Source organism: Miniopterus natalensis, chromosome 2 (assembly GCF_054644295.1).
Source record: "Miniopterus natalensis isolate mMinNat1 chromosome 2, mMinNat1.hap1, whole genome shotgun sequence".
NCBI classification, from domain to species: Eukaryota; Metazoa; Chordata; class Mammalia; order Chiroptera; family Miniopteridae; genus Miniopterus; species Miniopterus natalensis.
This window is the reverse complement of record NC_142082.1, coordinates 83,391,990-83,680,347: the sequence shown is the minus strand read 5'-3', so window position 1 is coordinate 83,680,347 and position 288,358 is coordinate 83,391,990. Positions and strand designations below refer to the sequence as shown.

Here is a 288,358-nt window from a genome sequence, read left to right as displayed (position 1 = left end):
AACTACAATGATGCCCGGCTGGGCATGGTTCAGCAGTTGAGCATCAGCCTAGGATCCAGGAGATCGAGGATGGATGCCTGGTCAGGGCACATGCCCGGGTTGCAGGCTCAGTCCCCAGCAGGGGTCGTGCAGGAAGCAGCCATTCAATGACCCTCTCATCACTGTTTTTCTCTCTCTTTTACCCTATCCCTTCCTCTCTCTGAAATCAATAAAGATATATTTAAAAAAAAAAACTACAATGAGGTATCACCTCACATATATCAGAATGGCTAATATTAAGAAATCAACAAACAACAAGTGCTGACAAGGATGTGGTAAAAAGGAAATCCTAGTGTACTGTTGGTAGGAATACAACTTGGTTCAGCCACTGTGGAAAACAGTATGGAATTTTCTCAAAAAATTAAAAATGGGACTGTTATTTGATCCAGCAATCCCACATCTGGGAATATATCCTAAGAACCCCAAAACACCAACCAGAAAAAATATATGCACCCTATGTTCATAGCAGCTTTATTTACAATAGCCAAAATCTGCAAACATCCCAAGGGCACATCAGTGGATGAGTGGATAAAAAAGCTGTGGTACATTAACACAATGAAGTATTATGTGTCTGTAAAAAAGAAGGAACTCATACCCTTTGCAATAGCCTGGATGGACCTGGAGATTATTATGCTAAGCGAAATAAGCCAGTCAGAGAAAGACAAATCTTGACCTCACTTATATGTGGAATCTAATAAATAAAACCAACTGACAAACAACAACAAAAGGTATTGGCTTGCACAGACTCAAAACAAGGTGGTTTCTATGGAAATGCAGCTTTAGCAGGAATCCCCTGTCCTCTCTTCCAAATATGCAGCCACTCTTAAACCCATCCAGTATAGAAATTCTGGAAGTTTCACTGGTCTTACTGGAAGGACTATACCCTTAACCATCATGTTATGCTGTTACAGACCTTGGACAACCATTTCTTTTTTAACACAATTCAATTTAATTTCCTTCATTTTAATTGTCTTCCACCAAATGCTTCTGGAGTACCTTATATGTAACTGGCATGTGTTAAGCTCTGTAGAATAGGAGGAGGTAAATTATAGAGAAGATTGTGCTCTTAAACCTCTCTACGTAATGAGAGAACAAGGTATAGTTAATAAGTAATATAAATAAGATTACAAAATACAATAAAAGTAAAAAGGAGGAATGGCTAATTTTTAACTAGGGGAAGAGAAACTCACATTCCTAACCACTGTTCAAGGCCCTGCACTAATCTTTCTCACAGCCATTCTCCTTTGTCCAAGCTACCTGGAAGGATGAACCAAAGACTGGCTAATAAAAGACAAGTGATGGTGCTGAATACAGTGAAAAGAAGATTAAACATTGAGGATGGCATTAAGAAGGGTCAAGGTCAGGAAGCTGTTCTACGGAGCTCTTCCCAGCCCAGGGACAGTCTGTGATCAATCTCTGAAGGATTCTGACTTCCATTTGAGAGAAATTGCTTCATGTTATGTCATTTTCCTCAAGAATAATACTTATTGCACATACTTAAAGTTTAAATTATTGCCCATGTATCAAAATATGCCAAAAACTCTATATTATCTATATTTGCAACATATAGATAAATACCATATACTTAAATTTTAAAAGAATAATGCTTCACTTTGAGCACCATAGATAGCAAACTTTACTGTATTAGAGAAGCAACTTCTAAATGTTCCTGTCTAATCCACTCTACTACAATTGTCAGCAGTGGTCAAAGGGATCTCTGGCTGGAGATAACCTCTGGCCAGAGACAGTACTCTGAACCCCCAGTTCTTATCTTGCTTACAGGAATGAATTCAAACAAGAGACAACAAATAACAGCAAAAGCAGGCAAGGATTTATTTGTAGGAAAGAAATATCCTCAGATAGAACGTGAGCAGGCAACTCAGCTGGGCGAGACCAAACCAAGAGCCCAATATTTGGGAGTTTAGAGGACTTATACATCTAGGCTTGAATGCCCCTTAGCTATAAGATTCTTTCATCTAGGTGTTATGCCAACGGTTGGACCACATCCTGGAAGGCTCTGAATCTTTCCTGCTCACATAAGAGCCTCCCACCTCCATTGTCTATTTTCAACTTGTCAAGTCTCACACATACATCCTCCAAGCCCCAGCCACCTCTCCCAGCTCATGTCTATCTAAGTGCCTACTGTAACACAATGACCAAAAAAAAAAAAATGAATTGCTGTTACTTATAGCTCACTATGAACAGGTCATCTGGTAAACCACTATTTTTTGTTGTCAGTATTTCTTAAGACCTTAGTTTTACCCTCCTTCATCTGTTCCTTTCCTTCTGTTGTGCTTTCCACCTAAGACTCCAGGCATAGAACACCATGTAGAAAATGGGTGGAGTATCCATAACCCCCTCCAGGAACATACTGATTTCTATGTGCCCTACTATCTCAAAATTGTTACCTTAAATAATTCTTTGTTACTTATATTGATTGAAGACTGATCACTATTAGTTGATATTTTTCAAGTGTTAAAAAGTAATGAAAAGAACTATGGACTTCTAATGTCCAGTTCTCAATGTAAGAATGGCCAAACCTGTGGAGAATTTTTACAAAAATTTATTTGAGTCAAGCAGAAGGTATATCTGGAAGCAAGATCTCAACAGGCAGAGAAAAATGCTTCCAAGAAATGACAGTTTGCAGCTATTTTTATGAATTTGAAATAAAGAGGGTAATTTAAGGAAGACTAAATGAAGATTGAAGAAAGCAAGATGGGGATTGGATTTCAGGATAGTTAACAAGATTATGTGCTCTCTTGAGGGTGGTAATGTCTCCAAGGATTCTTAAAAAGAGGGTTATTCTGGCATTTCAAAGCTGTGTTAACCTACAGATGCACAAGAACAACAGACAGGACTTTGTTAAGGAAAAGATTTTAAACCTTTTACTAAAGAAGTTACATGCCTGGGGTGTGACTACTCATCATAGTCCAGTTAGAAATTTATGATCAGATCACCCTGTGAGGTTACTTTCTGTAGAAACTCTTTTGGTCCACACAGTCCAGTGTGTAAAGAGCATGCAAGTCATCACTCCATCTTAACAAGTAAAAAGCTGAACCAACTAAAAATTAACAACTCTTACTAGATCTGTCAGAAAACTGAAGTCACAAGACAAACTATTGTATCCAAGTTGGAAAGAGAGAGTTAGATACAGAGAATCATAACTTACTGGAAGCAGAAACCCACTAGTATAAATCTCAGTGGGAATCAGTACTAGCGTAGGAAACCCTGAACTGTAATTGAAAAATTGCTGGAGGCTCAGAGTGGACAAGTTTGAGATATATAAATTCCAGGGGAGAGGGATCGGTTTTAGGGGATGTGTCCACATTTTAGTGAGTTTTACCTCTAGGAGGTCTACTGGGTTCACACAGTAAATATTAGAGAAAAATTCCCTCCATCCTCCCTGGGGAGAGGGAAAAAAAGTAACCATTTGGAAATACGTGAGAGCATTCTGTTTTTAACAAAATCTGCCCTCACAGGAAACTATTTTACCAGAACATAACCTACTGGGGTTTTATCAGAGAACTCTGACTTTGGGAAAAGGAAATACCTAACTCCAGCCCCTCTCAGTATCCTATCCCACCTAAAGGCATGTGTGTGGGTAGGAAGCAAGAGTGAAGGGACTAAAAAGCCCTTCCAAAGACTGAGATCTAATTATAGGACTATAGAATGCTTTCTATCTCCCACACTTCACCACTACATTACTAAAGGCTTATTTACAGAAGTTCTTTTTACCTAGTATGTCATGTCTAGCTTTAAACAAAAAATTACAAGGCATACTAAAAGCCAGACAACAGTTTGGGGAAAAAAAGTGTTGGAATTATCAGACTAGGGATTTAAAACAACTATGATTAATATGCTAAAGACTCTAATAGAAAAGGTAAACAACATGCAAAAACAGACGGGTAATGTAAGCACAGAGATGGAAATTCTAGAGATCAAAAACACTGTAACAGAACTGAATAAAAGCCTTTATGAGCTCATTAGTAGATTGGACATCACTGAGAAAAGCTTCTCTGAACTTGAAGATATGTCAATAAAAACTTCCAAACTGAAAAGCAAAAGGAACAAAGACTGAGAATAAAGGAACAAAATATCCAAGAACTGAGGGACAACTACAAAAGGTGTAACATAGCCATAATGATACTACCAACAGAAAAAGAAAAAGACAAAGAATATTTGAAGCAATGAATACTGAGAATTTCTCCAAATTAATGTCAAGCATGAAACCACAGATCCCCACACCTCAGAGAACAACATTAAGCAGAATAAATTTCCCCAAACTTCACTTAGACATACCATATTTATACTGTAAAAAACAAAAGATAATGTCTTTAAAGAAGCCAGGAGATAAAAACATCTTACATGCAAAGAGCAAAGGTGAGAATTGCATATGACATCTCAGAAACTGCAAGTAAAAAAGAGAATGGAGTGAATTTCTTTAAACAGTGAGAGGAAAACAAGCCATCAACATGGAACTCTGTATCCTGCAAAAGTCTCCTTCAAAAATGAAGAAATAAAGACTCTCTCAAGCAAACAAAATAATTGAGAGAATTTATTACCAGTAGACCGTAGCTTATAAGAGATACTCAAAAAAGTTTTTCAAAGAGAAGGAAAATTATACAGGTCAGAAACTTGCATATGCATAAAGAAAGAAGGAACAGTGGAGAAGAAATAAGTGAAAATAAAGAAAACCTTTCCTTTTTCTTATTCTTATTAATCAATCTAAAAGATAACAGTTTGTTTGAAATAATAATAGCAACAATGTATTTGATGGTAAGTTTTATATATATATATATATATGTATATGTATATGTGAAATGAATGGCAGCAGTGATACAAAATACTGGAAGGAGGAATTGGAAAGATTTTGTTATTATAAAGAACTTGCACTATCTGTGAAGTAGTAGAGTGTTATTTTAAAGTAGACTTGAATTAATAGTAAATGTCTATTGCACACTCTAGGGAAAACATTAAAAAGTACAAAAAGAAGTATAATTGATATGCTAAGAAAGGAGAAAAAATGGAATTATATAAAATACTCAATTAAATCCACAAAAGGCATAAAAGGAGTGAAAAATAAAAATAAAAAATAAGAAACAGGGCAACAAGTAGAAAACAGTATCAAATATTAATCCAACAATCAACATTGAAATACACCAATCAAAACACAGAGATTGTCAGAGTGGATCAAAAAACAAGACCTGACTATACATTGTCTACAAGAAATCCAATTTAAATATAAAAACACATATAAATTAAAAGTAAATAATGAGGAAAAAATGAAACAATGCTAACACTAACCACAATAAAGCTGGAGTAGCTATATTAATTTCAGACAAAGCAGAATTCACATCTGAAAAAGTTATCAGAGTTAAAGAAGGGCATTACATAATGATAAAGGAATAAATAATCCACTAAGACACAACAATCCTTAATGTGTGTGCAGCTAACAACAGTGTCAAACTACTTGAGGCAAAATCTGATATAACTGCAAGAGAGAAAAAAACACAGGTTAATTTACTATTACAGTTGAAGACTTCAACACCTCTCTCTCAGAAATACACAGATCTAGCAGGCAGAAAATCAATAGGAACATAGTTGAACTCAACAGCATCATCAATCAATTGGATATAATTGACATCTTTAGACTACTTCATCTAACAACAGCAGATTACACGTTATTCTCAAGTTCACACAGAACATTGACCAAGATAAACCACATTCCAGATCATAAAACACACCTTAACAAATTTAAAAGAATAAAAATCATACACTGTCTGCTCTCAGGCCACAAAAAAATTAAACTAGAAATTAAAAGCAGAAAGATGGCTGGAAAATTCCAAAATTCTTGAAGAAGACAAGCTACAGACTTTGGGAAAATATCTGTAAAAGATATATCTGATAAAAGACTATTACCTAAAATGTGTAAAGAACTCTTAAAATTTAACAATAAGAAAACAAACAGCCTGATTTAAAAATGGACAAAAGATCTGAACAGACACCTGACCAAGAAAATATACAGATGGCACATAAGAATATTAAAGGGCACTCAATATCATACACCACCAGGGAACTGCAAATTAAAACAATAATAAGATACTATTATGCACCTATCAGAATGGCAAAAATCCCAGACACTAACACCACCAAATGCTGGGGAGGATATAGAGCACCAGGAACTCTCACTCATTGCTGGTGGAAAAGCCAGATTACATTTTGCCAGTAGAAATGCAAACGCCACTTTGGAAGACAGTTTGCCAGTTTCTTATGAAACTAAACCATTATGATTCTTGGTAGTTACCCAAATTAGTTGAAAACATGTGTCCACATGGAATCACCATATGATCCAGCAATTCCCTTTCTTTGTATGTACCCAAAAGGATTAAAGAGATATATGTACACCCATGTTCATAGCAGCATTATTCACAATAGCTAAATATGGAAGCAACCCAAGTGTCCATCAATAGATGAATGAATAAACAAAGTGTGGCATATACATTTAATGGAATATTATTCAGCCTTAAAAAGAAAGGGAATTCTGCAATGTGCTACAACATAGATGACCCTTCAAAACATTCTTCTAAGGGATGTAAGCCGGACACAAAAGGACAAATACTGTATGATTCCACTTATAAGAGGTTTTCAAGAGTAGTCAAAATCATACTCTGGTGGTTTTCAAGAGCTGGGGGAAAGAGCATGGGAATTTATTGTCTAATGGGTACAGAGTTTCAGTTTTTCAAGATGAAAAGAGTTTTGAAGATGGATGGTGGTAATGTTTGCACAACAATATGAATGAACTTAATACCACTGAATTGTACATTTAAAAATGGTTGAAATGGTGAATTTCATGTTATGTGTATTTTGCCATAACAAAAATAAGCAAATAAATAAATCTGTTCACATACATTTAATACATCTTTATTCATAATTGCCTTGACTTGGAAGCAACTGAGATGTCCTTCAGTAATGAATGGATAAACTGTGGTACACCAGACAATAAAATATTATTCAGTGCTAAAAAGAAATAATCTATCAAGTCATGAAAAGGCATGAAGAGACCTTAAATGCATACTACTAAGTAAAAAAGCCAATCTGAAAAAGCTACATACTCTTTGATTACAACTATATGACACTCTGGAAAAGGCAAAACTCTGGAGACAGTAAAAAGATCAGTGGTTGCTAAGGGTAAATAAAGAGAGAGGAAAAGATGAGTAGGTGGAGAACAGAAGACTTTTTAGGGCAATATAACTATTCTGCATGATACTATAATGGTGAATACATGTTATTATACATTTGCCAAACCCATAACATGTACAACAGGAGTGGACCCTAATTAAACTATAAACTTTGGATAATAATTATGTGTCAATGTGGCTTCATTAATTGTATCACTCTGGTAGGGGATTTTGATAGTGGGGGATGCTGTGCCTGTGTCTGGGCAGGGAGTATATGGGAACTCCGAATTTTGTGTTCAATTTTGTTGTGAACCTAAAAGTTCTCTAAAAAACAAAATCTATTTTAAAAGACTGTGAAGAAATATAGCAAATCTATTTGTAACCAGAAAATGATGAAATATTTTGTCTTGATTCTCTTGAACCTCTGTGTAGCAAAATTCACAATACCTCCCACTCATTCCTTCTGGAAACTCTCTCCTACCTTGGCTTTTTGTAACATACCACCCTGATTCTCTACCTCACTTTCTTAGTGCACCCTCTTTGTTTTTATTCACAGATATTCCTTCTTTCTTCATAGACTTGCTGTAGGCATACCCCTCAAATATTCTCCTTAGTCATTTTTCGCTCCAAACCCTCTCCCTTAGGGAACTCTTTCACTATCACTTTTCAGTTACACTATAACCTGTATGCAGATGACTCCCAAGTCACCATTCAGCTCTGAACTATCACCAAACACCTGCCAGAAGTTCCTTTAGGAATATCTCCTGTCACATTAAACTCAACACATCTCAACCTCAATTTACTTTCACAACTAGCATCTATTACCTCTTCTCTTTGGATCCCCACTTCCAATTAGCCACTACATTCTGCCCATTCTTCCTTTTGATTCTTAATTCCCAACCCCATTGTCACCACTAGAAGACAAGCCCTCATTGCCTTCCATCTGGAATTTTGCAGTCATCTCCCAATTTATCTCTCTAACTCTAGTCTCTCCCCACTTTATGCATGCTTTAATCTATAACCAAATCTGTCTTCTTTAAAATATCTTTCTGTACAAAGTCCCTGTGTCTGGAAGCCTATGTACTTGGACCCATGCAATGAGCTATATTGACCACAAAGATCTCTTCCAGCCACTGAACCCCTAAGAAGCCATCACTTAGACCTTTTATCTGGCATCTACTACATCCTGCCTTATATTTCTAGTTATCTTCTTACCTGGATCTGCACTCCCTTAGCTATATTTTAATGGCAGAATAAGCATTTGTGTATTATCTAAAAATGCCCACAAATACAGTAAGTCACCAACCCACAACATCCCCATGAGCCCTGACAATAACTGTAAATAACTGTTTTTGCTTCACAGGGGGACAATAGAAACAATCAATGAAAATAAGAGCTAGTTCTTTGAAAAGATAAACAAAATTGACAAACCTAGATTGAAAGAGAAAAAAGAGAGAGGACTCAAAGAAATAAGCTCAGAAATGAAAGAGGAGATATTACAACTGATACCACAGAAATACAAAGGATCATAAGAGACCACTATAAATAAGTATACACCAATAAATTGGACAATCTAGAAGAAATGGATAAATTCCTAGTCTAACATACAAGCTACCAAGACTGAATAATAATGAAATAGAAGATCTCAACAGACCAATTACTAGTAATATTAAAACAGTAATCAAAAACCTCCAAACAAACCAAAGTTCAGGACCAGATGGCTTCACTGATGAATTCTACCAAACATTCAATGAAAAATTAATACCATTCCTTTTCAACCTCTTCCAAAAAATAAAAGAGAGGGTAATCATCTAAACATATTTTATGAGGCCAACATTACCCTGAACCCAAAACCATCCTTATGCCACAAAAAAATACAAAATTACAGGTCAATATCTCTCGTGAACATAGATTAAAAAATCTGCAACAAAATATTACCAAATCAAATTCAACAATATATTTAAAAGATCATGCACCATGACCAAGAAATATTTATTCTGGGAATGCAAGGAAGGTTCAACATCTGCAAATCAGTCATTGTGATATATCACATTAACAAAATAAAGGATAAATTTCTATGATCATCTCAATAGATGCAGAAAAAGCATTTGACAAAATGTGTCATCCATATATTATAAAAACTCTCAAAAAAGTGGATATAGAGGAAACATACCTCAAGACAATAAAGTTCATATATGGCAATCCTACAGTTAATATCAGACAATGGTGAAAAGCAGAAAGCTTTTCCTCTAAGATCAGGAACAAGGCAAAGATGCCCATTCTTGCCACTTTTATTCAACATAGTATAGGAAGTTCTAGCCAGAGCAGTTAATCAAGAAAAAGAACAAAAAGGCATCTAAATTGGAAAGAAAGAAGTAAAACTGTCACTATTTACAAATCACATGATATTACATGTAGAACTAATAAATGAATTCAGTGAAATTGCAGGATACAAAATCAAAATGCAAAAATCTGTTGTATCTCTTTGCACTGATAATGAAGGATCAGAAATAGAACTTAACAAAACAAGCTCATCTCCAATAGCCTTGAAAAAAATAAAATATCTAGGAATAAATTTAATCAAGGAGGTAAAAGACCTGTATATTAAAAAATACAAGACATTAATGAAAGAAACTGAAGAAGACACAAATAAATGGAAAGATATTCTATGCAAATGGTTGGAAGAATTAATATTGTTAAAATGTCCATAACACTCAAAGTAATATACAAATTCAATGCAATCTCTATTAATATTTCAATAGTATTTTTCACAGAAATAGCACAATCAACCTTAAAATTTGTATGGAACCACAAAAACTGAATAGCCAAAACAATTGAAAAATAATAATAAACCTGGAGACACCACACTCCCTGATTTCAAACTACTTTACAAAGTTATAGCAATTAAAACAGTATGATATTGGCATGAAAACAGAAACGTAGATTAGTAGAGGAGAATAGAGAGCCCAGAAATAAACCCATACATATATGGTCAATTAATTTATGACAAAGGAGCCAATAATATACAAGAGGGAAAGAACAGTCTGTTCAATAAATGGTGTTGAGAAAATCGAACAGCCAAGTGCTAAAAAATGGAACCATTCACAAAAATTAACTCAAAATGAATCAAGACTTGAATGTAAGACCTGAAACCATAAAACACCTAGAAGAAAACAAGGCAGTCAGCTCCTTGATATAGGTCTTAGCAATGACTTTTTAAAATATGACATAAAAAGCCAAAGCAACAAAAGCTACAATAACAACTGGGACTATATCAAACTAAAAAGCTTTGCACAACAAAGGAAACCATCAACAAAATAAAAAGGCAACTTACTGAATGGGAGTAAATAAATGTAAATCATATATCTGATAAGAGACTAATATCCAAAACATGCAAATAACTCATACAACTCAATAGCAAAAGATAAATAAAAATTGATTGAAGAATGGACAGAAGATCTGAATAGACATTTTTCCAAAGAAGACACTCAAATGAACGACAGGTACATGAAAAGATGTTCAACATCATTAATAATCAGGGAAATGCAAATTAAATCCACAGTAAGATATCAGCTCACACCTCTTAGAATGGCTATTGTCAAAAAGATAAGAGATCACCTGTGTTGGTGAGAATGAGAAGAAAAGGGAACACTTGTGCACTCTTGGTGGAAATATAAGTTGGTGCAACCACTATGGAAAACAATATGGAAATTCCTCAAAAAATTAAAAGTAGAACTACTGTATGACCCAGTTATTCTACTTCAGGGTATTTATCGAAAAGAAAAGAAAGAAGAAAAGAAAAGAAAAAAAGAAAAGAAAAGAAAAGAAAAGAAAAGAAAAGAAAAGAAAAGAAAAGAAAAGAAAAGAAAAGAAAAGAAAAGAAAAGAAAAGAAAAGAAAAGAAAAGAAAAGAAAAGAAAAGAAAAGAAGAAAAGAAAAGAAAAGAAAAGAAAAGAAAAGAAAAGAAAAGAAAAGAAAAGAAAAGAAAAGAAAAGAAAAGAAGAATATTTATTGCAGTATTATTATAATAGCAAAGATATGGAAACAACTTAAGTATCCCATTTAAGAATGAATGAATAAAGAAAATGTGGTATTGCTCTAGCTGATGTGGTTCAGCTGGTTGGAGCATTGTCCCATACACCGAAGAATCATGGGTTCGATTCCCGGTAAGGGCACATACCCAGGTTTCGGATTCAATCTCGGTTGGGGTGAGTACAGGAAGCAACCAATCAATGTTTCTCCCTCACATTGATCTTTCTCTCTTTCTCTCCCTCTCCCTTCCTCTCTCTCTAAAAACAATAAAAACATATCCTCAGGTGAGGATTAGAAAAAATTTTAAAAAAGAAAAAATGTGATATATACATATGTGTGTGTGTATATATATATATATATATATATATATATATATATATATATGAATATTATTCAGCCATTAAAATAAAGAATGAAATCTTGCCATTTGTAACAACATGGATAGAGCTCTAGGACATTATGCTAAGTGAGATAAGTCAGACAGAGAAAGACAAAATACCATATCATCACTCTTATATGTAAAATCTAAAAATAAACAATAAAATAAATAAAGAAACCAAGCCCATAAATACAGAGAATAGATTGGTGGTTGTCAGATGCAGAGAGGGGGTGGGATGAGATAAATGGGTGAACTGGTTTGTTTCAGTTTAGTTTAAATAAATTGAATTTAAATTTTTGAATATACACACGCACACACATGACAGAAAGGTGTCTACCCATCATCTTAAAGTAAAGGTCTTATTGGGAGGGGGGGGTGGGGTGGCAGGTAATTTGAGAATATAGGGTATTCCTAGATTTCAAGTCTAAATTTCAGTCAAAGACCTTGTCCTCCATGTAGTTATCCTTCTAATGGAAGTGCTGGTCTCCCAGGTGACTTTCACTTTATGAACCTGTATATTTGTATATATTTCCTTATCATCTCAGTGGTAAACACTTCCTCTTTGAGGACAGATCAAGGTGAGAAATCTCATCTCCATCTCACTGGGCATTCCAGTGTCCAGTATTGAGCTTCAGCCCTCTCCAGATTGTGAGGCCACACCTGCTGCAGACATCATGTTCCCTCAAAGCCCAGTCCACGAGACCTCTACCGGCCTTCTCCTCCTGGGTTCTGTGATGTGAGCCATCTCTGTCAGAGCCACCTATCTCTAGTGGGTGACAAAGTCCCTACTAGACTTTCAAAACACTTTGCTGGGCTTCAGTAAATTTGCCAGCAATACCCAATTTCTCACATTTCAATTTTAGGCCTTCTCTCACAGAGGGAGACAAAATCCTTTCTCATGTGGTGCTGACCAGCTCAGGTTGCAGCAGCAGCAATGAAGCAGGCAGCTAAGACTTGGAGCTGGAATGTGATCAGCAGACTCCTCTAAACTTTCTTGGCCTGGCTCTGACACTTCACCAGCCTCACAGCCCTGGGCACCCACAGTGCAGTTATTTGTTACAAGCATTTCTATCACTCCCCCCCCCCACACACACACACACCATAACTGTTTGGCGTCCACCCAAATCCTACTGGGCTCTATAGATGCACTCTTTTCTGAGTCCCTGTAAATTCACCCTTAAATGTGTATCTCTTATACACAGATACGCAGACAACATACCTAATCACTTTCAAAAGGCAATTGTTCCTAAGTGTGTAATTGTAGTTCACTGTCCCATGGACTTGCCATTTCATTTTTTTTAAGCTTATAAACAACAGAAATTTATTTCTCACAGTTCTAGAGGCTGGGAAGTCCAAGATCAGGACACCACCGTGGTCACGTTCTCATGAGGGCTTTCTTCCTGGATCATAGCCAGTCCTTCTCACTGTGCCTTTACATAATGGGAAGGGGAAGGGAGCTCTGTGGAGTCTCTTTTATAAGGGCACCAATTCCACTCATGAGGGAATCCACCCTCATGACCTAATCACCCTCCCAGGGCCCCACCTCCTCATACCATCACCTTCGGGGTTAGAATATCAACATATAAATTTGGGCGAGGGAGACACATATATTCAGACCATAGCACTTGACTATTCGAACTTCTAATTGCTTTCAGAAGACACTGACTAACATCTGTAATTGTCAATTTTATTCCTGAGGAAAAAAGTCTAACTTAGAATGAGTATCAATCCTGGCCCAATAGCCAGTGGTCACAGGGCAGGGTAGAGTGTCGTTTTTAAGTATCATATTTAACCCTGTCTTTTACATGCACTTCCTCTTCAGAGCTGCTTCAGGTTGCTCAGCTTCTAAAGTGCCACATCCCAAGTCATTGTCACCATCCTCTTACCTGCTTAATGCACTCACACACACACATACACACACACACAAATACAGATTTCAGAGTGTAATTCCGTGGGAGATGTATAAAATCATGGGGTTAGAAGAACCTCAAGAGATTATCTGTATCATTTTCTTGCCTTTTATCATTCATTCTTTCATTCATTCACTCATTCATTCATTCCTTTATTCATTTGTTCATTTAGTCATTGAACAAACTGTATTTGCTTTACATGGTACTATGCCTTAAGAGTTCAAAAACAACAAAACCAAGATCCTTAATGTGAAAGACACCCATTGTTTGGATTTGTGGCTTGTTTGATTGGTTTGGGGCACAGTGTTCATCCACCCTTTTGCTAACTATTGCTCCTATATTTCCTTTTGGTGAGCTACTTGTCCCCTGTTCACAGTCCACAAAATTTCAGTGCCCATGGGTAGGGACACGCACATGACCCAGTAGTTTTGACCCATCAGAGATACAGTCTAGGGCAGATTGGTCTAGGGCAGTGCTTCTCAAACATTTTGGCCTCAAGAACTCCTTAAGATTCTTAAAAATTATGTAAGACCCCACTAGATTTTGATTGTGCTATATTTACAAATTTTTATCATTTTTGAAATTTAAACTGAGAAGATTTTTAAATATTTGGGTATTGATTGTGCTGACCCAATATTCACATGAATGGAGTCACCATGGGGCAGGGATGGAGGCTGTGTGCGGGCCCAAGAACATGGTTTCCTCTCAACAAGCCATTGCAGAATGAAACCCTGCCAGCAAAATGAACCATCATGGGGCACATTCCCTCAAGAAGACCAACAAGCTGCTAGGTGGGAAAATAACTATATGGGATCATTTCCACCCTGAAAAGGGTGTGACTCCTCTTGACAGAATTGACAATGTCCTGATATGGGTTTGCCTTTCTTGCTCAGCCAGCACTACTATCTGAAGGCTCTAGAGTGTTTTATCCACATTCTCACAGCCCACATAACACTGCATTTCACATAACATGGAGAGTTCCACTTTACACCACAGGAGATATGGAAGCAGGCACATGATCATGGGACCCACTGGTCTCTCACAGACACATCACCCAGAAGCTGCTGGCCTAACGGAGGGCAGAATTACCTGCAGAAGGTACAGCTGAGGAGATGAAATACCCTGCATGGATGGGGAGCATGCTGCAAGACACAATATAGGTCCAGTGAACAGTGTACAGTGCTATGACCACAGTAGGAAAAATATATAAATCCAGGAACCAAGGGGTGGAAGCAGGATTGGCCCCACTTATCACCACATAGGAGGGTTTTGTTTCTCATACCTGCATTGCTGAACTGTGAGTTAACAAGTTCTGGATCTCAAATGGGAGATATTCTTACTGGTGGACACAGGAAGAGTCCCCTTGAACTTTCAGCTTTAACTGCCACCAGGGCACTTTGTATGCTCTATGCCAAGGGACCAGTAGGCAAGAAGAGGATCACTGTTGCCTCATCAGTGTGGTGGGGGTTGAGGATTAGAATTTGGAGGACTTTAGAATGTAGAGGATGCTTGAAGCAATGACCTTGGATGAAAAAGTCAAGAGAACTGCAAGAGAGGTGATAATCCATTTATTTTCAAAGTCCAATGGACAAGTTGATGGTAACACTTTCCTCTTGGCAGCTGTTGCCTTCTTTAGAGCCTAAATTCTTCATGGTGTAGAATAATTAATTTTTCCCTGGTTCTAATGTATATAAAACACTTTGTTTTCTTGATGACATTAATTCCCTCTTAATCTTTTAAGACAAAATAATCTTCAATGCCTTCATTTTTCCTTCAGCAAGATAAAAATTTTATTTCAAGAAACATGCCTAGAAAAGTTAAAAATTAATTCCAGGAGACTAATTGAGAATTCCAGGAATCAGTGAAGCTCAACAGTCCCCATGCACTGCCCAGGTGACCTTGTGTTTTTTCCAGTCAGTGTTCTAGTCAACAACCAGCACAGATGGTGAGATTTTTCCCATGGCCATGCTTTGCAGACTGCTGGCAGGAGCTTATGATTTCAAACTTGGACAAGATCAAGAATTATGTGTCCCATTACAAAACAAAACCAAGCATCTTAAGTAGAAAACGATCTACCCGTCTTTGCAAGGGCCATGTGCTGTGTATCTATCTGAACATATTTGAGGCAATGCAAGGGCAGCAGTCACTATGTCCCCATGGAGTAGACTAAATGCTGAACCAGAGGCCAGAATTCAGATAGCAGCATGTCCCCTAAGCCTGTGACCTGGGCTAGTCAGGCTTCTCTGTATAAGCTGCTTATTGCAAAAATGAAAGGATTAGTCTAAATGACAGCAATGGTCTCTGGAAGTGGAGAAATCCTACACTATGGTGTTTCCTCATGATTTCATGTTTTCATGTAGGCTTCCCCACCCTCAGGGCAGATACACGGAATATATTTTCCTCCTCTCTGTGTACATAGTACAGTGTACATTGGCTCCGACAGCAGTCTTTAAACTTTGCTGGGCTCAAGAATCAACTGCAGTGATTTCTGGTGGCTAAGAGTTGTTGATTCCTTGGCCTTTTGTCCACATATTTGGGCTTGATCTGGGATGACTAAACACCAACTTTGCATTTATAATCAAGTTTCCCAGGTGATTCCCATCAACCATAGCTGAGATCTGCTATTGTGCACAGTGGGTACAAATGCACATTGGTGAATGACTAATGAGTCTGATATCTGTCATTTCCTCTATTCTAGGGACAACTTATTTCCTGGATGTGCTTCTTCGATATTACTGCATTTTAAAACTTTACAAAGTGTTTCCTTATGATGAATATAATTATTATCACTTGAATTGAGAGACGATTCTGATTTGTTCTGATTTGCTGTTTCAGATTTTCTTATATTATCATACACTAGAAAAATAAAATAAAATTTCAATAACTAAATAATATCCTTTGCTTTCATTTTTCATTCTCTGAAACACTGACAAGTCAGAGAAGCATATTTTAAAAGACAGCTAGTTCATTTATTTTTATTTCAAGTGACATTTCATGAAAAAATGCAATAACACAAAATTATTTTATTTATCTGGTGTTTTCATAATTAAGTTACACACCAAAAAAAATCATTCCCTTCTGACTTTAAGTGACTAGGAGATGTTGTTTATTTCTTTGAGTGTTTGTTTTAAACTCAAACTTGGAAGTACTGCCCCAATGTAAAATTTTGTTGTGTTTCATTTGACTTTTTAAAAAAGTATAGCTTAAAAAGCAGTGTTTAGATTTTCATAGCATTAGAATGTTCTGCAAGAAAATGCAATAAATTTGTAATAGGAGACAGAACAGGGTTGAAGCCTTGCCTGGGACAGGTGTTACATATCACAGTGTGTGGCATAAGCCTAGCCTGGGCTATGACAGGAACTTCAACTGGGCCTCTGGCTGTCATTCTTCACCCAGTAGCCAGAGAAACCATTTAAAACATAAATCTGCTTACATGTCTGTTGGGGGCTGAATTGTGTCTTCCTACCCACAATTTCTATGTTGAAGTCTTAACCCACAAAACCTCAGGATGTGAACTGTATTTGGAGACAAGGCCTTTAAAGAGGTAATTCATTTAAAATGAAGTCATTAGGGTGGGCCCTAATCCAATATGACTAGTGTGCTTATAAAAAAAGGACATGAGAATATAAACACACCCAGAGGATAAACTATGTGAGGACATAAGGAGAAGAAAGCCATCTACAAGTCAAAGAGAGAGGCCTCAGAGGAAATCAATCCTGCAGACACCTTGATCTCAGACTTGTAGCTTGTAGTTTCCAGAACTGTGAGAAAATAAATTTCTGTTTGTAAGCCACCCAGTCTGTGGTATTTTGCTAAGGTGGCCCTAGTAAACTAATATAGCCCCTCTCTCCCTCCCTCCCTCCCTCTCCCTCCCCCCCCCCCTCTCTCTCTCGTGCTTGTGCACAAATACCACCCTCACTGTCTCCCTTCCTTAAAACCTCCAAGGTCCCCCATTTTCCTTAGCACAGAGGCACAAACCCTGAACTCAGCCTATGAGGCCCTGCATGTGGGGTCCCACCAGGACTCCATTCCTGCCCCTACCTACCCTTCATCTCTGTTTCCTAGCCACACTGATCTTCCCCTCACATATCCCTGACTCCTGAGCACTTTTGAACAGGTTCTTTCTCCATCCAGAACACTCTTTGCCACACTCTCTTCATCTAGTCAGTTTCCAATAGCCCTTCAATACCAGTTAAGACATCATTTGTGTAGGATCACCATCCCAGACACTTTTACTACAGAAGACTCTTCTATAAACTCTCATAGACCCTAGATATGCTCTTTATGGCATGTACAGACTTTTAAAAATGTATATGCATTTATTCGATTATTCCATTCATGTCCCCACTTCATCATGAGCTCTAAGAGGACAGGGACCATGTCTGTTTTTCCCCTTGTAGTATTCCCAGGTCCTCACAGAGAATCTGGCACATAGCAGGTGCTCAACCAACAATTGTTGAGTCAATGAATAACAACAATTTACACCTACTGCTGGTCTTGGGGAAAATGGATGGGTCAGAATATACAATGAAACGGGGAACTAGTTAACAACTCTAGGTATAGGAGGGAGCTCAGTCAATGGCATGAATGCTGACCATAGAAACAACTGTTTTTATTTGCAAGAGCGATCTTCAATGACTAGAATGGGTAGTTACTTATTCTTCTCTCTTTCCCAACACAGACACTACACACATACAGCTGGGCAATGGTCCTCAGCTTGGAGATAGGAGGTCCTACATACACCTTGCAAGGCACAGTCTCTGACCTTGACTTTGAAACAATTTCCTATAACCTCTTCCCCACTAAAAATCAAAGTTCCTCAGAATTCCCTAATCTTTGGCATCTTTGGCCACTTCTTTGCATTCTGACAATTTGAATGCTCAGTCCAACCCCTTTCTACAATCCCATTAAGAAGCACCTTTTCTACTGAACTTGTCATTATTCTTAAGCCTGTCACAACATCACAGTCGCATGGAATCATTTTAATAACAACATTTCTGAAGTTCACAAAGTTTCTGAAGTTCTCCAGGAAAGAAAGCATAGTCTGTTGCCATCTGTTTTGTGTGTTTTTTTAAATCATCTTTATAGTTGAAAGTATTACAGATGTCTCCCTTTTTTCCTCCATTGGCCCCCTCCTCATCATTCCTGCCCCCTCTCCAGGCCTTTGCAGAACTATTGTCTGTATCCATGGGTTATGCATATATGCATATAAGTTCTTTGGTTAATCTCTTTCCACCCACACACCCACCCCTGCCTTCCCTCTAAGATTCGTCAGTCTGTTCCATGATTCCATGACTGGATCTATTCTGTTCCTCGGTTTCTTTTGTTCCTTAGATTCCACATATGAGTGAGATCATGTGATATTTGTCTTTCTCTGACTGGCTTATTTCACTTAGCATAATACTTTCCAGGTCCCTCCAAGTTGTCTCAAAGGGTAAGACGTCCTTTTTAACAACTTCTTAGTATTCCATTGTATAAATGTTCCACAGCTTTTATATCCACTCATCTACTGATGGGCACTTGGCTGTTTCCAGATCTTAGCTATTGTAAATAATGCTGCTAAAAACATAGAAGTGCATATTTTCCTTTTGATTGGGGATTGGGGTTTCTTAGGATATATTCCTAGAAGTGGGATCACTGAGTCAAATGGCAGTTCCATTTTTAAACTTTTGAGCAAACTCCATACTGTTTTCCATTGTGGCTGCACCAGTCTGCATTCCTACCAACAGTGTACCAGGGTTCTTTTTACTCCACATCCTCGTCAGCATTTTTTGTTTGTTGATTTATTGATGGTAGCTATTCTGACAGGTGTGAGGTGGTATTTCATTGTCATTTTAATTTGCATCTCTGATGATTAGTGACATTGAGCATGTTTTTATATGTCACTTGACATAAGTATGTCCTCTTTGGGGAAGTGGCAATTTAGGTCCTTTGTCCTTTTTTAAATTGGATTGTTTGTCTTCCTTTTGTTGAGTTGTATGAGTACTTTATATATTTTGGAAATGAACCCTTTATCAGATGTATCATTGGCAAATAAGTGCTCCTATACAGTGGGTTCCCTTTCACATTGATGCTGGTTTCCTTTGCTGTGTAGAAGCTTTTTTGTTTGATGTAGTCCCATTTATTAATTTTCTCATTTGTTTCTCTTGCCCTAAGCATCATATCAGTGAAATTCTGCTACATGACATTTCTGATATTTTGCTGCCTATGTTGTCATCTAGGATTTTTATGGTTTCATGACTTATATTTAAGTATTTTATACATTTTGAGTTTATTCTTGTGAGTGGTGTAAGTTGATGGTCTAGTTTCAATTTTTTGCATGTACCTGCTCAGTTTTCCCAGCACCATTTATTGAAGAGACTGTCTTTACTCCTTTGTATGCTCTTGACACTTTTGTCAAATATTAATTGAGCATAATGTCTTGGGCCAATTTCTGGGTTCTCTGTTCTGTTCGATTAATGAATATGCCTGTTCTTGTGCCAGTACCAGGCTGTTTTGATTACAGTGGCTTTGTAGTATAACTTGATATCTAGAATTGTGATCCCTTCAATTTTGTTCTTCTTTCTCAAGATTGCTGTGGCACTTCAGGGTCTTTTTCGGTTTCAAATAATTTTTGGAGTATTTGTTCTAGATGTGTGCAATATGTCATTGGAATTTTAATAGAGGTTGCATTGAATCTATCGGTTGCTTTGGGTAGTATGGACATTTTAATGATTAACTTTACTAATTCATGAAAACATGGTATATTCTTCCACTTCCATGATATCCTCTTCTATCCCTTTATTCAACCTCCTGTAGTTTTCTGAGTACAGGTCTTTTACCTCCTTGGTTAAGTTTATTCCTAAGTATCATAATTTTTTTGTTATAATGGTAAATGGGATTGTGTTTTTAGTTTCTCTGAGAGTTCATTATTGGTGTATAAAAATGCCATCAATTTCTGGATGTTAATTTTGTGTCCCGCTACATTGCCGAATTATTTTTTAAATCTAGTAGTTTTTTTGTAGACTCTTTAGGGTTTTTCCTATACACAATGTTATGTCACCTGTGAATAAAGACAGTTTTATATCCTTCTTTCCAATTTGGATACATTTCATGTTTTATTCTTGTCTGATCCCTGTGGCTAGGACTTCCAGTACTATGTTGAATAAGAGTGGTGAAAGTGGATACCCTTGTCTTGTTTCTGTTCTTAGGAGAAATGGTTTTAATTTTTTGTCCATTGAGTATGATGTTGGCTGTAGGTCTGTCATATATAGCCTTTATTATGTTGAGGTATGATCGCTCTATTCCCACTTTGCTGAGAGTTTTTATCAAAAATGGGTACTGGATTTTGTTGAATGTTTTTCCAGCATTTAATGATAATGATCATGTAATTTTTGTCTTTCAATTTGTTTATGTGATATATCACATTTGTTGATTTTCAAATATAAAAGCCTTGCACCCTTGGAGTAAATCCCACTTGGTCATGGTGTATGTTCTTTTTAATATATTGGTGGGTCCAGTTTGCTAATATTTTGTTGAAGATATCAAGGATATTGGCCTATATCTCTTTGTTGTGTCTTTACCTGGTATAGGAATTAGGATAATGCTGAGAGTTTTTTAAATATCTGCTTCAATTTCATCAGTAATTACATGTCTATTCAGGTATTCTGACACTTCCTGAGTTTTGGGAGACTGCATTTCTCTAGGAATTTGTCTATTTCATCCAGATTGTCCAGCTGGTTGGCATATAGCTGTTCATAATCTCTTACAAATCCTTTGTATTTCTGTGGTGTCAGTTGTTACTTCACTTCTTTTGTTTCTGATTCTATTTATTTGGGGCCTCTCTCTTTGTTTCTTGATGAGTCTGGCTAAAGATTCATTAATCTTGTTTGTCTTTTCAAAGACCAGCTCTTAGTTTCATTCATCTTTTGTATTGCTTTTTTAGCCTCTATGTCATTTATTTCTGCTCTGATCTTTATTATTTCCTTCCTTCTACTTACTCTGGGTTTTTGTTGCTGTTCTATTTTTAATTATTTAGTTTGCAGGATTAGACATTTTATTAGAAGTTTTTCTTTTTTGATGTAGGCCTGTAGTGCTATGAACTTCCCTCTCAGGACTGCTTTCTCTGTGTCCTATAGATTTGGGGTTGTTGTGTGTTCATTTTTATTTGCTTCATTTGATTTCTTCCTTATTCTCATTGGTAACCCATTCATTGTTTAATAACATGCTATTTAGCCTCCATGTGTTTGAATGTTTTGTGGAGCTTTTATTGTAGTTGATTTCTAATTTCATGTCATTGTGATCTGAGAAGATGCTTGATATGATTTCAATCTTCTTGAATTTGTAGAGACTTAGTTTGTGTCCTAACATGTCTATCTTTGAGAATGTCCTCTGTATACTTTCTAAGAATGTATATTCTGTAACTTTGGGGCAAAATGTTCTATAAATGTCAATGAAATTCATCTGATCTAGCATGTTACTTAGGGTCGCTGGTTTTTTTGTTGATTTTTTTTTGTCTGGAAGACCTATCCAATGATGTCAGTGCTGTGTTAAGCTCCCCTACTATGATTGTAAAGTCCTCCAGAAGTTTCTTTATGTATCTGGTGCTTCTATATTGGGTGCATATATGTTCACCATGGTTACATCCTCTTATTGTACCAATTGATTTTTGCTGTCCTTTTGTATTTGTTTCTATGTATTAGAGCAAACTGCTATGCCTCCCAGTCTGCATGAGGTGGCCTTATGAAGTAAGTGTTTTGTGGGACCCAGTGGTGCAGTCTCTTATATCTCCTGAGCTGGGTGCTCTAGGAATGTCCCTTGTGTGAGTTATTTGGGCTCTCCTGTTGTAATTGGGTCTTGAATGTTGTTGCCCCATTCATGGATGCAATCTCCTCTCTTGCTGGCTGACTGTGAGGCTCACCCTTGACCATGTTGTGTGAGCTCTTGTGGAGGTGCTGATGGAACAGAACAAAACACAAAAAAATAAAAACAAAAGAAACAAAACAAAAACAAACACAAGGCCTCTACAATAACAAAAGCAACCACAAAAGTAGAGAGAATTAGCAAAGAGAAAAGAGAGCAAGAATAATAATTTAAAAAAAAAGAATGAAAAAATATAAGGAGAAACAAAACGGGGAAGAAAAAGGAATATGAAAGGGCAGAGATGAAATAAAGAAAATGAGAATAAAAATAGGGAAAGGAAAATGGTATAAAAGAAAAGAGGAAGAAAAAATTTGGAAAGGAAAATAGAGAAAGAAAAACAAATAGAGTAAGTAAAGGGAAGGAAAAATTAGATCTATGAAAGAAAAAATAGAGACTAATAACAAATCAATAGAGTTGAAAGATTAAAAAAAGATAAAGATAAAAAGTGAGAAAAAGTGAAGTGGTGTTTATCTCAGCAGAGTTTACTCTTGGGAGCTCTCTTTGGATCCTGCTTTTCTGATGACTGAGACTGTTTTGTCTGCCAATTCTGGGCTTCCTTGGAAGTACTTAGGTGCTAACCACTGTCAAAAACTGTCCTCCTTTGGCTCTCAGCAACCTGTTGGGAGCTTCAAGTAACCCACAGTTTGTGTCTTTCTCCATAGGACTTGGCTGCATGGCAGAGGGGCCAAGCTGCCCTCTAAGGCAGGTTTGTTAGCAGTATGGAGCCCAGGGGTGGGTCAGCAAACTTCCCCAGGTTCCCCGGGCTCTGCCTCTACCTGCCTTCACCTGCTAGCCAGCTGTCAATCTTAATCACTCAAAAGTGTGTTTTCGGAAGGGCTTTAGGCGGAGTATAGATCGCTGGGTCTCCCATGAGGATGAGGTGCCATTCAGATTTCAGGGAGTGATAGGTGTGTTTCCCTGTCTCAGAGCTACTCCTCCCACAGTGTCCCAGAATATTTCCCAGTCCTCGCCTGGGCAGAGATTCTCGCATGTGGTCCAGTGGGATCAGCTGCCTACAGGGAGTTTCTATCAGCTCTCACACGAGGGGGAAGCACCAGGTTCCTGGGATAGTGGGGTGTACAGCACCACCCCCAACCCAGTCACTGACACTTGCAGAGACTGTTCAAACCTATGGGCTCGGGCCTCTGCTGCTGTTTCCTCAGCAGAGGTTGAGATGCTAGGTGTGGCAGGCAGGGCTCCTGAGGGTGGGGAGGGCTGTCACCTAGGGTGGTTTTTTTTTTCCTTTTCCTGAACTGTGACTCAGGAAGAATGGCCCTTTCAGTTTGGGGAGTATGACTGAATGCTGGTCCATCTGCTGCTTTTCCATGTTTCCCTCCAATGCTTCCCACCCCAGCCTCTCCTTAGGCACCACGAATCTGCACCCCCCTCCCTCCACCAATGCCTGGGGTGAGTAACTACAAACGAAAATCCTGTGCTCTAGTTAAAAAAACGGAGGCTTTATCTCCCACTGGCTCCTGCTGACTGGCTTTCCAGGCAGCCAGAAACCCTGCTGCCTTTCACAGCTGGATGTTCCATGGGCCTCTGGTCTCGGCTCTGGTGCTCGGGCCCTGGGCCTCAATGTTCTCAGGGAAATAACCCTCCAGTAGCAAAGAGATCCCCCTTCTCTCTCGGCCTGCCGCTGTTGGGAACTGAGTCAGCCCCTCTCATGACCTCACCCTTCCTACCAGTCTCCAGGTGTTTTCCGTCCTTCTTTGATATGTTTCATCTTCAGCTGGACCTCAGTTGGCAATTCTGGGTGAATGTTCCACAATTTAGTTTTATTTCCAGGCTGGCCCTGGGACAAGTTACAAGAAAGGTCTGCCTATTCGACAACCATCTTTTCCCCAGGCTTGCCATCAGTTCTTAAATGATAAGCTATACTATCTGGGACTATCTTAGTGTTATAATAAATTTATCTGATGGATAAACCTATTTAAGTGTTTTCCAAACAGTGGCCTGGGGTAAGGCATCAAATTTGATAAATACTGTGTAAGGTTCTAGCTGCATGATAACTAGCATTTGTGCTATGCCTCCTAGTTGGCATATGCCTTCTCAGCCTTCTTATTTGATTCTTCCAGCCCTGTGAAGGAAGGGAAAAGGGCATGGCCATAAAGCCTCAATACGTCAAGGGGACCATGGTAAGTTCCTTGCCCAGGTTACACATTAGAAGTGGCAGCTGAGCCACAGCTCAAGCCTCTAAGGGCAGGAAGCAGAAGTGTGTCCCAGCCCTCCGCTCTGCTATTAAAAACCCCTGCCTAATGCTTTCTGAATTTAAATTGAAGCTGATGTGAAATCAACATAGCCTAATAGAAGCACATTTACTAATCATTTTTTGAATGTCCCCTGTGTTCTGGACACTATTCCAAAAGCAGGTGATGCAGCAGTGAACAAGGCAGATGATACTCCTATTCACACAGTGTGCTTTCTGATGGATGGAGCCATGGTGGCTGCCCCTTGCAGAGCAGGGTAACTGGATGCCCAGTCAGTCAGTGATGAATAGAGTACCATGAACATCTTTCTTCTGAAAAGCATTTCTTTAAATGTTATCCTTAGGCTAATATACAAAATACACATTTTCACTAAAACCAAATAACCAGGAACATTTTAGAACCACAAATTTACTACTGCCTTGGAACCATAGAGGAAAAGAAGTACAAGACAGAAAGACCCAAGGGGATTTAAAAAAAATGTTTTAGACCACTTGTCACCTGTGTGTCTGTGCAAGTGACTTCACCTCTTCCTACCTCCATTTCCTTACCTACAAAATGGGAATTACAACAGAACCTACCCCATTGTGTTACTGGAAAGAACAAATGAGCTAACCAAAGTACCCAGTACAATGTCTGGCACACAATAAACCATTCTCTGAAACCCTTAGCATTTCTTTTTAATTTTATTTTATTAAATTTATTGGGTTGACATTGGTTAATAAAATTATATAGGTTTCAGATGTACAATTTTATAATACATCATCTGTGTATTGTATTGTGTTCACTACCCCAAGTCAAGTCTTCTTCCATCACCATTTATCCTGCCTTTCCCCTCCTCTGCTTCCCTCACCCCCTTTCCCTCTGGTAGTCACCATATTGTCGTCTGTGTCTATGAGATTTTTTCTTTGCTTAATCCCTTCACCTTTTTCACCAAGCCCCAACCCTCTTCCCCTCTGACAGCTGCCAACCTGTTCTCTATGAGTCTGCTTCTATTTTGTTTGTTAGCTTATTTTGTTCATTAGATTCCACATATGAGTTAAATCATATGGTACTTGTCTTTCTCTGACTGGCTTATTTCACTTAGCATAATGCTCTCCAGGTCCATCCATGATGTTGCAAAAGGTAAGATTTCTTTCTTTTTTACAGCTGAGCAGTAATCCATTGTGCAAATATACCAGTTTTTTTATCCACTCAACTACTCTTGGACACTTAGGCTGCTTCCAAATCTTGGCTATTATAAATAATGATGCAATGAACATAGAGGTTGCATATATTCTTTCAAATTAGTATTTCTGATTTCTTTGGATATATTCCCAGAAGTGGAATTGCTAGGTCATAAGGCAGTTCCATTTTTAATTTTTTGAGGAAACTCCATACTTCTTTCCACAGTGGCTGCACCAACCTGTATTTCCAACAACAGTGCATGAGGGTGAAACCCTTATTATTTCCATGCGAGTGATCTCAAAGGAATTTCTCTTCACCCCTTAATGCTAAAATTTATCTCTTATTTCTCACCTACTCTTAGGTTGCCTTTCTATCCTCCCTGAGATTCACAATCACTTTCAATTTAATATCCACCATGAATTTAATTAAAGTTTTGTTAGCAGCTATCTCTTCTAGACCATTAATGAGGCTGTTAGATAAAATGTAATAAAGATCCCTAGAGCAGCCCAGCAGACATTGCTATTAATCATTGTTTATTTCTGCAGAGCCTGTGTTCATACTTCATGGCCATTTCCAAACCCATCTGAATAAACTCAGCTAACATGACTCTGTGTTTGAATGGTGGCAAGCTCCTTTTAAAAGCCATGGTAAACAGTGCTGCGAGCGGAGTCCTTGGCCTCTGCCCTCGGCCCAGGCTGGCACTCCTGCGGACGCATTTGAGCATCCATGGGTGGTGATACCCCCTCTGCGACACTCTCCCTCCATCACAAACCCCCCACTTCCATGTGCACAAAAGAGAACCTCTCAAATTCCACTGTTAGAAATTCTGTCCTTGAAGTTAAACAATCTCTCTTCAAATATCGTCCCTGCTACCCTGGAAAGGGCGATACAGTACATGCATATTATTATTCATATCTTTAAATTACTTCTGGAACAAGGAAATTAATAATAAAATAGATCTCATTTTTAATGAATTCTAGGCCAGTTCCTCTGGGTCAGGCCACGGTGGCAAGGCTGAGAGCAGCATTCATGGGTGTGGATGTGTAGGGAGTGGGAATGAAGGGAAAGCAAAAGAAGGCAGGGGGGTTGGAGACACAGGTGGAGATGGTCACACTAAATACAATCTCACCTTTTTCCTTATTCCCCAGAGTTGGCTGGTCTAACCCTGCCCCATATAACTGCCCTATCCCCAGCCCCCTAAAATCTGTCAAAACCCCCAGCAGATTGATCAGATCTGAATTTATGAATAGCTGCTACCTCTCACTTTCTCTAGGGTCTATGAGATGTTTATATGTTGTTGGAGATATTATCTAGGACTTATAGGCCAGATCTGGGTTCTAGCCCTGACTTCAGCACTTACTATCAACTCTCTCACCTCGAAAATAAGAGGAATAATAGCTACTTCAAAGAGCTGTGGAAATCATTTTATACCAGGTGTCAAGTATCACTTTAAATCTCACTGCTGCTGGGGGAAAAGTAGGTTATGTTGATAGGAAGTTTTTCAGAGAATAAAAAGAATAAAATTTATTGAGTCTGAAAATTTTTGTACCTTTAATGTCTTGAGTTTAAACCACACTCTGATCCCAAATAACATCTTAAATGTAGGGAAGATCTGTTGAGTTCTCTGGCCCAATTTCTTATTCCAATTAGGAAGCCCAGACAGCCTCGCTACTCAAATTATGGAAGGTTCTTGGACCAGAAGCATAAGGGTCACCTGGGAGGTTGTTAGAAATGCAGCACCTTGGGCCTCATCCTCAATCTACCCACCCCGCCCAAGAGTCTGAATTTTAACAGTACAATTTATATGCACCTTAAAGTTTAAGAATCATTTCCCTAAATAATACCCTTCATAGGTAGTCTGAGATTTCATAGCTTAACAAAGCCTTCGTGTCACATGGGTGTGTGTGTGTGTGTGTGTGTGTGTGTGTGTGTGTGTGTGTAGGGGTTGGTGCCCAGGTCAGAACATTAAAATGTCACAAAATTCCTTTCCAAAAGCAATGAACTTTTAAGAGGGCTATTCCAAAAATGAAGAGATAGTGTGTACATTTATAAATTCTCACTTTACTCCTTTTGACTTTGAACCAAGCCTCTTGAGTTTTGTTTTGTTTTTTCTTTCTGTTCTCTTGGTCATTTGGTATTCCCAGTTTGTTCTCTAGGTCCTACTTGGGGAATTATGTACCACGATGCTAGGAAAGATTAATATTTATCTCATTTTCAATCTAGTTTCTGGATAGATGGGTGTTTGCTCAGCAGCCAGGACCTATGTGCAGAGATGGGTATGGATGTAGATGCATGCACACCAAGACTTCTGAAGTTCAACAAAAACCAGTGCGCAGAGTACAATCTAGATTCATCTTTGCTTCCAGTTTTTGCACTGCCATCTGAAAATTAAAGACTTGCCTGCAGAACCAACCGATGCCACTGCTTTTCAGCAGTTTCACTGGAAAGAGATTCAGGAGTGCATGCAACCCCCTCCTCAATCCTTTCAGCCCTTTTCCAGGCTCATCCCCTGCAAAATGCGCAAACACAGACTTCCCTTTTATTAATCCCTCTACATTTTATATTGTCTTGGATTTTAAAACAACATTCTTTCAGAATCATCACAAGTTTCTCAACCACATTAGGGCTTTCTAAATGAACACGATGCCTTTGGGGAAGCACCAGATGCCACTTAGAGCCACTAAAAAACTATGTGTTTTGGAGACTTGGACTTGTGAGCTCTGTTTCTCAGCCATGAAATTAAAAAATAGGTTATCATAGGAATTAAAAACCAAATAAGGACTAACACATAGAAAGTACACAGTAAAGACTGTAGAAATCACATAAGTCCTGAATTATCACCCTGCTCTCTCCTCTTCCACTGGGGAAGATTTCATAATAAAATAGGGGTCCTGGTTTTCTTACAGCATTTATCACTGAATTTCTCTTTGTACATCTAACAATTTGTATGTCAGTAAGATGCCATAAAAATGACCACAGAGAGGTGGCTTAATGAAAAGTGGGAAATACCTAATGTAACCAAACGGACAAATTCTCTTTTTTTTTTCCTCTAAAATGCTCAAAATTTTCCTGCAATAGTTAGTTCCCCTCCTATATGAGAAGAGTATTTGAATGTCAGAGGGAAGGAGGGAAGAGGGAGGTGACAGGGGAGACTGAGCTAGAACACCTGATGCATGCAGATGGTGAAGTGAATGAGATCAAAGCTAATTAGGTGCTTCTAAAATACCTACATGTCTTAAAAAAAGCAGGCAAAAATGCTGATGCCCTGGGCAGACAGACTGCATTTTGTTGCTTAGCACTGGCCTGAAGTGAATGGGAGCTGCTAGGCAACCCATCCTCCTGGGCTTGGTGATCAGGCAAATACTAGGCAGATGCTGCTTTTCTGCTACCCTGTAGCCCCTCAGTGAGTTCTCATCTGTAAGACTTACACCTGATTAATGCTCCCTCTGGGCTTTTTTCCATTTAAATAAAGCATTACAATGTGGATTGCCCGCATTCAAGTGAGCCTGGCCACCAACCTAAAGAATGCCTCCCAGCAAAGAACAATTCCTCAAAAATTCAGCTGTGTGGAAACTGAAACCCAAATTTTGGAGTGCAAGGAGAGAATTGGAGACAATTCTTGTAGAAATGACCACACTGTCATCTGCACCAAAGGCACATTGGTCTGGTACTGGATGGAATGCCCTGAGCCAAACTGCAAAGTGGCTCAAGTTTATTTCTCACCACCCCAAATTATTTGGAGGAGGGAAGGGTGCATCCTCTAACTTCTCGCAGGGTTTATACTTTCTAGTAAATCTTCTCAAATCTTATAAAAGAGCCAAGTGCAAATATAAATGATTGATACCAGCTTACTCTATCCTAGCCTACTCTTACCGGGAGTGTTTACATTACTAGGATTCAAAGTAGAGTTTCAGGAAGGAAGCAGAGAAAGCAAATTTTTGCCATCCTTTCTTCTTTCCTTTCTGTTTGACAAAAATCATAACACAAAAGTGGTGACCTATTTAGTTGGGCTCCACACTAGTTCCTGCTCTCCAGTAACTTCTGATGATAAAAGATATTAACATACTCAAGCTAATATTGTTGATCATATACTATTTTTTTGCATTTTTTATTATTATTTTAAATTTATCTTTATTGTTGAAAGTATTAAAAATGTCCCATTTTTCCCCCCATTGACGTCCTCCACCTCACTCCCATCCTCTCCCCAGGCCTTCACCCCATTATTGTCTGTGTCCATGGGTTATGCATATATGCATATAACTTCTTTGGTTAATCTCTTCCCACCCTCAATCCCTCTTCCCTCTTCCCCCTTCCCCTTCCCCCTTCCCCCTCCCCCCTTCCCTCTTCCTTCTTCCGAGATACAACCATCTGTTGTATGCTTCAATGTCTCTGGGTCTATTTAGTTTGTCAGATACTTTTGTTCATTAGCTTCTTCTTAAAGAAGACCCTTTGACATTTCTTTTAATACTGGTTTGGTGGTGATGAGCCCCTTTAGCTTTTTCTTATATGTGAAGCTCTTTATCTGACCTTCAATTCTAAATGATAGCTTTGCTGGATAGAGCAATCTTGGTTGTAGGTTCTTGCTTTTCATCACTTTGAGTATTTCTTGCCACTCCCTTCTAGCCTACAAATTTTCTGTTGAGAAACCAGCTTACAGTCATATGGGTGCTCCCTTGTAGGTAACTAACTGCTTCTCTCTTTCTGATTTTAAGATTCTCTCTTTGTCTTTAACCTTTGCCATTTTAATTATGATGTGTCTTGGTGTGGGCCTCTTTGGGTTCATCTTGTTTGTGACTCTCTGTGCTTCCTGAACTTATAAATCTATTTCTTTCACCAGGTAGGGGAAGTTTTCTGTCATGGTCTTTTCAAATAGGTTTTCAATTTCTTGCTCTCTTTCTTCTCCTTCTGGCATCCCTATAATGTGAATTCTGGAATGCCTGAAGTTGTCCCAGAGACTCCTTACACTATCTTCATATTTCTGGATTCTTTTTTCTTTTTGCTCTTCTGGTTGGGTGTTTTTTGTTTCCTCATATTCCAAATTGCTGATTTGATTCTCAGCGTCCTCTACTCTACTGTTGATTCCCTGTAAATTATTCTTCATTTCAGTTTGTGTAGCCTTCATTTCTGATTGGTACTTTATTATGTCATTGATGATCTCACTAGTTTCCTTAACGGTCTTACTAAGATTCTTGAGCGTCCTTATAATCATAATTTAGAACTCTATATCCAGTAGCTTGCTTGGCTCCATTTCATTTAATTTCTTTTCTGGAGATTTCTTCTGTTCTTTCCTTTGTGATATGTTTCTTTGCCTCCACATTTTGGCTGCTTCCAGGTGTTTGTTTCTCTGTATTAGGAAGAGCTGCTATGTCTCCTGGAATTTGTAGACTGACTTAGTGTAGTAGGTGTCTTGTAGGGTCCAGTGGCTCAGCCTCCCCAGTCACCCGAACTGGTCTTCTAGGTGTTCCCCTGTGTGGGCTGTGTGCACTGTCCTGTTGTAGTTGGGCCTTCATTGCTATTGTCACCACTGGAAGAAATTGATCCCCAGGCCAATCGGCAGTGAGGACCAGCTGCAGCTACAGCCAAAGAGCTACTGTGCTGGAGACACCTCTATGGAACAGGATTTACTTCAGTGGAGCTTTGGTGTTCATTGAGTGTGCCACTCATGGATGTAGTAGGGTTGTAGTCCAGCGTAGTCGAAGCTGACCAGCAGGTGCACTCTCTCTGGGGCCTCCTAGGAGGCACAAAGTCAGCCTCTTCCTGTGCCTTGCCGAGGGCCACCCAGCATGAGCTACAGAGCAAACCATAGATGACTGCTACTTGTGCTGAGCTTGGAGGTGTCCAGGAGAGGCCAAGCTATGAACCACTGCCACTAGGGCCACTTATCAAGAGGTATAGGACAGGCTCAGGCCAGCTACTGCTTTTTTGAGAGATTTTAGGGAAGTCCTAAGCATGAGGCCACTTGCATAGAGAAGCCACTGGAAATGGCTTGGATGAGCCTGCAGGTAAAGAGTGGGGGAGCCTCCAGGAATCACCAGGAAGGGTCAAAGGTTTGAGTCAAGTTGCTAGGGATTCAGACATGACACCTGCCTGCTGGCTCTGTGTGGAGAGGGCTCATCAAAGGAGAAATGACCTCTGCCAATTCTTCTGTCTGTGAGAAAGCTGTTCTTCCAACTCTCTCCATTATTCCAGGCAAGTTAGTTCCTCCTTGAATGTCCCAGGTTCCTTTCAAGCGCTGCCCAGTGCTGGAGTTCAGAGGGAGTACATCTGAGTAAGTCAGTGTGCCAGCCCTTAAGAGGAGCTGCCTGGGACTCCCACAGCCTCCATTCACTCAGCCACAGTCCCAGCTGGTTCTTATAGCTCAAAGTTGTGGGGATTTCTCTTCCTGGCACTGGAACCCTGGGCTGGGGAACCTGATGTGGGGCTTGGACCCCTCACTCCTCCAGAAAAACTCCACCACCAAGATACACCTCCTGGTTTTAAAACATGGCACCTGGCTGTGGGACCTCAGTAGTGTCTCCACAATTCCACCTGGATGTTGCCCCCTGTCTTTGCCCCTCCTCCCAGTCTCAATGTGCTCCTTCAGTTCCTTAGTTGTAGGACTTCTGTTCAGCTGGATTTCAGGAGGTTGTAAATTTTAGTTATGATTTTGATGGGGTTGTGGGAGGTGGTGGGTACTGTGGTTACCTATGCCGCCATTTTACTGCCTATGCTTTCTTCTAGGATTTTTATGGTTTCACTTCTTACATTTAAGTCTTTTATTTATTTTGAGTTTATTTTTGTGTATGGTGTAAATTGGTGGTATAGTTTCTTTCTCTGTTTTTTTGTTTTTGTTTTTGTTTTTTTGCATATACCTGTCTAATTTTCCCAACACCATTTATTGAAGAGACTTAAAAATTTAAAAAAAAATAATGGTGAAGAGCTAAAATTAAAAGCAAAATAATAGTGAGGAGTTAAAACAACTATAAATCTCATTTGCTGTTGGTGGAGATGCAAAATGGTGCATTCACCTCAGAAGACAGTAGTTTTTTGTCAAAATAAACATACCTTATAACTTGGCAGTTTCAGTACTAAGTATTTACTCAAGAGAAATTAAAGCATATGTACACAAATTGTATATGAATGTTCATAGCAGCATTAACAATTATAGCCCCTAACTGGAAATATCCAGAATGTCTGTCAACTGGTAAATGGAATGATATTTAGCAATAAAAAGAAACAACTACTAATATACACACAAAATAGATAAATCTCAAAATTGATATGCAAGGAGAGATAAGCTAGACACAAAAGACTAGAGTGTATTCCATTTTTATGTAATTCTAGAAAAGGCAAAAATTATAATGACAGCACATCAGTGATTGTCTGAGGCTAGAGATGGGGGTCAGGGCTTGACCAAAGAAGCACAAATAAAGTTTGGGGGATATTGACAGAAATGTTCTATACCTTGATTGGGGTGGTGATTACATGGATATATATTTGCCAAAACTCCCCTAGCTTTACAGTTAAAGTGGATGGGTTTTACTGTATATATGTTAAACCTCAATAAACCTGCTAAAAATATATAAAGCCAGTTTACTAATAATAGTAATTATCTTTTATTCAATGTACATTCTGGGATAGGTACTTTACATGCATTACCTATAACCTTACAACTTTGCAAGGTTGTTATTAAACCTACTGTCTTAGTTTGCTCAGGCTGCTATATAAAAATACCATAAACAGATGGTTTAAACAATAAACATTTCTCACAGCTCTGGGGGCTAAAGATCAAGGTGCCAGCATATTCTTTGTTTGGTGAAAGTTCGCTTCCTGGTTCACAGATGACTATCTTCTCATTGTATCCTCACATGACAGAGAAACAGAGAGCTCTGGTCTCCTTCTTATAAGGACACTAATTTCATCATGAAGGCTTCACCCTCATGATCTAACCACCTCCCCAAAGCCCTTTCTTAGTCTATTCTGACTGCTATAACAGAATACCACAGACTGGGTGTTTTATAACAACAGAAATTTATTTCTCACAGTTCTGGAGGCTGGGAAGTCCAAGAACAAGGTACAAGCAGATTTAATATCTGGTGAGGTCAGTTTCCAGGTTCACAGACTTCTCATTGTGTCCTCCGGTGACAGAGGGGGGAGGGAGCTCTCTGCAGTCTCTTTTATAAAGGACCTAATCACCTCCTAAAGGCCCCACCACCAAATATTATCACATTGGGGATTAGGATTTTAATATATGAATTTGGGGGGATACAAACATTCAGTCTATAACAGGCCCCATCTCCAAACACCACTACATTGGGGATTAAGATTTCAATTTATGCCCAGCTGATGTGGCTCAGGGTTTGAGTGCTGACCCATGAACCAAGAGGTCACTGATTCGATTCCTGGTCAGGGCACATGCCCGGGTTTGGGCTCAATCCCCAGTAGGGGGCATGCAGGAGGCAGCCGATCGATGTTTCTCTCTCATCGATATTTCTCTCTCTCTATTCCTCTCTCTTCCTCTCTTTAAAATCAATAAAAACATATTTTTTTTAAAAAGATTTCAATTTATGAATTTTTTTTGGGGGGGGGTGCACAAACATTCCATAATAGCACATAGTTTCCAGATTAAAAAAATAACCTGAGCTGCAGAGCTATTCAGTGACTTCCATACAATCTCACAGCTAGTAAGTGGCTGAGCCAGTGTTCAAATGCAGATGGGCCTGTCTGACTCTAAAGCCCCTGCTCCACCTGCTAACCCACCATTTGCCCTGATGTGGGGAAGCCACAGGTGGCAGCAGGACAGGCATTGAGTAGCTACAGTCTTGTCATGCAGGGCCTACCCTGAGTGCAATCAGAACTTGAAAAGCCTTTTGTCTGCCAGGCCAGCTCATCAAGACCCACAATCATAGTGACTGAGACCCCAGAGTCTGTGTGCTTAATTGTCCATTAACTTACTGCCCCAAATTCTGCTGCCTGTGCATCTCAGCTGTCGTAGAGGGGTTGACAAGAAGAGAATTATAATGCCAACATTGTGAAATGTCCCTGAGCTCTTGCAGAGAAATAGACTACAGCTTTGACACAGGAGTGAGGACTAGAGCTTCAGCATTGAACACAGAAGGGACATCTCCCCTGAGAGCCAGAGAGACACTGCAGCTGTGCCTCTCTCCCTTGTATCATCCTTCCCCCATCCCAGGAGGGATTCACAGTCTAGAATTGAAGCTATGGAATGCAAAACTCCTGTAACCATGGTGACCACTTACAGAGCCCTTGTTGTGTGGTTCATACTTCACACTCATTATCTCATTTATTCCTCATAACAGATCTGAAATTTATAGATGAACTGAGGCTTAAAAAGGGTAAGTTTCACTAGGTATCCAGGCTCCTCCTTTTGGCCAAGTGTTTAAGCAGAAATGGGCCCCTGTCCCAGACTTAAGGAGTATCATCATGATGGTTTGAAACCAATCCTGGTAGCTCCTTCCCTCCTCCTTTGTGGCTTGGTTTGGGAAAGTTCTAGTCAATGAGACATGAGAGGAAGTTGGCTAAAGGGCTTCTGGGAAAAGGTTTTCTTGCTGATACAATCAGAACTTGGGAAGAAACACTTCTTCCACTGGACACTGTTGCATCTTTATCCCGTGTCTGGATCCCTGGCACAGGGGGAGACCAGCTGAAAAACTGAAGATGGCAAGGCAGTGCAGAAGGGTAAAAAGAAAGTAATGGAATCCTGAAGGTGCTGCTGAGCTTCTGAATAACCAGCTCTGTAACTTGCCATATTTTTAAAGAGCACTGAATCCGGATTTTCTGTTACTTGCAGCCAAAAGCATCCTATCTGGTTTTGTCCTTTATTGTTGCACTTAAAGCAGCACCTGATAAAATTATGCTTTGAACACTTGAGTTGCACAGGCATTTTGAACTAATGGTTTATAGTATAATTGGCACAGTTTGTACTTTTCCTTGTGTTTCTAACATTCTGGGGTTTTGCTGAGCTGCCTAGAGAAGGGAATCAAACCCTGTGGACCTGAGCCAGCCCTTTGCTGTGATTTCTATCCATTTCTTACTGCAAGCCCCAGGGTGTTCTCTCCACATCCCATCTGCACATCCCCCACACACCATCACCCACTGTCCTATTGCTTTCATGAGTGATTAACTGGTCCCTGTTTAGATATTAACATTGGTAATATGTTTAAGGTGTGAAGCTTCTCAAAGATTTTTTTATTTTGAATGTCATGTCCAAAATGGGAGAAATGGCCAAACCCAAAAGAATCAAGCTGTTCTAGTTTGGGTTCCCTCTAGTTCCCTAAGTGCTACCCCTGTGTGAGTAACTAAGGGAAGCTTCCACACAGACCAAACTCCCAGGGCCTGTTCTCAACTTCCATCTCAGAAGGCCTCTGAATAACCCCATTTAGTTTCTCCAACTTCAATTATTTTGGTTTCTTCACCAGCAGTTTTCTTGCTGCTGACAGCCCTGCCCCATGAGAGAAGCATCTGTTTCAATTTTGGATCACACTGTATCCTTGACTTCCATTTTCATTCAGCCTCACACCTTGCTTCACTTCCACCAGCATCCACCATCTCCCACCTTCCCCAGTCCTGATAAACAATAATACACCTTTGGAGGCAGCTCTGCAGCCTCTTGAGTCACTTTACAATAGCAGCAGCCAAGATCTAAGACCTTCTTACCTAGAAGCAACTTAGCTTGAATTTCACCATGCTATGGAGGACTGTGGCTGCAGGCTGCATCTAGACAACTTGGCTCTTTTAGGCTCAAGAGAAAATAATTCAGGTGAGGTACAATGTGCCTCACCTTGATTTTGTTTCTGTGCCATGGTCCCAAAGACACCAAAACCTGCAGTTTAGCTAAATGCAGTTGATGGATTCTTTTCAATGCCAGCTTTGCATACCATTGATGAGACCAAGCCAGTTGCAGACAGAATTCATTGATGTGGCCCTACCCCTGATAACTCTGCCATTACAATGTTTGGTTTCATTTACACTGTAGGTCACTGTGGCAGAGACTCCTCCCACCCTTTTTTAGCAAGAGAATTATGATCTTATTTGACAAATCAAGATTACCAGCTAAAAAACCACACTGTTTAGTTTCCCTAGCAACTAAACTTGGTTTAAACTTGGATATGGCCATGTCACCAAGTTCTGCCATCTTAAGCCTGGGTTCCCAGGAAAGCACAGCCTGAGACAAAAGTGTATGTACCACTAATTGATTCAGGAATGAAATCCCAGGGAAGTAAGAGTTGGGGGAAAGGGAAATAAGGCAGGGAAGGAGAGAGAGCCAATGTGAGCATGTGTTACCAAGCTGGACATCGCTGGGCCAGGGTATAACTAATTGACCAATTTCACAGAGCCTTATTCCCAGAGTTCAAATGAACTGTGCACCCCCGGACATCTGTCCTGGAGATGGGGGCAGAAAGGAAAAATAATCTGACAGCTCTCATTATCTTAGCCAGTGCCCCATCGCATGCACAGGATCAAGCATATGTGTGCGTCAGGTGGCCTCCAAGGCTCCTTGGGCATGGGTGGCCATGTGGGAGCCTTGAGACAGGAAATATAGCATGCAGGAGTGAGGCAGGCACTGTCATGCTACGTCAGAGTCTACACAGAGTTGATCCAGTAGCTGAGGGCCATGAAGAGAGGAGAGGCTGAGAGTCATCCGAATGCAGTCTGTCGATGGGTGTGACTTCTGGGAAGATTTCTTAAAAGATACCTAGACATTCTTTACCCTACTTCCTTTCTGGAATAGAAGTTTGATGGCCGATCAAGCTCCTTCTATGTTGTACCATGAGGCAAGTTTGAGGATAAAAGCCATGTAACAAAGATGGGAAGAGCATGAAGTCATTAGGAACCTGGGTCCTTAAGGAGGCACAAAGCCACTGCACATGTGCCAATGTCTATCCTCAGGACAGAGAAAATAACTTAATCTGCTTAAGTCACTACAATCAGGTTTCTATGATTGGCAGCCAAATGAAATTTCTAAATGATACAATCACTGTCTGAAAGTATCCTGTTATTAGTATGGACAAGTAGAATAATACAAGCCCTTCTCTAAGAAATGGAAATACAAAATCAGAAGCATAAGCCTCTGTTTAAGAAGATAGTCAGCCTTAATTAAAGGAAAACTATGAAGTAAATCACTTGGGCTTAAAGTGCTTTTGTTTATTTCAAATACTGTGCTATAAAATGCCTTGCTCTATGCTGCTGATAAGGAAGCTGAATTTATGGCTTAGTAAGCTAAACAATTTTTTTTAAAAACCTATTTTCTAACTAATCAGATTGAGGGAAAGGTCTCAAGAAATATAAATTTTACTATTCTCTGTTTTCCTTCACTAGTCACAGATTTCCTTCCTACTATAAAATGCAAAGAGAGAAGGACCCTCATAAAATTATGTTACTATAAATTATATCTTTACCCAATTAAAATGTATACTTTCCTTATTTATGAAGGTTAAGGTTTGTGAAATGTGTTTAAATAGAAAATCATGAAACACGGCTAATATAGGTTCAGGGATGATATATGAGTTTAGCTTAATGTTAATTGTTTTGTACATAACTAGCCTAAAATAAACATCAGATTTTCCTCATTTGCTGCCTAAAATTGAGTCGCTGGTTTTACACTCACTATACAAATTTTAGTTGAATTTTTGATGTTTTCATGTAGCTATTTCTATATACTGAATGCCTGTTACAGTTATTATAACAAGATCAAAACAAAAATACACCAGACAGATTTGAAACCTAGGTCAATGTGATATTTGATTTGTCCATTCCACTTTAGCTTCCCCGTTCAAGAAAAGCCCTTGTTTCTGTACAGCAAATTACCCTTAACTCCCAGCACTACCCATCCCCTTAGCAGATATCTCTAATCAATCACTATGTGTTTTTCCATTGGCACTTCAACTTTTTTACAATATTATGCTTAGGATGGTGTCCACCATCAATTGGCATTTTCATAGAGTGACATTTATTTTCTGTCCCTAACATACATATGCATATATGTTTGTGTGTGTGTCTTCAAGTCATTAAAATAACTTTAAAGGAGAGGGCTAAGAATACATCTCCATCTCATCACACTAAATGTCGTTAACTGACCCGTGAAAAGACAGCCCTACTAACCCATCAGTACCTAGGAACAGGTTCTATAGAAATATATTCAATATATATTCAATATATTCAATCACCAAGGGCTTCTACTTAGCTTTGCAGCCCAGCTCATAACCAATTCTTGTCCATAGACTCTAACAGAGTCCAAAACTACCACAAGTATAAACAATTCCTAATATGTTTGTTAAAAGGTTATTCAAAGTATGTGCTTATGCATATAATAGCCTTGTCCAACGATCTTACTTACCATGTAAAATATTACCCTGAGAAGCTTGAAGTTGATCAATAAGTAAGCCAGTATAATTTTGTATGGAATATCTAAGAGACTAAGAGGTCCATAACTTTGTCAGAGCAAAACACTGCTATTTAAAATATGGGGACAGATTACATTTGGGGGCCAGCCTTCTGGGATTTTGCTCACACAGTGTGTGGACTGAAGTTCACTGTTACCAATCCAATGCCAACAAGAGTCCCCAATTTGGGGTGGTGGTAAAGGTAGGCTTTACTCAATGAAACAGCTAGATTGAAACAAGTGAAGCAGCTTAAGTCAGGAAAATGGAGCCAAAAGGGCACTCCACAAAGATAAAGAGGGAAGCTGGCTTATATAGAGAGAAGTTCCCACCCGGTTCCTGACTGGTACCACTCATGCAAATGAGGACTACAAATTTAGGTAGTTTGATTGTCCCTATAGCACTGTCCTGATTGGTCAGCTTTGTGCATTCTGATTGGTCATTATGGAAGTGCTCTGATTGGTCGGTAAAGATGCAAATGAGGATATAGCTTTGCAGCTCTAATTGGATGGGGAAGGTCTCAGTCCCATTGGTTGAAATACAATACTAGGACATTTATTTATAAGGGTCAGCTCAGATCAGCTGAACTACAGTGCACGGGCCAACAGCTCAGTCTGCAACTTTTCTATGGTATGCAGTGTGCATTAGAGGCCCTTGTAAACAATGGCTATTATACTGGTTATGAATTTGGGCCCAGTTAGCAACAAGGAGGTCTTCTCAGCAAGTATATTGTTTCTCGGGGTTGACAAATGTAGAAGGTTAATAAATTGGCAATGTTGTGAGGTCCCTAAACATTCTGAAGGTATGACATTTTCCCTTAGTGCTTCATTGAGCTTCAGTTCATGATTGTTGTTTCTTTGAGGGTACAGTATTTGTTAGGGAGGGGTGGTCTGCTCAACATGTTCTAGAATGTAGCCATAAAGATAGAATCTGAAAATGTACATGCATTTAGCTCTGGGTTGTATACAGGGGGTTGGGGAGTCTCTTGGGGTTAACTAGGATCTGACAGCACCAGCTCTCAACCCGCTTCATATGTCAGTAGACACATCCCAAAACATACAATACCCAGCCCAAGGACCTAACTCAGATCTTCCCAAGTCAATACACTGAAAGTGTTTTTCCAAAATACTTTTCAAGTTTTAAAGTTGAATAAAATTCTCAAGCGGCCTATTCCAGCTTTAATTTCACAAGTGCTACTCTAACCTGGAGAGAATTGCTTTCCTCCCATTTGATAGTCTTTCAAAGCAGATTTTAAGGGGTAATTCCCATGTTGGCCAAGAAAAAGGTGGTTAGAGAAAGGGTTTATCAAGATATGTTATTTGTTATTATCTTGAGAATATGAGAACACATATACACATACATTACATATACATATATGTGTAATATATATGTAAAATACCAATACACATATTATAAATAGTTATACATTATGTATGCACACTTTATATGTGGCTATATATGAATATGTGAGCTTTTAGAAATGTTTGAATACAGCTTTATTGGTCTTTCTTTCCATGTTGGAAAGATGCATTTTGCCCAACCTGAGTGTAAGACTGGCCCTTTTCCTGAATAAGAATTACACAAGGCCCAGGCCCCAAACATGCAGCTGTAGACCATCCCTGTCTCCCTCCCTCCCTCCAAGCAATGCCTGCAGGATGAGCCACTGGTCCACCCTGCCAGCCCGAGGAATAAACTCCATTCCATCCCACAGGACCATCGAGACACTTGTAAGTGCAAAGAGGACCTCTGAACACCTAACAGGGTGATAAAGAGGAGTCAGCAATCCGAGTTCTTAAGGTTGACAGACACAAGAGTGTCCCACCCCCACCTTGCCATTCTCCTGCCCCCTCACAAATGGAAAGATAAAAGGCCCACAGTATTAGGTAGCATGCAGTACATTATTAGGAAAGCATAGCAGAAAAGCTAACACATTAAAGTCCTCACTTTTAGGCCTGAAACCAATCATGTTCTTAGAAAGGACTCTGCCTCTCCAGCCTACCTGTCATTTTTAGTCCTCATATTAACATTGGACCTGGCTGTGGGAAGCTCTGTGTTTATATGCCAAGCTAATTGGCATTTGGCATTGCCTCACTCCTCTGGCCATAGAACGAATTAGTTAACTATTTGTGATCTGTGAGGCACCTGCTGTGGAGTAGGCCAGGGTTCCCACAGCACCTACTCGCTTGACTGGAGGACAAAGTGAAGGACCTTCTACACCCTCAGGGTACTGCTAAGGTGCTGAAAAAATGATGCCTAAGTTGTCATTCCTTCTCCTAGCAAAAGAAATACAGGAGTAAACATCCACAATGGCCTTAGATTAGCTCAGTACCCCTCAGAAGATAATGTTGCTGCAACATTTATCAATTCTCTTCCCTTCACAGGAACTGCCTTTGGGTACTAATCATTCATGCACCACTCTCTTTGCAGACACTCACCTAAATACACCAAGAGTGGATATTAGAGCAGAAAGGATAGCTTCCCCACCCCCTTCCCATCACCAGGAATTCTGGCCTCTTTTCTTATTTGTTATTCTCCATAAGAAATTACTAATGAGGAAGAATGAATATCAAGACTCTCTCTTGGGGTGGTTTTAGTGCTTTTTTAATTTGACAAATACTATACTGAATAATCCAAGGGAGAGCTTTGCAATTTCCACTCACTCAATTGACTGATTCATAAGAACATTTAGCATTTACACAGCGATAAGGGCTATGAAGTAAAATAAAGCAGGTTATGGGGAAACAGAGCATTGGGGGTGCTCTTTTGGATAGAGTGATAAGGAAAGGTCCCTAAAAGGAAGTGGCATTTAGGTAGGGATCTGAACAAAGCAATGATGGAGCCCTGGAACTATCTAAAGAAGAACATTGCAGGCAAGAATAGCAAGTGTGAGGTCCTGAGGGCAGCATACCTGCAAGTTCAGAACAAGAAGGCTGTGTGGCAGGGGCTTAGTGAGGAGGTTGAGATGACCAGAGCTTCTGTCTGTCAGAGGGGACTCTAGATTATGGAAGCGAGTCACATTGATGACTTATTCTAGGGTAGTAGAAAGGGGTAGTGTGAATTCACAGGTCCTGCTGAGGGTTGGGATGTGGAGTGTGTGAGAAAGGGAGGAGTCGCTTGGGTTCTTTGCCAGCCTTCCCTCCTCTGCCAAACCTCAAGATATGGAAAAGGCCATGGCCCTCTCCTTTTCTTCACCTGTATATTTTCTAGAGGTGACTTCATCTTATCTCAGGCTTTACACACCACCTATACATTGATAATGCTAATCTGATATCCAAATGCCTTCTTGCTAGGTACTCTGGGATATGTAATAATATACCTCAGATACAACATGCTCAAATAGAACTATTGTTAAAACCAGCCTCCACCACCCTGAAAGCTCTGTACCCCACCTTCCTTACCATAGAGAGACTCTATATGAATGGTTAAGAGTAAAGGACTCTGGAGCCAGCCTGCGTGGGTTGCTGCTAGGTCACTTGCTGATTATGTGGTATTAGACAAGTTGTTTAACATCTCTGTGATTTAGCTGTAGGATGGAGGAATGATAGTCACCTACACGATGGGGATCTTGAGAGGATTCAGTGATATAATATTTACTAAGTCCTTGAAACAGTGTCTGATACACGGTAAAGCCCAGTGCTAGTGTTTTTCACCACGTTTGTGCCACTGCTTCTGGTGGTTCATGCTGTCCTTTAGGTAGGTGAATCAAGCAATGGCAAGAGCATGTTATTTGGAATTAGATAAGAATTCCAAATCTTACTCCTCCCATTTATAAGGTAAATACACTTGGAAAGTAATTTAACATTTCCAAGCCTCGATATTCTCTTATTTAAAATAGGAATAATATTCCATGTCCCTCAGGGTACATATAAACTTTAAATAGAATAATGCATATAAAGTGTCAGCTCAGTGCTAGGGCCCATTATTAAGATGAGGAATTTGATTTTCTGAGCCTCAGAGTGGTTATATGGCATCAAAGGAAAGAAGCAGTGGACAATAAATTCCTCTCTATCAGATCTATTGGTCATCTGGGAAAACAAAAATGCAAAAGGCTGTTGTGAAGTCCCATGCTACCCAGTGAGGGTGCAACTCTGGACTGTGGAGTGGATGAAAATGTTCTCTGATTACAGGTGCTATCTCTAACTTTTATAATCAGCCCAGATCCCAGGGGTAGAGCATGTCAAGAGCTCATTTCTAAGTGTCTCCAGTTCACAAGAGCAGAAGAAAACCATCCATGTTTAACATTTAAACAAAACCTTCCATTATTAATCACTTGAAGACCTAGTGAATGATTATTACATAATAAGATGACCTACATAATGGGTAGGGTCTGATTTTTAAAGCTTGGGTTTTAAGGACTGAGACAAAAATCAGAACTAAAAAAGCATTGAACTCCCTTGTTTAGTTCTAGAGATTGTTCTTTGTGAGGGCCAGAGCCCTGGGGAGATTTCCTAGCAGCTGAGATTCTGGTGGGATATCTCAGCAGCAAAGGTTCACCTGAAAGCATGGGACCTAAACCCCAAGCTGGGCTTCCCAGACCAAAGCACCAGAGCCAGGAAGAGGCTCTTATTATATCTGGGCGTTACAATCAGTGGGGATTCTGTCCACCAGGGAGAGACGGAAGTCCACTAGAGATAAAAGAACCCTCTTAAAGGGCCAATGCAAGAAATCTCATTCACAACCACTCACTCTGAGCTCTGGGGGAGGGAAGAAGAAACTCACTAGAGTTGTGTGAGGAGAGACTGGGATCTGTGGCTCTGGAAAGAGAGCTGATGGACAGCTGCTAGGATCCCTGAGCTGAGTTCCTCTCCCATATTGCAGACACCAGATTTTGTGGGTGGAGAACTCCCCTTCATAAGGCATTAGCTTGGGGGAATGCAATAGCCCCAAACTCTGAACTTCCTGTTGCCCCACCCTGCTCAGGAGTCAGCTGCCTGGGCCAGGGTGTAGATGTCTGAACAAACTCAAGGGGTGTCAGTGAGTGAGTTGTGTAGCTTTGGGGCAGATGCTATTCTTCATACTTCCCCATGAACCTGACTGGTGCCAACCCTTCATGGGAGATCCACTAGCCCCACTCTCTGGGTTCCCAGCAACCACACTCTCCCAATTCCTGTGGCACTGCCTTACCAAGGTCTGGGCAGAATCCAGGTCAGACTGAGTTGTATGGCTCTGGGATGGGAGCCACTTCCTTCACCTTCCCCCTCACCTCTGCTACATGAGATGTCTGAGATTTTGCTGCCTAAGATTTCTTCTAGAATTTTTATGGTTTCAAGATTTACATCTAAGTCTTTTACCCATTTTGAGTTTATTCTTGTGTATGGTGTAAGTTGGTGATCTAGTTTCATTATTTGCATACTCCTGTACAATTTTCTCAGCACCATTTATTGAAGAGACTCCATTATATGCTCTTGCCTTCTTTGTCAAATATTACTTGAGCGTAATGATATGGGTCAATTTCTGTGGTCTCTGCTCTGTTCCATTGATCTATATGCCTGTTCTTGTGCCAGTACCAAGCTGTTTTGGTTATTATGGCTTTTTAGTATAGTTTGATATCTAGAATTGTGATCCCTCCAACTTCTTTCTTCATTCTCAAGATTGTTGCCACTATTCAGGGTCTTTTTTGGTTCCATATAAATTTTTGAAGTATTTGTTCTAGATCTGTGAAATATGTTATTGGTATTTTAATGGGAATTACATTGAATCGATAGATTGCTTGGGTAGTATGGGCATTTTATTTATGTTAATTCCTCCAACGCATTAACACATCATATGCTTCTACTTGTTTATAACTTCCTCTATTTCTTTTTTTAATGTCCTGTAGTTTTTCTAGTACAGGTATTTTACCTTGTTGGTTAAATTTATTTCAAGGTATCTTATTTTTTTTTTGTTCTTGCAGAGAGAGTAAGGGAGAAGGGGATAGAGAGAGAAACATCAATGTGAGAGCATGACATAGATCAGCTACTTCCTGCATGCCCCCTACGGAGATCGAGTCTGCAACTTGGGCATGTTCCCCGACCAGGAATGGAATCAACAACCTTTTGGTCCACAAGACAAGGCCCAACCAACCGAACCACACAGGCCAGGGCAATAAATTCTATTTTCTTAAAATAGAATTTCAGGACAGAAGGGAGTGGCATGAAGTTCTCCAAGTAATGAAAAGCAAGAATATGCAACCAAGATTGCTTTATCCAGCAATCTTATCAAGATATTGATTGAAATCATATCAAGTATCTTCTCAGATCACAATGCCATGAAACTAGAAATCAACCACTATAAAAAACCACTATAAAAAACTCAAAAATATTCAAACACATGGAGGCTAAATAGCATGTTATTAAACAATGAATGTGTTACCAATGAGATCAAGGAAGAAATCAAACACTTCATGGAACGTAACAAAAATGAACAAACAACAACCCCAAACCTATGGGACATGGCGAAAGCGGTCCTGAGAGGAAAATTCATAGCATTACAGGCCTATCTCAAGAAACAAGAAAAAGATCTAATGAACCATCTAACACAACAACTAAAAGAACTAGAATGAGAATAGCAAGAAAAGCCCCGAGGAAGTATAAGGAAGGAAATAATAAAAACCAGAGCAGAAATTAATGACATAGAGACTAAGAAACAATACAAAACATCAACAAAACCAAGAGGTAGCTCTATGAAAAGATAAATAAGATTGATCCACCTTTAGCCAGACTCACTAAGAAACAAAAAGAGTAGACCTAAATAAATAAAATCAGAAATGAAAGAAGCGATATAACAACTGACTCAACAGAAATGCAAAGGATTGTAAGAAAATACTATGAGCAACCAAATGCCAACAAATTGGACAACATGGGGGAAATGGATAAATTCCTAGAAGAATACAACCTTTCAAAGCTGAATCAAGAAGAGGCAGAAAACCTGAATAGGCTGATAACAACTAATGAAATTGAAGCAGTAATCAAAAAACTCCCAGCAAACAAAAGTCCTGGTCCAGATGGATCTACAGGTGAGTTTTACCAAAATTCAAAGAAGCATTAACACCTATTCTATACAAACTATTCCAGAAAATTTAAGAGGAGGGAAAACTCCCAAACTCTTTTTTTGAGGCCAGCACCATCCTAATCCCAAAACCGGATAAAGATACTACAAAGAAAGAAAATTACAGGCCAATATCCCTGATGAACATAGGTGCTAAAATCCTCACTAAAATACTAGCAAACCATATCCAGCAATACATTAAAAAGATCATACATCATGACCAATGGGATTTATTCTGGGGATGCAAGGCTGGTACAATATCCACAAATCAATAAATGTGATACACCACATAAACAAAATGAAGGACAAAAATCATATGATCATATTGATAGATGCAGGAAAAGCATTTGACAAAATCCAGCACCTATTTCTGATAAAATCTCTCAGCAAATGGGAATAGAGGGATCATACCTCAACATAATATAGGCCATATACGACAGACCTACAGCCAACATCATACTCAATGGGAAAAAACTAAAACCATTTCCATTATAAACAGGAACAAGACAAGGATGTCCACTTTCACCACTTATTCAGCCTCGTACTGGAAGTCCTCGCCACAGCCATCAGACAGGAAGAAAACATAAAGATATCCAAATTGGAAAGGAGGAAGTAAAACTGTCATTATTTGCAGATGACATGATATTGTACATAGAAAACCCTAAAGACTCCATCAAAGTAATACTAGATTTGATAATCGAATTTGGCAAGGTAGCTGGATACAAAATCAACATCCGGAAATCAATGGCATTCTTACACACCAACAATGAACTTTCAGAGAGAGAAACTAAAAAAGCAATACCATTTACCATTGCAACTAAAAAAATAAGATACCTAGGAATAAACTTAACCAAGGATGTAAAAGACCTGTACTCAGAAAACTACGTGACACTGAAAAAAGAAATAGAGCAAGATTTAAACAAGTTAAGAATATACCATGCTCATGGATTGGAAGAATTAATATTATTAAAATGTCAATACTACCCAAAGCAATTTATAAATTCAATGTAATTACTATTAAAATACCAAGAGCATATTTCACAGACCTAGAGCAGACATTTCAAAAATTTATATGGAACCAAAAAAGACCCCAAATAGCCACAGCAATCTTGAGAAAAAAGAACAGAGTGGGAGGAATCACATTACCGGATTTCAAACTGTAGTACAAAGCCATTGTATTCAAAATGGCCTGGTATTGGTACAACAGCCATATAGATCAATGGAACAGAACAGAGACCCCAGAAATAGACCCACGCCATTATGGTCAGTTAATATTTGACAAAGGAGGCAAGAGCATACAATGGAGTAAAGACAGTCTCTTTAATAAGTGGTGCTGGGAAAATTGGACAGATACATGCAAAAAAATAAAACTAGACCACCGACTTTCACCATACACAAAAATAAACTCAAAATGGATAAAAGACTTAAATGTAAGTCACAAAACCATGAAAATCCTGGAAGAAAACAAGCAGTAAAGTCACAGACATCCCATGTAGTGGAATTTTCACTGATACATCTTCTAGGGCAAGAGAAACAAAAGAAAAAATAAACATATGGGACTACATCAAACGAAAAAGCTTCTGCACAGCAAAAGAAAACAGCCTCAAAATACAAAGGAACCCATGGTCTGGGAAAACATTTGCCAAGGATGTATCTGATAAGGGGATAATTTCCAAAGTTTACAAAGAACTCATATTACTCAGCAAGAGAAAGGCAAACAACCCAATTAAGAAATGGGCAAAGGACCTGAATAGACACTTCTCCAAATAGGACATACAGATGGCAAAGGGACACATGAGAAAATGCTCAATATGGCTAATCATCAGAGATATGCAAATTAAAGCCACAATGAGGTAGCACTTTACACCTGTAAGAATGGCTACCATCAACAAATCAACAAATGACTTGTGCTGGCAAGGATGTGGAGAAAGGGGAACCGTAATACACTGCTGGTGGGAATGCAGACTGGTGCAAACACAATGGAAAACAGTATGGAGGTTCCTCAAAAGGTTAAAAATGGAGTTGCCTTTTGACCCAGTGATTCCATTCCAAGAATGTATCCTAAGAATCCTGAAACACTAATCAGAAGGAATATATGTACCCCGATGTTCATAGCAGCACAGTTTACAATAGCTAAGATCTGGAAACAGCCCAAGTATCCATCAGTAGATGAGTGGATTAAAAAGCTGTGGGACATTTACACCATGGAATACTACACAGCTGTAAAGAAGAATCTCGTACCCTTTGGGACAGTATGGATGGATCTGGAGAAAATATGCTAAGTGAAATAAGCCAGGCAGAGAAAGACAAACATTACATGATCTCGCTTATTGGTGGAATCTAAAGAACTTAATAAACTGATGAACAGAATAGATTCATTGACATGGGAGCATAGATCAGACTGAGGAATGTCAGAGGGATGGAGGAGGGTGGGTTGGTAGAGGGGGAGAGAGTAACCACAGAATTTATATGCATATATGCACAACCCAAGGACAGGACAATGGTGGGGAGAGGTACTAGGGAGGGGGATGGGATGGGGTGGAATGAGTCATTGGTGAGAAAAAGGAAAATCTGTAATATTTTAAACAAAAATAAAATTAAAAAAAGAAAAAGGAATGATACATAACCACACTGACACTGTTACCTGAGTGTTCTGAGAAGCATTGTTCTAGCATATAGCTCTATCAGCAGTTCAAATATGTACCTGTTTCTCCATCCTCATCAATACCAGTGGTTGTCATCTATAATCTTCCTATCTAGAGTTGTGCTTTTTCTGCCCATCCACACGAAGTTCTGTCATATAGACAAATGTCCTCCTTCTCAGCTATACACATTTGGTTCTGCAAAAACTTAACCTGCTACATGAAATGTTTAAATTTTTAAGCTTCAGAGACTATAGCATTCTGCCTGTGAACTTGGAACATGAAGACCAGATGTTGCATCTGGTAATGATTTCGCTTTCATCCAACTTATGTCACTTGAGATTGCGCAGATTCTTTGTTTTGATCTTGTACTTTTGTCTTGAGGTTCAGCTAAAGCTACCTACCCCAGGGAAGTTGGAAATAGGAAGTATCCTCAACAACCACAAGGGAGTGCTGGAGACAAAGTCCTCACCAATGAAGACCCACCACAGAGAAGCTCAAGACAATATGCACTGATGCCTTTAGTTGACAAGTGAAAAAGGAGTTTGGGTAATTTTAAGGGACTATCAGAAGAACAGAATTAGGTAGGCTCATTTACAACCAGCACTGAAGTACTTCTTGAAAAGATGCCTCAGCTTGGGTCATCACTAAGAGTGACCATTTCTAAGTGAGTGGTTTTTATTCTCTTGTTTACCCTAGTTGTCCTGGCTCAATAAATAAAGATGACATTTATATAATAAAAATGGTTTAAGTCATTATTCCAAACCTATAAAGATTAGTTTTCAAACTGTTAAAATTCTTTAAATTCTACCTGGAAAGTCTCTATAGAAAGAAACCTGTAGTTATGGAAGTTTATAAGGAAGTGGTTATTGGTTACAGTGGAGAGAGAAAGCATAAGCTCCTGCTCCATTTAGGCCATACTAGTTCTTGTTAAAGAAGTTAATTAAGAGAAAAGAAAGATAAGGAATTTCTGAAAAAATAAACATTCAGGGATCAACTAGCAATTAATAAGACACAATTGCAATCTCTATGTCATCTTAGTTCTCTGCTTTATTTTATATTTTCCCCCTTCTGCATATAGAGAAAGAAAGCAGAGGCATGGTATGCTAGAAAGAACCACATTGATTCCTAAAACCTCTTCATTGTTCCTGTGGCTACAACAGAAAGATGGTAGAACTAAAAGAGGGACTGCTTGAAAACCTATTGATTTTAGATTCAGAAGAAATGAATGAAGAGAAAATTAAAGATTGATGACAAGGGTACAAATTTGTACTGTGAGAATTATTTCTAAAATTGAACATAAAAAATTGTTGAAAATGGCCTTTGGGGAGTAATTTTTTTAGTTAAGAATTACGTTTTCTATTTATACATAGGAAGTTCACACCATTCCCTAAGTCTCTAAAAGACTTGAATAAAAGGACCCACATGGTTCTTAGTTAAAGGATGCATCCATCACTTGGTAACAACCTACCTAAGTTGCAGGGCTACCAAAGGAAAAATCATCTTTAAGAGCTTCAGCTATAAAATTAAAGGGATCTTACAGCAGGAAGTATTTTATATGTGTGGTCAAGTATATACACATAATCTAGAAAGTATATATAATTGCCTATTAAAACCTTATGTTTCCCATCATTTTTTTGCCACTCTAATTTTTTTCTGATTTTCCATTTTTTAAATTTATTTATCCTTATTGTTGAAACTATTACAAGAGATTCCAAGATGGCAGTGGGTTAAGTGGAAGCAACACTGACACTCTCCCAGGACAAAACTGGGATTACAGCTAAAATATAGAACAGCAATCCTTAATAATCCACTGAAGATGAACTGGAGAGCACCCTCATAACCAAGGACATAAAGTGGAGACCACATAGAGACTGGTCGGAAGTGTGGAGGTGTGAGAGTGCTGGCTGGGCTCCCAGAGGCAGCAGCTGAAGGTCTGGGAAATATCTCAGCTGTGGGGGATTCCCACTGAGAATGCTGGGATATAAACCCCAAGCTGGGCTCCCCAGCCCAGATCATCAGAACTGAGAAAGGTGCCCACATAGCATCTCCCTATGAAAAGCAAACAAGTTTCTGTCTGCCAGGGAGAAATGGCCAGAAATGCAGGCACCCACTTAGAGGGCCAACACAGTTTCACAAACAGCCACACACCTTGGGCTCCAATGGAAGAGTGCTCTGGGAATAAAGCTCAGAGGACAGCCATCTGGATTTCTGTGTTGAGTCATTCCCCGATACATCAGAGGACTTATATCTCAGGCAGACTTTTACCATGCAGGCAGCTTTTGCTTGGAGTGGGCTGGAAACAATTGCCCCACCAGTTAAAAACTTCTTGCGCTATCCTGCGGAGTTTGTGCCTTGTTGTGGTCTACAGCCTGAGGCTCATTAAGAGACTCAGAATAATAATCAACCTTCGGGCAAAGGCAGATTACTGGATGCTTTGAGTCTTTTTGTGATTTGCTTCTGGACACAGGGCTTGAAAAAGCAGATATTGGTGGACATGTTGGTCCTTTCCAAATGCAACCAGCCACAGTAGAGGGAGGCAGAAGCTATAGATCACTGATAGCTCCAAACAAGATACTCAAGGCCAGTCACAAACAGCATCTGACATTGGCCTACACCAAAGACACTCTAAAAAGACTGGGCATTCTACAAGATATGCCTAATACATAGAAACAAACCTAAACAAGAAGACAAAAAAATCAAGCCCAAAATGAAAGAACAAGAGAATTCCAGAACAAGACCTAAATGAAATGGAGGTAAGCAATCTATCAGATATAAAGTTCAGAATACTGATTGTAAGGATGCTCCACAGCATGAGAAAAGATATGGAAACTATATCTTAATTTTCCTTAAAATGAAGGAAATTAAGGATGATGACATAGCAGGGCCCTAGCTGGTTTGGCTCAGTGGTTAGAGCATCAGCACTCAGACTGAAGAAACTCAGGTTCAAGTCCCACCCTGGTCAGGGGCATGTGGGAGGCAATCAATCAATGTGCCTCTCTCACATCAGTGTTTATCTTTATATATCTCTCTCCATTCCAATCTCTCTGAAAAGAAATGGAAAAAATAGCCTCCAGTGAGGATAAAATAAAACAAAACATAGCAGAAATAAAGAATACATTGGAAGGGATAAACAGCAGATTATGGGAAGCTGAGGATCAGGTCAGTGAATTAGAAAATAGGGTAGAAAAAAAATCACTCAATCAAAGAACCAAAAAGAAGAAACAATTAAAAAACAGGACAGTTTAAGGGAGCTATGGGACAGCAAGAAATGTAACAATGTTTACATCATAGGAGTTCCAGAAGGTGAAGAAAGTAAGCAAGGAATTGAGAACCTGTTTAAAGAAGTAATGGCAGAAAACTTCCCTAACCTGGTGAAGGAAAAAGGAACACAGTTCAGTAGGCACAGAGTCCCAAACAAGAAGAACCCAAAGAGGCCCACACCCAGACACATCATAATTAAAATGCCAAAAAGTCAAGACAAAGAGGGAATCTTAATGGCAGCAAGAGAAAAACAATTTGTGACCTAAAAAGGGGCTACAATAATGCCATCAGCTGATTTCTCATTAGATAGTCTGCAGGCCATAGGGAATGGTGTGAAGTATTCAAGGTATTGAAAAGCAAGGATCTGAAACCAAGACTACTCTATCCAGCAAGGCTATCATTCAAATAGATGGTGAAATAAAGAACTTCCCAGACAAAAAAAAAAAGCTAAAGGAGTTTATTCCCACCAAACCAGCATTGCAAGAAATGTTAGAGGACTGCTATAATAAAAAGTAGAAATGGCCACACTATTGTCTGTGGCCTTGAGTTATGCATATATGCATATAAGTTGTTAGGTTAATTTCTCCAACCTCACCCCCACTCCCACCTTCCCTAAGAGATTCATCAATCTGTTCCATGCTTGTACTTCTTTGAATCTATTTTGTTCATTATTTTATTTTGTTTATTATATTTCACATTTGAGTGAGATCATGTGATACTTGTCTTTTTCTGACTGGCTTATTTCACTTAGAATGAACTCTCTAGGTCCCTCCATGGTGTCTCATAGGGTAAAAGATAATTCTTTTTTACAGCTGCATAGTATTCCAAGCTGTAAATGTCCCACAGTTTTTTATTCACTCATCTACTGATGGGCACTTGGACTGTTTCCAGATCTTAACTATTGTAAATTGCACTGCTATGAACATAGGGGTGCATAAGTTCTTTTTGATTGGTGTTTTGGATTTCTTAGAATATTCCTAGAAGAGGGTTCACTGGGTCAAATGTCAGTTCCATTTTTAATTTTTTGAGGAAACTCCATACCATTTTCCATAGTGGCTACATCGATCTGCATTCTCACCAGCAGTGTACTAGGGTTCCCTTTTCTCCATACCCACACCAACACTTGTAATGTGTTGATGTGTTGATGGTAGCCATTACAACCGGTGTGAGGTGATAGATACATCATTGTAATTTTAATTTGCATCTCTCGGATGATTTGTGATGTTGAGCATTTTTTCATATGTCTCTTGGCCATCTGTATGTCCACTTTGGAGAAGTGTCTATTTAGGTCCTTTGTCCATTTTTTAATTGGATTGTTTACCTTCCCTTTGTTAAGTTGTATGGGTTTTTGATATATTTGAGAAATCAACCCCTTATTAGATGTGTCATTGGCAAACGTCTTCTTCCATACAGTGAGCTTCCTTTATATTTTGTTGATGGTTTCTTTGGCTCTGCAGAAGCTTTTTATTTTGAGGAAGCCTCATTTATTTTCTCCTCTGTTTCCTTGCCCTAGAAGATGTATCAGCAAACATATTGCTAGAAGAGATGTCTGACATTTTGCTGCCTTTTATTTCTTCTAGGATTTTTATTGTTTCATGACTAACATTTTCATCTCTTATACATTTTGAGTTTATTGTTGTGTATGGTGTAAGTTGGTGGTCTGGTTTCATATTTTTTTTTGCATGTACCTGTCCAATTTTCCCAACACCATTTACTGAAGAGACTGTCTTTACTGAATTGTATGCTCTTGCCTCCTTTGTCAAATATTAATTGAGCATAATGGTTTTGGTCTCCTTTGGGGGTCTCTGCTCTGTTCCATTGAACTATATACCTGTTCTTATACCAGTACCATGCTGTTTTGATTACATAGGCTTTGTAGTGTAATTTGATACCTGTTATTTTCAACCTTGTTCTTCTTTCTGAAAATTACTGCAGCTCTTCAGGGTCTTTTTTGGTTCTGTATACGTTTTTGGAATGTTTGTTCTAGATCTGTGAAATATGCTGTTGGTATTTTAATAGGGATTGTGTTGAATCTATAGGTTGTTTCTGGTAGCATGAAAATTTTAATGATGCTAATTCTACCAATCCATGAACATGGTATATTCTTCCAGTTGTTTATATCTTCCTCTATATTTTTTCCAACATCCTGTTGTTTTTCTAGGACAGATCTTTACCTCCTTGGTTAAGTTTATTCCTAAATATCTTAATTTTTTTTTTTTTTGCAATGGTAAATAGAATTGTTTTTTTAGTTTCTGTTTCTGAGAGTTCATTATTGGTGTATAAAAATGTCATTGATTTCTGGGTGTTAATTTTGTATCCCGCTAATTTACATAATTCATTTAAGCCTAGTAGTTTTTGGTTTAGTCTTTAGTGTTTTCTATGCACAAAATCATGTAATCAGAGAATAATGACAGTTTTACTTCTTCCTTTCCAATTTGGATGCCTTTTATTGTTTTTTCATCTCTGATCTCTTGTCTGACTTCCAGTAGTATGTTGAATAACGGTGGTGAGAGCAGACATCTCTGTCTTGTTCCTGTTCTTAGGGTAAATGGTTTTAGCTTTAGCCCATTGAGCATGATGGGGTCTTTTTTGGTTACATATGTATTTTTGGAGTATTTGTTCTAGATCTGTGAAATCTGACTGTAGGTTTGTTATATATGGCCTTTATTATGTTGAGGTATGATGCCTTTATTGCCACTTTCCTGAGAGTTTTTATAAAAAATGTATGCTGGCTTATGTCAAAAGCTTTTTCAGTATCAATTGATATGATCATGTGATTTAGGTTTTTTAATTTGTCTATGTGATGTATCACATTTATTTATTTGTGAATATTACCAGCCTTATATTCCTGGAGTAAATCCCACTTGATTATGGTGTACGATCTTTTGAATATATTGCTGAATCCAATTTGCTGATATTTTTCTTGAGGATTTTAGGATTTATGTTCATCAGGAATATTGTCCTGTAATCTGTTTCTTTATTGCGTTTTTATTTGGTTTTGGAATTTGGTTAATGCTGTCCTAGTAAAAAGAGCTTAGAAGTGTTCCTTCTTCTTGGATTTTTTAGAATATTTTGAGAGAGATGTTAGTTCTACTTGAATGTTTGGTAAAACACCCCTATAAAGCAGTCCCTGCCAGGGCTTTTGTGTGCAGGGAGGTTTTATTATTATTATTATTACTGCTTCAATTTCATCAGTAGTTATTGACCTATTCAGGTTTTGTTATTCTTTCTGATTCAGTTTTGCAAGATTGCATTTTTCCAGGAATTTTTCTATTTTGTCTATGTTGTCCAGTTTGTTGGCATATAGTTGTTCATAGTATTTTCTTTCAGTCCTTCGTATTTCTGTGATATTCAATGCTACTTCACCTCTTTCATTTCTGATTCTATTTATTTGGGTCCTTCTCTTTCTTTTTTATTGAGTCTGGCTAAAGTTTTATCAATCTTGTTTATCTTTTCCAAGAATGAGTTCTTGGTTTCATTGATCTTTTGCATTTTTTTTTTTTAGTCTCTGTCATAAATTTTTACTCTGATATTTATTATTTACTTCCTTCTACTCACTCCGGGCCTGTCTTGTTGTTCTGTTTCTAACTCTTTAAGTTGTAAGGTCAGACAGTTTATTAGAAGTTCTTCTTGTTTCTTGAGAGATGCCTGTAATGCTATGAACCTCCCTCTCAGGGCTGCTTTGATGTGTCCCATAGATTTAGGGTAGTTGTGCATTCATTTTCATTTGTTTCCAGGAAGTTTTTTATTTCTTCCTTGACCTCTTTGGTAACCCATTCATTGTTTAAGAACATGTTATTTAACCTTCATGTGTTTGAGTATTTTTTAGTGTTTTTATTGTAGTTGACTTCAAATTTCATGCCACTGTGATCTGAGAAGATGCTTGATATGACTTCAATCTTCTTGAATATGTAGAGACTTAGTTTGTGTCATAACATGTGGTCCATCTTTAAGAATGTCCCATGTGCACTTTTTTGTTTTGTTTTTGTTTTTAAATATATCTTTATTGATTTTAGAGAGAAAAGGGGAAAGGGACAGAGAGGGAGAAACATCAATCATGAGACAGTCATTGATTGGCTGCCTCCTGCACGTCCCAGACTGGGGACTGAGCCCACAACCCAGGCATGTGCCCTGACTTGGAATCAAACCACAGTCTCCTGGATCCTAGGCCTACACTCAATTGCTGAGGCATGCCTGGTTGAACCCATGTGCACTTTAGAAGAATGTAATTCCTCACCCTGCTAGAGAGCTTTTCTCCCTGCAAGAGAAGTTTATACAGCCTGAGGCTTGTTAAGAGACTGATAACAACCAGCCAAACCACCCTGTGGAGCTTCTACAGCCTGAGACTCATTAAGAGAATCAGATTAACCAGTCTGCAGACTGAGGCAGGCCTCAAGGTGCTTTGAGTTTTTGCCTGATCAGTTTTGGGACCTGGGCCTTAGGAAAGCAGACTTTGGTATACATCTCAGTCCTGTCCAAATGCATCCAGCCCCAGCAGTGGAGACCTCAAGCCTGGGGTTGTTGATAGCCTCAAACAGGATACTTAGGGCCAGTCACATGGGCATGTATCAGAGACCTTCCAAAAAGATTGAGAATCTTAGAAAATCAACCTAACACTTAGCCAAAATGAAGACACCAAAAAACAAGCCCCAAATAAAAGAAAAAGAGTCTCCAGAAAAAAAGCCAAATGAAACAGAGATAAGCAATCTCTCAGATACAGAGTTCAGAATACTGATTGTAAGGATGCCCAACAGCATGAAAAAAGATTTGGAAACTATGAAAACTGACTAGTAAGAAATAAAGAATGACATAGCAGAAATAAAGAATACATTAGAAGGAATAAACAGCATATTAGAGGAAGCTGAATATCAGATCAATGAATTAGAAGACAGGGTAGAAAAAAATCACTCAACCAGAGACTCAAAAACAAAAAGCAATTAAAAAACAAAAGGACAGTCTAAGGGAGCTTTGGGACGGCATAAAACATAACAGTATTCATATTATAGAAGTGCCAGAGGAGGTTGAAAGTAAGCAGGGGTTAGAAAAATTGTTTGATGAAATAATGGCAGAAAACTTTCCTAACCTGGTGAAGGAAAAAGGCACACAGGTTCTGGAGGCACAGAGAGTCCCAAGCAAAAAGAATCCAAAGAGACCCACACCCAGACACATCATAATTAAAATGTCAAGAATCCAAGACAAAGAGAGAATCTTAAAGGAAGCTAAAGAAAAGCAATTTGTTACCTACATAGGAGTTCCCATAAGGCTGTCATCTGACTTCTCATTGGACACTGTACAGGCCAGAAGGGAATGTCATGAAGCACTCAAAGTAATGCAAAACAAGAATCTGAAACCAAGACTACTCTATCCAGCAAAATTATCAATCAAGCTGGATGGTGAAATAAAGAGCTTCCGAGACAAAAAAAAAAAAAAAAAGTTAAAAGACTTTATCACTACAAAACCAGCATTACAGGAAAAGGTAAAAGGCTAACTATAATTAGAAGTAGAAATAAAGAGAATGAGAAACATAGCTATAAAGAAACAAAATGTCAGTAGATAAGCATCTTTCAATAACAACCTTAAATGTAAATGGATTAAATGCCCCAATAAAAAGATATAGGGTAACTGAATGGATAAGAAAACATGACCCAAATATATGCTGTCTACAAGACACCCACCTCAGAACAAAAGACTCATACAGGATGAGAGTGAAGGGATGGAAAAAAAGTTTTCATGCAAATGGAAATTTAAAAAAACAAACAAAAAAACCTGAGGTAGCAATACTTATATAGGACAAAATAGACTTCAAAATGAACACCATAATGAGAGCCAAGAAAAGTCATTACATAATACTAAAGGGATCAATCAAGAAAGAAGATATAACCCTGATAAACACATATGCACCCAATATAGGAGCACCTAAATTTATAAAAAAACTTCCAGAGGAATTTAAGGGAGAGATCGATAGCAATACAGTCATACTCAGGGATTTTAACACTCCACTGACTTCACTGGATAGGTCTCCCAGACAAAAATCAACAAGAAAACAGTGACCCTAAATGACACACTAGATCAGATGGATTTAATTGACATTTACAGAACATTCTACCCCAAAGCTGCAGAATACACATTCTTCTCAAGTGCACATGGGACATTCTCAAAGATAGACCACATGTTAGGATGCAAAACAAGTCTCTGTAAGTTCAAGAAGATTGAAATCATATCAAGCATCTCAGATTACAATGACCTGAAATTAGAAATCAACTACAATAAAAATACTAAAAGACATTTAAACACATAGAGACTGAAAAACATGTTTTTAAACAATGAATGGGTTACCAAAGAGATTAAGAAAGAAATAAAACATTTACTGGAAACAAATGAAAATGAACACATAACAACTCCAAATCTATGGGACACAATGAAAGTAGTCCTGAGAGGGAAGTTCATAGCACTACAAGCCTACCTCAAAAAACAAGAAAACCTTCTAATTGACTCTTTAACCCTGCAACTTAAAAACTTAGAAAGAGAACAAGAAAAGCCCAGAGTAAGTAGAAGGAAAAAAATAATAAAAATCAGAGCAGAAATAAATGACATAGAAGCTAAAATGCAATACAAAAGATCAATGAAACCAAGAACTGGTTCTTTGAAAAGATAAACAAGATTGATGAACCTTTAGCCAGACTCCTCAAGACACAAAGAGAGAGGACCCAAATAAACAAAATCAGAGAAAAAAGAGGTGAGATAACAAGGGACCCAACAGAAATACAAAGGATTGTAAGAAATACTATGAACAACTATATGCCACCAAGCTGGACAACCTGGATGAAATGGATAAATTCCTAGAAAAATACAACCTTTCAAAATTCAATCAGGAAGAGTCAGAAAGTCTAAATAGACTGCTAACTGCTGATGAAGTTGAAGCACTAATCAAAGGGCTCTAAGCACACAAAAGCCCTGACTCAGATGGCTTCACAGGGGAGATTTACCAAACATTCAAAGAAGTATTAACACCTATGCTCCTCAAACTATTTTAAAAAATCCAAGAGTAAGGTACACTTCCAAACTCTTTTTATGAGGCCAGCATTAGCCTAATTCCAAAACCAGATAAAGACTCTACAACAAAAGAGAATTGCAGGCCAATATCCCTGATGAACATAGATGCTAAAATCCTCAACAAAATATTAGCAAATCGGATCCAGCAATATATTGAAAAGGTCAAACAACATGACCAAGTGGGATTTATTCCAGGAATCCAAAGTTGGTACACTATTCGCAAATCAATAAACGTCATACATCACATAAACAAACTGAAAGATAAAAATCACATGATCATATCAATAGATGCAGAAAAAGCACTCGATAATATTCGACACCCATTTCTGATAAAAACTCTCAGCAAAGTGGGAATAGAGGAATCATACCTCAACATAATAAAGGCCATATATGACAAACTTACAGCCCACATCATACTCAATGGGCAAAAACTAAAACTATTTCCCCTAAGAACAGGAACAAGACAGGGGTGTTCATTTTCACCACTCTTATTCAACATAGTACTGGAAGTCCTAGCCACAGTGATCAGACAAGAAGAAAACATAATAGGAATCCAAATTGGAAAGGAGGAAACAAAACTGTCATTATTTGCAGATGATATGATATTGTACATAGAGAATCCTAAAGACTCCACCAAAAATCTACTAGATTTAATAAGTGAATTCAGCAAGGTAGCAGGATACAAAATTAACACCCAGAAATCGATGGCATTTTTATACACCAATAATGAACTCTCAGAAACAGAAACTAAAAAAACTATCCCATTTACCATTGCAGCTAAAAATATAAGATGCCTAGGAATAAACTTAACCAAAGATGTAAAAGACTTTTACTTGGAAAACTACAAGACACTGAAAAAAGAAATAGAGAAAGATATAAACAAATGGAAAAATATACCGTGTTCATTGATTGGAAGAATTAATATTATTAAAATGTCCATATTACCCAAAGCAATCTAGAAATTCAGTGTAATCCCTATTAAAATACCAACAGCATATTTCACAGATCTAGAAAAAACACTTCAAAAATTTATATGGAACCAAAAAACATCCTGAATAGCCATGGCAATCCTGACAAAGAAGAACAAAGTTGGAGGGATCACAATACCAGATATCAAGTTATACTACAAAGCCACTGTAATCAAAACAGCCTGGTACTGGCACAAGAACAGACATATCGATTAGTGGAACAGAACAGAGAACCCAGAAATTGACCCATGCCATTACGGTCAATTAATATTTGATAAAGGAGGCAAGAACATATAATGGAGTTAAGACAGCCTTTTCAATAAATGGTGTTGGAAAAATTGGACAGATACATGCAAAAAAAATGAAACTAGACCACTATATACAAAAGTAAAATCAAAATGGATAAAAGACTTAATTGTAAGACATGAAACCATAAAAATCCTAGAGGAAAACATAGGCAGTAAAATCTCAGACATCTCTCATAGAAATATATTTGCTGATACATCTCCTAAGGCAAGAGAAACTAAGGAGAAAATAAACAAACGGAACTATATCAAAATAAAAGGCTTCTGCACAGCAAAGGAAACCATCACTGTATGGGAGAACATATTTGCCAACAACACATCTGATAAAGGGTTAATATCCAAAATATATAAGAAACTTATACAACTTAACAAAAAGAAGAGAAACAATCCAACTAAAAAATGGGCAAAGGACCTAAAATGACACTTCTCCAAAGAGGACACACAGATGGCCAAGAGACATATGAAAAAATGCTCAAGGTCACTAATCATCAGAGAGATGCAAATTAAAACCACAATGAGGTATCACTTCACACCTGTTACAATGGCTACCACCAACAAATCAATAAACTACAAGTGCTGGTGAGGGTGTGAAGAAAAGGTCACCCTAGTACACTGCTGGTGGGAATGCAGACTGGTGCAGCCACTCTGGAAAGCAGTATGGTGTTTCCTCAAAAGATTAAAAATTAACCTGCCATTTGACCCAGTGATCCCACTTCTGGGAATCTATCCTAAGGAACCCCAAACACCAATCGCAAAGAACTTATGCAGCCTTATGTTCATAGCAGTGCAATTAACAATAGCTAAGATTTGGAAACAGCCCAAGTGCCCATCAGTAGATGAGTGGATAAAAAAGCTGTGGCACATTTACACCATGGAATACTATGCAGCTATAAAGAGGAAGGACCTTTTAGCCTTTGGCACAGCATGGAGGGAACTAGAAATTATTATGCTAAGTGACATAAGCCAGTCAGAGAAAGACAAGTACCACATGATCTCACTTCTATGTGGAATATAATAAACAAAATAAACTGATAAACAAAGTGGATCCAGAGACTTAGAAGCATAAAACAAACTGAGGGATCTCAGAGGGGAGGTGGGAAGGGGTGTGTGGGTGGGGAGAGATTAATCAAAGAACTTATATGTTTATAAGCATAATCCATGGACACAGACATTGGTATGGGGAAAGCCTGGGGGGGGGGGGGGGGAAGGATGTGAGGTGGAGGGAATCAGTGGGGCTAAAAAGGGGGCACCTGTGATAGTCTCAACAATAAAGATAAATAATAATAATAATAAATAGAATGTATATTCTGTAGTTTTGTGGTAAAATGTCAATTAATTACATCTGATCTAGTGTGTCATTTAGGATTGCTATGTCCTTTGCTTTTTCTCTAGAAGATCTATCCATTTTCAGCAGTGGGGTGTTAAAGTCCCTTACTATGATTGTTTTGCTGCCAATTCAAGCAGCCAAGTAGTGACTGCAGTCCTTTGGGTCATCAAGGCAGCAGGCCAGGCAGGCAGGCCAGCTGAGAGCAACACTTCAAGAAGGTGGGAGAGGAAGGCAGACAGGGCTGGCATGCTGTCAGTGTGGTGGTACAGTTGTCAGGGGGCACTGATTCAGGCACACTGGGTCATGGATTCAGCCCCTTTGGGGCAGGTATTAGGTCTTCATGGTGGGGCCCTTGCACACCTGCCTGTGGTCTCAGGGCACTGGGCCAAGGCTGCTCCCCTCAGCCTCCTGCCAATGGGGACCCTGAGGATCCTCCAAAATGGTGTGCCCTCCACTCTTAATCAGAGAGAAGTACCCTGCTGAGCAATGCATGGCAGCTGCCAGTAGCTCCTCTGCCATAAGCACCTGAACTGCCTGAGAGCTCCTGCACTGACTGGCAGATCACACACACACACACACACACACACACACACATTCATCCTCAGTCAGGTCCTGTCTGCCACTATCTTGAAAACCTCTTGACTTTCCATTTTAAATATTATCCTCTAAATACCAAACTTTAATAAATTGCAGACATCCATCTTTTTTCCTTCAACAGTATATCCCCTAAATCTGTTACTCCAGGAGCAGATTACTGGTGACAATGGACCCTTTGCTGACACATACATAGATTTTCATAATGAAGACAAGGCCAAAGGCTCTGAGTTCTAGTCAAGATTGCAGCATAGGTAAACGTGATTCTTGCTGCCTCCCACAACCACATCAAAATTACAACTAAAATACAGAACAACCATAATTCAGAACCACCTGCAGTCTAGCTGAACAGAAGTCCTACAACTAGGGAATTAAAGAAGAAACACATCTAGCTCGGTAAGAGAGGCTGAGATGCTGGGCTGAATCCCAGAGATGCAGGGCAGAATCCCTGAACCTACTGGTCCCACACTCACATCCATGTGCGGAGGTTTAAAATCAGGAGGGATATCTTGGCTATGGAGATTTCCTGAAGGAGTGAGGGATCCCAGCCCCACATCAGGCCCACCAGCTCAGGGTGCCAGTACCAGGAAGAGAAGTCCCCACAACTTCAGATTGTAAAAACTAGCAGGGATTGTGGCTGAGAGACATGGATGTTGCTTGCCCCAGGCAGTCCTTCTTAAAGGGGCCGAGCCTGGACTTACTCAGACGCAGTCCCTTTGAACTCCAGCACTGTGTTGGAAGCTGGAAAACAACCTGGGACATTTGGGGAGAAACTAACTTACCTGGAATGGGGGAGAGAGCTGGAAGAACATCTTTCTCCCAGACAGAAGTGCTGGCAGAGGCCATTCCTCCTTTGATGAGCCCTCCCCCCACAGAGCTGGCAGGCAGGCACGATATCTGAATCTCCTTCAACCTGACCCACACTGTTCAAACCCCCCGGGGGATTCCCTGAGACTCCCGCCCCTCCCTACTTACAGACTCATCCAAGCCATTGCCAGTGGCTTTTTAATACAACTGGCCTCTCTTGACTCATGCTACAGACTTTCTTAAAATCTCTCAAACAAGCAGCAGCTGCCTCAGCATACCCCATACCTCCCAATAAGTGGCCCCAGGCCTGACACAAGGAACAGCCTGACTTGGTTCACAGCATGGCCCCTTCTGGGGACCTCTAAGCCCAACACAAGAAAGAGCCATCTGCAGATTGCTGTGTAGCTCATGCTGGGTGGTCCTGGGCAGGGCACAGACAGAAGCTGACTTTGCACTTCCTGGGAGGAACTAGAGACTGTGCGCTCAGTGGACAGCTTCAACCACAATGGATTACAACCCTACCACATCCACAAGTGACACACTCAATGAGCACCAAAGCACCACTGAAGTAAATCTTACTCCATAGGGGTGTCTCTTGAACAGCAGCTCTTCTGCTGTAGTTGCAACTGGTCCTCACAGCCGAGTGGTCTGGGGGTCAAATCCTCCTAGTGACACCAACAGCAATCAAGGCTCAACTAGAACGCAACAGTGCATATAGCTCACACAGGGAAACACCTAGAGGGCCCAGCTGTGGCACTGGGCCCTACAGGACACCTACTACACAAAGCCACTCTACCAATTCCAAAAGACATAGCGGCTCTACCTAACACATAGAAAAAATACAGGGAAGCAGTCAAAATGCAAAGACAAATAAACATGTCACAAATGAAAAAACAGAAGAAATCTTCAGAAGAATAACTCAATGAAATGGAAGCAAGCATACTATTAGATACAAAGATCAAAACAATGGTTTTAAGGAGGCTCAAGAAACTTAATGAGACCTTCAAGGGTCTTACTGAGAATTTTAAGGAAATTAGTGAAAACATCAATGATATAAAGAAGGACAGGTCAGAAATGAGGGTTGCACTAACTGAAATAAAGAATAATTTATAGGGAATCAGCATTAGAGTACAGGAAGCCGAGAATCAAATCAACAATTTGGAATATGAGGAAACAAAAATCACCCAACAAGAAGAGCAAAAAGAAAAAGAATCCAGAAATATGAAGATAGTGTAAGAAGTCTCTGGGACAACTTCAAGTGTACCAACATTCGCATAATGGTGAAACCAGAGGGAGAAGAGAGAGAGCAAGAAATTAAAAACCTATTTGAAAAAATAATGACAGAAAACTTCCCCTACCTGGTGAAAGAAATAGACTTACAAGTTCAGGAAGCACAGAGAGTCTCAAACAAGAGGAACCCAAAGAGGCCCACACCAAGACACATCATAATTAAAATGCCAAAGGTTAAAGGCAAAGAAAGAATCTTAAAAGCAGCAAGAGAGAAGTAGTTAGTTACCAACAATGGAGTTCCCATATGACTGTTAGCTGAATTCTCAACAGAAACTTTGCAGGCTAGAAGGGAATGGCAAGAAATATTCAAAGTGATGAAAAGCAAGGACCTATAGCCAAGATTACCCAGCAAAGCCATCATTTAGAATTGAAAGTGAGATAAACAGCTTCAAAAACAAAAAAAAGCTAAAGGAGTTCATCACTACCAAACCAGTATTACATGATATGTTAAAGGGTCTTCTTTAAGAAGAAGCTAATGAACAAAATAAACTGAAAAACAAATTAGGCCCAGAGACATTGAAGCATGCAACAGACTGACGTATTTCAGAGGAAAGGGGGGTGGGGGTGGGAAGAGAATAAGCAAAGAACTTAAATGCATATATGCATAATCAATGGACACAGACAATAATTCAGGGAAGGCCAAGGGAGGGGGCAGGACCAGGGTGGAGGGGGTCAATAGGGGGGGAGGGAAGTAGGACATCTGTAATACTTTCAACAATAAAGATAAAAAAAAAAAAGACCAAAGGTTATAAGGGAAGTCTCCATCTTCAATTCTTAATTTATCCTCCTCTTACCTCCCAGCACTACCCTCACCCCAATTCTCCTGACCCCACTTCCACTGTGACAGATTGTTATAGTAATAGTCTCCAATGAATCACATCTCCCTGGTTCTGTGTCACTTTGGTCCTCCAATGAAACGGTGGGGTCTGTTTCTCCACGCCTTGAATCAATTGATTCAATAAGGGGGGCCTATCTGGATCAATAGAATGTGGTGAAAGTAGCATTTGACAAATTCTGGAGCCTAGATGTTAAGAGTCTGAGACCTCCCTGCTGTTAAAAGGCCCATTCTATTTTATTGGAAGACAGGTGGTCATGTGAAAGGGATTGAGATGCCCCAGACAACAGCCAGCATCAACTGCTGACAGTGAGTGGGGCCATCTTAGACTTTCCAGCCCCAAACTCTTACAAGTCTTTGAAAGACAAGCAACAGAACCACCCAGATTTCTGGGCCTAAGAATTATGAGATATCAAATCATTGCTGTTTCAGGTCACTAAGTTTTGGAATGGTTTATGTAAAAATTGATAACTGATATAACCTCCAAAAAAAAAAAAAAAAAAAAAAGTCTTATGGGAAGATTTCTACAAAAGGAAGAGAAATAACCATTATTTTCCCTCCTTCTTTTGATCTACTCCGTAAAGTATAAGCCCAGGCTTATACTGTTCTGCCCTCTACATTCTGGAAACATGCCATTAAACATTTACTCTTGGATGCAGCCTTTGCTCTGGCTTTTCTCTTGAAAAGATTCCTCTTATGTTCATCCCTCTGCCTGTTGACAAATGTTTGAGGGAAAGAAGGAGGAAGATGGTTTAACTTGAGCTCTGAGAGACAGAGAGAATATATTCAAATACCATTTTGTACAACCCAACATAAATCCCTGGGTGGTAGGCACTGAGTAAACATTTACTTAAAGATGACAATAAGGGAGGAACAGGGAAGGTCACCACGAAAGACATTGGGTACCAATCCTATTTACAACAAGCAAGGCATTATGTACTCTATATTATGGACAAAAATCCCTAAAAGACAGGGACAGCCAGAAGCAAAAACAAGGTTGGGTTGTAATACTCTAAAGCTACAGCAAGAGTACATCAAATAAATTTTGGTATATTTTCAATAAATTCCTTTCACATATATGTAGTACATTAGTAATTACTAAGAGGGGAAAACTAATATACCAGCATCTTGATGTAGGAGGAATGCACACTTGTGCGGAAAGTGCCGGATATTTCTTCCAGTGAGGAATGATATACAGGATTCATAATTCCCAGAGTTTGAAAGTTGTGCTGCAGAAGCACTTCTTGGAACTGAAAATCTCCCTGGTAAGACCACAAAACAAAATTAACTCCAGTTCTGGGAGGATTCTTCTGAGAAGATCCAGGTATCAGTCCAGGAGTTAAAGAAGCATAATCGTTCTTAAACTAAATCAAATTTTGCAGCAGTACCCGGTGAATAACTAAAAAGTAACAGACAAATAATTTTCGTTAAAATTATGGCTTTGGTTCCTTATCAGTCTGCTAAACTTGGAATGGTTAACTAAACAAAGAAACCACACAAACATCTAGAAACAATATTCAGATTTAGATTGGATTGCTGTTGAATTTTGCTAAGTCCAGTTGAAATCAACACTTAGAAATGACATGAGCTGGGAAGTTACTGCAAGTCTCATTTCCTTGCCAGCCCTGTCTAATGAGTGAGATTTGCTGTTACTGTTACTGCTGCAGTTATTAGTTTGTTGTTTGGTTTAGTTTGATTTGGCTTCATTTGGTTGTTTTCTTTTAGTTGTTCTTAATATTTAGATTTTTCACTGTGCCATTGCCAGATGTTAAACATTAGTTGGCTCCCCTACAACCTATATTCTGAAAAATATAAAGCAAAGACTACTAGAGCTATAAAATAAACAAAACCCACAAAGCCAATAGTATTACTGACCTGCCAAGCAAGGAAGCACACAGAAGCAAAGAAATTCACTTAATGGTTAGTTGAGGAGGGAAAGTCAGGGTATTTAATCTAGAAAAAGTGACTAAGGCTTGACAACCAGTACTCCAGAAATCAATCCAGGGTTCAAACAAATTCAATTGTCCATTGTCAGGGAAGAGTCTTTAGTTGGGTCCAGTAGAGGTTTGGTGTTTGGGTCCATGTCAGCTGGTTGCAATCAGTTATGATGGAACACAGCATTTCATCTTGAAATCTCCTAGGGCATGTGTTGTGATGAGTGGAAATTTTTCCTTCTACAATTCTCACCTGCTCCTCCTCTATCAAAGCTGCATATATGATACACATATGTATAAGGTAATGTGTCTCCCCTTACAGTCCTTAGCTCAGTGCTTTAAATCATCACAGTAATCTTTTTTAAAGGTTTGTAAAATGTGTTTATAAATCAATGACATTCACCTGCTCAGGTGGTCTTCACTGCTTTGCCCAATTATGCCCTAAAACTTGCCTTTCTTCCCATATTCCACAACATGTTTATAGAGCTAAACATTATGCTATAGAATACTATAAGAAAACTATAGCAGGACCATACCTGTGAAATCCTCCTTCAACAGCAAATAGTAGCCAGTAAAATACTTCTGTATGATTACATCAAACAATCGTGACTCCCAGAGTTCTCATTAGATTTTTAAATCACAACTCAAAAGTCAAGGAAGCTTTTCAGAACATAGCAGTATATGAAGAAAAGAGGGTAGGGTAATATAGAGAAATAGTAGGAGGTGGGAGGAATTGGAAGAAAAGGAAAAGGGTTAATAGATATCATTTTGGTGAAGAACAAGGAGAAATTAAAGAAAAGTGGTTTAGGGGAAAAAAAAATACAAGCGCTGAAGAAATCTGACTGAGCCAGATATGTGCAACCAGAAGGCCAGAGAGGAACAGTGGCAGCCGTGGGGGTTGCAAAGCTAAGCAAGTCTGTTTTGCAAAGTTTGTGCAGGAAAATGCTGTTGGCTAAAGCAGAAAATAAGATGATTTTCCCCCTGCTGATGTTTCTCTGGGATTCTGCCAAGCTCTGTTCTGCAGAACCAGAAACTAAATAAATAGACAAAGTTATTCAGAACATGTGTCCCCTTTGTTCTCTCCTCAGAATGATGTCAAACCTGCCTGGGATACCAGATATTCCTGTGAATTTGGATAACAAGGCATTAGCCAACATGTTTCTCTCCATTCCACAACACCTGCTTCTGAAAAAGAAGCATTTGCTCCTTGCATACAAATTATTTTTTATTAACAAGGCATCTAATGAGCATTCAATGAAATCCCCTACAGCAGGTAAGACATAGACACAAACTCAGAAATGAAAAAGAAACTCATTATTTACAAGCCTAGAGCCAAGCATTTGCTGTAGAACAGCTATTTTCAATATTTTCCTTTTGCATAATAAATAGTTTTCCAAAATCTTCTGAATATTTGTCCAGCTACGGCACCCAGAGACTTGACTGCATGTTCAGAGTCAATGTTCAAACTGCAAAATTCCTAGAGATCATCCAGTTAAATGTCGCCTTCTCTCAGGAGAGGAAATCACAGCTCAGAGAAGTGAGTGAATTACTCAAGTTTACACAGTGAGGAAAAGGTCTTCAGTTCTTGGTACAATGTGTTTTTTTCACAGCACTATGACAGACGCCCTCCCTGTTTATCATTCACACCTCCCTCTTTCACCTTCATGGCATCCCACACAACTCAAGAACACTTTGGGCTGCCATAACAGAAAATCTGACTAACAGTAAAACGTGAAGACACTCGTTGTTTACTTGGTTAAGGGCTGGAGGTAAGTGGTCCCAGCAATGTAATAAAAAACTCAGGCTTTCCTCATCCTTCTGTTTGAGCATGCATAGCAGGTGGACCTCTCATCCTTGAACTTGTGAGCTCATGGTGGAAGATGGCTTCCATAGCTCCAGGCATCACACAGTCATAACAGTGCCCAAGTAGTAAAGAATGGGATGGACAAGAAAAGGGCTTTGTTTTCATCAGAAAAAAAAATCTTTCTTAGAAATAACATCTCTCTGGCCAGAACTAGGTCAAATGGTCACCACCAGCTGCTAAGAATTCTGGGAAAGAAAATATCTAGCAAATGATAACAGAAGTGACAAGACTGGCTTAAACCAATGATGGCACATTGGCATTATTAACAAAATGAGGATTCTATAAAAAGGAAGAAAGGGATGTGGCTGTCAGGTAGGTATTTCATTCAACTGTTAATGGGTAAAATACCTCCTCTAAGAGGCTTAAAATAGCAATCTTTTGTTATTTCTCATGTATCTGGAAGTCACTTGATCCAGCTGGGCTCAGTTGAGTGATTCTGATAATCTCAGTAGAATTTGTTTAACTAGATCATTGGCATGTCTGGACTGATTGAGGCTCCATTCCTCATCTCTCCTCCTCCTAGGTAGGACCAGCAATGGTAATAGCTGAGGCACAAGAATGCAAGCAGTCATGCAGCCCAGCTTAATAAACAACCTCCACTGTGAGACACCCCCTTTTCATTCACTCCCAAGTTACTCTCCCCAACACCCACTCACTGTGCTTTTTTTACACTTTTCCCCCTCTGCTGTGGATTGAATGTTTGTGTCCCCTCCAAGTGCATATGTTGAAAACTACTCCCAATGTGATGGGATTTGAAGGTGGGGACTTTGGGAGGTAATTAGATCATGAGATTAGAGCCCTCATGAATACGGTTATTGCCCTTATAAAAGAGATCCTAGAGAGAGTTCTCTCACCCCCTTCTACCATGTGAGGACACAGCAAGAAGAAGGCTGCCTATGAACCAGAAAGCAGGCCCTCATCAGAGACCAAATCTGCCAGCACCTTGATCTTGGACTTCTCAGCCTCCAGCACTGTTAGAAATAAATGTTTGTGGTCTATGATATTCTACTGGAGCAGTTCGAACAGGCTAACACATACTCCCACCACTTCTTTTGCCATTTTTTCTCATATCTGTGCTCACAATGGGGTGACCATGGAAATCCTTGGTGGGAAACAAATGGGTGTGGGGTATGATCAGCAGTAAGTGGAGTGTTCAGAATTTACATTAGAGGTCCAAGCTGCCAGGAGTTCTACTATTGTCCAGCAGTGGGACTCTGTCTCCCCAGAAGTATACAGGAAGTGTAAAGGTGAGAAGGGCAACCTTAAGTCCCAGCTCTTTCCAGGCTTAGAACTGCTCCAATTTTTCTGGTTTTTACACATAGAACCTGCCAGAGGCCTCAGAAATTTCAAAGGACTGTACCTGCCTGCAAATGGCCACAGGAGGCTTTTCAAAACCCAGTCCTTACTTCTTTGGACGCTTTGGCTATGCTGGCATCCCAAAGCTGAGAGGCATAATCCAAGTTTTGGATTAAATCCACACTTAACTCCTTTCTCACTGTGCATTTCAAATGAGAAGAGTGCTCATAAGGAAGACACCTTTTGTAAGTTTTACTTTTCTTTTTTGTATATATACTTTTATTTTATTTTTCCATTACCATTTATCCCCTCTATGCTCTCTTCCACTTCCACCCATCTCTTTCCACCCCGGCAGTCACCACACTGTTGTCCATGTCCATGAGTTCTTTCTCTTATTTTTTCTTTTTTGATCAATCCCTATTCGCCCCCCCCTCCCCAACCTCCCTCCAAGCTGTCTGTCTGCTCTCTATCTATGAGTCTGTCTCTGTTTGCTTGGTAATTCAGTTTGTTCTTTAAATTCCACATATGATTGAAATCATATGATACTTTTCTTTCTCTGACTGGCTTATTTCACTTAGCATAATTTTCTCCAGGTCCATCCATGCTGTCACAAAGAGTAAAATTTTATGCCTTTTTATGGCAGAGTAGTATTCCATTGTGTAAATGTACCATAGCTGTTTTATCCACTCATCTACTGATGGACACTTGGGCTGCTTCCAAATCTTGGCTATTACAAATAACACTGCAATGAACATAGGGGTACACATATTTTTTGAATTAGTGTTTCAGATTTCTTTGGATAAATTCCCAGAAGAATTATTGGGTCATAAGGCAGTTCCATCTTTAAATTTTTAACATAACTCCATACTGCTTTCCACAGTGGCTGCACCAGTCTGTATTCACACCAACAGTGCATGAAGGTTTCTTTTCCTCCACATCCTTGCCAACACTTGTTTGTTGATTTATTGATGATAGCCATTCTGACAGGTGTGAGGTGATATTTCATTGTGTAATTTTCTAAAGAAAAATTGATACTGAATGCAACCTGTGTCCCTTTTACTTACTTACAAATTTTTAAAAGTTTATTCTCTAATGAATACATTAGTTGTGTGTGTGTCAGTTTTCAACAGAAATGGTGAGAATTAACTGAGGCAGACCTTGAGCAAGGGCCTCATGTTTCTTTGAATATCTCAAGTGAAACCTCCTGAGTTCCTAGTAAGCCCTGCCAATAAGCTGAACAGATAATCCTGATTCAATTTACTCCTTTCTTCTTGATTATGTTCAGAAACCCTTCCATCAGGATCAGAAGATCTGGATTTGAACCCCAGATCCTTCTGTAACTGGCTATAAGATCTTGAGCATGGTTTTCATCCTCTCTGAGTACTTATCTCTTCATCATTATGTAGACTTGATACCAAGAGAAAATCCTCAACTCATTTCTCACATGGTTTAGCAGTGCCAGGGGATATTGACCATGCAAATGCATTTACTTTTTATAAAGTTTAACAACACAGCTCTGAGGAACACTGGTGCTCGAGTATCAGGAGCTCTCAACACTTAATTATATCTATTTTAATTTTTTTATTCTTTTGTGGAGAAAGCATGACAAAGTCTATAAGTAGTCAAGAGATTCTGAAATAGTTTTTGGCAAATATGTCAGTAAAGCCATCCCCAGTCTCTTGTGAGGGCTGGTGCTATTCTGGGATAGCTCAGGGAAGCTCAAAGAGGGGTAGTGTTGAGAAAGACTGGCAGACAAGGTACTCTCTGGTAAAGTATAGGTTCATTAGGTGAGACGAGTGCCATGAATAGCAAATACATAGATGCTAATTTCAGTTAGTAACATTCAAAAGAAATATATTGTCTCACAGTTCTAGAAGACAGAAGTCCAAACTCAGGGTGTCATCAGGGCCATGCCCTTTCTGACAGCTGTAGAGAAGAACCCTTTCTTGCCTCTTCATAGCTTCCAGTGGTGCCATGTCATCACATGGCTCTCTCCTTGTGTGTGTTTCTCTGTGTCTATTTTCTCTTCCTATAAGGGCACCAGTCATTGGATTAGAGCCCATACTTATTCAGTATGACCTCATCTTAATTTAACTAATTACATCTTCAAAAATCCTATTTTCAAATAAGGGCCCATTCTGAAGTTTTGGGTAGACAGGAATTTGGGGGGACACTATTCATCAGTACAAATAACAACAACACACACAAAAATGAACAGATTTTCAGCAGCCACATGGTCCTTAGAATAAATATCACAATGTGAATCAAGCCCCAACCAAAAGGGGGCAAAATAGCAGGAGAGTTAGAGAAACCCTGGAACACAGACAAAGGATGCAACAATGAGGGTCACAATATTGCCATTCGTCAGGAGCCATGTGCTAAGAAGAGTAGCAGAGGAAGAGTGGAACAATGGTCAGTGAAATAGATGTCCAAACCAGGGCAAGAAGACCCTGGAGCTGAAGGACGATGATAAGGCTCCTGAGGAAGAGCAGGCATGAGAGGCTCACAAGACTGGAACTTAATACTAGGTTAGCCATTCATTTATTCATCCTTACATCTTATTATTTGTTCATTTTGTGGCAAGCAAGTGCCTAACAAAGTGAAGACAAAGACCAATGAGAATAATTCCTGCCTAACAGAATTGTGCCTGTCTTGAAGTCTTTGCTCTCTAGCTGGAAGATGGGAAGAGACACAGAAGCAAAACAAATAATCCCAGCAGAGCTTCATCACTGCATATGGAAAAATATGTGTTGAATACAGAAGTTCTCAAGCCTCAGGTCTGTGTTCTACTAACATGAAGAACTGGCAGTGAACTTAAACCACCCAAGGAGTTCACAGTTCATTAAAAGCTGCTTTGAAGCCTATTGCAGTATATCTGTTTACATACCTATTTTCCTAGTAGAAGGTGAGCCTCTCGAAAGCAGGGATACTACCTTATCTATCTGTTTCCCTGACACATCCTAACACAGCATGGGACCCAGAATTAACATTGTGTTATGTCTATGAAGACTGTCTTTCATAAAAGAAAATAGTTGGCATCAAATGAGACTTGCTTTGGCCAATGAAATATAAGCAAACATAATAAATCATTTTTCCGGCAGATGCTTAAGAGCCAGTACACCACTTGTCACTTTCTCTTTTTTCCCTCTGCCACAGTGACCACTCATTTCCTACAGTGGTCACCCCATGAGCCTGTGTCCCAGAAGGAAGAAGCATAGAACAGATGACCTGGAAGAGACAAGTCATATGCACAAGTAATTAGCTTTTGTGTAATAAGCCACTAAGATTTGGAGTTTGTTATCACAGCAAAACCCTGTCTATATAACTAATTCACCAATATATCCTTTTGTTTTTTTGAATAGAGTTAAAGGGTTTTACTAAACCATTAACTTCATTCCTGTCATCAATCATTTATCAATCACTCATTATAAGCAGAGGCCTACAGTACTAAGAGCTAGGGTCACAGAAATGGTGAAAGGTGTCTGTTCTCAGAGAATTTGCAGTCTCAGGAAGAGGGAGCAATGCCTCTGAATGGCCATACAGGATATTAAAATACAGTGCTGAAATATTTTTATGTAGTTGGGAAATTGCACTGCCCCAAACCCCAGGCCTCCCTCAGCACCACCCTCGCCCCCTCCCCTGACACACACACACATTCATGATCAAGAATTACAGTATTTATCTTACAGCATAGAAAGAGACCTCTGGAATCATACTCAATCATTCTGATTGATACTTGTTGATGTCTTTGTTAAATATTTTTAAAATCACCCTTGCAGACACAAAAATAATTTGTTACCTTGAGTAAAAAGTTCAAAGGAAGAATACAAAGAAGAATGTATGACCCATCTACAGGTTGGGGCAAAGCCAGCTTTCCCCAACTGATCTTCTTGTACCTGACATTTGAAGCACTGCTTGAGTGAGATAAGGACCCTTTCTTAGAATGAATTCGGGTTCTGTCCACACAGTTCCACCACTGCTCAAGGCTTCTGAGCACACATGTGTATCACATGCACACACACACACACACACAAACCAAAACAAACAAAAAACCACCAACAAACAAAAAACAACCCACACACACTTTCTTCTAGAAAGCCATGAGTTGGGTTTGATAGCCCTTCACTTCTAGGCAACATAGTAAGTGCTCAGTGAGGCATTGTCCTGCCTGTCCCTCCTCATCATGTAGAATTGATTTTTACCCCTCCACACCCTGTCCAAACTTGTACCATAGTACACTGACATTAACTTTGTTGTCCCCTCTAGATTCTAGTGTGTATAGCACAGTCAGGGGTTGTGCTTTATTCATCTCTGTATTTCCAGCACTGGCACAAAGTAGAATGGATAAGATGGCTCTGGATTTAGGGAAGAGGGGAAGAAAAATACCAAGAAAGAGGTAAAAGAAGGAAGGGTTAAGGAATAAATCCCACAGAACACCAACAATTACAGAGTAGAAAGAAGAGGAAGAGCCAGCAAAGGAGACTAAGAAGAAACAGGTTGAGAAATAGAGGAATTAAGAGATAGGGTTGACAGACCAAGAGAGAAGAACCAGGAGCCAAGCCCTTTGGTGAAACAAACCTCAAGAAGGAGACAGTGTCAAACATGGGACACAGCTGGGATGTGTTTCAGGATGAGGGCTGAAAATAGGACAGAAGATGTGGCATTGAAGATGTCATGATTTACCTTAGAAAGAGAAGTTTGGTGATTAACTAGGAAGGAGGTTGAGGATCCAGATTGGGGTGAAGAAAGAATGAGCAGGGAGACAGTGTAGACAGTGAGAGCAGCAGTGGTCTCCTTAGTCTGGCAACAAAGAAAGGAAATTGGTCAGTCAACAGAAAGGAAGGAAAGGTTAAAGGGGACATTTCTTCTTAATAAGAGAGACCTGAATGTGTCTTGTGTTGCTTATGCACACCAACCTAGATCATGGCCTCCATAAGATGGTCAGGACTGGGTAGAAGCTGCCCATGGGAACTACACCAACCCAGCCTATATTTGGGGCCTCAGATTCACAGCCTTTACCCTGTTGGTCCCCAGCTCAGATGAACATGTTTCTAAATTTCTGGCCACCTTTTCCAGGACTCTAGCATAAAAGGCAGAAGATAACATCAGAGAGGGTCATCTGCAGCCATGCTGATTGGTCTCCCATCAGGTGTTCCTCTCAGTTGAGATAATGATTGTATTTCTTTATTTCAGCTCTGCTCATGTTTCTGCCCTGATAGAACTGCCTCACTTCTGTGTCATGCTTTGTTTGTTATCATAATAAATGCAATTTTCAAGTTGCTAGAGAAAAATATTCCTCTTTAAAAATATCCTTTTCTGGATCCTCTGGCTTTTTGAAAGTTTAAAGAGTTCTTAGTCAGTGTGTACTCCATATGGAGACACTGAAAGTAGCAACAAACTTGTGAAGGAGAGTTGCAGTGAGCTAGTCACTTATCGTGTGTTCTGCCTTTATGTTCTTTTATAGTCAGACAGAATCACTGTGATAACACATTATAAGCATGTTACTTAGCAACTGAAAAAAGGGCTCTTAAAAATTAAGATGCAAAAAGTGAAAATGCATATTTCATTCAAAACTAGTCTTACAATAATCCATTAAAAGAATAATCCATTAATGAAGAAGGTAATGGCAACAGGATTAACTTTATGTGTTTAGACATCATGCCCAGCTCTAAAGCAAACATTAGTAGGAAAATGAAAGCCTTGTCTTTTATGGCAAGCCTGTCCATGGGTAGGCCAGAGCCACAGTTCTTTGAAGTATGATCCAGGGTGAAGCCTTCGATCATTTCCCTTGGCCTTCTTTCCAGCATCCTCATCTTAGGCTCCTCTATTTCTCAATCCTATTCTTTCTGTCACCACCACCATCACCACCTTCTACCACCACTGATGTGGCTTCCTCACTAGAACTCACATATCCCAGGCACTGTGGAGTGGATTTATTGCCACCTTCACATTAAAAAAGTGACCATGATGAATGTAGAGAGATGGAGGAGGGTGGGTGGATGGAGGGGAAGAGAGTAACCAAAGAATTTATATGCATATATGCACAACCCAAGGACATGGACAATGGTGGGGAGAGGGACTGGGGAGGGGGAAGGAACGGGGAGGAACGGGTCACTGGGGAGAAAAAGGGACATCTGTAATATTTTAAACAAAAATAAAATTTAAAAAGAAAAAAAAAAAAAAGTGACCAGATAGCTCCTTTGGTTTGGGGCCAGGGTTGGACTTTGGTCCCCAACAGCTGTCTTAGCAATGCCCTGGATCAAAACAAAATAAGAATACAGAGTGAGGCAAACATATTACATCTGATAGACAAACCACTCAAAGCCTGTGTCTCACTAAGACACTAAGAATATTGTAAATGCAGGTGTGTATATATGTCTGTATTTGTCTGAAATGAACAGATTAAAAACTTCCTCTGTGCTGCACATTGTACTAGATTCATTTTTCTCTAATCCTTTTAACAGCCTAGCAAAGTAAGAATTTTTAAAACTATACAAAAATTTAATTTTGAAATAATAATTATAGACTTATGAGAGTTACAGAGACATAAACAGGGAAGTTCCAAATACACTCCCTTGCCAACCACCTAATGTTAACATCTTGCACAATTTTAGCACATTGTCAAAGTCAGGAAATTGGTCTTGGTACAACCCATAGACCCCATTCAGATTTCACCAGTTACACATGCACAGAAACCCAAAATTCCACTGTGGGCCCCTAATTAAAGTATGGTCTCATGGATCAGTGTTAGAGGAATTGTAGCCGGAGTCCACCTACCAGTAGAGCCAATGGGAGCATGGACCCATTTCGTAGCTCTTTCCTAGATCCAGATGTAGGGTGCACTGGAAATAGACATACAGAGTAACTAGCAAGAGCTCTCCACTAGTTTCCTCATCTGTAGAGTGAAGGCTGTTTTGGTAGGACAGCCAAGTGGAAACACCAGGAATTATACTCCTGTCCCCAAAGCTCACTCTCAGTCAAGACAGTGAAGCAAAAACAAACCACATCTCTAGAGGGATAGCCGAGACTAGTGCTATTATCAAAGGTTTGAGAGACAAAGGGCTGGTGACTCCTATCACATCCCTAATTACTCCCACTTTTGGCTAGAGTAAAGGTCAGATGGGTGGTGAAGAATGACTATAGATTACTGCAGAAATAGTCAGATGATGATAATGGGTGATAATGACAATCACCACTGTAGTTCCATTTGTAGTATCTTTGCTGGCAGGGTCAATACCTAGGTTTATTCTACTCCTTACCCCTAAGACATATCAACTCATATATACATCAAGAAGAATCCAAAAGATATTAGAAAAAAACTATATCATCTTGATATCTCACAGAACATTACTTTTGTCCATTATATTGACAGTATGCTAATTTATGCTAATTGGTCTTGTGAGCAGGTGGTACCAAGCACCCTAGATGCCTAAGCAGGACATCTGCATGCCAGAGGTCAGGTGATGATTTCATGAAGGTTTATGTGGGCTTGCAATATTGAGCTTACAGGGGTTCAGTGGAGTGTGTGGGGATATTTCTCTAAAGTAAGAACAAAGTCACTGTACCATGTCCCACCTACCCCAAAGAAAGAAACATGATGGTCATCGTTTGTTTTTGGAAGCAATAGATACCATATATGTGTGTGTGCTACTATAGTTTATTTACCAAGGATCCCATAGGCTGCTAGTTTTGAGTGGGGCAGAAATCAAAAAAGGCTTCTGCAGTAAGTTCAGGCTGTGGTGCAAGCTGCCCTGCCATTTAAATCTCATTACCAACAGACTCAAAGGTATGGAAAATGTCACTGGAGCCTAGTTATGTAAGCCCCATACCAAGCCCCAGTGTCCTCCTCTGATGACAACTGTTCCCCACTCTAAAAGCAGCCAGTGGCTGACTACTGGCCCCTAGTAGAGACTTTACACCTTATCAAGCAATACCAACTTAACCGTACAACCCAATGGTCCATCAGGTGTTGACTATCCATCATTAATTAAATCCATCAAATTGGACATGCACAGCAACATTCCATTATAAATCGGAAGGTTCAGTTATTATAATAATTCAAAATTAAATTTTAAATATTGTTTGAGTTCTCATTGCTTAACTTGTTCTGTTTTTTCCCTTTGCTTTTTATAGAGATAATAGTTAATGCCTTTCTATTCACAAAAGGTTCAAAAGGAGTTTTTGGTGTTTCAGCCTTTGAATCTTCCAACTGATTTTGAACAAAATACAACCAAACTTCATCAGAATCGTTTATAAAAAGTTCAGTGCCATTTAGAACACATAAGTTGATTGGCATTCTTCAAAGGCTCAAGCATACTGAAACTCTGGCTCATCATTGGCAGCAAAGAGAGAAAGCATGTTCTACCATCTGAAATATGTTTTCATATTTATCTAATCTTTTGATAAATAAAAAAATACATCTACACAAAAATGTTGTAGCTCAATGGCAACAACTCTAATGATGGATAAATATTTGTAAATTTTAACAGCTACATCTGTTTTGATTAGTAAAATATTGAAGCTTCTTTGGATAAAATTATAAATTATGTGAGCATCTCAATCAATCACAAGTCTATTTATGCTTCATAAGTTTCTTAATTTAGTAAAAAGATTGTTTTTGCAATACTTGGCCCCACCAAAATTAGTATTTGTTATTATCACCATACAATAAATAATTTTATCTCTAATGTTAAATTACATCTGAATTTATAATTATTTACAATAATATTCCTTCAATAAAATTAACTTCTAAAAGCTTCATCATGATTCCATGAAGCAGATGATAAAACACAAACATTATTGGAATTAACGGACTTATATTTGAAGGCTCTGATGACATTGATATGAATCTATCATCATTTACATGTTTACAAGGTTCTTCTGAAAATGACATAAAGATATTAATAGCCATCATTTCACTTTTCAGGAATAAGTAAGAAAACTTGAGGTTGAAAAAGAGCAAAATTAACTTAGAATAATAGTTGTCTGATGTAAACGAAAAGCCATGATATTGCCATTACAGGTGTTAAATCATCATTTTTAGCATGGTCTTCTTTCAATTACTACTACTTTTTATTGCATTTTCAGGAGACCTGTATCTTCTGGTTTTCATGTTCTTTTCTCTTTTATGCATATTTTACATTTTGTACTTAAAATTTAAATTTAAAATGTTGAATAAGGCAAAGCCAAGAATAGAGCCATAAGAGATGTTTTAAGCTCTCCCTCTATGTTTCAATCTGTTCATCAATCCTGCCTGAGTATGATTAATCAAAGAGCTAGGACTCCACTTAACTGATCACGATGTTTCTGTTTTATCACCTACTAAAAGCTGTGGAGACCACGTGTCCATTCTTCTTACTACAATTATAGTAAGCACCAAAAAAGTATACACACTTTAACTTTGAAAATGAAATGTATTTTAATAGACATTGCCTTTATAATTATTCAGAGTGTGTGTATACATTTTGGGGGGTACCCTGTGTATATTTTGTTATCTATTTTTACTCAGCTATTCTGGGCTTTAGCATTTGGATATTCAGATTAGTTGTGTCACCCACCTGGCCCTTTACAAAACCCAGCCAAGATCTTTGGAAATAAACTAAGCTCCCTGTGCTGCCCCACAGTTTGTTCCCTGCCTACCAAGCTTTTCTTCTTGAATTATTGGGGTCTGATTGTCCAAGTGTGTTAGAGGCTTCCCACTATCATCTACTCTTCCCTTTGACATCTCTGGCCCTGGGATCACAGTATGTATTCTGTGACTCTTTTGTGTGTGTGTAAAGGATGGTTTCCTAATAGGTAACTGCTGTAAACAACACAACCAGTTTTCTTCATTCATTAACATGATCACTTCTCTTGATATTTTGATAAATGTCATGTACCTTCTATCAGATGTTTTTTTGGAATCTATCATTCTACTTGTCAGTCCCAGCCTGTTCCATCTTGGTCATGTTGATAAAATAATATTTTTCTCAATTTCCAGATCTACAAGGTTTTATTATTTTTCATACTCTGCATTTGTATAACATCATCTGTGGCCCCAAAATTTTTTCCTAATAATTTGGCTCTTATTTTCTATAACTGGAAGCACAGGCATCTCCTTGGACTTCAGGCTTCTATCTTCTAAACCATCCAGTACATATTGTTGAGTGAATATTTTTATAGCAAATGAATGAATGAAAGTATCATATATTGCTTTCATTCAGAAGCATCCAGAATTAGAGATATTTTCCATACATTTCTCCCCACAAACGTTATTCATACATTAATTTAAAGCTGTTAGAATCCAGTTGGAAAATCTTCCTCCAAATGTAGTCTTCCCAATCTATGGAGATGCATTAATATGCTTTAGCAGGATCCTGCCCACTTCCACCCCAAACCCAGCATTAAAAGCCAAAGTTCAGAAAACTACTAGCTGTGTGATTTTGGTCAAGTTACTTAACTTCTCTGTACTTCAGTTGAGGAACTATAAAATAATAGTATCTACTTCAAAAGAAACCACATGTATACAGCATTTGAAACAGTGCCTGATAAACACTAAGTCTTCCATAGACATTAGCACATATTATTACTATTCAAGTAAAAAAGTTGTTACTGTTTTTGACACCTACTTGTTTTTGTCTTTCACTGACATTGATTTTTTTAAAAATATTTGTATTGATTTTTAGAGAGAGAGGAAGGGAGAGGGAAAGAGAGAGAAACATTGATGTGAGAGCAAAACATCTATCGGCTGCTGCCTGCATGCTTCTTACCGGGGATTAAGCACTCAACCCTGGCACGTGCCCTGACTGGAAATCAAACTGGCTACCTTTAAGCACATGGATGATGCTCAACTGAGCCAAATCCAAATGTGAATGCAACATTAGTGAATTCCAGGACATGTGCCAACAGACCAGCAGGCAGCACCAGCATTTTATCCCTATTAAAAGACCTGCTAATCTGCAAAGTGATTCTTGTGAGCAGCCCCTGGAAGCAGCTGTAAGTTGGTGCTCTACACTTAAAGGTTGTTTGACTACCAGGACAACTTGCCCACTCAACAGTTGAGAAAAGGAGTAAAGAGAAAATAACTTGTAAGACTAAAAGAAAGCATATTTTAGCTTGTCTAATGTGAAAAATTAAACCATCATTTTTCTGAATGTTATTTTCTAAGATAGGAAGTTTTGTCTGAATATGATTTTATGCCAAAAACTAAGTGCCAAGGATGAAAAGTTTTGATGCACATGTAAGAAACATGTGTAGAAAGGCTAGCCTTCCAGAAATGTGGCTGAAAGTACTCTGAATCATGGGCAGAACTTGGAGGTCATATCATTCCTTCCATTCACTTTACAGATAATGAAACTGAGTCCCAAAGAGGTTAGCAGTTGTCCAGTGTTACCAGATGTAGATCCAGGTCATCTTTTTGATGGTACAGTTAGACAAAAGGTACATAGTCAAATCACCAGGGCTCAATGGGAGACACAGATGCCCTATTAAACCCTGATGGACACACACAAAAATAATCCTTTAGAGTTTTTGGGGAATAGAATATAAAAGTATGAGTCAACATTTAGAACATAATGAAGAAAACATATGAAGGCTCACCTTGAACATTAATCAACATGAATGCCACAAAATGAAATAGTTCTTAGAATTTTTCATACATATCACAAATCATACAATTTCCAGCCAGTTTCTATCTTGATTTCTCCAGGAAAAACTCAGTGGACTCCAAATTACTGTCACAATTTCCAGTGTTTGTTATTGCTTTCAAAATCCTAGACAGAGGTTTTATTCATTATAGATACTCTCTACCAAGTCTGATAGCCAAGAAGGGGCTTGGGAAGAGGCGTGGGTTAGGTTTAACAGATTTCTTAAAGACACAGTCATTATAAATAAGCTATTTCTTTCAAAAGGTACTTAAATTTTCAATGGAGTGGGTAGGAGGGGGGGGTATGTCAATGTGTTAAAATTTTCTGAGAGGCACTATAATGTCCTGCTCCAGAGCACAGTCTCTGAATAAAGAATGTCTCAGTTCAAATCCAGCTCCATAAGTTGCAAATTGTATGATCCTAGGCAAGGTATTTAATGTCTATTATGTTCTTCACCTTCCTCGTTGGTAAAACAGGCATGACAAGAGAGCTTGGCTCAACTACCTGACCACCACAGTTACCTGGAAAAGTGCCCAAGTAAGCCTTCTACAAACCTGGGCACTACGACCTAGCCACTTAAGTCATAGACAAGTCTAAGCTGATTTTACACTAAATTCTAACAAGTATATCTGCTTCCCTTGTACAGCAAATTACAAGCCACAGATAAATGTCTTCCTCCAGATGCCAGCCCCAGAAGCAGCTCCAAAGTCACTCAGGCAAACTATTTTCACCTACTGTTTCCTAGCATAGCCGGGAAGGCCAGTATTTACCTACACTAAAAGGTCAAAGTCTGGGAAAGAACACAAGCCATACATGAATACCTAAGTGGCAGGACAAGAGTTAAAGAAGTAAGGGCAAGAGAAGCATGCGGCTGGGCATGATCTGATTTCACCGGGAAATATGGAGGAGCAAGTACCCCTTCCGGGTGTGGGGAGTTCTGGGGGCCACTATAAACAGGAAGCCAGAGCTGCCTACATACAGATAGGAGGGACCCCATGCCCCAGCAAGATTAATTACCACTAGGCTGCCAAAAATAAAAACAATGAGGTTTAAAGCAACACATAAATACACAAATCTCTATGTAAAACCTAAATAATTATATAATCCCTAGACCATAGACCCCAATATCACAGACAGGGCTACATTTGGTCACCACTGGGTTCCTTTATGGCTGTCTCTTTAAGGCCACAGTTTGGACCTCCATGAACTCTGGGACTTCTTTCAACTTTCAGAGCTATGAGACCAGGGCTAGGGGATTGGCCACTTCACTCTGCCCTGCCCAGCTCTTCCAGAGGACTTTTGATGCCTGCTGTGAATGCACATTTTCTAAACTGCCGACTTGTTCCTTTAATAACTCTTAAAGTCAATTTATTCAGCACAGTCTGTGCAGCAATTTATGACTGAGTAGGAGGCAGAGCAAAGTTGTGCTAAGCAGGATGAATCAGCTTTCCCTAGACTCCCTCCTATTAGCTGAGTCCGGATTGGAAAAGGACTCTGAGAAGGGTTTAAAACTCATGGTGAAAATGAGGATTTACCTAGTTATTCTGATATTTTCTGGCCACTTTGTAGTGATCAGCAGGTCTGTCATAAAGAGGTTGTGGTGATCACTTTCTTGTTGGGGTGGATGGCAAGTGCTGCCCAGAGCTGGCTCCTTGAGGACCCTCTTGGAAGTGGCCCTGCATTCTCAAAATCCCAACCTCCTTTCCCATTGGCATCAGGGAACAGTCTGGCACCTGTAGCCAGAAAGCCTGGGCCTGGAGGCTAACACGAGACTGAGCCTAAAAGCTGACTACAAGTTGGCAGAGATGGGATGAAGAAGAGCCCAGACCTGTGGCTCTGGGGTGGTCAGCATGCATGTTTGTGTATGTTCAGGACAGCTGTAGGACTTTCCACTACTGTCACTACAGGGAAGACTTTCCATTCCTAGGCCACTTGCCTGAGAAACAGTCTCTTGCAGATAACCCTGCTCCCTTAAAACTGTCAACATAAGAAACATTCAAAACTGTGAAGAATTTTTGTGAATTATTTGAGCCAAATTGTGGACAAATGCCAGGAAGCAGAATCTCAAGGGATTGAGATAATGCTCCAGAGAATGGAAGTTTTGCACCTTGTTTTATTTATTATAATCAAAAGAGGAGAGGTACGTGGGTATATGAAATCCATTGCTGATAAATTAGGGAGGCAGGAGAAAGCAAAGGGAAACCTCCGGGATCGGATGAAAAGTAAAATGATAGACAGATACTTCTTTTACTTACGTGGGTGCAGAATAGTTAACAGTCAACAATTAACTCAATAATAATGAGGGGATTTGTGTCTCTGCAGAGCAATGTCTGTGCTTTGAGGGGTCCAGAAAAAGGAAAATTATTTTGACATTCCAATGATATGTTATTATAGATGCAAAAACACAATAGACAAGCTCAGTTAAGGTAAAGATTGACCTTTGTCAGGGAGGATACCGGCCTAGGAAATGACTACCCACCATAAACTGCTTTTAGTTAAAGAAAAGTTTTAATTTCAAACCATCTTTTGTCTTTTGTCTTTAATTTCAAACCATCTTTAGGTCTTTGAGTTTGCAAGGCCACCATGCAGGCCTTTCCCAGAGCTAGTCAGGTTAGCCTGTGGCCCCTTTTAGTCCACAAAATCTGGTCCTAATATCTCTGAGTACATGATAGGAATGAAAGAAGTCTGAGTGAAGTGGAGGGAAAGCACCGCCATTTCAAAGTAATTTAAGCAGCAAAGAGATGAAGATGTGGATATACCTTCAGAAGACCCTTTGTTCCAGGAAAACCACTCAAATGGACCATTCGAGTGTGTAAATATAAAGCTCAGACCATAACTGGAGAAAGCAGCTTTTGAAACACTGCTGTGGTTCTTGAGATTCAGATGTTCTGTGTGATCATGAAAACTATTGTCTACAAGTAAAGTATACTTTCTATTTTATTCATTTACCTGCCTTTGGAGAGGTTGGCTTTCATTTTAAAAAGTGGTTTGATACATCTTTGTGCAGGAAAACTGCTGTCTGTTCTTGGGAAGATGTGCATGTTGTTATTTCATCAGGCTGACAGGGAATTTGGGAATGAGGGTCAAAAGCTGAAGAGATGCTCTCGAGGAATAAAACAAAAGCCAGAGCACCAGCAATGCAGCTTCACATATCTGGAAAAGAACCATGCTTTGCATTTGTGTTGGGATTGTCCCTGTGGTCCTGGAGTGGCAGTTCTGAGAATATGGGAGACAGCCTCTAGGTGAAGACATGGATGTTCTCACCAGGTACATTATTATGATTACTAACTGTGAGTTGTGGAAGATTCTTAGGCTATATAATTGACCAGGACAGTCAGAACCATGGGAGACAACCCTTTTGTTAAAGACACTGGCATTCTTAGCAGGAACAGCTTGGCCAGTTCCAGGGCTGTGGGCATTGACCAGAGAAACCAGAGAAAGATGAGCCTGAGAGATGGTTTCTGAGCAAATTTTGGAATGCCAACTTGGAATCGCTCATAAATAACTGGCACACTCTTTAAGAGATGGTAAATTCCTGCTGGCAAAATGAAGGACTAAGATTATCATTTGTACTTCCAGTCTGGTAAGAGTGACACCAACCCTGTTGTCTTTGCACAAATTCAATCTACTGAGAAAACCGCTCTGTTTCCAGCTCTACTACTAGTGCCATGTGGCTTTTGTTAAGCTGCCTTAATTACTTAAGGTTTTTTTTTTTTCAGTTATCCCCAGATGATGTTTGTCCACTTGCCCTGGAGCCTACAGGTAACATGGACTGGATTGCCTTTAATGAAAGAGAAGGAACTGCAGGAGTCTGTTGCCCCTAGAAATATAGTCCATGTGGAGACATATGAGCCCAATTGAGAATTATAAGTAACATATCCATGCAAAGGGAAAATAAAGGTAGAAATATCAAATAAAAGTGTCTTAGCTTGGGTTCTCCCAGAGACAGGCATCAATACGAGGATTTGAGTATAAGTATTTGGAAGTCACAAACAACAATTGCAGAGAAGTAGGAAAATAATATAGAGAAAGGCAGTAAATAAAGTATGAATATTAAACTGCCTGAAACAGTGTGTAGCTAGAGCTTAATCCCACAGGAAAACTAAGAAACTGCAAAATATATACATCAAAGCTATCTTACCCAACAGATTAGGGAGATGGGGCATTTATACACCAAATTCTCTCTGTCATTAGCTGAGGGTGGCTTCCAAGGTGCTTTTTAATTTTCCAGTGTTCTTAGTTTGCTCAGAAAGCAGGCAGCTTTCTGCATTTGCAAAATACAACAACAACAACAAAATTCTTCTCCAGTTCTGAGTCATCCAGAACACACTAAAATGGCAGTGTCTCAGGTATGTAAGCAGGTATATAAGCAGGGCACAGAGTCTGTTGTACCACTTGCCCTTGTACCACTCAGATACACTTGTACTACTTTTTAAGTTCACTCTGTCTGGTCAGTGCTTTTTCAAGATGGTGACTGATCACAACTTCTCACAGAAAATGCTTACAACAGGAAGCTATCTTCCCTCCTGCTACTGTTGGTTCCAAAGACGAAAAAATTCAACTAATATTTAGGACCTCCATGTTTAAAATCCATTCTAGATTCTCCTCACTGTCAAACAGCTTTACTGGTTTAGGTTGCTCTCCCAGCTTGCTGAGTTAGGTTGCTTACCTAACAACATAACACACAGAGACTTTCATCTTTAATATGTCTAAGTCCCTGGTCATCATGCCCTTGTCAGGCTATAGCTGCATTATTTACCCATTTATAGTTATTTCTAGTAATGGAAGCACCAAGAAACACCCCAGTGAATTTCAGATATATCTTCCCTGCCCCCCATTATGAAGCAGCAACCCTATCTCTTCAAGATAACCAGGGTAAGTTATCTCTGTCAATATGGCAACTTTTTTCTTTGCCTGCTGGTCAACTTATATGAGAAACCCAGCATGCCAGGTAGCAGCCATAACTTTAGATTTAGTAGGACCCTTATTGCATCCCTTGGTAGAGCATCCCACCCTGGGACCAGAACCTCAAGTCCAGCTGAGCCAAAAGTTACAGGGGCAGGAAGCACAAATTCTAAATGGGTTACTGGAAGTAATGGTAAAAAAGGAAGCTATCGTTCTATCAGACAAAATTAACTTTAAGCCAAAAATGGAACAAGAGACAATGGTGTTCATTAAACAATGATAAGGAGGTCAATTTATCAAGAAGATATTATAATCATAAATCTATATGCATCTAACTTCAGAGCACCTAAATATACTAAGCAAATACTAACAGAAATAACAAAAATCAGAGCAAACAAATGAAATAAAGTCCAGAAACACAATGGAAAAGATCAATAAAACTAAGAGCTGGTTTTTAGAAAAAATAAGCAAAATTGGCAAATCTTTAGCTAAACTAACTCAGAAAAAGAAGAGAGAACTCAAATAAATAAAGTCAAAAATGAAAGGAAACATTATAATTAATACCACAGAAATACAAAAGACTGTGATAATTATATGCCAACAAAGCAGATAACCTAAAATAAAATCTAGAAACATACAACCTACCAAGATGGAATCATGAAGAAACAGAAAACCTGAACAGACCAATAACTAAGTAAGGAGACTGAGTCAGTCATCAAAAACCTCCCAACATAGAAAAACCTAGGACCAAATGGTTTCACTGGTGAATTCTACTATTTAAAGAAGAATTAATGCCAATCCTTCTCAAACTCTCTCAAAAAACTGAACAAGAGGGAAAGCTCCCAAACTCATTTTAAGAGGCCAGCATTACCTTGATACTAAAGCCATATAAGGACACTATAAGAAAAGGAATTAAAGACCCATATCCCTAATGAATACACATGTAAAAGTTTTCAACAAAATATTGGTAAACTGAATTCAATAGCACATTTAAAGGATCATTCACCATGATCAAGTAGGATTTATCCCTAGGATGCAAGGATGATTCAACATATGCAAATCAATAAAAATCATATGATCATCACAATAGATGCAGAAAACACATTTGACAAAATACAACATCCTTTTATGATAAAAAAAAAATTCAACAAATTAGGTAGAAAAGAAACATATCTTAACACAATAGAGGCTATATATTACAAACACACAGCTAACATGCTTCATGGTGAAAGGTTGAAAGCTTTTCTTCTAAGATCAGGAGTAAGACCTAGGTACCCACTCACCACTCCTATTCAATGTAGTTCTAACCAAAGCAATTAGATAAGAAAAAGAAATAAAAGGCATCCAAATAGGAAAGTAAGAAGTAAAACTGTCTTTGTTTGCAGATGATATGATCTTATATATAGAAAATTCTAAAGACTTCACCAAAAAACTGCTAGAACTAATCAATAAATTCAGTGAAGTTGCAGATACAAAATCAACATAAAGAAAATTGTTGTGTTTCTATACACACACAAGAAAACATCTGAAAAATAGATAAAGAAAACAATACACCTTGGAGGGTATAACTCAGTGGTTAGAGTGTTGGCCTCCACACCAGAGGGTCACTGGTTCGATTCCTGGTCAAGGGTACATACCTGGGTTGCAAATTTGATCTCAAGCCCCAGCTGGGGTGGGTGCAGGAGGCAACCAATTGATGTGTCTCTCTCTCACATTGATGTTTCTCTCTCTCTCTCTTGATCTGCCTTTCCAGTGTTGTTTTCTGCTCTACAAACCTTCGCTCTTTCCCCAAAATGATTTTCAATCTCATAGTAGCACCCCTTGACCTAAACCCCCTCCCTAGGCATGGTGTGTACAAGAATTCAAAGAGACACAATTTTGTTGTAAACACACTGTTAACCTTTTTATTTTTACTACTAGTTTACTTTATGCTGTTTATATATATATCAAAGAAAATGGAATATATATATTTTCTGCTCCTTTTGACTTTGCTACCATAAACTTTATATTAGAGTTGGCCCTCAGTCTGTGAGCACACCTTTCACACCCCACTTCCACAGCTCATCTCCAAAGGGCAGAAGAGCAGGGAGGGAACAAATCTGATGTTTCAAGCTTAGCATGGCTCCAAGGGGCAAAATTGTCTGTCCCCTTCCCCCACACCGAAAGACAAGGGCATTGGTGAGCTCTCTGATTTGTGGAACTCTCTTCTTAAGATTTCACTTTTCCCAGTGAAATTTGCTATCCTGTTGAACAGGATTTAGATGAACTGATTACTTCAGAATATGTATGTAATTATTTTTGTGGTCAACTAAGGCAATATCACATGGGAAATAAGAACATATGTGGCCCCCAAAAGAATTAAGTTTGGCAGAAGCAGAAACATGGTGGCAAGAGAACAACCACCTCTGAATGCCTGGCTAAGTAATTTCAAACAATTTCTGGCCTGCCTAAAGCTCAGACTAGGAAAATGTCCCAGCAGGAAAGAACATTTACGCTCTGCTGTCCACTCCCTCTCCTAGTACAGATGAGGAGGAAACTGAAGCCAGAGAGGAAGTAGGGTTAGAAACCTCATCTGCTTCTTTCATTCTAGGATTTCTTTTTCTAGAAAAATGCAGAAAACACTGATAGCCCAAAGAATTGTTTTCTTTGGATTTTCCTAAACAAAGAGTATAAGTCATAAAGAAACATTTTCAAATGTCTTTAATCTATTGAGAAGCCAGTGAACTCCATTGAGTGACTGACATCCCAAAGCAGCTTCTGTCTTCCAGGTGTCCTCTGCTCACCACAGAGCCATGTGAGTGCAGAATGTTGACAATGAGCTCTGAACACTGAGCACTGAGCAATAAATAAGCCTCCTAAGACCTTAGCCTCCTTGTGAAAGGATAGCAATCATTCCATGGGTCCAGCTAGCTGCCCCAGCTCTGATAGAACATGTCTCAATGCTGGAAAACTTTATGGGTTTTCTCTACATTCAGAAAATATTCTGAATATCTTTTCTACTCTTTATTTGTATTCATAGCAGTCTCCAAATACCAACAGTATCCTGAATTTGCTCCGGTCCAAAGGAGCTGTTTCTCTCCTTCTCTCCCAACTTTGCCCTCAGGACAGAAAGCAGGCTTGGGTAACAGCCTCCCCCTGCTCCCTTTCCTCCTCTTCCTGTGACTGCTGCTGCTTCTCTTTCATGAAGCCATTCTTCTGGCCTCAATATTATTACTGTCTCCTTCCTCTGGTTTCTCAACAGAAATCTCTATTTGGTGTCCTCACTTGGTTGGTTCCCCAGCCAGACTGAGATCCAGGCATAGGAACTGAGTCACTGCACCCACCCTTATACCCCATGGAGTCCAGCATATTCCTGGTGTATTCAAGCTGCTCTATAATAAAAGCTCTGATGATAATGACGTGGGTGAATGCATGAGTCACTGTCTTTTCCAGGTTGCTTCCCCATCCCCACACCTTTCTCTCTAGACTCTAAAAGCAGAAGCTTCAAGAAGAGCACAGTGGTCCTATGGGGTCATCTAACCTTGTGTTTCAGGGACTTATTTTCTTTTCAAACTTGGCCATGACTCTGACCCATTGGAAACTTTAAAAATTATTTGCACATATAGTTAACAATACTGTATTTTATACTTGAATCTGCTAAGAGAGTAGGTCTTAATTATTCTCACCAAAACATTTAAAAATAAAAAAGGTAACCATATGAGGGTGATGGACATGTTCAGCTAGATTGTGGTAAATATTTCACAATGTGTCAAAATTCACATCATATACCTTAAATATACACAATTCTAACTTGTCAATTATACCTCAATAAAGCTGGAGAAGAGAAATTATTTGTAAAGATGATGAAAAATAATCCACTTCATGCTCTATTCTGTCCTGACTGCTTCTGGACCCTTCAGAAAGCTCTTTGAAATTCAAACCTAGAGCCTCTGGGAAGTTCTTAGAAAGAAAACTCTGAAGGGAGTAGGCTCTCACAGCAGAGAGGAGCAATAGTTTTGCATAAGAGCCAATATTTAAAGGCTGCGTTTTTCTTGGTGAGAAGTACATACATATTCATACAAATTAGATTTATCTATTTTATTGATTTGAAGAATATCCAGAAAGAAATTGTCACTGTTTTTCTACCATACTTTTTTACAAATATTAATATCTGGACTGACCTGAGAAGTTGTTACCAGAAAGGGGGCCTGGCCCTTGGCGGGTCTGACTAGAGCTAGCCAGTAGCGTGTGTGTTCTTGACTTTGTGCAGGAAAGGTTTCACAACACAAGTCCAGGTGAATTTTAGAAGACATTTATTAAAGCTGGGGACAGTGAAACAAGGAAGGGTTGGGGAAATGAGCCTAGGCTGGTCTGCTTTGGCTCACTAAGAAGTCAGAGTAAAGGGGGCCTTGGGGACAGGTTCTGGAGTTTGCCTGAGATGAACTGCCACACCCGTTGCTGCCCTGGTTGCCAGCCTTCTGGGATTCCTTAGAGTTTAGGAGATGCATGCCTGGGGAGGAAGAAGGGGTGGGGGAGGACCCCTGGAACATGTTCCTCAGACAAGGAGCGTGCACTAGACCTTGGTTTTGAGGGGTTTTAAAGGCTGGGTGTTTTGGGAAGGATCTCAACAGAATATTCATCAGCTTTATGCTGATATACCAAAATGAGATTTATTCCTTTAACTTCATCTGTTCTTGGGTATGGCTGGCAAATGGTATTAATTAGATTTCTGCTGTCTCCTTGAGTAGGGTGACTTAAGCTATTTACTCTCTGACTGGGACGAAGAAGAGCAAATCATTTATTCTTAAGTGTCCCTGGTTTAGGGAAGATAGAATTTACCAGATGGCTGCAAATGGCTTGGCATCTATATTTTCTAGATGGCTGCAAACTTCTGTTTAACTATCTGTCTCAGTTTCCCTATTCTGCTTGTCCTTACTTACTGGCCTATCTCAAAATGACACCATAGACTTCATTCTGACTTTCCAGTATTTTCTTCTTGAGCTGTGAGGGTGAGTGAGCACAGCCCTGGCTTTGTGCCACTGAGCCCAGCTGCAGACAAGTTTCCAAATCTCAACCATCCTCAATTTCTGCATCTGAAACTGATCTTCCCTGTGCTCTCCATTCCAGAGGCTACTTACTCTTTAGATCAGGGGTGGGCAATATACGGCCATGGGCCATATACGGCCAGCAAAACATTTGGTCTGGCCCTGCCAAAGCAACCACAGGTGGGACTCGAAATTCAATACATCTAGCTTTTTTTCATAGCTAATTTTTAAGTTGATAATTTTGTATGAACTGAGAATGATGTTGTAAATATCCAAATAGCCTTTGGCAGAAAATTGGTTCCCCACCCCTGCTTTAGATACTAGAAGTTAGAGACTCCAGAATGTGTTAAAAGCAAAATCCTGCTGTCATTTTTGGCAGGTTTTAAAAAGCATGAATTAGAAACAAGTTGTTAGAAGAGCTATTCAAAGATAGAAAGAGAAGTTGGCACACCAATTTCACTGGGTCTCCTAATCCTTTATCACCAAATTATCTGAGAGCTCCAGGCCCTGGGGTTCAAAACCTGCCAGGGTATGCCTCCACTGTTGTTTTGGTTTGCAAAAGAGGCCACTTTTGTGGTGTTCAACTTGACTGTCAGTTCTTGTGATAATCAAGGCATAAACATTTAACAAGATCAGCTCAGGAACACACACACACACACACACACACACACACACAACTAGTCTCTTAACAGGAAGAGAATTACAAGAGAACTTTCAAAAGGTTTCTGTTCTTATTTGTATTTCTAGGAACTTAAAAACACATATATACTAAGTAAGAGGCACTAGGGAGAAGCAAATAATTTGTGGAGGTGAGCCCTTTGAATTAGGCAATGATTATATGACTCACACCTTACACAACAGGGACATACCCTGTGCTGCCCTCTGCAATTGAAAAAGTCTCCATGCTGAAGCGAAGAGAAGCAAAGGAAAAGGAAGGAAGAAGGTTGTACCTTTTCTAGGAGGAAAGCTTTTCATTAAAGCCTCACCCAGCTAGTGAGTTGGGATTGTGGGACCCTAAGTGCCTCTTGCTTAGTGCCCCACTGTTCCTCTCAGAGGGACAACTTAGCTGGGTTAAGTACTGGGCTTTGTTACCACTGTGTTCACCTAATGGTCACACTCTTATTTGCATTATAAATACAACCCTAAAGTCTGGCATTCTCCTTCTCTCTCCCTGCTGTTTCCATTATGTTGGGATTTTCTAGAAGGCTGCTGATTCTATTTGTGCTCCTGCCTCTTGTTCTGCCCCTAGAGAGCTCCTCACTGTTTTTTCTGCCCATGAACAGCCAGAAGCCAGAAGAGAGCAGAGCTGAACTGGTCCCTACCCTAGGGTCAGAAGTTGCTCTTGCTCCCCCCCTCCCCCAAACCTGCCTGTCAGGCCCAAGAAGTAAGCGCAAAGACCAAAGGAGCCTCACCCCTGCCCCTTTACCCTTCATTGTAATTCTTAACTCTCACAGTCTTGTATCTATGGTTAAGTGCTCAATAAATATTTCAACTCAAGCTGCTGACTCATGAGCTGACCCCTTGCTTCATATGCAGTCCTGGCCAAAAGATTCTTGAAAGAATCAGGTTGTTCCTATAGGCTTCCCTTGAGTAGCCATAAATGTGACAAATTAGTTCATGAGTCAGACTCAGACAAAGGTGAATTTGGACCTGAAATGTTCTCACAAACAAGAGAAGTTAGACATTATCTGCCCACTCTGATGCCACAGCACATATTCCCCAGGGCTGTGAATCAAATTCATTGAATCAAAGTCACAGATGATTTGAGTTACACTCAGCGAAAGACTGCAAGGAACCTGTGAATCAACAGTTCAATGAAGGAACTACAAAAAGAGGCAGTTGTCAGTGGAATCCTATCTTGAGATTCAAGGTAATAGAGGAGAATGGGAGGAAGCAGGAGGTGTGATGGTCAACAAGCACAGTTGTGTGACCAGGATAACCCCACTGCCTGCAGAGGAGCCTGGCCTGAAACGAGAGGAAGCCTCACTCTCCTGGAGACCTCTGGGCTGGACACACTGCTCAAGTAGAAATAGGATGCATCACAAAGGGAAATAAAACAGAACTTAGAGTTATAAATAACAGATGAAGGGGCAGGAAGAATGAAGAAGGGCCCCCAAGTCTAGAGGCTGAGTAAATCAAGACTGAGAGGACAGTAAGGCAGGAGGAGCTGGACTGGAAACACTAGAGAGAAGGCGATGAGTTCAGTCTTGATTCTCTAATGACAAGTCAGTGGCTACATATTTGTCTATTGCTATGTAACAAATTACCCCAAAACTTAATGGCTTAAACAACATGCATTTATTATCTCACAATTTCTGTGGGTCAGGAATCAGGCACAGCTTAGCTGAGTCCTTCTCTCAGGGTCTTTCACAAAGTTGTGATCAAAGGTGTCAGCAAACACTGGTGTTCATCTGAGGGCTCAACCAGGGATGGGTCCACTTCCAAGCTGACTCATGTGGTTAGTGTCAGGATTCAATTCCTCATAGGCTGTTAAGGTGAGGGCCCCAGTTCCTTGTTGGCTGTTGGACAGGGGCCACTCTCAATCCTTTGCCATGCGAGCCTCTCCATCATGGCATCTTCATCACAGCATGCAAGCCAAGAAGGCAACAGAGTCTGCTAGTGAGGCAGAAGTCACATTCTTTTGTAACTTAATCACAGAAATGACATCCCTCAACACAGCCATATTATATTTGTTAGAGCAAGTACTCAAAGGGAGTACAATCATACAAGGTTGTGAATACCAGGAGACAGGGATCACCAGGGTGTGTCTTAGAGACTGCTTGACAGGGGGTATTTGGAAATGTGGAATTGAAGTTTGGGAGCAAGGGAGGAGTCATCTAAATGTAGATGAGGATTAAAATTATCAAAATTACCTTATAGCCTTCTGGGGAGAGACTTCATTCCTCCCATGAAGACCTTTGTTTGCTAAGAGCTAAGTGCCTTGAAAATAATGAAAACATATTTTCAATACTGCAGTTATTCTCAGGTGGTCTGTGTGTGTCCTGTGTTTCTGCTACTTTTATCACATGACAGGAAATTTTGTCTTCCGCAGGCAGTTCCAGAGAACTGACAAAATGGAGAAAAGGAAAATTGAAAGAATAATTTTACCAAATCCAAGATCATCCCTTTCTTCAAAACCTAGGAAGAAAGTCATCTCCTCCAGGAAGCTTTTTTAGATTGAGTTGGCTTTACCTGATCCTGCCTGAAGCATTCATTCATATGAGACCAGAGTCTATTACATGCAAAGGCTACCAAGTTGAGTGGGATCTAAGTCTCCAAGGAGCTTACAAATTAGGGAATTGAGACAAATTTGTAAATGCATTTTTAAAAAATATGAACAGCAATAGTGGCATGAGAGTGGTACACAAGACAAAGGAGTCACAGAATCGCATAGTGGGAGAGGTTGCTTCCCCTGGGGAAATTAGACTTCTATATATACCAGGTTAGTCTGTGTTTGTTTCCTCTTGTTAATGTACATCTGTACTTGGCTCCCAGGGCATTTTGTGTGCCTCTGGTTTGTTTCCCCAGCTGAGTTATATGCAGCTGAGTGAAAGAATAGCCCATGTTTTCCAGACCTTTCCTGACTCCTGTGGGGCCCAGATGGTGTCCTACACTGGTCAGTTCTCTGGAACTCCCTGCTGAAGACAAAATTTCCTGTCATGTGATCAAAGTAGCAGAAACACAGGACACACACAGACCACCTGAGAATAACTGCAGTACTGAAAATATGTTTTCATTATTTTCAAGGCACTTAGCTCTTAGCAAACAAAGGCCTTCGTGGGAGGAATGAAGTCTCTCCCCAGAAGGCTGTGAGGCTTCTGGTGAATCATTTCTTTATTCAGTGTTTAGATTGCATTTTACAAAATCACCTCAGGGGCAAATCTTTCCAAATGAAACCATTAATAAGACCAGATAAAAAACAGCCGCTTTTCAAACTACCACTGGAGGTCAACTGCATCCCAACCCAGATCAGACTCCATTTGTAAACTGCCTGGAGCAGAAGTTCTGGGGGGTGGGGCACACACTATCCACTGCTCTTTCTCTGTGGGGCCCCACAGGTGTTGCTATGAAGAGGACAGTTCCTGGAACTAAACATAAGAAAGACTCAACTTGGACAAAAGGAAAATAGGCATCAAGGGTCACCATTCTTCTGAGAAAAAGGTTCTTGCTGACCCAGGGCTGAGTTGAGGCAAACATCTGTCCAGGGAAGCGGGAGGAAGAACCCAGAGCCCCACAGCAGAGGCAGAAGAGAGGGAGCAGTTTGCTTTCAGCCCCAGGAGAGGTTGGGCAGGTGGAGGTTGTAACTGAGTATGACTGTCCCCAAAGAAGGCAGACTCTGAGCTGACCACTCTAATGATCTGCTTCCCAAATGAGGCCTGGAAGGATGCTAATAAGAAGTGGCAAGTTGCTAGCATCCTATCTATCAGCCCACTGATAATTTCTCTGGACTCCCAGGGCACCTGTTTGACTCCAAATACATCACAAAAGTCACCACTGAGCCTTTTTTTTTTTTACTCTTTCTGACATTTCATGAGGTGGAAGGGGAAATTCACTCTGGACAGTCTAGGGACTGGATCTGGAGACCAGGGGTCAGCTTTCTCTTTTCTGCTAACACAAAGGGGCTGGACACTCAAACCTGCCTCTCAGAGGTAAGCTGCTGCACTGGCTGAGCTTGCCTGCCTGCTTATGTAGGCCTCAAGTCCTGAAGTGTGGTCCCTGGACCAGCAGCGTCAGCATCATGCTTGTTAAAATGCAGACTCTTGCATTTTAATAGGACCCTCCCCGCTAGATGATTCACATGTGCCTTAAGAAGCACTACTCTAAACCAGTAATTTCATTCATAAGAATACATTCCAAAGAAAGGATGAGATGCATACACAGCTTGCAGGCACGCTGATCATGAAGCACTGTTCAGACAAAGACTGGAAAGCAAGCAAATGTATAGAAGCAGTATTTATGACACAACTCTGTGACACTGAGGAAACAGGAGTCACAAGACAGATAAAGTCTTAAAAATTGGTTTGCTTTTTCAGATGGAACATTACATAGCCAGTTTTAAAATACCCTTAAAAAAATATAACCTACTGTTGGAGCCCTATTTCCAGCCTGCCAGGTCAGCTCAATTATTGTGATTTTCTCCAGGCAAATAGTTCGTGAAGGCTGCTAGATTGGGGAACTTTCCCTTTGCTAAACAAATAAACACAGAAGGGTCTCAGGCTGGGGCATACCAATAAGTGTGAAACAAATTAACACCCACTTCAAGGTCTTACACTGTACAAATGTGACTATTTCTTTTCACTTTACCCCCCCAATTTTCCCATCCCCCAAGGCATAATCCATGTGGCACCATCAATCTAATCTCCACAGTGCTCAATGAATTTATGTCACCATATCCATTTCTTTTTCCTAAAAAGAAGACAACTCAGATAAGCATATTCGGTTTAAGCAAACATAACTTTATTCAACTATGGCCAAAGGAAGGGTAATAAACTTTGAAGAGAAGATGTCCCAGAAAATATAGCAATATTATCTTGCCAGCCCAGGGCTAAGGGTTAGGCTACACAAAATAGTTGCCCATAAATCATTGCTTTGCTTAGTGTTATCCAAACACAGCAAAGTCACTCACACAACACTTCTTATAATAAGGTATAGTGTCAGTGGCTATCTTAAAAAAAACCAAAAACCTGGCAATAGAGTCCCCAGACAGAGGAATGGTCCCTTGTCTACATCACAGCCACAGCCCAGACCCTTGGACCTGCAGTGTTCACACAATGGGAGCCCGCATCTAAAACCCACCACTCCTCTCAGGGAGTAATGGTTGCTGAAAATGAAAACCCCAGCTAAATCCCATCTTATTGTTTTTGTTTTTTATCTAAGTTCCTTTCTGGATCACTCAAATCTTTTTGCCCTGCTCTAGCACTCCCCCACTAGCCCTCTCTCTACTTCTCTCTCATCCTTACTCATCTCTCACTCACTGATTCATTCAATACCCAAGCCCCATATTGCATGGGGTGTCCATGTCTCAAGTGATCCAAGAAGATCACTTCCCATTTGGGGAGACAGACATGAACAAAGCCAGACTACCTAGGTGTCCGTGATGTCATCAGTATTGGGAAGTCACATTATTTTTAATAGTTAAAGAAAATAGCCTCTCCCTTTCTCTTCAGAGCTTCTGTTTTGCCTGCTTTCAACTTTGGCTCCAAGTTTCAGCACCTGTTGAATTCTCTCCCTCCATCACTCTTTTATGAGCCAACCCTAGTATGTATCTTGTGCTCCACTCTGGACACCTCTCTGCCTGTGTCATTTCCCAGAGTATCTCTGCCTGGCTTCCCCTCTGTCTCTGTAAGAAAAACTTGATTCTTTCTTATTTTATCACAAAAAGTCCTTTCCCTGCCCGTGTCTTTCTCCAGATTCTCCCTCATAAATCTGAAAGCCTATTCAGTTGATTGCTAACCAAGAGCCATCCAGCAGAGGACTCCAGGTTTAGGCAGCACAAATGATAATGTTTTAATAAGATCAAGTTCTTGGGCAGCTTCCTTCCCCTAATAGCTTCTCTAAGCAGAAGGATGTGGCAGAGATTTATCTTATCCACACTTGGACTCATGATACATGTCTACACACACTCAAGCACACACACACATTCATTCACCCACACTTATATAACAGTCACACATGCACACACATACATACTCTCACACACTTTCACAATACACTCACATATGCTCACATGCACACATACACACTAACACAAATTCACATACACACATGTGCACACATTCACATGTACACTCTCTAGAAGGAGGAAGGAAATTGAGTTTGGCTTTTCATATTTTCCTTCCTGCTACAGATAATTACAATGCAAATATGATAAGTGCTATAGTCAAAGGCTAATTTATCATGAAGCTAATGAAGCTTAATTATTGGAGCTCCTTGCTTGCATCAGCCTAGGAGTTCCTGGAAAGGTCTGGGTAAGGAGCGGAGTCAGGTTACAAGCAGGAAACATTTCTGGAAATGTGCCTAAAAATATCTCTGAGAAAGAAACCTGAATCTTTATACTCCAATCATTTGTTGTATTTCTCATGCTAGATAAATATATGCATTTCTACCTAATTTTTAATTTGTGATTTTATATTTCTTTTTTAAAGAGCCCCCCCCCCCCAATTGTATTAGCTTTAGATGCTACATAACTTGAATTTGTCCCTTTTGTATTAAAACAGGGCTTCTTAGTCTTGGCACTATTGATATTTGGGTCTGGATACTTCTTTGTTGTAGGGACTGTCCTATGCATTATAAAATATTTAGTAGCATACCTGGCATCAACCCACTAAGTGCCACTAGCTCTACCTCCTCAGTTGTGACAATCAAAATTGCCAAACATTGCCAAATGTCCCCAGTTGAAGACCATTGTATTACAAGATTACACAAATGGCTATAAAAGCACAAGAAAGATGGAAAAACCAGTATTTAAAAATTGACAGTTCTGTACAGCAAAAGAAACAATCAAAAAATTAAAAGGCAACCTACAGAATGGGAGAAAAAATTTACAAACCACATAATTCATAAAGGATTAATATCCAAAGTATATAGGGAATTTATACAACTCCATAGCAAAACAAGCAAAAAACATCTAATTTAAAAAATGGATAAAGGGCTTGAATAGATATTTTTTTGTAAAGAAGTCATACAAATGGCCAAAGATACATGAAAGGGTGCTCAACATCACTAATCATCAGGGAAATGCAAATGAAAACCTCATACCTGTTAGATTGGCTATTATCAAAAAGACAAAAGATAAGTGTTGATAAAGATTCAGAAAAAAGGGGAATCCTTGTGCACCATTGGTGGGAATGTAAATTGGTGTAGCCACTATGGGAAAAAGTATGGGGTTTCTCAAAAAATGAAACATAGAACTACCACACGATCCAGCAATCCCACCTTGGGGTATATCTACAAAGAAAATAAAATTAATATGTCAAGAAGATATCTGTATCCTTTTGTTAACTGCAGTATTAGTCATAGTTCCAAGACTTAGAAATAACTTAAGTGTCTATTAATGGATGAATGGATTAAAAAATGTGGCATAGATACAATGGAGAATAGCCACAAAAAGAAAACAGTATGCCATTTGACAATATGAATGAAACTTGAAGGTATTATGCTAAGTGAAATAAGTTAGACAGAGAAAGACAAATACTGTATGATCTCACTTACATGTGTAATTTTGAAAAGCCAAACTCATAGAAACAGAAAGTAGATCAGTGGTTACCAGGAGCTGGGGGTGTGGGGGAGAAGGGGAAAGGGGCAATGTTGGTCAAAGGGCACACATTTTCAGCTATAAAATGAATAATTCCAGGGATCTAATGTACAGCATGGTGATTATCATTAATAATATTGTACTGTATACTTGAAAGCTGCTAGGAAAGTAGATCTTAAATGTTTCATCACAAGTAAAAAAAGAAAAAGGTAACTATGAGAAGTGATGAAAATGTTAACTAACCTTACTGTGGTGATCACTTCACAATATACAGGTGTATCAAAATATCACACTGGCCCAGTCAGCATGGCTCAGCAATTGAGCATCCACCTACGATACAGAAGATCAAGGTTTGATTCCTGGTCAGGGCACATGCCCTGGCTTTGGGCTTGATCCCCAGTGTGGGGCTTGCAGGAGGCAGCCAATCAATGACTCTCTCATCATTGATGTTTCTCTCTCTCTCTCTTTCCCTCTCCCTTCCTCTCTCTGAAGTCAATAAAGATATTTAATTTTTAAAAAATACACACATCAGAGGAGAGGAAAGATGGTGGCCTTGTGAGAAGCAGCAGAGCGCCCCCTGCTCCCAGCCACAGACTCAATTTACTCCTGAAATCCTAGTAGCCAGCTTGGAAAAACCAGAGAAACATACCTGAGTTGACAGAGTGCGAGTGGGGAGCACTGAAGAAACATCATAGAGGCCGGTAAGAGAGGAGGGCGTAGAAAGGGGGACCCCCCCCCGAAAGCCTGTGCTGGGCTCCAAGCCCAGAGGCTTGGGGGCTGCAAAGCTCCCTCCCCTCAAGAGTGCAGACTGGCATCCAAAAGCTGGGATCTCACACCTGGAGTAATGAGAGGGGAAGGAGCACCCTGCTCACAGGGCAGAGGGACCCAGGGAAGCGGTGAGTCCGTGAAGAGGGAAGAGCGCCTTCCTAGGAAACAAAGCTTCTAGTAGCAGAGGTGACCAGAGACTAGTGCTTGGGGTGCCGACCATAGGAAAGGCTGTCCCAAAGCGTGTGGCACCTAAGTGGTAAGGAACCAGAAGACTGTGCTGAGTGGCCACACACGGGGGCCCTCTGCCCCCCTGTAAGGTGTTGGGTTGAGCCCCAGAAAGCACTGAATCTGCGTGGTGCAGGGGAGGGGAGGAGCCCTCCCAGCCCTGAATCCCTGTGCGGAGAGGCTGGGATCTGTAACCAGCCCTGAGGGGCATCGTGGTGGTGCGTGAAGCCACCCCAGCTTTACTGAGAGCAGTGGTGCGGAGAGCTGCGGGGAGCTGACTTTGGGTCCCCTCCCATTGGGTGCCTTGGCACGTGGGCTGTGGGACCTTGAAGGGCAGGCTTTCTGCCTAGGTGTTCCTTTGTACATTTGTGAGTCTGATTGCAGAACTGGCTCCCACCTTCCCAGTGTGCACTGCGAAGACAGAACAGCGGAGGCTGGGATTGGGGTCTGCACAGTAGACGGTCCGAGGGGCAGGCATGGAGCAACCAGCCAACCAGAGCTAAGAAGGGAGGAGCAGAGCCCACCTGCCTCTCCTGCAGCCGGGAGCACCGCCCCCAACAGGAAAGGAGCGGGTCCCGCTCACTGAGGCCCCAGACACCCCCACAAGGAACAGTCCTGAAGGGAAGGGAGAACACCTCACAGGAGGACATTACAAGAATAAGACTCTCAGGGACTGTTGTCTGGGAGCTGGAGGAAATGCTGAAAACCCCTGCTGAGGGCTGGGCAGGCAAAGGGCTCACTGGAATGTTTTTTTAATCAAACCCACTGAGCCCAGTCTGCTGAAATGACCCATACAGAGAAGGCAACAGGCTGAAATCAATCTGAAGCTGCAGCAGGCCAGTGCCTGAGGAACTAGAATCAGAGGACAGGGTAGGGACTGAGGAGCTGGCAGTGGAGCAGAGACTAAACCCCTGCACAGTGAGTGCCTGACAGCAAAACTTCTAAGTAAGGGGAGTGATACCCTGGGCTACGTTAGCCATCCTGCACCCTAAAGACTCTACAGAAGACTCTGGAGCAAGACCAGGCAACTACAGGTTGCAAAATAGCTGACAAGAGGAGGTGGTCCACGGAGAGCCTCAGATCAACCATCTACCTAAGGACACCAGAGCCAAACCTAGATAGCTTCTCACACTGGGTGATACACAAATACCTCCCAGGAGAACTGAAATCAGCACACAAAACAGTGATCTGCAGACAACACAAGCTGCCCAGAAGAAACTCACCTGATTGTCTTTTTATCTGCTGTTTTTTTGTTTGGTTTGGTTTTGATTTTGGTTTTGGTTTTTTTGGTGTTTCGTTTGTGTGTTTGTTTGTTTGTTTGTTCTCTTTTTTCCTTAGGAAGAAGGGAAAGGGGAGAAAATTTGTTTTTTCTTCTTTTTTAAATTTTATAATAATTTTTTTTTTAATTTTTTTAACTTTTTTCTCTTTTTTATAAAAGAATTTTGTCTTGCTTAGCTTGTTTTTAGTTTTATTTGCTTTGTTTGGTTTTGTACTTGCTTCTACTATCAAGACTTTCTTGATATTCCCTGCTTAACGACTGGGACTTTATCATTATAACCAAGTTTACTGCTTTCCTCTATAGTTTCCACCAAATCTCTTACTGGGCTCCCTCCCTGCCTGGGGTATATCTCTCTCTCCACTCAAATCATTGGCATAACTTTTTTTTTCTTTTTCTTTTTCTACTTTTCTCTCATTCTTTTGTTATCCTCCCTCTGTCTTCCTGTCTTTTTGTTCGATTGTTAGTTTCTTTTATTCTCTTTATTGTATTTTTGTTTTCTCATTTTCTACTATTATCCTATTTCTATTCTTTCCCTTAATTTTTTTCTGGCCCTTCTTTCAGAATCTATTCTCTGCTTCTGTTATCTCCCAGTAGCTTCTTTATTTTTACATTTTAGTTTATTATTATTATCTAAATTTCCACCACTATTAAGAACAATATACATCTCCCCCTGTAAGCATTACTTTTCTTTCTTTCTTCTTTTAAAGCTTTTTTTTTCTGTGTGTGTGTTCTCCCTTCACTCTCCCAGTTCTGTTTTAAAGTGGGTTGATTTCACTGTGACTGTCAAGATATTTTGTAAGCTACCTCTTGTTTCCTGGAAGTTTAGTTGTGTATTGTCCTGCCTTGCCAGCACCTGTACAACAGCTTACACAATGAGGTTGGGGCTGAGACACACTTAGCCAACCTGAGAGGAGGGTCCTCCCAAGAAGTGATCAATGACAATCTAGATCCAACACAACAGAAGAACATAAAGAAACCACAACAGGGACACACACAAGAGGGACATGCCTAGAGAAAAGAGCTCAGATGTATAAGGAAAACACACCTCTAGGCTCTCCTGGACCCACAAGACAAAATCCCATCCCACAAGACTGGGAGACAGCAAATATATCTAATATATAGCTACAAACACTAAGACCTACCAAAATGGGGAGACAAAGAAACAACCCCCAAATTAAAGAAAAGGAAACATCACCAGAAGAAGTCTTTGATGAGATGGAGTTAAGCAAGTTACCAGAAATAGAGTTCAGAGTACTGATGATGAAGATGTTCAAGGAACTTAAAGAGAAAAACAAGGCAATAGAGGATCAGATCGAGGACTTCAGGGAAAACATGAAAAAAAAGATATATAACATAAACAAAAATCAGACAGAAATAAAGACTGTGGCACCTGATATCAAAAATGCACTGGAAGGACTAAAAAGCAGGCTCAATGAAGCAGAGGATAGAGTAAATGACTTAGAAGACAAGGTGGGGAAAAAATCAATCAGAGCAGCAAAAAGAAAAAACACTTAAAAAGCATGAGGATAGTCTCAGGGAGCTTTGGGACAACATGAAGTGAAACAATATTCGCATTATAAAAGTGCCAGAGGGGGAGGAAAGAGAGCCAGGGATAGAGAACTTGGTGGAGGAAATAATGATAGAAAACTTTCCTATACTGGTGAGGGAGAAAGCCACACAAGTTCAGGAAGCACAGAGGGTTCCAAACAAGAGGGATCCAAAGAGACCCACTGCAAGACACATCATAATTAAAATGGCAAATGTCAAGGACAAAGAAAAATATTAAGGGCTGCAAGAGAGACGCAAGCAGTGACCTACAAGGGAACCCCCATAAGGCTGACAGCTTATTTCTCAACATAAACTCTTCAGGCCAGAAGGGAGTGGCATGAAGTTCTCCAAGTAATGAAAAGCAAGAACATGCAACCAAGATTGCTTTATCCAGCAAGGCTATCATTTAAAATTGAATGTGAAATAGCCCTGCCGGGCGTGGCTCAGCGGTTGAGCGTCGACCAGGGATCCAGGCAATCCGGGTTTGATCCCCGGTCAGGGCACATGGCCGGTTGCAGGCTCGATCAATGACTCTCTCATCATTGATGTTTCTATCTCTTTCTCTCCCTCTCCCTTCCTCTCTCTGAAGTAAATAAAGATATATTTAAAAAAAAAAAAATGTTTAAAATTGAATGTGAAATAAAGAGCTTCCCAGACAAAAAAAAAGGCTAAAGGAATTCAGTACCACCAAACCAGCATTGCAAGAAATACTAAAAGGACTGCTTTAAGAAAAAGAAGGAATAGTTAGAGAAAGGTACATCAGCATAAAGGGGGGAAATGGAATTAAGTAAGTTTATATCAATAGTAACTGTAAATGTAAATGGAATAAATGGTCCAATCAAAAGACATAGGGTAGCTGAATGGATAAGAAAACAGGACCTGAATATATGATGTCTACAAAAGACCCAACTGAGAGCAAAAGATTCACACCAGCTAAAAGTGAAGGGATGGAGTAAAATATTCCATGCAAATGGAAAGGAAAAGAAAGGTGGAGGAGCAATTCTAATTCCTGACAAAACAGATTTCAAAATAAAGACCATAACAAGAGACAAAGAGGGTCACTACATAATACTAAAGGGATCAATCCACCAGGAAGAAATAACCCTTATAAACATTTATACAGCCAATATAGGAGCACCTAAATATATTAAAAAATTTTGTGGGGGGCTTTAAGGGAGAGACTGACAGCAACACAATCATAGTGGGGGACTTTAACACCCCACTGAAAGCATTGGACAGATCAAGACAAAAAATCAACAGGGAAACACAGACCTTAAATGACTCACTAGACCTAAAGGATTTAATTGACAATTACAGAACATTTCACCCCAAAAGCCACAGAATACACATTCTTCTCAGGCACACATGGAACATTTTCAAAAATAGACTACATGTTAGGGCACAAGGCAAGTCTCTACAAATATAAGAAGACTGAAATTATATCAAGCATCTTCTCAGATCACAATGCCATGAAACTAGAAATCAACCAGTATAAAAAAAACTCAAAAGTACACTAACACATGGAGGCTAAATAGCATGTTATTAATGAATGGGTTACCAATGAGATCAAGGAGGAAATCAAACACTTCATGGAAAGTAACAAAAATGAACAGACAACAACCCCAAACCTATGGGACACGGCAAAAGCGGTCCTGAGAGGAAAATTCATAGCATTACAGGCCTATCTCAAGAAACAAGAAAAAGATCTAATGAACCATCTAACACAACAACTGAAAAAACTAGAATGAGAACAGCAAGAGAAGCCCCGGGAAGTAGAAGGAAGGAAACAATAAAAATCAGAGCAGAAATTAATGACAGAGAGACTAAAAAAAATACAAAAAAATCAATGAAACCAAGAGTTAGTTCTTTGAAAAGGTAAATAAGATTGATGCACCTTTAGCCAGACTCAGTAAGAAACAAAAAGAGTAGACCTAAATAAATAAAATCAGAAATGAAAGAGGCAATATAACAATTGAACCAACAGAAATACAAAGGATTGTAAGAAAATACTATGAGCAACAATATGCCAACAAATTGGACAACATGAGGGAAATGGACAAATTCCTAGAATCATACAACCTTCCAAAGCTGAATCAAGAAGAAGCAGAAAACCTGAATATGCCAATAACAACTAATGAAAGTGAAGCAGTAATCAAAAAACTCCCAGCAAACAAAAGTCCTGGAACAAATGGATTTAGAGGCGAGTTTTACCAAACATTCAAAGAAGAATTAACACCTATTCTATTCAAACTATTCCAGAAAATTCAAGAGGAGGGAAAATCCCCAAACTCTTTTTATGAGGCCAACATCATCCTAATCCCAAAACCAGATAAAGACACTACAAAAAAAGAAAATTACAGTCCAATATCCCTGATGAACATAGATGCTAAAGTCCTCACTGAAATACTAGCAAACCGGATCCAGCAATACATTAAAAAGATCATACATCATGACCAAGTGCAATTTATTCTGGGGATGCAAGTCTGGTACAACATCTGCAAATCAATAAATGTGATACATCACATAAACAAAATGAAGGACAAAAATCATATGATCATATCGATAGATGCAGGAAAAGCATTCAACAAAACCTAGCACCTATTTCTGATAAAAACTCTCAGCAAAGTGGGAATAGAGGGATCATACCTCAACATAATAAAGGCCATATACGACAGACCTACAGCCAACATCATACTCAATGGGCAAAGACGAAAACCATTTCCATTAAAAACCGGAACAAGACAGGGATGTCCACTTTCACCACTCTTATTCAACATAGTAGTGGAAGTCCTCGCCATAGCCATCAGACAGGAGGAAAACATAAAAGGAATCCAAATTGGAAAGGAAGTAAAACTGTCATTATTTGCAGATGACATGATACTGTACATAGAAAACCCTAAAGACTCCATCAAAGTACTACTAGATTTGATAAATGAATTTGGCAAGGCAGCTGGATACAAAATCAACATCCGGAAATCAATGGCATTCTTATACACTAACAATGAACTTTCAGAGAGAGAAACTAAAAAAGCAATAACATTTACCATTGCAACTAAAAAAATAAGATACCTAGGAATAAACTTAACCAAGGATGTAAAAGACCTGTACTCAGAAAACTACGTGACACTGAAAAAAGAAATAGAGGAAGATTTAAACAGGTGGAAGAAGATACCATGCTCATGGATTGGGAGAATTAATATCATTAAAATGTCTATACTGCCCAAAGCAATTTATAAATTTAATGCAATTCCTATGAAAATACCAACAGTATATTTCACAGACCTAGAACAAACATTTCGAAAATGTATATGGAACCAAAAAAGACCCCGAATAGCTGCAGCCATCTTGAGATAAAAGAATGGAGTGGGAGGGATCATATTACCAGGCTTCAAACTATATTACAAAGCCACTGTAATCAAAACAGCCTGGTATTGGTACAACAACAGGCATATAGATCAATGGAACAGAACAGAGAGCCCAGAAATAGACCCACGCCACTATGGTCAGTTAATATTTGACAAAGGAGGCAAGAGCATCCAGTGGAGTAAGGACAGTCTCTTCAATAAGTGGTGCTGGGAAAATTGGACAGATACATGCAAAAGAATGAAACTAGACCACCAACTTTCACCATACACAAAAATAAACTCAAAATGGATAAAAGACTTAAATGTAAGTCACAAAACCATAAAAATCCTGGAAGAAATCATAGGCAGTAAAGTCACAGACATCCCACGTAGTGGACTTTTCACTGATACATCTCCTAGAGCAAGAGAAACAAAGGAAAAAATAAACATATGGGACTACATCAAACGAAAAAGCTTCTGCACAGCAAAAGAAAACAGCCTCAAAATACAAAGGAACCCCATGGTCTGGGAAAACATATTTGCCAAGGATGAATCTGATAAGGGGCTAATTTCCAAAGTGTACAAAGAACTCATAGCACTCAGCAAGAGAAAAACAAACAACCCAATTAAGAAATGGGCAAAGGACTTAACAGACAGTTCTCCAAAGAGGACATACAGATGGCTAAGAGACACATCAGAAAATGCTCGAGGTCGCTAATCATCAGAGAGATGCAAATTAAAACCACAATGAGGTATCACTTCACACCTGCCAGAATGGCTGCCATCAATAAATCAGCAAACAACATGTGCTGGCCAGGGTGTGGAGAAAGGGGAACCCTAGTATACTGCTGGTGGGAATGCAGACTGGTGCAACCACTATGGGAAACAGTATGGAGGTTCCTCAAAAAATTAAAAATGGAGCTGCCTTTTGACCCAGTGATTCCACTACTAGGAATGTATCCTAAGAATCCTGAAACATTCATCAGAAAGGATATATGTACCCCGATGTTCATAGCAGCACAGTTTACAATAGCTAAGATCTGGAAACAGCCCAAGTGCCCATCAGTAGATGAATGGATAAAAAAGCTGTGGGACATTTATACCATGGAATACTATGCAGCTGTAAAGAAGAAGAATCTTGTACCCTTTGGGACAGTATGGATGGACCTGGAGAATATTACGCTAAGTAAATAAGCCAGGCAGAGAAGACAAATATCACATGATCTCGCTTATAGGTGGAATCTAAAGAAATTAATAAACTGATGAACAGAAAAGATTCAATGACATGGAAGCATAGATGAGACTGATGAATGTCAGTGGGATGGAGGAGGGCGGGTGGGTGGAGGGGGAGAGAGTAACCAAACAATTTATGTGCATATATACACAACCCAAGGACATGGACAATGTTGGGGAGAGGGACTGTGGAGGAGGAAGGAACAGGGTGGAATGGGTCATTGGGGAGAAAAAGGGACATCTGTAATATTTTAAACAATAAAATAAAAAAACTTAAAAAATAAAAAAATAAATAAATAAAAATAAAAACATATATATAAAAGAAGAAAAAATAATAATAATAATAATAAATAAACTACTCACAATATACCTAGATGGTGTCACCACTTTATTCTATCAAACACATTTAGAGAAGAATACAATTCTTCACAACTCTTTAAAAAAATAGAAGAGAACACTTCCCAACTCACATATGTAGCCAGTGTGATGTTGCTACCAACACCAAAGATATCACAAGAAAGGAAAACTAATATCTCTCATGAATATGGACACAAAAATTCTCAACAAAATACTAGCAAACCAAATTCAGTAACATATAAATTGAGCTATACACCATTACCAGTGGGATTTATCCCAGGAATGATGGTTAGTTGAATATCTAAAAATCAATTAATGTATCAGTTTATATTAATAGAATAAAAAACAAAAGTTAAATGGTCATCTCAATAAATGCAGTAATAATTTGACAAAACCCAACATGCTTTCTTGATAAAAATATCAAAAGATTAGGAAAAGGAGGGAACTTCCTCAACCTGATAAAGAGTGTCTGCAAAAAGCCCGCAGCTAACATCACACATAATGGTGAAAGACTAGATAATTTCCACCTAAGATCAAGAACAAGATGAAGATATTTATTTTTACCTTTTATCATTTCTATGGCTGATGCTAGCTAGGACAATTAGGCAGAAATAAGAGGATCCAGACTGGAAAGGAAGAATAAAAGCATTTAATTTGTGGTTGCCTAGGGCTAGGGAGTAGAGATAGAAGGGTGATAGCTAAAGGGTACAGTGTTGTTATTTTCCATTGAATTAAACACTTAAATGGTGGATTTTGTGGTATGTGAATTATATCTCAGTAAAACAAAAGAGTGGCCAAGGAAATAAGAGAACTAGAAGAGAGGATAAAAGTGGAAAATTCAAAGAGAGGGTAATCAACATTAATTCACCAGAGTTAAAGTCAAGAGGAAAAAAAGCTCATTGGACTTAGTGATTATCAGGACAATTGATGACATGGTCTCAAAGAAAAATAGCCCTTCTATTTTGCCAAAGCCAACTGCTCATCCTATGCTCTCAATCACTTTCTTTTTTCTTTTTTCTGAATCTTATTCCAAAAATATCTCCTCTTTAATCACATCAATCATAATTTTCATTTTTTCACTCAACAAATATTATAGCACCTTCCATGTGCCAGGCACCCCTCTGGGCCCTCGTAGACCTATGCCTGGGTCTTGTTGACAAGAACTTATCATGTGGCATTGTTATCTGCAAGGGAATCTGATAAATCAAATATTTTCATTTTCTAGTTTCAATGGTAGAAGACAGACACTGGAGAAAAGAGCTCGAATCAGTGTTGAATGAATCAACCCATATTTTCTTCCACACACTTACAAATAAAACTTTGAATCAAATTTGAACACAGGTCTGACAGCAAGAATTGTTTTCATAGCTGTTGAAGAGCCCAGACATTCTCCACTGGTTCCTCAACATTTGTTAACTACCTAGGCCAAAAAACTGGTGTCACATTTGATTTATGTCATTTAGTCATGAACTGCATATAATTTAAGAGCTGGTCCTGTGAAGCAAGATCTTCAAAATACATTTCTTCATCTCCACTGCTACTACCCTAGTCCAAGCATTATCATCTTTCATCTGGCCTATTACGACAACCTCTTAACTGGGCTCCATTCTTTCACTCCTGCTTCCCACAGTCTGTTCTTCACAGCACAGGCAGAGTGATCCTCTCAAAACATAGATCTGATCATGCCATTCCCTTGTTGGACAAACTCAAACTGCTTCTCATTGCACTTAAATTTAAATCTAGTGAGAAATGGATGATCTTTCTAGTAAATGGTACTGAGTCAAATGATTATCCACACCTATAAAATTGAAGCTTGATTCCTACCTCACACCATACAAGGAAATTAAGCACATATGGACTATAGACCTAAACGTCAAAGATAAAATAATGAAGTTCCAAAACAAAAACATAAGAGATTTTCATTAGCTTTGACTAGAAAAAGATTTCTTAAACAGAACACAAAAGGCACTAACAAAAAAAGAGTTACATTAAAATTAAGACTTTCTCCCCCTCCCCAAAAGACACCAACAGGATGAAAAGGCAAACTACAAAATGAGAGACAATACTTGCAATAGAAATATCTGATCAAGGGGTTGTGTCCAGAATATATAAAGAACTCTTACTTTAAAAAAAAGACAGTCAATTAACAAGGAAAAAAATGGGTAAAAGACTTGAATTAGTACCTCACAAAAGAAAATATCTTAATGACCCACAAGCATATGAAAAGGTGTTTAACTTCATGAGTTATCAGGGAAATGCAAATTAAAATTATAATGGAAAATCACTACATACACACCAGAATTGCTAAAACAAAAAAAGACAAACTATTGCAAGTATTGGCAAAAATGTGAAGCAACTGGAACTCTCATAAAATGCTGGTAGGAGTGAAGTTGATACAAACTCTTTGGAAAGTTGACTTTGTATAGGAGTTAAATGTATATATACCCCATGAGCCAGCAATTTCATTCCTGGATTTATACTCAACAGAAACAGATACATATATACCAAAATACACATACATGAATGTTCACAGCAGTTGTATTTATAATAGCCAAACACTGGAAATGACCCAAATGGATGGGTAGATAAACTGTGGAATATTCAAACACTAATATATAACATAGGGTGGGGCAAAAGTAGGTTTACAATTGTTCATATGGAAAATAATACAATAATTAATAAATAATAACATGAGAATAAACTCTCACATACTCGCAATTGTAAAACTACTTTTGCCCCACCCTTATAGCAGCAAGAATGAATAATTATGATACACAACATAGAACAATCTCACAATAATAACGTCAAATGAATGAAACCAGACTTTAAAAAATGCATACTATATGATTTCATTTATATGAATATTCAGTCTGCAGATCTAGACATCAGATAGTGGTTCTCTGTGCAGAGGGGAGAGTGGCTGGAAGATGGGCACTAGGGTGGGGGCTGGCAGAATTATATTTCTAAATCTGAGTGCTAGTTACACAGATGTTTTCAGTCACTTGGGGTTTTTGTATGTTTCTGAGCATTCATGATGCTTCAGTAAAAAGTTTTTATTTTTTAAAATCCTATATGTTAAAAAAAATCCAAATGCAAAAAATTAAGATGAAACCACATAAAATTCAAGTTCATAAGTGGCCTCCAAGTTTTGACTTATCTGGCTCTTTGACCTTCACCTCCTGCAGTTGCTCCCTTGCTCACTGTGCTCAGCCACCCTGCCTTCTTGTTGATGCTCAGATATACCAAACAAGCTTTCACCTCAGGGCCTTTGCCTTTGTTCCTCTCCGTCACCTGTTTTCCTCTTTCAAGTAATCACAACCTCACTCCCTTATTCAGAATTCTACCCAAATGCCATCTCTTCAGAGAGGTCTTCCTGATCATTCATCTAAAACAGCACACAGACTCTGTAGTTACCTGCTTTATCTTTCTTCTCAGACCTCCTATTATATTATTATTTATTTTGTTATTTTATATTATATTATTATAAATATATTTTATTTTATGATTTGTTTTCTTCCCCCACTGTCATATGATCTCTGTTCATTGTGGTATCATCAATGACTAGAACAAGGATTTTTTAAATAAATGAATGAATGAAACTTAAAGAAGAGGATGGTCCCTTATTCATCTTCACATCCCCTGTGCCTAGTTTAGAGCCTGGCCCAAAATAGATGCTCATAAATGTTTCACTCCTTTAGAGTTGAATTAAGAAATCACATTGCCAATAAACCTCTCCATGGGAAGACCACAAGGGCTTTTGTGAACAATATTTACATGTGACCATTGCCGTGCTGTGCTCTGAAAAGTGAGACAAGGCTCTAAGATTTGCAGTTAAGCCACACATCCCATTCTTGCTTAAGAGAAACAAAACCAGCCATAAGAAGACAGATCAATGCAATGATTCAATATTGCTAAAACCTAAGGGAGTAAGGAAACAATTCTTTTGCTTGGTTGAAAGTGTCCTGCAGAGATGAATCTTGAGTGATGGGGGTGAAAACACACTGGAACACCTGTTAGCCAGATAACAAAGGCTCCCTTTCCTTTGGTGCAATATTAACTCTCCGTGTTTTCAGGAGAAATCATAGAAAAGCCACTTTTTCCCTGTGACTCTTCAGTGACTCACCCACCTTCCTTTGTGTGCAGTATCCTTGGATGTAAAAAGACTGTGGGATTGTGGGGAAATGGCTGCAACAGTGACTAAGCCAAATGCAGCGCTCACAAGTTGTGGGGATGTTACGGCTGTGTTGTGAATGACACATTCAAGCCACAAGCAGAGGTTGGCGATGACCTAACCACCACAGGCCCTCCTGAGAGCAGCTGCTAGGGTAGAGCTCAGCTTTCCAAGTCATAGGCAGGCGAAGGCCTTGCCCACAGGAAAACCAGAGCAGGCCTCTTCCTCCAGACAGCCTCAAGATTACGTGTAGGAGCTCCCTGCCCTGTCACCCTCCCTGCATCCCGTCTCTCCTCCCCTCTAAACCCGCTCTGTGGAAATTATCCCAGACTCATTCCCACTGAGGTGGACACACTGATAATAGCCTAAAGGGTTTCTTCAACTAAGGGTACGACAATGCAGATTTCCTTGAGAGCCTGATTGAAATCATCTTTTACTCTCTTAAAATCATCACTCTACCTTATTTATCTTTTACTGTGATCCTTTCCTTCTGCTCATTCAGACTTAAACCTTTGACAGTGCTCTTGTCTTTAACCTAGAGCACTCATTTTTGTACATATTATGGAAAGCCCAGGTTCAGGCATCCATTTTCCACAAGCCTTTGGTGCTCTTCCTCTGTCCAGCACACAGCAGAAGCTCTGTACCTGGGAGACGAGTGGATATTGAGGGTCCACAATGCCTACCCTTCTCCCACATTAAGTAACCACAGTGTCCAGGTCCTCTGTAAGCTGTGACAGAAAAATTCTTTACCATTTCCCTCATTTTAGAACTTTCTGAAATAGCCTCTCATAGCTAAGTAGAGTTAAATCCATATCTTCACCCTGGCATTTAAGACAAACCTCCAAAATATAGGTTCATTACTTACCCTCCTTTTTCCCCATCCATCCTAACAGTGAACAGCCTAGAGTTAGGAGAGGGGGATAAATGTTAAGAAAAATAAAATTTTAAAACATTTCTATTTTTACTTGCCTTAAATTATTTTTAATTTGAAAAAATATATATAATTTTTTAGAATAAACAATAAAATGGTCAGAGTGTTCTTAACTATATTTTCATATTCTCTGATTAACTCTTAAATAGAAAGATTTCATATAAAATTGATAGCAGACATTCCCTCTGAATTAAGGGACAGAGTTTTGTCTAACATTCCCTACCAAATTGAAAAAGCAAATGTTTGAGGACTTAGATGCATCTTTGTTTACAAATACCAAGAACAGTATGAATTTATTAAGAAGAAATAATTTGATTATCAGTTTTTAAAAGTGTGCCACAAGGAAGTAGGAACAGATCTCTATACATATTTTAGGGAAGGAAAAGGTGGTTTCTGGATGGGGTAATCAGGGAAGACTCCAAGTGGCTCAAGTATTTGAGCTGAACCTTGAGGAATGGGACCAATCCCCACAGACAGAAATGGGGCAAACATCCAAAGCAGAGGGAAACCCGGAAAAAACACGGCCTGGCAAGAAAGTGCAGCATGTGCTTCAAGGTAGCAGGTCTTTCACAGCAGATCCTTCAGGACAGGGTTGGTGTGAAAGGTGGTAGATGACAAGGTTGGAAAGTCAGAGAGTTTTGCAAAGCCCATACATTTGCTATTATTGAGGTTACTTCATCAATGCTAAGACATCATAGATTGTTAAGCACACCATTACTTTATATCTCAATGCTACCAATTAAACTATGATAAGCCTTTGATAGTGAGATGTATCCTAATTTCAAAGGTGCTAAAATGCATCCCCCCCAAAACACATCTTAGAACTGATAAAATACAGTAAGTGAGGAGATTGAAGCAGGACAATGGGGAAAGGATGCACACAGGATAATGTAATAACACAAGCTTGGTTGGCATTAGGATAAAGAGAATTTTCTCTGACATTACAGGAATGAATGAGGCAATCACTTGCAGGCCATGTGCCCCTTAAGTGCCCTCAGATTCCAGCATCGTGACCTTTGGGTTTTAGAACCAGGGCAGAAAGTCACTGCTGCTAACTTGGGCTGTGCAGCTTGACTGCACTGCCTCTTCCCCCTGCCCCAACTGTAGCAAGCTTTTCACAAACACACCTGCAAGAGAAGGGAGGGGAGGCAAGTTCAGAAGCATCACCTACTGCGTTCCACAGAACAGACAGCCCTGGCCCTACTGATAAACAGAGAAAGTGCACTAGCGTGTTCACTTCCCTTGTTCAACTGTGCACAGCTTATGGAAACTGAGATGGGCAATAGGATGTTTTTTAATGATGTGTTTCCTAAGGAAATCAATGGGGGTTTTGCCTATTTACATCTTTATGATTGGAAAAAAAAAAAGAACCTTGGAGCTCTGGCTTTGAAGCTCAGAGAAACCTATAGATTGAATTTTTGATAATTATCAGTAGATAGAAAGGGGGACTGTGAACCTTAATTTCAGATCAGAAAACATCCCTTCTGAGTACCATTGTCACTCCAACACACACACATACACACACACACACACACACACACACAGTGAGATGGTGAGACAGTTGCTGGAGAAAAATATATGTTATTTTTTATTCTGAGATGTTGGCTGTCATGAGGTTTTTATAGACATAATCTAGAAATTATTGGCTTTCAATTTGTTTTTTCCAAATTACTGCTGGCTACACACTTGTCCACAGTAACTTTAGAAGCAGCAAACCAAGGACTTTCGTGCATATTTCACTAGTAATTATGTTTCTCATCATTAGTTTCTAAATCAGACCATTTCACACAATTATGGTGTTTTCTTTGCCTATTCAATTGAAAAGATAGTAAGAAAGTTCTTTGTTATCAAAAGGGCATATTCTTAACCTCTATTACGGAGCAAAGGAGATAAACTAAAATAAAAATACAACTACTTGGTATACATGGAATACTCCTCATTAAAATGCATTGTGGATTCAAAAGGAATAAGAAAAAGACTACAAAGACAGGTGCATCTAAATATAACAGGAGTAACAAAATACGAAAAGGGAAATTTGATGGTGGGGGCAGATTTAAAAAATCAATAATGCAGTCATGCTGTTTAAATGCCAAAATCATTTTTCACTCAAATGAAAAAACAAAATTGGATCATGAAGATCACAAAATCACTACTAACAAAGGAGCTACATGAGCCCTGTATTCAGAAAAATCTAAGTTTGTTTTTTCATTGAGTCAACAAACATTTCCTGAGCACTGTGCTGGGTGCTGAAGACACAATAATGAACAAAAGGTCTCAGCATCATTGGAGCTTAGCACTGACCCCTGGGCACACATGTGCACATGTACACACACACACACACACACACACACACACGACAACTTAGAGAGGCAACACCTTGGGGAGGAGAATGGGTGCTGCCTGGTAATTTCTCACCAAAACTGTGCAAGGCACCAGTCAGTTAAAAGCACAGACTCTGCAAATCACACCTCTACTAACTCATCTTGGTCAACTACCTCTCTGACTCACTTTTCCCATTTGTAGAATGGAGATAATACCAGTACACCTACCTACGGAAAAGGGCTCCACCCAACTGCTTCTACACAGCGACCTGTCATGCAAACTGCACTTCATGGAGAAGCCTGCAATGAACTACCTCCTTCTGCACTGAACTGCCGTTTTCTTGCCATCTGAGCCAAACCTTACTAAAGGAGTTCCTGGAATTCTATTTCAACCAATAAGACTGAGGCTTTCCCATCCAACTGGAGCTATGCAGTTATATCCCCATCAACATCTTCACCAACCAATCAGAGAAGCTCCATGCTGAGCAATCAGGAAAGTGCATTTTGGACCAATCAGACTGCAAGGATTAAGAGTCCTCATTTGCATGAGAACAGACCAATCAGGGACCAGGGTCAAGACTTCCGTCTATGTAAGCCAGCTCCCTCTGGCTCTGACAATGCACTTTCTCTTTCGCTCAAAGATTGAAGATTGTGCTTTCCCAGCTGAGAGGCTGGAGCAGAGCAGAACAGCACAGGCCAGAGCAGACTGGCACAGAATGAAGCGGAGGGGATCAGAGCAGGTCAGTGAAGCCAGAGCAGAGTTGTTTTTCTGGAGAGGGGCCTGGCTCCAGGGCTCCCTCACAGCCATGCTATGTCATAATTGAGCTGTAACACTACTGAGCTCTTTCACAGCTGTCCTGTTTTCACATCCATGCTGTGTTACAATTGAGCTGTGTTGTACTGAATAAAATTTCCTTCACCACACCGCAAACTGAGGATTCCTGTTGGCATTAAATTGATGCCAGTGACCATCACTTGACATACCCCATAAGGCGTTTGTAAGGATTCCATAAGTTAATATATGTAAAGCACTTAAAACAGTACTAGAACAAATAGATAAATCTGGATAGATAGATAATAGGGCAGGAGGAAACTTTTCAAGGATAGTATATGTCATTAAATATAGTGACAGTTTCATGGGGGTATATTTATTCTCCAGACTCATCAAGTGTATACATTAATTATGTACAACTTTTTTATGTTAATTATATCTCAATAATTTGATTTTTAAAAATCAAAGGAGTGCTGGCCCTGGCCAGTGAGGGTCAGTTGGTTGGAGCATTGGCCTGTGCACCAAGGGATGGAGGGTTTGATTCCCCATCAGGGCACATACCCTGGTTGTGGGTTTCATCCCCCGTTGGAGTGCTTGTGGGAGTATACCAATTGATGTTTCCCTCCCACATCAATGTTTCTCTTTCTCTCTCCCTTCTCTTTAAAATCAATTTTTTTCAAAAAGTTAAAAAAAAAAAAGTCCTAGATGTAGTGTGAGCATTATTATAAGAGTTAGCTATTGTTATCCTTCCTATCTCTTTACAGCTTTCCTCCAGGGTAAAATGCTGTCATGGGGCTTCCTAGGAACCCCTTGGCCAGTTTTAAAAATTCCCTCCTGTCTACTGGGAATCACCTGCAAGGACACCTAAATTTAACCATAAAGCCACCAGCATTGATCCATAGCAGATGTTCAGTGTACATTATACCTTCCCCCTGTCCACTCCCTCCTTAACACCCTGCCTCATTCTAACAGCACACTGAGTGGCTCTACTGTCAGAATTTCATAATTACCTTTTTTCATTTGGAAGAAGGGGAATAATGTTCATGGGTAGAATTTTCTTAATTTAAAATTCCTTCCAATACATTTTCCCTACATTGCTGGCATTGTTCTACCTCTAGTACACACACTAGAGATTAATATGAGATAGATTCTGCTTTAGCCCAAAATTTAGCATTTAGTTCATAAATAAAATTATATTGTTTTCCTAACGGTTGTGAAAACCACTGCTTCAAGGTGTGGTAATGGATATTAGTGGTGTAATTCCCATGGGCATTTTGTGATGCAAAGAGAAGGAAAAGGGGGTGGGGGAGTTAGGATTGACTCTTGAGAGTATGGAATGCAGTGCATTTGAGAGCTTTCTGAAGAAGTCAAATTTTAGCAATCAATGGGACAAGGATCTGGAGTGCAGTGATCTCTCAGAGCAGGCTTCTCTCAAAAGAGAACATCAATGCCTTGCCCTGGCCAACCTGGCAGGGGAGGTCGAGCTCTAAGTATCTGTGGCCAAGGATGAAGATGTGGAGGGAACAGGTGGGACAGGCAAAGCTGGAAGGTCTAATACCAACCTCCCAAATGCCTTTACTATAAACAAACAAAATTGAAACAGACTCATAGACACAGAGAGTAGGCTGGTGGTTGCCAGAGAGGTGGGGGGTTTGGCAGGGCCTGGGTGAAAGAAGTGAAGGGATAAGAAGTACAAATTGGTAGTTACAGAATAATCATGGGGATGTAAAGTACAGCATAGGGAATACAGTCAATTACATTGTGATGACTATGTATGGTGCCAAGTGGGTACTGGAAATATCGAGGGAAACACTTTGTAAAGTATATGAGCTGTACACCACTGAGCTGTACATCTGAAACTAATACAAAACAATATTAAAAGTAAACTATAATTGAAAAATTAAAACTATAAAAAAGAAGTATGACAAATGACACACACAAAAATGCCTTTTCCATCCAGGGCAGCAGCAGATGCTCAAGAAAATGCCACAAACGCCGAGCATCCCTCACTCATCTAGTGGCTAAGGGCATAAGGCAGGGAAGCTGCTTCTTGAGAACAGGAGGGGGTGGCCTATCTCTGTTCAGAACACTGTCAGGGGCCGAGGGAGTCACATCCTCAGGTTCTCAGTGGCCTGCGCCCATCATCTCTGAGGACCCACAAAGAAGACGGCAGGAGCCCGTACTAAAACAGTGAATGAATGAAGAAGGAAGTTGGCAACTCTATGGCAGTTATCTCCCGGAATCTGGTTTAGACAATATTTCAGCTCTTCAAAGAGAAAGCATGAAGTACAGAAAAAATAAGAGAGCCCATAAGAAACACAAAACAAACCATACTTTGTGGGCTCACATCAGAGTGTTCCCTTGGTCAGGACACTAAGGATTGAGACAAGATCCTGAACTGGCTCCCGGCTTTCACTTCATTCTCCACCTTAGCAAAAGGCACTGCAAGACTCCCACTTCGCCAGCCACTCATTCACTTTTAGATTCCATACATCTCCCATAACCCACAGTTTGCCACATTGCTGCTGCCTGCCGTTGACACATCATGGCCCCCTTACCAGTCTTTTCCTTACTCCCACGTCACCCTGCCCCATCCATACACCTGCCTTCATTTGTTTCTCAGCTCTTGTTCTAGACCAGCATGAAGGTGAGACTCATTTTTTTTAAAACCACACCAGACTTTTTACAACCAGATGGATTCTATCTGTCATAGCCTTTTGAGATTATATTCTTATTCCAATGAGGCTGCATTAGCTTAAAGCAATACCAGCACTCCTCTGTGGATTTGCCTTCGAACATTTATCATCTATGAAAGAACACATCTCATTGTGTTGTATAAGAGATACACTCACCCCAGTTTAATGCAAAGAGCTCTGGCTTGGAATCAAATGACCTTGCTTTTTATCTTAGATGCACCACCCACTACATTTGCAAATTCAGACAAACTCCCAAGGCTTGTGTTTTCATTTCTTAATGGAAATAGTAATAACTCTTCCATTTTGTAGGATTTTGTGAGGATCAAATGAGGAATCATATAAGAAAGCACACTTAATGCCACAGAACATAAAATTAGATTAATTTTTTTTCCCCTCTCCTCTCCCAATTCACTCACTGGGTGTCTTGCAACTTTCCTTTCACCTCCAAGAGAAAGAAAAGAAATAAGATTTATTGAATCCCCACAAAGTTCTGGGAACACAAAGATGATTAACATTAACTCTATCCTAAAGGAACCCAAAAGAGAGAAGTAAATGATAGGGGCACTTATAATTATTAAAGGTTGAACGCCTGAATTAATCTGAAATATAATCATATTACTTATAAATTGTAGAACACATATACTTATGTGAACAGAGGTTTAAGTTTCTTTTTCCTCAGGTTTCTTTTTCTAGGCCTTTGTGCCTGTACACTCCCCTTGATCCTGGATGAAGCAATTAAGAAGGTGACACAGCTGTGGATAATTGAGCAGGTATGGTCAGCCTGACCCAACCAGGAGTCAAGATATCATCTTATGGAGATATCACCAGATGACCAAGAACAATAGCTGATGCCCAAGGACTTCTGGGGAGGCACAATAGCAGCATTCCATTCCCAGCCTCAGTTTACCCCATTTCCCTATATAACTTTATCCCTCAGGCCATTTTTTAAGACAGATTTTGGATGCTCATATGCTCCCTGTCTTCTTGGTTGGCCGGCCTTCTCAATAAATGCCTTATATAATTCAATCCTGTCTCTGTTGAATTGGGCACAGCAACAGGCAGCCCAAACCTCACCAGGGTTTCCTGGTAACATAAGCAGATAAGATTTTGAATTGATGAATGAATAACTGAGTAAATGAATGAACTGTGAAAGGCATTAAAAGACATCTACAATGGTAGGGAGTGACTAGTTATGCAAATGTGTATATGGGAACAGGCCAGTCAGTGAAGACTTTATTTTTTTTATTTTTTATTTTTTAAATATATCTCTATTGATTTCAGAGAGAGGAAGGGAGAGGGAGAGAGAGAGAGAGAAACATCAATGATGAGAGAGTCATTGATTGGCTGCAGTCTGCAACCTGGGCATATGCCCTGACTGAGAATCGAACCCTGATCTCCTGGATCTTAGGTCAATGCTCAACTGCTGAGCCATACCCGGCTGGGCAGTCAGTGAAGATTTTAAAAAGAAGATAGATGATAGTTGAACTAAGTTAATTTATTCTTTCAACAAATATTTATTGAGCACTGACTGTGTGTGTGTTAGGACTGTCGAAGGCACAAGAGACATAGTAGAAAATAAGCAAGTGTTAGATAGGGCTGGTACAGAAACTAAGGTACAGAAATTCACCAGGTCAGGAACTCCCAGATGCCTAGCAAGGGGCAAACCTGGGAAAACAAGAACCTTATCCCCAGGCTAATCTACCCTCCCTAGCATATCTAGCATATCGCTGGTCTTGCAGTTTAGACCCCCTGAGCATTCCTCCCTAAAGATAAGATCTATACTCTGGTTTCTCTTCAGATCGCATAAATCTTTCAACTTTTACTAAAGATAATACCTAGGCTTTAGTTGTATTTCAGCTCCAGGCTCAGATAACCACTGAAACCAGACAAGTGGTGCCTTGGCTGACTCAGGACCAGATACATTCACTAATGACCCCCTGCATTGGTTCCAACAATCAGTGGAGACCATGACCCTGAAAGAGCACACCTGGAAAGCTGGTGAGTATTCTATTGAGACACTCCCTTGAGACCTCCCCTAAGCGTCTCACCTGCAAGAAATCGAGAAATACTCTCAGGACAAAGGATCCAGTAAGCGCTCCCCACTAGGGGAGCATGCTAGCACCATCTCCATCCCTCCGAGGGAACCCCACAAGACTTGTAAGCAGGGTAGCCATGCGCAGTGACAGCTAGTCCTAGGCTTTCTCCCTGAACCTCTCTCCAAGGCCCCCTACTTTCTCTCTGACTTCTCAGTGAGCCAAAGCAGCCTAGCCTAGGTTCTCCTATTGCTTCAATACTCTTCCTTGTTTCACTGTCTCAAGTATATTTTCACTGCCATGATGGACCCAATACCCTTTGACTCAGTGCTATGTAGCTCTTCCCTAGCCCCTTTTAATAAATTTAATTTTTATTTACCTGTCTTTATTTACCTGAGATGGCTATTTAACCTACCCATGCACCATCCCTGACCATTAACCTTTCGGCAAGCAAGATTATCGGCCTCACTGAGTATACAATAAGCAAATAAGATAAAAACCTAAGAATTTTTGTGATGAGAGCCAAGATGGAAATAAAAGAAATATGTGATAGACAGTGACTATGACGGGGGGTATAGGATTATCTCAAACAAGGTAGTCAAGAATAACCTCTGACCAAGAAGAAACTTGTAGCCTCCCTGGTCCTGGGTGCTGCTATGGCTGAAGGCCAGATGGAGACTAATGAGGACTGAGGGTGAGCTGGGAGTGCCTGGGAGGGAGAAAGGTGACATAGGTGGCACTGGCTATGGAGACCACAAGGGAGATGGAGTGGCAAGAGCCTGTGGCTGAATCCCCCAGGAGGGAGCAGTGCTAGCACCCCACCATCATTCTGGGAGTTTTGCCATGATCTATGTTCTGCAGGAGTAGCCTGAGCTGCAGAGCTCAGGGCCAGCCTCCAGCAGAGGGGACTGAAGAGCACACCCAGCATTGAATCTGAAGGATCCTTTATTTCCTGGAGGAACTAGTGGCAGAGAGCAGGACAGGGACTGGACAGTAGGACGAAGAAGGAGGAGCAGCTCAGCCCACCTGGAACCCAGGGGAGTTCCCCTTGCCTCCAGTTTCAGAACGGCTGCTTCTGACTTGCCATGCAGCAACCTGAGGCAAGGGGGAATAGCTCTGGGTTGGAAATCTGTGCCTCTAACATTGGAGCTTGTGGCACAGGAAACTTGGTGGTCAGAGCCTGGGAAGAAACCCCACCAAAGTGGGAACAGCGGTGCTGAAAGTTTAGAGTGTCAAGGTGGCCTGATTTTTTTCTATTCCTCCCTGATGGAGGTGACTGCAAGGGGGTGCAAGCAAGCCAGGCAGAACTGAGGCATTGGAAAGAGAGGAAGTGCCCACCCCCATTCCTACAAACTATGGTCATCACCACCACCAACACAAGTGTTTCAAACCATCCTGGCCAAGACCAGGATACCCCCACAGAGCCCAGTTCCATGGGGGATGGGAGAACAGCTCAGAATAAAAACATTCAAGGAGTGAGACCCAAGGCAGACCCAGCCTCTGGGCAACAGAGGCTCATTACATGGGGCTCTGCCCTATCAGGCCTCAGGCAGGGTGCCCAGGACAGTGACTCACATTGGCCTGCACCAGAGAACTTCCTGGGAGGCCCAGGACACATGTCAAGGAACCAGATTCAACAACATCAGAGCAAAATCCAGTGAGCAGACCCAAAGGTGTGTTTTTTTATTCTTTTTTCCCTTTCATATCTCTTATTTCTCTCTTTCCAGCAATAATAATAATTATGTTTTAACCAATCATTATTCTTACTTGGTCCTGATTTTCTTTGCTTTTCTTTCCTTTTCTTTTTTAGTCTTTCTGGTTGTTATTGCTTTATTTTGTTTTATTTTTCATGTTGTTTTTGGTTTGGTTTGGTTTTGCTTTGTTTTTTTCTGTCAGCACTTGTATAACAGCTGGCATGACAAGGTCAGGGTAGAAAATTACAGTTAGCAAGTTAGAGAGGAGATTCCACCCATGAACAGGACATCTACAACCATGTTGCAATTGCAAGAGGAGAGCCCAAATAACCCACACAAGGGATATTACTAGAGCATCCAGCTCAGGAGATCAAAAAAACTGCACCACTGGGTCTCTCAAGACACATTCTACATAAGGCCATCCCCCAAAGACTGGTAGGCATAACAATTCTACCTAATACATAGAAGCAAATAGAGACAGCTAAAATTGGGAGACAAAGAAATAACCTCCAAGTGAAAGAAAAGGTGGACTATCCAGAAAAAAAACTAAATAACATAGAGGAAAGCAACCTATCAGACAGATTTCAAAGTAATGGTTATAAAGATACACGAGGAACTTAGTGAGAATTACAGGAAATTTAGTGGGAACTACAACAGCATGGAAAAAGAAATAGACGCCCAGTTGGGCATGGCTCAGCGGTTGAGCTTCAACCTAGAATCCAGGCAATCGGTTTTGGCACATGCCCGGGTTGCGGGCTCAATCACCAGTCGGGGGCATGCAGGAGGCAGCCGATCAATGACTCTCTCATCATTGATGTTTCTATCTCTCTCTCTCCCTCTTCTTTCCTCTCTCTGAAATCAATAAAGATATATTTTTTTTAAAAAAAGAAAGAAAGAAAAAAGAAATAGAAACCATGAACAAGAACCAGTCGGAAATGAATAGCATACCTCACATCAAGAATAAACTGGAAGGAAGTAAAGGTAGATTGGATAAGGCAGAGGACTAAATACTCCAATCAAAAGACATGGGGTGGCTAAGTGGATAAGAGAACTTGACCCCTATATATGCTGTCTACAAGAGACCCACCTCAGAACAAAAGATTCACACAGACTGAAAGCAAAGGGATTGAAAAAAGTATTCCATGCAAATGCAAATGAAAAAAACAGGATAGCCATACTCATATCTGACAAAATAGACTTCCAAACAAAGGACATAAGAAGAGACAAAGAAGGTCACTACATAATACTAAAGAAAACAATCCAACAAGAAAATATAACTCTCTTAAACATATATGCACCCAAAATAGGAGCACCAAAATATATTTAAAAACTCTTGATGGACTGTAAAGAAAAGATTGGCTGCAATATAGTCATGGTAGGGGACTTTAACAAACCATTGACATCCCTGGATAGATCTTCCAAACAAAACATCAACAAGGAAAGAGGGGCCTTAAATGACACACTAGATCTGATGGGTCTAATTGATATTTACAGAACATTTCATCCCAAACCTGCCAAATATACATTTTTCTCAAGTGCACACAGAACATTCTCTAAGATAGATCACATATTAGGACACAAATTATGTCTCTACAAGTTCAAGATTGAAATTATATAAAGCATCATTACCTATCATAATAGCATGAAACTAGAAATCAAATACTACAAAAAACTCAGTAAATTCAAATACATGGAGGCTAGATAGCATGTTATTTAACAATGAGTGGGTTGTGCCCAGCCAGGCGTGGCTCTGCTGTTGAGCGTTGACCTAGGATCCAGGTGATCAGGGTTCGATTCCCGGTCAGGGCACATGCCCGGGTTGTGGGCTCAATCAAGGACTCTCTCATCATTGATGTTTCTATCTCTCTCTCCTTCTCCTTTCGTCTCTCTGAAATCAATAAAGATATATTAAAAATAAAATAAAATAAAATAAAATAAAATAAAATAAAATAAAATAAAATAAAATAAAATAAAATAAAATAAAATAATAAAATAAAATAAAATAAAATAAATAATGAGTTGGGTTGCCAATGAGATCAAGAAATAAATCATAAACTCTCTGGAAACAAATGAAAATGAACACACAACAACCCAAAATCTATGGGACACAGCAAAAGCAGTCCTGAGAGGAAAGTTCATAGCATTAGAGGCCTACTTCATGAAACAGGAAAAAGCTCTAATAAACAACGTAACCTTACAACTAAAAGAGTTAGAAAGAGCACAGCAAGAAAGGCCCAGAGTAAGTAGAAGGGAAAAAATTAAAAGATGAAAACAAAAATAAATGACAAAGAAACAAAACAAAAAAAAATCAGTGAAACCAAGGGCTTGTTCTTTGAAAACATTAAAAAAAAAAAAAATCAATGAACCTCTAGCCATACTCATCAAGAGACAAAGAGAAAGGACCCAAATAAATAAAATCAGAAATGAAAAAGACAATATAACTGACACCATAGAAATACAAAGGATTGTAAGAAAGTACTATGAACAACTATATGCCAACAAATTGGAAAACCTGGGCAAAATGGACAAATTTCTAGAAGCATAAAATCTTCCAAAACTCAATCAGGAAGAATCAGAAAACCTGAATAGACATACAACAACTAATGAAATTGAAGCTTTAATTAAAAACAACAACAACAAAAACTCCCAGCAAACACAAGTCTTGGACTAGATGGCTTTAGAGGCGAATTCTACCAAACATTCAAAGAAAAATTAACATCTACCCTCTTCAAACTATTCCAGAAAGTTCAAGAGAAAGGAAGACTTTCTAACTCTTTTTCCCAGGTCATTATTATCCTAATTCCAAAACAAGATGAAGACACTACAAGGAAAGAAAGTTGCAGGCCAATTTCCCTGATAACATAGATGCTAAAATTCTCAACAAAATCTTAGCAAATAGGATCCAGCAATACATTTAAGAGATTATACACCATGACCAATAGGGATTTATTACAAGGTTGCAAGGCTAGTACAATATTCACAAATCAATAAATGTGATACATCACATGAACAAAATAAAGGATAAAAGTCACATGATCATATATATAGGCACAGAAAAAGCATTTGACAAAATCTAGCACCCATTTTTGATAAAAGCTGTCAGCAAAGTGAGAATAGAGGGATCATACCACAACATAATGAAGTCCATATATGACAAGCCTACAGCCAACATCATACTCAATGGGCAAAAACCAAAAGTGTTTCCCTTAAGAATAGGAACAAAACAAGAATGTCCACGTTTGCCACTCTTGTTCAACATAGTACTGGAAGTTCTAGCCACAGTGATCACACAAGAAGAAAAGATAAAAGGCATCCAATTAGGAAAAAAGGAAGTAAAATTATTATTCACAGATCACATAATATTGTACATAGAAAACCCTAAAGACTCCACCAAAAAACTACTATATTTAATAAATGAATTTGGCAAAAGAGCAGGATACAAAATCAACACCCAGAAACTGATGGCATTTTTATACAACAATAATGAACTCTCAGAACAAGAAACTAAAAAAAAAATCCCATTTACCATTACAACAAAAAATGAAGATACTTACAAATAAACTTAAATGAGGAGGTAAAAGAACTGTATTCAGAAGATGACAGGACATTGTAAGTAGAAATAGAGGAAGACACAAACAAGTTGAAGCATACACCATGTTCATGGATTGGAAGAATTAACAGCATTAAAATGTCTATACTACCCAAAGCAATCTACAGATTCAATGCAATTCCTATTAAAATACCAATAGCATACTTTACAGATCTAGAATAAATAGTCCAAAAATTCATATGGAACCCAGAAAGACCCCAAATAGCTGCAGAAATCTTGGGAAAGAAGAACAAAGTTGGAGGGAATCACAATACTGAATATCAAAACTATTACTACAAAGTCATTATAATCAAAATAGACAGGTACTGGCACAAGAACAGGCATACAGATCAATGGAACAGAACAGAGAACCCAAAATCGACCCAAGCCATTACCCTTAATTAATATTTCACAAAGAAGGCAAGAGAATACAATGGAGTAAACATAGTCTCCTCAATTAATGGTGTTGAGAAAATAGGATAGGCACATGCCAAAAGATGAAACTATGTCACTAACTTACACCATACACAATAATAAACTCAAAATGTATAAAATACTTAAACGTAAGTCTTGAAACCATAAAAATCCTAGAAGAAAACATAAGCAGAAAAATCTCAGGCATCTCATGTAGCAGAATTTTTGCTGATACACCTCCTAGTGCAAGAGAAACAAAGGAAAAAAATAAGCAAATGGGACTGCATCAAACTAAGGAGATTCTGTAGAGCAAAATAAACCATGATCAAAATGAAAAAAGGAACCTCTTTATGTGGGAGAACATATTTTCCAAAGATACATCTGATAAGTGGTTAATTTCTGAAATATATAAAGAGCTCTTACAGCCTAACAAAAGACAAGCAATCCAATTAAAAACTGGGCAAAAGACCTGAATAGACAATTCTGCAAAGAGGACATACCAATGGTCGAGAGACACATGAAAAAATGCTCAACATCACTAATGATCAGAGACATGTAGATTAAAATTACTAAGAGCTAACACCACACACTTGCCAGAATGGCTACCATCAATAAGTCAACAAACAAGTGCTTGCAAGGATGTGGACAAAAGGGAACCCTACTACACTGCTGGTGGGATTGCAGACTGGTGCAGCCACTATCGAAAACAGTATGGAGTTTCCTCAAAAATTTAAAAATGGAACTGATATTTGAACTAGTGACCCCACTTCTAGGAATGTATCCTAAAATCCTTGAAACACCAATCAGAAAGAATATATGCACCCCTATGTTCATCCAGCATTATTTACAATTGTTAAGATTTCAGAACAGCCCAAGTGCCCATCAGTAGAGGAGTGGATAAAAAAGCTGTGGTACATTTATGCCATGGAATACTATGCAGCTGTAAAAAAGAAGGATCTATTACCCTTTGAGGCAGCATGGATGGACCTGTAGAGTATTATGCTAAGTGAAATAAGCTTCTCAGACAAAGATAAATATCACATGACTTCACTTATTTGTGGAATCTAATGAAGAAAATAAATTGACCAACAAAATAAATCCAAAGGCATGGAGACATGGAACAGATTGACATATCTCAGAGGGGTGGCAAGGGGTGGGGTGGCAGGGACAGGAAGAGATTAACCTAAGAACTTACATACTTATATGCATAGCCCATGGACACAGACAATAGTGTGGTGAAAGCCTGGCGTGGAATAGGGGCTGGGCAGAGGAAGGGAAAGGGGGAGGAATGAGGGACATCTCTAATACTGTCAACAATAAAAATATATTTATTAAAAAAAGGAATCACCTCTGAAAAGGTTACATTTGAGCTGATACTTAAAGTATGAGAAAAAATAAGACATATGAAGAGCTGAAACTCTAGCGGAAAAGAGTTCCAAAGAAAGGGAATGGCAAGTGGAAAGTTTCTATGGAAGAATAAGCTTGGTTGTTCTAAAAACAGAAAGAAGTCTGGAGCTAGGGGACCAAGGAAGAGGGATACAAAATGACATCCAAATGTTAGACTAGTCCATGTTGTGCAGAGCCTTTAAGCCATGGCAAGGAGTTTGGATTTTATCCCAAGTATAGTGGAAAGCCACCAACGTATCAGAATGGGAATGGGGGTGATATAATCAGATTTCCATTTTTGAAATACTAGTTTCTATGGGAAGAATTTATCCTCAGAGCAGAGAAACCTGTTAAAAGTCTTTGGTTGTTCTTGCTTTGGTAGCACCTAAACTAAAATTGGAACGATATAGAGATTAGCATGGCCCCTGTGTAAAAATGATACTCAAATTCATGAATCATTTTGTACTTTTAAAGAAAAGATCCAGGTAAAAATGTGGAAGAAACAGATTCAGGAAATTTCTGAAAGCAAGTCACCAAACTTTTAAAAACTACACAAAATGACAGAAATGGGGACTCTTTCAGTTAGAAAAGTTTTCTTGAAACCCATCTCATTCTAAGATTTTAGGAAAACTAATTTCACCTAAAGCCTGCCAAAGAAAAATGTCAAGGTCAAATCCTATACACATTTATCATAAGAATAAAAGAAAATAAAGAACAAAATAATATTCCTGCAGACAATTAAAACAGTTGAAAGACATGCACACAGAGCAGATCAAAACTATTTCAATATGATAGGAGACATTAAGGAAAGTATATAAAACATAAAAGAAAACATAAATCAGAATTTAAAAAACTCAGAAATGAGGTAGCAGAACAAGAAAGAGTCAGTTTAAAAATCATTTCAGAATTTAAGGCTAAACTGGAAAAAGCACAAGAATGAATAAACATAGGAAAAAATGCCTTAAGAGATGTAAAAGATAAAGAGAGGAAAATTGAAAAAATCTTTTAAAAAATGAAGAAAAAAATGATTCGATAGAAAGTAACAAATATTAAAGATTGAAATGCAGATAATTACTCAGACACAAAAAAGAATGAAATCTTACCATTTGCAACAACATGGATGGACCTAGAGGGTATTATGCTAAATGAAATAAGTTAGACAGAGAGAGACAAATACCATATAATTTTATTTATATGTGGAATCTAAAAAACAAAATAAATGAACAAGCAAAACAAAAACAGACTCATAGATAGAGAGAACAAATTTATAGTTGCCAGAGGGGAGGGGGTTGAGAAGGATGGGTAAAAATGGCAAAGGGATTAGGAAGTACAAATTGACAGTTATAAAAATAGTACAGTTTAGGAAATACAGTGAATCATACTGTAATAACTACATATTGTGCCAAGTGGGTACTAGACTTATTGGGGTGATCTCTTTGTGAGTTATGTAAATGTCTAATCAAGACATTGTACACCTGAAACAAATGTAATGTTCTATGTCAACTGTAATTAAAAAATGAAAAATAAATTTAAACAAAAGAAAATGCAGGTATTATGAGTCCCTGAAGAAGAAAGCTAAACTAAGAGAACAGAATGAATACTAAAAGCTGTAATTCAGGAAAACTTTTCTGAAATTTAAAAAAAAATTGAAGCCACATATTTAAAGCACATTTTGTACATGAGAATATCAATCTAGAATGATCAAGAGATAATCTAGTAAAATACCAGAGGGAAAGAAGGAACAAACAAGAGGGACATAGAGGGAAGGAAGGAGGAATGTTTGGGGATCTAGAACACATAACTGAAAAGGAAAGAAAGTTCAATTATCATCAAACTTTTAAAAAGGACATTTATGCCAAAAGAAAATGCAATGACATATTTAGTATCCTTAAGGAAGGAAAGTGTAAGTTATTTGTTTTATATCAAACAAAACTGACTTTCAAGTATAAAAGACACAGACACACTATTGTCAATATTCAACAATTCAAGGAATATTGTTTTCATGAGTCCTTCCTGAGAAATCAACTAGAGGATGAGCTTCAGATAACCAACATGACTAGAGGGGCATAAGCTGAATGGTGAGCAATAAATACATAGTAACCTGTAGAACTAAGACTAAATGACTGTTCAGAAAGAGAGAGTAGGGCATGAAATGTACTGCATGGTAATGCCAGTTAATAATACTGTATTTTATATTTGAAAATTGCTAAGAGAGATCTTAAAAGTTATCACAAAAAAAATTTTTTTGTAGCTACGTAAGGTGATGGAGGTTAACTAGATTATTGAGGTGAACATTTCACAATGTATACAAGTATGGAATCATGTTACACACTTGAAACTAATATAATATTGCACGTCAGTTGTACCTCAATTAAAATAAATAAATATAATATTTTTTTTTAAAAAGAGAGTATGTATAGTATGTAGTGGCTATATACTCTGACAACACAGAGTTAGTGTAACTTGTTTATGGGGGAAGAATGGAGGGAGCATATGCAAATTTTGCTTTGTTTTGTTTTTATTGGTCATATGGGTTTTATAGTACTGTTATTCCGAGGCTGTGCTGTGTGATTATGGGATTTAAAAAATAAGTAGTATGTAGGATTTATTCTAAGTCTATTATTTCTTGTGTCCTTGAGAACCACCATTCTTGATATAGAAGAAAGGAGTTTGTGACATAATAGAGAATAAGTTAAGTAAAAGCTTTATTGTCTCAAATTTTAAATGGAATTATCAATCATGAGGTATTTTATCAGATATATATATATATTTCTTTACCCCTGTTAACTTAAAAGGACTAGGAACAAAATAGCCATCTTTAGTGTGGTCCTGAAATGACCCTTTCTCTCTAAAAGATACTAGGGCTTCTTGAGAAAATGACAGATTTCTGGAAGCTAGAAAGCTATCAATGACTACTAAGGTCACATCAAACAGGTACATGAAGTAGAGAGAAAGGAAATTCGACAGTTGGAAAGTCGGATCAGAGTAGAATATTTGTAAAATTCAGTCCAAAATACCTTGAATTATGCATTTGTTGGGGGTGAGTATGAATCATCTGTGTGGCTGCTATGGTCTTTCTTGCCAGTGTCCCTGTGGAGATGCATCTCAATTCTGACAAGGTGGCCCAGTGAAGATCTACAATATGTGGCTCTCAAAACACACTACACAGCTGCAAATCGTGTACCTAAGTCAGTCACGAGGACCTCTTAATTGAGACTACACAGAGTGGTCAAGAGCAGACATTCACATAGGCAAGCACACGCTCTATGGGAAATCCAGGTTGATTGGTTTGTGCCTTTCTTTCTTTTTCTTTCTTTCTTTCTTTCTTTCTTTCTTTCTTTCTTTCTTTCTTTCTTTCTTTCTTTCTTTCTTTCTTCTTTCTTTCTTTCTTTCTTCTTTCTTTCTTTCTCTCTCTCTCTCTCTCTCTCTCTCTCTCTCTCTCTCTCTCTCTCTCTTTCTTTTCTTCTTTTCCTTCCTTCCTTCCTTCCTTCCTTCCTTCCTTCCTTCCTTCCTTCCTTCCTTCCTTCCTTCCTTCCTTCCTTCCTTCCTTCCTCCCTCCCTCCCTCCCTCCGTCCTTTCCTTCCTTTCTCTTTCTTCCATGCATTTATTCATTTCTTTAAACATTAATTATAGAGTATCCTCAAAGCCCCCAGGTGTGATGGTTATGTTGTAAGGAATAGGAAAGACTGAAGGCATAGTCCCTGGCCCGCAGAAGTTTACAAGGTATGAGAAGACAAGACTCTAAAATCGGATTCAAACAAAGAGTTACCATATAAATTGATGTGGTGCCAACTGTGTGAGAGCAAGATTATCAGGAAATGTTCTTGTCAAAGTGGAGGCTTAACCCCATCTCAAAGGAGGAGAGGAATATGGATTAGCAGGATGCACATGGGAGACCCCTGGAGTCTGGAGGGGTATGAAATGGGAAGGACCAAAGCAGCTGGGAGGAAAATGGTCCTGAGACAAGGCTGGAAAGAACAAAGGGGAAAAGACAAAAGAAGAAATCAGTGGAGAGTAAATCCTGAATAGGAGCCACATGCTATGAAAACCTCCTCATCTTATCTTCCCAACAAACTTCTGGACTCAATTGTAAAATCTCTAATTCATAGATGAGAAAACTAAAGTGCATAGAGGTTAAGTAGTCAATCCTCACTCATGGTGGCTTCTGTACTTAGGGATTCACCTAATCAATAATATTTACTTGTATCTCCAAATCAAAACTTGTAGCATTTGTGTGGCCATTTGTGGACATGTGCAGAGCAGCAAAGAATTTGAGTCACCTGACACATTCTTGTAAAGTGTCCTTTTCATGCTCTATCTAGTGACAAGTTTTTTCACTTTTGTGCTTTTTGTTGGTGATTTCACTATTTAAAATGGCCCCATGTGCAGTGCTAAAGTTGCTGTCTAGTGTTCCTAAGTGCAGGAAGACTGGAATGTGCTTTGCAGAGAAAATGCATATGTTAAATAAGCTTTGTTCAGAAGGTATAAGTTGTAGTCTTTTGGCTGTAAGTTCAGTGTTAATTAGTCAAAAATATATATCACATGATATCTTTTTAAACAGAAACACATCAAACAAGGTAATGCATTGATGAGTAGATGAAAACACTGAGATAAGGGGCTTACAGGAACATTCCCTGATCTATTTTCTCTCATAGCAGTGGTTCAATATTTGCTAAGTCAGTGTTCACAGCAACTTTATAGAACACAACTACCATGAAAAATAGGAATCAACTGGAATTTGCTCAAGATCAAAAACTGAGATTAAAAACCTGCTCTTTCTGATTTCAGAGCCTTCTTACCTGCTTTGGAAGATGAAGCTTCTGGTAGGCTACCCCAAAGTAAATGTTACTGTCCACTTATACATATGTTAGAGAGTCATTTTCCAGACAGGGTAATTTTCAAACTGTGGGCCAAAGAAAAGTCACTCTTATTTAAAATCAAAAGAATAAAAAATGACTATACAGGTAGGCGCTGGTTCTTTTTTCCTCTACCCTTCTACATCATCAAGGCACCATGTTCAGAAGTCCACAAGCCTCAGAGCTGATTTCTGGTGAGTTCAGAGATGGTATGTTTACTCCACTTCACAGAATGATGTTGCTTGGATGCTACTTGGCATTTATAGTACTTGAGAGTCCTTTTCAAACAAATTGATGTAGCGGTTGGATTTAAGTTGCAGCAACATGGTTGTCAGCATGAGTTGGACCATCTGGCCTGACCCTGATCCTCTGAATGTAAAAATATGCTTCCCCAGGACCAGGAGATCAAGATAGGCAAGATCCATAGATAACTGGGGTTGTCAGTCCACAGGAAATGGCTGAACCCCCATTTGGGACAGAGCCCAAGGGTAGGAATCCAGAAGAAAGGCAATCTCCAAAGTATCCTTCATTCCTTGGCCAGCACAAACTATCTAGGTATCCCTTCCCCTCCCCTCCTCCCCTCCCTTCCCTTTCCTTCCCCTTCCCCTCCCTTCCCTTCCTCTCCCCTTCCCCTCCCTCCCCTCCCTTCCCCTCCCCTCTCTCCCCTCCCCTCCCCTCCCCTCCCTTCCCCTCCCTTCCCCTCCCTTCCCCTCCCTTCTCCTCCCCTCCCTTCCCTTCCCCTCACCTCCCCTCACCTCCCCTCTCTTCCCTTCCCTTCTTCTCCCCTCTCCTCTCTTCCCTTCTCTTCCCCTTCCCCTCCCTTCTCCTCCCCTCCCTTCCTCTCCCTTCCCTTCCCCTCCCCTCCCCTCCCCTCCCCTCCCCTCCCCTCCCTCCCCTCCCTTAACTTTTTTCTTTCAGTGGATGATACAGCTTTGCAATTCAATTCCCAAAAGTGCAAAAGCATAACTGTGTGTTGCTGAACCTGAGTGATATATATGGAGAAATCACCATATAAAGGAGACATTAATTCATGTACAACTTAAGATGCAATTTCATGCTTTTATAAGTTTAATTGTCTTCACAATTAAGTCCAACTTTGCTATAATTCTTTTCTCAGAAGGGGCATTATAATGTGCTATCTGGGAGGCCATTTCTCCCTTTAGCTATTGCAAGCTAATTTAACATTATGATCCTTCTAGTAATGATCTAGACTTATACAAGAAAATCGAGATCAGTAGCAGAAAATGTTGTCTCTGGATACTAAAGATACCATACACACACACTGCAAAAAACTTTTACCTAATAAGTAAATTGAATAATGAATTCAATATTTTCAATAATTGAAGATAAGTTATAATAAAGGTGGATATGTATTCTCAAAGGTTTGTGAGTACTGATTTCATTATGATTCCTGTTTTATTTAAATCTACATAGAAAAAATGTTTAATCTATCTCTCACCCTCAATTTAACAGATTGAACCTACTAATACACTGGAATGAAGCACTCTGAACATAGCTTTGGGTCCCAAATGAACTTTCAAAATTCAAAAGCAAAAAAGAAAAGAAATCCTGTGAGAGATCTTGTCCTATAAGATATAAATTATAAGCTAATATATCATCAGACAATTTAAAAATAACAATTTTTTAGATTATAGTGACATATATTTATTGGTCTTATCTACAAAACAATGATAACAAAGATTAAATAATATGGAAAATGCCTACACTAAATTCCTTATTTTTTGGTGACCAAATTTTGCATTTTATAATTTTTAAAAAATTTTTAAAATTCATCTTTATTGTTGAAAGTATTGCAGATGCTCCCTTTCCCCCCTTGACCCCCTCCACCCTGCACTGCCTCCCCATCACCCACCATGCCTACCACACTGTTGTCTGTGTCCCTGGGTTCTGCACATATCCACATAAATTATTTGGTTAATCTCTGTTCCTCTCTCGCCCCATCCCTCTGAGATGAATCAGTATGTTACATGCTTCAGTGTCTCTAGATTTATTTTGTTCACCAGTTTATTTTGTTCATTATATTCTACATAGAAGTGAGATCATGGGATATATGTCTTTCTTTGACCAGCTTCTTTTATTTAGCATAATACTTTCTAGTTCCATACATGCTGTCTCAAAGGGTAAGAGAGCCTTCTTTTTATAGCTGCATAGTATTCCATGGTATAAATGTACCACAGCTTTTCTTATCCACTCATCTACTGATAGGCACTTGGACTGCTTCCAGATCTTAGTTACTGTAAATAGCCCTGCCATGAACATAGTGGGGCATATATTCTTTCTGACTGGTGTTTCAGGATTCTTAGGATATATTCCTAGAAGTAGAATCACTGGGTCAAATGTCAGTTACATTTTTAATTTTTTGAAGAAACTTCATACTCTTTTCCATAGAGGCTGCACAAGTCTGCAATCCCACTAACAGTGTACTAGGGCTCCCTTTTCTCCGCATCCTTGCCAGCACTTGATGTTTGTTGATTTATTGATGGTAGCCGTTCTGGCAGGTGTGAGGTGATATTTCATTGTGGTTTTAATTTGCATCTTTCAGATGATTAGTGGCTTTAAGCATGCTTTCATGTGTCTCTTGGCTATCTGTATGTTCCCTTTGGAGAATTGTCTTTTAGGTTCTTTACCAATTTTTTAAATTGGATTGTTTGTCTTCCTTTAGTGAAGTTGTATTAGTTTTTATATGGTTTAGAAATTAAACCTTTATCAGATGAATCATTGGCAAATGTGTTTCTTATACAGAGGGATCCCTTTTCAATTTGTTGATGGTTTCTTTTCCTGTGCAGAAGCTTTTTATTTTGGTGTAGTCCCATTTGTTTATTTTTCTTTTATTTCTCTTGCCCTAGGAGATGTATCAGCAAACATATTGCTACGAGAGATGTCTGAGATTTTGCTGCCTATGTTTTCTTCTAGGACTTTTATGGTTTCAAGACTTAACATTTAAGTCTTTTATACATTTGAGTTTATTCTTGTGTATGGTGTAAATTGGTGGTTAGTTTCAATTTTTTTTGCAAGAATCTGTTCAATTTTTCCAACATCATTTATTGAAGAGACTCTTTACTCCATTGTATTCTCTTACCTCCTCTATCAAATATCAATTGAGGGTAATGGCTTGGGTCGATTTCTGGGTTCTCTCTTCTGTACCATTTATCTCTATGCCTGTTCTTGTGCCAGTACCAGGCTGTTTTGATTACAATGGCTTTGATAATTTGATATCAGGTATTGTGATCCCTCCAACTTTGCTCTACTTTCTCAAGTATGCTATCTCTATTTGGGGTCTTTTTTGGTACCATATAAACTTTTGGAGTATTTCTTCTAGATCAGTGAATTATGACATTGGTATTTTAATAACGATTGTGTTGAACAGATAGATTGCTTGGGTGGTATGGACATTTTAATGCTGTTAATTCTTCCAATCCATGAGCATGGTATATGCTTCAACTTGTTTGTATCTTCCTCTATTTATTTTTTTAATGCTCTATAGTTTTCTGAGTAGAGGTTATTTATCTCCTTTGTTAAGTTTATTCCAAGGTATCCTCCTTTTTTGGTTGCTATGGTAAATGGGACTTTTTTTGTATTTCTCTCTGAGACTTCATTGTTGGCGCTGCTTTTCAGAATTCATTTATTAAATCTAGTAGTTTTTTGGTGGAGTATTTAAGGTTTTCTATGTACCATATCATGTCATCTGCAAATAATGACAGATTTACTTCTTCTTTTCCAATTTTGATACCTCATATTTTTTCTTCTTGTCTGATCACTATGGCTAAGATTTCCAGTACTGTGCTGAATAAGAGTGGTGAAAACAGACATCCCTGTTTTGTTCCTGATAATAAGCAAACACTTTTAGTTTTTGCCCATTGAGTATGATGCTGGCTGTAGGTTTATCATATATAGCCTTTGTAATGTTGAGGTATAATCCCTCTATTCCCATTTTGCTGAGAGTTTTTATCAAAATGGGTGCCAGATTTTGTTGAATGCTTTTTCTGCGTCTATTGATATAATCATATGATTTTTATCTTTCATTTTGTTTATGTGAGGTATCACATTTATTGATTTGCAAATATTGTACAAGCCTTGCATTCCTGTTATAAATCCCACTTGGTCATAGTGAATAATCTTATCAGTATATTGCTAGATCTGATTTGCTAATAATTTGCTGAGAATCTTGCCATTTATGTTCATCAAGGATATTGGACTGTAATTTTCTTTCTTTGCAGTGTCTCTATCTGGTTTTGGAATTAGGATAATGCTGTCCTGGTAAAAAGAGCTAGGAAGTCTTCTTTCTTCTTGAAATTTCTGGAATAGTTTGAGTAGGATAGGTCTTAGTTCTTCTTTGAATATTTGGTAAAACTCCCCTGTGAAGCCGTATGGTCTAGGACTTTGCTGGAAGTTTTTGATTATTGCTTCAATTTCATTAGTTGTTATTGTTCTATTCAGAGTTTCTGATTCTTCCTGAATCAGTTTTGGAGGATTGTATGTTTCTAGGAATTTGTCCATTTTATTGTTTGTGATATTTTCTTACAACCTGTTTTATTTCTGTGGTGTCAGTTGTTACTTCACCTCTTTCATTTCTGATTATATTTATTGGGGTCCTCTCTCTCTCTTTCTTGATGAGTCTTTCTAGTGGTTCATCAAGCTTGTTAACCTTTTCAAAGAATTAGCTCTTGGTTTCACTGATCTTTTGTATTGTTTTCTTAGTTTCTACATCATTTATTTCCACTCTGATCTTTATTATTTCCTTCCTTCTACTTATGCTGGGCATTTCTTTTGTTCTCTTTATAATTCTATTAGTTGTAGAGATAGATAGTTTATTAGAGATATTTATTGTTTCTTGAGGTAGGCCTGTAGTGCTATGAATTTTCCTCTCAGGACTGCTTTTGCCATGTCCCATAGATTTTGGATTATTTGTTCATTTTCATTTGTTTCCAGGAAGTTTTTCATTTATTCCTTGATCTTATTGGTAACCCATTAATTGTTTAATAATATGCTATTTAGCCTCCCTGTGTTGGAATGTTCTTGGGTGTTTTTATTGTATTGTTTTCTAGTATCATGCCATTGTAATCCGAGAAGATGTTTGATATGATTTCAACATTCTTGAACTTGTAGAGACTTAGTTTGTGTCCTAACACGTGGTCTATCTTTGAGAATGTCTTATGTGTACTTGAGAAGAATGTATATTCTCCAGGTTTTTGGTGAAATGTTCTGTAAATGTCAATTAAATCCATTTGACCTAGTGTATCATTTAGGGTCACTGTCTCCTTGTTGAATTTTTGGTTAGGAAAATGTATCCAATGAAGTCAATATGGTGTTGAAGTCCCCCATTATGACTATGTTGCTGTTGATCTCTCCCTTAAAGTCCTCCAAGACTTTATATATTTAGGTGGGCCTATATTGGGTGCATATCTGTTTACCAGGATAATAACCTCTTGTTGAATAGATCCCTTTAGTATTATATAGTGACCTTCTTTGTTTCTTTTACAGCCTTTGCTTTGAAGTCTATTTTGTCAGATATAAGTATTATTTCCCCTGTTTTTTTTCATTTCCTTTTGCATGGAAAAATTTTTTCCATCCCTTCACTTTCATCTTGTGTGAGACTTGTTCTGAGGTGAGTCTCTTGTAGACAGCATCTATATGAGTCATGTTTTCTTATCCATTCAGCTACCTTATGCCTTTTATTGGTTCATTTAATCCTTTCACATTTAAGGTTATTATTGATAGGTACGTATTTATTGCCATTTTTATACTTTATGCCTATGTTACTCTTTCTATATATTTCTTCTTATTATTATAGCAGTCCCTTTAACATTTTTTGCAATGTTAGTTTGGTAGTGATAAACTCCACTAGCCTTTTTTTGTTTGGGACGCTCTTTATTTCACCATCTATTTTCAATGATAGCCTTGCTGGATAGATTAAACTTAGTTTCAGATTCTTGCTTTCCATTACCTTGAATACTTCATACTATTCCCTTCTGGCCTATAGAGTTTCTGATGAGAAATCAGCTGATAGCCTTATGGGAGCTCCTTTGTAGGTGACAGATTGCTTTTCTCTTGCTGCCTTTGAGATTCTTTCTTTGTCCTGAATGTTTGGCATATTAATTATGATGTGTGTGGGTGTGGGCTTCTTTGTGTTCCTCTTGCTTGGGGCTCTCTGTGCCTCCTGAACTTGTTTGACTTTTTCCTTCTCCAGTTTAGGAAAGTTTTATTTCTTCAAACAAATTCTCTACACCTTCCTTATTCTCTTCCCCTTCTGGCACTCCTATGATGCAAATATTGTTATGTTTCATGTTGTCCCACAGCTTCTTAAACTGTCCTATTTTTTAAGTGTTTTTTCTTTTTGGTTCTCAGATCAAGTGTGTATGTTTTTTTCTACCCTGTTTTCTAATTTGCTGACCCAGTCCTTGGCTTCCTCTAATCTGCTGTTTATTCTTTCCAGTGTATTTTTGATTTCTCCTACCTTCATTTCTGACTGGTTGTTTTTCATAGTTTCTATTTATTTTTTCATGCTGTTGAGCATCCTTATAATCATTACTTTGAACTCTATATCTAATAAATTTCTTATCTCCATTTCTTTTAGGTCTTCTTCTGGAGAATTATCTTGTTCTTTTATTTGGGGCTCCCTGATCACCAGTCCTGGGTGCTCTAATAATGTCCTTTGTGCATGCTGTGTAGGCCCTATTTTTGTAATTGGGTCTTGATTGCTATTGGCTCATTCATGCATGAGCTTACCCTTCAGTTTGGCTGACAGTGATGTTCAACCCTCAACACAGTGTGCACATTGCTGTGCATTTGCTTATTACATGAAGTGGAATTCTTCTCTGCAGGGTTTGGAGCCTGCCCTTATCTCCCTGTGGATATTATGTTTGTGAAGCTTTTTGGATCCTGCTCTGTTGTTCTCTATAGCTGGCAACTGGGTTTATTGGTTTGGGGCTTTTCAGAGGGTCTTAGGTGCAGACGAATGTCAGACGCTATCTGTGACTGGCACTGAGAACCCTATTTGGAGCTATCAGCTCCCTCTACTGTTGCTGGATCATGTGGAAAGGATCAAGTTGTGCACCAAGGTCTGCTTTCAATTGACCCAGACTGAGATGCAGGTCAAAGACTCAAAGCAATCACATTTCTGCCTCTGCCTGCAGGCTAATTGTTAGTCTCAGTCAGTTAATGAGCCCCAGGCTATAGAGCTCAGCAGGGCATAAACCCCACAGGTTGGGGCCTTCCAATGGGTGGGGCAATTGCTTCCCCTACCAGGCTATAGCTACTAGATTACAAAGGTCTGCCTGTGAAAGATCTCTTCTGCAGTATGGGGGAATAACTCAGTACAGGGATCCAAGTGGCTGTCCCTCAAGCTCTCTCCCTAGAGCCACCAACCCCTTATTCTCCTCACACAGTTCTAGTCTATTCTGCCCTCCTTCTCCCAGAGTGGATGGACACACTATTTTGTGAGTTGGCCCTTTAAGAGGGTGCCTGCATTTCCAGCCATCACTCCCTGGTACACAGAAACCTTGCTGCTTTTCACAGTCAGAAGTTAAGTGAGCACCTTTCCAGTTCTGGTGCTCTGGGCTGGGGAGCCTGCCTTGGGGTTTAGATCCCAGACTTTTCAGTGGGAACCCCTCCACAGCTGAGATATCCCTCTGGAACTTCAGCTGATGCCTGTAGAAGCCCAGCAAGCCCTCTTGCACCTCTGCACCTCCTACCAGTCTCCATGTGGCCTCCTCTTTATGTCTTTGGTTATAAGGTTTCTCTCTAGCTAGTCTTCAGTTGGTTATTCAGGAGGATTTTTCTATGTTTTAGTTGTAATTCCAGTTTGGTCCTTGGAGAATGTCAGTGTAGCTTCCACTTAACCCCCCTCCCCCCCCCCCGATCTTGGAATCAATTTAGAAAAAAAAAAAAAAATTAACCAAACAATTTGATATAGCTTATCTTCCTCTGGAGAGAATTACCACTTATGGCCTTGTCCTTTTCTTATCAGGATATAATTAAGTGTTGCCTATGCCAAAAAAAATCCATTTAATTAGATGTATTAATTAACCCTCTATTAAAAAACAAAGACTACATTTTACATAGGAGAATAATACCTACAAAGTCTTCCTAAGAAAGCCCATCTGCTCTATGACTTATTACATTTCAATCTCACAGATAGTAAAGAATTTTATTTCTTGGCAGACCAGAAATATTAACAAACATGAGAATCTTAGGGAAATGTTAATAACAATGGTAAAATTCCTCTCACTCATAAGAGTAATTTGTACAAAATCTCCAGACAGAAGTTAATTCTAAAGCTTTAATATCACCTGGCTCTAGTTTTGTTACATATAAAAAGAAGGTATTTATATGTTATTTAAACATCTCTTGTTATGCCTATATAAATAAACTGGTCAAATAAAACAAAATATCAATTAAATAAAAATCATGATAGTTTTTTCTCTCTTACCAAGTAAATGGCAAAGGCACAAGCATTGATACATCCTGGTCAGTGATATACTCACAAAAGTCTAGCAGTTGGGGCAGGGAAGTATGGAAAGGATGTCTTTGCTAGCAAAAGAAACATGCAGAAAATTCCCTTCTGCTGACATTATCACAGCTAGGTGTGATGACTGGAACTGCTACAGCCATTCTGCAACCATGAGAATAAGCCAGGATGCTGAGCAGTATGAATCTTGGTCCTTACTTTTCCCTCACTTCAGTTCTTGGTCCAGACTTCTTGTTATAAGTGATGTATTTTTTTGTTGTTGTTGTTTAAGTGAATTGAATTCAGGATTTTCTTTCTTTTTTTTTTTTTTTGGCAGCCCAAGCCAGACTAACTTTTAAAGATCCCAATTAACTTTCTTATTACTGTCAAGTTTCTTGTGCTCATGTCTGGCCGGGCGTGGCTCAGTGGTTGAGCATTGACCTAGGATCCAGGAGATCACCGTTCAATTCTCAGTCAGGACACATGCCCAGGTTGCAGGCTCGATCCTCAGTTGGGGGTGTGCAGGAGGCAGCCAATCAATGACAACTCTCTCATCATTGATGTTTCTACTTTTCCCTTCCTCTCTCTGAAACCAATAAATACTTAAAAAAAAAAAAAAAAAAAAAAGATTCTTGTGCTCATAGTAATCAAACCAGGTAAACAATTTCAACAATGTAAAGTGTCCTGGACAGTACGCTTGCTCTTGGAGATTTTACAATAGGAGATATGTACAGAAACAGAAAGAAAGAATATTTCAGGGCACATATATGGCATTAAATAGCGGGGGCCAAAAGTAACTGACTGGATCCAGATTGAAAAGATCCCAAAGGAAGGATCCAGATTGAAAAGATCCCAAAGGAACACTATTGTGAGATAAACTAACAAATTATCCCAAGGATTATGGTTAGAAACACTTCTAATGAGAAAAGTCATGATACAGAGAAGCATCCTTAGAAACATGTGCATCATCAGTGGCATGAACCTGCACTTTTGTAAGCCAACACAGCTTGGTAAGGGCCAAAGCCTGAGGTTCCTGCATAGTATGAAAATAGTTGTCCTCTTCATGAGTGCACATTGGGCACCCAATGGTAAGAATGTGAATTCTAGAGGTGTATGGCAATGTTTAAAGACATCCACACATGTCGTTCTGCATCCATTGAGCTGAAGAGCAGTGTGCGAGGGAGAAGGACAAGAGTGGGCATCTCACCCACTGCTGCACCAGGGCTTCAAGTCTCAACACACAAGTGATCTTGTTTTATATGATGTGGTTGTTTCATGTACCATCAGGAACCCTAGCAATTCTGTATTGGTAAATAATGAATCCTTTCCCATTTTTGTTTCAAAGAAATAATGCTTCTTATTGGAAAGATACATTAAAGATGATTAGTCTAGCCTTAGCCAGGTGGCTCAGTTGGTTGGAGCATTGTCCTGTACACCGACAAGGTTGTGGGTTCCATCCCCAGTTGGGGTGTGTAAAGGAGGCAGCCGATACCGACATTTCTCTCTCACACTGATCTCTCTCTCTCTCTCTCTCTCTCTCTCTCCCTTCCCCTTTCTCTATCTGAAATCAATTTCAAAAATCAATAAAAACATATCTTCAGGTGAGGATTAAAAAAATTATAAGAGAAGATAATTCTCTCCCCTCCCTTAGAAAAGAAAGGAAAGGAAAGGGGAAAAGGGAAAGGGGAAAGAAGGGGAAAGGGGAAAGGGGAAAGAAGGGGAAAGGGGAAAGAAGGGGAAAGGGGAAAGGGGAAAGGGAAAAGGGGAAAGAAGGGGAAAGGGGAAAGGGGAAAGGGAAAAGGGGAAAGAAGGGGAAAGGGGAAAGAAGGGGAAAGAAGGGGAAAGGGGAAAGAAGGGGAAAGGGGAAAGAAGGGGAAGGCAGGGGAAGGCAGGGGAAGGCGGGGGAAGGTAGGGGAAGGCAGGGGAAGGCAGGGGAAGGCCAGGAAAGGCAAGGAAAGGCAAGGAAAGGCAAGGAAAGGAAAAAGGAAAGATGATCCATCTAATCACCCATTTCACCCACAGGAACATAAGGCTCAAAAGGGTCTTGTGACTTTTTTAGGATCTCCAAGCAGCACTAGAACCTAGATCTGTTTACTCACCCAAAATATACTCTTGTTTCCAACAAGCATAGTGTTACTTATTCTGCCAACAATTCATCCTGTAAATATTATTTTGAATTAAAATTTTATATTCCAAGATGCTAACAACTCTACTTCCATCCCTCTGGGAACTGACCTGGTTTCCAGATTTTGTATGTTTGTTTTGATTCAGTGGCAGAGCAAAGACTAAAACCCTGACAAATAACCACAAAGACACTAAACTTACCAAAAGATATTGCTACAATGAAATGTGTATTTTCTTTGCTATCCTCTCATAATGCCAAGGTCTTCAAACAGATTTTAGACGGTTGAAGAAGTTTTAATACCAGAAATAGTCACAGTAACTATTCTTATTGACATCAGAGTTGTTCTTACCACACATGCATTATTTATGATCAGAACATTAATTTTCTAGATCCACAGAGATTAGACAGCAATCAATGTTTATCTAATGTTGATGTAAACCTGGTCATATTCTGATAAGTAACCCAACAGAGCTTATGTAATTAATTGAAGCTGTTGCCTTCTGTAAAAATCTAAGGATATCTAAGACTTCCTTCCAATGGTAAAAAACTTGACCTTAAAAATGCAAGCGTTATACACCCAGCTGTAATTGTTTGAGCAGCAAGACCACTGTTTCAGTGTTTCAATGTATTGATCTGGTAATCTCATTTCAAGTTGATCTAAGAAAAATTAACTGAAAAGCTGTGTTGCCTGCGAGAGAGAGTAGTGAATCCTTACATTATAGGGCAATGCAATTGCAACAATCCCTAAGAAATGTTTTTAAAGCTTCATATTTAGACCATTGCTTGACGTACATGACTATTGTTAGGGCTTGGCAACCTATGCAGAGATTTGCGTTGTTAAATTAAATTGGATTGGCATAATTTGAATGGAAGACTCTCTTAAGATCTTGCCCTAAGAATCAATTAATATGAGCTCAGTATGTCTTGGGTTCCAGTATCATATTATATCTTTCTCTTCATGTGCTACTTCTCAATTTTCACATAAGCATATTCAGTTTTTAATTAAATTTCTCAGAGCAGTTTTTCAACCTTGGCATTTACACATAAAACATGGATAATTATGTAAAGATTCTTAAGAGATTTGTTTAAAATGTTTCGAGTTAAGAAGCACAATTCCTTAGAAAGGGCAAAATTAAAACACTAAGCGTCGTCTTGTTCGAATCCCAGCTCTGGAAACAAAAGCAGCACAGCAGAGCACACGCCCACAGCAGTGAGTCACACTTGTTCTGATCAAGGAGAGTGAGGGAGCAACAAGGATAATAGGTCATGTTGAAACTAAGGCCATAAACATTTGCACTTTTCCTGGGAAAGCTTACTCTTTATTTCTGGAAAAATATTTAGAAACCCCTATAAGAGCAAATGGTATCAACTACGGACCTGTGCTTAGAGGTCCACAAAATTCCTATTACAAGGATGGAGGGGGGTGGGAAGGGAGGGAAGCAGAGAGATAGATACACAGAGAGACAGAGAGAGAACCAAGCACAGGGACAGAGACAGAGACACAGAGAGGTATGATTAATGTGGATACTATGTTCTAATAAACAAAAATTCAGCACTTTATAAATCCCATTCTCTTAAATAGAAATATCATATAGGTTGTGAATATAAAGAGGTCAGAGTAAGAACCATGACCAAATACCACAAGATATTTCCACGGGTCTCTTGCGGACACACAGGTCTACTCTCACGTAGCATTTAGTGGGCACCACTCCTCCACCCAGTAAGTTCCACTGGCACCTAAAGTGTCCCAGGGGAACTGCTATGTGGAAGAGGCACGAGGGCTGCCTCCCAGGACCTGCGCATCTCTTGTCTGCCATAGCCGCCTCCTCATCAGAGCCCCCAAAGGGCACTCAGAGCTCTGCAAAGAAGGAAATAACTCCCTCCCCGTTTTAGGGGACATTCAGGTAGAGGTATTCCAAATGAGGGCAGCTTTTCTCTCAGTGACTTGTCAGGTTCTTGGTAACAGAGCTGTTGCTGTTTACTTCCAGGCCTTTCTGTCTTTAACACACAGACGGGCAAAGAGCTGATCTAGTGAAAGAAGAAACAAGCCCCCCTCAGAATGCCTCTTTCCTCTGGAGACCAAAGCTCTGGTGCTGAGGGCTAGCTCCATCTTCCATGGGTTGAAGGGCCTCTGGCCCTAACATAAGCTTCATCCCTCCCACACGCAGCCACCAAACATACACGGACACACTGGATCCATAATTAGGACAAGTATTGATCATGTGTTTCTCCTTTGTATCTTATCTGAGTGCACTTAATATACTGTATAAACAAGAATATGTGTAATGGGTCACACAGTGTAATAACTAATGAAATGCCCATTTTCGAACCACTCAACTTGAGAAGTAGAACAGAAACATGTTTTCTATATAAACACTCATATCATCTATAAATAATGATGTTTTGTATCTTCCGCTTCAAATCTTATACTTTTATTTTCATTTTACTGTCTTATTTCACTAGTTCGAACCTACAAAACATGTCAAATGAAGCATCCTTGTCTTGTTCATAATTTTAAAGGGTATACTTCTAATTATTCCCTATGGAAAATCATATTTTCTGTTGGAAGATATTCTTTATCAAGGAAAGCAATTCTCTTCTATTTCACTGGAAGTTTTTATTTAGAATGGGTGTTGAATTTTACCAAATGCTTTTTCTGCATCTATTGAAATGATTGTGCTTTTTCTTTCCTTTTCTCTTTTAACCTATTAAAGTGGTAAACATTCATCTGACTTGAATTCCTGGAATAAACCCAGCTTTAAAAATTCACTAGTTTTTTTCTTTCCTTTTTCTTTTTTTACAAATAAATATCTAGATTTATTTAATATTTGTTTAGACTTTTTTATCTATGTTTATGGATGTAATTGACCTGGAAATTTTTCCATACTGTTTTGTCATGTTTTGATATCCAACTTGTAGCAGTATTATAATTTATGTAATCATTTTGGGAGCATCCCTATAATTCTCTATAATATTTTAAAACTTTGATAAAACTTGCCTATAAAATAATTTGGGCATTTTAAAAATAGGAATATCTTTAACTACTGATTCAAGCATTTTACTTTCTTCTTCCCTCACTTTTGATAAGTTTTGTTTATAGAAATTTATCAATTTCATCTAAATATTCAAATTAATTGGCAAAGCTGTTCATAAGTTCTTATTATCTCTTTAATTTTTCTCTATCTATTCATATGTACCCCTTTTAATTTCTTAACCTTACCTGTGCCTTCTCTGTGTGTTTTTCTTGATATTTCTCTCCACAGATGTTTCTAATAAAATGAATAGATTCTTTTTAAAAAATCAATTGTTGGCTTTCTTAATTCTGTCTATTGTATGTTTCTTTTCTATTTCTTTGATTTCTGCTCTTACATCCTTCCTTCTACTTTTTAAAGAACTATTTTATTTTTGTTTTGTCATATCTTGTTAGGTGCTTAACTTATTTTTAGCTTTGTTTCTTTTCTATATCAGGATTTAATGTTCTAAAGCTGTCTCCAAGTATTGCTTTTATTCCATCTCATAACTGTTTATATTATGGTCATCGCTCAATTTCAGTATTTAAAAAATTCCTTTATGATATATTCTGTCAGTCTTCAGGTATATGAAAATTTTAAAATGATTTTTATGGTACTGTGATCAGAAAACAAAACATAGTCAACCTGTCTAGGTCATGGTATTTTTTCAAAGCGCGAGAGTTTCACTCTGATAGAGTGGAAGAAATAAAAATGAAAGTTAGGGAGCTCGTGGCTTTTGTGATCACTGTTGAATAGATAAACCTTATGGTTACTTGAAGTCGAACATCTCAAATTCAGACTTGGAGTGGTTGGTCCAGTATATTAATTAACACTCCAATTACCTCCCATTTCTCTCCCCTCTCCCCACAAGCTAAGACTGGTCATAGGTGAGTATCCTGCTTTGGGAGGTGATATGCTTAGTTTCTTCTTCTCCACAGACTACTGTTTCTCATGGCTCCATGGTGAAGTCTGGAGGGCAGAATAAGGAGTGAGGGGAGATGGGGAGTGAAAGCTCTTACCTCTGATGGTGGTGGGCAGTCTCTCTGGGCTTCGCAGATGCTTCTAGCAGATTCTTTTTTTTCATGGGAACTTCCCCTTTTCAGGATGCCTTTCCTTCAACTAGTTGCCACTCCTCAACTCTGGCCTTGAAATCCTTATCTTACTGCTGAGCAATCTTTACCCTGGCAGGCCTTTCTTGGACAAAATCTCTTTCAAATGACCCCAAACCTTTCCCTTACCCTTGTTCAACATGGGTGGCCAGGATTCTGTGTCATGGACCAACCAGAACAGCTGAGGGGAGGGTATCACTTCCCAAGCACAGCCGGGTGGAGCTTCCCTACGGCTGCCTTAGGCCTCCTCAGCTCTCTCTAGCCCAGTCTGGGCACCAGTGACAGGATACCTAGCAAGTCCCTTGTTACTTGTGCATGTTGGGGGTGGGGGAATGGGGCCTCACAACGCAGCTTTTTTCCCCAAGAAGTCCTCTCTCCCTTTCCACACATTCAGCTATTTTATATCTTCCCCTCTATGTAAGATTCTCATATCTTTTCTGAATAATTCCTTTGTAATTAGCTCATTATTAATAATAGGAAAGGAGTAAAGGGAAGGCAAGACATTATAGGCATGTTTCCTGCAAAACATTGGGGGAAAGGGACTGGATAAAGGGAAGATAGATGCATGTTCAGTAAAGTTGGGGTGACATAGGAAAGGTGCTTGCTGTCAGTCATACCTGAGAACAAAGGTTATTGGCCAGAATGGGCATGGCCAGTGCAAGCCTGAGTAGATTTGGGATACTTAACTCCCTAAACAAAGGTGTTCACTCTCTTAGGCCCTCTTGGCTCTCTTGGCCTTTGTGATCACAAGCCACTCTGGGCTTGTGGGGCTCTTTTGCTCCTGCTTCCTTGCATTTGCCTACATGGCCCACGACCACGTGACCCCACACACAATGGACTAATAGACCACAGCTAGCCTGATGCTGCACTGAACCCAGCTCCAACATGGAAAGGGCACTCTGGACACTGGTTTTGCTTCTAGCTTTACTGAAGCTCCAGTTATACTTCTTCTATGACTGGACTAAGGGAAATGGGACTTTGGAAACCCAGGGGTGTAATTCCATGGAACTAAAGATCACTCGTTCTCCCACATGAGTCTTAGAAAATTCCTTTTCTTGGAATATCACAAGGACTCCACCACCAGCAGCACCCAGTGGGAAAGGGGACCCCCCCATTTTGTCCGATATCATAACCAATTCTCAAAACCCTTACCCATTCACAGTAAAACTACGCGTGTTTGGATGGTCTCTCATTTCATCTACTGGTTATGGCTCCACATCCTTGAGCTCTAAACAGTTCGGTCACTATACACATCATGAATCTCGAAACACATCAATTCAAGGAAGCTCCAGATTTTAAATAATCCTTCAGCCAAGAAAATAAACCTCTTCAAATGTAAACCATTTTATTTTAAATTAGTTGTTATCTGCATTTGAATGCTCAAGCTTTAGGGTTCTTTTCTCTTTTTTTTAGTAGAAAAAACTGTAGACTGGAGTTAGGGAAAAGGGGGAAACAAATCTTTACAGGCAAAGAGGGATTAATTACATCTGTTGTACTTGTATTTTGGATTAGATTACTGTAATTGCAAGCACTATTTCTCCTTTAAAAGATCTGCAGACCTATTAATCAACTGTCAGTGACATGTGGAGTGAACTGAGGATAGCAGTGAAATGCAAAAAAAGAAACCACAGGGAAGAAGGCCTACACTGGTGCGGGACAGGAGCCAGGGGCCGGGGGCGGGGTCAAAAGGTCAACATTTCCGAAGGCTACATAGGAGCTCATGGGAAAAATGGAGTTAGGGATCAGGGGCCATGCAAGGAAAGAGGAACCAGAGGCAAGCATATCTGTCGCCAAATCACTCGCTGTGGCAGACTGAATTTCCAGAGAGCCACACAGTCTATACCCCTTTTCCCATGCTCGTCTTACAGTGCCATTGACACTTCTCCATCAAAGGCTGGGATTCATGTTCCAGCCAATGACAGTCAAGTGTGAATGTAGGAAAAGAAATACTTTCAGACATAAGTATTCACCGTTCACTTCTCATAATGTTTTCTTAAGAATTTATTTAAAGATTGCTTCCAGCAAAACAAGGAGAGAATCTAAAAAGAAAATGTGAGATCTAGGATTCTGTCCAAGAGAAGGAAAGCCATGGAATGAGAACTGCACAGAAAGACAGCTCCAAGAGAGAGCTTCAGGGAAAGCACAGGCATGGGTGTGGGGTGGGATTCAAGAGACACCCTAAGAGCTTGGGACGTTTTATTGCAGGCCTTTCCATAATGTTTGATTTTTTCAACCATGAATATGTATTACTTTATAAAAATTATCTTAATATAAAATGCAGGTACTGAGTCAACTGAGAAAGAGCTTGTGTTTGGGCCATGCTTAATGGTATATGCTATATAGATGAAGGTTAGAAGAACCAGACTGACAATGCAATGATCTAGATTGGCTGTTAAGGTAGAAATAACCATACCAAGCAGAAGACAGGTTTTAAAATGAAAATTAAATCTGTATTTTAAGCCTTAATCAGTACATATATTGATGTGATCATAATAAAGTATTTATGATCTGGCTTAGGTATAAAAAGCTTTGAACCAAGAGGCCTCCTGGGTTCTAATCCAAGCTCTGTCAACTCACTGTGTAGTTTTGAAATCTGCATAACTTCTCTGTTGTTTAATTCCAACATTTATAAAATGAGAATTCTTTTATTCAAACTATATGTATGTATCAACTGCCAGCAGACACAGTCCTAGATCCTGGGGATGCAACAGAGAGCAATTTCCCACTGAGCCACATTCTAATGAAGAGGGGCAGACAGTAAATGGAATATAAGAGTATACATAGTACACCAGAAGGTGATGAGTGCTATTGAGAAAAATAGAGCATAAACGAATGATAATGAGTGCTGGGATGAGGAATGCAATTTTATATAAGTCAGGGAAGGCTTCGTGGAATCAGAAACATTGAACAGACTTGAAGGAGATGAGGACGACATGTCAGTAACTGGAAGAAGAATATCTGAGGTACAGGGAATGCTATACATAAATACCATGATGGGGAATCTTGCTTGGCATGTTTGGAGACTAGCGAGGAAGCCCCTGGGCTAAAGCAGGGTGAGAACAAGGGCGATGAAATCAGAGGTGTGCTGGGAGCCAGATCATAGGGCCTTCTCCATAGGCCATTGTAAGGACTTTGGCTTTCACTCCAGTGATGAATCACTAGGGAATTTTAAGCAGAAGAGAGATATGATTTTGCTTGCACTAAAAAAGATGACTTTGGCGCCTGTGTGGAAAGTGAGCTTTAAGAGACAAGAAGTAGAGAAACCAGGTAAGAAGCTTTGGCTGTAATCCAGGTGTTATGGGTTGAATTGTATCCCCACCTGCAACTCCGTATGTTGAAGTCTTAACCCCAGTACCTCAGAATGTGATTCTGAGATATGATTTTTACAGCAGTAATTGAGTTATGGTCAAGTCATTAGGGTGGGCCTTAACCCAATATAACCGGTGTCTTAATAAAAAGGGGAAACTTGGACAGGGAGATACACATGTGAAGATGCTGTGAAGAGACATAGGGCCATCTGCGAGCCAAAGAGAGAGGACTGGAACAGAGTCTCTCCCCCACAGCCCTCAGGAAGGACCCACCCTGCCAACACCTTGATCTTGGACTTTTAGCCTCTAGAACTGTGAAACAATAAATTTCTGTTGTTTAAGCCAACCAGTGTGTGGCACTTAGTTACAGAAGCTCTAGCAAAAAAAGCTATACCAGGTAAGACATAATAGTGAGTTTGGCCACAGAAGTAGCAGTGGAAGTGGTTAGATTATGGGTATATTTAAGTCAACAGGATTTCCTGACAGATTAGCAGGAGTGTGAGAGGGAAATCAGAGTCAAAAGTGACTTTGGGTTTGGGCCCGCGGAGGAAAGCTCCAAAAGTCTAAATTCAGGTTCATTTCTGAAGAACTGACACACAGCCTTATTCAAATTCATAAGAGCTTTAATAGGAGAAACTTATATACATGGGCAAAGCAGCTGTTTCTAGTGGTGGCTGGCTGGTGAGAATCTACAGCCCTCCCAGGACAGGGTTGTATTTTTATAGGGGGTTAATAGTAAAACCATATGGTGAGTAGTCACATAGACCACCAGAAAGAACAATGCATTTCTTTTTTTTAAAATATATCTTTATTGATTTCAGAGAGAGGAAAGGAGAGGGAGAAGGAGAAATAGAAACATCAATGATGAGAGGGTCATTGATAGAGCCCACAACCCGGGCATGTGCCCTGACCAGGAATCGAACCCAGATCGCCTGGATCCTAGGTTGACGCTCAACCGCTGAGCCACGCCTGGCTGGGCAGAACAATGCATTTCTAAGTTAACAGATAACATCAGGCAGTTATCACACTCTATACACTCATTAACCTCCTTCTGGGGGCATGATGTTTATCTTTGGGCAGCATTCCAGCTTTCTGGGTAGTCAGCTAAGCCTGAGGCTACAGAGTTAAACAGCCACAGAGAATTAAACAGAGTCCAACATTTCCCAGGTGCCTTTGCTGCTGGAGCCATACTGCATCTCTTAGTTCCCCTACAGGGACTGAATGACTAAAATGATGAATTTGCCACAGACTGAGATGAGGAAAAGCTCAGGCTATAGCAGGTTTAGAGGTGGATATGGGTGGAAAGACTAGGAATTGGGTTTTGGACATATAATTAGAGATCTAATTAGGGGTGACTAGGACACAATTATTGTCAGAATCAAGTGAATTCAGTATATATTTATTGTGTGTTTATGCAAAGCACTGAGGCATTTTCAAGTAGTATTTTAAAATTTAGTCTCTGTTTTATAGAAGCTTACACTACAAATTACATGGATAAGATGTTCGATCAATCTTAAAAAGTTGAAAATATCAAGTATTAAAGAAGTGGTACAGGTTGTGCAAGGCTTAGCTATAAAGTCATTAAAATTTCTTTACTGGATTGTTAATTTCCTGTGTAGATAATTTCAGAGTTGTAGCTTGCAGGATGATATTAAGTCATTACTGCTATAAAGATATATATGTTTCATGGGCTTGAGAAGCAGAAAGGTCTAAATTTAAATTCTGTTTCTGACACTAGCTGTTTGAACATGGCAAGTTGCTCTGAGTCTTCTTGATTCCTTTATGTATAAAACAGGGATAATAATACCTCATCAAATTGTGAGGAATAACTCAGGTGACACACACCAGGTGCTCACTCTAGTGGTCAGCTTCCTGTAAAATAAAGCTATTAGCGGTTTCTGATGGTGCTACAGGAATTCAGGTTGATGTAAGCTTTTACTGCAGGGTCAGGAAAGATCCAATGGGACAGGTAGCCCTAGGTGGGAGGGAGATGTACATGGACAGCTTAGACCAATGCTTCTCAAGTGTTAATGTGGATTCCAGTTAGCCAGATATTATTCAGTGCAGACTGAGTGAGGAGGTCTGGAGCAGGGTGTGAAGGTCTGCATTTCTCACAAATGCCTGGAGAATGGCCATGCTGCATGAGGCCACACTTTGAATAGAAAGGTAAGTAGAATGGTGTGAGCTAGGCATGAGTGCTGGGGTACAGGGTGTTGGGTGAGGGGTATTAATCAGTTTGTCTGGAGTAAAGTTAACATTAGAAAATAGTGGGGAAAATTTGGAAAGGTAGGATGAGGCAGTTTAAGAAGGGCTCATTGACGTGATACTTGATTGTGTAGGACACAGTCAGTAACATGGTGAAGACAGCACTTTCAGACACTCTATTATTTACGGGCACGACAAAGCAGGGAGGAGGGGAAGATGAGGAGACCCATGGAAGATTGCTCCAGTCAGGGTCCTTTCATCTGGAAGGAACTGAAATCCCTTCAAACCAGTTTCAGTCACAGGAAATGGAGAGAGGCTTCTTGTAAGGCCATGTTGCTCAAAAAGTGCAGGAACTGATTCAGTTCCTGGGACCATCCTCTCTCATCTGAGTCTTTAAAGGCTTCACTTCCTCATGCACATGGCCCAGAGCAGCCCATGGATTTTATATTTGCCATCCATGACTAACTGGAAACTGTCATGTCTTTTAATTCAAAATCCTAGAGGAAAATTCAAGTGGGCTTTTTTCACCTTGAGACAGGTCACAGTGCCTAGGTCATTGCTGAGTACACTAGCCCTTCAGAGTCAGGTAAGACAGAGGGAGGACAAGATTGTGAGCCTCAGGGGCAGAGTCCTTAAGAAGGCTGTAGGCAGGACCCCAAAAAATATATATCTAATGGAGAAAAAATGTTCAAGTGTAAGTTATCCTTTTTAAAAAAAAGAGACTTCTCCTCTTTCCTTCTGTCACCATTTCCTGACTTCCCATCTGCTCAGCCCAATGTGGTGTCCACCCTTCCCCCAACCCAACATTGCCCCAACACTGCTCTATAATATGGCATTAGGACTTTCCAAGTTACCAAATTCAAAACCAGTAATCTCAGTACCTCTCTGGCTCTGATTCTCCCTTGTGTCAGTTGACACAGGGAACTCAGTTTCTTCATCAATGTACCAAACAAATCCAGTCTTTTCAAGTAATTGTAAATGTTCATGAGGAGTAGGTGAGATGACACAGTGAATATATTGCATTTGGTAAATTTCTCCCTCTCACATTTCCCCTTTCTCAATTTGTTCCCCTCCACGATCACCAGGAATGGCTCCTGGCTCCACTTTTAAAGATTGGGGCCTACTGACTCCCAGAGTACAGAGGCTCAGTGTTCTCTAAACTTGAGTGCCTATCTCACTAGAGGGACTTCTCATCCCACACCCTTACTAGGGGAGAAAGTGCCACTCTTGGTTTCTTCCAGCACCTGCCACCAGATGTTTGTCACTGTCCTCTGCCCAATCGCTGCAGGTTCCTGAGAGAGAGAGGCTCCAATTCCATCAACAAGGTAATAAAAGTCCCCTAGTGTCAGCTCAGGCTCCCCGCACTGGGATCTGGAAGCAGGCTCATTCCCATAAAGGTCATCTATGAATGCAGCACAGCTCATAACTCCTTGGAGAATTCAGAGTCCAATTCCATATTTACAAAAGGATATTGATTCTCTTATTATTGCTTAGCTTTGTTCTTTAGTAATCATGGACACCCCTCAGTTAATGGCAACTGCACCTCTTCAGTGACAGGTTCATTTACAATACATCAGCAAATTCTATTGCTTTACCTTCAATATATACCCACATGCCACTTTTCACTACATCCTTTACTACACCCGAGTCTAACATGGCCATTCCAGTCACCTAGCACCCAGACTAACACAATAATGTTCTTAAGTAGCCTTCCTGCCTCAGCCAGTCCTTATATTGAGGATTCTTTAAAAATGAGTATGACTCTGTTCAAGACCTCAAATGGCTTCCCATCTCACTTAAGAAAAAAAGACATAGTCCTTACAATAGCCTACAAGGCCCTACACCTGTGCTAGTCACTATGTTTCTGACTTCACTTAGTAGACAGTTCTAAATTCTTTATTCTAGCCACACTGGCCATCTTAGAAAACAGTAGTAACAATAGCTAATTTTTGTGAGCATGTAATGTGCCAGGTACTTCTTTACACTCATTTAATCCACTGATACTGAGACCTTGACAAGTTATATAACCTGCTCAAGGTTACACACCTGATAAGCAAAACAGGGACAAAATGTAATCAAGAGTCTGCTGTAGAGCCCACATTCTCAAGCATCTAGAATAGATATACAGGGTGGGGCAAAAGTAGGTTTACAGTTGTGAATACACGAGTGTTTATTCCTGTACTATAATTATATTATTTTCCAAATGAACATCTGTAAACTTACTTTTGCCCCACCCTGTATTGCCTTTGGTACATGGTATTTTCATTATAGTTATTTTCTAAATATTCATCTCTTTTTTTCTTTGACCTGAGAGTATTAAAAAACAGTCCATTTTTATTTTTAATTTTTAATTTTGGAATTCTTTGTAGCACGATAGCCAACTTCCATTAAATGACCCCAGAGAGCTTGAAAAGGTATATTCTATTTCAAAGACACAGGTCTGTCTCATTTTGATCCCTTATATACTTTGATCTGTAACTACTTGCAGGCTAGTTTTCATCTCCTCAATCACATTACTTCCTTGAGTGCTTTTTCTGAGTTCAAGTTCTCATTTCTTTGAAAGTATGGAAACATTTGACATCTTCTTTCATGGGATATCCGGTTGATATATATTCATCTTTTACTACTCTGCTCCTTTTAAGGGGGAAGGGAATATGGGGTAAAAAGGGTATAGATGGGTTGTGATTATTCAGTTCCTCTACTGGTTCCTTTCTGCCCATTTCCAACCTTCTATTGATGATGATTCTATCCAGAATCTCCACAATATCCAGGACATTGTCAGGGACATGCTATTGGAAACAGTTGGCAGCTTCAATTTGGGTTTCAGAATCTGCTCTGTCCAACTGGTGGGGAGGAGGGAGCACGTCCACACTCAGTTTTTGCATCACCTCCTACAAAGCAAGAGGTCAGGAGGGCTCACCATGAAGCCTTGCCAGAGTCGCTGGTGACCCACCTGGTGTTTTTCTCAGCTGAATTGTCACCAGCTGCAAGTGAGTTGTGCAGCTGTGCTTTCTCTTGGCCATTTCTCACTTCCAGATCAATTTTCTATCTGGAGGCTGGCATGCAGAAAATGCAACGATTCCATGAAATTTCTCATTTCCATGTTCCTTGTCACATGAACTGAGCCATGCATGGATGTCCAACACTTGTCATGGGCCCAGTCAAGCCCCTTGATCATCTGGCCACTCCAATCAGAGGGTCTTCTTTAAGGAGAGTTTTCAGGGTGGTGTAGCTTTCTTTTAGAAAATTCTTTCCCAAGGTTTTCTTTCAAAATGCTCTTGGAATTCACCTTCACTCCAAAAATATTTGGCAGATATTCTTCATAGTTTGTGGTATAGATTTATAGCTGTTTCTTTGCTTAACTGAATATGGTTTTCTACTTATTCCAATCCTTTTGTTTTCAATAGTTGCAGTGGTATGAAAAGAAAAAAAGTCTTCTGGTTATAAAAGGTGGGATATGTAAGATTCCATGAAGGTGTATATTCTAGGTATTTAGAAAAGCAAAGCTATTTCTACAGTGTAATCAAGTTGGGCCATTTAAAAGGACAAGGTAAAATTTAACAAGTCATAAGCATAAGGTAAGACAAGAAAGCATAGGGCTTAGTCTTAGATTCAGGTTTGGTTAAGATAACAGACAAAGACATAATAAATCAAAACAGGAGTGGGTCCTTTTGAACAGTTAGTGTGAATGTAAAATGGCACGGACACTGTGGAAAACAGTATGGAGGGTCCTCAAAAATTTTTAAATAGAGTGACCACATGATCAAGTAATTCCACTTCTGGATAACACACAAAATAACTGAAAACTGGGTCTGAAGAGATTTTTGCAACACTCATGGTCATGGGAGCATTGTGCACAACAGCTAAAACATGAGAACCACCCAAAAGTCCACTGACAGAACAATGGATAAGCAAAATGTGATATATGCTTACAATGGAATATAATGCAGTCTTGAGAAAGAAATCTGACACATGCTTCAACATAGATAAATATTGAGAACATTATGCTAGTAAAATAAGTTAGTCACGAAAAGGTAAATACGGAATGATTCCACTTACATGAGGTACTTTATAGTAGTCAAATCAAAGAGACAAAGTAGAATGGTGGTTGCCAGGGACTCGGAGGAGGGAGCATAGGGAGTTATTTTTTAGTGGGAATAGTTTCAGTTTTGAAAGAAGAGTTTGGGGGATGGTGGTGACGGTTGCACATTATGAATATACTTAATACCAATGAACTGTACACTTAATGACGTTTAAAATGGTAAATTTTATATGTATTTTACCACAACAAAAATGGAAAAAAATACAACTTGATCAGTGGGCTAGATGAACTATAATTTGGGCAATGTCAAAGGTTAGGGATCTTAGAAACCACCAAAGGTGGACATTAAAAGAACACCTATACTCAGTGTATAAGTTAAATGTTTATGATGTAGCCCCACTAAAGTACTGACTAGATCTATATGTATAGATGTAAATTTTCTCAATCAATGGATACTAAGAGTACAATTTCTGCTGTGCAGAAGTCAGTAAATTTGTTTTTTGCCTTTAGAAAGAGGACAGAAACTCTTACATTAAACTACAGCCAATTAAGGAACAGGAGAAGGAAGGCCAACCACTGTGAAGGTAGGAAGAAAACCCTATTCTAACAGTGTTGCAGGGCCAGTCGAAAAGCAAGTGATGTATAGAAGTCACGGAGAAAGAGGACTGAAAGGACTGTACTCCGTCACTGGTGACCTCCAATCACAGTTCCACAACATGAGGTGCTCTGAATTGGGCTGCACAGCAGACGCTCTGAGGAACTGAAGCGACTCCAGCTTACAGAGATAAGCAGTGCACAGCTAGAGATGCTAAAGATAATTAGGTTTGTTTTTTAAAGCAGCTCGGGAAGGCTCAAAAATGATGGATTAAGTACAAATTATAAAACTTCTGTTCCCCCAAACAAAAATAAACACACACACATATATGCACAATTTGGTACCCAAAACACTACGAATAAATGTTCTTTTCAGACACATATTGTCCAAAAAAAAAGCAAAATTACACATAACATTCTTGGCCCACATTTAATTAGAAATTAATCACAGAAAGAAGATAAACAAAACTCCACCAACAGCCCCTCCCCCCCACTTCTATCTAATAAGAATTTTTAAATCCTTTGGGAGAAAGAATATCACTAAGTTTAAGATCAAAAATAAAATTATGAGCTATTTAAAATGAGTAATATGGGACATATTACAACACAAAATCTATGAAATGTAATCAAACAGTACTTAGAAGAGAAATGCATGTATTAGAAACCAAGAAACACTAAAGGTAAGTGAATTAAATATACAACCCAAGAAACTAAATAAGAATAAATTAAAACAAAGTTGAAAGGAGGAATGAAGATCACTGCAGAACTACAGAAACAAAAAGGAATAATAAAATAGGCTCAATGAATAAAACCAAAAGCTGTTTCTTTGAAAATTTCAATGAAATCCAGTGATAGAGGAAAAAGAGGCAACAACAAAAAAATATTTGAATCAAGAAAAAGTAAATATTTAGAGATATTTAGAGATGCCACACAGGAGATTTATAAAATAACAGCTTATGTAAAACTTTAACCAACAAATTTTAAAATCTGGACATGCTTGATTTCTGAGGAAAATGTAAATTACCAAAATTTCATTCAGGAAGAAGTAAAAAATTTGGATTAACTAACCATAAGAGAAGCTAAAAATATAATAAAAGCTTCCACTCCTAAAAAGCTTTCAGGTTTCAAAGGAGTAAGGGTAAAGGAGTAAGAATAGGCTATTCCTATCTATCAGCAACAATTAGAAAACATAGTTTTAAAAAAAGATAATTTGCAAGACTTATGAAGAAAACTGTACAACTTTAGTGAATATAAAAGATAGACGTACTCATGGATGAGAGGATTCAATTTCATATAGATGATCATTCTCTTAAAAAAAAGTGTTTTAATTTGATGAAATTGCAATAAAGAGCCTAAGGACTTTACCCAGAATTAGGCAACCTGATTTTAAAGTGGAGGTGTAAAAAGACAAGCATAGGCAAGACAATTCTGAGGAGTATAAATAAATCTACTGTAATGAAAATACACTGGTGGCAGAAGCACATCATAAACTAATGGAACATAAGAGAGCCAGAAACATGATATTATAAAATATATATATAAATAAGTATATTATTCTTAATATTTTTCAATATATGAAGGCACTCAGTATATGACAGATATGGCATTGAAATAAAAATAGAAAGAATAAACTATTTAATAAGCAATAGTGCTGAGGTAAATGGCTATGCATTTGAAGAATATAAAATAAGACCCCTAACCCACAGCATGCACAAAGTTAATTTCAAAAGAATGCACATCTAAAAATAAAAAATAGCTCTTATACATTGCTCTTATACAAAGAGCTATTATATGTATAATAGCTCTTATACAAAAGCTCTTATACATTGCTGTTGGGAGTATAATGTAATACAAGTACTTTGGAAGGCAATTGGGCAATAATACCTAGAAGGTGAAATACCCATATTCATTAAATTCGACATTTGACATCTCAGAAGGCAGGAGTGGGGTGGGGTGGGGAAGAGATTAAACAAAGAATTTATGTGCATATATTCATAACCCATGGCCACAGACGATAGTGTGGTGAAGGCCTGGGGGGGAGAGGGGGCGGAATTGGAGGGGGTGGAGAAGATCAATGGGGGGAAAAAGGGGACATCTGTTAATACTTTCAACAATAAAGATAAAATTTTTAAAAATCATTTCCATTCAGAACAAATTGTTTATGAGAGAGGAGGGATGTTCACTTTGGCACTGGTTTGTCATTGCTCAAGTGCAAACAGTAAGAAAAATGATTAACTCTGGTGTATTCAAACAATAGAACGCTTTACAAAAGCAGTTAAGCCTGGCCGGGCGTGGCTCAGCGGTTGAGCGTCGACCTAGGATCCAGGCAATCGGGGTTCGATGCCCGGTTAGGGCACATGCCCAGGTTGTGGGTTCGATCAGTTGATGTTTCTATCTCTGTCTCTCCCTCTCCTTTCCTCTCTCTGAAATCAATAAAGATATATTTTTAAAAAAAAATAAAATAAAAAAGCAGTTAAAAGGAATGTCCATTGTAAGGTGTACCATTATTCTGTCATTAGGAAAGAAAATGCTGCCAATTTTAACACATCACTGATTTAAGCAGCATCCCAATTTCAGACGTTGTATTATAAAAAAATGTACAGATCAACAGGTGTCAACAGGACAATATCTCAGACACAGTATCGAGTAAAAAATAGGTTTCAAAATTATAAATACTATGGATTATTTTCACAAAACTTAGAAACATAAAATAGTCATGTAATTTTTTAAATACACATATGTAAAATGAAGATGAATATGCATGGGAGTGATACAAATTAATATCATGTATAAAAGTGGGGAAGGATAGAAAGAGGTTATAGACTTTGGCCATACCTCTTTAACATTGTGTCTTATTAAAAACAAAAAAGGGGTGCAACTTTTACATAGTACATATACTAAATGTGAGCTTATCCACCCCATGAAAGGACAGATACAATTACTATCACTCCACAGAATCTGTGACACAACTATGGAATGTTTATTCTTAAAACACGGTAAAGAAACATTACGTGCTAAGCATTCCTGAGATTTTCCTGCTCACTCACAGGGAGAGAACGTGGGTGTAGAGATGGGGAGAGTTAGTGAAAACTGAAACCTACTGGGTAATGATGCTCTACTATATTATTTCCTGGATGTGTAAAATATTTTTACTTGTACACTTTAAAAAATAAAATTAAAAAAGGCACCATATGCAATTTAAAATGTGAGCTCTGTCAAGATTTCAAGAAGTCAGTAACTCTTACATTAAATAAACTGCTTCACAAAAAAATATGAATAGCTTTCCAACTCATTCTAGAAGGTTGGCAAAACCCCTTGTACACCAATACTAAAATAAGGATAACACAAGAAAAAAAAATCATAAACCAATTTCACCACTTAACACAAGGATATTGAGTAAAATGTTTTCATGCTCAGTTTAGTAGCATGGCCAAGATGAGTTAATCCTAACAAAGCAAAGATGATTCTATATATGAAATCTATAAATATAATTCATTCCATGGATATGTATTTTTAAACATAGACTATACGCAAACACAAAAATCAACACACATTCTCAATTTTATTTTTAATAACCTTGATTAAACAGAATTAAAAATTTTCTTAAACTGGAAAAAGGGTGCTTTCTATTTAACAATGCTCTGGTGGTGCCAAGTATCATAATTAGACCAGAAAAGTATGATATGTAAGTATCAGAGGAACCTGAAATAATGCTGACATAACTATTTGCAGAGTGTTATATAGCTAACAAACCTAAGAGAATTAACTAAAAAACTATTACAACTAATAAAAGTCCAGCAAAGTGGCTGAAAACATACCATACCATACCATACCATACCATACCATACCATACCAGGTACAACTAATTAGAAAATGGAAAACAAAACAATACAAATGTTAGCTATAATAAAATCCATAAAATCTTTTTAAAAGATGAAAAGCCTATTTTTTAAGAAAATAAAACTATATTTGTATGAAGAAAATTAAAAAAAAACTACACAGAAGGAAAAGCCTTTTAAAAGATCTGTCTCAGTGGGCCAACTCAAAATTGTAAAGATGTTGATATACTAAGAGAAAATAACAGGAACAGTCAATAATAACAAGACATTATTAAAACGGGAAATTTTCACACCAAATATAAAAAAACATATAATATAGGTATAACAATAACTTCACTAGATGTTGGTATAGGCAGAGACAAAAAGATCAATAAAATATGAGTCCAAAAATAGATCCAAATGGATGAAGATATTTAGTTCATGATACTTTGCTATTTCACACCAGGGAAGATAAGAGAAACTATACAATAAACTGTGTTAAGAACAATAATTATACACTTAGAAGAAAACATAAAAGGCATCCAAATTGGAAAGGAGGAAGTAAAACTGTCATTATTTGCAGATGGCATGATATTGTACATAGAAAACCCTAAAGACTCCATCAAAGTACTACTAGATTTGATAAACGAATTTGGCAAGGCAGCTGGATACAAAATCAACATCCGGAAATCAATGGCATTCTTATACACCAACAATGAACTTTCAGAGAGAGAAACTAAAAAAGCAATACCATTTACCACCGCAACTAAAAAAATAAGATACCTAGGAATAAACTTAACCAAGGATGTAAAAGACCTGTACTCGGAAAACTACGTGACATAGAAAAAAGAAATAGAGGAAGATATAAACAAGTGGAAGAAGATACCATGCTCATGGATTGGAAGAATTACTATCATTAAAATGTCTATACTACTGAAAGCAATTTATAAATTTAATGCAATTCCTATTAAAATGCCAACAGCATATTTCACAGACCTAGAACAAACATTTCAAAAATTTATATGGAACCAAAAAAGACCCCGAATAGCTGCAGCCATCTTGAGAAAAAAGAACAGAGTGGGAGGGATCACATTATCAGACTTCAAACTATATTACAAAGCCACTGTAATCAAAACGGCCTGGTATTTGTACAACAACAGGCATATAGATCAATGGAACAGAACAGAGACCCCAGAAATAGACCCACACCATTATGGTCAGTTAATATTTGACAAAGGAGGCAGGAGTATCCCATGGAGTAAGGACAGTCTCTTCAATAAGTGGTGCTGGGAAAATTGGACATGTACATGCAAAAAAATGAAACTAGACCACCAACTTTCACCATACACAAAAATCAACTCAAAATGGATAAAAGACTTAAATGTAAGTCACGAAACCATAAAAATCCTGGAAGAAAACATAGGCAGTAAAGTCACAGACATCCCACGTAGTGGACTTTTCACTGATACATCTCCTAAGGCAAGAGAAGCAAAAGAAAAAATAAACATATGGGACTACATCAAACTAAAAAGCTTCTGCACAGCAAAAGAAAACAGCCTCAAAATACAAAGGAACCCCAGGGTCTGGGAAAACATATTTGCCAAGGATGTATCTGATAAGGGGCTAATTTCCAAAGTGTACAAAGAACTCATAGCACTCAGCAAGAGGAAGACAAACAACCCAATTAAGAAATGGGCAAAGGTCCTGAATAGACACTTCTCCAAAGAGGACATATGGATGGCCAAGAGACACATGAGAAAATGCTCGACGTCGCTAATCATCAGAGAAATGCCATTGTCAGTAGCACCCGTAGCTGGCTTTGGAATTGAAAGCCCTACACAATGGTCTTCAGAACTACTTTTGCAAGGAAATCTCCCCATAACTCAGAAGGTTCTCCACTTCAGCCAAGCTATCAGTTACCAAATGAACCTAATCTGGTATGCACCCAACCCCCAAACATTCATATACCATCTAAAAACTGCTAACAGTATTTCCACCTCTCCCAGGATTTTTATACATGGTAAGCATAGGCACCCAAGGGGCTTAATGCAGACTATATAGTGAACCCAGTTAAACTAATTAGCTCAAGGATTTAAATTATGTAACAAATATTTACATTTTTATCCATCACTTCCTAAAATCTCAGTCTGAAGAATTTTATATACTTTCAATAAATAGCAGTTTTGATTTAACTAAGTTATTTGAATTCTAGTCCAAATCAATGGTGTATTATTTAAGACCATCAGTTCTGATTGGTTCTACTTTGTGAACTTTGGGCAAATCTAGATTTATAAAATGTTCATAATACATGTTTCTCACAATGGGAAGTAACAGGGAAACAGGTAGCAGAGCATCCAATGAAATGTGGTCAATATTATGCTCATCCTCTTGACTAGGAAATCTCAACACAATTAAAGAATTATTATCACTACTATTTTAAAATGTATTAATATTTGTTCAATGTTGATTTGATGATTACTATCTGAGGTGAGTACAAAAAGAATACGGCTTTGAAATAAAACATCTGATCAAATCTTCAGCTACCAATTCATCTATGAGGAACCATGAGTAAACCATCTCTGGTCCTTGGTTCCAGGGCATGTTAAAGGAAGTGCCATCAATTACCACAGGCCTACAGGGAGTACTACATGAGATAATATATGTAAAGTTTTTAGGAAGGTATCTGGCACAACAAATCATCAGGTTCCTTCATAAGGTGTTATTTATCTATCTTTTAATGATGTCATTAATTTGGTTTATTTAATATTTTTCAGTACTATGTGCTGAGTATTAGAGATAAACTAGTAAACAAAAACAAATACCATCTGTGTCTTCATGTAGTTGACTATGCTGGAGGCAGTGGGACTGTGCTAAGTGCTAGTGAGAGAGGTGAGCTAAGAGGGCAAATAACTGTGGGGTTTGTCCTGTTCATTGACAATCAAGAAAGGCATCCTTGGGGAAAATTCTCACACATAGTATGAGTAGGAAACAACTACAGAGGAAGAGTGCTCCAGGCATAGCTTACAGAATATGCTTTGTCCTTCAAATGTCTATATACCTTTATATGCACTCTAATAGCTTACACCTTTGGTAACTAGGTACAAGGGACTAAAAGAATAGTGTAGCTGACACAGGTGATGAAGAAGGAACTAGCAAGACAGAAGTGACCAAAGATGCAGAACTTTGTAGTGTAGGCTATCCTAAATGCAATGGTAAACTGTTAACAGTGTTGTAGGGTTTATATTGTTATTGTTGGCTGCTGTTGCTGGAGATACATGAGATCACTATTTCACAATTGTGTAGTTTCACTGTGAACATGAGTTTGAGGTCAAGCAAGAGTAAATGTCAGCAAACCAGAGGCAAAGAAATTACGAGAATTTAAAGGTGATTACATTGGTGAAAAAAAACTGAAACCACATCTTCTGTGGTACATATATACTATGGAATACTACTCAGCCATAAGAAAAGATGAAATACTGCTATTTGCAACAACATGGATGGACCTTCCAGAATATTATGCTAAGCAAAATAAGTTAGTCAGAAAAAGCTAATCATCATATAATTTCACTCATACGTGGGATATAAAACTGAAACTCATGGACAGACAGCAGTGTATGGTGGTTACCAGAGGGAAAGGGGTGGGGGGTGGTAAAGGGGGCCAAATATATGGTGATGGGTGCATAATGCACTATACACAGATCATGTATCAGAGAAATGTACACTTGAAACCTATATGATCTTATTTAACCAATGTCACCCCAATAAATTTAATTTAAAAAAGTAATTAAAAAAAGCTCCAGGAATAATCAGGAGGTAAATTCAATAGGACATGAAATGGGGGTGAGGCGTCAAGAGCAATTTCTACATTTATTTGTATTTTCAGATATATGAAGATGATCAATTTGGAAAGGTAATGCCTTCAGTTTTGAACATGTTGAATCCAATTTTTAAAAGTTAAAAAAAAAAAGCTCTTGACACTACTCAAAACCCTAAAATGGATTCCCATCAAATTTTGAGCGAAACTTCCAAGAGGTATACAGATATTCTGGCTCTGCTATCTTCTGAACTCCTTTCCTATCTCTTTATCCCTTGGTCACTTTCACTCCAGAAATCTTAGCCTTCTTGAAATCCCTGATGCACTCAAAGTTCATTCTTCCTTAAACACTTTTGTACATGCTCTTCCCTCTGCCTATGATACTTTTCCCTCAGGCATGCATATGTCTTGATCCCTCACTTAATTAAAGTCCATACTCTTATGTTCTCTTCCCAAAGAACCTTCTTTGGCTATTCTATATAAAACAGCCTTCCTGCTGAGAGACTAGGCTGGATGTAGCCTTGTTGTGCTAAAAGTCTGTCATATAACACAAGTCTTACCCTGAAGTCTTTTAAAATGTGTAGACTAAGTCTAACTAAAGCTGAAACCCAAACCTAATTCCATGGACTGAAGTGATCAATCCCTCTAATGCCTAATAGTAAATAAGGCAAATCCCCTCCTCGGGGGGGAGGGGGGATCACATCATCAACTTCAATTATTCGGTTCTTTTAAACACACTGTCCTGGATAAAAGAAAAAAACTGCAAGGCCTACATAGAGGGAGAAAGAAATACGACTGGACAAATGTGACTGATAATCAAAAAAATAAAAATCAGGCAACAGAATCAGATCCATAAATGATTCAGATGTTGGAGTTACAGAATTCAAACCTGTGTCACCTATATTTAAAAAAAGTAAAAAGATGGAGACTTCAACAGAGAAATAAAATCTATATAATTAGATATTCTAAAACTAAAAAATACCATATTTGAAATTAACTAATTGTATGGGTTAAATGGAAAATTGGACATGGCAGAAGGCAGGATTGATAAATCTGAAGATGGGTTTAATAGAAGTATCAGAACGAAGCACAAAGAGAAAAAAAGAGTGGAAAGAATGGAGAAAATAAAAAGCACATGGGACACAAACAGTATATTTACAATGAAGTGTGAGAAAGAGAGAAGCAATAATAGAGTAGAAGTCATGTGAAAAGATAATGGCCAAGAATTTTTCAAAACTGATGGAATACATCAATACACCGATTCAAGAGCTCAGCAAACCCCAAGCAAGATAAATAAAATGATAAGAACCATAAGTACGTTCATCATGGCCAAGCTGTTTAAAACAAAGATAAAATCCTAAAAGTAGCCAGAAAAATTTATCTACAAACAGCAAAAAGGTTTTTCGCTCACTTTGCAACAGAAAATATGAAAACCAGAAGAAAAATAGAATGACTACTTTTAAATTGCTCAACAGACAAAATTGCCAATATAGATTTTTATAGCCAATAAAAATGCCCTTCAAAATCTGACTATGAGTTAACTACCACCAGACCTGCACTGTATGTAATACTAAAAGATGTTCTTTATGTTGAAGGGAAATAAATTATGATGGAAGCACAAAACTATCCAAAAAAAAAAAAAAAAAGCACAAAGAGAAAGAACAGTATTTAAAGAAACAATATCATGACATTTATAATCACAAAATATATAGCTATAGCACAAAGAGTAGAGGCAGCAAATGGAGTTGAACTGTTTTAAAATTCTTGCATTGTTCAAGAGGTGGTAAAAGCACTAATATAATACAGACTATAATAAGCCAAACATAATCTGTAGGGTAACCACTATAAAAACAAAAAATACAATTAGGCATAACTAAACAGCTAACAGAAGAGATAAAATAGTAAGCAGCATTTTCGTGAGCCATAAGAAAGTAGGAAAAAAAAATATGAATAAAGACTGGAAAAAGAGCCCGGCCGGGCATGGCTCAGCGGTTGAGCATCGACCTAGGATCCAGGCGATCAGGGTTCGATTCCCGTAAGGGCACATGCTCGGGTTGTGGGCTCGATCAATGACTCTCTCATCATTGATGTTTCTCTCTCTCTCCCTCTCCTTTCCTCTCTCTGAAATTAATAAAGATATATTAAAAAAAAAAAAAAAGACTGAGAAAAGAGATAGCAAGATGGTAGGCAGGTTTAAAACCTACAATACCAATAATTATAGCAAAAGTAAATAGTTTAAACAGTCTAATTAAAGAAGATTCTGCCCTGGCTGGTTTGGCTCAGTGGTTATGGCATCAGTCCACAGACTGACAAGTGCTGGGGTTCAATTCCCAGTCAAGCGCACATACCTCAGTTGTAGGCTCGACCCTCAGCCTGGTCAGGGCGCTTGCGGAAGACAACCAATCCATGTGTTTCTCTCACACTGCTGCCCCCCCCCCACTCTATCTACAAGCAATGGAAAAATGTCTTCAGGTGAGGATTAAAAAAGAGAGAATGATTCTAAGATTAGATAAAAGAACAAGACCAAAGTATAAAATGTTTACACAACACATTTTAAACATAAGAACAAACAATTCATTTGTTGAAAATAAAAGGACATAAAAATTTTCTCATGCAATCAATAGCTAAAAAAAAACCTAGTATGGCTATATTATCAGACAAAGTAGGCATGAAATATTCATATAGATATCAAGTGACATTTTAAAATTATAAAAATGTCACTTCATCAAAAAGATATCTTAGATTGTATGTACTGAATAACATAGCTTCAGTGTAAATAAAATAACCTTTCCTCCAAACTTTTCAGTCTGACATATGTTTTCTTATCCTCTCACCCTCCCTGGGGTGAATATAAGCTCCTCAAGGGCAGGGGGCTTATTCTATCTTGATCAAACTTTATTCATTATTACTAGCCTAACACATAGTAGGCACTCAATAAATATTTGCTGAATAAATTAATAAAACTGCCACTAGCAACTTTTCTTAGTGCTTACTTTTAAGTTTATATTATACATTTATTTTCTTCAGTTATGCAATTCTTTAGCTTAAACAGTACTTAGTAAATCTCTGTCAGCCAGGATTTTGCATGAGAAGTTTAAACAAAAAGTTTGAAAAAATGTTACTGGGAAATATTATTTTCTCTTCATAAAACTAAGGCTCCAAAATGAAAAATCATCAGAATTTGCCTTTTTCCATTAAGTAAACATATTTAAATATATAGTCACATAAATAAAAGAATACAATTATATAGTAGCTTTCATGTTTATTCAACTTCACAGAAAATCCAAAACTGTGTCTGAAAGTTGGTTATTTATCTAAATACCAATTGTTCATTATGGTGACATAATACTATATGGTAAGGGAGATATGCCTAAGTTAAACAAATTCTTAAATTCCTGACATTTTTCAAGTGGGCAAAAAGGAAATCTTAAAAAATCATACTTACAAGTTGTAAGATGATACAGAAAGTAATTTAACCTTTAATACCTGGAACAAGTTTTACAGCCACATTTGTAATTTACATATACAGTGGAGATCACTGAAAAAGCTTCCTGTTGCACTGCAGCAAGAAATATTATTATAATGTAGATTAAATGGATTTGCTACAGAGTGCAGCAAGATAACCTCACTGAAGAATCACAAGATTTTCATAATGGAACTTGTTACAGTGAGTTAAATATTTTCTTAATTTTATACAGTACATATTTCAAAATGAACATTACCACTGAAGAGCTTGCTAACCATTGTTAGCAATTAATATTTCATATATACTTAATTTTACTTTAGTTATAGAATGTGGCTCTCCAAATGTTAGTATATGAAATGTTAAGTTTAAACATAATAAGATAATCCCCTAAGATGAAGATTCAGGACATCAAAACTTTGATAATTATTGCACCTATTTTTCTACAGAAAGATGGAAAATTTACATCATAATCCTCCCAAAAAGGGAACAGACACATAATAAAATCACAGGCTCATTGGCATTGAACAAAATCTACAATGAACATTTTTGTGAAATGATGTACAGAATTAATGTACAATAAAATCTGCTTAATTATGATCATGCAAATAAAAATCCTCCACAATTTTTTTGTTGTTGTTTTATAAAATGGTCTTAAAGATATACTTCCATAAACATTTCTGGTGCAGTTTAGTCAGTGACAAAAATACAAAGCTATCCCTTATTATTTTATAGATTTATACACATGCCTTTGAACTGATAAAAGAGATACAGTGTGTTTGGGTGAACTGAGCTAATGAAATGTTTAAAAACCAATGCATCTTGGTCCAACATTAGCTGCCTTGATATATAGCAGCCTCCCATAATCACTGGTGTCAGTACTGTTGTAAATAAAGAATAGCTAAATACTGAGAGATTAAGACACAAGTCAAAACATTTTTTTAAAAGTAAAAGGCAGTTTCATTAACATGAAGAAATCTCTAAGAAAAATAATAATCACATCAATTGTGATATACATTGGAAAATAGTAAAATGTCATTTTCCAAAATAGTTTCTTTATTATATCCCCCATCTATTATCACCAATCTTGGAAATATACCTTAAACATAATGGTGTGCCATATGAATATGCTCCATCATTATTCAATGTGATAAATTTAATAAGTTAGAATATGATTTTATTTCTTATGTTAACCATGAAAAAAGAAAAGAACAGCACCCGAAATACTAAAATGAATTTAGCTAGGCATTAAATAATAACCTGTAAGTTTTGGTTCAAAATACAGTTTATAAAACTGTAAAAGTATACTGCCTTATGTAATTTGTTTCTATAATTCTGCAGATTACAATAAAGAAAAAGAAAAAAGATCATCTCTAAATCCAAATAAATTTCCACGTCTCCCAATCAGGACAAAGTAGAATTTCATTTAAAAGTTCATAAGACTGTAATATCTACAGTAGCTCATGTAGATGGATATATCACTCCGACTCTGTCCTTCCCTCCCAAAACAATGTTTTTGGCTCCAAAATAAAGTACAATAATAAACTCTTGATGAAAAACTATGTTATGGGGCAATCTATCATATACTATGACTAAATATGAATTTACAGAAAAGAGCACATTCCGATTTAGCATTTTTTCATAAACATGCAACTCACTATAAAATACAAAACACTTGCTTTCAAGAACAGCTTTATAAAGACACACTGCATCAATAAAATTTTTTTCTTTCTGATTACCTTTACATTGTTATGAAGAACTGCAACTTTTCTAATGTGTATATATCAGTTTTATATTATAGTGTAATAATTTGCATTTTCTGAACATCATGTTCAAGAGGAAATATCTATACACAATAACATTCTAGACTATTAAAAACTAATTCAAATTACAGAATTTTATTGATACAGTAGATTAACAAGAACTGAAAAGGGATGATAAAACGGGATAAAGAATTCAGTACATTATTTTATAACACATTCTTTAAAATTAAAATATTTTAAATCTCTCTTCTTAAAATTTTCATTGCCATAAAAGGCCAGAAAATTCTGGGGCCAATACTGAGGCGTAAAATAATCAAACAACTTCAGGAGTATCTCACAATTTGTGTAGTTTCCTCCCATCAGAGGCATTGTTCAGGTGTAATGGCAGATGATTTAGCACCTCTGAAGATTAAGGGTGCCTAGGAGTAAACACTAAGTAAGATACACAAGGGAAAGAGACCATTTAAACTCTCCAACAAATAGTGACATCAAGAAAATGACACCATTTGTTGAAAAAATGTTTTTTCACAGTAAAACTGCAGAGTATACAAATACAAACACTGACAGATGACTGCTTAAGATCTATCCTAACAAACTCTTTTCAAATCAATAGATCCAATAAACAGTTGGGTACTGTCAGTTTAAAGCCACAGATAAAAGCTATACAAGCACGTTAGAAATCAGAAACATTAAAAAAAAGAAAAAAAATATTTACAAGTTTCTTCTTTAGTTTATTTCTACACAGCCATCGCAAATTACACTTTCACAAGACTCCATAGTCAATGTTATCACCATGCGTATGGCTAAAGTGTGTGACCACAAATACATGAGGTCATCAAAGTAAGGTCCAACTGTCCACTCTTCAGCAGTCCCATTTTGTGCATCAAAGGTTTTACTCAGCCTCAAACTTGATGAAAAATGTTTTGAGAGTGTTCACACAGAAATTAATTACTTTAATTCATCGCCTTTCTCTTTTAGAACTTCTCCGCCGTACCTTAAAAGAAAAATCACCAGATGCTTAATTAAAATGAGTACACATTTATTAGACACAGCAATAATAATAATTATATTTTAACCAATCATTATTCTTACTTGGTCCTGATTTTCTTTGCTTTTCTTTCCTTGAAACCTTTCTCCTATTTTAACTTGCTGCCTTGGCATCACTTATTTAGACCTATATAATATTTGAATGTTCATAAATAGCTTTTCCCAGAATAGCAAGAGAAAAATTATTACTTCTCTATTTAATAACTTTAAAAAGAAATGAACAGAAATCAATGTTGACAGCAAGTAAAACAATTGCAAGTATCTTTTTACTTATATTTCTGTGGTAAAAGAAAACATTTGATACTTATGAACTTGGGCTTACAGCTGTCTTTCTGGGAATATATTGAGTTTATTTGAGATCCTAACAACTCTCAAATACATGTAAGTAAGCTAAAATTCAGACACTTTCCTATTAACTGGCAATGGCTAATGAAAGCACAAGACTCTGTTCAAAAAAACAAGAGGAATATGCCCAGCTGGCAAGGCTCAGTGGTTGAGCATCGACCTGTGAACCAGGAGATCATGGTCTGATTCCAGGTGACAGCACATGCCCAGGCTGCAGGTCCATCCCCAGTAGGGGGAGTGCAGCCAGCAGATCAATGACTCTCATCATTGATGTTTCTATCTCTCTTTCCCTTCCTCTTTCTGAAATCAATAAAAACATATTTGAAAAAAAAAGAAAACTTGTAAAGAAAAGAAAAATAAACAAGTAGCACTTTCAAAAGGCGGAGAAACAAACCATTTAAAACAAAACAAAAATCAAGAGGAATATAAAAAGGACAGTATTTTAACTTAATTGATACAGTTTTTCACTGATGAAAATATCGGAGACTCTTTCGCCTTATTTTTACAACCCCCCAAAAATTTGTGTAAGAAACAAGCCCAGCTAGTCTGAGACCACAATGCAGCATATTTTTCTGTGGTGTTAACCCATCCTGCTGCATATTGAAGAGCTGATTATATTTTAAGTAGGACAGAGAAGCGAGGATCAACTCTGGGACTTGATCACAGAACACAGGTTTCTTATATAAGATGGCTGGCTCAGGTCATCCAAAAATTCAGAATTAGTGTTATCAAGAGAACAGCTCTTACTTAACCGTTTAACTATCTTTCTTCCAAACTGAAATATCTGAGATGTGTTAACTGGCAAAACAACTCATTCCTTAAAAAATAAAACAAGTACCCCAAGAAGCACCACATTCCTACGTTTAAAAAGAAGTGTCAAAGGCCTGTGGAGGGGGTGGGAGCGAAGTGGAGGGAATCCATTAGGGGGGAAAAAATGGGATACCTATAATACTTTCAACAATAAAGATAAATTAAAAAAAAGAAAAGGAAGTGTCTATTACCAATTTTATGAATTCCAAAGGCTGATTTTAGTTAAAAATAGGACTTTATTCTATATGGTTGACTAACTTCTAGTTTCTACTTTGAAACTCAAACAAAAATGAAACATAAATAATAGTATATTTAACAAATATCAGCACTCTCAAGTCAAGGTACAAAAATGCCTGAAGTGTGAGTATCATACTGGCACTTGTTCTTCTTTACATTCAGTTTAAACCTGACATTTGCACTTTCACTAGGCTACATCCATTATTCTTAGTTTCAAGTTTCTATAAAAGATACCTTCTGCATTATACAAGCTGGCAGATAAAAGAATGCTACAAACTAATGAAGAAAAAATATAAATATTTAAAATTATAAGTAACATCAAGTGCTAAAAAGATGTGAACAAATATTTACCAATCCTATTTCTATATTCCATACTGTCACACATGGCACTTTAATAAACACATACATTTACTGTAGAAACTTCCTCTTCTTCTGTTTCTTCCTGTGGAATATCATCAACAGGAGAGCTACCCTGAAACACATCTACTTCTTCACTTGAGTCATTTTCTTTAGTAGCTGCTTGTTTGGAGCGTCCTACACGGCTAGAGTAAAACACATGTAAAATACAATGAACATTCTGATCTTTAAGATTACACCTCATTAGAGGGAATGCTTTATATATTTCATGAATTCTCAGATTATCATTTTTATCCTCAATTATCTTATAAGAAGGAAATATTTTTCTTTAAAGAAATATTTTTATTGATTTGAAGAGAATGAGGGAGAGGGAATTGAATTGGCGATCTTTTATAAAAAAAAAAAATCTATTTTTTTGATTTCAGAGAGAGGAAGGGAGAGGGAGAGGTAGAGATAGAAACATCAATGATGAGAGTCATTAATTGGCTGCCCCCCTGCATGCCTCCTATTGGGGATCGAGCCTGAAACCCAGGCATGTGTCCTGACCCGGAATTGAACCGTGTGTGACCTCCTGGTTCATGGGTTGATGCTCAACCACTGAGCCACACCGGCTTGGTAAACTGGAAACCTTTTGGTGCACTGACAACGCCCAACCAGTTGAGCCACACTGGCCAGGGCAGAAATATTTTTCTTATCTTCTGAACTGTAAGCAAGTGTTAATCCTAGAATCTTACATACAAAGATCTATCAAGTAACAAAAATATGTGTGACTGAGACCAACACCATAAAGGAATCAAAAACATAACTCAAACTCTGTTTTTTTTTAAAAAATCTTTCCCAACTAGTAAAAGGCATTTATATCTTCCTTAACAGTACACTACACTTTATCTGGCCCTACAGATTCGATTTCTAAAGAAATCTCAAATCCATTCAGTTCACTCTACCTCCACTGCTACTATATATTTGTAAAACATTCTCATTTCTTGGTTCTTCTCTTAACAAAATAATCGTTTAAAAATACAAGCATAGCTGATGTCACTCCCGCTGGATAGCTACCTACTGTACTCAGAGTAATTATGTAAATCTCTTAACACAGTACATAAGGTCCTGCACACAGTCCTTGCTGGCCTCTCCATTCCAATCTCTTTCTCTCCCCAATTCCCCACAACTACAATCCAGCAAACCCTTGCCATCCTTCAACTCTCTGATTTTGACAAGATTTTTCCCACTTCATAACCCTCAAATACAGTGACCCCTCCACCTATAATGTTCCTCTCCCTACACACTATCAGTCTAATTACTACTATTCTCAAGGAATCAACTTGTCACTTTCCCAAGAGAAAACTTTCCTGATTTCCCAGCTGTCCTATTACGTTTTTAGAGTAGCCTAAATTGTTTCTGCATGGCACATATAAAAAATCAGAATTCATATTTATGTGTGATTATTTTATAACTACATGCCCATTTACATTGTTAAGTCCCATGAGGAAAAGAATCATGTGTTTTGTGCCATTATATTGCCTAGCAATTAGTATTCTCTAAAACATACAAGGCAATCAAAAATATATGATACCACCATTTAATAATATGTATCCCCTACTGGTATTTATTTTTCAAAATTAAGAATATTGTTATCACTTCTATAAGCAATCCAAAAGATGTATTGTTCAATCCATGCTAAAACTAAGCATTTTTTGATATTTTATTTATTAAAAAAATTTTTCATTACAGTTTAACCTCAGTATTATTTTATATTGGTTTCAGGTTTACAGCATAGTGATTACCAGGGGTAGGGAAACTTTTTGCTGCCAAGGGCCATTTGGGTATTTATAACATCATTTGTGGGCCATACAAAATTATCAACTAAGAATTAGCTATGAAAGCTCCTAGATTTATCAAATTTCAAGTCCCGCCTGTAGTTTCCTTGGCAGGGTCATACCAAATGTTTCTGTGGGCCAGACATTCCCCTTCCCAGGACTAGAAAATCATATACTGTACAAAGTGTTTCCCCCCAATACTTCCAGTACCTGTCTGGCACCATACACAATTAACGCAATATTACTGACTGTATTCCCTATGCTATACTCAACATCCCCCTGACTATTCTGATACTTCCAATTTGCACTTCTTAATCCCTTCGACATTTCCACCCAGTCCCCAAAACCCCTCTCACCCCTCTACCAGTTTGATCTCTGTGTCTATGAGTCTGTTTCACTTTCCTTGTTCGCTTATTCTGTTCTTTAGTTTCCACATACAAGTGAAATCAGATGGTATTTCTCTGCCTTATTTCGCTGAGCATAATACCCTCTAGGCCCATCCATGCTTTTGCAAATGGGAAGATTTCTTTTTTTATGGCAGAGTAATATTCCATTCTGCATATATATGTTTTTTACCCACTCATCTTTTCATGAGCCCATGGGTTGCTTCCATATCCTGGCTATTGTAAACAATGTGGCAATGAACTTAGGGGTGCATATATTCTTTTGAATTAATGCTTTGGGTTTCTGTGAATAAACACCCAGAAGTAGAATCCCTGGGTCATAAGGCAGTTCCATATTTACTTTTTTGAGTACCCTCCATACTACCTTCAATAGTGGCTGTGTCAATCTACATTCCCACCAACAGTACATGAAGGTTTCCTTTTCTTCCACATCCTTGCCAACACTTCTTGTTTGTTGACTTACTGATGAGAGCCATTCTGACAGGCATGAGGTGATATATCACTGTGGCTTCTTCTAGTCATCTAGTCACACAACTCTAGTCATCTCTGAGATGTCCTCCTTCCATCAGAGCCAACGGTGAATGGCTGGCCCTTTAAGAGGGAGCCTGGGTTTCTAGCAGAATCCAGTCTCTCCCTGGCAGAGAGAATCCCTGCTGATTTTCACAACCAGATGTATGTGGGCTCCTCTACCTGGTTCTGTTGCTCTAAGCTGGGGAGCCTGGCATGGGGTTGAGAACCTACTCTGCTGAAGGAGAAATCCCCACAGCTGAGATATCTCTGGAACCTCAGCTGCAACCAGGAGAAATGGGGGCCAGCCCTTTTCAGGTCTCTGCCCTTCCTACCAGTCTTGATGTGGCTTCTTCTGTAAATCCTTGGTGATAAACTTCTCTTCAAATAGTTTTCATTTGGTTATTTGGGATGTTTGCTCTATAATTTAGAGTTTGGTCCTGGGAGGAGGTAAGTGTAACTTACCTAATCTACCTCTATATGTTGGATCTCTCCAAGCATTTTTTTTTTTTTTTAACTTGATACAGTTTTACAGAATTAACAGAAGAAAATATAGGAATTACACAGAAAATAATACAATGGTTCTTAATTCCACTGAGGTCAGAAGAAGAAAAACAGGCATATGTAACATGTTGTTTTATGATCTCTAAAAACAAAGCTTCCTAGTGAAGAGAAGATAGGCTCTCAAAACAGAATAAAGAGTCTCTGTATTGATTTCTTTTTAATCCTCATCTAAAGACATGCTCATTGGTTTTTAGAGAGGGGAAGGGAGGGAGGGAGGAAGGAAGGAAGAGCGAGAGCGAGAGCGAGAGAGAAACATCTGGTTGCCTCCCACATGTGCCTTGACCGGAGATCAAACCGAAAACCCAGGTACGTAACCCTTTGGTGTACTGGACGACAGACACTCCAATAAACTAAGTCACACCGACCAGGGCTCTATTGAGTTTTTAAAAGAAACACTTCTTTGTTTTAGAACATTCATGTGACCACTTGTGTGGTTTTATGAGAGAACATGATAATAATTTAAGCCCTTAATTTTATGATGCCCAAATATAAACAAATTAATGTCATGAGCCATTATATTTCATTGTTATAAAATTAATCATGGGAATTTAATATTCCTTAAGAATTCTTTTTCTAAACCTAATGATTTTCCATGGTTGAATCAAAATATAACAAAACTGCCAAGAACTTGTACTTACCTTTTAAATTTTTTACCTGAGGAAAAAATTAAATGGAAGAAAGCATGAAATACTGGCTAGATACTCAGGAAACTTTTCCTCTTCCTGTGGAATACACAGGAATAGGAAAAACTTCTAAGATAACTATTTAATCAAAGTGTGTTGGCAACTCTGAGAAGTCAAGCCACTGATGTAGTTATGCAATACTCTGAGAAAAACTGGTGATTGTCTGACTAATGAAAGTCAGATTTCCACTTCAATAACTGAGAAAAAAAAGTGCAAAATTTACAAATTATAGCACAGATGCTCCTGCCACATAAAAAAATTTGGATACAAATCTGTTACTGTAACTCTCATATAAACATGTGACCGTGTGACCATCCAAAATTATCTGTATGTGGATAATAGATGTATTAATTTGAATAGAAAACAAACAAAATCAAGACATCAAAAACTTGAGATCAGCATGTGATAATGTCTATGGATGTAACTAAAGAAAAATAACACCTGTTACTTTCCTACACAGTTCAAAGAATAAGAACAAAAGTATAAAAGCTATTTTTTTGAAAAAGTTGGCAAGGAAAGACATGAAGAAAAACTGTAGTGTGGAATGATAAGGCAACCACATCAATATGCTGTGATTATTTAAAAATACATTATCAATGTAATTTACTACATTAACAGAAGGATAAAAATCATATGATCTTATCAATAGTTGCAGAAAAAGCATTTAATAGGATATAACATCCATTTATGATTAAAACAATAAAATAGGAATAGAAGTAAAGTATCTTAACATAATCAAGGCCATACATGATAAATCCTCAGCTAATATCATATTCAATAGTGAAAAACTGAAAGCTTTTCCTCTAAGATCAAGAACAAGACAAGGATGTCCATTCTCACCACTCTTATTCAACATGGTTCTGGAAGTCCTAACCAGAGCAATAAAGCAAGAAAAAGAAATAAAAGGCATCCAAATAGGGAAGGAAGAAGTAAAACTGTCACTTTTTGCAGACAACATGATTTTGTATATAGAAAACCCTAGAGATTCCACCAAAAAACTATTAGAAACAATAAACAAATACAGTAAAAAGGCAGGATACAAAATCAATGTACAAAAATCCATTGCCTTCCTATATACTAACAACAAAACTTCAGAAAAAGAAATGAAAAACAATTCCTTTTGCAATTGTAACCAAAATAATAAAATATCTAGGAATAAACAACAACATGAAAGACCTACGTACTGAAAATTACAAAGCATTATTAAAAAAGACTGAAAAAGACACAAGAAAATGGAAAAATATCCTGTGTTCATGGATTGGAAGAATCAACATAGTTAAAATGGCCATATTACAAAAAGCAATATACAGATTTAATGCAATCCCCATCAAAACACCGATGTCATTTTTTAAAGAAACAGGATGAGAAATCATCAGATTTGTATGGAACCACAAACAGCCAAAGCAATCCTGAGAAAAAAGAACAAAGCTGGAGGTATCACGTTACCTGACTTCCAATTATATTAGAGAGCTACAATAATCAAAACAGCATGGTATTCGCACAGAAAAAGGCACACAGATCAGTGGAACAGAATAGAGCGCCCAGATATAAAACCACATCTATATGGGCAGATAATTTTCAACAAAGGAGCAAGAAACCCACAACAGAGTAAAGACAGTCTCTTCAATAAATGGTGCTGGGAAAACTGGAAAGCCACATGCAAAAGAATGAAGCTGGATAACAGTTTGTCCCCATGTACAAAAATTCAAAATGGATCAAAGACCTAAATAGAAGGCTCAAAACAGTAAGTTACACAGAAGAAAATATAGATACCAAACATATGGGCCTTGGTCGTAGAGAACATTTTATGAACTTGACCCTAAAGGCAAGGGAAATAAAGGCAAAAATAAATGAATGGGACTATTATCAAACTAAATAGCTTCTGCACAGCTAAGAAACTGACAACAAAACAAAGAGGCAGCCAACCAGATAGGAGATGATATTTTCAAACAGTAGCTCTGACAAAGGTTTAATTTCCAAAATATAAAGAACTCATAAAACTCAATACCAAACAAACAACCCAATCAAAAAGTGGGCCTGAACAGACAACTCTCCCAAGACGACACACGAACAGTCAGTAGATATATGAAAAGATGTTCGACCTGACTAGCAATTAGGGAAATGCAAATCAAAACTATAATGAGATACAACCTCACACCTGTCAGAGTGGCTATTACCAACAAGACAAGCAATAACAAGTGTTGGAAAGGTTGGGGAGAAAAGGGAACCCTCATTTACTGCTGGTGGGAATGTAGACTGGTATAACCACTGTGGAAAGCAGTCTGGAGCTTTCTTCAAAAAATTAAGAATAGAGCTACCATATGACCCAGCAATCCTTCTCCTGGGTATATACTCAAAAAACCTGAAAACATGTGTTTGGAAAGATATATGCACCCCTATGTTCACTGCAGCATTATTCACAGTGGCCAAGGCATGAAAACAACCAAAGTGTCATGTGATAGAGGACTGAATAAAGAAGATGTGGTGCATATACACAGTGGAATACTCCTCAGCCATAAGAAAGGATGAAATACTGCTATTTGCAACAATATGGTTGGACCTTGAGACTAAGTGAAGTAAGTCAGTCAGAAAAAGCTAAGAACCATGATTTCACTCATATAAGGGATATAAAAGTGTAACTCTTGGACACAAATAGCAGTGTGGTGGTTGCCAGAGGGAAGGGGATGGAGAGTAAAGTGGGTCATAATATATGGTGATGGGAGAAGATATGACTTTGGGTGGTGGGCACACAGAGCAACATACAGATCTTATAACACAGAAACCCACACCCAAAACTTATATATTGACCAGTCACCCCAATAAATTTAATAATAAAAAAATACATTATCACCTCCTTAGGTGCCATAAAGTCTGTACTGGAAATAATAAACTATTTGATATTCATAAAGATTTGCCTAAAACCTGTAAAAATGTACAGAAGTTACCAGAGGGTTAATTGGAATATCAATCACCTAGGTAAGTTTATAAAAACTTTATCTTACCTAATGTATGAGGGCTAAATATATGGGATTTAAATGCAGCCCTATGTATACTTAAAAATTTATAAACTTTTGCAAAATAATTTGAAATTGGTTTGAAATTTAACATTATTTACAACTTACACATTTTTTTTGGGTTGTGATGGTGATGGCGTTTTTGATGGTCTTCCTCGTCCTTTCTGTGGTATGGATTGTGTGGATTCAACTGCACTAGTTTCGGGAGATTCTGCTCTGCTTTGGGGAAGACCCAAATGTGGATAGCATCAAATTATGACTTATAACATAGTAACTAAATATATGCAGTTTAGGGTTACACATACTTACCTCTGTTGTGCTCTCCTTGAAGTTCGGTGCTGTTTGCTTTTTGACTTCTGTTCTGTGTTTCCACTTTGTCTTTCTTCTTCTTCTTCTTCTTCTGTTACTGAAGGTCCAGATTTTTTTTTGCTTCCTTTTTTAGAAGTTTTCATTGTTTGCTCTTCTTTTGTTGTACCTCCCCCACCAAGAGGTTTTGGTGGTCGGCCTCTTTTACCTTTTTTTGGTGGACTATTCTGTTCATCCTCATTTTCTAATATATCTTCTTTGAGCCTTTTTTCCTCAGGCCACTGCGGCTCATCTGACTCTGAAGTTGTGTGACCTCTCTTCCGTCCACGCTGACTGCCTTTAGGTTTCTGTTCTTGTACCAACTTAGTTAGGTCATCCATACCTAGTTTCTCCTCTGAATCAATGGCAGGTGTTTTTTTCCGGCTTCGAGGTTTGTCCAATTCAGACTAGGAATAAAAAATCACAATTTCAAGTACAAAATCGTTAGTAAACATATTTTGAATGAAGCAAACAAAAAAAATCTGTTACGCACGTTTGTCACAAAAATGTACCTAAATAAAGTATAGAGTTCTTCAATATATTGGAACCATAACTTTACTTGCTTTTATTATTAGTTTTATAATTTAAAAAATGATCTGGGATGAGGGTAACTCTTTATTTTTACTTAAGCTAGAGAGCCTCAAATGGAAATGTCTCAAGACCAGTATTTTATTAAATCTTAAATTTTACTGAAGAACTAATTCATAATAAGAACATTCTAAATTCAATGCTTGAAAAATAAACAAGAATATTAAAGTATAATGGATGTTTTGATACTCAATTTGAGTAATTCTAATTTTACCACATCGTATATAGACATAAAATATCATCTATGTTATATTATCATGCTTTGCGCATAAAAGAACTACTTTTGTTTTATAAATGAAAATTGAAAAATATAAAAGTGAAACATATTTGTTAAAAGTTTTGAACACAGTTCTAAATCAAAGATATTGCTTTTTCCCAAAGATACTGCTAACAACAAAAATAATTTTAAAAATCAGTTATTTTCAAATTTAAAATAAAATCCTAGTCTACATTCAGAGAATTTATACATTTACCAGCAGATGGAGAACAAGAAAATTCTCCAAAGAAATGAGGAATAGTACGTATGAACACGTATAATGCTCTCTATATACACGCATACAACATAAAACACACAAATATGTAAGTTTGTAGTAATAAGTTAACTTCCAAAGTTTGTACCAGTTGACATTGTTAAAAATCAGTGAAAACAAAAATGATCTACCTGTAATTTTTAAGTATGTTTAATTAGTCATGTGCATTTCCTATTTGTGAACTGCCTAATTATGTCATTGGTATTTTGCCTTTCCCATTTGTTTACTAGAGTCTTAGTGTTTTAATCTATATTCTTTTACACTTCTGCATATTTAAAAATTTTATTTTCTATTTGTTATGGATTGAATTGTGTCTCCAAGAACTTCACTGGTTGAAGACACAATCTCTAATGTGATGGTAATTGGAGATGGGGCCTTTAAGAAGTACTTCAGTTGAGATGAGGTCATGAGAGATGGGTCCCTCATGATGGGATTAGTGACCTTATAAGAAGAGACACCCAGAAAGAGAGTATCTCTCTGTCTCTCTTCACCATGTAAAGACACAACAAGAAGGTGGCCATCTGCTAATCAGGAAGAAAGCTCTCACCAGGAACTGAATTGGTCAGCACTTTGATCTTAAATTTTCCAACCTTCAGAAATGTGAGAAAATTAATTTCTGTTGTTTTAAGCTACCCAGTCTATGGTATTTTGTTATGGCAGCCCAGTCAGACCAAGACATTGTTTTATCTTGTTTTAGAATAGGATGTGAGATGAGGTTCTAAATTGCTTTTTCCTATTCCCACCCCCAAAGAGACATTAAATTATTTCAAAATTACTGATTTGTAATGCTTCCTTTATTCTTTATGTTTTAAAAAATAATGTTTTGGGGCTATTAAAACAACAGCACAATATTTTACTAATTATAACTATGTTTGTGTCTGGTTGGGTTGATCTATTACTCCTCTTTTTTGTATCCATTTATTCTTCCACCTGGACTTAAAATCACACCAGACTTTTATAATTATATATTCATTTGGAAAAAAACTGTCATCTTTTTTTTTAAAGAATAGTTTATTAATTTTTAGACAGAGAGAAAGGGAGAGGGAGAGAGTGAGAGCGTAACATTGATCATCTGCCTCCTGCACACCCCTGACCGGGGATGGGACCAGCAACTGGTACATGTGCCTTGACTGGGAACTGAACCGGCAACCCTTTGGTACATGGGATGATGCCCAACCAAATGAGCCACACTGACCAGGGCAAAACTGTCATCTTTTAAATTAATTTTTCCCATGAAGGAACAAGGCATGTCTTCTCTTTGTTCAAGTCTTCTATGTTTCTCAGTTTTGAAATTTTCTCTTTTTAAGGTCATGTTTAGATCTAATTTTGTTGTGGTGGTGGTTATTGTGGTGAAGCCAATCCCCTTCCCCCAAAGTGTATACCTAATATAAAGTAAAATCAACAGAGTAAAGTTAGCTATGTACATCTGTAAATACAGATACATGTATAAATCATTCACTACTAATTTAAATAGATGAAACTTGTAGCATGTATCCTTTTTGTATTAGTTTCTTAAGAGTTCATCTTTTAAAATTTATGTCTTCTTTGGCATGATCTGCTATAACACATTAAGAGATTTTTTGAAGTATTAAATTATCCTTGCATTCCAAGGAAAAAAGGCCTATGAATGATCGGTTTCCATCACTATTTATGCCCCCATGCCCTCTTCCACGTCCACCTACCCCCCTCCACCCTGTAATCACCACACTGTTGTCCATGTCCATGAGTTCTCTCTTTTTTACTTTAATTAAAAATTAACTGTTGTTACTCAGAGATGGGACAATAAAAAAAATATTAAAACTAAATTTAAAGTGTCTCCTCCAATTTTAAATGCTAGAATTCATTTTGATGTCCTAAGATTTGAAAGGGTGGTTTATTTCCTTTATGCCCTGGGGAAGGTTGGTGGTAAAAAGGAAACCAATGCCTGCTTTCTTGAGAATACCATAAAATAATTTAGTTTACTAAGGTATTACATTCTCTAATTTCTTTCTCATTTTGCATTGCATTGTTTTAAGAGCAGAGGGAGTATAAAACTAAGGTTAGGAGCAGGAAATGGGGAACATGTGTTACTTGAAAAACTAAAATTTTGAATATAAATGTATATGGAGAATTCCTTTGCAGTTTAATATCAATGTGAAACTAGTAGTAGGCAAAGGAGGCAGTATTCTTGCACTATAATTTATTGGTATTAAACTTCTGTCTCATAACTCTCACGTTTTTGAGTATATTTCAGTTGAAATTAAGTTAATAAGGTTCTAGTACTTCTGAAAATGAATGCAATGTTGCACAAAGGACAGCCAAAGGCCTGCATTATAATTATACAAGTAAATCTCAGAAGGTCAGAAATTCAAAACTGCTCAATGAAAAACAAGAGAATGTATTTTGCATTGCTTCCTAAGGTAAAACTAGATGTGGAATTTACAGAATAACAAAATATTAAGAATTAATCAAAACCATGTTTCCCAAATTTGAGGGGATAAAAGGGAGCACCACATGGATATGGGTGGACTAGTTGATGTTTCCAATAAATGAAAGAAATTAGAAGCTCTCCTCCACTTAAGGCAATTTCAAGCAGATAACCAATGGTCATAAATGATAATGAAGGAATTTTTGCACAATATGAGAAGTAGGATTAGAAGACATAAATACCTTTCCTAATTCAAGGATTCTCTTCTATAAATCCAGATAACAGCACTCCTTTCTGGCCAAGCAATCAAATTTTAATTCTGATTGGCTGAAATTTTTAAACAGCCAATAAAAACCAGAATTTACAGAATAGATAGTAAGGATTTAGTAAGAATTTTGGAATTATAATTTTTTTAAGAGGAAAGAGAAACAATCTGGCAAAATAAATTACTGGCGAAACTTGAAAAGAACTGAAAATAAACTTCTCGGCTATGTAATGTTGGGCCAGTAAAAGACAAACGGCAGTAATACAGGGGTGGGCAAGAACAGGTTTACAGTTGTGAGTATGTGAAACAGTTTATTCTTGTATTATTATTTATTAATTATTGTATTATTTGTCTCCTTCTATAAACCTACTTTTGTCTACCCCTGTATTTCAGAGAAAGCAAAAGTAATTATTTTACTAACAACCTTCCACCTCTATTAACTGAGATTTAAACACATTAACTTTTATTTTATGGTAATTGTTAATAAAAATATTAATCTTTGTAACAATTCATTTGGGCTAATTCATTTACCCTGATAAACCTTACCAGCTAAGTATCCACATTTTACAGATAAAGAAGCTGATTCAGAGAGCTAATCAGTTATTCAAAAAACGTTTAGAGCTAATCTACAAAGTCAAAATGTACCAAATTAAGGCCATCAGGTTGTGTTGAAATACTTAACTGTATTCTGTATCTGCACCAAAACTACCACCTTTGTCTTCAAATGATATTTATAAATTTTATCTGTCATGCAAGCTATCATTACGATTTTTAAAACTAAACAAGGACCATATGAGAACTGTAGCAATTCCTACCTTTACTAGAAGCTTATTTAGTAATTAAAGGATGGAGAAATCAACTAAAATGGAGGAGCCTTTAAAGACCCTCATTCTATTTACTTTCTCTAAGGCTAATTCTAAACTTAGTGTTTTAAAAAAAAGCAAACAAAACAAACAAAACAAGCAGCCTGAGTATGGAACTGGCATGTTACAGTCCAAAGACCTAAAGAAAAAAGATTACTTAGTAGAATGACAAAAACACAAGAAATTCAATATACTTAAATTACATGGTAGAGGATAATCATAAACTCAAATTTGTAATTAATACCTTTAAACGAAAATCTTGTTGCCCTGGCCTGTGCGGCTCAGTCAGCTGGTGCACCAAAGGGTCAGGGTTGGGGGTTCCATTCCTGGTCAAGGGCATGTACCTGAGGTTGCAGGTTTGATCCTTGCCCTAGTTGAGGTGAGTGCGGGAGACAACCAATCGATGTCTCTCTCTCACTCAGATGTTTCTTTCACTCTTTCTTTCTTTCCCCCCGCCCCCTTCCTTTCCACTCTCTCTAAAAATCAATGGAAAAAATATCCTTGGGGAAGATTAACAAACAAAAGAAAATCATGCCAAATTTGAGAGTAATGTTAACTGATTTCAGTGTAAAAATTATTGTTTACAATAAAATTATAATAATTAAAAAATCAAATAGCTCACCCTTACAAGATCAGAGTCGTCTCTCTTGTCACTTTTTTTCCCCGACAAAGGTGAAGACATTGTATAATCCTCATTTTCACTGTGATCCATTTCAGAACTATCAAGCCTTTTAATACAGACATTTATAATTGTTATTACAATCAAATAACCTTAAGAGCTTTTTCTGTTCCCTAATGCAGCTTTATAAAATAAAGGTTCATTCCATTCAAAAAGTATTTGGTTTTATTCTATCATACTTAGTACCAAAAAAACAAGCAAAGAAGCACGTTTAATAAAAAAGGAAAATTAAAAAAAAAAAAAAAAAGTCAAATTTATTTTTTTTCTAATTCTATTTAAAACCTAAATTCTATCTTGGAGTGGGAACATAAAGTAAATTGAAACTTTTCTTGTTAGCAAGTTAGATTGGTCTACATTACAATCTGCCCTGTCCGCTGCGTCTCCCTCATCCATAATTTTACTTTTCCTTTTTACATTAACACCTTCTAATACACTAAAAGTTATTACATTTATTATCTACTGACTACCTTCTCCTGCTAGAATGTAAGTATGGATCTTTTGTCAATTTTATTTAACGATGCATACTAAAGCATATGGATCATCAGTGTTTGGCATAGAGTAGGCACCCAATAAATATTTGTTAAATAAATTAACAGTACATGTTTTCACGCACAGATAGAAAGGTTTAATCTTCCGTTCTGCGTGATTTCATCCTTATCTGGTTTTAAAAACAATTTAAACATTACTGAATCCAGAGTTTCAATCTCTGGCTAAGAAGCTACCGAGCTCTAGACTCACATATGCAATTGCCCACTCACTTGAATTTCTAACAGGCATCTGAAGTTTACCACAACCAAAACAGTTATTTGGACACTCCTGTTTTCCCCACTTTCCCCGAACACACACACACACACGCCTGCACACACACACACACACACACACACACACGCCTGCACGCACACACGCACGCACAGCCTGCTCCTCCTTAAGGGTTCTACATCTCAGTAAATGGCACCATCATCTATATAGGTATTCAGGCAAAAAGCCAGGATACACCCACAAATCCTCCTTTTCCCTAACTGTTCACAGCTAATCCATCAAGCAAGTCCACTTTGATCTAGCATCAAAATAAACCCCAAATTTTACTATTTACCATCTTCCTCCCTCTTTATCCCTTCCCTAGAAGGCTATCAGCTGACTCCTAACTGGTTTTTCTTTCTCAACTCTAGCTCCCTATTCTCCAAACAATCAGGGCAGTCTTTAAAGGACAAATTAGATCACTAGACTCCACAACAATATCTTCCAGTCATATTTAAAACTCAAATCCAAATTCCTTACATTCACTAAGTCCAAACATAATCTGGCTACCTCTCAACTTCATTTCTAACTGTTATTCTCTCATTCTTACTCTCCAACCAAGCTGTCTCAAACACACCTAGCTCATTCTCTTAGAAAGAGTTCTAGTGAAGAGATGGGATTTGGATGAAAAAATGACTAAATAAGATTAGTCAAAGGGTGAAACAAAGTTTAACCAAAGTATATTGAAAAAGTATAGTAGGAAAACTAGGAGTCATTTGTTTTGAATAACAATGGGAGATGAGGACAGGGTAAAATATTCATTATCTTGAAAGCAAACAAGGGGAGCCAATTAAGATTTCTGAGCAATGGAATAACCTTAAATCAGCAGCATTTTTAAAAAAGCGTATCCAGCAGTGATATGATCTACAAAGCTACAGGAATAAGAAAGGGAAATAGCCAAATACAATAGTTAAAGAGAATGAATGAAATGATAACAGAAAAGAGACGTATAAAACACTGTAGGAAAACATAATGGTAAACTCAGTAGCAGGGAGAGTCAAAGACAGTTTTGATGCTCTCAGTCTAGATGACTAGGTGAGTTAGATCATTTTTTATTATAACCAGGAATTCAAGGAAAAAAACCAATAGTTTAGAAATTAGTTGCTGGAAATGTTTTGGTTATTTTAAGTATGGGGATATTCATTAGAAAATGTCCAAATGATATGGGTGAAGAGTCACTAGGTATAAACCACTAGTATACATTAATATAGGAATCTACAAAAGTAAGAGCTATAGATATAATTTGTTCTATTTCTGTTGTGCTATACAACATTTAAACATTCATTGCAAGGAATTGATAAGATACTTTAGAATGTCTCCTCCCTCCTTTACTAATTGGTTATGAACAATGCAAAAGATAGCATATAGTGTTTCATAGTAACTTAGCAAAATCAATAAACAGTGGCAATTAGCCCTGTACAAGTCTCTGCTGCTAACAAATTATGTACTAAGTACTATGCTAAAACCAGAGAAAGTATAAAATGTGTTTCCTTTTTGCTTTCTTCAAACAAAAGTTTATACATGTACATACTAAAAAGAAATTTAAATTATACCAAAGAGTATAAAATGATCTCTCTCCTATACTAGATTACATAAACACTATTAAAGTGCAATATATTCTTCTAAAGAATTTCTGTGCATATATAAGCACATGTAAATACAAAAAAAATATATACTGTAACACTCTTCTTACTCTTTGTCTTTTCACTCAATAATGTATTGTGGAAACTTTTCATATTAGCTACCACCTAATCATTTTTAATGATTGTATATTCCACTGGAAGGATGTATAGTAATTTAAGTTTTACAACTGCTAGACAATTGGATTACCCCAAAAGCTAGAATATGAAAGGCTAAGATGGAGAACCTGACTACCAATGTTAAATGCCATGTGTTGATTCCCACTCACTAACATTAAATGTTTTGGGTTACATTATTTTAGATCTCATAGCCTTGCTGAAATCCTTAAATATAAAGTAAATATTTCTTATGTACTTACCTCCCTTTTATTCTTCCAGGAGAGCTTGGGTTTGAGCTGCTGCTTGCATTGCTCACAGTTTCCATTCGTGATGATTTTGTCTGAGATTGTTTGCCTGCTGATGAAAGTGGCTTATTAACAGCTCCTAGAACATTGGTTGTTTTAGGCTGAAATGAAAAATGCATATCTCTTTCTATTTGATTAAAGCCAAAAGAAATTTACATTTAAAGGACCATAAACAACATCTCTGGCAAAGTATTTACATACAAATCATGAAAAAAATTTGCGTATTCTTAAGCAAAATAAGGATTATAAATTGGATATCACTTGAACAAATAAAAAACTATATAGATAGCAAAACAGTCAAGTTTCTTAGTTATGTTGAAGCTTACATATAAGTGAGAACAAATCAAATGTATACTCAACAATGAGAATAGATTATTAGACTCTTGCTGTGGAAGGACATAAGATGCCTTTTCACTTTAAGATTTTTATCCTGATATTATAGTACAGATATTTAAAGATCAAAGTCTCCAGGGGCTTTATTATAAGCAAAAAAATGAGTTCATGTATCTCAGCTTACATCTATATAGTAAATATAACTATTTCTTACTAGTAAATGGAAGATACCTAATAATTAAATTTTCTTACTTAAAACATACCAATGTTAAATAAATATAAAATAACATAATTACGCCATTAATCAAACTACAATAAACTACCACATAAGAATTAAAACCATTCTTAAAACATACTTTTCCAGGAGTGAAAAACGATTTCATTTCTGGAGGCAGATAATTTTTGGTGTTACTGAAGTTCTACAAGCAAGGGAAAAAGATGTAGTCAGTGAATACTGAAACACTGTATCTGTGAGGTTCAAAAGCCAACAAAGCAAAGAACAGCTTTTGTTTTGAAGTACATAAAAAACTCGTACTTATGAAAACTAAATAATCAGTTAAAACACAAAATTTCAGTTACTGATTTTAAATACTATATTTAAACTAATCTGGTACCACATAGACTCCTGCTTTCTTAATCACACCAAAGTGAATGCTTCAAAGCAGACAATCACTTTTAGCTACTGGGTGAACCTAAAAGGCTGTTCCAAATCTCTATACACTATAAAGATTTTAATTGGTATTTTGCTTAAAAAAAAAAAAAAAAAAAAAGAAAAAAGGTAGTGGTGGTTTCTATACTCTCAGTTACTCAACAGGCTTAGTTAGGTTCATTATGAATCTCTGAGATTCTTGAAAACACCCTTTATACCTCATGCAATACTTGAGTTTTAAGACAGTGGGAACATTCCAATAGCATTCCAAGGGTCTTGACCATTCCACTGTCTGTTCTACACTTTTCTCCTCACATTAAAGTAAACCCTTGGTTTTGCGGACCTTGTTTAACAGACTTCGGATTTAATGGACAAAATTTCCCGTCCATATGTCCTTTGTGAAAATTAACACCCTGTTAACTTTACACTGCTTTTAACCAAGATTTGCTTATAATTAAATTAACAAGTTAATTTTTTTGTTATTAATTCACTGCTATTTTTAACAAATTTTAGCAAATAGGCCCTATGTTGGATAAAGCACTGTAGTAATTTTGCTGACATAAATAAGTATCTACAACTATAGTCTACATATTTAAATCCAAGAGTCACTACTAGCAAACAGTCTGGGGAATAATTAGCACGTGATCACACTGCAGGGCGAGTGGTAACTGGTTCTGTTGTTCGAGTGCTGTGACGCATAGTGCAGCAGTTTTAACCCTGCCAGCTGATGTTACAACTTGTGCTAAGTGCCACCCCAGCTGTATGCATTTGTTTAGTTGCAGTGACTGGTGAATGCATGCATTTAATAGACCTATTCAGTATAAATTTAATAGAAATACATATAGAAAACCTTTCTCTGAAATTAAACTTTTCATACATACTTAACTTTAATTACACAAACGTGTCAACATAGGTAAAAACAGGTTAAACTAATTTGTCAATTTTTTAACATACGCATATGGAAAACCTCCTTTATTATATAACAAGACTTTGGGCTTTAACTGATACCCCCCTTATCCAAATTAGTCCATTATATTGAGGTTTTACTATAGTTATAGATCTCAATCAAGAGCTATAACTTCAGACTGTATATCTTATCAGCATTCTCCTTCTCATTTTGGATCAATGGCCATTAACTCACAAATCTGCATGCTTTGATTGCATTTTTTGCCTGTGCCCTTAGACTGGCATAAATTTAAGTTTGAACACAAACTCTAGATCCTACTAATCTCTGAACCTTATTTGTGTCCTCCAGTTTGGCCCATATTCTGGTCTTGAACTACATTAATAAGACTCATGACAACCTTTCTATATAACATTAGCAAAGGAGCAGCTCTTGATGTTGATCCTTCCTGATCTCACCACAATCTAGTACTGAGAATACATTTTATATTAACTTACACAAATTCTAAAATAACTACCTTGTCAGGTTGGGTAAAAAAACGAGCTGGCAGTACTGGGTCTTTAGGAGATTCTAAACTGTATGTGGTGCTCTTCGACATGATGATATTCATGGCAACATCACACACCGTATACAGTTTCTGCAATGGTATTTAAAAAAAATTAAGTAGTTAAGTTGGCACCCTAAAGTCTGAATTGGAAGTAATTCTAGAACATATATTTATTATACAGTTTTCAATGTAATAGTGTAAGTTTAAAATACACTATTGTTTTCATTAGTTTACTAGTAACAGTATTACTAATTTTATATTATTAACTATATTAGTAAGTCTTATTACTACTAATCAAAATACTACTGATTATTTACTACTAATAGAAAAGACTGATGTCTACAAATACTACTACAGAAGTTCCATACTCTACACTCAGATACTTAAATAGATATGAAATCATAATTATTTACAAAGAATTACATACTTCATTCATTTTTGCATCATCTGGTCCTTGGGCATCTTTTGTTTGTTTAATATTTTCTACCATCTTTCTGATAAATGCATGACTGTTATTTTCATTTTTAGCCATTAATATTTCTAGAACAAACCAAAGACATCTAAAAAACACAAGAGAAACAGAAAAGAAAAATTTGTTGTCAAATACAGATATAATAATTCTACTAAATGTAATGAATACTAATAGAACAAATTAAAAAGAAACAGCTCTAAGTCAAGAGAGAAAAAAGATATGTCACATATACATATCACACCATATCAGCAATTTAAGTGTGAGTTCATAAGTACCCCTCTCAAAGTCTGACTAATTTTCCAGGGTGGCAGGTTAAAAAGGAATAAATGGTATAAAGAATGAAGTGATCTTAGTTATGACAGGAAAGGAAGGGCTATGTAAGGGAATAACTGGGCCATAAATAAAATGATGCTAAGACTGACTGTAGTCCCAACTGAAAGTCTTTAAGATAATACAACTACCTTATACGATAATTAAGAATCTTCATCAGTAAATTAGAGAGAAAAAAGTCATGGCTGACAACTGTATATACTGTCTTTGCTTAAACAGGGAAATATTAAAAGTAAGTTTCAGTTTTAAAGTTAATTACAAAAAATTCTACTTAAGAAAAAACCAAAGTGCTTTGTCTGTGTATATTATACAGCCAGAATGTGACAGAGCACAGAGGAGAAAAGTAAGGGGAGAAGAAGAGAGAAATGTGAAGCAAGATATCATTCTAGAAGGAAAAAAAAAAAGCTTTAGGATCTCAGGTACACATAAACTCTTCTGGAGTGGCTTTCTCATAGACTGGAGATGACGACTCATGGCTGTACTGGCACAACTGAGAGATATAGCGAAAAATGTATAGTTAATTCCAAAGAGTGTTTTATCTATTTCAAAAACGAATTTTCTCTGAGAAAAAGGAAATGCTAGAAGTTTTCATTAGTTATAATTACTCTAAGACAGGACTCACTTTGGGAGAACTGCATATTTTTTTAAAAACAGAAACTTTGGTAAAAAAGGGTAATAGCTTTTTCCCTTGCCAAGTTATCAGTCTTTTGACTTTATGCTGGTCTTATAAAGACTTCTCTAAATATCATTATATCTCCCTATTCCACACACAGGCATATATACTCTTTTGGCCTCTCAATAATAATCGTTGACCTCTCAATAATAATCGTTGAAAAAATTACAACTATCATTAACTCTATTAGAAATATCACCAAACAAGTAATAAATGGGAATGTTGCCTGGTTATCAACTTGGCCCGTTATTAAATTAGGCCATTCTTTCTTCCTTACAGAAGGAAAATAGTTTCTTCAAAAAAAAAAAGTGTTTACCATATGAATAAAGGAGAGCATGCTTCAATCCACATGAAAATCTATACAGAGTTTCAGAAAAAGGAGAAAAAGATAAGAGCTGTAATGGAAACTTTTAATGGATTGCTTCAATAAAAAAGAAATACCAGACTGGTAGAGAAACAGAGCAGTGTATAGTAATTACGCTAAATTAAGTATTGGAAAATTATATGAGAAATGAAATATAAAGAGATTGTATGAAAAAGAGAACAAATAAAGGAAAAAAACCTTAAATTCCTAAGGAATAAATTAAATTGAATAAACTAATTATAATTGAGGTTACATTATCAGCAGGAAAGGGTTAAAACTTTCAGAAAATATGAAAATGGGATGGAAAAAGTCTTACTCTTTAACATCTTTAAGTTGTTCAATATCCTGTACTTTGACATAATCTGGATCATGTGCCAAAAGATGAATTGTATATGGAACAACATACTCTGGTAGAAGAGATAATAATTTTTCTGAAAAACAAACATACAAAAAAAGAAACAAAACAAAATAAAAATATCCAGGTTAGAAAACCAAATCTTACACGCTGACTTTATCTCTCTGATTCAATATTTCCTACATCCTAACAGTACCACATTATGGCTAGAAGAAAAATATATTGAAATGTCCAGTGCTAAGATATATTATAAATTAAACAGTTTATTCACTCATCCATCATATACAATATTGAAGTGCCTATTAAATGCACTATATGCTGTGGTTACAAAGACTATTCTTTCAGTTTTCAAATGCAGATGTTTGTTGACTCAAACAAACTCTAAGACTAAGAAACATAAGATCTATTTTGCTTGTTATTAACAACCCTGTGCTCAACATTCCTTTGTAAGCTGCAGAGCAAAAATTCAAAACTAGTAAATTAAAAATTAAAAAATTAAAAACTAGTAAATACTTCAGTTAATATGACACAAAAGTAGAAAGTAAAGGTTTTTGGTACTACTTATAGTATCAAAGTAAAGTAAAAGTTTTTGATACTATCTGTAGCAGAAGGAAAGATACTAAAAAATATATACATAAATAGTTTCTAGGACATTTTAAACAACAAAGAAAAATTGTTTTAGTTTAAATTAAAATATCTTTATAGAGGGTGGGACAAAAGTAGGTTTCCAGTTGTGAGTACACGAAACAGTTTATTCCTTTTTTTAATCCTCACAAGGATATGTTTTTATTGATTTTTTTTTTTCCTGGAAGGAAAGGAAGGGGGAGAGAGAGAGAGAAGCTTCGATGTGAGAGAGAAACATCAATCAGTTGCCTCCCGTACACACCCCAGTCCCGACTGGGACCGAACCTGCAACCTTTTGGTGTATGGGAAGATGCTCCTACCAACGGAGCCACTTGGCCAGGGCCAGGGTTTATTCTTGTATTATTTTTTAATTACTGTATTATTTTCCACATGAACTGTAAAGCTGCTTTTGCCCCACCCTGTATTTTAACTTTGATCAACATATTCCATTAGAGGTCAGAAACGTAACCCTAACTAGTTTAGTAAAGGTTATTCCAAAAGACCAGGATTCATATTCTGTAAAATTCTTTTATATTTCCTACTTTCAAAATAAAAGTTTAAATTAGATGTTCAACCTGGAGTATAATAATATATGTGTCAAGAAGACAGCAAGCTCTATTCCTATTCCTGAACTCGAAAAGAATAATTTGTGTGTAACATCCTTCATTTTAAGGCAGGTATAGGAGAAAAAAGTATCTAGGTTCAAAATTCAGTAAAATTTGAATTAAATTTTTATCAAATATTAAATGAATGCCTACAATTTTTCAGGCTTACTATTTAAAGATGAGTAAGACTAGACAAAGTCCTTATACTAAAGTATAAACAGAGACAGAAACTATCCTTCAATGTGGTAGGTGCCCTAAGACAACAATAGCTAAAAACTACTGACTACTTGGAGCATGCATTATGCCAGGTGCTTCATGTGCATTAACTTGTTGTTGTTAATCCTCACCCCAGGATATTTTTTCCATTGATTTTTAGAGAAAGTGGAAGGGAGGAAGGAAGAGGAAAGAGAGAGAAACATGGATGTGAAAGAGACACGTCATTGGTTGTCTCCCTCACATCCCCTGACTGGGGCTGGGGATTGAACCTGCAACCCAGGCATGTGTCCCTTCACCAGGAATCGAACCCATGACTTTTCATAGTGTGCCAGCCAATGCTCTAACTACTGAGCAACACCCACTAGGGCTACATGTTAACTTTTTTTTTTTTTTTTAAATATATCTTCATTGATTTCAGAGAGAGGAAGGGAGAAGGAGAGAGAGAAATAGAAACATCAGTGATGAGAGAGTCATTGATCGGCTGCCTCCTGCACACCCCCTACCGGGGACTGAGCCCGAAACCCAGGCATGTGTCCTGACCAGGAATCGAACCGCGATCTCCTGGGATCATAGGTTGATACTCAACCGCTGAGCCACGCTGGCTGGGCTATGTTAACTTTTTAATACTCAAAACCATAAGAAATGAGCATAATTATGCCAATTTTGCAAATAAGGAAATTAAGGCTCAGGTTGTTAAAATAATGTGCCCAAACACAACCGGTAAAATAATGTGCCCAAACACAACTTGGCAGAGGTGGTATCTGACTCCAGAGCACTCATTTTTTCCAAGGTGATAGAGAGGAAAAAAGAGGGTTCCAGTGACGCTGTAACACCAAAACTAGATTTTAGAGGACTCAAAAGGTGCAAACCATGCTCCTTGGTTTTGTCTGTCTGTCTGGAAGGGAGGCAACTTCCAGATGGTGTTGTAAGCAGAGAAAAAGATGTCTGTACAAATTTCAAATAATCCAGAGTATAAGGAGCATAGAATTTACAGTAGGGAGTGGCTAGGGAGAAAGCCTGAAACTCAGGCTGAGAGTAAAACTCTACAGGGCCATGTTAATGAGTTTCAACTTCATCCTATAAGCAATAAAAAAATCAACACAGATTTCATACAAGGTAGTGATATGATCCAATGTGTTTTAGAAAGATAGTTTTGATAGTGGTGTGGCACAGATGGAGGTGGGTCAGAGGCAGGGGAACATTTACAAGAGGGAGGTAGACATGTACAAACTAATCCAAGAGAAATATAGCAGGGTAGGACAGTTGAGGAGAAATCTTCAAGATATCCAAAGGAAGAATTAAGGATGTGGTGACTGATGAGAGGAAAAAATAAAGACAGGAAGAATGTCTCTGATTTTTAATTTGGATAACTGGATAGATTTTAATTAAACCAATTAAAAGGCAGAGAGGCCCCAAAGCTAATAATATGGATGGGGTAAAGTGAGCAGTTTATTAAAAAGCCACACAGTCCTGGCTAGTGTGGCTCAGCTGGTTAAGCACTGTCCCATGCACCGAAAGGTTGCCGGTTCAATTCCCAGTTAGGGCACATGCCCAGGCTACAGGACCTATCTATCGATGTTTCTCATATTGATGTCTCTCTCTCTCTCTCTCTCTCTATAAAATCAACAAAAACATATTTATTAAAAAAAGAAAAAAAAAAGGGCACACAAACAGCTCATATTAATGTCAGCTACAGATGAGAATAATCAACAAAGACCAAAGACTGGTACATATTTAAATTAAAAGACAGTAACTCTGACAATCTATATTAATGTACACATTTTACTGTTCTATTAAAAGTACCTCCACCCAATGTTACTGCTTACTTCCCTCGGCCATTTCGTTAGTTGCATAAAGAGATATGGATTGACATTCAGACAGCTATGCATTTCTACTTTCAAAATGAACCTTTTAAAGGTGAAGCTGTTACTGAAAAATAATACTTATTTAATGAGTGCCAATTAGAATAAATAACAGTAATGTGACTTTGTGTTCTATAAAAAAAACTGGCAGCCTGGAAAAGTAGACCTTTCATTTTCATATGTGCTTACCACTAACAGCTGCATGCTGCTTCAGATACTCGCGTCTCACGTTTATATTTTTTACCAGGCACTGCCTGGCGTGAGCTCTTCTCTCTTTCACAGGATCTTTTGCACAAAGTGCACAGATTGCCATATATTCAAGTGGAAGCCGTAATCGGGAAAGGCCTTTGTGAAGTTTCTGAGCAAATACTTGTCTTACTTGATAGCATTCATCCTGTGAAGACATAATTATTCTACATATTATCCACACGGCAGCAGAGAGTAACAACTCTGGATATAAATGTGTGCTATACCAAGTAACCAGATGGATAAACAGCAGCAAGTTTATCCACAATCACTGTTTCAGCTCACAAGATTGCAATGTTGTAGCAAGTTAATTTCAAGGCTGAAGTATTTACCTGGACCATAATCACTACCAGTTACAAGTGTCAAAAAATATTGAATGCACTCTAAAAACAGATAAAACTCATGAACATCAATCCATCCCAACTTAAATAAGATAGGAAAAAAATAAAGTTTAAATACTCTCTCATAAGTAGCTTTTTCATTTACTGAACAAGATACAACTTTATAAATTTTAGTTTTATCAAGAGTTACTAATCAAGTTCAGAAACATCCAATTACTTTTTGTTCTATAAAAGTATCAATCTAGTCATTACCACTGCACCTGCTTTCCTCATACTTCTCCCTTTTCTAAACTGCCCACCTCCACTACCCTAGCTAACTCCTCATCTTAAGGACAGCTCCTCTACCCTCCAGAAATCACTGTGTAATTTCTACCCTGCATCTACCTGTGCTCTCTTAGCACTCTGTGCATATCTCCAGCATAGCAGTTAGTATACAGCATTAAAATGACTGGTTTATAAGTCTGTCTTACCCACTGTTGCTGGTTCCTTGAAGACATCTTTGTGCTTCTGAATTTAGCACAGTATCCAGTATACAGATTATTAGAATTTTTTCTAAACTAGGGAAAAGTTCAACATGACTTTTGATCATATGTGAGACAGAGACCTTCATAATCATACCTTACCCTGCACCAATTAACACAGGGTGTGGAGTGTTTCAGAGTTTTTCAAGTTTATGTATATTATTTCTTCTATCTTAGAATATTCATTTTGTTCTTCTTTAACGCCTAGATCATAACATCTTGCCCTTATCTTTAAATCCTTGTTCTGTGTACCTTCTTTCATTTAAATTAAACTTTAGTTTCTTATGCTAAATACCTACTTTAAAAAAAAAAGTAGCCTAGCTTTCATAGAAATATTGTCTATTATCTATCCTCACATTCAATGAAACAAAGTTAAAGTTAACTCAGTCCTTCCTCAGTATCACTCCCACAGGGGAGAGGAATCTTCATTATCAATTATGTATTATGAAAATAAGGAATTACAACCTGTATAAATCAACATATCAAAATATATTCACAAGTGAACCACTCATTTAAAAATTAATCTCCAAACACCTCCCCTCCCCAACTTAGATTCATTTCCTAGCACGACCATGTTTTTGTCACTCTCTCACTCATCATTCGTGATGATGAGTTACAAAGTCAAATTGTGAATACCATGGCAAAGTAGTAGGATTCCAAAAAGTCATTAGTGATGTTAGAGAAGAACTGTCAAATCATATGAAAGGAAACTGACACAGCTAAGAAGGAAAGATGAGAAATTTGACATGAATGACATAAAAGCTGTCAAAATAGAACCATCTGAATGAAAATTTAAAAGGTGTGTTCCTGGGAACTGTGGAGGTTTTAAATGTTTTGTTTTTATTTGCAAAAATGATTATCCTTTTGACTATGTTATAAAAGTTAAATATAAAAAATAGAATATAAATTTTATGTAGAAAAAAATAAAAAAGCAAGCACTTGATACTTTCATCATAGTTATGGTTATAATCAACAACTGGTTCAATATTTTTTTAAAAAGATGGTACCACAAAATATATTCCCCCAATATAAAGTTCGATACAAACTTTTACTCACTACTGCCTATGAATAAAGTCTTAATCTTAAGTATTAAGTAGTCTGCATCTTAAGTAAATTCACTAGTGGTCTTTTCTAGTACAAATTATTGTCAGAGCTACTTCCAGTATCTGGTAAACAGTTTAATCGCTTTGTGTATTGCACTGCATTATCAAAACTGACTTATATTTTCTGTTTTCCTAAGAGGTTGTCTTCTTGAGGGCTGTAGCTATGACTTATTTTTGCATTTACAGAACCTAGAACAATGTACAGCACATAGTAGTACATACAGATTTTTCATGAACTGCATTCTAATTCTAAAATAGCTTAATAATTATTAAAACTGTTAAGATTCACATTACTGAATTTCTCTTCCTCCAGATTTACTTTCTATTCAAATATCATAATAACAGTGTCTGAGATAAAAATACTGCCTTTAATGAGCTCAATGTAAGTAAAAGAAATAAACCACAGGTACATAAATAACTAATGCACAGGCATGTATGTATAGAGGACTGCAGATAAAACCAGTAGGGAATCAAAAGGAGACCAGCTATAAAAATGAGAAAGAGTTTTGAGAAGAAGGTCGTGTCTGAGTCTTGATTTGCAGAAAGAGTTGACTGTGGATGTGTAGAAATGGAGGGTGAAAAGAAAATCAGAGGCAGCAAATTACAGGCACATAAAAGAAAAAAAAGTTCAACTTCACTGAAATGAGGGTAGGCAAAGGGTAATGTGTGCTAAACAAGACTTTTAAATGTATATTTGGGTCCAAATATTAAAATACTTTTTTTTTTCTTTTTTATGAATATAAGGTCCTAAATATTTTTGAATGGGGAATAACAATAGAACCATGATAGGAAATTTAACCAAGAATAAAGTCTCACAATACTACGTGAGAGCTAATGATGGTTACAGCAGTAAGAATGGTTAAGAAGTATGAATAAAAAAGATAAAATAGTTATCACAGGACAAAATTATCTGTACTTTTGCTATGAGGTGCAAAGACAAGCAAATAGGCAAATATAAATCATGCTTGTAGGTCTAAGAAACGCTATTCAGATTTATTTAAGGCTTATCAAGGCTCCACATGTCAGAAAAGAATAGATTTGGGAAAGTATGAACTTAGTCTTACATTCACAGAACATAAAAGTTTGAAAATTCTGTTTAGCAATGGAAACCAGAGACTTAAGAAAAAAGTTAAGGTTGGTAGTGCAGGAATCACCTACATAGAAAATGAGATGGCCAAAGAAGTATACACAATGTTAAGTGGAAAAGTTAGTCAAGTACAGATCCTCACAGAACACATACATTTAAAGGAAAAGAGGACAGCCAGAAAATGTAGTCAGAGAAGTACAACAAAAGTTAGGTGACGGAAACCAAAGAGAGTTTGAAGAATAAAGACATAATAAGTTGTGTCAAATGACGCAGAAAAGGCATGTACAAAGAAACCAATGTCACTGAATTTGGGAACTTTAATAGAGCATTTTTGGAAAACAATGAAGGCAAATAATTAGCAAGGAGTGAGATGATAAGAGGGTAAGAGAGACAAATATATAGATCACTCTTTCATGAAGTTTGGAGGTTTTAAAAGAGAAAGGCATGTGGTTTAAAGTGGTTTAGAAGAAAATAAGGTAACCACGTATGTTCCTAAATTGTGAGAATATGCTAATAATTAAATTTAACCATTAACACATTCTATAGTCAACAAAATTCCAAAGCAATCTTATAAGTTAGGCAATCTGAACTTCTACCTAATATATAACAAATATTGTGCTAGAAAAGTCTCTAGAAGTTAGTAAGTATAAATAATTCTCACACATAGTGGACATTTAACAAATGGTTTGCACATACTTATTACACTCAGCAAGTTTCAAAGCCCTTCTTTCTACCTATTTCAATATTTTCTTGGTTTTTAAAAAAATTTTCTACTTCAATACTGATAGTAACAGTAGACTAAGAAATATTAGACCAAGAAGCTGATAAACCAATAGAATGCAAGTATTACCAATTAAAAAAAAAAAAAGTTACATAGGTTTGCTCCTAAGAAACTTAATATATACTTTTTAAACAATTTTCACTTCCTTGCAAAACAAGATGATATCCAAAATTAAATGAGAAAAGCTAAATCAGAAAATTATGGGCTCCCCAAAAATCTCACTTCTCAAATGGTTTAGTCTAACACCTGAATGCCACCACCAAAAGTAAAATAAATTATGCAGGATCTGGAATAACTTTTAAAGAGTGAAGTACTCCAGAAATTGACAAAATGATATGCTTAAAAAACATGATTGTTTATGTGTAGGGTTAGGCACAAGCAGGAATTTAAAAATAAGCAGCCCAGCCAGGCATGGTTCAGCAGTTGAGCGTCGACCTACAATCCAGGAGATCACAGTTCGATTCCCAGTCAGGGCACATGCCCAGGTTGCAGGCTCAATCCCCAGTCAGGGGTATGCAGGAGGCAGGTGATCAATGACGACTCTCTGATCACTGATATTTCTCTCTCTCTCTCCCCCTCTCCGAGACTTCCTCTCTCTGAAATCAATAAAGATATATTATTATTATTTTTTTAAATATATCTTTATTGATTTCAGAGAGAGGAAGGGAGAGGGAGAGAGAGAGAGAGAGAGAGAGAGAAACATCAATGATGATAGAGTCACTGATCAGCTAGCCTGCAACCCAGGCATGTGCTCTGACTGGGAATTGAACCCTGATCGCCTGGATCCTAGGTCGATGCCTAACCGCTGAGCCACGCCTGGCTGGGCAATAAAGATATATTAAAAATAATAATAATAATAAAAAAAATAAAAATAAGCAGAAAGAAGAGGAAGTGCAAAAAATTTTAGAATAATCCCTGAAGTAATTGCTGAAGAAAACAGCAAAACTAAGTGTAAAGTAACTAAATTATGAAGAAAAAACTGATACTGGAATATCATCTTTAATTTTCTTAAATGATGCTAAAAACTTCTAAATTGCCCTGGTGGGTGTGGCTCAGTTGGTTGGGCGTCGTCCCATACACATAAAGGTCACTGGTTGGATTCCCAGTCAGGGCACAGACCCAGGTTTGATCCCTAGTTGGGGTGCATTTGGGACGCAACCAATCTGTTTTTCTCTCACATCAATGTTTCTCTTTCTCCCTTTCCCTTCCTCTCTCTCTAAAAAAAATCAATGAAAACATAATAAAACAAAAAACTTTTAAAGTAATATAGTTCAAATATTATGTTATTCTAATATGAAATCCATAAGACTAGAATATAAATCCATTAGTATTATTTTTAACAATTTGAAATTTTAACTCACTCAATAATAAAGAATGCTTCTGACCTAAAATTAATCTACACCACATCGTTATATAAAACCATAAATTTCTATACTTTTTCCTCCTTTTAAAAAATACATTCAAGCCTCACTATTCACACATTCTGCATTTCCGAATTTACGGACTCACTAAAATTAATTTTTAATCTCAAAATCAATACTTGTAACACTTTCATGGTCATTCCCGAGTTAATGCACTGAGCAGCAAAAAATGAGAATCGCCTGACCCATGTTCAACTGAGGTTGAATAAGGCAATGCTCCGCCTTCTTGTTTCAGCTCTCATATTACAAACAAGTGTTCTTTTAGTGGTCTATGTAGTGCTACATTTTTCACACTTTTGTACTTTGTTGTACAAAGTTGGTGACTTTGTTGTTTAAATTAGCTTCTAAGCATAGTGCTGAAATGCTATTTACTGATCCTAACAGCAAGGTGGCTGGAATGGATGTTATGGAGAAAATGTGTGTGTTAGACAGGCTTCATTCAGGCATGAGTTACAGTGCTGTTGGCCATGACTTCAATATTAATGAAACAACTAAATATTAAGGTGCCTTTAAAAAGAAACACATGTAAAACAAGGTTATATATTCACTGACTGATAAAAATGTTGTGACTTGAGGCTTGCAGGAACCACCCCCATATTTCTACTATGAGCAATGGTTCAGTTATTGTTAATTCAGTGCTTGGAGTAACTTTGTAGAATTGCAAATAACAAAAATCAACTATACTATGTTAGCAACCCCAAACTCAAGTGATAGTTTTAGAACTCTAAAATGTTTCTCATGCATAAATTTTTCAAAAGGAGACATAAACATTCAAGATTTTTATCTCTATATCATGGTAGACTTTTTTTTAAGTCAAAGACCATATAAAATCATGTTCTATATAGTTACTTTCCTTACATTGATAGCTAATGCACAGAGCTGATACTGTTCTAATGTGATGATTTCATGGTAACAGGGTTCTTGTGCCAGCTTCACAATAGCACTCCCAGCAGCAAGTCTCAGACGTGACATATCTGGTTTACTAGAAAATAAGCAAGAAAGAATTAAATTAGATTTAACTATGTACACAAAAACATTCCTGCTTTGTCTGATTTTACAAAAATTCCTCTAGCCAAAAAAAAGGGTAGAAAGCAGTTTAGTGATACTGAAAACCATATATTTATTTAACTTTGGAAGATAGTATCTAATACTACAAAATTCTTCTCCTGAACGTAAGTCTATGCTCAAGTAATTTAATTCTCTCATCCTACAAAAACAGCTTGTAGCCAAGCCTAGAAAAGAAATCTATTCGTATGTTTAGTTGTTAGGTCTTAAGTCTTCCATTATGGATTATGTCTGGATATGTATTTACTTATACATTAGGCATAAAAATAACATGGCAATTAGTTGACTAAAACTACTTGTTAAGTACAAAAGAAGAATGAAAGCAGGTGTGGTAGATAGAACAGTACTATTTTCTGCTAGAATCCAACTTTTCAAGTATTACCAAGAGGCTCCTTTTAAGTTTAAGGAAAGAAAACTTCTGTGGAGTGGGACACATTTCAGATAGTAAAATCTTGACCAGTAAATACATCTAAACAACCCTTCCTAATATAGTGATGTACTAAATGAATTACAGGGATCTTAGATCAATGTAAGGAAGGAGTTGTAACTTAGTCTTCCAAGATCTAACGATCTAGTTGGTTTGAGGCCCTTCATTTTTCTAAGATTATGTAAAAATACTGAATAAATGCATGACATTAATAAGGTTCTGAGTCTTCCAGGCAAGATGGTGGAATAGGTAAATGAGGTACTCACCTCCTCCCACAACCACACCAAAATTATAGCTAAACTACAAAACAACCATTATTCAAAACCACCTGAAATCTAGTAGAACAGAAATCCTATAACTAAGGATATAAAGCAGCAGCCCCGTAGGAACTGGTAGGAGGGGCGGACATGCAGAACAAGTTGGTTCCACACCCACCTGTGGAGATTGAAAACTGGGAGAAATATCTTGACTGCAGAGGTTCCCCCTTAGAAGTTCCAGTCCCACACCTGGTTCCCCAGCTCGGGGTTTCAGTGCTGGGAGGAGTGGCAGGGGGAGGGTGGAGAGGTTCCCATTACATATGGTTGTGAAAACCAGAGGGGATTGTGGCTGAGTGAGACAGAGCTGCTGAGTCCCAAGCGATCCTCTTAAAGGGCCTGGGTATAGACTTACTCGGTTCACTTGCTCTGAACTCCAGCACTGGGGCAGCCGTTCAAAAGCTGCCAGGAACATAAGGAAAGGAACTGAATTGTCAGCATAAGGTCGAGGTCTGAAGGGGCGGCTATCTCCCAGCCAAAATTGCTGGCGAAGGTCTTTGTTCCTTTGCTGAACACTCTCCCCACAGAGCCCACAAGTGGGGTCATATCTCAGTCTCCACCAACCTAGCTAACACTGTTTCCAAGTCTAGTAGTTCTGAGGCCCCATCCCACCCAACTTGAGGGCCCTCCCAGGCTATTTCCAGTGGCTTTTCCATACAAATGACCTGTCTTGGTTACTCTGCTGCAGATTTTCCTAAAATCTCTCACACAAGCATCATCTGGCTTTGCCATGCCCTGTGCCCCCTTGCTAAGTGGCCTGAGGCCCGCCTATCGGTAGCTGGTCTTGGTTTGCACAGTGGCCCTTCCTGAGCACCTCTGAGCCCAGCACAAGTAGTAGCCATCCGCGTATCACTCTGTAACTCACGGCCTGGGGCCAGGTGTAGGCAGCAGCTGACCTTGGCTTACAGGGCCCAGAGCCAGCACACGTGGTGGAGAGCTTCAAACCACACCAAAGACCACTCACCCTCAAACCACCTACAATATCAACAAGTGAAGAGGTGAACTCAGTAGGCATCAGAGTCCTACTGAAGCAAGTCCTGCTCTATGGGGTCAGCCCCTGCACAGCAGATCCTCCACAGTGAACAGCGGCTGGCGGCCAGTCCTCCTAGCCAGTATCACTTTGTAAATTATATAAATGTCTAATCACCGGGTTGTATACCTGAAACTAATATAATATTGTACATCAACTGTAACTGAGAAATAAGTATTGTGTTTTTTAAAGAAACTTAAAAAAAAAAAAAATTCTGAAGTTACACGTCCCAGGGGTACTTTTCAGTTCATCTACAGCAATATTTAAGAGGTAAATCACTTGGCCACTGCTAAAGGAAAGTCTTTTTCTTGTTAGAGTTTATTTGGTATAAAAACAAATAAATAACTATAATTAAATACTTTACACCTAATATTTTAAAGATCAAGTTTATATATAAAGCATTATTTAAAAATGCAGAACCAATGTAATTCACATACATTTGTAGATATTTGATTTTGTTAAGGAATACCATGAAAAATAACAGGTGAAATAAAATCTAAATATGCACATGAATAATGTAATTAATAAGTTTAAGAGATAAAAATGTATTAAATACTAGAGAAAAATGTTTTCCAATTATTACATAAATCCTGATCACTGGCATATATGTATTTTAAGAGTAGAGAGATAAAGAAAACTAATCTGACTGAAAAAGTACATAAATGAATTGTACATGCGGAATGCTTGACCAAGTTTTATTTTGATTTGGTTTCATAAAAATGTGCTACTTTTAACAGTCTATGAAAAAAGTACAGCATGAGCAAAAACACAAGAAGACTGAAAATGAAGACAGAAAGGAGAAAGCAGCTGGCAGTCACCTTTTAATACTTTGTCATTAAAGTCTTTAAGCTAGACATATTGAGAGGGGAAAAGTTATTCTCTTATGTTTATTGCCAAAAAGAGTCAATAAGTAACACAGAAGACAAATTTCTAAATTTTAGCTAACCTCGACATAACCACTGTCATTACCAGCACTTCTAATTACTATGTGCTGGGTGGTGTTTTAAATACCTTAAGTATACTAACTTATTTAATTATCATAATAGCTAGGTGAGGCAGGATATAATCATCTCTATAAGGAAACTGAGGTACAGACAGGTTAAAGTAACTTGGTAAAAAGGTCACCTTGCTAATAAGTGATGGTGCCAGAATTTGAATCTAGGCTCCAGAGTCTGTTTCCAATCACTATTCTATATTACATCTTTAAAACAAAACAAAACAAAAAAGTATGTATTTTAAATTATTTACATCAAGTATTTTTTTAAAATTTGTATATATTCATACTTCAGGAAGCAATTCAGTAAGTTGCCTTCTACCCAGTCTGTTTTTTTCCCTTTAGACATTAATTAACAAGAATATAAAATATCAGTTACTTATTGGTACACTAACATCTTCACATCAGCTATTCGAAAACTTGAATAGCTAATGTGAAGATGTTTTGTTTAAAATAGTGTATAGTAGCACCTTGTACCAGACATATGACTGCCATTATAAAATAACCACTGTACAAAAGCATATTACAACAAAAACATAAGCATACCTACAAAGCAATACTAATTGTTTTTTAAAAAGAAACTGAACCAGGTAACAATTACAGCAGATGTTGAAACACTATGCAATCCAAAGAACTTTGAAATAGTAATTTCTTACCTAATTTTCCCCTGTTCTGTCAAGTCTCCATCACTATGCAATATTGTTGTTAGTAATCTTAAGGTAGAAGTTCCTGATTTACTGTGATTATTCTTCATTCCAAGTAGCCATCGAACCATCATTTTAATAGCCTGAATCTATTTAAAAGACAAATTGACACATAAAACTGCTACATTTTAAAGAAATTCTACATCGAGCTTAATAAAAAAGAATATGTTTTTAATAGGTGCCTTTTAAGGGGGAAAAAAGGAAAAGAAAAAGGAATTACTCTTTTCTGCACTTATAAAGATAACTTTGAATGTTTAAAATTAAACATGTCTCACCCCCCCCAGGCAACTGACAAATGAATGATTTAACAAAAGACTTTGTGTTTTTCATTTTCCCCAACATACACTCTATCCTTTAGAACCCATAGTAAAATCATGCTAACTACTCTAGGCAGAAAAGTTCCAAACTACAAATTATATTCAATCTTTTGTGTCTGAGAGATGACACCACCTCACATTTGTACTGTATTTTATAATTATGAAGTAACTAAGTAACTAAGTTATTTGCAACAACCCTTTTTGAAGGGGTGCATATTATCTTTTTATTTTTCACATTATCTCAGCTTTTTACAGCTGTAAGTCACAGGGGTTAAGTGGGTCTTCAGCAGTGGCATGTTGCAGACACCCTTGGGCCATTTGGTAGCTTAAATTTTAGTGCAGGTGGCCTGTCTTCCAGTGTAGTGCTGCTAAACTATACAAAATTGCTGCTTGAGAGCAATTCTAAGAAAACAGGTTTATACTGGAACTTAAAAGTATCAAGCATCGTTCAATGCTAAAGGAAGGGATTCTCTAAAGGTCTATCAAAATCTGAAGCTGGAATAATATGATAAAGTAGTTAATAATGTGAAATATAAAACACCCCCTCTAAAAAGATTTATAAGAAATTACATCTAGAAAAACAATAATATTTAATATATTTGTTCCTGGCCTTCACACCTTGGGCAATGGTTTGAGGTGAGGTCTACAATTACAGACTATCGATGGTTTTAGCAAATCAATACTCTCTATACTAATGATGAACAATCTTTTATGTATAACTCATTCAAGGAATTACAAGTTGAATTTTTGAAAAAAATCAAAATAAAAAGTTTTATCAAATCCTATGGGAATGATAAATAGTCTTTAAACCTAAATAACCATGTTTACTGAACAAAAGAATGTACAAAAGAAAACCAGCATTGTCGTTTGCCATTTAAAGGTTAATAACAAAGAAGCAGAAACATGGAGGTAGTTTACAAATTCTTTTTTCTCAGATTACATGCAGCTACCCTCAAGTCCTTGGGTTTCTCATTGCCTTATACTCTCACAGTTACATGGGTTAATGTCATACAACAAATATAAAAACTTGAATGATTTTAATAGCCATTTCTGTAACAGAAATAGAAAATTTAACACCTATATTAAAAACACATTAAATGCATTTAAATAAACAAACCTATACATATTACTTACTTTGACCATTGTCTCAGGAGAAACTTCTTCATCTGGAACCCAAAGCTTAGTTGTCTTTTTTCCTGGAAGCTAAACAAAAATTAAGGACTTTAAAATGTGAACATGAATTCTCATGTTTAATTAATATATAGTGAATGAAAGAAATCTTTATTTTCTGGAGTGACAGTTATTATACATGGGAAAAAAACACCTTATCTAACCCTATTGCTCAAAAAGGCTGAAAGGGCGTATCTCACTAGCACCCATATTGAGCACTTATACATCATCACCAGCTGGGTCTTTCTAGATGGAAGCACACTGCCTTTAATCTCCTACATACACTCCCATAAATACCCACTTTGAGAATGATTCCATTATTTAAGGCAGCTTGGTAAGGTCTAGAATAAAAATCAATGAAACCAAAAAGTATAGTTCTTAAATAAGAAGAAAGGTATACACAAAAAACCTTGAGCTGGGGAAAAACTGAAAAGGTTTGCAGTTGAAGGTAAGTAACAGAAAACATGCATTAATATCTTCCTAGCTAAATACCACCAAAATGGCAACACACACCCATACACACCACAGTTACAAAGGGCTGAAAAACAAAAGGGGCCCAATAGAAGACCAAATCATAGAAAAAATTTGAAAAACACAAAATATACAGAAAAAAAATTAACAGAGCTAGAGGGCTTGTCTCCACACAAACACAGAATAGAAACACCCCCGCCAAAGAAGTTGGGGTGTTTTTTTCAGCACACAGATAAATCTTGAAATGATAAGCTGTGAATTTACAGGGGTAGCCAGGAAATTAGATTAAGGTGAAAAAAATGCTGAACCCAACCTTGGATGCCTGCAGATCTTATTTTTACCCCCAGCTCATATGTATTATTTCCAGAGGCAGCCTAGGAAACAGAAATCAAATAACAACACCTCAAGTAACCCTCTGGCAACAGGATCCAGAAGGCAAACTATCCAAACATCATGAACCCCAAAGTTTAGGGTATTTAACAAGGGTTCTACTTTTTACTAGGCTCATAATTCCAATTTTTTTTTTCTTTCAGCTCTGTAACAGTGATGAAAGCATTGATCAACCTCTCAGCCTCTCATTTTCAATGTCAGCTATCATGTGTATAAGAAAAAACACCATAGCTCGAAACTCAAATCTCTTGATTTCTCTTCTCTTCTGAAACAAACTTTACCCTGCCAGTTCTCATTGCTTTGAGTAGTTCTCTGTTGCCTTCAAACTGATTTTCAAAAATGTTTTGTCCAGTCTTTTTATTTGTTCCAGTGGGAATATAGGTTCAAGACAACCTAGTCAGTCTTGTCAAAAACAGAACTCACTTTCACCATTTTTAATCCATTAATTTGTCTTATTTTATGTTACATTTGATACGTACAAAGGCATATACAAGGGTGGGCAAAAGCACGTTTACAGTTGTAATACAAGTAAATAATATAGTAATACCAAGAATAAACTCTTGTGTTTCATGTGCTCAAACTATAATCCTACTTTTGCCCACCCCTGTATGTAACACTTATTTTAGCTCCTGGTTTTATTATTCACCAAATCTTTCTCCTTGTTTTTTCCTGCCTTAAGTAACCACTGTGTTGAATTTTGGGTTTATTATTCCCTAACTAAAAAAACCCCACTTAACCATATCTCTCTCTCTAAACAGCATACTTGTTGAGTTTTGCTAGTGTTTGAGGTTCATAAGCTATATTATATTATATATATTCTTGGGTGATTTGCTTTTATCATTACACATTTGTTACTTAGAATAATCCTTGTTATTAAATCTAACTGTAGTTCATTCATTTATTATTCTGTATTATATCATTGTGCAAAATAACTCAATTTATTTATTCTCTTGGTGGACATTTGGAATATTTCCATTTCTTTCCTCTTTTAAACAGTACACCTTTAAATGTTCTTATAGAGGTATCTTGATACATATTAGCAAGAATTTCTCTAGGTTATATTCAGACAAGTGAAACTCATGAATCACAGAGTGTATGTGTATTTTATTGTCAAAATATTTTTCAAAATGGTTAAAACTTTTCCTATTAGCAGTGTATAACACCAATTCTTGTCAGATTTCTTAACTGCTCCCATCTGATTGATATAAAATAGTGTCTCATTACAATTTTAATTGGCATTTCCCTAGTTACTTAATTAAGTTTATATGTCTAGTCACCAATTTCATGTTGCCTCCTTTCCAAAATTCCTTTTAATGCCTTCTGCCTTTTCTTTTTCTGGGTTGTCTTTTTCTCACAGGTAATCTTTATACAATTAATACTTTTTTAGGTACATGTTGCATGTACCTAAACTGCATAAAATCTCATTTATGGTGTGTCTGTTAATCCCTTTCTGGTGTCTGCTGTTACTCCCTTTCTGGTGTCCTCTGCACAAAAGTTATTACATTTAATGTAGCTAAATTGGTCATTTTTTTGTAGTTAATGACTTTTATGTCTTGTTTAAAAATATCCTGTCTTGTTTCAATTTCATAAAAATAGTCTTCCATATATTCTAAAAGTTTTAAGGGTTTTTTTCAGGCTCTAAAAACGTAATCCATCTGGAATTGACTGTTTTCTCTGTATGCTATGTCTTAAGGATTCCATTTCTTTTTACTTCCCATTAGGATAGCACAATTTACTGAATAATCTCTCCTTTCAGTCATCTGCAATGCTACCACTCATATCATATATTGCCTCTATTCTTTATCACTGTTTTGTCTGCTTATCCACAAGATGTCTTTCACTAAATTTTAGAATTTTCTCTGTAAAGAAAATTTAAAAATTTCTCTTGTACAACTTTGGTAGGTCCTTCGGTTGTTAAAATTAGGCTTTATGTTTATGGTTAATTTGGGGAATTATTTTGCAGTTTTGATTTTATATCCATCTTTCTTGCTAAACTCTATTTTTAATATTTATGAAGGATGAGAGTTTTAATTATTTTCTAATCCTTTAATATTTTATCTCTATATATTCCTCATATTTGTACATGTACATTTTTTCATTTCATCTTAATCTGTTTTTTCAAGTCTTCTGCTGTGATGATGAATATTTTGTTTTCGTTTATTTTGATATTCTGCTAATTGTATAAATGTTCACAGATTTTATATATTATTGTGGTGTAAAATTTTTTGGACAGTACATAAATATCTTGTTTATATCAGTACCCAATTTAAATCCCTATTCTGTTCAACGCTTTTCATCTTGACTGATATATTTTTCCTATTATTTTTAGATTTTGTCTGTCATTAGTTTAATTGCATCTGTTGGGTTTTATTATTTTTGAACCCATCTTCCAGTCTGTTGGTATTATTAGGATAACTTTTTTCTTTGTTTTTTGTATTTGTAATAATTTATGCAGACTGAGTTTTTTTCTTGTGAATTAAATATTTTAGTGGAGTATATCTGAGTAATTCTTTCAAAATGATTTGTAATTTGGAAACTTTCTGTCTTGGATTTCTGAAAATATTTTATGCCTCATTCTTGAATACTAGAATTATATGTTTCAAGTCACTTGGCCACAGAAAATTTACAACATTGTTTTCTGGAATCTAGTCATGCAGCTGAGAAACCTGAAGTTAATCTGATTCTTTCTTCTTTTTTGGTATGTTGCTCATGTGAACTTTTGGGATCTTTTTGACATCCTTAGTTTAGAAATTTTAGCAGAATGTTTCTATTGTGATTCCACTTTCATTATTTCTACTTTATACCTGGAAGGCACTTCTCAACTAAAGAATTGCTTCTTAAGCTCTATCTAAATTTTCAGGTCTATGTTTCTGGGCAGTTTGCCTGCTGGATTTCAGAGATTCCTGTTCTGTTGCCAGAAGGCTACCTGAGTTGGTATTTGATTGCTGTTTCCTAGGCTGCTTCTGGAAACCACACATTATCAGCCGTTGAGTAAAAATAGGATCTCCACACTTCCAAGACTGGGTTCAAGCTTTTTTGTCACCTTAATTTAATTTCCTGGCTGCCACTGTAAATTCACCTCTCAATAGCTGCAGTGTATCATTTAACGACATATTCTGTGATTGTGCTGAAAACAACAATTCCTTGGTGGGTGTTTCCTTTCTGTGTTTGTATGAAGATGTAAGCCGTCTAGCTCTGTTAATTTTTAACATATGATCTCTCTTACATGTGAAATCTAAAAAACATAAACAAAACAAAACCTAAATAACAACAAAAACCTAACTCAGACACAGAGAACAGATTGGCAGTTGCAACAGCAGGGGGTTAGGGATGGGTGAAGCAGGTCAAAAGGTGCAACCTTCCAGTTACTAACATAAATAAGTCACTGAATATAATGTACAGCATAGTGAATATAGTTAACAGTGTACTATATATTTGAAAACTGCTAGCAGAGTAGATATCATAAGTTCTCACGACAGAAAAATAAATTTATAACTATGTGGGTGATGGATATTAACTAGACTTACTGTGCTGATCATTTCACACTACATATAAATATTGAATCATTATGTTGTACATTTAAAACTATAATGATGTATGTAAATTATACCAAATTTTAAAAATTAAAGAACTTTCAAAAAAGTGAAAAAACCTACAGAATGAGAGAAAATATCTGCAAGTCATATGTCTGACAAAAGACTTGTATCTAGAATATACAAAGAACTATTACAACTCAACAAAAAGACAAACAAAGCAATAAAGAAGGGCAAAGGACTTGAAGAATCATTCCTCCAAAAAAGATATAGAAATAGATAATAAGCACATTAGATGCCCTACTTCATTAGTCATTAGAAAATGCAAATCAAAACCACAACGAGATACCACTAGGATAGCTAAAATCAAATTAAAAGAAAAAAAGTTGGTAAGTATATAAAGAAACTGGAACTTTCATACATTGCCAGTGGGAAGGTAAAATAGTATACCATTGTGATAAACAGTTTGGCCATTCCTCCAAAGTTAAATATAGAATTACCATATAATTCAGCAAATCTACTCCTAGGTATGTATTCCAAAGAACTAAAAATAGATATGCAAACAAATACTCAGACACAAAATTCATAGCAGCACTATTCACAATAGTGAACTATGAATTCAAAAGGTGGAAATAACCCAAATGGCCAACAATGAAGCATAAAGAAACTGTGGTAAATACATACAAAAGAATATTATTCAGGGAGATTAAAGATGGCAACCGAGTGGAAGCTACACTGATACTCTCCAGGGACCAAACTGTAATTACAAACTATAATATATAAAAACCATCCTGAATAATCAACTGCAACTGAAGATGAGCTGAAGAGCACCCTCATAACCAAGGAGAAAAAGTGGAGACGGCATAGAGAATGGCAGAAAGTGCGGAGGCGGGAGAAGGCTGCCTAGGCTCCCACAGGCTGAGGACTCAGGGGCCTAAACCCCAGGCTTTGCTTCTGGTGCCCACATAACATCTGGCTGTGAAAAGCAGCTGGGTTTCTGGCTGCCAAGGAGAGGCAGCTAGAAATGCAGGCACCCTCTTAAGAAGCCAACGCACAAAGTTTCCTGTGCAGCCACTCACCTTGGGCTCCAGTGGAGGGAGAGTAGGGGGGACTGGAGCTGTGTTGGGAGAACCTAAGGCTGTGGGATCTAGAGAAAGAGTTCAGAGGACACACCTCTGGATTCCTGTGCTGAGTCAATTCCCCATACTGAAGAGGCAGACATTTACCTTCCAAGCAGCTTTTGCCTGAGAGAAGCAATTGACCCACCCTGCTGGAAAACCTCTGCCCTACCCAGAGGAGTTTCTACAACCTGAGACACCTTAAGAAACTGATAACAACCAGCCACCCAACCCTGTCGAGTTTCTACAGCCTGAGGTTCATTAAGAGAATCAGATAAATCAGCCTGCAGACAGAGGCAGACCTCAGAGTGCTTTAAGTCTTTGCCTGATCTGATTCTGGACTAGGGCCCTGGAAAGGCAGGCTTTGGTGATTATCTTGGTCCTATCCAAACGCACCCAGCCCCAGCAGAGGAGACCTCAAGCCGAGGGTTATTAATAGCTCCAAACAGGGTAATCAGGGCCAGTCAGAAACTGTGCCTGACTTTGGCCTAGACCAGAGACCATCTAAAAAGACTCAAGAGTCCTAGTAGGTCTACCTAATACACAGAAACAAACCCAAAGAGGCAGGCAAAATGGGGAGACAAAAAAAAAAAAACAAGCCACAAACGAAAGAACAAGTCTCCAGAAAAAGAGCTAAATGAAATGGAGATAAGCAATCTCTCAGATATAGAGTTCAGAATACTGATTGTAAGGATGCTCAACAGCATGAAAAAAGATAAGGAAACTATGAAGGAAATGAAGAATGACATAGCAGAAATAAATACATTAGAAGGAATAAAGAGGAGATTAGAAGAAGCTGAGGATCAGATCAGTGAATTAGAAGACAGGGTAGAAAAAAATCACTCAATCAGAGATCCAAAAAGAAAAAATAATGAAAAAACAGGAGGACAGTCTAAGGGAGCTTTGAGACAACAGAAAACGTAACAATATTCACATTATAGGAATGCCAGAAGAGGTCAAAAGTAAGCAAGGGTTAGAGAACCAGTTTGAAGAAACAAGGGGAGAAAACGCCCCTAACCTGGTGAAGGGAAAAGTCACACAAGTTCAGGAGACACAGAGAGTCCCAAGAAAGAAGAACTCAAGGAGGCGCATGCCCAGACACATCATAATTAAAATGCCAAGAATTCAAGACAAAGAGAGAATCTTAAAGGCAGCTAGAGAAAAGCAATCTGTCATCTACAAAAGAGCTCCCATAAGGCTGTCAGCTGACTTTCCATCAGAAATTCTACAGGCCAGAAAGGAATGGCATGAAGTATTCAAGGTAATGCAGAACAAGAATCTGAAACCAAGACTACTCTATCCAGCAAGACTATCATTCAAGATAAGATGGTGAAATAAAGAGCTTACCAGACAAAAAAAAAAAGCTAAAGGAGTTTATCACCACCAAACCAGGATTGCAGAAAATGTTAATGGAACTGCTGTAATTAGAAGAAATAGAGAGAAAGAGAAATATAGGCATAAATAATTAAAATGGCAATAAGTACCTATCAATAATAACCTTAAATGTAAATGAATTAAGTGCTCCAATAAAAAGACATAATAGGGTGGCTGAATGGATAAGAAAACATGACTCAAATATATGCTGTCTACAAGAGACCCATCTCAAAACAAAAGACAGGATAGAAAAAAACTTTCCACGCAAATGGAAATGGAAAAAAAAAAAAAAAAAAGCTGAGGCAGCAAAACTCATACTGGATAAAATAGACTTAAAAATGAAGACCATAACGAGAGACAAGAAAGGTCACTACATAATACTAAAATGATCGATCCAACAAGAGGATATAACCCTGCAACCATAACACATGCAATCAATACAGGAGCATCTAAATTTATAAAAAACTTCTAGAGGACTTTAAGGGAGAGATCAATAGCAAGACAATCATACTAGCAGACTTTAACATGCCACTGATTTCACTGGATAGGTCTTCCAGACAAAAAATTAACAAGGAAACAGTGACCCTAAATGACACCCTAGATCAGATGGATTATGACATTTACAGAACATTCCACCCCAAAGTTGCAGAGTATACATTCTTTTCAAGTGCACATCAGTAGGTGAGTGGATAAAAAAGCTGTGGTACATTTATACCATGGAACACTACACAGCTGTAAAAAAGAAGGATCACTTATCCTTTGGGACAGCATGGCGGGAACTGGAGAGCATTATGCTTAGAGAAATAAGTGAGTCTGAGAAAATCAAGTACCACATGATCTCACTCCTATGTGGAATGTAATAAACAAAATAAACTGATGAACAAAATAGATCCAGAGACATAGAAGCATGGGACAGACTGAGGGATCCCAGAGGGAAGGTGAGGGTGAGGGAATGGGTAGGGAGAGATTAATCAAAGAACTTATATGTCTATAAGCATAACCCATGGACACAGACATTGTTATAGGGAAGGCCTGGGAGTGGGGTGGAGGGGATCAATGAGGGAAAAAAGGGGACATCTGTAATACTTTCAACAATAAAGATAAATTTGAAATATATATATTATTCAGCCATAAAATGAAATGAAATACCACATGCTACAATGAGGATGAACTTCAAAAACATTAGAAACTGGACACAAGGTCACATATTGTATTATTTTCTTTATAGGAAATATTCAAAACAGGTAAATCCATTACGGCAAAAAGATTTGTGGTTACCAAAGGCAGGGGGACATATTGGAGGAGTGACTAGTTAATGAAAATGATGTGGAACTACATAAACATGGTGGTTGTACAACACAGTGAATATACTAAATGCTACTTGAATTGTACACTTTAAAACAGTTAATTTATGTTATATGAATTTCATGCCTTTTTGTTGTTGTTAAAGCAGCAGGAAAGAAAGTCTTCAATAAATGGTGCTCAGTCACATGGAAATAAAAATGAATCTGGACATCTATCTCATACCATATTAAAAAAATCAATTCCAAGTAGACTATAGAGTTAGATGTAAAAATTAAAATAAGGCTTCCAGAGCAACACTGTCCAACAGAACTCTCTGAGATGGTGGAAATGTTGTGTGTTGTCTGATACTAGTTGGACGATGTGGCTACTAAGCACTTGAAATGTGTGAATAGATTTATAATTACATCTAGTTTAAACAAAATTTAAACAGCTGTATGTGGCCAGTGCAAGTATAGATGGTGGGGCAAAAGTAGGTTTACAGGTGTTCATATGGAATATAAATAATAATATAAAAATAAACTTCCATATACTCAAAACTGTAAACCTACTTTTGCACTGCCCTGTATATCTGTTTTTTCCTCTACATAACACCTATGATAAAGATATTAATAATAACTAATAAGGAAGAACACTTATGCCAATACACTGTAATGAAAGTTATGTGAATATGGTCACTTTCTCAATCTCCTAAAATATCTTATTGTTCTGTATATATTGCAAGGAGACGCTGGACAAAGGAATGACTCACATCCCGGGAAGGACAGAGTAGGACACAGCGATATTTCATCCCATTACTCAGAATGGTGCAATATTTTAAACTTATGAATTGTTTATTTCTGGAATTTTCCATTTAATATTTTCAGAATGCAACTGAGTGTGGGTAACTGAAACTGCAGAAAGTGCAACTGCGGATGAGAGGGGACGATTGTACTCACAAACAGAATACAGACAAAAATCATTATTTCTTTCCCAATGTTTCCTCCCTGGGCTCTAATTAATTCTCTACTGTATGTAGGGAAAGGAACAACTCTCATGACAACCATACTGTGAACAAGCTCGTCAGTCTTCACATTTTAAAAAAGATATGTCATTACAAAAATTAAATCCCTGTAAAGTTGAAAGACAGAATCAGGTGATATTTTATATTTATCAAGGAATGTATTTCAGATTACATGACTTGGCTCAACTGAAGAGATGTTTCAATGTTTTCCTTATAATGGAGTACATTAAAAAGAAAACCTCAAATAAGGCAGCCAAATGGAAGTGTTATGTCATTCCACTTCTCTCTTTGTTGTATATAATTTTAGAAGATAACATTATGAAGAAGACGAGTCTAAAAAATATAAATTACCCGATCATTCATGAGAAGATCTTTCACAATGAAAGTGGCTACCAAAGACTTCAAAGGAGCAGCAAACTGATCAGGTGCAAGGAGAGCAATGTGACCAATAGTAACCAACGGGGTTATAAGATGTTCCAGATTGCTTGGATCTAGGCTCTTATGCAGAGGCTGAAAATGAGGAAAGGAAAATATACCAACTCTATGAATATGCAAATAAACACATTTCATCTTCAAATTAAAAAAACTACAAAAGTTTCAACATATATACATGGTATTAGTAGTAGCTCAAGCTTACATTTAAACTTCCATAGATTGTTTATGTCTAGAAAGCATCACATTTAAATATTTTTGGTTTTGCCCAAGTCATATTTAGAGGCAGGTAAAGAAACATTTCAACACAAAGAATCATATATTTTATGACCACATATATGAATATGTTAGAGACAGCTAGCCAAGGCTTCTTTTCTAATTCCTGGCATAAGGTGACTATAGGTGCAGCCTCCTTGGCAGTTACATCAGGATATGTGAATAAGTTCTGGTTAACAGAATGGGAGTAAAAGTGAGGTATGCCATGCCTGCACTGAGGCAGGTATTATCAATATGTCTTCTCAACATTCTCCCTCCTTACTTACTACTGACTGGCGTAATAGCAAGGATTCAGTGTGACTTAAAGGGAAGCCATTAGTCAAAAAGAGTGAGTCTTTTTAGACTAAGCCACTGATCAGAATGCAGTCCAAACACCCTATTGGTCTTTTTTTGGGAGCAAGAAATAAGCTTCTATTATGTATAGTCACATGCATTTCTTGTGGCTTTTCATAGCCTCAAATATTGAATTTCATAACTAATAAAATTACTTTATTATTCTGACAGGAAACCCAACCAATAATATGTATTCTGTCTCAACAAAAAATGAGGCTTCTCATATGAATATACAGAACGATATCTAAAATGTATTGTTAAGTTTTAAAAATCAAATATTCATAAGAGTGACTAAAGTAGGCTATCACTGGCATAAGGGGGAGGGGATAAAATGTGTCTGTCTATATTTACATTATTTGTATATGAAGAAAACCTCTCTAGAAAAGTACATTAGAAACTAGTAACGTTGGTTGTCTCTGAGAAAGGGAACTAAGTGACTGGAGATACAGGAGTGGGGTGCAGCAGAAGACTTTTTACTATTTGGATATCTATTTTGTATCTTCTGAATGTGAAACAAATGACTATATTAGCTACTGGAAATTTTCATGACAGATTTTAATGAAGAATTGATGCTCTATGCTCCCACACTGAACGTCAAGAAATCTAAGCTTGAAAAAGAAATATAGAACTATTCTTTCTCAACACAGTAGGGCAATATAAGGCTTCATTTAATCAAAAGTGTATTTAAATGAATTTACTTCTTGCTATTCTTGATGACTTTCATCAATACTTCCACTGCACATATAAGTTCCAGCTTGCTGTTTATAATATAGCCAAATATCTGACAGTGTAAATTAGTTTCAATTGCTTTATTATGTGAGTCTGAAAATTTTCCACAATAAAAAAAGAAAATAATTTCTGAGAAAGCAAAATTAATGACCAGAGCCTCGATTAATAGTAATCTCATAAAGGTTAGATATCTCTATGAAACTTTTTCTCAGAAAGCCAGCCACCTTGTATGTAGGAGGATGAATTAATAAAAGTTTCCTAATACTAAATATATCAGTATAAATCCAATGTATAAGGTATAAATATAATATATAATGTATAAATATAAATAAATGTCAAAAATATTATACAAGTATTTGATATCTAAATTTTAGTTGGCACAAACATTTGAATAATCAGATATTTCCATTTTGTAACCATTCATTAATATCAATTATACTAATTCAATTCTAAAAATACAGCAGGTCCTTGAACAATGTCATTTTCTTGAGATGCCACAGGAAGTTAACTCGTTTATATCAATCAGCTGATGGTAAAATTGTTTTTATTTAACCTAACAGAACCTATCAATGAAGTTGAGGATTTACTGTATACTATAAAATGATCTCCAAATGTAAATATTCTGTATTCTGTAAAATCATTAGTATTTGTTTTTTAACTATAACATATGAAACAAAAATTCTTTTTCTCTTTACCTCAAATATCTGTGCAAACTGGGTCTCTTTACTAGAAAATATTGCATGGATACAATGAATAGCATATTTGGCTTGACGGGGGGGTCCTTTTTTAGATTTGTGATGTAAAACAGGAAGCAAAGCTCTAAAAAAAAAAAGAAAAACAAATCAGAAAAGTCAGCATGACTTCCACTAGGTACTTCAATGTTTGTATTTTTAAAGTAATGTTTTAGAAGAACAAAAAGTCACATCTACTCACACTCATATTTAATCATCTATAAGTTTGCTTTATAAATATCTGTATTAAAAATATAATCCAAATACAAGCATTTTTCCTTTTTACTTAACAATTATAAATACAAACAATAATGATGACCCATTTCTTCTTTTTAATGTGAGTCTCATTAGCCTCTTCTCTTTTATCCTCATTGCTATCACTCCACCTCACTGCTATCCTCACTGCCACCTTACAAATAAGACCACTGTAAAGGGACCTAATTTTTGGCACCTAATTGTTCCTTCTTTCTGAAGTTTCCCTTTCTCTCTGATTCATCTTTCACTTGGTCCCAGAACAACTTACATAAAGGGAAATCTGATTATTTAACCAATACAAATTGAGTGCTTATAATGCGTCAGACAGTATTAAAAGTCCCAAATCCTTGCCTTCATGTTATTAGCGTACTGGGGACAAGACAAATGATAATACATAAATTAGCAAAATATGTGTTATGTAAAATATGTGATAATTGCTGTAGAGGAAAATAAACAGAGGATAGAGATATGTGAGCGTGTTAAAATTTTAAATAAGGTGGTTACAGAAGACCTTTCTGATAAAGTTAATTGATCAGAGTTCTGAGGGAATTAGGGAGTGAGTCACATAGCTACCTGAAAGAACATTCATGTATCAAATCATTATACTACACAAAAATTTAGTATAAATACTGAATAAATCAGAACCTCTTAGCTCAACTAAATAATCACAATGAAATAAACTTCTAAATCCTCCTCCTTGCCTAATACCAACCCAGTGCTCCAGTACTAAGAATTTAGAGGTACAATAATGAATCACAGTATTATTATCGTCTCACAAAAGATATCAACAGCAAAACATGTTAAAAAGACACATGACATGTAAAGGCCTTCCACAAATAGAGAATGAAAAGACAAACAATATCATGGAAAAATGGGTTAGCCATAAAGAGTAGAAAGCTCTTCAAAAAAATCTAGACAAACTACCCTGTGATGTGTGAAAGAATGTTTACCTTCACTTATTTTTAAAAAATACAATTAAACTACACTGAGAGGACTTCTGTTTCAGATTATGACAGTATATCTGAGACTGGATTTACTCTCCTATCTTAAACAAGCAGAAAACAAGATAAAATATGTTAAAGGTTTCAAAAGCTGGGTAATAGGCAGCACAGTTCTATAAGCCCCAAAATATGGAAAAGTAGAAGAGCCCTAAATCTGCCGCACGTACTGCATGGAGGTAGTTTTCAGAATGCAATGCAAAAAGAAGTAACCAAAATAGAGCCTAGTGATCACATGGAGTTGGGGGTAGCAGAGACAGGAGGTTCAGGGAGGCCAAGGGAGCTATAATTTCTACGCAGAGTACCACAGACCAGGGACCTACAGAGACAGAGAGCTTTAATTCTGGACATCCCAAGAGGGATATTCCCAAGTCTCTGGCTGAATGGTGAGCAGTGCCATGCGTTAGAACCAGGAAAAGAATGTTGAAAAGCAGGACAACAAAAAAAAGTCCCCAACACACACAGGGCTGCTAATAATTCATGTTCCCACAAGTCACTGCAGGGTGATTCTGTCACTCATAACCAGGAGAAAATTAATAGAAACAGGTCTAGAAATGGCAGAGGTGACGGAATTAGCAAAGACATTAACACAGCTATTATAAATATGCTCCATATGCTCAAGAAGGTTAGAAGAAAATATAAGCATGATAAGCACAGGAATGAAATACATAAAAGTAGGTTTACAGTTGTTCATATGAAAAAATATATAAGAATAAACTCTGTATTTTTACGTACTCACAATTATAAATATACTTTTGCCCACCCCTGTATATTATAGAAAAAGATCAGCGAACTTGATAACAGAGCAACAGAAACTATGCCAAACAACACAAGAGAAAAAAAGACAGGAAAAGAAAATAACTGCATCAATGGCCTGTAAGATAGTATTAAGCAGTCAAAAATACATGCAATTGGAGTCTCAGAAAACCGAGGTGAGGAGAGGAAAACAGTATTTGAAGAAATAATAGCCAAAATTTTCCCGAACCTGATGGATATAAACCCACAGTCCCAAGAATCTCTATCAACCTCAAGCAGAAGAAATAGAAACTAAACTATTACAAGGTGTATCCTTATCAATTTAGTAAAAACATAAATACATAAAAATCTTCAAACAGTCAGAGAAGACACATAACATACAAAGGAACAAAGAATGAATGAACCCTTAACATCAGAAATTATACAACCAAGAAAATGACAAAGTGACATCTTTCAGGTACTAAAATAAACAGATCTGTCAACCTAAAATTCTGAGCAAAAATAGTTTTCAAAAATGAAGGCAAAATAAACACTTTTTCAAACAAAGAAAAGCTGAAATAATTAATTTTAAGCAGAATTCTACTATAAGAAATATTGAAGTTCAAGAAGAAAAATGATACCAGATGAAAATATGGCTAAATACCCAAAAAATGAAGATTGACAGAAAAGGTAAAAAAGCATGTACAAACAAAACAAATATGTCATTGTTAATCTAAGATATATCGAACTATTCAGAGCAAAAATATCAACATATTGTAGTATTTATAACATATGTAGAAACAATATATATGACAACAAAAGCACAAAAGTCTAAAGGGGGAAGGCATAGATGTATACTATTGCAAGGTTTTTACAAAATATGGTCAGTGGCATAATTTTATTTGAATGTAGATGAGACAATTGTGAAGATAAAAAAACAAAATCATTAAAAATACTCAATTAATCCCAAGGAGGGCAGAAATAAAAGAAAAAGGAAGGAGAAAAGATGAAATGAAAACAAATATCAAGATGGTAGCTTTAAACCCAACTATGTCAATAATTATATTAAAGGTAAATAGTCCAAAATGGATTAAAACAACAAAAAAACCAAATAAACCAAAATAAAAAAAACAAAGATCAAACTATAGGACGTTTACAAGAAACTCACTTTAAATATTAAGTCCCAGGCAGATTTAAAGTTAAAATAAAATAATATGCCTCACAAACACTAATATTAAGTAGTTATACTACTCTAAGACAATGAGTAGAACAAGGAAAACTACCAGGGATAAAGAGGCATGTTCGCAGTCCATCAACAAAACTGGGGAATCAGGTACATTCATACACTGCTAGTGGGAATGCAAAATGTTATAACACTATGGAGGAGACTGTAGTGATAACTACCAAAATTATATATGCATTTATTCTACCCACAAAATAAACATTTAAATATGAAATAACTGCCAGTACATGTAGAATTTTTGAAAAAGCAAGGGGGAGAAAAGTATGTATCCTGTACCTTATCATTTACCTATAAAAGGAGCATATAAATACATATATATATACATATACACACTTGAACACTTACAGAAAGACATGCGTGGAAGGGCTTTTTAAAAAGTTTATCTATTAAAGAAAAGTTTATGTATAGATAAGAAAAAATAGAATAGACTTGCAAAACAGAAGCTAAACTTTTTAGATCTATCTTGCTTTTAGACTTGTCTTTAAAACCAGTGAATATTTCATATAATTAAGAAATAAAATAAAAATTTAAAAGAGTAACATCTTAAAAAGTAAAATGAAACAAACAAAACAAAAGTTGTATCCATTTGGTGGCATTACTACACAAAGAAGAATCATTCCAAGTAACTTTAAAACACAGGGAGAATTTGACTATACATCCCTTACGTGATATACCCTAAAGATGAAAGAGAACTACCTAAACAAATAAACAACTGTTTTTAGGAATAACACTGGTGGTGTTGCTATTCTGAGACTGTTATGTATTAATTATGCAATAATTCAAATGAACTGTTATGTAATATCATAGTTTTATCATCCTGTGCTACCTCAGCATAGGGAAATAAAGATATAAATATAAAATTGAAGAGGTTCAATAAAAACCTTGTAGACCTGAATTTGAACTGGAATACTCAATATAAACACTCAAAGCATTTTATCTTCCAAAAAACTTTCTTTAGCTGTGTCCACTGAATCACCCTAGAAAAATGACCCACATATTAGCTAGCATTTAGTACCTCACAGGACTCACACTCTTAATACTGTTCCCATATTCCAGATATAGATGGGATAATATGAGCATCAATGAAGCGTAACCACTGCAACTGACTGAAACACAAATATATGTAAATCCATGAGTTTATAACGATATTTTTAAAAGACAACAGTTAATTGGTTACATTTGGAGGATGCTAGTAAAGTCACTCTTTATTTTGAATGCTGTTCATTAACACAAAAGAATCAAGCCTGTATTCTGCCTTTTCTAAATAAATGTAACACTGGGGAACCAAAGAATAGATGAAAGTTCTCTTTATAAAAGTATTCAACTAACAAGTAATAAAGGAATGACAGAAGAGAATATCACCACTGATTACTAAGTAACATCATATACTAACATCATAAAAAAGCAATAACCAAATACCATGTGCCTCCTGACAAAAGAGCATACTAATTACTATAAAGTGGTCCTGTAACAAAAAAGTAGAACTGGAATCCAATCAGGCATCCAGATTCAAGTATCATTTTACAGAAAATACAAAGAACCATTAAAGTATGTCAAAGACATGCAATTTACAAAAATCAGTCTGTGTGAAACTCTCCAAGTGAAACAATTTAGTTTCTTTCTCAAACATAAGAGAAAGAGAACTGGAGGAGGAGCCTACAAGAGACAAAGCACTTAGGAGACATATCAACCAATAACAATGTGAAAACCTTACTTGGATCTTGATTCAAAAAAACAAACTATTAAAAAAATTACTACATTTCTGAGAAAACTCAGAGGAGTTAATAATATTGCATATTATTAACATTAAGCAACTACTGTTAATTGTGTTTGTGATAAATGTATTGTGATTATTTAAGAGTTATCTTTAGCCAGGTCAGAGTAGCTCAGCTGGTTGAGGGTTGGCACAAAAAGGTTGCTGGTTCAACTCCATTCAGGACACATACCTGGGTTGTGGGTTCCATCCCTGGTTGGGGCAGGGACAGAAGGCAACCGATCAATGTTTCTCACAATGATGTTTCTCTCTCTTTCTCTCTTTCTCCCTCTCCCTCCCTTCCTCTCTCTAAGCATGTCCTCTGGTAAGGATTTAAAAAAAAAAAAAGAGTAGTTCTCCTTTAGAAATACTCAGATGTACAGATGACATAAGATAGTGAATCTTTGGTTGGCTTTCAAATGTAAAGGGAACAGGGGAAGTGAGTAGAATTATAAATTCAACAACAGTGACTGTAAGTTATTCATATATAAAGCTGTATTGGATACATGATATTATAATGGTATAATATTCTACCCACTTCTATATATGTTTGAAAATGTCAATAATAAAATGTGTAGAAAACAATTAGAGTCTCACCAAATTGCTACCCTTTTGGTCTATGATTTGTGGCTTGTTTGTGAAATGAAAAATTATTATTGTCTGGTTACTTCAGTTTACTATCTTCTCATAAATCAGATTTTACAATATGAATATCCATGATCTTTCACAGTAATAAAGAGAAAAATTACAGGTTACACACAAGTAAGAAGCATCTCTGGTTGGGATTTTTAAAGATAGTATAAAATAAGGAACTTATATAACTCATTAACAAAAAATAAATAATCTTATCAAAAAATGGGCAGAGGACCTGAATAGACACTTCTCCAAAGAGGACATACAGATGGCCATCAGACATATGAAAAGATGCTCAACTTCACTAATCAGCAGGGAAATGCAAATTAAAACCACGATGAGATACCACCTCATACCAGTGAGAATGGCTACTAGCAGAAAAGTAGACAAGTAAGTGTTGGTAAGGATGTGGGAGAAAAGGGAAGCCTTAGGCACTGTTGGTAGAACTGCAAAAATTGGTGCAGCTGCTATGGAAAACAGTATGTATGGAGTTTCCACAAAGAAACTAAAAACAGATCTACCATATGACTCAGCAATTCTATTATGGGTACTAATACAAAGAAAACAAAAACACAAATTTCAAATAAATATATGCACCTCTATGTTCACTGCAGCATTATTTATAATAGCCAAAATGCTGAAGCAACCTAGGTGTCCACAATAGATAAAGGTGAAATAGTGTGCGCAAGCGCATGCACACACAAGAACAGTACTCAACAATAAAAAGAAACAAAATCCTGCCATTTGCAGCAACATAGATAGACCTAGAGGGTACTATGCTAAGGAAAATAAGACAGAGAAAGACAAATAACATATGAATTCACTTATATTTGGAATTTTAAAAAAATCAAAACAAATGAACAAACAAAACAAAAACAGACTCACAGAAACAAAGAACACACTGATGGTTGCGGGGGGGCAGTGGAGGAATGGGTGAAAAGGTGAATGGGAATATAATCAATAATAGTGTGATAACTTCACAGTGATGCACAATTACTAGACTTAGTGTGGTGAGCACATTATTAAGTATATAAATGTCTAATCACTATATTGTACACCTGAAACTAATACAATACTGTACGCCAACTATACTTAAAAAAAAAGATAGCATGAGAAGTGGTAAGCTCATCCAATGTTTTCTTTACTCAATTAAACAGAAAACAGAAATAAACCAAAACAATAAACAAAGAAAAACAATTTCAAGAATTCGGAAGTACTAGGCAGTCTTAAAAGTTAGTGAAATGTAAATGAAGCAACTACTTTCTCTATAAGTTTCTATGAAAAGGAATCCTTTATTCCCTCATTAAATTCATTTCAGTCTTTCAAATTCAAGTTTTTCCTCCTTGGTGATGATCATATACATGCAGACAAATGCAAACAAAACTGAAAAAATACATTAAAAACAGTAAAGAAAAAACTCAGAATTCTACTACCCTGAATTTACTTTTAATATTTTGATGAACATACTTCTAAAATTTCTCTATACATACATGCATACATACATATATTAAATAAATGAGGATAAAAATACTCTTTGGAAACTTTTTCACCCAAAAATGTTGTAGGGAACTCCTATTATCACGTATTGCTAAACGCTATTCTTTAGTGGATGGCTATACCACAACTGATCTAACCAATCTCCTACTGATGAGCATTTAGATGGTCTTTTCATTTTTTTTTTTTAAATATATTTTTATTGATTTCAGAGAGAGGAAAGGAGAGGGAGAGAGAAAGATAGAAATATCAATGATGAGAGAGTCATTGATCAAGCCCACAACCCGGATGTGCCCTGACTGGGAATTGAACCCCGATCGCCTGAATCCTAGGTCAACCGTTGAGCCACGCCCGGCCAGGCAAGGTCTTTTCATTTTTTTATTTATAAACCTTAACAATAAAACCATGAACATCCCTGTGCTAGCTACTTACCTACTATCTGATCTTTAAGCCTATCCTATAATCTGCTCTGAGACCTGGAGCTGTAAACCTCCAAATTATATTTCCCAGACTCCCTCAAGAGCTGGACTCCTGTTAGGTTCTAATTAAGGACAGGAGAGCTTCAGGCATTGTGTGCAGTAGCATTACTGCTACCCCCACCCCCGACTTCTTGCCCTGCAACTGCCAGGCCACCCCTAACTGAAAGTTGATGTTGACAGGGCTCTTCTACCCACTGGGCTCCTTAACACCACATCTTCCTTGTTGTTTCTTAAAATATCTGTATTAATTAATTTATTTATGTTTAAAATATCTAGTATGGCTTCTATTTCTCTAACTGGACCCTGAACCATATAATCATTATATAGACATCTTTCCTTTCCCTTTCCCTTCCTTTCCCTTCCCTTTTTTAATCTTCAACCGAGGATATTTTTTCCATTGCTTTTCAAAGAGAGTGGAAGGGAAAGAGAGAGAAACATCAATGGGAGAGAGACGCATCAATTGGTTGCTTCACGCACACAGCTCAACTGGGGCTGGAGATGGAGCCTGAAACCGAGGTATGTACCCTTGACTGGAATTGAACCCGAGACCGTTCGGTCCACAGGCTGACATTCTAGCCACTGAGCCAAACCAGCTGGGGCTAGACATCTTTTCTAATTATCTCTGGGATGAGCTACTAGAAGTGAACCAGCCATGTTAAAGACAACATACATTTTAAGTTGGAATGCTTTAACAAACCAGAAAAGCTCCTCCAACCAAGAAAGCATCATCACTGGAATGCCAGCTAATACTGGATATGGCACATGAGTGTCTGCATTTTCCTTCATTCCTATTAGCAGGCTTAAATATCTTTTTTTTTTTTTCCTTAAAATATATCTTTATTGATTTCAGAGAGAGGAAAGGAGAGGGAGAGAGAGATGGAAACATCAATGATGAGAGAGTCATTGATTGGGCCCACAACCCGGGCATGTGCCCTGACCGGGAATCGAACCCCGATCGCCTGGATCCTAGGTCGATGCTCAACTGCTGAGCCACGCCCGGCCGGGCAATATCTTTTCTTGATTTGGGGGGCTGGATTTCCTGTTTGTGAATTTCCTGTTCATGCCCTTTGCTAGTATTCTACTGTAAGACTTATTATTCCTTTAAGAGTCTTTATACAGTACAGATAACCTTTTCTATATCACACACACACACACACACACACACACACACACACACACACACACACACACACATCTCAACAATAATTTTCCAGCATAACACGTGTGTTTCTAACTTATTTCATGAGTTTTTGCTTTTGTCTAAATAGTATTCCTCCTCACTAAAATATGAGGGCAGAGACTTAACATGTCCTGTTCATTTCAACATCCTCAGTGGCTTACACATTGAAGGCTCTATATTTTTTTCAATAAGCTGATTTTTGGGAATCCAATCAATCAATATTTCCTTTATGATTAAGTATTAACATCCCTGCCCCCACAAAAAGGGGCAGTTACAGAAATGTACCGGTTGCTAATACTTTTATTAATCCATTTTATATATTTAAATATTAGATAAAGAATTTATCTTTGACTCATCTGGAATGTATGTAAAATCAAGACAAGCAGTGTACATTAATTTTTCTTTTCAAAACAGCCTGCCAGTTACTTATTGGGTGACCTAACTTTTCCTGATGAATTTCTTTGTTAAAATACTATATTGTTCCACCCAGCCGGACATGGCTCAGCGGTTGAGCACCGACCTAGGACCCAGGAGATCCCAGTTAGATTCCTGGTCAAGGCCCATGTAGGGTTGCAGGTTCAATCCCCAGTCGGGGGCATGCAAGAGGCAGCGATCAATGAGGACTTTCTCATCATTGATATTTCTCTCTCTCCCCCCTTCCTCTCTCTGAAATCAATAAAGGTATATTAAATATATGTGTATATATATATATTATATTGTTCCACCCATGATAATAGGACTGCAATTTTCTTATATACTTCTCATTTTTACTCCTACAATATTTTCTAAATGACTGTTAGTGGTATATAAGGAAAGCTTAGATTTTTACATACTTATTTTGGCTATCTTGGTTTTTAGTAGTTTTTCAGTTGATTCTCTTGGATTTTTGAAAAACTATTACTTTGCTTTCTCCTTTCCAACACTTTAACCTCTTATTTTCTTTTCTTACTTAATCACATATTGTCTAGCGTATCCAAAACAATGTTAAATCATTGCAATGATAGTGTATTTTCTCATCTGGTTCCTGACTTTACCTGGAATGCTTCTAGTGTTTTACTGTATGATGGTACCTACTGCTAATTTTGTTCTGAAGGCATTTAATCCCATTTTATTGGGTTCAATTTTAAATAGACTGATTTTTTTAAAATCTGAAACTTTTCATCATCTATCAAAATGATCTATTATGTGCCTTTTCCTTTTTACTCACTTATATAATGAATTGTAACATGAATATTAATTAGGCTTACTAATATCAACACTCTTGTATTCCTGAAATGAACAACATCTGGCCATATTATATTGTTTTACTGCAGTAAACTCTTTTTGCTAGTATTTTTAGCATCAATATTTGTAAGATTTGTCTTAGTTTTCTCTTGGGGGAATTTTGCATTGCTGCTAGTTACTTTAGCTCTAAAAGAAGTAATATGAACGCTTTCCTTCTTTTCCCCTATGCTCTGAATAATTAAAAGAGAATTAGAATTCCTGGTTGCCTGTAAATCTGAAAAAAACCCTCTTTAACACAACTTTTACTGTGCTTTTATTAGAAAGTAATTTTACTGATTTCTTTTTATAATGATATCCTAGTATGTTTTTCTTCCCTCTTGAGCCAATTTTAATTTACATCATGCTTTTAAAAAATTCAAGTTTTAAAATATCTGAAACATAGATATAGCCACATTTAAAACTTAAATACTGAGAGAAAAATGATGAGAAGAACCTATCAGAGATATGCAAACAAGAAGAAAACAAAAGTTGGATTTAGAGGCATAAGCAAAATTGAATGCAAAAGGAAAAAGAATATGCCCTAGCTGGTTTGGTTCAGTGGTTAGAGCATCAGCCCTCGAACTAAAGGGTCCTGGGTTCGATTCTAGCTAAGGGACGTACCTAAGTTGCAGGCTTGATCCCTGCCCCAGTCAGGGCTAGTTGGAAGGCAACCTATGGATGTGTCTCTCTAACATTGGTATTTCTCTCTCTCTCTCTCTCTCTCTCTCTCTGAAAAGCAATGGAAAAATATCCTCGGGTAAGGGATAAAAAAAATTTTTTTTTAAAGGGAAAAAGAATACAACTTGGTAAACCTCACAATAAAAAGAAAAAGGTAAAACATTTTCTGAGTCCTTGTATCCTAAAGAATATCCTTCATTTGCTCTTCAACACAACTCAGCTAGTTAGGAAATTCTTTAGTTACAGTCCCTAGCTGTTGAATCATAAACTTTGGAAATCTTATGTGGTTGTAAAGAAATGTCAGCCTCATTAATTTTCTGTTATGCATGACCTACTTTTCCCCCCCTTCCCTTGATGTTTATGAAATCACCTCTGTAATCTCTAAAAATTTAGTCAATTCTATCAAGATATTTTCCTAGAACACAAGCTTTTCTTCATCTTCGGGTTTTTTCATTCATTCTAAACAAGTTTACTTTTTGTGTGTGAATATTTTGCACCTCCCATTATTCTGCTTTCTTCTCCACAGAAATCAATTATAGCTTTTCACTATCTGCTATTCATTTTCTAACTGCCCACTATCTCCACATTCTATGCAATTTCCTGAAGCTCAATCCCTAGTTTCCTGGCTACATTTTCTATATTGTTTACTCCCTGCTGCTTATAATAAATTATATTCTATAAGGAAAATGTTTCTGCTCTTCTTTATCCTTAGTTCTGCCACCTCCCTTTTTAATCATTTTTGTTCTGTTTCCCCCTCCAAGATGTCATTTGCAGTTCAACTTTCTTGGCAGTTTAGAACTACCTAAAATTTTCTTTTTTCCTAGAAAAATTAAATTCTTCCAAACAGTGCTTATCAGCTACTTTTGAATGCTAAACTATTTATATAAGTTTCATGTTGTTAATTTACTTGTATTCTGTTAATTCATCCTTAAATAACAGAAATTCTCTCTGGCTCTGCCATTTAAACAAAAATGCAGATAGTGTCTCCCTGACGACTGAACATTAGACATTTAAAAAATTAACATCAAAGTTCCCACTGTGGTTATGTAGCATGAAGGAGAACCAGCTCCATTTGGACTACGGCTATGTCCTATGCTATCAGGGAACTCTTATTTTGGTAAATACGCCTACCTTGGGGTTAGTCAGACTCCAAGATAGGCTGAGTCAGAATGAAACCCATAACTCACCTCATTTTTGTTTAGTGGGTCAGCACATACTTTTTTCTGTTCCTGCAAAGTTGGTAATACATCTACTTCATGATTCTACTCTAAGCTTTGCTCCTCCTTTTAAGGAAAGAAAATAGGTCAGCCCAAAGAAAAATAGTATGACCACAAAGGTTCTCCTTTAGCTCTAGTACAGTTGAAGCTAGGCTTTACTTACTTCTCTCAAACTGCCCACACTTCAATCTCCTCCCTCTAAATTAGCAAAGGACAGAACACTTACAATACATTCCTTTATACACCTAATTCTAGGCTTATTTAGCACCAATCTGTCTTTGTTGTAACTTCTACTTAGATATATTTTTCAGTTGGTTCTTCTAAATTATTTTGATAAATTCAAGGGAAAATAATTTAATAAACATTCACTTAACTCTGTCATTTTTCCTCAAAATCAACCCACCCAATTTAATAATTTAAAACAAATATGCATACATATTTTATCTCCTGGAAGATGTATACTATGCATTACTTCACTGAGAACAAAGTATGCAAACAGGTATTCAGTATGAGTGAATTCTCCTCATAAGAGACATCTGAAATATACTCCACAAATAAGCAAAATAACTTTAGGTATATCAGTTCCCTATTACAGCAGCATATGTTTTAAAATAACCTTGCATGTTCTAAAATGTCCACCTTTCGAGCTTGATCCTGTAGTTCTCCTACAATACTTTAATATAAAAGGTACTAGGAAAAACAATCTAGAATGAAAATAAAAACCACCAATAAATCAAACTAAAATTTGTTCAAAGCTCTAATTAAGAAAAGAAATGTGCCATACTAGACATGGTACCATAGGCATTACACAGGCATTACAGATAAACAGGCCTGAATTCAAATCTTCACTCTGCTACTTGCTAGCTAAATGACCTAGAACCACTACACTCCTCATTTGGAAGATTAAGAAGCGAATTCCTATATTTTAATGAAGTGTTACAAGGTCTAAATGAGATAATACAATAAGCGGGCATTCCATAAATGGTATAGAGTAATACATAGTTTATAGGGTGTGTATGTGTGTATACACATGTGCGCGTGTCTGTCTGTCTCATCATTCTAATCTCTAATGTGGGTAGAAAAGTGACAGCATCATTTCAAGTGGAAATTCATGTTCCAAGATCCCTTAAAAATTAAGTTAATCCTAACCATCAAGTTTCTTACTCTTGCCAAGGAGAATACTGTTACAAAATTCTGGTATATTTCAATTATCATTTAATTAATGCCTTTGTCTTATTTATCAATAGTTTCTAAAATTAAGTTCACATGAACATAAAGGAATAATAAAAAATGTACCTGAGACTGTCCACAGTCTCTTTCTGAAGAAAAGGGCCATATGCAATTATTCAACATGAAGAAGCACGCTACCCCAACCATAACTAATTAGACAGTGACTAAGCCAGAAGTAATGACGTAAAGGCAAAACCAACCAACAATGACTGTGGCAATACCAGGACCAACTATCAGATATAATATGCTCTCCAGGAACAGGGAGGAGATATATATATATATAAAGCAAGCAGGGATCCATAAAGAATACAAACTTATTCTTTTGAGCTATTATAGAACCTTGACCAATAATCAAGCACTATTAGAGATCCCTACAATAACAGTGCAATTTCCAATTCTTAGAAATACTGGTGCACGTGCAAGCACGCAAACACATACACACACACAAAACATACTGCTGTTAAGATGATTATTCCCTGCTTCCCTGCTATGCTATGTCAAATAAAGCACTACTTCTGAAAACTTTTGATCCAATATATATATATTTGTTTGTAATCCTCACCTGAGGATACTTTTTTCCTTTTTTTTTTTTTTTTTGAGAGAAAGGGATGGGGGGATGGGGGGAAAGGTGAAGAGAAGGGGGGGAGGGAGGAAAGGAGGGAGAGGGAGGGGGGGAGGGAGAGAGGGAGGGGGGACGGAGGGAGGGACGGGGAGAGAGGGAGAGGGAGGGAGGGGGAGAGAGAGAGAGAGAGAGAGAGAGAGAGAGAGAGAGAAAGAAACATCAATATAAGAGAGACACATCTATTATTGCCTCCTGCACGAGCCAGACAGGGGCCAAGGATTGTGCCCTTGACCAGGAATCGAATCCCGGGCTGACGCTGTAACCACTTAGCCAAACTGGCCAGGGCTCCAATACTCTTTACACAAAGGAAAGTGGAGAGTGCAATGGAAAGCCCTACTGAAATTCCTTTGGAATTTCCCACTGGACCTTAAATTCACATAAAATGTTTATTCTATGCTACAATATAACAAGGTACTGCTTTACTATAGAATTATTTTCATTAAAATCTTAAAGCCAAATTAATGCTTTGGAAAGAAATGACATGTTCACCTCACATTTTCATGAATCTTCTAAAATACCAATGTGTTCTCCCAGAAAAGAAGAATCTAAACCAAAGAGTATAGACTTAAAATAACCTAGACATTATTTCTTCAACGTATAAAAAATTCCAATTATTACATAATTCAAGGGACAGTAAATTATTTTTCTATTTTCCAGAATAATTATCAGAACAAACTTGACTCACGATCTGATGTGTGGGAAATCCTCTTCAATTTTGCTTCCTGTGTTTTTGAAAATTTGGAGTGCAGCTTCTGCTACTTTTTCATCATCCATTTTCAGACAAGCCAGGAGAGATTCAAATGTTTCAGCAGAATGAAACGAGATGGGATGTGTAAAAGAGAGTACCTAAACAATGAGTCATAAAAATGATTTGTAAACGCTTTTCATCTCTACAATTTAAATCAAAAATATTACGTTAAAAATACAAATCAAATACAAGAATAATTCCACTACCAAGTAAATGAAAAAACTAAAAACAACATTTAAAACAAGCTCAGATATATAACAGAAATGTTCGTGTGTAAAAAATTGTATAATCTAAAGAACTCATTTCTTTCAAAATTAAATTACATGTTAATATAATTCTACTTAAAATAACTTGAATTTCAGTTACTGTTTGTTTTATCTTATTTTATTTTTTAAGAGGAATAAGGGTAGAAGAGGACAAAAAAAATTTAACAAAATATCTGAATTCCTCTAAATAAAGGTCATTAAAAGAGACTAGCTAGTAACATTTTGGGGGGGAAAAGTAATCTACGAAAGTAAAACACCAGCTAAAAAAAGATACTATAAGTTTACAATAATCAAGTCAACATGGTATTAACATCAGAAGAAACAGAAAACAGAAAAAGGAAAGCAATAAATAGACTCTAGCATATATAAGAATTTGGATTATACTGAATGTAATACATTAAAGAAAAGACAACAAAAGATAAATAAGGAAGAAATTTTTAATAAATAGCCCTGTTAATAATGGATAATTATTTGGAGAAAATCAAATTAGGCCATCCTCCAAAATATATACAGTGTCAAAATAAATTTCAGATAGGTTATGATTCAGATTTAAAAAACAAAAACAAATAAAACTCTCTGAAAATAATGGGACTTTTCTAAGCTTAACTGGAATCAAATGTAGAATGTAAAATCAAGCAAGTAGTAGAAAAATATATTATGCATAATGCCATATTTATAAGATTTAGAAACAAGCAAAATAAACAATGTTTTTTGGAGATATAGACATAGACACGGATAATAAAACTACATAAAAAAGAATAATAAACCCAAAATTCAGGACAATTATGCCTGCAGAATGTGAGGGAGAAAAAACACTCATGGAACTCCATTAGTATTATTGATACTCTGTTGAAGTTAACATTCTATTTACTTTTAACTGGCATTCATTTTATTAACATACTTTACATCTTACTGTATACTTAAATAGAATATTTATATATATACACACACATATGTAACATGTCCTATAAAACAGCAAAGGAAATAAAAAAGCTCATTTAAATCAGCTAAAAACACACACCCTGAAAACAAAAGATTGAGTATCAGTAGAAAATGAACAGAGGATAAAAATAATGAATGCACCATAGGGAAAAACACTATTGATTAACATATGAAAGGTGTACCTCACTAGTAATAATTATGCAAATTAAAAGATTATTTTTGCCAATCAGATTAGGAAATTTTTTAAAAATGTTTTTTGTTTATAACTTTATGTTTTCTAAGTTGTCAACAATTAACCAATACTTTTGTAATGAGTATAAGGCAGTAGTACATTAGCTAACAAAATGAAAGATAAAATGGAGTTTTAGGAAGCATTTGTCTCCTTCTGGGATAGAGCTAGCACCTTCTGTGCTCACTAATGAAATCTTCAAGTTATAATCCACCATTTTAATACAATTAATACTAGGCTATAATATACAATTTAAAACTGAGAATATTTAGCTTATGTATTAGAATATGCAATTTCTAAATTACCTAAAATGATTGAGAAAATTTTACTTTAGGCTCTATAAACTTAAGAAGCAAATCTCAAGGGTAAAAAATATAAACTATGTACATTTAACAGTTATCTAATTAGACACTTAAGCATATTTACCTTAAGCAGTTCAAGACCTGCCCTGATGGCTTGATCAGTTGGAACACCCTCATCTTCGTCGTCTGCTGTCCCATCTATTGATTTGTTCACTTGCTTAATAAGAGCACTAAAGTATGACCAAAATAAATAAATAAAGTCATTATTAACTGTACTTTATTAGCAATATCTAAGAAAAGTAATGCTAAATATTTTCTACATAGCCTACACCCAAACCAAATACAAATTTGATTTTCCAAACATTATTGCAAAACAAAAACTATAATTTTGAGATGCTTCTTTTCAAAAACAGTATTTTCTTTTATCCATTCAAATGAGGTCAAAATATTACTTGATATGCTGTTTATTAAGGCTATCTATATTTTTATTCTTGTATTTTCCATGGAAGGATATACTCAAACATACAAATGATAGCTGTTTTCTAATTATCTAAAATTCACTATTGCTCCAGTAAATAAAATAATATATTCTGCAACAAAGGATAAATGACAACATTAAGCACTTTCAAACCATTTACCAAATATTACTGTGTGTCAGACACTGCTGTAAGGGACAGGCATACACAGGCCTGCTATTCAAAGGTATAAAAATACCTAGATAACAGGTATACAAAAAAATACCTAGATAACAGATATACAATAAAGCCTCGCTTGAACATTAGATCAAAAGGTAAACACAAAAATTTTCATCTAAAAATAAGCTTATCTTATTTTAAAATAAGCATTTGTAAATGCATTATCAAATATTTAAAATAATTATTCACACTGATAGGTATTAACACAAATAAACACCAGGTTAGAGACATAATATGTATCAAAATACAAGAAAATTCAATTATTCAATGTTCTCTAGTATGTTTGTAGACCTTTGTTTCTGCAAAAATACTAGGTACTAAAATTTTAAGGTCAAGCTGGGAGGGAAATGTATTTGTCTCTCTTTCAGGATCCTTTCAATTTACTATTCCTTAATAGTTGGTATTTTGAGGATGTTTCCTCTCATTTTCTGACCATTTTCCCTGATTAATCAATTCTCATATCTCCAACTATCCCAAATAAAAATCCTCAGCCTGAATTCTCTTCCCATATTTTCAGCAGCCCCATGGTTTTTTACCTAGATGTACCACTGGAATAAAAAATATAACATCTAAAATTAAATTAATTACTTTCTTCCATGACTAAGAGCATAAAGCTCTGGGTGAAGTGAGAGAAGGCCAAAAATAAATACATAAAATGATAATCAAGGAACAATAAGGGTTAGAAAAAAACGCCAAGACCAGAAATGAAGTTGTTTCACCAGGGTAATTAAAAAAGGCATTTCTGAAGAGGTACAATTTAGGTTTTTACTAAGAACAAGAGCCAGACATATAAAAAATCTGTGGGTAAAGCCATGGACCTGGAAAACAAGAGAAATCAACTAAAAAACTAAAATGGAAAAAAAAACAAACACTAAGAGGTCAGTAAGATGACACCAACAAAACATTAACTAATCAATAGTGTTTTCTATATCAGCCAGTCACCTAAAAATATAGAGAGAAAAAAATTTATTCATAAATGACAAGTCAAATATAGAAAATAAGTAGGAATAAAGAGTTTTAAATGCACAGAATCTGTTTATAAATTCTAAAACTATATGAAGTTAGCATACAGCTTCAAATATTGTAAATGAAAGCAAGTATTTTCCTAAGATGGAAACACAATTTTATGTAAGTGACATTTTTCACTAAATCCATAAATATCTTAGGGGAACACAACCTGGTATAGGATAAGATTAAACAAACCTATTTTATGGCTCATCTGAAAAAAATAAATTAACATTTGTGAATAGCCAATAAATTTTAAGGGGAGGGGATGAAAGAACTTTGTTAATGAGATAAAAATGCATCATAAAAATCTCAAAACACAAAGACACCAAAGTGAAATGTAGTAAGGGTCCAAATCATATAAGAATTTATGCTATCATAAGGGAATACTTCAAATCAAATGGGAAGGAATATAGTTTTTTTAATAAATGGAGTTAATACAAGTAGTTACCATGTGCTTAAAAGGATGAATCTCTACCTCCACCCTATACTAAAATAAATTCTAAAACAATTAAAGATTTATTGTCAAAAACATAACCACTTAATATAATATCAAAGGCAGAAAGAAAGAAAAAGACAACTGATAGATTTAATTATATAATTTAGTATTTATTAATGTTAAACATAAATTTTAAAATCAAAATGGGTTAATAGCCTTACTTTATAAAGCATTCTTATAATTAATAAGAAAAAAGACAATTCTTCCAAGCCCCTCATAGAAAAATAAAAAGAAATGCAATTGGCCAACAAATCCATGGGGGAGAAATGTTCAACTTTATTAGTAATACACTTCACTTTAAGAGTACCTATTTACCTATAAAATGCAAAGACTGAAAAGGTTAATAGCCACTATTTGGAAGACTTAGGTGAACTGGACACTCATTGAGTATTGGTGGGGACTAAGAGTGGAAGCTTTCTGGAAGCCTATTTATAATGGAGTGGTTAACCAGAACAGTTCTGGAACCAAACTTCCTGGGTTTAAATGCCATTCACCACTTCTCAGCAGTGGGAAAGTTATTCAACATCTGTTTAACTCACTGTTCCTTATCTGTAAAATGAGAATAATATTTCTTGTCTTATAAAGTTAAGTAAATGAGTTAAAACATGTAAAACACTTAGAATGATTCCAGGCACAATCCAAGCACTCATTCCTACTAATACTTGTGACTGTTATTTATGTTTTAACATACTTTCTATATCACTATGACCTCCTGATTGCTAAAGTCAAAGACCTATATTTGTCCTCAGTCTCTTTCAATGTTTGTGGTATGCATTATTTCTGAGAACTTTCTCCATCTTAATTTTCAAAACATTGCAATGACCCAGCGCTTTTCAACTGGTGTGCCACAAGGATTTTTAGAACATGCAATACCTGACTTAATATTAAGTCAGGAACACTGACCTCTTTTCTCTTAGATTGTCAAGTAAAAATGACAATAGCCAACACAACAGCCTAATTTTTGGTATGCCATAGAATTTTAGTAATTAGTTTATGTGTGCCATGGGATGAAGAAGGTCGCAACTCGTTGCAATAATCTGATTTTCTTACATTTCTCTAATTTTTCTACTGTTAAAAAATTACAAGGTTCAGTCCATGATCTTTGGATCTTCTTACTTCTTTCTATACAATCTCTTGCTCGGAGAAGTAATCCAGTCAGTTTCACATTAAACTCAATTTGTCTTGACTTTTTACAAAATTGTTTGCCAAGTCCAAATAAGAAGCACAACCTTCCTCATCTCCTTAAAAACCAGCTCCTTTTCATTTTTTAAAAGGTATTATTATTACCTTCTTCATTTGGACCTAAATTCCTATACCTCTGACTCTTCATCTTTAGTCCCCATTTTCAATAAGATGACCCACTTTTCAAGTTGTTCTTTTCAAATCTTTCTCAAATATGATCTTTCCTTTCCATCCCACTACCACCACCCACAGACAAGTATAACAATGCCTTAGCAGTCTATCTCTTCACCTCCAGTCCTCCTATCCATCAACAATCCATGGTTCTCAACAGAACAAAGAATAAAATAAGAGCTCCAAAGGTAGATTCTAAGTGCTTTCCACAATCTGATCACAGTAATTTTTAGGATCACCTCATAGCACTTTAATACCTCTCTAAACTGTAGTTTACATAGATGGCAATCATTTTCTAAATAGCCTTGTTTTTTCCAATCTAGTTAGTTTGGCTTATATTAATCTCCATGCCTAGGATACTCCATTTCCCATCTCTGTAGGAAAAAAATCTTAACCAATCTTCCTCTTTGGTCAAATAATACCCCTTTAGAGAAATCCTCTTTTAGTCATATAACACTATTTGCACTAATTTTATGGAACTACAATATAATCTCGTGATTAAAACTATCAGATTACTAGACAGAAGGCTGATGAAAAGCAGATAGTATGTTTTGCCAATACCTAACTGGCATTGCTTTGAATAGAGAAGGCACAAAATTATTTAACTAATGAAATTCAGTCTGATTCAGATTGTTCCTCATGCTAATGAAGAGGGGTCTAGTGTTTTGTTTTCTTTTTCAAAGGACAGAAATGAAAATGAAAACTTCTTCAAATGAAAACTGATACAAGAGGAATGCAAACTAACTAATGCATATACAAAGTAAGACCTCCCTACTTTGTGGGGGGCAGGGGGCGGCCTGGGTCAAAAACACCCTGTCCCTTCCATCCCCAACAAAAAGTCCCCAAAGGGGCTTCACTGGGTATAGGATCTGCCATTAGTATTATTTATTTTAGATTCTAATATAGTTCTGAAAGATATTACTTATGACTAATATATCAGAATGCTATATATATACTATAATTAGCTTATTTTTAACCAGATGAAACATTTCAGGAAGAAGGTAAAAATAAAAAGGCTCTTCTCAAGTTTTACAAAAGCAAGTTAAAGACATAAAAATAAAAGTATTTCCCATAGTGATATCAAAGCTGAAACTTTACAATTAGGAATCCCTGGTATACTGGTAACAGATAAAAACTAGGCTTGGATTGATAATTTCTCACACAAATTAAAGCAATAATCAAAATTAAAATAAATAAAAACTAAATATACACAGATAAGCATGTATACACACATATATGACTAGATACACATATACAGGTATATGCAGATGATGATAAAGCCATTATGTATATACATAAATCTATACAGAGGAGTGCCTTGGTATGGAAGGTACTCAGCAGTAACTAAAGCATGAATGAATGTAGAGATATAAAAATTTAATATTTTTATATACAAATACCTGATAGATTCAGTATCTATGTGCACAGGTGCTATCCTCTCCAAAAGAAACTTGATCATTTCCAGAAAAGGATTTGTAGGCTGTTTGGGGTTGCCCAACTTCTTAGTTATTTCACGCTGTAATGCAGATTTGTTAAAAATATTACAAAGGTATGTTTAATTACATTAAAATGTTAAGAACCTACCATGATCAAAACAATGTAGTACTGGCACTAGAATAATTGAATCAACAGAAACTGAACAAGTCCAGTAAACAAACTAAATTAAGAATTTAGCATATGAGAAAGGTAGCATTTCAAGTAGGAAAAAGATAGATTATTCAGTATATTATACTGAAATAACTAAACAGACATTTAGAATAAAAAGTTAGACCCTTATTTCATACCTTACAGCAAAAACATTCTAAAAGGATGAAAACAAATAAAAAATAAAATAAAATCAAGTGTCAGTAGACATACAAACTTTAGCAAACACAATTATCAAGGGAGCTTGTTGAGCTACAGATTCATAAGCCTCACTGTGGAGATTCCCATTTAGTCAATCTGGGGTGTAGCCAAGAATTATTTTTCTTTTAAAGAGCCTCTTGGAAGAAAATGGGCAATAGATTAAGAAAAACTGACAAAAGTAAATATTTTCATTGACTTATAACAGAATGGTACTTCACAAGGACTCAAAAGGCAAAATCCTTGAGGAGACTGCTGACAGACTAAGCTAGATAAAAATAAAATTATAGCTATGTTATACACATTAAACTAATACAAAATAACACTGAATGTAAACTATAATTGAAAAATAAAATTTAAATTAAAAAAATAAAACTAAAATATGTAAGGGAAATCATAAAATGAAAGGGCAAACTACAACTGACAGAAAATTATTTGTGGCTCAACTGACATACAATGCCATGACAAACTAACGAATCAGTAAGATAAAGGCAAATATTCTAGATAAATAGGTAAAGATTAAAAACACAAAAGAAATATGTACAAAAGAATTATGAATGACTAAATACACCAGAGAGAAAAATGTCCAGCTGATCAGCAGCCAAGAAATATAAATCATATAAAAATAATTATGTTTTTGTTTAAGTTTTGCTTGTTTCCAACAACAAAACTGGCCAATACTGAATTTATCCTAAAGAAATAAGACTGTGAAAAATTATTTAGCCATAAAGATATGAATTAAATTGTTCTTTAATCAGAAACTGGGGAAAAAGTTTACATGTATAATACAGTGGACTGTTCAATAAATTATAGTAAATAGATTCAATGGTATGCTATATTGCTATTAAATATAATACTGTAAAAGACTAATTAATGAAAATAAGTAAAATGCACAAAGCATTTATATATATATGTTATTTCAGAAGAATATACATCATAATATAAACAGCAAATGTCTACAGGGAAATTATAGTTTATTTGTATTGTTATTTTGTGACTTTTTCTGAATTTTACATGAAGAATATAAATTATTTTATAAATGGGGACCAAAAAAAGGTTTGAGGTTTTCTTCAAACATTAGCTCTTTTAAATTTTTCTCCTTACCACACAACCTTCAGCCTGTTTGCAGGAGCATGTTGGACTAACAAGTACTTCTAACTGTTTTCTTATTTTCTCATCATCTTCCAACACCTGTGTGAATTTCTTCATGAAATCCTGAGCCTTACCAGGATCTGGCAAATTTCCTTAAATTCAATTAAAATAGAATTTAGAAATTTCTCAAAGTAATAAAATATCAGCATTTTTCATTATTTTTATTATTCTGATTAATAATCCTAACTTACATCTATAAGACCAAACAGGCTATTTCTAAATAACTCTTTGTAATATTTAAGAGCATTAAATGTCAGTCTGAACAATACCAATTTTATTATCCCCCTGAGCTTGCTGCACACATTGTTCTCTTATAACTCACAGCAAGACATCAGGAAGTTTTACCTTTAAGAAATATTTCCTTGTACTCCATTGTTTATTAGTAAACCATCCAGAGAATGCACATACACATGCAAGCTATCTGGCACCAACACATGACGAGCAATATGTTCTAGGTGTTACTGCCAGATATGCCATTATTGCACAAGAAAGAATGAGTCATTGTAGAATCAATAATCATTTTTATACTCTTCTCCTAAGATGTCCATGTATCAGAAACACTTATGATAGCTAATAAAATGTTTACATATAATATCTGAAGTAACTTACTTGTAATAACCATCACTTTTGAAAATATGGCCTTGACACTGGCATCTGTCTGAAAAATCACAGGGAAAAAAATGCAAAATTAAAATTTCCTAATAATCTTCATGATATTCTTCAGAACATTAGATAAGTATAACCTACAAATGCTCCAGGTCCATGCCCTTACCACCACTGTATGCTCCTTTTTACCTATGTTCAAATTCCAGACAAACTCAATGAAAAGTGGATGTGAACTCATACTCCACATTGTCACTTCTTCCCTCACCCTGTTAGGGTCAGTCTCCAAAACAAAAAAAGAAAAAACAGACTCCTGCCCCAACCTTTGGGACAGGAAGATATTTTGTTTTTCTTTATTACTAAAAGAACAGGGCAACTAAAACAAACAAATGAACAAAGTAGCCTGTAATGTCCGTGTTCGAATTTTTACCCTATTAAAAAAAAAATTGAAAATTAAGTTTACAATTCTGATTGACTTAAGGTATTCCTAAAATTTTTAAGCCTGGGGATTATATAGCACAGTCATGAAGTTTATAGGGAAGACTCTGAATAAAGCCAACTTAAAAAGATGCCATTGACATGAACAATTTTCCCAAGAGTGTTAGTTATTTGATATATCAGGGTAGTATTATTCTATTGAATGAATGTGTTCACACACTGTATTGCACGTAACAATACACTCTGTAAAGTCACATGCATAAAGCTGTTTTTAAGAATGCTACTTGTTTCGTTGGTTGTTATTTTAAAAAATGTCATTGAACAGCTCTAAAATACGGAGCTAAAAAAACATTGGGGCAAAGAAAAATCAAATAAATAAATACACCATCCCTATTAATAAGGCGCTTACTGAGAGGAACTGAGAAACAAAGCATAACAGAGTATAAGAGTTAATTCCCAAATATTCGGAACTTAAAGTATCTGAATAAGATTTCTGTTTAACTGGGGAGAAAAGAGGTGGTGCTGGGCTTTCAAAAAATTGATCCACAAAGAAATGTCATCAACAAAAGTACAATCCTGGAAATTACCAAGTCCCTTTGAGTGACAATGAGCAAATCAATTTAGTTAATAAAGCAGAATGCTGAGCTAAGTAAGAATAAAAACTATCTTAACAGACTAAATAATGAAGAAGGCAAAAAATATATATTGATTATTAAATATCTAAGAGTCTTCCCAGTAAAATAGAAAGAAATATAAACACCCAAAAGTTAAACACAGCTTTGTATATTTTCTAACTTTATAATGTCTACTATAATTCTTGGTATAAAGTGAATATGAAGTAATTGGTGCATTTATATGAGAGGGTTACTATAAGCATATCAAACAGTACAAGCTCATTAATTTTTTTTTAGCAAATAGCAAAATTTATACCATGGAAAACTGGAAACAACTCTCCTTTATTTACCTCTGTCCTATGAACATGAGGTGTACTTTATCAGGGAAGGGAAGAATTTTATAAACTATGGACTGAAAAAGAAATGAAAAATAGCACTATACTGTGTTTCCTGGATGTAATTTAAAATGACCAGGCACACTGCTTTTCAGATGAATTATACTTTTTGTAGGCTTACATACACCATTCTAGGAAAAAAACACACCAAAAAAACTCCTAAAATCATTCTAAATGTCCAAAAAGTAAAATTTAATACATCAACTGGATGAATACCCATATTACACTTTAATTATGAAGACCAAGAAAAAAATTAAAATTACCATATTAATTGTACATAAAAGTATCAAGATACTTAACTTTACATATTAAAACTTTCTAAAATCATAAGGCTATCCACAAAGATGATGGGAGCATTTTAGTGTAGCTAGATAAAAGTATAATTTTACTCTATTACCTATGCTTTCAATGATGCACAGTTATTGTTTTGGTGGGGTTTTTTAAAATTAAAAATTACAAAAAATCCCCCCCCAAAAACCTTAATTCTGAGCCCAGAGAAGCACATTCTCCTTCCTATTGGGTATCACCTTTTACAGATATGATAAATTTCAATTTTTCCAGGCAGTTTATTTCTTCAAAATTTCAGTGTTCTAAGTTAGAAACCATAGCTTCTAGAGTCAGAACTGCTCCCTTCAGAAATATCTGTTTAACATATAGCAGCAATGGTAAAGACAGAAGTTCAAAGGAAAAGTTTTCATTAAATTTAACTTACTTTGGGTTGCTTAATTAAGTCAAGCAAATCCTTTACTTGATGTCTGAGCAGATTTTGACATTTCCACATTTCATTTAATGCTCTGAAAAACACAAACACATAGTTTAAATAACAAAGGGTAAAAATCCTTCCAGAATATTCTAACTATATTACTTTTTTTTTAAAGTTCAAGTTACAGAGATGACAGAGATGAGATAAAATTCACAGGACTAAGCCACTGATGATGTACTGAGAAACAGAGAAGCATCAAATAAGCCGATAATAACATTTAAGGAAATAGCTGTATCAAAAGGGGTTAGTGCTGGTGGTGTTTTTCTTTTGTATAAAAATAGGGAAGATAAATCATTAACTAAAGTATGTTTGTAGGCTAGGGTGTAGAAATTAGCTGCAGAGATTATAAACTTGAGAAATAAAGGAATATTTCATGGAATAAGGTCCTGTGGAGGTAGGCAGGACAAAAAGAAATCAAAGACACAAAAAGAAAAGACACATTCCCTAAGAGAATGGGAATACTTTTTTCCTAAAACAAAAATACTGTATTTATTGTATTATATATATATATAATACTTTATATAGTATATATTACATATGTTTAAATAATACTACATATAAGTGAATGTTTTTATATACTGCAAAAATTTTGATCTCTTAATACTTTTATTGTTCTGAGGCAAACATTTAAAAGAAATTATACAGATGCTCAAGAAAATATATGTAAATCACAAAAAGCAGTTAATGTTATTAAAATAATAAGTTACATAATATCAGAACCACACATAAAGGAAAATTTCCAAATCCAAATAATTTTCATTATTGTTTTTCTATTAACCTCCATTATCTCACATATGAAGTACTGACATAAAACAGTGTAACAGAGAAGCATACAAAACTACCTTTTTTCTTTTGATAGATAAAACAATTATAAATTGTTTCATATTTTCATTCTCGTCCTTAACAGTATGTTTTAAAAATGCCTTTGGATTTTCTCTTTTTTTTAATATATCTTTATTGATCTCAGAGAGAGGAAAGGAGAGGGGGAGAGAGAGAGAGAAACATCAATGATGAGAAAGTCACTGATCGGGTGCCTCCTGCATGCCCCTGACTGGAGATCGAGCCCACAACCCGGACATGTGCTCTGACCGGGAATCGAACCCCAATTGCCTGGATCCTAGGTCAATGCTCAACCGCTGAGCCACACCCGGCTGGGCATAAAAATACCTTTGGATTTTTTAAGTAAAATAAATTAGTTTAAATTTGGATACTTAATTTCCTTTTTAGTGGTCACTTCAAAATGGCACTGGCAAAGCAACTGTACTGGAGCATTTTCATCTTACAAGTTAAATTTAAAATAGTTATACTTTACTGTTTTCAAGTTACTAAAGTTCCATAAAACGTTTAATTGGCACACTTTAAGAATGTAATCTTTAAAAGAAATATGACCATATCCAGAGGATTGGAAAAAATCTTAACAACTAAGTAAGAGCTATGTAATTAAAATTAATTTTCAAAGAAACAAGAGTAGTCATCTGTGAAATACTTCTGAGCTTCAATGTCAGTGAATTCTATCTCCTCCTATATACCTTATCATTACTTACAACTTCTGAAAGGCCTGCATCTTGAAACTTGCCTTAAAACAGAAATTATTTTACCTATATAGTAATTTATTAGAGATAAAATCTCACCAATTCTAAAGCTCATTACAAACTATTATCACTACAGCTTAAGTCAAAATGTGATCATCACTAAGATTCTCTATCACAACATATTTAGGAGGCCCGTCCTCTTAAGAATTTTAATAGTTATATTAAGCAGCAAAGACAATTGTCCTTGTGTCTTTGCTTTTCTCAACAGTCCTTCTTAAAAACAAAAAAAGTATATCTAGAAGCAATACTATTAAATAGGGAGACAAATATCCACTTATTTAATATTGACCTGAATTCCAGTTCTGTAATGTAAAAAACCAGTTAGAGCCTGGATACTCGCACATGTGCTATCTGACATTTCAATCAGACAACAGGTTCGCTCACTAAGGCGGCTTCTTTGCACCAACGTAAAGTTTGTGCCAACATTAATGAAAATAGCCATATCATTAGTACTCAGGAAAACTTCAAAAAGTTGACAAAATTTGATACACCAAAAATTCACAATAAATAAGATGTCTAATAATGTTTAGGAGGATGTAGAAATTTATAAACCACTGGTAGAAGTATAACTTAGTATAATCATATTGGACACTAGTTTATACAGCTGAAGATGGACATATTCAGAATTCCACTCTTAGCTAAATACCAGTGATTCCAAACCTTGGTTGCCCAGATTACACTCCAGACAAATTAAATAAGAATATCTGAAGGTGAGATTCAGGTGTCAGTCTTGTTTAAACCTCTCCAAGTGATTCCAATATGTAGCCAAATTTGAGAATCATTCATAACCATAAACTTAGAAACCCCTGAATGTGCATACTAAACTGAAGAAAGTTCATGGTAGTACTATCTGTATTAGTATAAAAATGGAAACAACAAAAATGTCCATTCTTTCCATTGACTCAAAAATCCAATGTCATAACAAAATAAAACTGTGGTATAATGACATATGTAATTAGATGCTACAGTGAAAACGAAAGAACCACAAACTATATACAGGGTGGGCAAAAGTAGGTTTACAGCTGTGAGTACATGAAACAGAGTTTATTTTATTATCTTTTACTAATTATTGTATTATTTATTTGTATTAAACTGGAAACCTACTTTTGTCCATTCCATTTATTATGCACAAACCTTAGGAACATAGTGTGTATGTGGGGGGGCGGGGATCACAGAAGACTATATCCACAATTACTCCATTTTCATCAAGTTCAAAAACATGTGAAAATAAAATTATTGAGGGATACATATGAGAAAATTCTTTTTTAAAAAGGAATATGACTGAGGTAATCACTTATTATGTAATGTCTAGTCACTAGAGTGTACACCTGAAACTAATATTAATGATGTATGTCAACTATAATTGAAAACAAAAAAATGATTAAGAAAAAAAGGACATAAGAAACATAAGGATAGTGATTTCCTTTGGAAAACAGGAGAATAAAAGGGAGAAGCGTTCAAAGTTGGATAGATTCATAGATATTTTTATTTTATTACTATGATTTGAATCTCATATGTGAGTTCTTTGTGTGCATTAAATATTTCATAATAATAAATGTAAGCACTTTTGGAGAAACAATCACAGATAAATGTAAAGTTAAATACGTAACAAAATCTTGATACATATCAGTTAATTCCAAAAAGTTGTTTAAAATAAAAAATCATTTTAAACATGATATATATATAGCTTAAGTATTTTAATTTGCAACAGATAAATCTCAATTCACTCACCATTTTTGTAGAATAAGCTGGCCCACAGATTTAATGTACTTTCAACTCTTCTATGGCATTATTTTACAATGTATCTTTTGTAATTAGCAGTTTTACTTTTTAAGTCAATCAAATATACTTGTCATTTAACTAACAAATGATATATGACATATTTAGTTTTATAAGTACTATTTGTATTTTGTGTTTTCTATTTACAATTATTTTTCTTTTCCAGTTCTAGTATTAAATTTTTCATTAATTCTTTTTTGGATTTGGAAACTATATATTCTTATTCTATTTTTTTATGAGTGACTCAAATTTTTAATACTCACACTTGATTTATAGTTTAATTAATCAACATGTCTATCCTCACTCTTATGATAAAAGAACCTGAGAAACACTTTACTTGCCATCCTACATGTTGTTATTTGATAGGGTCCACCTAGTATTCAAAATTTTTCAAAGGTACAGCACCAACCAATCAGAACAGCTGGCAGTAGAACAAGGAGGCCTTCCTGCTGTGCCCAGGCATGGGGGTGGAATAAGAAATTATTATTCTTTAGTAATTTCTTTCAAGTAGGATCCATGAGTGGTGAACTCTCAGTTTTTGCTTCTAAGTGTCTTTATTTTGTTTTTACTCCAATGACAGTTAAGCTGAATCAAGAAGTCTAGGTGTGGCCCGGCCGGGCTTGGCTCAGCGTTTGAGTATCGACCTAGGATCCAGGCGATTGAGGTTCGATTCCTGGTCAGGGCACATGCCCCGGTTGTGGGCTAGCCAATCAGTGACTCTCATCATTGATGTTTCTATCTCTGTCTCTCCCTCTCCTTTCCTCTCTCTGAAATCAATAAAGATATATTTAAAAAAAAAAAAAAAAAAGTCTAGGTAACTGTGATTTCAAATAAGTTATCTGAAATCGGAATATATATATCTCATCTATTCTAACCATCAATTGCATCATGGAGGAAAAAATGTGTTCTAGTTCCAGAAATGTTAGTATATGAAAATTTTATGTTTTAAAAGTATTTATAGTAACATATTTTAATATATGCAGTGGGGGAAAAACTGATTTCAAATCCTGACTTTCTCTTTTACTACTTGTGATTTTGTGAAGATAAACCTCTTCATATATGTTCATCATATGTAAAACAAGAAAATTATCACTTATATTAGGGATTGGCAAGCTTTTTCTGTAAAAGGTCAGATGATAAACATTTTTTAAGCTTTGTGGGCCATACAATCTCTATCAAAACTACTCAATTCTGCCACTGTAGCCCCCAAACAGTCCTAGGTAATACACATTCCTATGCCTAAAATATAGCAGGTATCAAGAGAAATGTACTTTTCTCTCCTCTACAACCTCTTCCTCAACGTTTCTATGAAAGATATAAATAGCACATACAATAATTTCCATGGGGGAAGTGAAGTCAAAAGTTCCATTAAACAGCAGTAGGAATGAAAATTATACAGTTCCTCAGACTTCCAATTTCTCAACATTTAAGCCCCAAGAGTTGTAGCTGCATTTGCTAGAGAATACTAAGGAACTACATTTTCTAAAACCTCAAATCATTTTCCTAATTTTCAGTATGATTTGATTAGCAATGTCTCTTCCATGTCCAAAATGCCAATTCCCTACAAAGGCACCAAAAAATATTTTCTGAATAAAACATGGTTACAAATTTATTTGTGCTTACCCTCATGCCAAACTATAACACTATGTTGAGGCTATACAACACAAAAATATGTACTCTAATGCCCTACACCATAATGCAGATCAGCATGAAGTGAAAACAAGAAGGTAGTATTTTCAGAATATAGACCTTTCTAATGCCTTAAGGAAAAAACAGAACAAAAAAGAAGGGGCATCAACATTTCTCAAGACAACAATATGAAAAACTGGGGAAAAATAAAACCCTAAAAGAGTCCATGACAATCAGCTCTATTTTTTAACTGCTTAAAAAAATCCTTGTTAACTTCATGTTGATAACAGTACTTTCTGAAAAAATAGCTTCAATATTTTATTTCATACATTGTTAACATTTAAAAATATCATTGTTATTTCCCCCCCATAAAATCCAGTATACTACAAAAAATGGAAAGAACAGTTTGACATTTGAAACATACTTCACAGCATTTAAATCCAGTGTGGCATACAAGTAATATAAGCATTTCATCCGTTCTGTAGTTTCCAAATTATGGGGAACCATATACTGAGCAAAGATCCGTTCAACAAGCAATCTATGAAAGAACACAGAGAAGGTATTGTCTTGATTTTTTGAACATATGTATTAAATTTTTATATAAAATTTCAAAACACATAAGGAACACATATAAAAGAAATGTCTGCTCTCTGAGTGGAGATGAGGGTTCCAAATTAGAAACTTATTTCTCTAAGAATAGGGGTCAGTCAAAAATATGTAATAACTATGGATGATGCCAGGTGGGTATCTGAAATATCACAGGACCACTTTGTAAAGTATATGATTGTCTAACCACTATGCTGTACACTTGAAACGAATACAAAATAACGCTGAATGCAAACTGTAATGGAAAAAAGAAAAAAAGAATAGAGCCCAAAAAAGATTTTAGCTGGATGTACTGGAAATAGCTCTATACCCAACTAAGACAACTACTTTTGCATGACCCTGGGCAAGTTACGTATCAAGAACTCAATTTCCTTATCTAAATAATAAAGGGTTAGAAAAACTATACCAGGTCGTTCGAAGTGACAAATTATAAATATTTCTAAGTTAAAACTATAAAGAAATTTTTAAGTCTTTGAATTTTCATAGTAATCATGACGAAAAAATACCATGATGAATAAAAGTACAAAAAGTGCTATCAAATCATAATGCAAATCTCCATACAATGATGCAGCACACTCCTAAAGTCTAAAATCTTCAATTTTATAAATGAATAACTATCGAATTTCTTTGATAATGCTAGTCTAAGATACTCAGTTTCTAGGATTTACAGGTTTACTAACTATTCAGTTTGGATACATACAAAGATCTGACCTTACACTGGAAAAGAAAAATACACAGATTATATTTAGATGTGTTTTTATATAAACTTATAAACTGTTTTTAGCTCTGATTGTTTTTATTTTAAATGTCTACAATCCAAAGGGTTATTTTCATTTAAATCTTACTTGAAAAAAGTAATTCTGATCCTTATAACAATTACTTGTGTTTAATAAAGCAAAATGTAAATTATAATTATACACATTCCTACTTTTAAAAATTATTCTGTTCGAAAATAAAATATAAAAATGAATATAAAAGCTATATGCATTCCTAAAGTTATATGCACATTACTGCTTCATTTACGGCTTTGGAGGGAAGGAAACCAGTCACTCCATACCTTTAATTTGCAGTTAAAACTTAGTAGTTTAAAATGATAAGGAAAACAGTTTGCCTAAAACAACAGATCAGCAGTTATATAACCACCAAAAATGTTATATACAGTGCCCTTAACTTACCGATCATCAATACTATTTTGATAATATATATGTAACAATTTGTCTTTGATCCATGAAATCTGTTTTGCAGCATCTTTTCCAGCTGCTGATTGTAAAGCATATTTCTTATAAATTTGGGCAAGTCCCATCATGGCTTCTTTGCGCACTCTCCACTTAAAATAAAAACAAAAATGTTTACTTACAATATAAAAATGCTTCCATTGCATTAATTCACAAAAGTCTAGGTTTCTATAGTTTTTAATGTACTTCATACAATTTATTTTCATCAAAACTAAGTTACTAGATATCAACTTATAGTGGGTAAATGAAAAAAACACAACTATCACTTTAATACACCTACTATGGAAAAGTACAGATATATCAACATGCATAAAAAATTCTAATGTTTTAGTGTCTTAAACCCATCGCCTACCCCTAAAAACAAAAGTTAATCACAATCTACATAAAGTCACTGGAATTAGTGAGGTTGAACGTATGCTAACAAATTTTAAAAGGCGAAGAAAGAGTTGATTGGATAAACTGTGACTTATCCCTTATAATTTTTTTCCAAATTATGGTGTATAGTAAGCACGCTTATATTAAAGGTATACATATAATATTGGCTTTATCAAATGCTAAATGTAAAGACACATCAGTGTTTCATTTTATATATCTGGGAATTAAGTTCAAGTGTAAGAGGAATATATTGAACTATTTTTTTAAATAAACACAACTGGCTATAATGTCTAACACTTTAATTATTTTGAAATGAGTTTATTCTTTAATTTTACATCAACACAACACTATAGTCAATGGGATGTTAGTAATGATCAGAACTTCATTAATCTGTACAGATTATTCACTTTTCCTTTGCAGACTGTCATTCATAGCAATATTATTCCTTTTCTTTAAATTAATATAGTAGATTAAGAATAGGCCTTACCCATCTACCACATACACATTGAAATAAAAAGACTTCAGAAGTCTTACTCATAAAATAAATTCAATTTGTTTGTAAAAACTTTACAGTGGTACCTCGGTTTTTGAATGTCTCCATTGGCGAACATTTTGGTTTACGAACGTCGTAAACCTGAAAGTAAATGTTTCAGTTTTCAGACACGCCTTGGAAGTCGAACATGCCACACAGCTTCTGCTAAGTGCAAGATCCTGAGGCCTAGCTGTTGGCTGTTGATCCCTCGGTTTTCGAATGTCTCAGAACTCGAACGGTCTTCCAGAACGGATTATATTCAAAAACCAAGGTACCACTGTATTTCTAATTCCCTGTCTTATCTCTACTCTAATTCCCCAAACTCCTTCTTTAAGGAGAATTTAAAGATAAGAGTATATTCTAATACTATCAAAAACATAAATATATTCAATTACTTTCTGGTACTCAATTAATATTTATATGAATGAACCAAGCAACCCTAAAATGAACACATGATAATCAAAAATATATGTGGAATTATGATCCCAACAATACACACTTATCTCAAATTCCAAGTCACTTAGAAGGCTATTTTTCTACCATGATGCAAATCTTCTTTTCCTTCTTTATGACTTTTTCCTTTTTATTGTTTAATATCCCAGTGAAAGAGTAAATGAAAATAAGTCTAAATATATCAGTATAATAAGTTGTTCTGAATACCCATAGATATGGAAGGATAACCATGCAGTTCCTGCCCATCTATTCTGTACCCACAACCAGATTATGAGAGAATTAAATTACGGAGAGAGCATAATCAGCCTTATAATCAACAATTAAAATGTTTTATTTATCTAGTCAAAGCTATTCACAGCTACCAACAGGCCTCCCACTTTCTTTGCTAATTAACCCCTAAAAACATCAAAGTCTTTTTTATAGTTCACCAAAATTACTCTTAAGTATAAATCCATAAAACCTATACTTCCATGAAGGAAAGGCAAAGAGGAGGAGAAGAGAATGAACATTCACTGAAACATTTACTGAGTGCCTAATATATGGCAGGCAATACAGAACACAAACATAACAAGGCAAGGTTCTCCTCAGAAGCTGATTAATGAGAAGAACCAGGGGGTGCTCACTCAAGAAGGAAGGTTTGGCCCTGGCCAGGTGGCTCAGCTGGTTGGACCATCGTCCCATATCTGGAAAAAGGATGCAGGTTTGATCCCCGGTCAGGGCCCATAAGGGAGGCAACTGATAGATATTTCTCACATCAATATCTCTCTCTCTCTTAAAAAATATATGTGTGTGTGTGTGTGTGTGTGTGTGTGTGTGTGTGTGTATGTATATCTCAATAAAAACATATCCTTGGGTGAGGATTAAAAAAAGGAGAAAGGTTTGGGGTCATAAAACACAGGCTAGAAGCATGTCGAGTTTAGCTTTGCCCAACTGAAAACATCTTTTCTTTAATTATCCCACGGAAATGAGAAAACCACCAGCTAGAGGACTATGAACCAATACCCATATGAGAGGAAAAAAGAGGGACACCTATATGAGAGAAGCTGTGTCAAAGGCCCTTTATGAAAGTCACTTACTAAAACTAGTGTACAAGCTGAATATGTGACTACTCTACCACTGACAGTCACCTCAATTTTAGAATGAGAACAATCTTAATAAAGAAAAACTAATAAAATATAATGTAGGAAAAAGTAAAACCTTTTCATAAACACTATTTTAAATATTAAAATGCCCATCCCACCAAAAAGGGCTAATTACATTTAAATCTCAAATGAAATACTAAACTTCAAGTATTCAAAATGACAACCTATTATAATTGTTACTCCTACTTACCCGTTTGTCTAAAGTTCTCTCTCTGACAAAATTAAGTAGGTGGTCATTGACCAGAAGAATATCCTTTTTAGCAGCTGTAACTATAGACACAATGACATCATGTCTAATAGCTTCCTCAGGGTCGTGTGACCTCACTTTAAGATACTCTGAAAGATAAAGTTTTAGTTGACTGAAATGGAACTTTGACAATTGAAGCGTTTTAAAAAATTGTGTAAGATGTTTGAAAGTAAACCACAACAAAAACAAAACCTAAGTAGTAGGTTCAATGTTTTAAGTAAGTTGGGAGCAACCAGGGAGGAAGGGAAGAAGGAAAGAAAAAAGGAAGGTCAGTCTGAGTCAAAACAAAGTAGTTTACAAGCAACTGAGTAGTAAATCCCCTCCTCATCGGCAGGGTAGTTGTTTACATACTCAGAAACCTAAACATATACACGTTCTTTTTTACAGGCAAAAGAAAAGAAACCATTATTTGTATAGTTGATCCTGGAAAATATATGGAGTTTGTATGATGCTGTCTTTTAAACGCCGTCTTTTAAAGGTTAAAGAGTTCCTAACCTCATTAATTAAACAAACCATATAAATAAACCAAGAAGTATATCAACATTAAATATTTCACCTTTGTTTTTTGTTTAAATTGTTAAAACATTCAAGTCAAGCGGTTCTACTAGGAAAGGTAAGTGTGTTCAAGTTTCTATTCCTTAACTAGGGAAGCCTTCAGTGAGGTTACTGAGAGAATATAATTGAGATACTGACCATCAAGAAACAGGATAACAGGAAAGACTATAGGCAATTCCACTGAACGGAACTAAAAAAGGCCAAAGGGAAGATAGAAGAAATGAAACATTTAAAAATTATGAGTGCCTAGAGAAGGATCTTAAAGTCAAAAGCCCAATAGTTCAGATTTGGCACTGAGAATGCTGAAAGAAAACTTAACAATCTTCAGTAATCATATATTAGGCTTAAGGAAGAAGTCGCACAACTAAATATAAATTTTAAAAATAAGATATTCAGCTTTTTTATAATAAGACCAGTAAGATAAAATTCCATTTGGATTTAGAATAATAAATATAGCCATGCCTATATACAACAAACAGTGCTTATGACTGAATGACTTTACTTTTCTATAAAATAACAACAAACAATTATAATGTAAACAGCCATAAAACCACTGCTCAGGTCTTAATCCCGTCAACCTTGAGCATTCTCTACTAATAGAAACTATTTCAAAAAATGAGAAAGACCATATGCTGCTAAAGAAACTGAAGAAATGGAAAGGTTATTTTACCTAACTCAGTAAAGAAAGTTATTTTTAGTATTGATTTCAAATAGAGTATATTAAATATATCTCAATTTCATTTCCCCACCAAGATAAATACAGGAGTTTTATCTTTCACTGTACTTGTTTTGAAAGCAATACAGATTCTTTTAGGTGCTACTAAAAAAGAAAAGCCAATGACGATCAATTTTAAGATGCATTCCAATTTCCCAAAAACAATCATTCATAAAATAGAAGAGCTATTAACTCATATTTACTGTGCAGTGAAAAAGAAAACAGGAGAAAAAAAATTCTCAATAGTTAGTTTGCATGAGAAAGCATCTAATATACTCTTAACAATATGGCTATGTCCCTCAACCTTGGCTAAAGATACAAAAATGAATCTCACAAACACACTGTTGAGAAAATACGACAAATGTGTCTTATTTTTAGCATATATTTAGCTCAGCTCACTCCTGAAATCCTAAGGAAATGTCTTTTATATGGGACAAGTAACAAGACAAGAGATCACACAAAAGAGATTTCCAGTAAAATTTTGGCAGATGGTTGATTGATAAATGCCAGAGGAAAAAGGAAAAAATAAAATCCAGAAATCCAAAAGGGGAAGAAAACAATAAATAAGCTCAATTCCAGGGTAGAAGAACCCTGAAAACATTTGGAAAGCCAAGGCACCAAGCTATGAGCAAGGTGGAGATGAAGACTGTCCCTGATAACATGAGCGGTTGAAAATCTGCATAAAGAGAAGTTAGATCCCTAATTTTTCAGAGCTTTTAGCCAACTACAAAAATTAAAATGTAGAGGCTGAACACTAGGAAATCATAAAATTTAATATAAGTGTTTCACAAAAAAATGTAATTATGTATAGTAGGTCCTCCATATACACTGGACAATAACTGGGGGGGGGGGGGAGGAATGTTACATCGTTACTGATGTGTACTACATAGTTAAGCCTACAAATGGCTGTGTCTGTACTGAATGAACATGTACAGGTTTTTTCCCCTGTCATTATTCCTTAAATAATACAGTTAACAACTGCTTACACAGAATTTACATTATATTAGGTTATTACACATAATCTAGAGGTGATTTAAATATAAAGGCAGGGCAGGAACCAGGTGGAGGTGGACAATGAGGGGAGAAAAGGAGACCACTTATAATACTCTCAATAATAAAAATACAAATAAATAAATAAAAATAAAGTATAAAGTAGGATGTGCATGTCTATACTACTTTATATAAAGGACTTGAGCATCCTCAGATTTTGGTATCTACAGGGTAGGGGTAAGGGAGTCCTGGAACCAATCCCTGCAGATACCAAAGGAAAACTATAAAGCAAAATATGGACAAAAGGGGGTTCTATGGAAAGTAAACTCACAAGGTGATTTGATTATAAATTCCTAACTGGGCAGGTCATGGTGGGCAATCATGCCCCAGGCCTATAACTTCTTTAGTGAAATGATTTAAGCTAGCCCTATCTGTTTTTGTGTATCTAGGTTAACACACCTTTGAAATATTAACTCTCAAGAGAACACATAATCTTAACTATCCTGTAATCCAATTCCTGAATTGCTTCCTTGAACCTTCATATAATCAGCCTTACTTTCCCTCCTTAATTTCAAATGCATAAAAGTGCAAAACTTTCTATTCTCAGGAGCATCTAAGATCTTGCTCCCCTGCATATATTGTCAGTTTGGCTCAAATTAACTCTTATAAAAATTCTCTACAGATGTGGATATTTCTTAAGTTGAAAAAAATATTCAAAATAATCTAAGGATTTAAAAGATTATTGGTGAAATAATTCACTTGTAAAGTATTTTTAAAATAGCTATTAAAAAAATCAAAATATCTATTTATTATTTATCCAATAATCAACTTTGCTTTGAAGTTCTGACTATGGAAAAAAAGGTTTCAATTTTTCTATACTTAAAAACACTCCAGAATACATACAGAACTACTACAAAGCAACATAACAACAAAAGATAATGAACAAGTCAATTAAAAAAAAGACAGGTTTAAAATTTAAATAGAAACTTCATAAAAGAAAGTAATATATCAACATGCACATAAAATGATGCTCAATCTCATTAGTCATTAGAAAAAGGCAAATTAAAACCACAAAAGAGCAAGGCCTATGAAAATGGCTAAAATAAAAAAGATTGACAACACAAAATGTTGGCAAAGATACTTTACAACTGGAACTCTCAAACATTTCTGGTGTAAGTGGATAATAGTCATTTCTTACTAAGTTAAATATGTATTTACCCTATGACCAGTGGTTTCAAAAAGAAATAAAAACATAAACCACAAGAAAAACTTGTTTAAGAATACTCACTGCAATTTTAGTCATAATAACCCAAACGATAACGACCCAGATATCAAAAGAAGAAAAAAAAAATGAATGAACTAATTATAGTATATTCACAACAATGGACTACTACTCAAAACCAAAAAATAAATAAAGAATATAAGTCTCAGACACTAGCAACTAGATTTTTAAACCAGTAATAGGATACTCTTCTCTGGGGAATCTGACTAGTTCAAGAGGAATTATCTAAAGGTTTTCCAAGGCACACCCATCCAAATCACCTTAGAGTAAAGGTTGGAGTCAACAATCCCAGCCCTACATTCAGGGATTTCTAATCAGTTTTTTATTTAGCCACCACTTTTAATTATGAGCAAATAGCCACAGATTGTCAAGCACTTAAGTAAAGCCTCTAACATGGAAAATAGAAAAGCAAATAAAAAGTGGGAAAAACAAGTTAGTGGAAACAGACATTTTGTAGGAAAAAGAAAACTTCCCCAAAACACTATCATTCATTTTCTCAGAGACTACTGCATAAATAACACAAGAGGAGGATGTCACAGTGAAAGGAACAACCATGGGAAAAGAGGAGGAAGAATACAAAAGGGAGATAGGCAGCAGATGCACAGATGTACTTATGCAGCATGCAAGCTCAAGGAAAGGAGGCAGGAAAAAGAGGGAGGAAGAATGAACTGTCTTATAATCAATGCTGTAAAGTAACTCTAACTCATAGAGCAAGCAGTCCACATTCAGATGTGAGTTGGCAGATAGAGGATTCTAAGCAGGGTATCCCCCCATCCCTGGCCTCCTGAAAAAAGATGAAATTCATAAATACCTACTGTTGAAATCTGGCTGAAAAGAATTCAACAAAACCTGAAGCATTACTATGACAACTTGTTAAAAATATTACAAAAAGCTATACTTCATCATTTCCTTTACCAGAAGAAACCCAGAAGGACATAAGATTTAAGAAGTAACTGTGAGCAAATACTGTATAAAAAAAGTAGTTACAAATGTAGTACAAATTCATATAAAGTTTAAAAAGAGTAAATAACTAAGTAACAAGCAATAATGTGACAGATGAGAAGAGTGTTCAGAATTAAAGCTTTCAGGGGTCCTTTATTGATAAGAAAGAAGCTGGAGAATTTTGATTAACTATAGATTTCATTAACCTATTATGCACTGAAAGCATAAAAGAGAATGCTAACCTCCAAGCACATGGGAAAAAATGAGAAAGAAATTCAATTGAGCAGAAGAAAGAAAAACAGCAAGGAAAAAGCATGGAGAACAGAACACAAGATAAGAGAAAGGATTAACTACATCAAATTTAAATGATATTTAAATAAACATTTTAAAGCACATGACATAATATATTTAATTTATGGACAGATACACATGTGGCATTGACAGAAAAACATGAACAGGATGCAGACCAAATTTAGTCGAGTGGTTACCCTCTATAGAAGTAGGAAGGAGTATAGTTTATGAGGGGCATTTTAACTAAATGTAAAATTTTTTTTTTTTAATTTCTTAAGCAAATGCAGCAAAATGCTAACATTTATGAGGAAGACATAGTAGCTGTTATATTCATCTGTATATTCTGAACTATTCCATAATTTTAAAAAAAATTAACAGAACAGTAATATCCATGATATTCTCATTACTACATAAATACAAAGTTCTGAACTACCTTATAATTATGCAGATTTCAGAAACTTTACTTTCATTTTAGGATAGTTAAATTAGTTTACAAAATGACAACTCTAACCTAAGTTCTCAAAATACTGGAAAATGTTAAAGTCTATATTAGAATTTAGTCAAAATCAAGACCTGTGCAAATCTAAATGCCTGAAATATTTTTAGAAATGCCCTTAAACTACAAAATTAATATTATCTCTGATAAAACCAACATTTTATAGATGCTTCTAGCCTAAGTAGGCATTAGGAAGTAAAAATTCTAGCTTCAGAGTTACTTCGATGACAACAAACTGAATCAAGACTTCAACTATAACAAAAACAAAAAAAACTTGTTTTTCACCCCAAGATTTAAAATGGATTTTTTTTCACCAAAGAGCACCCAGAAATATTTGCTGTTATGGGTATATTGTACCTGTTAAGTCCTTTGCTAAATCAGGATGGTTCATGAGACAGTGGCTAGCAAATTTCACACACTCCAGGCGTATTGGTACATGAATATCATTAAACCTGATAAAATATAAAGGCATAGTGATCTTTAAAATCAGAGAAACACATATGTTTAATCTGCAATCAACTTATATTTATTTCTCTAACTAAAAGAATAATTTATGTAAGATAATTCAAAGTGGAACCAGACAATTTCTCAAAGTTTTTGACATACTGTATGTGTATAAATGCTTTGAAATCTCCTCATTTAACTAGGAAAACCTCCTGTGAGAACTATGTACTTTAAAAGGGCATGTTTAAGTACACATCTGGCTCAAATACAAGAATTAAAATGACAAATTTTTTCTATAATTATACTTTCAAATATATTTGTTTATGAAAATATAATGTGTGTACATAGTTCATAGATACATTATATAAATCCCATACTGTGTTTGAAAACTATTCCTCAAAGTATTCTTTCTTAAATACAGCATATTCACAAATGTGTGGTAGATCTTGTACTAAACGCATATTATTTTATGAGACTAAAATCGTGCCCAAATTAGTCCTATCCAGTTAACCATCAAAATTATTACATACCCACCATTATCAAAGTCAATTTTTACATGGAAATGTAATACTTTAGTATCTCTAAAAAAATTAAAACTCTTTGGTTGATATGTCACTTAAGTGTTTTTAATTTTATATTTTCCTTCCATTTCTTTTTCCCCCTTATAATTAATTTGGTGAAGCAACTGTTTTTTGTGTTTATGTGTGTAGTGTTTTCCCAGTTAAAATTTTGCTAATTTTATAATTCTGATGTCAATTAACAGGCTCCCTTCTCTCTTAAATTCATATGACTATGATCATATAAAAATGATCATATTCAGGTTCATTTTTTTAGGAAGACTACTTCATAGATGGCATTGTGTTGCTCTATCAGGAAGCATATGATATCTAATTGTCTCTAAACATTGATGTTCAAAAGTCTACATACATTAGTTTATCATGGACTATAAAACTGACTTAAAAATCTTTTTAAGAACCAACAAAAACATTACAGTGAAGTGAGAATTTTCCACTTGTTATTTTCATTCTTAATTCTGTCAGAGCAAAGGTTTTCAAATCTTGTATTGCCCAATAGTATAACATACAAAATTTAACATTATAAAGAAAAGAAGTCTTCAAAATAAGCATCAAATTACTCATAAAAGCTTACAACTAGATTGCCTGGCCGGGCCTGGCTCAGCGGTTGAGCATCAACCTAGGATCCAGGTGATCAAGGTTCAATTCCCGGTCAGGGCACATGCCCCGGTTGCGGGCTCAATCCCCAGTCAGGGGTGTGCAGGAGGCAGCCGATCAATGACTCTCTCATCATTGATGTTTCTATCTCTTTCTCCCTCTCCTTTCCTATCTGAAATCAATAAAGGTATATTAAAAAACAACAACAAAAAAAAAAAGCTTACAACTAGAAAAAAAATTGTTTTATGAAAAAAAGTTATAAAATCTAGCTTATGGTCTCATATAAAATTTCTTGAGTGTTTTGAATCCAGGTACTAAAACCTTGTATAGTTCACTGTTTCTCAACTAAACATGTACCATATAACCCTAAAAAATATAGTAAGACATCTTAAAGAAATATTTTAGCTGCTTAAAATTGGTAATAATGTGGGACTTTTATGTCATTACAATTAAAACAAAAAAATTACAAAGTAATAGGAAGGTGACATAAATTTAAGTTAGGGTTTTTCTTTCAAAAAAACCTGTAAAACCTCTAGACTTTATCTATAAGGTCTAGGTAATCCAAGTCCTGATTTAAAGATATACTGAATGTCTATATGTAAACATTGTATTTTTGTTTTAAAACATTAAATAAAACATATTTTAAATTGAATCTCATAATTTAATTGCACTTGTAAAATATTTTGCTTTAGTACTCAAGAACTTTCCACTGTATTTAAAGAAAAAAAAAAATCTAAAATAAAATGGCAATGGGCTAATACTTAGAAGTTTAATGTAACTTGTTAAATGTTATTACTTATCTACATAAGAGATAAGTCAGATTAAGAATTTAGCACTTAGGAAGTACTTATAAAGGCTTACATTGTCACTTAAGTTAGAAAAATAAAACTAAAAGAGATTAAAATTTATCATAATTCATTGACAGTTCTGGGATTGAGAAAGAAAGGTGGTTAACAAAAATAAAAATATTCCAATACAAAGAAAACAGAGCAAGAGTCTTTAAATCCTATGTGTTTATTAATGACTTAATTGCATTACTTGTTATGAGGGTAACTTGAAAGGGGGATCCTCCTTTATCATTAGGATCAAAGTAGATTTCAGCCAGGGCACCTGAAGTGGTTTTAATATACTCAAGGTCAGGGATACCTTTACAAGACAAAGATAAATGAACCCCTCTCACAGATCATTACAAGCATACAAGGAACACAGGTTATCATTTCTTTAAATGAGAAATGAGGCTGAGGAGGAGGAACGTACATAATCATTTATTTATTCCTTCTGTGAATGTCCTTACAATATGTATCTCCGAATAATCTAACTAAATATAATTATTTTGTGGAGGGGCTATCTCTCAAATTAATGTATTTCTAGTTGGAATTAATCACTGCTACACAATAATACATTTTAATTTCATGATTATAATACTTTGTGAGATAAGTTTAAATGTATCTTTTAAAAATTACTGAGGACAAGATGAAAAGAAAAAGGGAAATTGTAAATATGACCAATCATTCATTACCAACATTCAAAAATTCCAAAACAATAAACAAAATAAACTGATGAACAAAGTGGACATAGAAGCCTGGAACAAACTGAGGGATCTCAGAAGAAAGGTGAGGAGGGGGTTGTGGGTGGGGAGATTAATTAGGGAACTTGTATGTTTATGGGCATGGTCCATGGACGTGGATATTGGTGCGAGGAGGGCTTGGGGGTGGGGTAGATATGGGGTGGAGGGGATCAGTGGGGTTAAAAGGGGGACATCTGTAATGGTCTCAACAATAAAGATAAACATTAAAAAAAAAAAAATTCCAAAACATAAAACTTCACATTTTATTATTTCAGAGAACAATCTTTAATGTGTATGGTGTTTTAAAATATAAGTAGATATAAACATAACATTACTTTTAAACAGGACACCAAAATAATATACCTGCCCAAGTAACACTGCCAAAGTGGTTTGTTTTGAGAAGCCAATTCTGAATCCTTTGCCCCAAACATTTTTGCCAATAGTTTAACAACTTGCAGGCGTTCCTCATTATCATTGCTCTAAAACAAAACACAACCATAGCTTTAAAACCATGAGGTAGACACATTCAGAATAATTTTTTCTTGATTTCTCTTATCCTCCAACTGCACAGAAAACCTTTCATAAACTCTAGATGAAATATTATAGATAAAAATGCTCAATATACTTTTCACAAAATTAAATTGTCAATGCTCTAATCATCTCAAATTACATTAAAGCAGTACTCCCTACATGAAAATACATCCCCAAGTTTGAGTGAATGTTAGAGGTTCTCTCCCTACAATTGAGGCTTATTTTCATTCAGAGTCGAATTAAAAAACTAACTTGCATCAAACCTACTGAGACCCTTGAAAAACTATTTGTGATTTTTAAGAACAAATACTGATACAGGTCAGGCCTTCCAGTAAACAGAGAATTCCACATGATCGTCCTGGTTAAGCTCTTTGTAAAAATAAATTATGTGCTGAAGTCTCCCAATAGGAGTTAGTTCATGTTCATATACCAGATTCACAAGAGTTCGAAAACATGATGAATCCTTGAACATACGAAAACGAAAATTTCTGTTTTGTACACTATACTGTGGGTACTCTGGGGCCGAGAACTCAACCTTACTACTGATTTTGGGAACTCCAACAGATGACAATGGTTAAATGGATAAGCCAGCACAATCCTAGAACTGAACATAATATCTGATAACTGGGGATATTAAAAATACTTATATTCAAGGTATGGACAGCATTTTACAATTTTTTTTTTTAATTTTAAATCAATGCCTCAGTCTAGCACTAAGAGCTCCCATAATATGACCTAACTTATCTCTAGTACCTCTCTTGTTATTCTTCCACATAAGTACTTTTCAACCCTGGCTGTACATTAGAATGACCTCTAAGGCTTTAAAACAAACAAACAAATCAATCACACACACAGAAAGAAACAAAAAAAAAACAATTGATGCCTGAACCCTATGCCAGAAATTCTGATCAACTGGTTTGGTTTAATGCCTGGATATGAGCTTGTTTATTATGGCTCCACAGGTGAAGATTCTAATGTGCAGCCAGGAATGATTTAAATTTACTTTATGCTACCATCCAACTATGATTCCTTGTGTTCCACAAATTCACCCAGCACCTTCCTACCTCTATATGCTTCTGCATGATGTTTCCTTTGCTTCAATTGTATGCTGTTTGTATCTTTTGTGACACTTACAATATCTGGCCTTTTATTAGATCTGGATTATTTTTTCCTCTTCCTTTCATACTAGATGTTAAATTTGCTGAAAGTAGGGATGATAATTCCTTATTTTTATATTCCTTAGAGTATTCAATATTATTATTAGAGAAAAGTCAGACCAACAAATAATTAAATGTATGCCTGTCTCTGCCTCATCAAAACTGCTAACTACTTGAAAAAAGGGGGACAGGGAGGCTGGTAAATCAAATAACTTACCTAAGAAATATACCAAAAACATACCCAAGAATAAAACAAGAATTATTATACTACCAACATGGACTGTTTTGTGTTTTTTAAAAGACAAATCAAAATTTTTAGAAACAAAAAATAAAACTGAAATAATTTAAGAACTTTTCTGTGTGGTACACTGACGTTCATCAAAGATTACTAATTATAAACATCTTTATTTAATTTTCTTGTAATAATTTGAAAAAAAAAAAAAAAGAATAGCCCCCAATCTGCAAGTGAAACTAATAATTCTAGGCAATGGAAACATGCTTCCAGAAGATGAACTGCAAAGGTGCTTTTAGCATAGGAATGTATAAGATAATATGCACAAAGGGGAAATATTTCACATTACATGGATAACAGAGCCTAAACTATTTTTATAGCCCAATCAAGAGGTCTTGAGAATCACTGTAAACTTGAAAACATGAGCTTAATGTATAGCTATGACCTCAAAAATGAGTCACAACCTAGAATTTATCTGGAAAATATTTTGAGAAAAAATACCATCCTTCCAATAATTAATTAGGCAGCTATTATTTGCTGGAAATCATGACAGGCATTGGAGATACACAAACAGGAAAGGCACAAATATGTAAATAAACAATAGTAACATACCACTACTTCTGTAACACTCAGATAAAACTATTATAAGAATTAAAAGCCACAAATAATGCTCTTTGCTAATTTAGCTGACTGAAGCATATTATTTTTAGAATAGTTACCTTTAGTTTAAATTCAAGCTGGGGTAAAACTGAGAGCAGCAAATGACTATCAATATTATAGAGCTCCAAAATTAAGTCAAAGACATGCTCTGATAAATCGCTGATAGATGTTTTCCCAAGCATCAGAACCTGATTAAAAAACTTTGGAAAAAAAATTTGTATCGTTACTAGAAATACCATCGATAGATAAAATAAATTTTCTAAAATCTTAATTATTCTTCAATTAAATTCATTATTTTATACAAAGTCAAAGTAGGCATATCAAAACATTTTCTAACAGTAGGTAGGAAAGAACTACAGGCTATATGAAAAGGTAAAACAAGGAATTCACCTTGTACACAATTTAAAATAGCATATCAATGCCCTACTACCAAACACACTATATTCCTCATTACAGTCTTACTATATTTTATCATGTATTAGTTATTTGTCTTAATTCCTCTACTAAATAAATTCCTTTTGGATAAGGGATCACTTCTTGTTCACCTTACCATGTATGGTAGACAGCAGCATAGAACATAAAGCCTTAAACCTTCAGAGTCAGAACCAATTCCATTTTTAAAATATGTAACTTTATATTTATAATGCAAAACCTCTTTCTAATCCATTTTGTCTTCTTTTATATTCTCATAAACAAAATGAAATAAACAATATACAAGGTTTATAGCACGAATTAAAACCCAGTTAAAAGCACACACAAAAGGAAAATCCAAATTTGAACAATTTATCTTCTATAAGCAGCCAACTCTAGTTCCCACATTCAGATCACAATACTACTAAAACTGGTAAAGACACATGGCATAATGATCAAGTTCCTTTGTATTTAAACTCTTCCAAATATGTAAAAATTAACCCAGGGAATACACTACATATTCTTAACAGTAGCTTGTCTCTTTGAAGGAGTTAAGGATTCTTTACACCACATAAACTGTCTCTTTGTGACAGTTAACACACAATTTGGTTTAATTAGGCTTTCTATGTGCAAAGCGCAAAGTCAAGGACTTCATATTACTATATCTCTTCTGCTTCATTTTAGTTATCGGGTTGTTCTTAAACAAAGTTTCTTAGGTCTATGAACCTGTACAAACTACCTAGCCATGCAGGGGAGAAAACAACAAATTCTGTTTTACTATTTGTTCTTTATTGGTTTTAAAAAAACTTGTTTTTCCTCCTCGTTTATCAATTTTGTGGGAAAAGAATTTCATGACATCAAACATTAAATTCTCATTTAGGTTGAAAATAAAGTGGCTTTGTTGTTTCAACTCACAAATTTTCAAATGTTTAAAAACAGTAAATCTAGCTTTCCTTAACAAAAATACAATAATCCTTTCCAATATGGCCACCTTGGTGATCAAACGGTCGTCTTCTATCAATCTGGGAAAGCTCACTTGAAAAAACAAAATCATTCCCTAGTTTAACTTCTTACAAATTCCATCAAAAAAATTTATTTAACACTTACATAATCTCCATAAAGGTAAGGACCAAGTCAGTCTTCTGCACTATATAACAAGAGCCTAGCACAGTGCCTGCAGAGTATGTAACCCATACATATTTAGTAAATGAATAAATAATATGTAACAGGGACTATGACACAAATATAAACAATCCATGCCCTACACGAGGGCTTACAATTTAGTGGAGGAAGCAAATATAAATTTGATTAAGTATTGCCTTCCAAAAAACATTTTTCATTTATAAATGGGTAACTAATATTCATACTAGAAATTATATTATTTTATAATAGTTGCCTCCGAATGAAAGGAGTATGAGTAAGATAAAGGTCAGTAATAAATTCTACCTTAGATTTAAGCATTCAATTTTAATTACAAGTGTTTTCACATTAAATATCACATTCTCTACCATCAGCCCAAGAACCCTTAATCCCAATTTACAGATGCAAAAACTGAGGCTAAGGAAGATTAAGAAATTTAACCAAATTTTACCTATATCAAGATAAACTTGATACTTTTTTTTTCAGTACAACAAAATAATTTTGTTCTATCTCCTAAAACTTCTGATTAAAATGATCTGGTGAAAAAAAATATTACCAAGAGGTAATCCATGTAGGAAATTTTTTGAATTGTCATTATTTACTTTTTGCTTCTGATACTGTTTTAACTTAAAAAATATATATGTATATACACACACACGCGCGCGCACACACACACACATACTTTTCTGAATTGTCAAGTTACAACTTCCATTTTATAAAATAATCTACAACACCACAGTGATTTAAGTCCTACGTATGTAGAAATCACTATCTACAAAAAATAAACTTAAATGTGTCTATGCATAAGAGTGAAAAAGATAAAAATAATAAAGGAATAGAAGTGGGATTATTAATTACCTTACTATCCTATCCTGTTTTTGCTAATTTTCTACTAGGAAGATAAATGAATAATGGCTATTACATGTACAAGTTCAAAAGGTTAAGAATAATTTTTAACACTGTACTCATTTTATCCTACTACAAGATAATTAAGTTCATGCAAATTCTAGTGATTTTACATGTATAGGTGTGAGGAAGAAAAATAAGTCTTACAAAGAAATAAAGGAGAAAAAACAGCAACTCTTAATAACTTCTCAGCTAACCCTCAAGTAAAGCAAGGGATAAGAAAATAGGAGAAAGAAGAAAATAACAAAGTCCTGCGAATAAATACATAATTGAAAGTGTGCCTAGACCATTCTATTAATTCTATGCCTCTTGTTCCCCAGCTTCTGATAAAGATATAAAAAGAAAGTATGGATGGGGGGGGGGGGATTCTATTTTTGCTAGCAAAAACTAAGAGCAGGAACTTAACATAAGGCATAAGTGATAAAAATGTTTTTACATTGATTTATCTGGGATTGCCGAAAGTCCTACCTTGGTCCTTTTATCTTTCTTTTCACTTTTATTATAAATATTTTCAAACATGCACAAATTTTGCTAGTATAAGGAACCTACTAGTAACCTAGCTCCAACCAATGCTACTATTGTATCTTGAACCTTTTTTCTTCTATTATCTAATCCTAAAAAAGATATTAACATAATATAGTGTTATTTTCTTTTTATGCCAGAAAAAGGCACCAAAGAAGGTTATGTTCCCCTAAAAAGTATCTGGCTTGGCAATATCAATTTAAATAAATAACCACCAGGAGAAGCTCACTTAATGTATTCTAATGGGCCATGGAGAAAGAATGCTTAAGTCTAGCCTACACACTTCAAGTACCACTAAGCCAATAAAGAAAAATTCAATCCACTCAATCTAACTAATTTACTCCAGTAAATACCCAAGGCTCACAAAACTTACAGAAATCAATGTTTAGAGTTCCCTGCCAATCTTGGAGCTATTAAAATTGTTTACAAAATTTGACTCTCCAGCTTCTTAAAGTTCATCCTCCAAAACAATTTATAAATCAAGTACATTTTTCCTAATCATCATGTGCTTAGACTCATTTAAGGCCATAGCCAGAAACAAAAATTGAGATCTACCAAGGTACTATTTTCTGAAGTATGGTTTCAAAGTACATATTTTCATGATGTAGTTTATATACTGAATTAATTTTTGTACAAGAAAAATTCTCCTTCAATAAACTTCAGGAAAATTAAGTAATAAGTAATTATAAAAAGTTTTCTTTCTCACTTTTTTCAAAAAGACAAATTTACATCATTTACATGTTTGAAGGTGGGAAAAAGCAGAGTAGATGGAGAGACAGAACTTCTACACAATTCCAGAGGCCAACATTAACGTGATGTTATTCCAGATTTGTTCCAGAAAGAACTGCTCACATGGAACACAATGTGAATAGTGCCATCTAGAGTTGTGCAACTCAAAGAACGATGGAGAGAAAAAACAGTAAATTTCTATCAGTGACCCCTTTTGTTGAAATACAAGATTCTGAAAACAAATACAATATTGTCAATCATAAATAAGTAGCTTTGGGATGATTCTGAAAGGGCTTATCTCATTGCAATTCTTACTCTTTCTTAGAAAAGGTAGCTTTATATGGAATCTACCCCAGGCAAAGCGAAGATAGCCAACTTTCACCAAATCAATACCATTCGTACTTGCCTTCAATTTTTAGGTCTTGATATTAGTTCATATCTTCCTCTTGTACAAATCAATTTAATCTCCAAAAAAGCTGTAAACAGTTTCTCTGAATAATGAAAAGTTCCATATGTTTTATCTAATTACATTTAACTCTATTTCTAACACTAGGAAACAGTCTATCTTGCTAACCAAAATAAAGCTGTTTTAGTTCCTAGACAATTTGAAAGAAGCAAATGAATGAACAAACAAGAAGAGCGTTAACCTTCTAGAAAATATTAACCAAGAATAATTTTAAATAAAGAGAAAGAAAATACATTACCTAATGATTAAAACAACACAAAATTTAAAAGTATGTACTACTTGCCAAAATTTGCTCCTAGCAGTCTTTAAAATTTTGGCTAATTCTTAGGACAACTAATTACAAGTAAAACTTACATTGGTAATATATGGTTCAATAGCTTGAGCTGTCCTCTTCAGTAAAGCCTTTGCCAAATCATATGCTTGCTTGTTTAAATTCTGAAAAGCATAAAGAGTATCTATGTTATATTTCTCTAACTATGAAAAGCAAAATATTACCTGTATTCAAAAAGCCACCCAAGTTCCCCAGCCAGGAGTGGCTCAGCGGTTGAGCATCAACCTAGGATTTAGGAGATCACGGTTTGATTCCCAGTCAAGGCACACGCCCGGGTTGCGGGACCAATCCCCAGTCGGGGGGGGGGGGGGGGGTGCAGGAGGCAGCCAATCAATGACGACTCTCTTATCATTGATGTTTCTCTCTCTCTCTCCCTCTCCTTTCCTCTGTCTGAAATCAATAAAGATATATTTAAAAAAAATAAATAAAATAAAATAAACAGAACAAAAAACCACCCAAGTAAATGAATGAGAAAACTGTCTAAGATTCAGAATAAAAAAAAAGAAGGTAAAGCCACTTTTTTTTCTCTTAAGACTAACTGGTCTACTAAATCATAACATCCCTTTCAAGCAAGAGTAATCATAACATCCTTTTCAAGCAAGAGTAATTACATTCTCTTCATATCTTGTTCATAATCATGTAAACAATTAGAAAAAGTCAATAAATGTTTAGTAGATTCAAGAGGAGACAGTCATTCTAAATCTAGTCCCAAATTCAAATCGGCTCAGATGAGTATAAATACAGGCTGTTTCATTCCAGGTCCCAAAGAACCAAAACATTCTAAGATGAACTGGGTCCCAGTGTGGGGAGGAATGGGGGGGTGTCCACAAGAGGTGAAAGACAAGAGTTTGGGGAGGCTATGGGAAAGTAGATTTACTCAGGCACATCTCAGAATACAGGTAAGTTCAAGTATACAACAAGAAATATAATAAATAGTAAAGTACGAAAAGAAAAAAGGTGTAAGAAAAAATATCTTAAGAAAATGTGTTTCTGAATATATTCTGATGATAGAGTCAAGGCCAAAGGTCTAAAATGGAATCAGTACCTATTCTAGTTTAAACATATTACAGAGACCAGGAATACTACATATAGAGAACTCATATTCAGCCTATTTTTAGATTTGTATTGATGCTTATTTTGTATCATTTCATTCACTTCTAATGGCTATTTAGTATTTTACTATATAATATGCTACAGCTTATTTACTCATTCTCTTTTTCATAGACAATAAATTACATCTTATACATGCTTCCTTATACATATAAGAAATAATTTTCTGTAAAATTCTATTTTCTGTTTTGTTCTTATTTATTTGTAGAGTTTCTTTTATACTTTTCAGTCAACCAATAATAATTTTCAACATAAAAGTCATGTATACTTTTGTCAAATTTCTAAGTAGTTCAAGTCTTTGTTTAAAGGTGCAAATAAAATTTTTTTTTAATTATACTAATAGATCTTTGCATATTAATCTTATATCTAGCAACTCTGCAAAATTTTCTTATACAGGAAATGTATCTGTACACTTTTTTCTGCACAGGCAGTCATATCATCTGCAAATAATTTTCAGTTTTGTTTCATTTTTCTATTCTTTTATCTTTAGTCTGTCTTGTTTTACTCTACTAACTTAACACCTTTAGTCAACGGTAATTAGAAATAGCATTCTTGACTTTTTTCTGAGTGGAAATGACATTTTTACAACGTTCCTAACTTCAAAAAGATTTTAACATTTCATCATTAAATACAGTATCATATGTATCCTTATAAGTTTAAGGAAGTTCCTTTCTACTTCAAATCTGCTAAGAACTTGTAAGTTATACTGAATTTTATCAAATGTTTTTTCTGCATGCATTATTTTCTTCTCTTTGATCTGTTAATTTACACCAATACCTTAGTTCACTGCTAACATTTTCTAATGTTAATCCATCCTTATAATCCTAAAATAAAGCCAATTTTGCTCCTATCAATATTACTTTATACCATTCTGGATACTACTATTAATTTATGTTGTCATATTGCAAATTAAATTAGCCTATGATTCTCCTTTGTTACTTGACTTTGTCTATTTCCCTATGAAAATTATAAACTCAAAAAGTGAGTTGTGGAACATTCCTTCCTTTTCTATAATCTGGAAAAGCTTGCAAAATATAAAATTATATGCCACTTAAATGATTAATAGAACTCTCCTGGTGATAAATTTAAATTCTTTTCTGGTCAGTTTGAGTACTGCTGCTGATATTGTTATTGTTATTATTGGTAGGAGAGTTTTTGTTTTATGGATAGATTTTTAAATAAATTAAATTTCTTTTATTGGTTAAAGGTTAAGATTTTCTCTCTTGAAACAAATTGGGCTAGTTATACTTCTAGGAATTTATTTTGTCTAATTCCAAATACGTTAACATAAAATATTGTTCATATCATTGTCTTCTGATCTTAATTGTCTGTTGTTCCCCATTTCATTCTAAAACTATGTATGTGTTGATACCATCTTTCTTTTTCTGATTCACCTTGTCAAGGGTTTGCCTATTTAATATACTTTTCAAATTATCAAATTTGGGTTTTTATAGCATGTCACTGTGTTTTCTATTTCACTTATTTGTGTTCTTCATTGTTTTTTTTCTTACATACATTGTATATTCTGGTATTTTCATAAGTTTTGAATGGGCACTTAGCTATAAAGTTAGATTAAAAATATTTTAAGTTGCCACAAGTTTTAATATGCATCACTAATGATCATTTCTAAATATATTACAGTTGCCATTATAATTTATTCTTTTGACAGAATTAGTATGATTGCTATAAACTTATTAGTCTTATGTTTCATATCCTCAATATTCTTAAAAACTGTTGGTCTGCTTGATTTATAATCACTGAGAAACGTGTTAAAATCACCCACCAAATTGTGAGTTCGTTTCTTTATATTTCTTTCAGTTTTTGCTTTATATACAGTGTTTTAAGCCTGTGTGCATACAAGTTTAGGTATCTTCCTGTGAGCTACACCATTGAACAAATCCCTCTTTACCCAGTAAAAACTATTACGTCTAATAGTAATACAAGCTACCTCAGTTTTCTTTCAGTTACTATGTGCCTGGCAGTCTTTTTTCTATCCTTTTATTTTCAACATTTTTGTGACAGTATTTTTGTTGTTATCTCTTATTAACAATGACCAGCTAGGTTATTTTCAATTTAATCTGATACTCTGCCTTAAGTAGTAAATTTGGGCCATTTACATTTATTTGTCATTCTTTTTATTGTAATCCTTAAATTTTTAACTTGAATACTTCATTTTATTTATATATTTTTTAAAGTCTTTATTGATTTCAGATAGAGAAAGGTCTCCCAGTTTTCTGGGAGAAAGAGATAGAAACATCAATGAGAGAGAGTCACTGATCGGCTGCTTTCTGTACCCCCCTGCCCCCACTGGGGATCGAGACTGCAACCTGGGCATGTGCCCTAATCAGGAATCGAACCCTGATCTCCTGGATCATAGGTAGATGCTCAACCACTGAGCCACACCTGCTGGGCACTGAATACTTCATTTTAAGTTTGAAGTTAATCAATAGCTCTATACTCTTGATGATCACAGAAATCCGGTCGCTCCTGAACTCTATTAATCTTTTTTTAAAAATCCTCATCAGAGGATGTTTACTGATTTTAGAGAGAGGAAGGGGGAGAGAGAGAAACACTGATGTGAGAGAGAAGCATTGACCAGTTGCCTCCCGCATGTGCCCAGGCCAAGGATTGAACCCACAACCTAGGTACGTGTCCTGCCCAGGAATCGAACCCACAACCTTTTGGTGCAGGGGTCAACACTCCAACCTACTTAGCCACCCAGCCAGGGCTCAATTCAACCTTATATGTTGTTTGTATCCAGTGTTTTAAGATTATTTTCTTAATATTCCTTTAAATTAAATATTATAATCAATATTGCTGTTTGTGTCTTACATATCTTATTTAGAGCACTTCTTTGTTCACCACTATTTTTTGTATCTTACTCCTTTTAAATTCAATTTCCATCATTCTCAAGTACTCACAAACTAGTTCTTTCAGGAAGGATCTATTGACAAATGAATATTTAATGTCTTAATTTCACTCAAATTAGATATACACACATACCCACAATTTATTTTATCTTAGCACTGTGGAAACATAGTTCCATTATCTTATGGCATCTATTCTTGCTACCAAAAAGTCAGCAATTTAACCTTTATTCCATGGTTACAGACTATGCCTTTTACCTCTGGGAACTTTATTTCCGTTTTGACATTCTACAATTTCTCCAGAATCTGCCTGGACTGGGATTTATTTTTATTTATTCTGCTCATGACACTTTTTGCTATCTAACCCAGAAATTCATTCATTTCATAATTCTGGAAGATATTAAGCAAATTTCTATTTGAATGTCTCTTCTCCACTCTCTACATGGTGTTCTGAAATCACTATTAAACATATTGGACCTTTTCATCTATCTTTCATGTCTTAACATTCTTTATGTTTTCTTTGGCTTTATCTCACTGCGTGTATATAATTTCCTCAGATCTCCCAGTTTTCTAAATATATTTTATAATCCAATAAGTATTTTAATTTTAATGACCTTATTTTCATTTCTACTTTTCTCCTACCCACCTTCTACTCCTTTTATGTATGTAGCTACGGTGTTTTTGAAATTCTTATGTCTTTAATCCTTTTAAGTCTATGTAATCTTTAATCATTTTAATGGTGCTTTTTAAAAGATCTAATCCTGCTATTTGCAGTGTCTGAGTTTCAGCACTGATGAACTATTTTAAGCATTGGGAAATTCGGGGCTATGAGGCCATTTTCATTGAAGCATTATTTGTGTGAATGCTGTATAGCAATAAACTTAGATTTTATCTTGCCAGAAAGGTTTTAAGTTTGCACAGATGTTTATGCTGGTGATTCCTGTGCTCCTCTCTTTAACCTTGATCCCTTGTGAATCATAGAATCGTATTTCCAACTGCTTACTGGAAAATTAGTTATTTTCATGATCAAGGTACCTGCCCTGCCAGGTAAGTATGGAAAGTGAATTACTTACAAAGAACAACGCACAAACACACACATATCCCCTTTGATTAACATCACTGAGTTAAGAAATACTGTCATCAATATATCCTCTGTCTCCAAATTAGTAGAGACTTCCCTTTTCTTTTCACCCCTGCTCTTAATTTACACTAGGCCCTTTGTGGTTGCAGCATCTGACAACACAAAGTTATATAATAGCATTTAAGTAGCTATTAGACTCACTTCTTGAAATATATCTCATTACAAATTGAGTTATTACAGATATTTTATCACATAAACTAAATTATTTTTTCTTTTCATTAAATCTGTGTACCATGTTTATTAAACATTAAACCAATTAATATTTATCAATATTAATCAATGAAACAGATTCTCCAAAACTAAGGTTAAAGAAGGAGAAATTGTATTTAGAACAGACACACAAATTCTGGGCCTTAACATTAACAGGTTTTAGATATATTTCAGTATATATTGCTACTTACCTTATGGGCAGGTACAAGATTTACCAAAACTGTATCCAAAAGCTCCTGAGATACTGTATCGCCTTCACAAATAATAGAACTCATGAGGTCTACCATGTGCATATGAACTTTCTGATTGTGGCCATTGCTGAAATTCAAAATAGATATTTAGGGTGTAACTGAAATATTCATGATTTAATCATAACATGGTACTAATAAGCATTACACTTTATAAAAAAGATGCTAAAATATTAATTATATCAAATTCTATAAATTCATTTAAAGTTTCCCTCTCTCCCAAATCTTATAGTAGTATCCAAAATCTATTTTTAAACTAAATTTCCTGGATTACTTTTCCCTAATTTTAACAGGTCTCAAAATCAAAAGTAACTGACTCAAATGCAACTTTACTTTTATCTTAAAATCAGAAAACCAAATTGCTTTGTTTAATTATAGTAATTTTAAAGAACGCACGAACAATTCAACTATTCACGTGAATTAAGGAGTCAATAATAAATAATTTAAATAAAAGATAAAAATATAATCCAAAAAACATTTTTACATTGGGTATAGACTGCCTTAATGCCACTCTTGTATTATTCTTTACATCGCAAAATTGATTAAGTTCTGTTTGTTTTTAAAACATCTATAAAAATGTTAAGGAATTCTTAAATTATAACTCTTAGCCTTCCAATATCCATCATAACACAGTTTAAGGAGATTCATCTATAAGTTAAAAATCCTTTAAATTTTAAAAAAAGTTATATTGTAATAAAATAAACTTACTTTATTACTGAAAATAATGTTCTGTATAGTTGTGTAAAAATTTCATTGCTATCTTCCAACTCAAAGCATATGTTATAGGACTTGACCCAAGCAATGTTCTAAAAATAAGAGGTAAAAAAGATATAAGATAAACACTTTAATTAGTGAAAACATACACGTACAAAAACCAGTTTAAAATGCCATCTCAAGATACAATATATTGCTTACCTCAAGTAAATAAAAATACCTATTGAATTGTGGGCTCTTTGTATCCTCTAGCCCCTTCAACTGCCTTGTTATAAACATAAATATATCCTTAAAAAAAACACACACACACAAAGTACAGTTTAGATTACGAATGCTAGATTAAAATATCCAATAAACTGCAGTTTTAGCACTCATGTGTATCTATCATAATAAATTCTAAACAACCAAGAAAATAATTGTATTCGCCTACAATTTTTTAAAAGGAATATCATCACATGAAAATACCAATTATCTTATTACCCTTCATAGGAAAACAGTAAATCATCAGCATGATCTTAAAGTAGAGAAAAACTTCATCTTATAGCAAGTTAAAAAAATAGACCTAAAAAGTGAGTAAACTAAAATTTATGCTAACTTTATCAGAATAAAAAATGTAGCAATGACTGCCAGTTGATTGGGTTTGCTGTAACAGCACTATATATGCTAATTATATAGCAAGAACAGAGTTTAGGAGCCTTAAAATTCCAAAATAAAAATCTCCAAGTAAAGAGACAATAGATTGCAGAAGCTTAGAAATTTCAGAAGACCCTTAAGAAGTTAACTTGTCAAGCTTCCTATCTAATTATTATAATTATTTGTTTTCCCCCATTGGTTTTCAATCTATCCCTATCCCTGGCTTTTTATTTTTGACTACATTCCTTTGTACCTGGACAGAAGTAGGTTCAATGTCACTTTGTATACTTGCCTTTAGTTTATCAGGGGATGTGTAAGGAGCTTCAGGAGCATAAATCCTGAAAATATCAGCAAGGCAGCAGGCTACCAGTAGGCGAACATCTTTATCAGGATGCTTGAGGAAAAAGTCTGAAGCAAGATGTAAAGCCAGGTTTAAATAAAGCTCCTTTTCTTCTTCAGAGTCCTGGTCCATATCCATGAAAGTTTTCACAACCATCTATACAAAAACACAATAATCAAATAATGAAATCTTTCATGTAAAAATAAAGTCATTTGAAATAAAAGCCATATTAATTGCAAAAGTTCAGCTTCCAATAAATATGCTTTCACTTTTCCCCTGGAAGTGTCTGAGAGAACAAGATCCTTCTAAAACTGTAGGGTAAATAACTTTTCTTTAAAAGACTAAGTAAAATACTTTTAATTTACCCATCATACCTGCTAAACTAGATTTTAAGTTTAAAACTACCCTTACATAGCGCTTCTGATGTCACTGTTACAACTGGACTAAAAGGTGTATGTCCTTCTTAAAAACAGCATCCTTTTAAATAATATATCTAATCCTTTTATTAGGAGAAAAAGTATACCTCTAAAGAAAAATCTAGAATGACAATTTATTTTTCCATCTGAGCCATAAACCACTCCATATACATGGATTGATATATTCAGCTAAAAAAGAACATATAAACAGATGCAAGAAAGGATGACAAAGCAGCATCACCAAATGTGAAAAATCTATCATGGGAGACTACCATAGCATCCAACAAACTATTTCTTGTGCCACAATAAAAGAGAATATGGTATGGATAGTTTATTAGTAGGACTCAATATAGCATGTATAGAATGAGCAGAAGGAACCTACAGGGAACAGTTTCTATTTCAAAAACATTTACATAAAAGTGGGGTAAATACAAGAATGGGGAGAAACAGTATAGTTTGAATTCTCTGAAGGGCTTTTTCTAATTTCAGTACTATTAATTACAATGAATCCTCAGTCTGTACTATTACCACTTCAAATGAGACTTAACAGAATTGCCTAACTTGACAAAGGCACAGGAAAGGTGACCATCTGGCATCCACAAGGTGGTGCTGCAAATACTAATCAACAACTAGGACCTGGCCAGACATGGCTCAGCGGTTGAGCATCTTGAGCATCGGCCTAGGATCCAGGAGATCATGGTTTGATTCCAGGGTAGGGGCACATGCCCAGGTTGTGGGCTCGATACCCAGTGGGGGGCGTGCAGGAGGCAGATGATCAATGACAACTCTCTCATCACTGATGTTTCTCTCTCTCTCTCTCTCTCTCTCTCTCTCTCTCTCTCTCTCTCTCCCTCTCCCTTCCTCTCTCTGAAATTAATAAAGTTATATTTTAAAAAAATTATAATCAACAACTAGGGATGGCCACCAAGTATCAATGTCTATGACTTGGTCCTGGAGACATATTACAAGGAATTCCACTCTGCTGTAGAGCTAGACTTTTAAGTAATAAATATCCAGTGTCTCACTGAATTCTCAGAGCAGCCGTGAGAAACTGTTCCTCACAGAGTTGACCCTCAGTTCTATTATATCAGATGCAAGAATCAACAGTAGACTAATCCTTCCAATCTATTCTCCTAACTTTTTATTTGTATTACTTTTAAGATACATGCTTTGATGGCCTACTGTATTACAAAAAGAGACAAAAAATAGTAAGACCTACATGCAGGAAACTGTTTCTTTCTCTACAATTTCATCACAAAAGAATCAGATTAAATATATTTTGAATAAAATGTTATATGAAGCTCCAAAAATTATATAAACAATGAGACCTTACATATTAACAACTTGTTATAATTTATAAAACTAACAACTGTACTTGAACATGTTAAAAATTACCATCCCACATTAAGTCCTGTTTATAATTCTCTAAGAAGGTTGCTACAACTTAAATGGTGTTATAAATTCATCAGTAACTCATATAAGTCCTCTGAATTAAAAAGGATGTCTGAGAAAACATCTTTAAAAGACAATAAATGCTAATCAGCTTATAAGTGTAGTCACTGTGTTTAACATGAGTTTCTTAGCAAACAGGGTTGTTTAACCTATCATTGCTGAAATATAAACAAATATGAGGAAATGAATGAATCTGTTTCCCTAAAAATCCTATAGGTCAAGAGAATGTAGATACACAAAAAAAAAACCTATACAGAAATGGTTTGTAGCTTGGCTACTTTTAATAAAATAAATACTGGTTCCTAACTAGATAAAATATCCACATATTGGTAAATTTAATTTGCTCAAAGATGGCTATTCCTTTGAATAATAAGCATCTGATATCTGATATCCTAATATTTGAAACATAGAGCTATAATACTAAGACTTTACGTGAAATTTATAGTAGTACTGGATTAGGGTACTTTTCTTCTGATAAAAATAAACCACAAAAGCCCGGCCAGGCATGGCTCAGCAGTTGAGCATCGACCTAGGATCCAGGAGATCAAGGTTCAATTCCCAGTCAGGGCACATGCCCGGGTTGCGGGCTCAATCCCCAGTTGGGGCATGCAGGAGGCAGCTGATCAATGACTCTCTCATCACTGATGTTTCTCTCTCTCCTTCTCCTTTCCTCTCTCTGAAATCAATAAAGATATATTTTTTAAAAAATAAAATAAACCATAAAGCAATAGTTATAAAATAGTATTTTGTTTTAAATTTCCTGGGCCTTCAATAATTAATTATGGCAAGTTGTCAGTCTTAAAATACAAGTAAATAATAATATATCAAGCAAAATAAACAACTGATCAATCAGCTTAACATTCTCCTTGGCCACTCTGTTACTTTAACCATTTTAACAATCAAAAGAGACCATCACTGCCATGGAGGAAAAGGTAAAATATTATTCAAACACATATGAAGAGACTCTAGCCATAGAATGACTGTCTCATCTATAGAAGTTCACCATCAATGCTGATTCATTGCTGCATGACAGAAGCAGAGAGAAAGGTTAACAGTAAAGCTCTTTAACCTACTCTCAAAATAACTTAAGAAAAAGTAAAATACAGCGTGAGTACTCAGTACAAAAACTTAAAACTTCCTTTCTCAAATTAAAATGGTTATTTTTATCAAATAAATGAGACATAGGAGACAACTTTCTATATACAAAAATAAATATGAATATTGTGGATTTGTTCTTTATACCCAACTATAGGAGGTCCTAGAAAATCTACATCTCACCTTTCTAACTGCTCTCCCATTAACAATAACTAAGAAATCCTACAGTTCTTTATTGCCTCTACTCTCCAAGATCCTTTCCCTTTCATTCCCTGCTTTGATTTGCTTTTTCAAGTTATCCTAACAAGACACAACACTATACAAGCCCCACACCCTTAAAGAGATATCCAAAAAAACATAACCCAGTTTTACTCACCTTTAACCGTCTCACCATTTCCTCTTTAGATATTTTATCTGAGATTTCTTTGACACCAGGAGGATAAGTAATTTTTCCATCATTGGTCCTCGTCTTTGAATGGGCCATGATGGGAATATTTTTACCCCTAAAACAACAAAGCGATTAGATGCAAACCAAAAAAAACATTCATAATAAACATGAAAAGTAACATCCCATAATTTACAGCAATTCACTTATCTAATTAATGAAGAGAATTTTATTGAACATTTCCCAAATTTTAAATTTTATTTTCATTTTCATTAGTGGCGAGCTAGTTTATTTGCACTAACCCTCCAACTACAAAAACTATAAATGACAAAAAAGGTGCAAACTAAGCATATTTTTTAAGCACCATAAATTTCTCAGTTCAGAATCTAAGAGAATATAGAAACCCAGGGAAGTAAATGGAGCACTGGAGCATTACATTATATTCACTTATGCCCTTTGGCAACCCTGCCAACCCTGAAAAATCTAGAGTTCAGTTTTGGTGTTCTTATGGGGAAGGAGAGAAGGAAAATCTAAATCTGTTGAGGTAGAATGTCAAGTAACAGACCCTCCTGACATTAATGTGGGATACTACCCTATCCCCCCAAAGATAACACCAGCAAAAAAAAGAGAATAAACCACAGGTCAAAATGTGCCCATGCCCCCATCACCACCCACAGGGAACAGCAGAGAAGGCTGCCTTGGTACTAAGCAGAGCAAAAAACTGATAAAAGGGAGCAATAGCTAATTAGTGTTGGCCATGGGTCTGCACATTTACTGAGGTTCACATTACCTAAGTAGTCCAGAGAACCTCAACGCATGAACTAAGTGACCCCCTGACTAGTTATATCCCCAAGCACTTAATATCAATAATTCCAAGTCCTGCCTAGAGGAGCACATATTCATTCTATGCCTTAAAGAATCCCCACTATGATGTTTCTAGGACAGTAAGCATTATCAAGTCAAAAATAACTAAGTACCCAAGGAAACAAGGCACTATGAGCAAGAACCAGCAGAAATATCAGATCTCAAGAAGAGTGCCACAAAGACTTCAGCTATTATAATTATCAAACAGATTACAAAACTGCTATATTTATAATTTTAAAGACATAAAAGACAATTCTAAAATATTTACAAGGAATAAAAATTATAAAAAGTAAACCAAAAGATTTGAACAAAAAAGTAGAACTTCTAAAAATGGAAAAGTAAAGAACTGAAATTTAAAACTCAATGGATAAGTTTATTAGCAGATTAGAAAATTAAAATTAGTGAGCTGGAAGAGAAGTCAGAAGAAATTATCCAAAAATATAGAAAAGAGAAACATAAAAATAGAAAATAGAAAAAAAAAGAAAAGTTTAACATGATTCATGGACATAGAAGAAAAAATGAGGCAGAGGCCCCATCGGAGGAGAATATCATAAAATACCAATCCACAATTAAATTCAAAATATTAGTAATAATAATTCCAGAAAACAAACAAAGCCTTAAAGCAGACATTATCTTGACATGAAGAGTATTTAATTTTAACTAATGAGTCATTTTTCAACTGCAACAATCTAAGCCAAAAGACAACAAAATGTCATCCTCAATGGGGGAAAAGAATATGATTGCAAAGTTCAAGTTTATATTCAGGGAAAATAATTTTCAAGAATATGGTGAAATAAAAACAAATTAGCCAAACAAAAATTGAAAGGTATAATAAATTAATATATATAGCACAAAGAACATTGCTTAGCACAGTATGATATACATGATCAGGTTAAAAGACTGAGATTTTAAAATTTCAATATAGAAAGCTTATATAAAACAATAAAGATATAAATACATGATGTTCAAAGTAAAAGGAAGAAAAAATACACCATGAGCTTGGGAAAATATGACCGAAAGAAAGCCCACTTCTCTAAATGAATGGAGGTGAAAGGGTAAAAAGGACAGAGAAAACAATCTGAATAAATCTTAGAGAAGAATGACTGAAGAAGAAGGTGAAAAAAAGCAGCTAAGGAAAAGAAAGGAACCAACAAAGGAGCAGATTACTCAGTTTGCACTTCAGTTTTAAAAAGCAATGATACTGTAAGCAGAGATTTGAAATACCTCTGTGAATACACACAGGCTGTTTCCTCACACAGAGTAAGACGTACTTACTGGCCCTTGTCTACTAAGCAAACTCTATGTAGCTTAGTGCCTTATAGTCTTAAGTCTGTTACGTTTAAACTTTCCCTGACCTCTCCAGGCAGAGCTAGGCAAAGTTTGACATATCATTAGCTTTCATCATATTTAATTAACTTTTTATTTCTATATCTCTTCTTGCTACTACACTGTAAGCTCTTTAAGATAAGGATAGTGTATCATTTTATGCTATTGCAAACCCTAGCACAAAGTAGATGTGCAAGAAATATCTGCTAAATGAATGACCAGAACTATACTAAGAAATGGTGGCTAAAACAGGCAGTACAGACTAGACAGAAGAGAAGTCTAATACAGTAAAACCAGTTAGGAAACTGCTACTGAATCCCAGGTAAGAAGAAATGAGTAGCAGACTGTACGCAATGACTGGAAAACAAGAAAAATGATTCAAAGGCTTATGAATGATTATAAAAGAGATGATTACAGATGATGATTACAAGATTCAAAGCTCTTGTTCCTAGCAAGTCAATTACTTAAATATTTATTGAGAATTTACTTGGTGCAATATACTATGCTAGGCATTAGGAATGCAGTAATAAGCAAAACCAAAATCTCTGCCCTCATTAAAATAGAAATAGGGAAAAGTCAGAGAGGGATCAAATCCTGGAAAAAATTGTGTTTGGTCTAGAAGGCAACTGGAGATGCAGTTCTAAAGTTCTAGGAAAACTGTGGGTTTACAAGATCAATAAAGAAAATTTGTAGAGTGAACCTTGAGGAAATATCTATATTGATATGGGAGTGGGGGGAAATCAGAAAGATAAACAGAAGAGAGTCAAGAAAGGTAGAAAAATAAGAATAAAGTGTTTTTAAAAACCAAACAAAAAAATGTTTGAAGATGGAAGGATGGTACACAGTGCTAATTACTTCAGAAATACATATCGCTTAAACATACAAAATGACCTCAGCAAGTACTCTCTGGAACTTGGGAAAGGTGAGCTTTAAGAAAAATGAGTCCAGAAAAGAAAAAGAATGAACACTAAATTACAAGGTAAGAGAAAAAAAAGTGGAATGGAGAGAGGGAAGAAGAAACAGAACAATGCAAGTTAAAAAAGAGTAGAAGAAAGAAATAGGATCTTCAATTGTTACTGGAAATCAATGTAAAAAAGATATTGATATATAGCCGTTCCTCTGAGGTGAAAATAGTGTCAAAGAAATTATTTGAACTAATTCTTTTCATCATTGTGGAATTTCAATTATTCACATGTAAGGTAGGGCAGATACAATGAAGATGAGAATAACTGTACTTTAGAAATAATCTATATAGCCCTGAACAGTGTGGCTCAGTTGGATGGAACTTTGTCCCATACACGAAAAGCTTACAGGTTCAATTACTGGTCAGGGTCAAATACCTAGGCTGCAGGTTCAATCCCCAATCAGGGTGCATATGGGAGGCAGTGGATAAATGTTTCTCGCTCTGTCTCTCTTCCTCCTTCCCTCCCTCCCTCTCTAAAATTAATAAGCATATCCTCTGGTAAAGATTAATAAGAACAATTTTTAAAAAAAGAATCTATATAAAACTGACCTGTGTCAGAACCCATTTTATATACTGTATATACTATAGAACAGCATGCCAATTAATTTTTCTCCATTTTAAAAATGTAAATTTTTAATTTACCACCAATTTATAGTAAAACCATAATAATCTAGACTATCCCTGCTTTCAAAGGGTAATTTGAAACAAATACTTCCAGAAAGCAGTTAATTTTAACAATTTACTGTATGCATATTATAAATATTTATAATTTTATGTCCACATGAACAGTAAGTAAAACATAAGGAAATATTCTAATACTAAAGAGCTTATACAAAGTTTGAATAAGTTCCCATACAATGGTCATTAATTAAAGGGAACACATTGATTTAAAAAAATCATACTAATAGCCTTAAGAAGAAGAAAAATCAAGCTATCATTAGATACTAAACAAGAAACAGCAGTAATACTTAAGGTCCTTTCAATGAACAGAAAAGAACAAAGCATTGGCTGGATTAAAGAGCAAGGGCAATAGCAATAATAATGATCATATTTTTTAATTGATCTGGGAAGAAATAAAGACAGAGGTCTGTAATTTTAATGATGATTTTTCTTTAAAATCTAGTATGTGACAAGAAGTTCAGAGTCACAGAAATCAAATCAAACCACTACTAGAATCCCAACTTGGCCATATTTATTAAAAGCTGTTTTCCATCCTGGAACTTTACTCCGGGTTTGAGGTTTAATTAGAAGGAAAGCAAGATTTTGTAAAGTCTAGTTAACTGCAAAAGGCATTCTTCCCACAACCAGTACCTCTTATAACCAGCAGATGGTGCCCTCCAAAAAGACAACCCTCCCACCACATAGTCATTACACAGAATAAGAAGTTATGCTTATTTAGGACCTGGGACAACTAAAAAGCTAATAGGAGTATTTTCTAAGGAAAAAATAAATAAATAAAAATAAATTATGTGATTCTCTCTGAAAGATATAACTTTAAGGCCACTTTACATATTTCCCAACTACACAAACAAAAAGCTACTTTTCTTACTACATACAATGTCATCACTAACTCACCATTCAGCTTGAATTAATCTTTATTAATTCAAATTAAGTGTATTTAAGTTATCCCAGTTATTCCTATGTGTTCTGGTAAAACAAAGTAAATGATTAAAGAAGTCCTTTTAGCCCGGCTGGGTGTGGCTCAGCGGTTGAGCATCGACCTAGGACCCTGGAGATCAGGGTTCGATTACCGGTCAGGGCACATGACCAGGTTTCAGGCTAGGCAGCCGAGCAATGACTCTCTCATCATTGATGTTTCTATCTCTCCCTCTCCCCCTCCTTTCCTCTCTCTGAAATCAATAAAGATATGTTTAAAAAAAAAAAAAAGAAGTCCTTTTAGAAAGCTCACCCATTCTGTTCATATTTTTGGTAATGTTTATTTATAAACATGGTTTTACTTTCTTGTCTACATTCTTTTGAAGGAAAATCAATATTCTAGAATGAAGCAGAGTTAAACTATCAAACAGAAAATGGACCCTAGGCCCTGGAACATCTCAACTAACAACACAGAAAATGTTACATGGAATCCCTTTATGGTAATACTTTTTATATTAATAATGATAGCAGCTCTCATTTACTGAATGGTTGGCATTTCTATAGTAAGCAGTCAGCTCAATGTCCATTCAGTAGGGGGATAAAATTATGTACTTCCTATTCACATCAAACCTCAGCACACATTCTTGCACAAACCCACATTCTCAGACTGCCTCTACCTCAGTGAGAAAATAGAAGCTGTCAATCAGGAACCTTCCCAGTATACCACCACAAATCTACTACTGCCCACCTGCTGTTTGAACCCATTCCCTGCTTTCTTCCTGTTATCAGAAAGATAGAGCTGGAAAGGAGATCAAGGATAGGGCTGGTCCAGGCACATGGGAGAAAAGCTAATGGGAATATTTTCTAAAAGAAAAAAGACAAAATAAATTATGTTATTCTCCCACCACATCAAAACCTAATCCCTTCACAGGTGCATAAAATCCTATCCTCTACAGGTTTCTCAGAGACTTTCGCTTCACTAGTTATCTCCTGTTTCCTCAGTTTCTACTAAATCCTTTCTCTCAATATTCAATAATATTCTGTTCTTGAGTAGAAGACAGACATTCAGACAGGTAGGAAAAGAAAATACAACACACCTGCTTAGACTACAAATACCCCCGACACCCCTACCCCCGCTCCTATCTTCTCTCTCAAATTACCTTCGCAGCCACGCTTCTCAAAACCTAAACTATACTTTCTGCCTTCACATCTTCAGTTCCCATTCACTTTCCATACCAATCTAATCTTGTTT

General features: G+C 36.6%; 1 protein-coding gene and 1 non-coding gene across 6 annotated transcripts; one reads left to right on the top strand and one right to left on the bottom strand.

Moving 5' to 3' along the window:
• The first annotated feature begins 129,330 nt into the window (after positions 1 to 129,330).
• On the top strand, positions 129,331 to 129,434 carry LOC148093728 (U6 spliceosomal RNA). The gene has a single exon (XR_015714098.1). It is a non-coding gene; the product is annotated as a U6 spliceosomal RNA (small nuclear RNA).
• Positions 129,435 to 169,555: 40,121 nt separating this feature from the next.
• On the bottom strand, positions 169,556 to 282,476 carry PDS5B (PDS5 cohesin associated factor B). 5 transcript variants are annotated; one of them, XM_016199519.2, is made up of 34 exons: positions 282,348 to 282,476; positions 278,961 to 279,164; positions 278,237 to 278,323; positions 278,030 to 278,127; positions 277,265 to 277,391; positions 271,769 to 271,849; positions 267,300 to 267,440; positions 265,024 to 265,139; positions 261,835 to 261,929; positions 256,150 to 256,295; positions 253,398 to 253,549; positions 252,041 to 252,154; positions 246,566 to 246,647; positions 244,413 to 244,461; positions 243,756 to 243,895; positions 242,210 to 242,325; positions 237,382 to 237,487; positions 235,456 to 235,616; positions 220,955 to 221,078; positions 218,841 to 218,999; positions 209,263 to 209,331; positions 207,764 to 207,900; positions 204,136 to 204,259; positions 197,967 to 198,171; positions 194,432 to 194,546; positions 192,704 to 192,836; positions 192,247 to 192,366; positions 190,533 to 190,595; positions 189,799 to 189,944; positions 186,945 to 187,050; positions 181,634 to 182,076; positions 181,433 to 181,543; positions 174,385 to 174,520; positions 169,556 to 172,533 (listed from the first exon to the last, which is right to left on the bottom strand). In XM_016199519.2, exons 1-34 carry the CDS (start codon positions 282,453 to 282,455, stop codon positions 172,498 to 172,500), a joined length of 4,350 nt encoding a protein of 1,449 aa, XP_016055005.1. In that variant the 5' UTR covers positions 282,456 to 282,476; the 3' UTR covers positions 169,556 to 172,497. The 5 variants fall into 5 exon arrangements, with proteins under 5 accessions (XP_016055005.1, XP_016055002.1, XP_016055003.1 ...); XM_016199516.2 differs by having other exon boundaries at positions 181,433 to 181,540; XM_016199517.2 differs by having other exon boundaries at positions 186,951 to 187,050.
• Between the last annotated feature and the right edge of the window lie 5,882 nt (positions 282,477 to 288,358).

What these genes read in the sequence shown, in the direction of transcription:
- PDS5B (XM_016199519.2), bottom strand. Translation starts at nt 282,455, where the DNA reads ATGGCCCATTCAAAGACGAGGACCAATGATGGAAAAATTACTTATCCT. An exon ending in AGCTTGAATTTAAACTAAAG is followed by an intron (nt 265,140 to 267,299) that starts GTAACTATTCTA and finishes GTTTTGTTTTAG; the next exon opens with AGCAATGATAATGAGGAACG. An exon ending in TGGCAGTGTTACTTGGGCAG is followed by an intron (nt 261,930 to 265,023) that starts GTATATTATTTT and finishes ATATTTTATCAG; the next exon opens with GTTTAATGATATTCATGTAC.